At 37.3% G+C, this 288358-nt stretch overlaps 5 protein-coding genes across 5 annotated transcripts; 4 read left to right on the top strand and 1 right to left on the bottom strand.

The window, feature by feature from the left end:
* Positions 1-20619: 20619 nt before the first annotated feature.
* Positions 20620-39798, top strand: LOC125227316 (homeobox protein aristaless-like). The gene is made up of 5 exons (XM_048131600.1): positions 20620-20759; positions 34651-34853; positions 35223-35268; positions 38971-39164; positions 39370-39798. Exons 2-5 carry the CDS (start codon positions 34672-34674, stop codon positions 39794-39796), a joined length of 849 nt encoding a protein of 282 aa, XP_047987557.1. The 5' UTR covers positions 20620-20759; positions 34651-34671; the 3' UTR covers positions 39797-39798.
* Positions 39799-50819: 11021 nt separating this feature from the next.
* LOC125226978 lies at positions 50820-52412 on the top strand. The gene is made up of 4 exons (XM_048131163.1): positions 50820-50997; positions 51082-51306; positions 51361-51436; positions 51521-52412. The coding sequence occupies exons 1-4, from the start codon at positions 50820-50822 to the stop codon at positions 52410-52412; spliced, it is 1371 nt and encodes a 456-aa protein (XP_047987120.1).
* Positions 52413-52465: 53 nt separating this feature from the next.
* On the top strand, positions 52466-54466 carry LOC125226977. The gene has a single exon (XM_048131162.1). The coding sequence runs from the start codon at positions 52466-52468 to the stop codon at positions 54464-54466; it is 2001 nt and encodes a 666-aa protein (XP_047987119.1).
* A 38244-nt stretch (positions 54467-92710) lies between these two features.
* On the top strand, positions 92711-252475 carry LOC125226901 (homeobox protein aristaless-like). The gene is given in 6 exon segments (XM_048131078.1): positions 92711-92818; positions 235404-235686; positions 236108-236153; positions 250246-250442; positions 252129-252172; positions 252175-252475. Coding segments are annotated over 6 exon segments (867 nt in total). The 5' UTR covers positions 92711-92784; the 3' UTR covers positions 252438-252475.
* Positions 252476-267112: 14637 nt separating this feature from the next.
* Positions 267113-269045, bottom strand: LOC125227508. Its single transcript, XM_048131841.1, has 2 exons — positions 267352-269045; positions 267113-267254 (listed from the first exon to the last, which is right to left on the bottom strand). The coding sequence occupies exon 1, from the start codon at positions 269043-269045 to the stop codon at positions 267495-267497; it is 1551 nt and encodes a 516-aa protein (XP_047987798.1). The 3' UTR covers positions 267113-267254; positions 267352-267494.
* Between the last annotated feature and the right edge of the window lie 19313 nt (positions 269046-288358).

Here is a 288358-nt window from a genome sequence, read left to right as displayed (position 1 = left end):
CTATAATATAAATACACATAATCTCATTCAATCTCCATAATTTCATAATACAACAGCCGGCCTATCTGAAATGAAAATGATAATCATTGACGCTAAACGCCGATGGAAACGCAGACTGGCTCTGTCGCGCCAATACGATAGAGCGATAGAGATAGATAACGATATTATCGTAAGCGTGTGTGCATTTGGCTACGATGAGCTGTTAGATGGCATTAGGTGCATCCTTTTGAATTACTGGTTATAATTACGAGTGATTTTGTTGTAATTTGTATGGTTTACAAAATATTTTGTTTGTTGCACAACTGGAAATGAAATGAAATATTTATTTTACAATGCGCATATGAACGTCAAATAAAATTACGCAGGCTCCAACCCTACGCCTCAGCCTCGGGAAGATTTATTACACATACTATCAAAATAGTTACGATCAAATTGTAACCTTTGATCAGACGAAACGACACTTCAACTGACATCAAAATTCATTTCTTTTTGGATATTAATAAGTTCAATCACCGTATTACATTGGATTATTTAAATACATTTTCACAAAATAAAAATATTGTTGTAACAAAACGGTAATTTTTTTTCCGTTTTCTGTAACTTTTTTGTAGAGGAATCATGAGAAATGTGTGTAATAGTGTGTAGTGTTTGTAGATAAACGTACTAACGACATATAAATTAAACAATTATTATTGACATCTACACGTTTTTTAGTGATTGGTAAGCGATCATTTAAAGTCCCATCAGAGACAAGGACGTGACATCCGGCGGCGCGGGCGCCGCAATTTGACAGATTATACACCGGCCCGATTAAGTTACATTTGGTTTTCATTTCGGTTCTAATGTGGTCGTAATTGTTCAAATGAATCAGTAACGCTGTAAGTACAGTCGCCATTGGATATATTATTACACTTGGGGCCCATTTCTCAAAACTGAACGCTACAAGTTACAATTGGTAGTCCATGCCTAATACCCATGTCAAGTAACCTACGGAACCTACGGAAACTACGGAACCCTACACAGAGCGTGGCTCGACACGCTCTTGGCCGGTTTTATTTATTCAACGGCTTGCCAGTACGAATTGTCAAGCAATTTTTTCTTGTTCTTCTATTCTATTAAATATTGAAATGAGTGAAAGTCGACCATTAAAACAAACTGACTTAAAACCCAAAATATGACGCAAATTGTATTGTACTTAATTCCGGCAGAAAAATCTGCAATTTGAGAACAAATCCAAGACAATCCTAATCGCGACAATTATGATGACATCAGTTAAACAATTTTCTCTACATTAGGCAACTGCAGTGTTTGCAACTAAATGGTTTTTTAATTGACCTGAGTTTTACGTGCGTACGGTTACATTAGTTGTGTTTCCACACTTCGGTTGCTTGAAAAATTCACTTTATTATGGTAATTTTAGTTCAATGGATTTCACATATGGAACTGGAACATCCTAATAATAGTAGGTAGTTACAAAGTAAGGACCGTATCGAAAAGAAAGTAGACAATTAAAAATAAATTGGACATTCTATCATGTCTGTCAAAATGGGGAGGATTAAGTTAGAAGTGAGAAAAAATATATTGGACGATTGGTGCAAAAATAAAGGGTCAACTATAAGAAAGCTTGCTAAAAAGTACAATGTGAGCCCTGCAGGTGTACATAAGTTAATAAATAAGTTTGGCACTACAGTAACTTTAGAAGATCTGCCAAAGTCTGGTCGAAAACGAGGCCCTTCAGACCCGGAGTTACAGAGAAAAGTGGTTCAAATGTTCAATAGAAAACCAACTATGTCTATTCGGGATGCTGCTCGTAAGGCAAAAACATCCATAGGAATGATCCAGAGAATTAAAAAAAGGTGCAACCTGAAAACTTACAAAAAACAAAAACAGCCCAAACGTGACGAAAAACAGAGAGTTGTCGTTCGAAAACGCACCAGAAAACTATATGACCAAGTTCTGACTAAAAAAGTGCAGTGTATCGTAATGGGCGACGAAACCTTGTAACTAAACCGTCGCTCACCTTACTTATTTACTTACTTACTTGACTAACCAACAGTATGGATAACCTCCCTTTAAATATACCCCGTAAATTTGGCCTTCATCATCGTCTAGTGCGAGTATGTAGAATCCTTCGATGTGAACCGCGATAACCCAGATCCTTTAATGAGTAACGACTATATTTTGAACTCTAGTTATTTTTTAGTTTATAAATATAAATAACCTGTTGATAGAGCATAATATAATTTAAAACATTACAGAAATAGGAAGTTATAATAAGAATAATGATGTAATGTAAATATTTTGGGTTTTGAACTAGTTTATTGCAGCACTTAGAAAATGAATATTTAAAATATTTTTGTAATCATCCGCTACGCCTTATTAGTGGTCCCGGCTTGGGCAAGGGCTTGCGATACGGTATGGGACCCCTGACCTGACCAAACCACTTTATCAGGATCCTAAGCAAGTAAGCCTGAAGGGCTATCTATCTACGAACTAACCCCCTTTTTGTTTTGTCTCTTATTCCCTAGCTAAACCCCCCTTATCCCCAATACTGCTAATAGACCATAACTTCTCGATCTTTCTAATGTTTCAACGAAACACCGAGTAGTCGCTAACTTTTATGAGAACTAAGTAAGTCTACTAACTTTTTAAGCTTTTGACTTTCCATCAGTGGACGGCGCTCGCATGCCACTGGACCCTATAACAAACAATCCTTTTATTCCAAAGACAGTTTGTTTCCCTAGCCAATTTGATAGAATTTACCTTGAATAACCAGTTAGCAACACTTAGCGTTCCGCAGCTACACCGAGAGATCAGAAATTGCTACCACAATTATTAATTACACTCAGATAAATTAAGTATTAAAAGATTTTATGAATTACCAGTTTACCACATATTTTAAGATAGTAAACACCACATTTAAAGTCCATTTAATCCATAGAAATACACGCCTATCAATTATACTTCAAGACCAATCGTAAAACAACCCTAATTTCATAGAAATAGTGTGTGACGTTACCCTAATCCTATCTATTTCCCTACTCTAGCATATCTGAACCACAGATCATCACTTACCATAGATCTTGAGTTCAGAATATGCACAAGTGTATCCCTACTAGAACTGTACAGTTCAGCCAGCGAAGCTGAGATAGGCAACCTATAGGCTTGTGTCGGTCAGATCCCCCCCTCTGCGTCCGCAGACTAGGTAGCAGAGAGTAGACCGCCCTATCTGTGTATATATCCAGTATTCTAGGACACATCAACACCAGTCACTTGAGGAGACCCAGCTGCGATCAAAACTTTGTCGTTTAGGTATGGATCAATCACAACTGAAATCCCCCAGCAACCAGCACCATCGTGACCCAGAGCACCGAGTAAATAAATATATATAATACAAGACCTAGCCTCAATTACTGCTGACTTCAGTGAGCAAGGATTACTCCTAATGTCTTTCTTCAATCGCGAAAGTCCTCACTTCCATCTAGCAGCTGGACCTTGAGACCAGGGAGGAATGTTCGCCTTTTGTAAGTATAAAAAAGACGCCAAGCCTCCTCAGACTTGGAACAAAAGACTCCTAATCGCTCCTTTTTGGCACCGTTAGGTAAGAAGCGCTTAGTCGGGCAAACTGTCTGCCCAAGCAATGACCTGGCTTAGTAAAATAGCAAAATATCCCCACAGAAAACTAAATTCAATTTTACTAACACAACTCTTTGTAAAATCACATAAATAAACCGACAAGTGAAATTTCCTTTAATTACTATGATCTGGGCTTAACTTTACAAGAATCACTTCCTATAAAATCAAACACAGACGCTTTCCCAAATCTCAGCCATACATCGACCCAGTCTTTGTATTGCTTAATGACACTTAGGAAATCACAGCGTAGAAACTTCACTATACACGTTAAACTACAAATAACTCTGCACTTAATTAAAATGTAACACTACACTATAAATAGAACACTAAAATAACCCCAACTGACAGTAAAGTAATTCCACTACAAGCCTAAGTTCAACTGTACAAAGATATTGTCTTCGCACAACCAAACAGAGACACAATTTCAAAGTTTACAATCACTTAGAATAATTTCCAAGTAAGTACAAACAGAGAAACAATAGCAGAATAACTTCACTCACCAGTATAATACACGATAGCCAGGGACACTGTTAGTCTCGTTGATATTTGAAGAATCACCTGTGACGGCCTGCCCCGGCCCTTTTATAGTATCTATCTCCGACATTCGACTTCCGACTTCTGACTTCTGACTTCTGACTTCCGACTTCTGACTTCCGACTTCCGACTTCTGACTTCTGACTTCCGACTTCCGACTTCTGACTTCTGACTTCTGACTTCTGACTTCCGACTTCTGACTTCTGACTTCCGACATTCGACTTCCGACTTCTGACTTCTGACTTCTGACTTCCGACTAGACAGCTATTAAACCATGTGCTTTGTTTACTAAGTCATATGCCCTATGCATTAAAGTCCATGTTCTCTCAGCAAAATAGATGTTTACCTATCAGTAGTAACATCTGCATGAATGCACGTGTTTTAGAGCGAAATGGAGATATCTTTTGTTGATTCCTAGTACGTAATGAAACATTTTATATTGTGGTAAATATAAATATGCGAATATTACTTTATCAAAGGTTTTTAACCAGTTTTGTGAACCAAATTTGTGGCATAATATCAAATTTCTTTCTAAAAGTTACATCAAATATTGCATTCTAAATATATTTTCCAAGGAATATGTTCATAATTAACCTTTACCAACTTTCCTGACCTGTATTTGAAACCAAGATATAATATCAGAACGCTACTCAGCTGACAGCTGTCAGTGTCAGTATTCCGTCCATGTGAACGTAGCTTTTTGGTAAATAAGCTTTTCCAACCTGTTTTGCATCAAATAATAGTGAATTTTATGTGAGATAATATGATAAGACATGCGGACAAGTACCACAGTGAATTAATTAAAATGTCCAGTGAAATAACGTTGGATGAATGCTTTCCAAGGATCGAGCAAAGGAGTCTCCAGTTGCCTTGACAATGTAAGTCTTATTTAAGAAAAGAAAACAAGAACAAGACCACGAATCAAATGCTTGTTCTGTCACAACCTATTGTAAATTTGATTACAAAACTCTACCTGGCCCACAATTTTTAACAGTCTCGGCAAATAAAAAGGTTTCTCAAAAAGATAAGTCAATCAGTGTGGAAAAATTTGGAAAGAAAATATTAATTTGGCACGCGATTTGTCAGTGCGGGCTGAAATCTAAAGCTTATTTCGCGACGGGAACTATAAATACCCAAGTTTACCGTGAGGAATGCCTACAAAAAAGGTTATTGCCTTTTATCAAGAAGCATCGAATGCCTACATTATTTTGGCCAGACTTGGCCGCCTGTCATTACTCGAAAGTGACCAGAGAGTGGTATAAGGCCAATAAGGTAGATATTGTAGAGAAAGACATGAACCCGCCTAATTGTCCAGAAGTCCGCCCTATCGAGAGGTATTGGGCCCTTATGAAAAGGCATCTTCAAAGAAATGCCAAGGCTGCAACTTCCCTTGCTGACTTTAAAAAAAAGTGGAATAAGGCTCCTGAAAACGTGACCAAGAAAGTCGTCCAAAACTTGATGCAGAACATTAAAAGAAAAGTCAGATTGCAAGCAAAGTAGGGTTGTAAAAAATTGTTTATCTCAAAAGCGATAGTTTTTATGTTATATATTTCTATTTACTTTTGTTATTTTTCAAAAACACGATTTAATTAAATAGTTTTTTGACTTAGTCGTTGTCTACTTTCTTTTCGATACGGTCCTTAGACATATATAAAGTAACATCAACATTTATTGGACAAAAATAACACTAAATATTTTACAACCAATTATCCGCAACGCAGGCTTCGTCATGAGGTTACAGCCATAAATCAGCAACAGGCGTCGTCCTTACACACAAACAATAAAGCTATCCCCAACAGGCTTCGTCATTTACCCATATGTGGGTTATTGCAACTACAACATACGCACAAACTAACTAGGACCCGCCCTAATCGTACCGGGCCCAAAGGTTCCCATCACACTAGCAGCATTTCCACGCTGTATAGCCAATGAAATCCCCTGCACCAGATACGACCCGGAACGCGGATCGCAGCCCCTATCCTTAAGTCGGCGACCAAGTTCCCTAACAAAGGCTTTAGCCTCAGTTCCCCAGGGCCCCGCCGTCTCCGCCGTCCCGAGTTACAAAGTTGATATTACCCTCTTGTAAAAAGTAATTTCATTGAAATTAGTTCAAAGTTACTTTTAGATATGGATCGGATACGTTTGTGAGGTATTTGTTAGAAGAAACTTTATCTGAAACTTAGAAACTGCCATCACGTAATTTCCAATATTTATACGCACGTACCAACATAATCAACGAAAAAAACAAATGACGCCGACATGTTTCCTAAAGCCATAAAAGGACGAATTAAAAAACGACGCAAGTGGGAATGAAATTGAATTTTCGGAAAGTAATAAGAGAGGTCTGTCCCGAATTATTTTTTATTGCCTTTAGAGGCCATTTTGTGTCATTTACTTAACCTGTTATCGAAATAAGCCGCTCGGATCGACTTCATAATACATGCCCTTACGGAAATTTGTTAAGGGGCCTTTTTACTGTTGATTCCACAAAACAAAACACTTTATATCGTAGTCATAAAGGTCAAAGTTGAACAAAAAGCAGTTTCAAACAGGCATTATGTTAATCTGGTTGAATATACTGATAATGCTATTGTAATAACGAATAATTGAACACGAGCATTGGATTCGTTAATCTCATTTTCGAAATGTTTTTCGTTTGAGATAATTGCAGGTTGGGAAAACGTCAAAACGGTTTAGTAGCGATTAAGGATACGGAATTTGGTAACTAATAAACAATTACCCAAAAACAACTTGTAAAAATATTTAATGCTCAAGTTTTCGATATTCATCGCTTTTGCCCCTTTGCATTATATTTCACCTTTAACTAACACTTAGCACGTCCAATTTGTGCTTGAACGCAATTTTCGAATTGAAATCGAAAATTGCGAACATGAATCGAGAGCATCGTCTACGTGCTGCTATTTAGCGCCCAAACGGGCAAGCGCAAATTGGAAATCAAAACAAGCATTGAATCGATACGAATCGAACTTTAGCGTCGTGATCGATAACATACCATCCGATTATCGAAAATCACGATCATTTGAGACGTGTCTGATCGAATGGGTCTTCGATACGACTTTGCTAGGGTGTAGTTTTGATTTGCGTTCGAACTTCGCTTCGAAATTTGAACCGTGCGTCATTGTTTTAGTGGAGAGCCGTTGAAGAGTTGTTTGAATTTGGAATTTCGTATTCTAAATTTGAAAATCGATTGTTACGTTCTGTTGTTTCTGATGCGAATGCAACTATTTCTTTGGATTATTTAAATTACGGGCAGCGTGAAAATCGGCCGGTAATGTGTCGAGATTGGCCGTGGGACTGCGCGGGCGTATCATTTGCGATCGTGCCTTTAAGTGAGGGTAATGGGCGTAATCTTTGAATTAGCCGTTACATCTTATTGATTCTTGTTCTGTTTTTAAATAAATTATACCGTTACAGGCCGTTGGTTGTCGCTGCTACAATGGATAATTTCGTTTGGTAAAGTAACGATCTGTTGCAACATTCTTGTATAGTATAGACTTCATATTCATAACACATTAATTTTATTATGATTTGCAGATATCGAAGCAGCTGTTATACCACAATAAAGTTTGGCAGATGGACATTATCATTTTAAACATTATTAAGATGCCATTTTATATTAAGTCATGTAGTAGGTAAGTAAAGATGTCATTTTAAATCAAATATTGGAAAAAATACCTATAAAATTGCGGCATGTATGGTAGGCTTAGAAATTGCTATCTATTGAGTTAAAATTTATGAATTAACGACGCCCGACACATTATTTAACACGACAAGTGATTTATTTAAGTGATATAATAACTCTCGAAGCCTATTAACCTTACAATGTAAGGGGCAGAATAAAGTTGTACGTTGCAGAATTATTTAGTGCTCTATAAAATTAGAATCTTTTTAAAAATGGCGCTGGATTATGAAATAATTATAAACGGTGTAAAACGTCTGTTGGGCGATCATGAGGCATAAATTATTTATGGAATAAATGTAATGAGGTAAACATCAATGAACCACTGTATACAACCTTTGGTTCTGCAAAAAGTTTGTAAATAAACATATATTATTGACATCGTACTTTACAAAACCTTTAGAATGTTACATACTTTAAATTAATTTTCCCCTCACTAGCTCGGAAACACGCGTTTTGTCCTTTAATACCAGCGGGTAAAAACGCATTTTATCCACTAGTGGGTAAAGTAATTTGACCTTGAATAAAGTCAAATTAACTGCTTTAAAATTGATAAAAGCAGGTGAATCTAGTAATAAAGATGATTTACCACCTGTGGAACTACTGCAAGCAGTGATAAACGCATTTTTTGCGTTGTAGTTTCCTCGCTATAGTAAGGGGAAAAGTTTTGTGTTACACTCGGGTGCAAATGTATTTTACTTCTCGTGTGTTAAAAAACTCGCAAGTTCAGGATTCTATTCTCGAACCACTCGCTTCGCTCGTGGTTCAACTATAGAATCCTTTCACTTGCTCGTTTTTCAATTCCACACTCGGCGTTAAAATACAACTTTGCCCCCTTGTATGACAAATAACTATTAAATATACGGAATTTTGGTAGTCCGAAGTTACTTTAAACCTACTAGAAAACTTAAAATACGTGTGACCCATTACCACAGTTACCTAATATTTCTTACTGCAAAACGAATACTTACATAATAATTTATTTTTCAAGTTACTTAAAGCTCTTGAGAACAATTAGTAAATTTTTTTTTTATATACTACGTCGGTGGCAAACAAGTATACGGCCCGCCTGATGTAAAGCGGTCACCGTAACCTATGGACGCCTGCAACTCAAACAGTGTCACATGCGCGTTGCCACCTCATTAGAAACTTGTACATTCCCTTTTGCTGTGTTAAGTACACAGCAAAAAGGAGTGTACAAGTTCCAAGGAGGAATATATAACTTTGATTAAAATTAATATTTATGTGATTCCAATATTTTTGATATAATAATTTTATGACAAGTTCAAGTTAGCAACAAAATATTAATTAAAGTGACGCGTTCTATTAATTTATCTCTTCAAAATTAACCCCCAGCATTAATTAGCACAAAAAACAAACATCATTATCAAATAAATTAATGATTCATTAATCACCTGCGCAACCCCTCATACCTGTCATTTTAATCATTAATTTGAATAATTTGTACTAGTGATGTACCACAGGAACAGTCGAGTTCCCTAGACGTGATTAATTTAACTTTTTTATGCCGCTTTTTTTATGTTTTTTAAAGAGAAAAAACTTACTCCATGTGTCTTTTTCTTTCAAATTACAACATTGAGGCAAAACAATATTTCATAGTCTGGTTTATTTTTGCTGAACTAGTGTTCTATTGAAAATGATTGAAATTGACATACCGACCCGTGTCATTTCAGATCCTTTAATCTCAAAAATATAAAAAGTAAGCATCTATTCAAAATTAGTGCGGGGCGGAAACGGCTAATTAGTATGAGAGTACAGTCCCTGCTGGCAGAAAGCATGAAACTTGGCATGTATATAGCTTATAGGTTTATAAGAAAATATGGAAGTAGAAACACGCCGAGGTGTCAATTTTTCCCCTCTTTCCCCCCACTTTTGTATCCCTGATTTCAGTTTTTTAATATTTCCATGAAAACCGTGAAAGCTACCATCACAATGTCTAGGAGAAATATGTTCTTCATAAAATTCTCTACAATATTGTCTATGGAACTTTTTACTTATTATTTACTTTATTTGCTTATTTATTCAATAAAACTTTATTATTCTTATGGAAGTATAAAGCTAGAACTTATAATTTTCAAACTATGCTCATTTTCCCCTAACGATATTTCTCTTTGGTGACCTGAACGATAAGTAAGACTAGCGACTTTGCTCTTTTACCTGTGGCGATGTTGCTTCACAAAATTTTTCCTTGGGTCAAACTGATCCGATTTAGCTCAATAGTCATGAAATCGCACGTCACTACCCCCCACAAAGACAAGGGGAAAGGACCGGTTTCCTCGGTGAAAACTATGCATTACTTCTTTTTGCTCTTAGTGACTAGGGCAAATCGTATATCATTTTCACGATAGCTTTCACGGTTTTCATGGAAATATTAAACTGAAATCAGGGATACAAAAGTGGGGGGAAAGAGGGGAAAAATTGACACCTCGGCGTGTTTCTACTTCCATATTTTCTTATAAACCTATAAGCTATATATATACATGCCAAGTTTCATGCTTTCTGCCAGACCGGACTGTACATCTGGTTAAGAACTCGGACTAAATACAAATCCGGTTGTTTCAATATTAGCCCCTATTGTAAACTTGAAAAATCTATATCTAATTACTTGTTGCTCCTTCTGTTTTAATTGCGAAAAATAGATCCTCCTAACATTTCCAGGATTCAGGAATATTTCCCCAACCGGTACATCACTATTTATTCACAAATGTCATCTGTCAGTGTGATCAATCACCAGGGAATAGGGATGCGCCTGCTAGAATGCGTCGTTAGAAAGTTGCGCCAAATCGAGTTTTAATTAGTCGGATAAGAGGCTTATTACAGCGACATTAGTCGTGGCTGACGTTTATTCATTTTCTATTCTCTAGGGTACTGTATGCAAATGGTAAGTAAGTAAATTTAGCCATTTTTTATCTGGCAGTGAAACCATGCATTAGAACCATTTTCAAAAAGAGTGTAGTTTAATTGAAAAAAAAAAAAAATGTGGTGTAATTTCTACCAACACTGGCAAATTTAACTGCTGCGGCTACTATTAAGTGCGGCTATTTTATCTTCTGTGGTAACTTTACCACCTTTACCACAGTTGAAGGTAAATATAAACCACAGAAAGTTGCCAAGTTTGACAGTAGTAGTAGGTATGTAGGTAATTAAGTTCCAACACTTTATTACCTGTTATTTTTTTCCTGAAATTTAAAAAAAATAACAACCTCAGTAGTAGGTAGTCATTTATTTAAGTGTCACATTTTTTTTCTGCACGTCAAGTTATAACGATAATATTGTAAGTCCTTTAATCTACCTAAAGTATTTCAACTTTCAAGCATATACTTAATGTGTTTATTATATTACATTAAGGAAATCAAAATAGCAAAAAAATGAGCGGAACCCTCACACGACAGTTTGAAAATTCGAGTCGTGAACTCGATACGAGCAAGTGAGCGTGTCGCAGAATAGACAGTAATGTCGTTTTAACACATGCTAATGCTCTCAAAACTCGTGCGCAGTCACAATGACTTCTAATGCAATTCAAAATGCCTTCAAGAAGAGCACAAGTGACAAATATTTTTCGGGTGTGTACGTGTAAAACTACAGGCGCTTACAACGTTTTTAATCCATCTCTTTCTTTGTAAGGAATATCCACATAAGCCTTGGTAGGAAAATTGGAGGCATGTGATTTACTTACAAACGAAATTATGGTGACATTATCTGTGTTACAATTTACAAACAGTACCTACTTTAAATAATTTAAAAGAAGTTTTTGAAATCTACTAACAAAATTGAGGTAAGAAGATTGAATATCATGCTATGAAGACGATCGCAGTCGAATATACAACGACAATGAAAATGAAGATATGAGGTGGATACATTATACTATTACACTTCACTTCCACTTCCAAGATATTTTTTGTAATTCGAATATGTAGTTCGCCGCTACCTGTCAAGAGTGCTGTGATATACCAACACAAAACGAAGTAGTTCAGCGTCCTATATCCCCACTAATAACTGTTCTGTATATAATCCATCTGTTCCCAGAGTCCATGTGGTCCGTCGTGTTTTACTTTTAGAGCCACGCTGCAGGCTGAGACCAATCGATTCCAAAACCAGCGGCGTACAGTTTGTTTAACCCGACCGAATCTTACCAAAAAGACAACTATTGAATTGAATCCGGACCTTCTACGAGAATTTTCACGAGCAGAAAGAATTTGGATGTAATACAATGCCGCGTAGTTGTAGTAAACCATAGAAAACAGAAAGGAAAGCGCGCAATGGATGTCGAGTGATGAAAACGAGTTGTGTTCAAGGGTGGGTTATAGTAGAGGGGAAGCGGTCTGAAAAACTTCGTCATCACGAGCGGATCCCGATCGAAAATGGCCGTGGTAATGGTATTTGTTCGTTGATTTTGTCTGTTTTGGCCTGTAACTCGATTTGCTTTTTATCTGGACACAAAGGCTGGGGTAAATTTTGTTAGTTTGTCTGAGTTCGTGTCCGAGCGTCGTGACGCGCTGCTAGTGGATACACGATTCGGGCGTGGACAATCAATTATTTGTCATTAAAACAAATATTAGGTTAGATTTAGTTTCGGATCGCGGCGAATGTCAGCAGTTCCGTATAGTGAACAGTCATTATTGTAGGTACATGTATGTTATTAATTGCCTGAGTGGAACGTGTAACTTTTTCAATTTATATGTCACCCGACCTTCACAATATCCTATAGCAATGGCAGTGTCGGTCCATTCTAGAGTTTAATTGGTCATAACCAACAATTTAATATGAAACATCATTACAAATAACATTTGCTTTACAATGAATCGTAATCATAATTCAGATCTAGATAAACGGACACTGAAAACTGATTGCGCAAACGCAGAAGTGATTACAAAATAACGAGAACTTCCTCCCACGGCGGCCATTATGTTCAAATTACACAAATAATAACATATGAATAATGAACAAGCGGGATAATTTTTTGTCCTTGCCGCGGCTTTAGCTAAACCACTCGAATTACGGCTAACAATGTAATTCCCGCACCAAACTAGCCCATATTTAATTTTGGGAAAATGTAAAAATAAACGTTTTTATTTGTGTAAATAACACAATAAACCCGGCGACGTTACGTGTCCGACACGACATTTGTGCACGAATTACGCAGATAAGATCGGTCGCCGTAATTGCGGGGGTCGTTAGTCGTCCCGATCGTGTCAATTCGGTTAGGGGGACGATTGTGTCCAATTCAATATGGATGCGTTTTTGTTGACGGGAAGCGGGCGTTAGAAAAAATGACGCGCTTCCGGCCGTTCATAGCTTTCGCGGTTTGCGATAACTGTAATTAGCCACAACAAAGACGCCGTTTCCGATACACATTAATGTGACAATATTAAAGAGCACACGACCTAATATGCCACTTTTGACAAACTAATACCCGAGATATCAATCAATTGTAACTTCTATTTCATAAAGCTTGGGCACTATAGTCGGTTGGGTGCGTTTTTCTAAGGCTCGCCGTCAAGTGTTGATCTAACAGCTAATAGTGTCCATTTGTGGTTGACAAAATCAATCACTGTGTCATTTGTGTTTTTTGTGGCGGCTCCGGATGTGGCGATTGGACTCGATTCAGATACTGCTATGGGAGCCCCGATTTCTATTCACTGTACGTGGTCCAAATATTTGTTAACTGAAAATAAATTGTTATTTAATTCAGTTTATTTACTCAGTTCATTCCGGTACGTGAGGTATTCGCAAAGTAGCAAAAAGTATGTTCTAGTATGAGTATTTCTACCAATAAATGTGAGTGTGCACGGTAAAACGTCCCACTTTGTCGATTGCTATAAAGCCGCTTTGTCAGTTTATTGATATAAAGATACAAGTAAATCACGCCTTAATGGTAACCGACAAAGTGGGACGTTTTACTGAACACACTCACAAATGAAGTCATTAAATAGGTAAGTAGGTACTTCTTCGGTGATTATTACCTTGGTATAGTTATAGTGTTTACTAAAGGTATGAAATAAAAAATAATTATAGGTACTTGTAGCTTCGTGACTAGATCAAAGTATGAAAAATAAACAATAGTATTAAACTTTTATACAAATTTTGAAGTTCCTAACTACAATGTTTTAATTTTATCTCTTGGATGGTTAACTTCATACTTTTGAATGCTGACAATTTTTATAGAATGAAAAAAATTAAATAAGTATCGCGCATTTGCGTCGAAATAAAGTGAGATCACCCAAATTGCCACATAATCTTGGCCGAGCGACAATTTAGTCATAAAATCTCATGTCGGGCAACAATCGTGAGAACACGCGATGGACTAATGGTATTTTAATAGTTTTAATTAGTGGGGACTTTGATTGCATTTATTTCAACTACCTTGTTTTCAGTGATTTCGGAAAGTTGTAGAAATCTGGTCACCAGCCGTCGTATCATGCTTCCAATTTAATCACTTATCTACGTGAATAAGAATAGAATAGAATAGAATAGAATAGAATAGAATAGAATAGAATAGAATAGAATAGAATAGAATAGAATAGAATAGAATAGAATAGAATAGAATAGAATAGAATAGAATAGAATAGAATAGAATAGAATAGAATAGAATAGAATAGAATAGAATAGAATAGAATAGAATAGAATAGAATAGAATAGAATAGAATAGAATAGAATAGAATATAATAGAATAGAATAGAATAGAATAGAATAGAATAGAATAGAATAGAATAGAATAGAATAGAATAGAATAGAATAGAATAGAATAGAATAGAATAGAATAGAATAGAATAGAATAGAATAGAATAGAATAGAATAGAATAGAATAGAATAGAATAGAATAGAATAGAATAGAATAGAATAGAATAGAATAGAATAGAATAGAATAGAATAGAATAGAATAGAATAGAATAATGTTTATTCAGGCAACACACATTATTGCATTACATAATAACAAATAAAGTACAAAGAAACAATTATAAAATCTAGAAGAAGAAAACAATACAAACAGATGAAAAGAATATGTGAAGCGGAAATGGTCTCCACTCAGCAATGCAGTTGGCACGACTAGGCGTTGCCAACGGCGCTGGTATTCTGAGGAGCCAGCGAGGAGTGCGGGAGGGCATATTGCGCGACTTAAGTAATACAATTGGGTGATACATACCAGGGCCGGATTAAGGGTAGAGGGAGTGGAGCGACCGCTCTAGGCGCCACATGGTAGGGGGGCGCCAAAATCGAGAATGTGGAAAAATCCATACAAAAAAATTATAAATTGCGTGGGCGCGCACATATCACAAAATGGCGAGAGGAGAAAGAACTCAACTACCTATTGAAAATCTAGATTTGTAATTTAGATTAAGTGGAAAATTGCACCACAATGCCAACATAATATACAAAAATTCATAAGGGCGCTATTGCTAGGGCGCCGTAAAAGTTGGAACCACTTTGTTGCACGGCCGAACGACAGAGTTACGCCGCTATTCAAATGCAAAAATATGAGTCTATCTGACGGTCCAAAACGGAGTTCCTCATAAAGCCAAAGGCGCAAAACGTCTCAGATAGGCGCAATTTTGTACGAGTCACAGGAGATGATGAGCGAACTTTAAAGCACCAGGATCCCGAAGGGCACTTAGTGGCAAAATACCGAAATGGGCATCCCGACGGTGACGATCGAGTCCGCAGTAAGTGTCTTAATTATCTCTTAGTGTGAACTAATAAATTAACCTATAACTCTGATGGCGAAATATAAGGCCTAAACGTCGGGAACATAGGCGCCCTGTGAAGTCAAAATTCCAAAGACCGCAGCTCTGCAGGAGATCAAAGCTTGGAAGCTCGCTCCTTCCCCGCTAGTGGGTTGAGTCTTAATAAATTTCGTCAATAAGAAAAAAATTCGCGCTTGCTTCGCTCGCGCTTACTATTTATGTCAGTTATATCTTTTAGGTATCTACTTAGGAAAAATTGCGCGCTAGCAGCGCTCGCGTTTTCATTTCAACTCTGCTTTCCCGACTTGGTCACTATAGTACTCCATTTTGTTTGTTATTTAATGTACATGATATCCACATTCAGCCCCACGCAATCATACTAGGGTGCGGCTGAGACTGTTCAACCCTTTGTCCCTTTCCTACTTTGTATGATGAAATCCATAAATTTTGTATTGCGCCTATCTTCACGTTATGGCATTACTATGAAAAAAAATTCGCGCTCGCTACGCTCGCTATTTTTTTTCTACGTAGTAAAACTTCCTATCAAGGGCGCCCAAACTCAAACTCGCTCTACCCTGATCGAGTGCACGGGCCGGCACTGATACATACATACGTATATTGGGTTGGTAAGAAAGTAATGAGCGATCGATTGAATTCCACATAAAATTTTTGAGAGAGTTCTAGAATCTTCTATGGTCGAAAGTATATAAAGGGCGAGTCGCACAGTTTCTCGTCAGTCATTCACTAGCTGTCGCCGAGCTAATATAAGGAAGAAAATGGACGAATTAAAAGTGCATGTAAGGCATTGCTTACTATATGAATTTCAGTCTGGCCATTCAGCCGCCGAAGCAGTGCGTAATATATGTCAGCGTGTTGCTCCTGAAGTTGTGTCTGAGGCCACGGCGAAACGATGGTTCCAGCGGTTTCGTAGTGGCGACTTTTCATTATCAGATCAACCTAAGTCTGGTCGACCGGTGAAGATTGATGTAGCCAAATTAAAAACCTTAATTGAAGGAGATCCGAGGCTAACGAGTCGTACTCTTGCTACAGAGTTAGGCTGCTCTCATGTCACCATAGAAACACATTTACACGAGTTGGGAAAAAACTACAAATACAGTGTTTGGATACCGCACGAACTTGATAGAGATCAACTAAACCGCCGTGCCGATATGTGCATACAACTTCTGTCTTTTCGCCGCACATTCAACTGGTTGGACCATCTTATCACTGGAGATGAAAAATGGGTCTTATATATAAATCACACACGCAAACGTCAGTGGCTAGCTCCAAACGAAAAAGGAATAGAGGCACCAAAAACAGAGCCTCACCCGAAAAAAGTTATGCTGTCCGTTTGGTGGGATATTCATGGTATTATTCACTGGGAACTCCTACCAAGTGGAATGACTGTTACCGCATCAGTATACTGTAATCAGCTTGAAAATTTAAACCAAAAAATCTGTCAGAATCGTCCACAGCATGCTAAAGTTTTTTTCTTACACGACAATGCTCGCCCACACATTGCAAAAGTGACTCGGCTAAAGCTATTGGAGCTAGGTTAGAAAGTGATACCTCATCCACCGTACTCTCCAGACTTGGCACCTATGGATTACGCATTGTTCAGATCGCTAAGCAATGCCTTGAATGAAAAAAAGTTCGATGATCAAGCCCATCTACGACAGTACATAACTGAGTTTTTTGAATCTAAACCTAGGAACTTCTTCGCCGATGCTATTCATTCTTTACCAGGACGATGGAGACAAGTAGTAGATAACGAAGGCCGTTATATTTTTGATAAATGATTAAAATAATAAATTAAATAAAAATTACAATATTGGTTATGATTCGCTCATTACTTTCTTACCAACCCAATATTATAAATAGGGATTATATTAATTTATAAATATTAAGGATGTGATTGTTCCAGCGTTCTATATATATATATAGGTTATATAATTATGCTATTACCAGTAATTACACAGCTACTTGCGGCTTAATAGTAATATAATTATTATATTACACCTTGTTGTGCCATTAAATGTATTTTTAGTTTTGCCTTAAATCCACTAACTGTAGCTGTAACTGTAAATTGGTGGTGGAAGATTGTTCCAGCATTTCGTGGCAGCGTAACGAAAGCTGCCACGAAATGCTGCGGTATTGTGCCTTGGGCAGATCAGTCGAGGATTACGCCTGACACGTCGCTGGTAGAAAAAATTTTTATTGTACATATATGAGGGTTTCTTAGTGTTGACGATACCGAACAATAGTGTAGCAAAATGCAGGGTACGACGACCATTCATATTTAATAAATTGTTTTTATTGAGATGCGGGGTAATGTGGGATCGCGGGGGTATTGGAAAACAAAAACGTGTGCAGGCATTTTGTAGCCTTTGTATGACTTTTTTAGTTTGACGCCTGTCACTCTCACACTGACATACTTGCCAGAACGTGACGGATGCTTTATCCACGCAGATAAGTTATAAAATTGGAGGCATGATACGTCGGCTGATGAGATTATTAATTCCCGATCCGGATGTTCTCCTCTACAGGTCGCAATTCTCAACCTAATCTTATGAAATATGTAACCAGCAGGGCAATCATGGTCGCGCGATAGATGATAAAACATCGGGCCGTCCCTATCGCACTTACAAATAGTGCGTTAGGGACGTCCTGCTATTTTATCATTTATCGCGCGACCATAATTGCCTGCCTGATTCTATGATTAATCATATTGTTTTTGTTGCCATAAATGACTTAAGTTCCAACAGCGTATATGGCGCTTAATACTATCGTCTCATTTACGTTTTTTTACATGTCGCGATGGTCTACAGCTCCCAGAGTTTTTATTTATGTTTATTTCCAAATTAATAAATAAAACATATTTCAGGAATTAAAAAAGCTCATAAAACATGGTTAGGTTGGTTAGTAAGTACTATAAAATTGTAGCTATACGTTAGTAAGTAAGTACCTACATTAAAGACTAGGTATAATAAAAGATTCGACGTTTGATACATTTGCAGCCAATTAATTAAAAGTTAGTCATTTTCATGGTAAAGTTTTTTCAATAGAATGAAAAAAATAGTAAGATTTGAACACTTAAATGACTTGTTGTTTGTAACTATTACTTATACCTAGTACTTTTTGTTGTTTATTATGTTTGTATGTATTAAAAAGTTTTATTTTTATTTTTTATGAGGAACAGGTACCCAAAAAATGTCTGTTCACTCTTGATTTTTCAATTACATTCCGCGTTGATGGTATGATACAAGTACCTACCTAAATACTGTACTGATAAATGGACAAAATTGTTTTCATGATTGCTTGATAAATATTTTTTAATTAAAATTACTTTTTTACTCAATTTTTATGTTAGACAGAAGGTATATTCAACACTAATTACAGCTTCTACATTAACTTTATTAACGCACCATAAGTTTTTAACGTTAATTACCATTGCTCTTTTATTAGACACAACATGGGTAGCGTATAAAGCATTATAACAAAGTTGCAACAGTTGCAGGCTTCGCATCTCAATGGTTTTACAGCCTCTGTAATTAGACCAAAGAAGCCGACAGACACTATACAGTATTGCCTGTATAGCCTAGTTGCCGCTATGGTAGCTTAGGACCAATTCGTCCATAATTCTATTTCGTCAAACTCTTAAGTGGTTAAGAATTATTTTCATGTGTACTGATTCATCGTCAACGTTGACTTTGTTGTCACTTTTCAATCTTGCCCACATTCCTATATGGTCCACGCTGCCTACAATTGTTAAATTAGGCATCAACAAAAAAAAATTATTGGAAAAGCAACTCAAAAGTTAATGAAAAGGCCAAAGTTTTTAGAGGCCTATTCTACGTCAAAATTGCGATCTCGATACGATATATGTAGATCGGATATGTCAGTTTCAAAAGTACACTATTTTTTCGACCATCACCGTTTAGCGTTAGCGTTTCACAATGTTGTCATTTGAGGAGTTATGAAGAATTGTAGTGGTACCTAGTAGTAGTAGTAGTAAACTCTTTATTGTACAATTAATAACAAAAAACACAGTAAATTACAGTAAAGGACAGTACAAAGGCGAACTTATCCCTTTGAGGGATTTCTTCCAGTTAGTATGTTTAACATAAGCAATTTTTGACGATTTTAAAAGGTGACAAAATAGGATTGTGGAAGAAGCGGTAATGAGCCGCCATGGCCGTAATCATACACATTTCATAGGTACTAATTGGACTCTCAATAGGGCCTGTGGAATTTATAGCTTCATCTAGAACTGGTCGGTAAAGGTCTGTTTAGACGATAGTCTTACTTATTAGTTTTTAATATACTAGATCCTTGCATTTAACAACATAGGTAGGTACGTAAATAATTTTAAATTAGTTATTTATTATTTTGAAGCAATTTTACTGTCACTTATGCGGTATAATGTAAGTCCAAGTATATGTACTTAGACTACTTAGGTACTATATGTTGCCTGTCCCACGATTCAGTTTGATTGATAAATATCATAGGTGTATTTAATAAGTATTATTGTCTATTGATGTATAGAAAATGTCCTTTACTTTACCTTCCAGTACATAACAAATCTCCTCAACAATTCATAGAAATTATCTCTCTCAGAAACCATCATCAATAATGCAGTTTTAATTTACACCGTCAGTTAGAACAAATAAATGGCTATTAATCAGTAACCATAATATTCTCCTAGAGCATATTGAAGACGTCTGAATAATCTTCCGTTCAAATCACCCATTAACTCGGCATACTTAATTACATCGCTAGTGGGCCAGAGTTGAGCTTTTGACACTGCGGACAAACGCATATATCGTGACTCGGGCCAGTAAAGTCGGTTTGTTGATAAAGTCAATTAGTAGTATCAAAGTGGGGACCGGTATCAGTGATTCGGGCCCACCCTCGCAGCGGCGTGTCATATTGGCGGGCCGTGATTGGCCGGGTGTGCCGCAGGGGAGTGGCCCGGGCCCGCTACTCTTGCTCGTGTTTTTACGGGCTGCGTAGGCGACCAGCCCGCGTTATTCTCTCGCAGTCGATCGGACGCGTCGGAGTGTTATAGTTTATTGCTGTGAGGGTATCAAGTAAATTGTGGCTCATCGACGGCGATTTATACGTGTTGACTATCTGTTGTCGCGTGCTTAAGGACTTTTTGTGTTACCTACGGTGTGAAGTGAGAGGTATGGATATTTTTTTCTTCTTACATATTTGTGGTTTTATGTGCGAGTATAATAATTATGAAGGGCCAAGCTGTATATTTATAGTGTAGTAATAGTTGTATTTTTATTTAATTATATATATTACAGTTATTTAAATGTCAGTTCGGGTGGGTATTAGAAAGCGGGCTGTTATAACAAAATGTTGTTTTTAATTTTTACATAAAAACTAGAACTATTTCTTTAAAAAAACATCCTTATTATATTATGTATCAATTTACACTTTTACATACTTACTGCTTTTTTATTGTTAGTGTTCTATTTTAGGTATCATTAAAGATATTAGATATCAATAAAAAAATTAAGCATTTAGATTTTCACCTACTTTTAAGAGCATGCCAATATTTTTCTGTAACAATAAGTAGTTAGTATAAAATGTCAACATAACATAGTAGGTAGATTCAAAGATGTTTCACGTTTCAAATCACTAAAACTTTTTAATTTGATTAATTAAAATAATACAAAAAATAATATGCATAAACATATTTTTATTCACTATAAAATTTTGAGTATAGTACATATTTAAGTAAGTACATACAACACAAAGATGTTCTTAATGCCAATTTATTTATACCTAATAATTATATGAATTTAATCGATCGTCAATTTAGTCTACATTACCTAAGTTCACTATTTAATAAACTATTGATGTGCATATGGAATAATAAAATTTATTAAATGTCTAAACAAACGTATGTGAATAATTCTGTACTAAAAAAGGATGTCAATAAGTCATTTGGAAAGTTCAGGGATTTTTGGATTGCCTTAATTTAATTTGTTCAGCCAATTTTTTTAATCAAAAATATTTTTTTAATTAAAAATAATCACCTATCACAAAGAAAAACACTAAAATCCTAATTTATTCAAAAGCTTTAAACAACTCACGCCTCCTGTCAGGTCGCTAATTACGTTCAATAATTAAAATACAAAAATAATAACGTTATTATTTTGATCAGACCCGCTTCCATTAATCAAAGTCCTCGATAACCTTATTTCACGGCTGGAGTATATTCGGAGTCAAAAAAGGCATAATACCTGATATTTTAAAAGCATTTGCATAATTAGGTGAATTTTATTGCTTTATTGAATTAAGGCCGATGTCAGATTCAAAATTGAAAGCAGCGGGGGGCCCTATGTTGTTAATTTTGTTTATGGGCAGTATCGTGGCCAGTTTGGGATGTTAGTTCCATATTTCGGGATCTATAAAAATGAAGCGTATACGTATCGACAACAATAGCATATTTATTTTATTGTTTTTATTGCCATTTAATAACGTCCGAGTGGGTTAGAGTTTTTGACTTTGATTTTATTTTATTATATTTATTGCGCTGTAAAAGGTATCATAAATTTGTCCGAACAAGATGCGTGACATTAATGTGGTTGTTGGTTAAAATGGTGTCCGATGAAAACTAATCAAAATTCACAATACAATAAAAGGCTTGAATGCGTACTAAATTATGTTTGGGTAAGAGAGCGATACAAAGCAAAGAGTAAAGGATTGATTATTTAAGATGATATATGCGCCGGCGGCGACGGCGCCGGCGCCAAAACCAAATTACTCCGTTGAATTAACTTTCTTGTGTCTGTATGAAATTTTACTAACCTTTCTCAGTAGAAATGAAAACAATATTATAACTTTAAAAGAAGTATGTTTTAATAATAGTACTTTTTTTAGTGGTCATGTTTATAACTATCATAACTTATTCCAGTTCTTTGATTTCACTATTGCTCCTATATATCTAAAACGGAAACCAAACTGATCTAAATCATTCTTTTTGTAAGACAATTGTACAATGCAAATTTTGTTCTGTAATTTTTATCAAGTAAATCAGAATTACAAGTTTCGAATATCGTTAGATTCATCTTTTGCTTCTCCGCACTTAAGCCTTTTCCTAACCGATACCGTTTATAATTGCTTGAAAAAAAGTTTGATATAATCTTTATTACCCTTTGAAATGATTCCATGTACAATGCTAGTGTTGGCTAGATTGAGTTCTCACATCACAAAAGGCCTTGGAACGAGTGATTTTAACCGATTTTTTACTAAAGGGTTGGCCGCACTCAATTTGATTATCATTACCAGTTTGGTAGACCTCTTGGAGTCTCCCCGCTGCGTGTAACTTGGAGCATTTCTTGGGGTATAAGAGTTCTATGGAGCCTGGTTATGTGAAGACCCTGGCAATGACTTGCGGATGCCTCCGGAACGCGCGCAGCATTGTTGATTGTATTAGAGTTAATTAGATCTTAATTAACATTCTGGTTTCTCATTACACGCTACTCGCCGCTACTTGGTAATAGGAAAGTCGATTTACATCGCTCTATCTCGATCGTGATTACGTCATATTCAAATAATAGTTTTGATTGGTGTGATGACTGCACAATTAAAGTTGATAACAATACATTGTTTGAAGCGGAGGATGTTTTCCTACTAATGTTTTTTAGATGTTAGATATTACAATTAAATTCTACATGTAATTTGCTCATTCGCTGTTACAAAAGAAGATCATTGTAAAGAAGTTTATTCCTCACTTTGTCTATTCCATCTAAATTTGGCGTGATATTGATATGCCTAGAGTAAGCGTAAGCCCAGAGGTTGATCTGATATTTTACAACACTTTAAAACCAGTTTTTATCTTTATTATACGATGATCAACAGACATTATCGAACCAGTAGTTAATTTTTCTGATCCATCAACATTGATTACAATATCTTTCTTTTTTATACCATGATTTTTTACAATAAGTATTTCCTTGTCTTTATACCCTTTTTTACGTTACGTTAACCAATTACCTCATTTATGAGTCTAAAACACACATAATACATACATACATACATACATACATACATTTAATTTGTTTTCGTCACTATTTTTATACCTATCTTACAAAGACAAACCACGCATCAGTATCAAATAAATAAAAAATTAGACCTTTCAAATTTTATCCACCCTAAAACACTAGGCTAAGGAAACGTCAAGGTTATCATGCAGGAGCCATCAGTCACAGTGACTCACTTATCACCAAGGAGCCTAATCCGACCCATTAACACTTAAGCAGCCTGACAAAAACTAATCCTCGAATTCTCAGATAAACCGAGTGCAAACCGGAGATACCCGGGCGTGTTTAAGGAGTGGATAATGGGTAATTGTTGGTAGCTACGGTTTATTTGGTTGGTTTGCTTTCTGGTTGCACTTTCGTTTGGTGTTAATCCTATATTGAAATAGTAACCCTAGTAAGTGAGCTAGTCTAACTCAAGACAGTAATTTTTCCTCTTTTTAAATTTTTTCTAAGCCAATTCAGATCAGTTTCTGCTTGATAAAAATAAGAGAAACGATTAAAATTTAATAATCTACTAATATGTTTTATAGATACTATTGTAACTCTGTCCGTCTGTTTACCTCTTTAGCGTCCAGTTTAGGTACTACTGGCTTGCATGGTTTACTATTAATAAAAACTGGTTACTTATCTAAAACAACTTTTCAAAAGTTTAATGGTTACCGACCTAAAGTTTATTAAACTTATTTTAAAAATTTCTGGAAGAGAAGGGATCTGGAAGTGATTCCTCAAAGGTATAAGTTAGACCTCTTGATATTTGTAAATTTTCTGTTTGTTTTGTACAATGCAAAAAAAAAGTTTACGCTACTACAGTAAAAAAGTTATTTGTAAAGTAAGTAGGTACATATCAAATACATAGATGTATTATTAGGTAGGTACGTATCTATCTTCTATGTTTAGGCACGAAGACGGATAGTACCTCACAGGAAAATAACCAGTTTCTTTATCTATTACCAAGATCATTATTTACATCTATCATGTTATTACCTTATGACTTATCGTACCATTTGGAGGCATAGTACGGAAAAAACAAATTAACCAGCTACCTTCAAATTAAAATAAAAAGTAATTAAAATTACTCAACGCTAAATTGAAATTGGAAATGTGTTAATATGGAAGCGCTCCTTTTGCGACTGTTAATTGAAATTAATCGATTAATTTGATGCGAATACTTGAATTACGATTAATTAATTCCGTATAATAAATAGAAGGTTAGGTATCCCTCTATAAGATGGTAATAACTTATAAGTGTGTGAGGGGTGCTAGTACAGGTGTTTCAATGTATAGGGCATCTTTACGGGGTCATTCAATTAAAATTTAATATATGTCTCTGCATTTGCAATATTTAAAAAAAAATATACGTAATTTTATACTTTAAAGGTACGAGAGAAAACGTATAAAAAAGAAGGAGGTGAAAAACAAAGCATTATAAGATTTAGGGCCAGTTGCATCAACCACATTTGACAGACACATCATCGCACGCAGCAGATGTCTATGGAACATCTCATACAATAAAATTTAACGAACGCTTTAACGGTGAGAGACGGTTTGTTGCAACCGGCCTTTAATCTGACTACTGTACTGTACTGTGACTACACCAGCCAGCAGTTACTGCTGCAAGGACGCAGAGGCGCTGGTCCTAACAGAGAGGGAGGGACGGGAGGCTCCTCGAGCTTGCTCAAATGCGCGTACCGGCACGATACAAGCCGCCGGTCAGAGGCGTATGCTGGGTGTGCTAACAACCTCCGTCCTGGCAAGCCTGTACCGATTCAGGACGCGCCTTCGGGCCTATACTGGGGACGCTATTGCTATGTCTTGTATGGGAACCCTGCATTTTATGATTAAGCACTGAGACTTGGCACAGTTGTTCATTGGGTGGCCCTGAGTAAATAAAGATCGGGAGGCATCGAGAGCCCCCCTTAATTTAGGAGGGAGGAGGGGGGGAAGGCTGGCGCCTCCGCGCTTCCTTTGAAACCATATTTCTCTAAAACTATACAAAATAGGGCATGCAATATATCATTCTCGGATAAATGAAGGACGAGGAATTCGTTTTTGGAACAAAAAAAATGTATTTCAGAACAAAAATACAAAATAAAATGGGAAAATCTGAAAACGAGATTTTTTTTTATACATATTATTGCACATTTTATGAAAACTGTAATGGTTTTTTCTAAATAAAAAATATTATTTAATAGCTACATTTATCTAGTTTTAGAAAATGTATAATTTGTTATAGAAATATATTATAGGATGAGTGATAAAAAATAATTTACATCGCCCGATAGGTGATTTGAATGCTCATTTCAATAAGTTTTGTCAATGATTTCAGGTATAATCACTATTTTTAACACACGAAAGCCGTAATCATTGTAGTTTATGGCTATTTTAGTGATTAATGTACTTAAAATAAAAAAAAATACAAAAATTTTAAAAAATATTAAAAATGTGATAATTTTTTTTAACATTATCCTATTTTGTTCTTTCTACACAATATATATCTAAAAGCAATAAATATCAATAAAAAGCCACATTTATACAGTTTATAAAAATATATAGTTTGTTATATAAATATATTACGAAACGCGAGATAAAAAATAATGAAAGTTAAGTGGCAGGGCGATCTTGATGTACGGTACGGGTCAGCTTGTATGATTCGATGAGGTGAGGTAAAGGTACTCAAAGCTCTCAAAAAGTGTAGTTATTTAGAGTACTTCAAATTAAACAACATACTCCTATATAGTCTGAATTTAACTATTTATATTACATGAAATGATCGATTGATATGATAGGTCAGATATATACATCTGATCCTAATACATACATCTTGTGAAATAGTAGTTATCTATATGATTTGCATAATTTATGGATAATTCTTACTTGACATATTTATTATTCCAGATCTGCGTCCTGTACTTTGGTTAACGAGTGCCGAAAATAGTTATTAACCAAAAAAGACCGCCAAATTAACAGCATTTCACCGACAAAAGCTGCCTTGCACCATTTTTGTAAGGGTTATAGGTATATCAAGGTGTCCATGTATGGGGTCAACTAAACCCAATTCAAAATTTGCCATTATTTTCTACTTGTGGCTGGACGAAAGTCTGTAACAATTGGGATTTGGGAGCCTACTTGCCCGCAACGTTGCCTGTTGCTGCAGAAACATTCCTCGAAATTGTCGGATGCAGGTGTAATAAAAAACAGTGCCGCGTAAGGTGCAACCGTAAAAAAATACTTTTTAAATTAAATATTCGGAGCTGATGTGCTTATGCAGTGGATGTTGTGATATATACATAATTAAATTCAGACTATTCATGTTGTTTTATTTGAATAACTCAAAATAGCTACACTTTTTGAGAGCCTTGAGTACTAGCCCCGATACACATGTTTTCGTCTAGTAAGACCATTTTTTGAGGTTCTCCTTTGTACAAAAGCAATGTCTTAGTTCAAAAATCATTAATGTTTAATGCTAATACGAATCTAGTTTATTTTTTATGGCACTATTGCGCAATAACTAACTATCATTGATACTGAAAGGAAGAATATGACGATTTTTATTTTATCTTTTATGGATGGGTAAAACCGATTTAAGGGGGCCCAAAGGAAGTAACTAAATTCTGCTAGTAAACTAAAAAATCTTCAAGCCTATGCATGCAGAACTGCTTTAGGAGAGGAGAACGTGATTAAGACATTTTTTTGCAATATAAGTCACATGCAATTTTATTTTACAATCAAAATAAACTATATTATAGGACTTTTACAATTTTCTGTACTGGGTCGTGATATACCTACATGTGTAAACGTTATTAGAATAAGTATATTTCTGTATTACTAGACGAACTCCACTGAATAGCGGGTAGTACCTTTACCTCACCTCATCGAATAATGCAACGTAAGATGTACATTAAAATTTTCATTTTCATTATTTTTTATCTCGCGTTTCGTAATATATTTATATAACAAACTATATATTTTTATAAACTGTATAAATGTGGCTTTTTATTGATATTTATTGCTTTTAGATATATATTGTGTAGAAAGAACAAAATAGGATAATGTTAAAAAAAAAATCACATTTTTAATATTTTTTAAAAATTTTGTATTTTTTTTAATTTTAAGTACATTAATCACTAAAATAGCCATAAACTACAATGATTACGGCTTTCATGTGTTAAAAATAGTGATTATACCTGAAATCATTGACAAAACTTATTGAAATGAGCATTCAAATCACCCCTAGTATTAAACCAATTAATTTTGAAAATATTGATATTACTATTCTTCATTAAAAAAAACACAATAAATATTTATTTACATGAACATATGTAAATAAATATTTATTGTATAATATTGTAAAAAAAACTAAATATACCTACTTCATTGCCTAAATGTTAAAAAAGTATATCAAATAAATGATAGAGCATCTTGTTCTAATAATTTGTTAGTTAAAGCAATTTAATATACCTACTTAATAAGAAATTTCCTAATATTGCTAATAAATACTATTTTTGCATTTTTTAAATAAAACGTTGAACGGTATTTTTTTAGGGTTCCGTAGTCAACTAGGAACCCTTATAGTTTCGCCATGTCTGTCTGTCCGTCCGTCCGTCCGTCCGTCCGTCCGTCCGTCCGTCCGCGGATAATCTCAATAACCGTTAGCACTAGAAAGCTGAAATTTGGTACCAATATGTATATGAATCACGCCGACAAAGTACAAAAATAAAAAATGGAAAAAAATGTTTTATTAGGGTACTCCTCCTACATGTAAAGTGGGGGCTGAATTTTTTTTTCATTCCAACCCTAACGTGTTATATATTGTTGGATAGGTATTTAAAAATGAATTAGGGTTTGCTAACATCGTTTTTTGATAATATTAATATTTTCGGAAATAATCGCTCCTAAAGGAAAAAAAAGTGCGTCCCCCCTTTAACTTTTGAACCATATGTTTAAAAAACATGAAAAAAATCACAAGAGTAGAACTTTATAAAGACTTTCTAGGAAAATTGTTTTGAACTTGATAGGTTCAGTAGTTTTTGAGAAAAATACGGAAAACTACGGAACCCTACACTGAGCGTGGCCCGACACGCTCTTGGCCGGTTTTTATATTTATTGTTGCTACAAAAATACAGCTATATTGTTAGTGCAAACAATTTATTAGTTCAAAACTATTCCATCTATCCCATATTCTGGGCCGGCGCCTGGAAGGATTACTTTTTTGTCCCGTCCATTAACGAGTGTTAATCTACTGTTCCCGATGCTATCGCGCGGAATAACAATGTGGGCCTTTACGGCCCGGGTTGCAAATAGATGTTGACAGGATCGTGACGGTAGAGATTGTTTGCGTTTCGGTTTGCGTTTTAAATTGTATGTAAAAAATGTTACTGATTTGATATCTACTTAAATCATTCTATTCGTGATATTTTTATATTGTTTTTTTTTATCGCAAAAATGTAAGGTTCTTTTTGAGACGTCTTACGCCGTGTCTTGCGTGGGCGACGGTCGCGCGTCTCATCGCATCGTCTACTTCCATATCGATAAGGTTTGATTTCGTATGCGTCGCATCGCCGTCGCGCGACCATCGCGCGACCGTCGCCCACGCAAGCCATGGCGTTATATTTTGGCACTGAATAATTTCTATCTTATGTATATTCTGAAATACCTAGCTCCATTTTTATACTTAGGTACATTGAAAATATGTAAGATTGTTTAAAATAATCCCGTAAATAATTACGAAATTATAGTTTACAGATATAAAAGATAAAATCAAAATTCAAAACGCCAAAAAAAACGAAAAATAATTGTTTAGCCGATTTTATGAACTATTTACATTTTTGTCACATTTGTAGTTCACTGTACTTAGGTACTATCATGTTGTAAGTCGGTCCGGTGTAACTCAGATAAACTTAATAATAAAAAAATGCATATATGTATTTCGCTTACCCAGTTACACAGTAAATGAATGAGTAAAGTATCAGGAAATACGCCCAAGACTTTTCCCTTTGATGTCGCCGCTTGCGCAAGAGTTTTCACTTAAATTTCCTTCAGCAAGTTTCCTGCGGAAGCCGCGAACGGCACAAAAAGCACAGGTCAATGAACTCGGTACAGTTAGCGTAAAAAGTGTTGCGATTACATGCTCGAAATCACAGCGTCTAGTAGTGCTGACGCTTAGCGGAGGTTTGTGTTACTCGGGTTGATTAGTGAAAGAAAAGGGTTACCTATCCGAGAATGTGCTGTTTTCGTATGTACTCAGTAGTGAAATTTAAAGGACCAATGGTTTTGAAAATTAAGATATATTTCAGCGATTAGTTTTGATTTAACTCTAATTTACCTTAGCAATTATAATGAATCGGAGATGTAGGTACTCGTATCTAAATGTATGTACATTTTGCAAGAAAGGTTTACAATATAAAGTTAATTAAATAAATTGACTAAAAAAATGCACACCAACTGCATCGTCGGCTCCCATACAAGTAGCAATTGGGTTGTAGTCGGTATCTATATAGAACCTTAAAATATAATCTTTATTTGCGATAGATATAGATAATTACATGTCAATATTTTAAGTACATCAAGCTTCGTAAGTAATTTAATTATAAATTATTCTGATACGAACGCCTTCCTAGCTCAATGAGCAGGTTCAATTTAGTATGACAAAAATGTGATTGCTCTGTCCCCTTTAAGGTTCCCTGTTTAGTACAGGATCCCTGCTCACTACCTTATTAAAAATGATCTATGCAAAAGTAATTCAAAAAGCTTTTCTTCAACCAAAAATGACAGTTTTAACTCTAACATAGTAATAGTAAGATACGATTATCTAGAGCAAATTTTTGACGTGTATTTAGTACGAATCGAACATAATTATTTTGCGAAGCTATATAACGAGAGGTCGCCCGCGGACTACCTGGAGGCGCACGGTGGAAAAGGAGGCTGGCTCAGTGGGCCTCGGCTGGGCGCGCCTGGAGGAGGCCGCGTCGGACCGGGAACAGTGGAAATCCTTCCTGAGAGCCCTATGCCCCTGATGAGGGACAACAGGATAAAATCATCATCATATAACGAAAATAGTTGACCTGTAAATTGTAAATTGTACCGACAATTTACAATTCTACAAGTTTCTGTTCAATAAAAATTACAAGTTACAAATTTGTCATAGTGGAAAATTTACATAATTGTAGGAGTTTAGCTACAATTTTACATATTTCTGTTCAATAAACATTTTCACTTGACAGGTGATTTTTAACAATTTTGTAAGGAAATGTGCTTTATTGAACACATAATTGTAATTACAAGTTTACATATTATGTAGATTGTAGTACAATTCTGACAGGAGATTAATGCTGTGTCAAAACTCGATTTGAAGTGTGCTTTACGATCTGCATAATCAAAAAATATGGTTCTAACAACTAGTAGTGACAGTAATGGGACGATTATGAATATCGACGATTTTTTCGTAAAAGGATACATTTTACTTTGGATGTAACGGATTTTACGTTCAATGAAAAATTCCGGGTGAGCATAACTACCGTCGAATATTTACTTTTAAGAATAGGGCAATAGGCCAAATAGGGGGTTATCTTCAAAGTGAGACTAATAGAAATGCAGCTCTTTCACACACTGAACAGATTTTGTGTGCGTTGCACTGGATGAGCTGTGGCTCTCAATATCATGTGGTAGCAGATGCATATGGAGTATTCTAGCCTTTTTTTATACATATTCAAGGATTTCAGTTGCTCGGCAATCTCTATCCACTTCTTTATTTTAATCTCGTGCGATTAATTTTTCACCAAACAAAATATCCTTATTTACGTAAATGAGAGATTAAATTTTAATGTTTTTGTTGATTTCCATACTTAATATTAAACAGTTAAACGGTAAACCAAATGATAGAGAACTTGTTGAAAATTTACATTTTATGTAAATTGTAAGTTACCATTACAAATTTGTGAGTACAATGTTGTAATTGTAAACTACAGGCGTTTTTTACATATTTAAATGTTTATTAAACGGCTTTTACAATGGTTACAATTGTACATTTTCTAATTGTAGGTTTCTTACTTATTTGTAGGTTTTATTAAACAGCACTTGTAGCAAAACTTTACAAATATGTCACTTTTTTACAAAATTGTTGAATTGTAATGTTTATTAAATGGGGCCCAGTAAGCGTTTAATTATGCGATCAAAAGCCTCGGTAGAGCCGCATCTGCACTGGGCCGTGACATTGGCACTGCTTTATTTAATTTACAGTTTTTCGCCAATCACGATACTTCGTCACGAGTAACAATTAGTTTTGAGTAAATCTTGACATCAATTATATAAGTTAGTAATTTAATAATTGACTTGTAAATTCCCCAATAAAAAAACAAATAAAAATTGCTCATGGAGAATTTGTGACTCGCTCCTACTCTTAAAATTTTGTAACTAGAAGATTTATTTTTTTTTTTTAAACAATCAACCCCGTGTGTTACATACAATATTTTATACCATTTTCCTTCTTTAACTTATTTTGGCTAGGTATTATTTTATTTTATATTAAAGAAGATCGACTTATAAAGGAGATAAACTTCATTTAAATCTTTTAGGAAGTTTAAGCTAACCCAATTATTCAGGCTTCAGATTTAATAAGAGAAAGCCCATTAAAATTAATTACACTAATCCGGATAGAAATACTTCTCCAAAAGCCTCTAAGGACATAAACCTTTAAGCTAAGGGTCAACTAATTTCTTTAAAATAAGTGTTACTTATATAAAGTAATCTTGATGACTTGAAATGAGAATGTTAAAACCAGAAATGTATTAAATATTAAGTAGGTACGTATTTTATACTTTGCTCAAAGTATCAATTCGGGATAAGTAACTTTTAGTGTTACTTATTAGATTGTTCAATTGAATAGTTAGTAGTTCAAAATCAGTCCGATAAAATAATAATCCTACTTCCGATTTAAAGTAACTTCAACCAATTTTGAACATTAGACCAATCTCCATTCACCATATCGAATAAAAATCTAATTAGAATTATCTACCGTAACAGATAAACTCTGAACAGCTACCAATTTCCAATAAAATGAGTTGTGTTCGCTAATCCGGCGCGGGCGGCGAACCGAGTCGCCACCTGTCGGGCAGCTGCCGTACTTTCTTTCAGCTATGTTAATGACCTATCACTATATTTTGATCGGGTACATTTTATTGAGGATTAGAAGGAATTACCCAGAATAAGTGGTTTTAAGTAAACATAAGAGAGACAAGTTGATACAAAACAGAACTCAGTATGGAACTGGCGAATTACAACGTAATTAGGTTAGGCTAATTTACTTCTAGTCAAAGCTTCTTTTCAAAAACGAATTTGAAGGATTGCTAATATGGAAATAATATGAAATCGTGTCGAGTGACGTCATGGTCAACTCATTAAAATCTCAAATTAGCCCCTTTAAGCATTGTCCTAATGAAACTGGCCTTAATTCCTCGCTATATCGCAATGTAGATGAGTTGTACAAGGAAGTGATGTTGACATATATATTTATATTTAGGAATAATTGGTAAAATTAAAAACTCAAGCGTATAATAATTAAATAACTGCTCTTCTTAAAACTAAAAATAATACAAAACAAGTACGGATCGATTAACGGAACCAGCCATCTTAATTAATTTGGTACTCGCTAATTAACTGAAACTAATTACTTTTTTCAGATAATTTAAATAGCTTAAATTTTTTTAATAGAATAATTTATTGGATTACCTTGATACTTAAAAGTCTCATATTACAATACACGTGTCAATAATAATTTGGAACTCGTGTATAGTCAAACACAATTAAATTTAATATGGATTCATTTTAGTAACTATTGTAAGCATTAAGTATGTTTACGCAACCGTATAAACATTTAAAATGGTATTAGAATCAAAATAGGCAAATTTATCTGCAAAAACAATAAATTCTAAATACCTACATTATGAGCCGACTCGTGTGGTGACACTGGTGACGGGTTAAAAATTTCCCCACCCTTTTCCTGCCGAGGGTGTCATAATATAGAAAGCTGCTGATATGTATTCAATTCTGATATGAGCGATGGACTTGCAACCTGTAACTTTAGTATCACAATTTCGTTTTCTTTCAACCCCTTATATAATTGCTATCTGCAGTGGCACTGAAACTTGAGTAGTTTCATGTATTACGATCATGACTGTATTAAGGGCGATGGGAGTAACTCGTCACTATAGGTAACACGAGTATCAGAATGTTTCTTTCAACACCCCCTTATTTGCTAAGAATGTCGCTAACACTTGAGAAGGTTCATGTGCTCTGCCTACCTTTTGGTAATACGATCATGAGTTATGGATGTTTGTATAACGAACATGTATTAATGATCTATAGCTGTCAAGACTTAGCAATCTAGACCAAAGTATGGGCGTGGAAGAAGCCGGAAGTTTGCATATTGCAATTAAGATGAGGAAGTCGATACTGCTAGAATTACCAACACACTCGCACCAAAACAGCTTAAACACCACCCATTTTCATTCCATTATCATCCTTATGATGTTGATAACTTGTTTGAAAGTCGTTTGTTAAAGTTTGTCAGTTAGGTCGTTAGAAAAGTATGAGTGAAGGGTTTGCGAATACATTTATATTAACATTGTAATTATGTACATTGGTATTGTTGTTGCTAATTGTCTATGATATGCTAATGTTCATTGCTGAGTAAGATTGGTTTTTTTATGAAATTGCTTGTGTAAAGGAATTTTGAACCGTTGAAACATGGATATACCTACCTGATCACTGTGATTATGATACGATATTAAATCTACATATTTAAATTGTGTTTGATTGCGCTGTTCTATTTGCCAGTTTTAAAAATACATAAACAGATAGGTACGATGTTAGACTACTTACACGAAATGATTAAAAGTATGCAAATAATTCGTTTAAAATAATTTTCATCCGCATTAATATTCGTGTCTATAATTTTATACGGAAATTTTACAAGATTAAAATATGTGTAAACACATCCTAAACTTAATTTTCTTTGTTACAGAATTCCACAAAAATTTTCACCATGGGCGTATCTGACCACACTGAGCTCCCGGACCCGGAGCGGCCCGGATCCGGCTCGGGCCCGGACGACGATGACGCGCCGCGCCGGAAGCAGCGCCGGTACCGGACGACGTTCACCAGCTATCAGCTTGATGAGCTGGAGAAGGCGTTTGGACGGACGCATTATCCAGACGTTTTTACTAGGTAGATATGGAATGTTTTTAATTTTTATATCCAACACTATTCAGTGCTGGAGTGGCCGGACACAGTTAACTTATGTAAGTGTCCCGGATCCGGACGGCAGCCTTTTAAATAGAAAATTTAAAAATTTGTAGGTAAGTACATGTAATGTACAAAATTTGTTTTTTTGTCGACAAATTGAACAAAAATAGTTATTGAATAAAAGGTATTTAGAATACCTACCAATAAAAAAATATTATGAATAGTAACACTTCACAACCCGTGAGGCTTTTGAGTTTAAAATATTTGTGTTTTTACCATATCATGTCAATAAATATTCAAATATTTGATCAATAAAATTTTATTAACTTAATATCGTTTTGTTTGTTACAGGGAAGAACTTGCTTTGAAAATCGGTCTTACTGAAGCCAGAATTCAGGTAAGGCCTAAAAAATATCATATAATGTGAGTGCAGGAACAGAGGGGAGGCCGACGCGTCAAAATACAGGAAACGGTGCGAATTTCACGAAAGTTATTATAGAAAACTATTAAAAAGCAAGTGCGTGCAATGGTCGTAGAAAAAAAACGCCAGTTGTATAAAATACTATTAAAGGAATCAAATAATACGTTCGGCAGTAGTGGTGATCTCCTAGTTTGTCATAACTCACAACCATTGAGTTTCAGTCGATTAGTCGGCTTTTGGACAACAAAAGATCTCATATCTTTTTATGTGCACCAGTGTGGGGTAAAAACTCACACTCTGGACACCCCACGGCGCCTGGCGGGCACGATATCATTATGGATGCTGTTTACACATCGCCTATTATTGTATTCATATTAATGCTATTTAATTCACTTTGAGTTTGACTGTTTATATGGTATTTGGGAATGAATTATTTATATTGTCACCTGTGGAGTCTATTTGGTGATATTTTGGCGTTTTTGACGTTCATATACATACCTCTATATTTGTACGTATTTAACTACATCACTACTTCGGTTTTATAATTTGTCGATAATGAATAAATAACACTTAATAGAAATAGATATCAATCTAAACATGGTAGTTATTAAACAATGCACAATATAAAATAACACAAATCTCATTATCTCTTTGCCCGAGATACAGGATTCTTTTCCTAGTTCGGGCGCACGTAACACTGCACGTACTATAAGTAAACGCATAAATGTAACATTAGCAATAAGGTTTTTTCAATAAATTATTCTTATTCTTATTCTTAATATTTGATTTTGGAGTTACCTACTTTCAAATGTACAGAGACCATGATTCTAGTAATTAAAAAAACATCTTGAGGACAAGTCTCGCATATGTCGCATTATGAGAAATTAACGATGTTTGTATTTCGTAAACAAAATAAAAAGGCTGCGCGAACTCCGACCTCTTCGATTTTCGAATTCCAAAAAGCGCTGTGCGCCGTTTAAAAAGTCATAAATTACATAACGCGCTATAAAAAGGCAATTTTTAACAGCATTTCGTCCATAAATTTAATGTTTTCATTACAGTAAATGGGAACTGCGTTCATTCGTCACATGTCATGTCCGTAATTACTTTATTTCGTAAGTTTTCCGTAAAGGTGGAGTTAAACGCGGCCCATTCCTGGCGACACCTGTTGATTGGCCACCGGCGGCGAACGGGGAAATGTCAATGTGATGATCATCATTACAACCAGGTTTCCACGGTGATAATAAATGTGAAAGTGTTATTGAAGTGTGACGTTTATAAAGTGTAGCTCCCATCATGGTTAAAAACATGTTACACGAATCTTTTTTGGAATTATTCTTTCTTTCGCTTTTCTTCAACGTTGCTAGTAAGTATGCCAATATTGCCAACGTCGCCAATTCTCACAGGCTTGCTCCATTCAGTGACAATGTCCAATCCAAGTTTATTGAAGTATTTACATAAATAGTTTCTTAAAACCTTTTTTGTAATAAAACTTACATCATACCGCGCACAAATTCACGACCGAGAAAGTTAGTGACAAAGTGGTGAAATTAAACGGCATAATATTTTTGGCGACACAAGCAAATAAGTCCTCACCAGTCCATTAAACTCCGTGATTGGACACAAAAAAGCAAATGCTACTAATTAAAGTTCCTCATTCAAATATGGAAGCCATCACCTATGTCGCTCTCATCCAATCAGCGGCGATTAACCGATTAATATCCGTCTGAAGTATGGTCACATCATTCCTTACAGTCCTTTATTCAACGCTTTTATAGCTTTGAGTATCAAGTTGATTTTCGAATGACAGACGTACGGGTGAAACCATGGTCACATCATTCCTTAGTCCTTTATTTGACGCTCTTAACGCTTTGGATACCGAGTTGATTTTCGAAATGCAGGTGTACAAGATTCCTTATAAGACAAGACTCGGACCCGGCTGCGCTTGCTCTAACGATCGTGTAATCACCGGGATGTTATTCCAGAAGCATATCGACTAACGTTTTTCGCAAACTAAGTTTATTTTATAACTTGTATATGTATTGTGTGTACCATTTTACAACGAATTTGTAAATATTATGATCCCAAAGTGTCAGAAGCGCCTGAACAACCTTCCCTTATTCTGCCAAATAGCTGAGCTAGTGTTTTAATAGAAAGTTTTTCCAAAGCCACCTACATTTTGGGAAAGAATTTAACATAACGTAATAACATTTAGCTGCGAGTCAAATCTTTGCAATGCGCTAAATATATTTCAAATCAAACAGAAATATTTAAGATTTAAAATCAACTCCGTGATTGAAAAGTATTTGTACTCATTAAAGAAGGAATCTTGGGCAAGTTTTACTGCTTGTTAAACGATTGTTCGACTAAGTAAGAAATTATTGAACGTACTAAGGAATGACGACCAAATTACGAGTAGGTAGATTTTGTTTTTTTTTATGTGTTGAAAAGCTAGAAGCGTCTAAATAGTATAACTTACTCTTTGGACACTTTTTTTCACGATCAGAAAAAAACTGATCCAAGTCAAAATTAGGTAAGTTCTATTCACATTATGGCATCAAAAAGTTACAAAAACATACCCGCGTTGTTCAAGACTCTGTGTCTAGAATACTCCAGTCAATAAGGTTCCTTATAAGGCCTAAATCGTTTCATTGGAACTTGAACTCAAGTTTTTATTAAATTTAATCAATTATTGTGGTCGATAATCGGTATGATCGAGCACCATAATCGATATAATTGCGTCTCTACGCATAGCTACATGTAAAAAGTCAATCGAGTTAGTGAGGGATTTTATGTTAGATGGATGAAAGATAGGTGAATAATAAGGACAGGAGCTACATAAAAATGCGTCTTGGTTTAGGGGTTGAGAGACTTCTAAGGTATTACATAATGTATCAACATGCCAAAAAAAATTAAAAATATATATTTGTCCCTGACGAGAGAGCGATAAAGAGAGTTGGCTAGTACCCAGGGTTTTCAAAATAACATTTAGGGTTTAGGTACATGGTTTTAATCTCCTTGTGGAGGTATGAAGCCACTACGTGTGAAACAATGTCTGTCTTGAGGCTGTTGAAATCCAAACAAATCCACATGAAATAAATTGTCACTCCGTCGACTTTGTTTAAAATATCCGCTGTAATAATGCCTTTCCCATCACGGAAATCATTGGGTATTCCGGACTTTTGGGAGGCGAGCTTGGTATGAAGCCTTACACTTGTGTGGAACAATTCTGTTTATAGTAAACCAGCCTTTAGAATTAATTGATCAGTGGTATATTTTCCTGGTAGCCATTCTATGCACGTTGTTCCTGGTAGGAGTTATTACTAGTTATTAGTAATTAATAAGATTACGGACTTATACCATTGTGAACGATGGCCAATATGTCATTATTGAATTACTAAGTATGGTTTATATTTAGATGTTATACATATTTATAAGCAACACATTTTATAATGCAATGAAATTTATAAAATTACTTATAGATCATGATCATGAGTGATATACGCAATATTTAGACACAATTAACATATCTCTCGTACGTACGTATGCATCAAAATCACCAGTCATTAATCATTTCAACGCCAAAGACGTTTAACAAAGATTGAGCACGCACCCCGTTAACTATTTAGGTACTCCAAAATATTATAATGAACTAACCTAAGTCTCTCTTGTCAACAGGTATGGTTCCAAAATCGGCGAGCGAAGTGGCGTAAGCAGGAGAAGGTTGGGCCACACGCACATCCGTACAGCGGGTACCTGGGCGGGGGGCAACCGCTGCCGACATCCGCCACGCTGCCACCGGCGCCGCACCCGCTTAGCCAGCTTGGCTTCGGCCTTAGGAAGCCGTTTGATACCGCACTGGCCAGTTTTAGGTAAGAAAACGTCACAAACTATACCCTTCCCCTTATTTTTTTTGCTAGTATAAAACAACAAGACGTATGATTATTTTTGTCTTCGAAATAAAACAGGCAACCTGGCTTATTGTGGGTCATGATCACACAGGTACAAAAAGCCTGACAGAGATGTTTTCTTTTATTAATAAAACGTAACTAGCAATGGATCTTTCTTTGTCTACAGGTACGCCAGCTCCCCCCTATTCGCCGCTCAATACCTTCCCCCACTATCCCGGCCGCCCCTATTCGGTGCCCCTCTATACGCGACCTCTCCTCACTTCCACTCCATCTTCGCCAACCTAACCGCGCCCGAACCGCCCCGACTCTCGCCCGAACATTCCCGACTTTCCGAGCACAGCCGAATGTCAGAGCAGAGCCGATTGTCAGATGTTTCTAAAACGCCAGAGAATAGATTGTCTCCTGGGCGTTTATCTGTGGAAGTTACCTCCCCCGCCCCGTCGGTTTCACCCCCGATCTCGCCCGGCAGCGAGTCGATACCGCAAGCGATGGACGATGTGAGGAGCTCGAGTATCGCTGCGTTGCGATTGGCGGCCCGTGAACACGAACTAAGGCTGGAGCTTTTGAGGCAGCGGGCTGACTTGATTTGTTGATATTTTCAGTTGGGGTTTGAGTTGAAATAGTAGCTCATGTGACAATGTAAAAGGGTTTAATGGTTGTTTACCAGTGTTCATTTCCTGATAACGAAACAGTTCAAAACTATGTACGACATGTACAGTAAAAACATTTTTTAAAACTCTGGTTCATGATTTAGACGTAGAAACATTCTCTAAATAAATAATTGTTTTGTCAATAAAATGCAGTCGTATTGAAAATTGTATTGAAATAATTAAACTTTAGGTACGAAGTGGTATTATATTTAAAATGTTAACTACAAATTGTAGATATAGTAATATTTAATTAAATATGTTGCCACGACCAGTCGCTACATAAATTAATTCCTACTCTCCTAAGTGCTTATTAAATTTTAAAATTAATATTTATAAAATCAACTTGTAGCTACTGGTCGTGTTAGCGATGTACAATAAATATTTTACTTGATAATGTTAGTAGCTAAGTGTATTTAAGGACCGAGCACACCCACGCAATTCGAGAGAATATTGTAAAGCTAGGTCCACATGTCCATATCGTACGCATCGCATGGCATTTCGTACGCTGAGATTGCGGTGCGTTAGGCGCAGATCGGTAGAGGCACTTGGTTGACTTTTTATACTAAATGCGATGCGTCCCATGCGTAAAATGCGGGTATGTGGACACTTACCTTAATGGTGTCCTTCGTATATTTGTGCAAATACAGAAACATTGTAGTTGCGTGTACACTTTTCCACATAAGTATTTACATAAGTCCAAGCCTTGCCTTCTTTACCTATTCACAAGCAAAGTAAGTTTTCTTATTTGAAATTTAGACCCTCCTATTGTATTTAAATTTTGGTCATATGACACATTGATTACCGTTGGATGTGAATGTTATAGAATTCAAATGTGATGTGGTTTTGCAAAAGGAGTCCAATTAAAAATTTTACTAAGTGTTAAAAAATAATGTTATCGTTGACGTGTGTGTTGACAAATCGCGCCAGTGTGCCCCGTCCTTTACTTATTCCTTCCAACTAGTGTTGTTATTTAATACGCGTATAAAATGTAAAAACAAAGTAATGTTGCAATATGAATAAAGGTTATTTTAGTACAAGTGCCTTGTTTTATTACGAGAGGCTGACAGAACACTCAGCAAATTACCCTGCCTCATTGTATGGTCGTAAAATAGTAATATACTTGCCGTACGTGCATGCAGAGCTAAGAGAATATGGAAGGTGCCTATAAGTTATGATCTGTATTATAATTAAGAGACAAGAATACATATTCTTAATAAATTTCTGAAATACTGTTAACAGAACAACAATAGTGTTGATTAATTCCTTGAATCGTACGTCACTTATTTTTTTATTTATGATGAAACTAGTTAGACCTTAGTGGCGTAAGATGGTTATGTTATGATCCTATATAATGAGCCCTATCTAAATTAGGTATATATAAGTATCACACATGAAATAATCACTCTTGTATTATTAAAAGGGGTAGGCAGAGCACATGAAACTTCTCAAGTCTGAGTGCAGTGAAAATGCTTGTGCAAAAGAAATCAAAATTGTGACAGGTACAAGATTGGTACGTTAGTGACAGGTTGCTAACCATAGCCAATCATCCACACCTAAACTGGCTTCGTAGCCGAATGGCATTTCTGCGACTCGAAACGCCACAAAAACGCCACCGAAATGTAGTCTAGCTCTGTCGCGCCAATACTCAAAGAACGATAGAGATAGATAGCTACGAAATTATTATCGTGAGCGTTTCGTGAGCGTTTGTGCATTTGGCTACGCATACTGAAACTGAACCCAAATCGTTAACGTTCCATAGCGAAGGACACAAACAACTGTATTTAATTTTATTCCACTAATGCGGTGAAGCGATAGAGAGATATGGGCTACTTGCCTCCTAGTCAAATCAGCTTCTTTTTAAGAACTGTCAAAACTAATTTGAACGACTTGCTAATATGGAATTTATAAGAAACCGAATTGAGTGACGTCACGGTCAAGTCTGAATAAATAGAAATTGGATATGAAAATAACTTCTGTCCATGTTTTTTTATAATTATCTGATGCTTTAATTCGTGCATGGTATACATTTATTTTACTTTAACTACAGTCAAGTTCCCTATTGTATATGCTATCACTACGCAGTCTGAACGATTGCTGTCTTACCTATGCGCCCTGATGAGATATTTTGGCTTTTAGACGGATTAAGTTACGTCAATATATCGATAATATGTTACCTATAAGACTCATCTAGTTTTTACGCAGCTACGGTGGAATACGGCATAACACTGCTAACACTTAACTGTCCCGCAGTTTGAATTTATAATTAATTGTAGTTGACTGTAATGGATAACAATCAAGCTAATCAACTGGTCAGTAAAATAATAATTAGTTTTTTATACCACATCGGTAGCAACTAAGCTTACGGCTCGACTGGTGGTGATGGCATCTCTGTTGCCTATATTCATCTCAGGCCCCGTAGCCGAATGGCATTTCTCCGACGCCAAACGAAAGCGATACGCCGCTGGCTCTGTCGCGCCAATACGCAAGCGCGATAGAGATAGATATCTACTAGCGCTTCGTTTCGTGAGCGTTTCGTGAGCGTTTGTGCCATTCGGCTAGCCACCCTGTTGTCTGCAAGTCCAGGGCCACATTTATCGAAGCTACAAGTTACTATTTACAAGTGGTAGTCAATGTCTAATGTGACAAGTTGTAGCTTTCAGTTTTGAGAAATGGGCCCCAGGCCAAGTAGACGAATGGCATTTCTGCGACGCGAAACGCCACCGAAACGCCGCAGAAAGGTAGCCTGGCTCTGTCGCGCCAATACGCAAGAGCGAAAGAGATAGATAGCTACGAAAGAGATATTATCGTGACGAGCGTTTGGGTATTCGGCCACAAACACAGAATAGTGACATGAGCCTTGCAGACCGTTTATAAACATGTACACTTGTGGCATAAAGCCAGAAGAAGCGGACTGTATTAATTTACTATATGAATACATAAGTATGAAGAGAGGCTATAGATACTACATCAGAAGTTCTATATTGGCTTACGGGGTTCTGCGAGTTGATGTTGCTGGCCTAGACCTCTGCGTCGGTAGTTCTTCGGCTGATTTGGGCACTGTATTTCTGGTTTACGTTGTTATTAAATTCTCCAGAACAGTAGAATTTGGCTATTGTTAAAAAGACTAAAATGACAGTGATTTTATTCTGAACTTTGACGTTTACATAATTTTAACTAGCAGGCCAGTATTAGCCGCGATAGAACCATGAGTTAGTATATCTTCAGTAATATAAAAAGGTTATATACTAATAATAAGGTTGCCTGACATTGTGATAATAGATCGACCGCAACGCCGGGCCGTGCTCGTTAACATCACCATCCCCCATGATGAGAATCTCGTGAAAGCCGAGAAGGACAAGTCCAGTAAGTACCTAGACTTGGCTCACGAGATAACCACCATGTGGGATGTTGATTCAACGATCATTGTCCCGATAGTCGTTTCAGCGAACGGTCTCATAGCGAAGAGTCTCGACCAACATCTTAAGAGACTCTCGCTCGGTGGTTGGATCAAGGGCCAGATGCAGAAGGCGGTAATTTTGGACACAGCGCGGATAGTCCGACGGTTCCTCTCTCTGCAGCCCTAACCACCGGCAGCTTGGGCCCTGCCCCGCTGCTGGCGGCACCCTAGGTTAGGTTTTTTATAATGTGTTTATATATTTTGTATTGTTTTGTATGTGGTTTTGTATTTTACTTTTATAATCATATTATAAATAACCTAACTTAAGAAGAAAGATAAATAAAGGTTATACACCTTTTTAGGGTTCCGTAGTCAACTAGGAACCCTTATAGTTTCGCCATGTCTGTCTGTCCGTCCGTCCGTCCGTCCGTCCGTCCGCGGATAATCTCAGTAACCGTTAGCACTAGAAAGCTGAAATTTGGTACCAATATGTATATCAATCACGCCAACAAAGTGCAAAAATAAAAAACCGGCCAAGTGCGAGTCGGACTCGCCCACCGAGGGTTCCGTACCTACAAAACTTTTACGTTACTCACATAATTCTAAAGACTGGGCTAGGCTAGAAGTATAGGTTCTCTAATGAGCATAAATAGCATAATTGTGTTTAGCGCCACCTCTCGACGAATTCGCGAACTAATTAGCACAGCTTGCGTGAGGTCTTTTATAATGTTAACCAAATTCAACATTTTTTATTTTATTTTAAAGTAGGTGTTTTATGTAAAATTTCGTAGCTATAAATTTTAACACCCTTATTCATACACTAAAGTATCCAGCCGATAAAGTTCGTTTGTCCCTTTCTATCACACCAATACGTCGGAAAGGGACAAACGAAATTTATCGGCTTGATAACTTTAGTGTACGTTTATGAATAACTGGGTAAGTATAAGTATGGTAAACATCAGAAAGGGTGAGTAAAACAATCTGAAAGGTTCTAAGTTTTATCTACTTAAAGGTTTTTTAATCTAATCCAAATTTGGTTATGGTAGCTGAAAAAGTATACAGAATTGTATAACGCAAGTTTCTAGCGGGAAATTACTAAATAAATATTATTTAAATTTTAACTTCTGATTAGCAGAAACGTCTGCGCTGGAGTATCGATTCAGAGGCCGTGAGTTCAAGTCTCACCCAAGGCAGACATTTTCCACTTTTAAATTTAAAAATATTATTTACTAAATACATTATCTATTGTTGTATTTTGCCTTGGACCTTGTAGTACCTATAGGTACTCTTGTATATGCGAACTAAAGCCAAGCGATAAAAGGTAGCTGAATAATGTCAGATTGTACGACAACGAGAGACGTTTGCCGACTGCGCGAATGAGTCGCGCTTTCTTACGTCAGAAATTGCTTGACAAATATATCGGGTGCACGTGCCCGGTAATTAATGGACGACCTTTTAACCACCAAGAGGGCACCTTACAGAAAATCGACATTAAGGTTTAGTAAAAGTCGCCTGGTTTTCGAGATTTTCACACTTTTTAAAATTTTAGGTAGTAGGTATTAAAATTTTAAAAATTGTGAAAATCTCGAAAACCAGGCGACTTTTACTAAACCTTAAAGTCGATTTTCTGGACCAATATAAGGTGCCACTCTTGGCAAATAAAGGGTTAAAAGAAAACGAAACTATGGCATTGCAGTGACAGGTTGCCAGCCTCTCGCCTACACCACAATTTAACCCATATCCCATAGATTTTCTGGACCAGTATAAGGTGCCCTCTTGGTGGTTAAAAGGTTGTCCATTAATTACCGGGGACACCCTGTATAATATCAAATCGTACGAGAGCAGCGCACATGTGCAGGCAGCCAAGCGCGCGAATGATGAGTTCGCGCGGCGAATCCCGCGTGACATCGTCCATCGACACCCCTCCTCCCTCCCCCCCCCCGCCCGCAGGGGCGCGCGGTGTCTCCGCCCGCCTGTGTATCGTCCTTCAATTTCTTTACATATCGAAACTTATTACTGAAGAAGGTTCAAAATTGAATGAATACAGGTGTATAGATATTTATGTAGCTGACCGTACGATAAAAAGTATAATTCATACACTTAATTGTAAAAATGTAATGTATACGGATTAATTAATTTAATATAGATAGGTAATTATTGATATATGGCAAAACGAAGGAAATTGTTTACACCTCCGCAAATAAGTATCTAATGATAATTTTTAATTTACCATGTTACTTCACGTACCTAGGTACTTATTTTAAAAACCCTAAAAATGTCTATTGAGTTTCTGCCACAGACCACCATGTGGTTTCTGCATATTCTGCGCTGTGCATAGAATTTGCAGAGACATTGCAGAGAGCGCACGCAGACACCGGCGCGGCGCCAGTGGACGCGTCTGTGTGCGTGATCTAGGTATGCATACAACTACAACAACTACTGTAGGCACCGCCCCCCTCAGTAGATCGATGCGATAACATCAATTTAAAAACTTCCCGAGCCTCGTGGCGCCCACCATACAAAATTTTTCCTGGGGAATTTTGATTCTTATTGTACTTGAGATTGAATTCAATTTCAGTTATTCGAAAAATTTTATAAACAAAAGAAATTATATTTTATTTGTTTATGAGAGTTAAAATTCCATTGAAACCATTATGTACTTTAGAAAGTACATTCGGCGCCACGAGGCTAGATACACTGTCACCTACAAATTCGACACTCAAAAGTGTCCGATCGCTTAGTTGCAAATGTGTGCGTCTAGTTGACAAACGAAAACTTCGCAATGTAGTAAAAACTACTTTCATTTTTTTACAAAAACAACGTTATTTCTTAGTAATTAAAGTTCAATTTCAAATGCAAGTAATTGGCGGTTATGACATTAATAAATGTGATCATCGCGCAAGCCATAAAATTTTATTACCGCAGGTGGCAAGTGTGCATATTTTTAAACAAATCTACCTCTTATTGCAACCAACATAAGTTTAATTCAGTTCGCGCTGCTGCGCGGTAGTTTAGAACGATGCGATAGTCCATCGATAATCAGATAATCACCTAAGTGACCGGCCACACCAGAGCGTCGCGTGTCTCGGGGCGCGCAACGGACGTCCGCGCCACGCCGCCTCAGTGTAATTCAAAAAACGTCTCCTCAGTAGGTACATTTTGTATAGGAAGGACGTAAGACGCGCCCCAGGTGGCGTGGCGCGGCGCGCCTTACGTCCTTCCTATACAAAATGTACCGAGGAGACGCTTTTTGAATTACACTCAGGTGGCGTGGCGCCGACGTCCGTTGCGCGCCCCGAGACACGCGACGCTCTGATGTGGCCGGTGCCTAAAAACGCGACGAACGCCGTCCACTGCCGCGATCTATGTAGATAATGAATATGACACTGAATTGTGCAAACTATTGGACATAAACCGTGGACGTGGCCTTGAGCGTTCGGATGAATCGGATGATGTCCTACCGCAATCTGAGGCGCTGAATGTTTTAAGACTGTGCACACTTACGCCGTGTCTTGCGTGGGCGACGGTCGCGCGACCGTCGCCTTCACGTCTAATCGCATCGTCTACTTCCATATCGATAAGGTTTGATTTCGTATGTGTCGCATCGCCGTCGCGCGACCATCGCGCGACCGTCGCCCACGCAAGCCATCGGCTTATCAATCACGGTCGTCAGCCGCGTCCGTCAGACGCGTTCCATAATTTGTTTCAAGCTTTATACACAAGTTTTCCTATCAATAGCAATACGAGTAGCTAACGTAACGCTTGGCTTGAGTAATAAAAACTGTATAGTTAAATTAATGAAATATAATGTATAAATAGGATATTGAAATCTTCTTTCTTCGTTGAGCCATCACAGCTAACTTTAACTTACAAACGGTCTTAAGCACCTGCACTTCTGAAGGCGCTTAAGTCATTTTTGCTAATAAAAAAAAAACCACAACGTTCTATGAACATTGGTCAAGTGCGAGTCGGTTTTCGACTTTTCCATACAAAGAACTCATGAGCGCCTGAACGACTATGATGGCAAAGTTAACGTTTCGCACTTTCAAGACTTTACGTATATATCTCGGAAACGATAAGAGATAGAGCAAAATGGACTTCAGATTTGGGCTTTCGGTGGCACAAATTCTATGTTTTCGTCAACAGACACCTTTTTTTGGACCGATTTGAATAAAATTTTGCTCAGTCAATTTATAAACAGTCTTAAGCGCCTCCTTTTTAGTAGGAACTTAAGTCATTTTGTACAAATGAAAAAAAATTTGAACAAGTTCTAAAAGGAAAAAGACAGAAATGAATTTCTTTATACCTGTCCAACTCGCTTACACAATTTTAAGACGTTTAGTAACTACTTGCAGCGGCAGTGAGTGAAATTCGTAATCTGAGTTTTTTTCTCTTAAGTCCGACTTACGCTTGACTGTAGATTTCTAATAGGTTTTCCTGTAATCTACAGGGAGAGGGCTATCTCGTGTATTTTTTTGAAAATTTTACGCTAAGTAGTTTCGGAGATAAGGGGGGGAATGGTCATTTTTTGCTTATTTTCTTAAATTACTTCTAAATTACCAAAACAAAAAATATAAAAAAAATATATTTCAGATGCTGATAAAATGCTCTTTCATTTGATATGTAACACAATATAGTTTTAATAACTTTGATTTTTAATTTTAAATTTTACCCCCCAAAAGTGACCCCTGTGATTAAATTTCATTTAATTAAATTACATGTCCGTCTTTGGGCCACAGGTTTACATACGTGTGCCAAATTTCAAGTAAATTGGTCCAGTAGTTTCGGAGAAATCGGCTGTGACAGAGGGACAGACAGACACGCGAGTGATCCTATAAGGGTTCCGTTTTTCCTCTTTGAGGTACGGAACCCTAAAAATGGAAAAAAATGTTTCATTAGGGTACCCCCCCTACATGTAAAGTGGGGGCTGATATTTTTTTTCATTCCAACCCCAACGTGTGATATATTGTTGGATAGGTATTTAAAAATGAATAAGGGTTTGCTAAGATCGTTTTTTGATAATATTAATATTTTCGGAAATAATCGCTCCTAAAGGAAAAAAAAGTGCGTCCCCCCCCCTCTAACTTTTGAACCATATGTTTAAAAAATATGAAAAAAATCACAAAAGTAGAACTTTATAAAGACTTTCTAGGAAAATTGTTTTGAACTTGATAGGTTCAGTAGTTTTTGAGAAAAATACGGAAAACTACGGAACCCTACACTGAGCGTGGCCCGACACGCTCTTGGCCGGTTTTTATAAATACATTCTGCAAAAATATCGAAAATTATCAATTTATTATACTTACTTATACGAAATGGGTCATAAAATTTTAGGGAAAATAAAAAATGAATTATTTCCAAACACATAGTAAAAAATACATATAAATGAAGATAAACAGAAAAAAAAAAGTTTTTTAAACTAAGCAATGTGAAAAGGTTTATAACTATTGCCATTTAGAAAACTAACGATTTATGTACAAAAATGTTGCTGGCTCTTATATGATGTCCTACTTAAGAAAACAAAAATAATATGCAAGAAAAATAAAATTAAGTTCCATTCGACCTCAAGGTCTATGTTTACCGGTGACTTACCGCAGAATACACACAATTACGCCAAATTACCGGCATCGTGTCATCCCTACGGTGATTTGAATGAATCACACACTAATTTCGCGTCTGTCAGTCAAGGCTGTCTAAAAGACAATCAAACCTAAACCTGTAGACTGTGCTGAAAGGTTTACTTTTGAGTGACGGTCAGTAGAAGGGCTCAAGTTGGTTGTACGTGCTGCAATTATGTCAGCATCATACAATTCGCAATTCCGTGTCTTCACTAACATCCAGTATATCCAGAACTGTGACTAGAAGTACTTATTATAGACGCGGAGGTCAAGTTATGCTAGATATATATTCTTGAGATTAGAGCGTTTTCTGAGAAGATGGCTAATGAGTGACCTTAGGGTTGCGGCTGCGGTCAGATGTAATAAGGATGACATTTTGGTTTTCACACAGAAACTAACAAACGTGAAGGTATGGCCTAAAATGCACTGCATGGCTGCGTCAGCAGAGAGTTCTTTCAATCTCAGACCTTGTAAACGAAGGCTTGACTGGGAAGTGAGATTTGTCAGTACTATAAACTGATATGATGGGAACTTATAACCATAAAAAAGTCACTTGCACGCGATCCATTTGTTCATGGCCGAAATTGTGTCTGCAGCTCACGGACCAATGCCTTGGATGTCTAAACCAACCTGGTATGGTCAGCAACTCAGCATACCTTCCAAGTTCTCGACCGAATTTTAATATCTGTTAAGCCTAAAGATATTTCTGCTGGCATCTCTTTGGATCTCAGCGAGATCTCGCGAAAACGAGCGTTGTCAGCATATTTCTAGAAAAGAATGAATGAATTGCTAAACCTACGCTTAAGCACTTACACTGTTTTGTGGCTTGCAGTCAGCAAACCAATTTAAGAGGTCAAAAGAGACAAGCAATTCCATGTCGATTTAGAACGAAATCGAAAAGTTTCATTACGCTCACATTACCTACAGTTTCGTGATATTATTGTTAATGAAATATTGATCAGGATTCCTCATTTATTACTGCCCGTTCAGAATAATCACAGCTTTGATTCCAGACATTTGTGTGATATGCTAATAGCCCGACGTTGGTTCAAAATTAAATTTCAATTCCCATTTAACCACCTAGTCTGATTGCCACCATAAACAAACCCGACAAATCTCGATCTTATTCTATCTTGTTACTCAAAAACGACATAAAAACCATATAGAAACTTAGTATGTTATGCCATTTTGTAGTAAGAGATTATTTGCCCCTAGCAATACATTAATAACAATAAAATATTGCTTCAAATTTATAGAGACACACGGCAAAACAGAATTGATTCAACACTAAAGTTATTATCAGTGTTCCATACTACACTACACAAGATCATAACCGACATATTTACCGTACCAATTTCTCCCATTATTAAAAGACTAGTGTTTCTATTCGAAATAGCGTAATAGCTATTCTAAACCTTAATAAATTTAGTTAAAATCTACTTTCGTATTATTAAGTGAGAAGGGAGTTTGCACGATTTTCAGTGTATTAAAATAATTTAAATGTAAACGTGTAGGTTACGTCTTTATTTGCGGATATTTATGTGGGGGCATAAAGTGCGGGACACGGGCGGAGGATAAAGGTCCAGAATGCCGTGACAGCAACGTGGGTACGGCACTAAAAACTGAACCTGGTAGGGTAGCGACAGGCTATCGATATCGATAATACTGCTGTCGCCGGCTGCTGCTGTTCATACTTTTTAGGGCTCCGTACCAGAGATACCAACGAAACCCTTATGGTGTAACTTTCTCCGTCTGTCTCTCTGTTTTTACTTGTACTGGGAGTGAGGTATATACTCGAAGTAACTACCTACTAGGGACGGGAGGCAGGACGAGAGGCACGTTACCCGGTCGGGCCAGGCCCCAGAACTCGGTGGTAAGAGGATCCCAAAGGGGAACTCCGATCCAACGAGGCAGGGGAATGCCCAATCGGGTACGAAAAACTAATGCCTAAATGGGGGGCCCGCCGGGGCCCAACACGTGCGCACCTGCGAGGGTCCTGCAAGCAAATATACACCATGCGGCAGCCGCCACGGCCATTGTCGAGAGCCAGCTTGCAGGACACGTCGACCTCGCACTACTACAAGAACCCTGGGTGCGAAACTCAGAAATACTAGGACTAAAATCGGTTGGTAAAGTTTTGTACAATACTAATGGAATAAAGCCTAGGGCATGCATTGTTTTTAGCAAGAACATTGACTTTCTACCTGTTCCAGAGTTATGCACAGACGACCTGGTAGCAGCGTATGTAAATCTAAAGGGATGGAGTGGGCGGAGGGTCATACTCTGCTCGGCATACCTCCCTGGTGAAAAGCAAGACCCCTCTGCGGATCTCACTGCAGTGGCGGAATACGCCCGCAGACACAACGCAGAACTGCTGGTGGGATGCGATGCAAATGCTCACCACACCAACTGGGGGAGCACGGACATTAATGATAGAGGTGAGTTATTACACGACTTCCTTCTATGTTATAACTTCCAAATCCTAAACTTAGGGTGTGCACCAACCTTTGTCACTAGGGTCAGGAAGGAGGTTTTGGATCTGACCTTTGCATCTGCAAATCTAGCCAGGTACATACAGAACTGGAGGGTAAGTGATGTGGAATCCCTGTCAGATCACAAACATATATGTTTTAATATATCTTTTTCTCTTAGCGTACAGACTTTCACCTTCAGAGATCCTCGGCGGACGGACTGGGAGGGATACAACAATAGCCTGGAGCTGAACCTGGACTCAGTAATGAAGGTAATCAAAACGAAAGAGAGTTTGGAGCTTGCGGTAGAGGTAATCTCAAAGGGCATTGTAAGGGCCTTTGAAGATAACTGTGCGCCCAAGCTCAAATTGACCAAACGTCTCGTCCCTTGGTGGAATTCCAAGTTGAAGAAACTCAGGGGCAAGACGCGGAAGTTATTCAATAGGGCTAAAAGAACGAACGACTGGGAGACGTATAGGAAAGCCCTAAACGAATACAGTAAAGAGATTAGGAAAGCCAAGAGAGCATCATGGAGGAGGTTCTGTGAGGAAATTGAAAATACACCTCAGGGAGCGAGACTCCACAGGCTACTCTCGAAGACTAGGACTAGTCAGGTTGGCCTACTGAAAAGGCAGGATGGCTCCTACACTGTAAGTGAAATGGAGACTTTGGAGCTTTTAGTCGAAACTCACTTCCCAGGGGCAGCCTTGTCAAACAGTTCGAGGGATAGCGAGAGCTGGCATAGGCCTCGTCCCGAGGACTGGAGGCAGGCTGCCACGATTATACGGCCGGGGATAGTGAGGTGGGCCATAAACTCTTTCAAAACATTCAAAACGAGCGGTCTGGACGGAGTAAGCCCTCTACTATTACAACGTGGTGCTGAAGTCTTGATTCCGCATCTGGTAAGAATCTTCAGAGCGAGCTACGCTTGGGGATACTTACCGGAACAGTGGAACAAGGTCAAGGTATTATTCATACCGAAGGCAGGAAGGAAAGACTACGCAATAGCCAAGTCCTTCAGACCCATAAGCCTTTACCTCGTTCCTCCTAAAAACCTTAGAAAAGGTAGTTGATAAATACATCAGAGATACCTATCTTGTAAGGATGCCAATCCACGACAGCCAACATGCATGCATACCGGAGGGGAAGATCTACGGAGACGGCCCTTCTGGAGCTGGTGGACAGAGTGGAAAAGGCCTTAGAAGATAAGGAAATAGCTTTGTCGGCCTTCCTTGACATTGAGGGCGCTTTTGATAACACTCCAATACGAACACTGGTGGAGGGGCTAAAAATCAAAGAAGTGGACTCCACCACGGTCCGTTGGGTGCAAAGCATGCTCTCAAATAGGAAAGTTAGGCTAGACCTGCTGGACACCACACTAGAAGTAACCACTGCGAGAGGCTGCCCGCAAGGGGGTGTCCTATCCCCACTGCTCTGGACTCTTGCAGTGGATGGGCTCCTGCGTAGGATGGCGGATCTCCAAATCGACACTCAGGGGTACGCAGATGACCTTGTTGTGACGGTGAGGGGAAACTGCCAAAGTACTATATCATACCTTATGCAGAGGGCTCTGAACACCATAAACGCTTGGTGTGGTGAAAATGAATTGTCCATCAACGCAGACAAGACAATTATAGTTCCATTCACGAACAAAAAAAGGCTGGATAAATTAAAACCTTTGGTCATGAATGGCAAAACAATTCCGTTTTCCTCTGAGGTCAGGTATCTGGGGGTAACACTGGACCAGAAACTGACATGGAACCAGCACCTGAACGGAACTCTACTGAAGGCCAAATCGGCCCTGGCAATATGCTGCCGTCTCGCAGGCAACAGATGGGGTCTCAAGCCGAAAATTGCTTTATGGCTGTACACTGCTATAGTGAGACCGATAGTGTCCTATGCCTCTGTAGCATGGCACAAGAAGACGTTGCAGAAAGTGGCAGTGGCGAGGCTCAGCAGTCTGCAAAGAACTGCATGTAGCATCGTTACTGGAGCAATGTCATCCTCTCCAACAGCGGCACTAGAAGCCCTGCTGAACCTGTCGCCACTACATCTCCAGCTGGAACTGGAAGCAAGATCCAGCATACTGAGAATAGTGGCTACAAAGAGAGGAGGGTGGATATCACAAGCACTGAGACTATTTACTGAATCAGTGCTCGATATCCCTGTACTGGGGATGCCGGCAGACACCATGCCCCCTCAGTTATGCCCGCAGAAACTCTACTCTGTGGAAATCCCGGAAAGGGAGGACTGGTCCAACAGTCAAATCTCTTGGAAAGAAGGAAGCCTAAGGTGGTACACTGACGGCTCCAAATCCGGATCTGAAGTAGGCTGCGGAATATACGGCGAAACGCCTAGAAGGGCTAAAAGCCTAAATCTAGGACGATACTGCTCTATATTCCAGGCAGAGGTATACGCCATCCTAGAATGCGCGTCAATCAATCTGCAATGCAACTACGTCAACCATACTATATACATCCACTCGGATAGCCAGGCGGCACTCTTAGCCCTAACCTCGGACGTCACAACGTCCAAGCTGGTTGAGAACTGCAGGCAACTATTAAACAACCTTGGATCCAAAAACAAGGTTGTCTTAAGATGGGTCCCAGGGCACGCAGGCATCGAAGGCAATGAGAAAGCCGACGAACTTGCACGAACGGGGGCAAAGGGTACACATCACGGCCCAGAGCCATTCTGTGGCATCCCGAAAAGCCTTACGAAACTAACCCTAAAGACCTACTGTCAATACAAAACCATTCAGCTCTGGAGGAACACGCCAGGCATGAACCATTCCAAGGCTCTCATCAGAGCCTACAGCAAAAAGGCGTCCTCAAATGCCTTAGCGCTGTCAAGGAACCAACTACGCAACTTAGTAAGGGTGCTCACAGGGCACTGCCACCTGAACAAACACATGCACACCATCGGAAAACGTGCGAGCGGGCGGTGCAGATTCTGCCTAGAGTCTGAAGAAACGCCCCTGCACATCCTGGCAGAGTGCCCCTCTCTAATGCGTACACGTAACATGATTCTGGGCAGCTATCAAATACACCCAGAGGATGTGAGGTATCTCGATCTCAAAAAGATACTACAAATCTTTGAATTTGTAGGACTTGATCGAGAGTTGTAGTAGGTGGCGATCACAATAGATCAGAAATGGTCGCAGTGATACATAAGGCGCCCTGAAGCCTTACATAGCCCCTAACCAAGAAGAAGAAGAAGAAGAAGAACTACCTACTACGCTATAATAGCCGGAAACCAAAAAGAAGACCGAGTGTCATTAATTAACAAATAATTATGATCCCTCTCGTTACTGCTAATGCTATACAAGTTTGAATTGAAAGTTTTTACGACTTCAATTTAGAACACCTTTTCCAAATACCTGGTAGGTATCAGTGGCGTAGCGTCGATACAACTCGATTCCCAACGGGTTCCCTAAAATTCTGTAGAAGTCCATACATAACAGATGCCGAAAACTACGGCTTTACCAACGAAAATTTTTGCGACACGCCCCTGGTGGGTATAGAAATATGAAACTTGTGATAGCTTAAAGCTTATGCATTAACTAGCACGGTGTGTGTATTTTCATTAATTACCAATGACCATCACATCATTTACCTGCACGACTTTATCGACACTTTTCCCCTCACTAGATCCACTCCGGCGCAGCTCATAAAACCTTGTGATAAGTGCCATTACCATCACAAAGGAGGCGTGTAATTTTTTGTCAAATAAATACTAATAAAAAATTGATGTTTATTAAATATAATTTTGAATACTCGGCATATGGAGCTTGTCAAAAGGAGTTGATTATTGTTTTTTCTTGATTCAAATTTAAGTGGTTATTACGTATATAATAATTGGATTTGTCTGTGTGATGTGAAATATTGTGAAGTTTATATTATGTTGTAATAAAACTTCGATGTTCGATTAATTTTGTGATTAATTTATGCGCATATAAATATCCGTTTTGCTATGTGAGAACCGCTCTTGAAGAAACTATATTTATGTAGAAACAATACCTAGTGTTCCACATTTTCATTATAGGTGCTCCTTATTTACTTGCGTACTTATTTTGCCCACCTATACATTACACCTACTATTATTATTAATGAGGTTAAATTGAATGGATTATGCGACGTGGACAGTGGCGATTCTTCCAGTTCGCAATTCTGCACATTCTGAATTGCACACAGTAGTTTTTGACCTCATGCGCTTTTATGTGCAGTCATTATTTGTGTACAAAAGCGATTCTTCCTGTTCGCAATTCTGCACAATCTAAGTTCCACACAATAGGTATTTCGCCTCATTCGCTACTGTGCACAGCCATTATTTGTGTACAGAATAGTTTCTTCCTATTCTCAATTATACGCAATCCGAATTCGACGCAATAGGTATTTTACCTCATTCGTTATTGTGCACAGTCATTATTTGTATACAGTATAGTTTCTTCCTATTCGCAATTCTACACAATTCGAATTCCACACAATAGGTATTTCGCCTCATGCGATATTGTGCACAGTCATTATTTGTGTACAGTATACTTTCTTCCTATTTTTAATTCTACGCAATCTGAATTCAACCCAATAGTATTTCAACTCATTCGATTTTATGCACAGTCATTACTTGTGTACAATCTTGTTTTGCATAATCTCAGCTTCCTCAATCCCCGCAAATACGCACACATAGAAACGCAGAAAGTGCCTTCCGCGGCGCACTAGAGTAGGCAAAGCTCCAAATAGCATTATTAATATTAACTACCGTTATATACATTCAGCAAAAATAACATTTAGGTGTCAGATGGCGTTGTTACAGGCACTGTATTCAATTTTGACATCTAATTTCAATATAAATTAAATCTAACCAGTCACCATATCAATATCTTGTAAACAAAATGTTAAAATCGAACCTTTGCTGACTATAGGTATAGGCCAATATTTACTAAATAATTACTACTACTATTTACTAAGTATTTTTCGGGAAACGTTCGTATTTGTCATGCTATAATAGTTCACATTGTGGCATTTGATGAAGTAGAACTGCTGATAATAGATCATAACGAATCTCCTCAGCGACGTATGTAAGGAGATTTCTGCGTTTCTATGTGTACATGTTTGCGGGGATTGACGAAGCTGAGATTGTGCAGAACGAGATTGTACACAAGTAATGACTGTGCATAAAATCGAATGAGGTGAAATACTATTGAGTCGAATTCAGATTGTGTAGAATTGCGAATAGGAAGAAAGTATACTGTACACAAATAATGACTGTGCACAATAGCGCATGAGGCGAAATACCTATTGTGTGGAATTCGAATTGTGTAGAATTGCGAATAGGAAGAAACTATACTGTATGCAAATAATGACTGTGCACAATAACGAATGTGGTGAAATACCTATTGCGTCGAATTCGGATTGCGTAGAATTGAGAATAGGAAGAAACTATTCTGTACACAAATAATGGCTGTGCACAGTAGCGAATGAGGCGAAATACCTATTGTGTGGAACTTAGATTGTGCAGAATTGCGAACAGGAAGAATCGCTTTTGTACACAAATAATGACTGCACATAAAAGCGCATGAGGTCAAAAACTACTGTGTGCAATTCAGAATGTGCAGAATTGCGAACAGGAAGAGTCGCCACTGTCCACAAGTAATAACTGTGCACAATAGCGAATGAGGTGAAATACTAATTGCGTAGAATTCAGATTGTTCAGAATTGCGAACAGGAAGAAGTAACATTGGCAAGAACGTCGCATAATCCAAATTGAATCTAAATTCATTGTAGGTATACAATTTCTTAACAAGACATTATATTTTTGTATCGTTTTTAAAGTTCCTAAATTATGTTATCTGTGGCTAAGTTGCTAAAATGCGTTATTGTATTTTAATTTTACTTACTAAACAAGCCAAAAGCATCGACACACTACATGAACTGCTGACGTGTGCCTTGATGTAAAAACCCGGTTTTAATTAATCCCATTTAACCCCTTAACGGAACAAAACAAAGACAAGCATTATTACCACCAATTTAATCAAAAACATTATAGTTTTATGAACAATAATAATGTCCAATTAACTCGGAAACTAATAACTTACGCAACATTAGCTTCGAATTTATTATTGGTTATTCAAAAGTAGCCTTTATTTACATGGGTTAAGATCTCTGTCAATCATCTTTCAGGGTTGGCCCACTTTATTTCTGATTATTTGAAATGGTGGCGATTCACAAAGGTTGTCGGTCACTGTATAGTAAAAACAAATAACCAGGATAATAATAGGCTATTAGTTTCCTATACTTAAAATAAAATATTTTATGCAGTGCACGAAATAAAGCACCACATAATTAGAAGAAATATATGGACAGTAGTTATGTTTAAACATAATTTGTATATAATAAGTCAAACAGAAAGATATAAAGTAAATGAATTAACCGTGACGTCAGTCCTCAGTATTTCATAGTAATTCCATACTTTCCATATTAGCAAATCGTTTTGACAGCTCTTAAAAAGATGCTGATTTGACTATAGGAAACTAGCCTATTCTATTCATTATGTTAAATGTTGCCATCATCATTAGTGTATTTTTTTAACTTAATGTCACAATAAGAAAAAGTACAAATGGCAGACTTCATGCCTTAATTTAAACCATTCTCTATCATTCAACTATATGGCAAAGCAGAAACTGACGTAGGCAGGCAGAATTTTCTTTGTGAATCACGTCAGGTCTACATTAAATTAGGACGTATATTTAGACCTGCCGTCGACAATTTTTCAAATTATAAAAAGTTCCACAAACATTTTTTGGATGCCTATACGAAAGACATGAAATCATTCGCACAGGCATCATCTGTTTTTACATAATGAAAACTTACGTGGGCTGTGAATTTTTCCGTATTTTTTTATGTACATTAAAGTGACATCATGGTGATCGTGGTCAAACGCCTACCTATCCATACTAAAAAAAATAATTTTTAAGAAAAAAAAACCGCCTTCCTTTGGGGTTCTGGTGATAAATACTTTCAAATGTTGGATTATGTTATCAATTCGTCTGTATATTTTTTAATGTTTGTTATTCGATATCTCCGTCATTTCTGAACCAATTTTGAAATTTGGATGATTCTGAAGTACTTACAGAAGTACTTCCACTCTTCCACTGCACCAAATGTCACTGTTCTGCATGTAAGTGCATGCTGTTCTTATAAAAATACCAAAGTCACTATAAGTGTGCCGTTCAGATTTGAGGAGTTCCGTTCTGACCATCATCAGCAGTTCCACTGCACCAAATGTCACTGTTCTGGACGTAAGTGCATGCTGTTCTTATAAAAATACCAAAGTCACTATAAGTGTGCCGTTCAGATTTGAGGAGTTCCATTCTGACCATCATCAGGAGTTCCACTGCACCAAATGTCACTGTTCCGTACGTAAATGCATGCTTTTCCTTTAAAAACACAAAAATCATTATATGTATGCCTTTCAGATTTGAGGAGTTCCCTCTATTTCTCCAGGATCCCACCACCAGAACCGGGTTCTGAGAAAAATGGGACCAATCTGTATGTATATACATTCAATCAAAAAAAAATTTTTCAAAATCGGTCCAGTAACGACGGAGATATCGAGGAACATACATTAAAAAAAAAACATACAGACGAATTGAAAACCCCTTCCCTTGAGATTTGGAAGGCGGTTAAAAAAAAACATCATTCGTATCAGCCTCTTATCGCCTACTGCTGAGCACAGGCCTCTCTTCTAGTACGCCACTTCTCCCGGTCCTGAGCTAGTCTCACCCAGTTGTGAGTGTTGTGAGTTGTGACCCCCAATTTTCCGGATGTCATCCACCCAACGAGCCAACGGATGCCAAGCGTTTCTTACATTTCTATTCTTTAGTATCTGTAAGCAGCCATGCGTTGAAATTATAGGATAAACCTCACAGTTCTTTGTGAATAGATTAGGTGATATAAATTTCAAAGGCACTACACTTTGATTAGTATAACGAGCCAGCAGACTGTTTGATGACCGAATTAACATTTATAGAAATTAATCGATTCCATATATCGATTATAGTATTCGATGAATCGGGTAGTAAATGTCTCGTTAGGTAATGGGAACATATGGCCGAAGCATGGGAAAGAGTAACTTTAGATTTCCTGTTTATTTTGGATTAGTTTTTATAGAAATTTACGATTTTATAAAATTAGAGACGGTTTATTAAAATGAGGATTGACGCGGCCTTTGATTTCGTTGATGAAGTCGATTTCAATCAAGGAAAATTACGGCGGTTCATTCATAAATTGTTTAAGTAAGGTATAACATTGATGGAGTCGACGTTTGTTCTCATATTCACAGTTCTTCAATGAAAATAACTGGCACAAGTTCTGTGATATTTTCTATTCAGAGATAGATGTGTTAGTAAATAGTAAAACCAAGTAAAAACTATTCGATGTTAAAGTCGTAAATTACATACGGTAATACGATGATGGCCTTATGTTTTATATATTAGTACATATTCAAATAGTTTCATGGATGAATGTACCTAACTTGGCGTTTGGCGTACTTATGGAGATGTAGATTTTCCATGGGTATCGGATGCCTATACCTACTAATGCAAAATAAAAAAAGCATGCGCATCTGGTATACCTAATGTGCATATTTTTAAATTATAATGTAAATGGGCTTACTCTTGACCACAGACTAAGCCAAAGGCAAAGACGTGGCCTGCGATGGAGTGAGCTTGTCTAGAATTTGAGCATTTTTTCTGTTACTTAAAGGTATTTAAAAATGTTTGGAAATTGTCGGTAATTTCAGAGTTTGAAGGAAAATTTACAATCAATTTTGATCACTCTGAAATTTCTCGTTGCAGAAAGTTGTCGATGGCAAATCAGCAGGACAAATAAACTAGTAGTAAGTACGTAGTTACTGTTCTTAGCAGTTAATTTTGTAATGCAACAAAGAGTTCCCTTCATTAGAGCAGCCATGAAGCTTTTTACTACTACCCATAAACCGTGCAAAAGTAGTGATTAATACGTACTCACGCGCCGGCGCTTTGATCTATGGTGGTATGCAATTTGCGAATAGTAAGAAATATGTGGCGATGTGGGCTTGTGGGCTATCCTGTTTTACGGGACTGTATTATATTGTGTGGCAGTAGTATAGAAAACCGCCTAGGGGTTGGTGTGAGCAATTTCACAATACTTAGATATATACAGGTGCATTAGCGTAATTCCGAATGACAGAAATTCTCGGGTAATAACGAAAGGGGAATCTTGATATGATGGAAACAATGGTGATTTTGATGCGACTTTCGAAATTAGACAACTTTCGGTAGCACCTTACTTATGAATACCAACCGTAATCTACGCAAAAAAAGACTTCGTCAAACGTTATCATCAATAAAGTTATGTCAAATTACATTAGGTACTGAAAATTCACCACAGGATCGATGTGCTTGACATTTGTGGCATCAATGCAGTCGACAGCTAGGTATATCGTAAATGGGATGTAAAAAAGATGGTATCGAAAATGGAATTTGAAGTGAAAGTCACTGTAGGTATCACCAAATTAAGCAGGCCGAGCACATTTTTTCTAAGCCTATTGGTATCATTTGCAATAACCTAAGTCATTTTCTGTAAAATATAGATTTTAATAAAAGCTAACAAGCTAATTACGGTTGAAGAAAGCAGCTGCTACCTAACTTTAATGTAAAGTATTATTTTGTTATAAATTACAGGTGCCTATAGGTAATAATAAGGGTAGATGCGTTTATAACTTAATGCAGAAAGAAATGCATAGTGTAACGAGTAAATTAGCGAAAGGTGCAGAATCTAACCTTCTAGTTCTACACAAGATCGGCAATGTTTAATAAAAGCTATTATTTATCAAACTGGTATCGCGGAACCTCGCAAAGATGGCAATCATAGGCAGGTAATACCTACCCGAGACAAACGCCGATTGGAAAACAACATGTTTGGGAGAGATGATACGAAAATAACGTGACCATTGCCATATAAATTATAAATTACTATATTTTCGGCTAGCGTTTTGTTTGTCAACGATTGTCACTTGGTTTAGGCTTATTATATTAGACAGAGTATCAAAATATTTCATATCCTGAACGTCTTTTATGAATGTAGTCTCTGCTCTGCGAACTGTAGCGGTCTGAAATATCTTAGTGTAATTATTCTATACATTAGACACCCAACTTTTTTGTGTAGCGGTTACAAAATGGTAGACACTTTTGAAGAGTTGTTTGATCTGCTAAGTGCAATGTCCTTTTAAATGTTTATGACCTTATTACCAAAGTATCATATGTAGAAATTCCGAAAGCGATACCTAATAAAGTATTACTCTTAATACCCCTTAATAGACAGCGGTAATTTTAGCTCTACATTACATAAAGTAATCATAATCTCTATACCGGCTGTAAAAAGATAATTTATAATGCAAAGAAATTGCGCTTACACTGCACATACTACTATCTTCTTTACATCCAAAAGAATATAACTCACCTCTCTTTCTAACGTCCATACGCTCTTTTAAAACATTTCTGGAGTTTAGTTGCTAGCTAAACTTAACCATTTTATCTTTTTGATTTTCAGCCGTATGTATGAGTATTTTGAAGTTGACGTTCGGTTGTGTTTTAGACAAAATTGGAACTTAATCGATGGCGGCAACTTTGAGGCATTTATTTTTATAACCAATTCGCGTAAAGGTGTTATACTAATAAAGGTAATCGCGTACTTTCCCATGGTAAATCAAAAGGTTATATGTCCATACAAATTATATAGAAACTTAAGACGTTTTGATTCTGAGCGACTGCATTTTACCATGCCGATACCACTTGGCAGTCTACCATAGCTTCTCAAGCGTAGCTTCTTGACAAGTCTTGTCTGACCTCCATCCACGTATATTTTGTTAAGGGTCTTAAGGCCATTACATACTGGATTTTATGAGTTTTATACTACTTATAAGTAAAGTGCGCCTGAGGATGTAACGTAAGCATAATAATTGTGCAGTAAAGAACAAACAATGTTGCTTGGGATATTTCGCAACGCGAACGAACTTCATTAGTATTGGCGGTATTCGTTAAGAGGAAAAAGAACGATTGATGCTACATACAAACGTAATTCTCATTTTCCTTTCAGGATATTGATATTATGTGCTTGAATTTTTTTATTTCATATTAAGATGTACCTACCTATAATTAGCACAACCATCGATTCTTTAAATTATTGTATAAGTAACATTAGGAGGAGAAAACTGATTTCATAAAAAAATCCGAAATAAAATGCCATATATAAAAAACAAATTACAGACACCACTGGTTCAGGACATTCAACTTGAATAAAGTAATTTCTTCATGGATTTTACCTGCATATAGTAGGTACTGTGGTTACTTAAAAAGGCACAAAAAAAATATTTGGTAAAATAATTAGATTTGTTCCCAAAGTTGCTTCATTATTATTAAATATACCTACATTTTTTATGCTCCTAATTTAGTTTAATTAAATTAAAAATTCTAAAAATGTCAAACGTAGCGGCAAACTCGTAGCTATGGTTAAATTACATGGAATTGTTTTTCACTGCGTAAATAATGCTAAATATTTATGGAGAAAAATTAAGACTACGTTTGTATGGAAAATTTACCATTCTTTTTCTACTTAAATTATAGTGGAAAGTACAGTTTAACATCGCGCGGCCATATAGTAAGTAGTTACTAAACTCATCATAATTATAAATTGCTAGGAGCGGTAGACGACTAAGTACATGATAACGGTTATTTCACAATTGTCTACGAGGTACATAGGCTGGAAACATATATTTAAAAGTGTAAATTTTTGTCATGGTTAGATTTGAACTCAAAATAGAACCCTCAAAGAAATTTCAGAAGTCAGGAAGTATCATTGAAGGCAGCAATATTTCGACTTTTACATTTATTCTGAGCTTGATAGCATACCTTGTTCACAGATGTTTTTGCCTGTATAAAAATAATCCAGAATTTTTTATAGAAAAAATATCACGGGTCAAGCAACTCCAGCATCTTATATGCTCGAGTTGCTTGTCCCATGCATAGTTGATGATCCAACTCCACCATATAAGAGAGTTTGTGATCCCAGCAACTCCACCATATAAGAGAGTTAATGATCCCAATAGCTCCACCATATAAGTTTGTGATCCCAGCAACTCCACCATATGAGTTAGTGATTCCAGCAACTCCACCATATAAGAGAGTTTGTGATCCCAGCAACTCCACCATATAAGAGAGTTAATGATCCCAGTAGCTCCACCATATAAGAGTTAGTGATTCCAGCAACTCCACCATATAAGAGTTAGTGATTCCAGCAACTCCACCATATAAGAGAATTTGTGATCCCAGCAGCTCCACCATATAAGAGTTAGTGATCCCAGCAGCTCCACCATATAAGAGAATTTGTGATCCCGGCAACTCCACCATATGAGAGAATTTGTGATCCCAGCAGCTCCACCATATAAGAGTTAGTGATCCCAGCAGCTCCACCATATAAGAGAATTTGTGATCCCAGCAACTCCACCATATGAGAGAATTTGTGATCCCGGCAACTCCACCATATGAGAGAATTTGTGATCCCAGCAGCTCCACCATATAAGAGTTAGTGATCCCAGCAGCTCCACCATATAAGAGTTAGTGATCCCAGCAACTCCACTATATAAGAGTTAGTGGTTCCAGAAACTCCAGCATATAAGAGAGTTTGTGATCCCAGCAGCTCCACCATATAAGAGTTAGTTATCCCAGCAACTCCACCATTCGTCCGTCGTCGTCGGTAGTGACCCTGCCTGCTATGCCGCGGTCCTGGGTTGGAATCCCGGTAAAGGCATTTATTTGTGTGATGAGCACAGATATTTGTTCCTGAGTCATGGATGTTTTCTATGTATATAAGTGTATTTATCTATTTAAGTATGTATATTGTCGCTTAGCACCCATAGTACAAGCTTTGCTTAGTTTGGGGCTAAGTTAATCTGTGTAAGGTGTCCCCAATATATATTTATTTATATAAGAGTTAGTGATCCCAGCAACTCCACCATATAAGAGTTAGTGATCCCAGCAGCTCCACCATATAAGGGAGTTTGTGATCCCAGCAGCTCCACCATATAAGGGAGTTTGTGATCCTAGCAACTCCACCATATAAGACGTGTATCACGAAATTCATACTGTGGTCTTAAAGTGAAAAACAGGCACGACAACTTTTTACGAACATTTTATACGTGTTATTATTGTCAGGTAATTTTCGAAGCTAATTAAAGTCACAATTTTATACGTATAAAGTTTCCAATTAATGAGATTAATTGTCCATGGGTCAATTATCAAAGAACATAAAAACAAACGTATAACGAACCGGCTAACAAAACGAATAACTTTACGGTCTCAACGAACCAAATTAAAACTAATAATTTATGCCCATTGAATCCCTAATAGAAACTATCAACACATCAGGGTAAGTAGCCAAGTGCACTGACGCTTACGATAATATCGTTATCGCTATATCTGTCTCTCTTCTTGACGCGACATCGACAGAGCCAGATTGCGTTTCGATCGGTGTCTAGTTGTCAGTCGTCAACGATTGTCATTCGGCTAGGCAACTACCAAGCCAAAGTCAAAATCGCTTACACTTCGTAAGCTTTTCGTCGCTAGCTATCCCTATCGCTCTTCTGAAGTGCCACGACAGAGCTAGGCTGCGTTTCCATCGCCACGTAGCGTCAACGATAGTCATTTCGGCTATTCCTGCCGAAAACCGGTACTCTCAACGTAAACTCGATGATCGTCATTCGATTGTGATTAATCGAAAAACACTTTAAACTCGCTCACTACACGAATATATTCTTGTATCGATAAGACTAAGCGACATCGAGACGAAAATACTGGCCGATAATACTAACTCATTCGCAGAAAAAAATCAGGAAAATATCAATACTGTTTATTCTAAACCAAACCATGTAGCTTCCGCTTTAAGATTTAGATTGGTTTAAGTAAAAATTTGGCGATTTTGATTAAAGCATTAGCTTTGGCACGCGCCTCGAGTCCAAACAAATGTCGTACATGAGAAGAGATTAGATCGATGTCAACTAAGAGGACCAGTCTTAAATCTTGAAACGCGTGTCTGAATAATTGTCTCTGGATTTAAGTGATTTTAATTCGCTAGGAAATGAACGTTAAATATGATTTGGTTTGGAATTAATAAATAACTATCTAGTGATACTTGCATTACTTCCTTTTTTAGACTAAAAGAGCAGTGTGCGTAGCCGAATGAAGGCTTCACAAAACGCTCACAAATCGTGAGCGAATCGTGAACGAATCGCACACAGTTCTCATTACCACATCTTATACAATTATTAGTTTGAATATACAACACGTAGGTACCACTTCAAATTCAGATGTCGCATTACGCATTACCCAATTTCCCAATTTATGTTGAATATGTTACGTAAAATCAATTTCGCATGTTAGTAACTTTTTCTACTCCCGTACTGTTATTCGTGAGTTACAAGGTCGTGCATAGAACTTAAAAACCCTACATAAAAGATGTCAGGACAAGTCTATCTAGTCTATACCCTGAAAACATTTAGTAGAAGTAGCACGATATAGCTGTTACAGTTCAGTAAATACATTGCTACCAACTTAACAAACCAATTCGCAGAGTCGAGACTCCTTCGTTTTCAGCTGCGTTCATTGGCGACGCGTCGAATCGCATTCAAATGTATGAGAACTCGATTCAACTCGGCTCGATTCGTCTTAGTGGCCAGGCTTCAAAGAACCATACCATAGACAGTTTTATTTTCATGTTTGCACTCAAACTGCATATTCAAAATGGTAGGCGGTCCACTAGATAACTAAGATGACTGAAAGTAGGTATTTGTTGATTTATAATTTTCTTTCAAAATAAGTGCTTGGTCGTAGAAAAAGTATTGTATGCAACGGTGTTTAACTGAGTCAAAAAATGCTCGTGGCGTCTTTATTAACAATTTTCGGCTTCGCCTCAAATTGTTACCCACGCCACTCACCTTTTTTGACCTCTTTTAACCACCAGTTGCATAAAATACTATAGTATGTAAGAACTAAGAATATAATAATGAAGTTTTTGTACGCCATCAGGCTACATATGTTATATTGTTCAGTGCTACATATATTATATTGTTCAGCACCACTGTAATCAGTTGGACATGTACTTACAAATAAAACACTGGACTTTGGCATAGATTATAGAGCACTTGCGTTGCGCCACTTTTCGTTTTCTGTCTGCCGCATCATGTTCCTTAAGCTTACATTTTGTAGGTATTAAATAACAAAAGTAACAAACACATAATCGTTTATTCACCACAAAGTAAAGCCAACAGGCTCTCGAGGCGATAGTTATAGTTGGTCGCTCAATTCCGGCTGATTGCCGCGGAAGTCGCGTGCGACGATCGGTCGCAATGGAGCCCGTAACGAGATTTACAACGAGCTGCGAAACTTACTCCGTGGCTTGCGTGGACGACGATCGCGCGACCGTCGCTGTCGCATCGTTTCGCCTATCATCCATAGTTCATCGACCTCGCCCACCTAAGACGATACGGGAGTGGTCAATTCTCCATACAAACGCTCTCGACTATTTCCTTCCTGGTTTTTGACGATAGAGCAATGATCTTTCAACACAGATTATTATAATTTTTATCTGTGTCGGACCGTTTTCATTTTTTGATATTCTTATTTTTAAAGACGCCCATCAAAAAATTCCAGAAACGACTTTATTGATTATGGCGCAAAAAAAGGTGTGGTATTCAAAATTGGTAACAATTAACCAAAATAACTAGAGGGTCCGACACAGATTATTTCATTGTTATTCAGATTCTCAAATTTCGTTACGATTGATTAAGTTTTGAAGGAGGAAACATTCGAGAGCGGAACCTCGATTTTAAAGATTTTTTTCTCAATATCTTTAACTGAGTTGTTCTGTAGGGACATTTTTTTTTCGACAAATCTAGTTAATAACACTAAAATGTATATTTTACTAAAATTCCCAAATTGAACTGGGGGCTACTTTCCATTTTAGCATTTTCGCTCCCGTAGCTCCTAAGGACTTACGATAGTACTCTTTATTATACTGTGACCTATCACAGTCAATCAGCCGAAATGTTATTGAGATAGGTAGCAGGAAAAACTGATGTGGCGCCACGGTCCGAAAATATTTTTTCTTCCGGCATCAAACACAGAAATACTTCTCTTTCTAAAACCATTTCTATCCAGTCGACTCCGCCGACTTCGCTGAGGTCTGTTAGCATAGCCGAAGAGGTATTTTTATTTTATTAAAAAAATATATAAATATGTTTTTCAGACGGACTGACAAATAATAGTAAAATATTTCGTAGCTCCGTGACCCTTGGTAGTCGTAGAGCAAACCGCAAGTGTTGGCGAGACAATCACCGTTCGATAAAGATAACCATCCCAATCTAATTGCGAAGGAAATGGACGGCATTATGAAATTTGATTATTCAATGTTTACACTGGAATGATTTGTGGTCGTAAATAGAAAAAAAACCAAATGTATTTTTTTCAAATCATGAACAAAATCTGGTATAATGAGCACCTTGGTTTTTTTTCTAAATTGTACTCTTCAGATGAACAAATAATACGACAATAACGTATTTTTCGTGAGTTGAACGTGTTTCAATAACAATAACGTTTTTTTAATTCAGTATACAAACGTTTATTGGGGCAATCCCCGATACGGTCCGTGTGATGGAAAGTGGTCGCCAACAGTAACCTATAGTGACGCCTACAAACACAGATTTGTCACATGCGCGTTTATAAGACCATTAGAAACTTGTACAAGTTATTTGAAGAACCCCATACTCGTTTAATAGTTAACATTAATACCTCGGCATCTTTCCACAAAGTAGTAACCGGACTTTGCAAATTTTGAGACCTCTTCTAAAAAACTTATTTAAATCAATGTGTTTGCCCACGTGGTTTTTTTCATGTTTTTTTTCACCAGAAAAAAAAATCGTTTCTTTACCCCTAATTTGTGGTCGTATTATTTTAAATCATAACATAATCTGTGGGTATATGGGTTAAATTTTATCACTTATCTAGATAAAGTATCCGTCACGCTTTGGCAAATATGTCAGTGTGATAGTGACAGATGTCTCATCCACGTGGACAAGTGTCGTAATTTTAAATCATAACATAATGTGGTTTAAAATCACAATTGGGGATCGGATGTCCCTGGTACGGTGGAGTACTTATCTTATAGCAAAGACATATATAACTCCACCTAGACAGTTAAAGTCTAAGAAAAAAATGTACCTCAGTACCATACAGAAAAAGGTACGGTGGCCTAGATGGCGTTACACCTTTGGGGGACGCTCAGCTAGATTGCGCTAGTATTAATATTTGACAGTTAAAATGTCAAATATTAATATTAGCACCATCTAGCTGAGCGTCCCCAAAGGTGTAACGCCATATAGGCCACCGTATCTTTTTCTATGTCTTTGCACACATATCAAGCTAAGAACCAAATTGCCAAAACTGAGGTTCAAAAGTTTTAAGCCTGTGTCAAGAGATGGCAGTCTATGCACTGTGATTACACATTTTACTTCGACAGTAACTCTCTATAATACTTTGTCTTATAGTCTACTCAGTCCTTGTGCACAATTATCTTATTTTGAACTTATATTGAGTAACAAAATGTTCCAAATTCAAAAACAAAAGGAATGCTTCCAGCCGGCCTAGCCGTAAATCAGCAAGAATACAGCAGAAATGCAGTCTGGCTCTGTCGTGCCTATACGTAAGAGCGATAGAGATAGCTATAATGACGATATTATCGTAGGTAATAATAAATAATAAATAAATGAATATTATAGGACATTTTTACACAGATTGACTGAGGCCCACGGTAAGCTCAAGAAGGCTTGTGTTGTGGGTACTCAGACAACGATATATATAATATATAAATACTTATATAAATAGAAAACATCCATGACTCAGGAACAAATATCTGTGCTCATCACACAAATAAATGCCCTTACCGGGATTCGAACCCGGGACCCGGGTAAGTGTTTGTGCATTTTGCTTCGTACCCAGGCCCCGTAGCCGAATGGCATTTCTGCGACGACGCGAAACGAAATCGAAACGCTGCAGAAAGATAGAACATACATTCGTCAATAATAATCATCATTAATATTCTAAATCACAATGACAAATAGATATTGTAACCACGTTTCATCAAATAGATTACATACATTAATTTTCAAAACAAAATAATAATATCCGTTGATATTTCGCGTTCGTCATGCACGTGCAACTTCGAAACGCGATTATAGAATTGTCGTTTTCTGTACATTTTGTACAGATTAAACCAAAACTAGTGGAAGCTACTTTACTCTTCAACTTACATATAGGTATTATAAGTATTTACACCGTGTCCAATAAGTTCGAATACAGCACAAATAGCCAATAAAACAAAATGAACAAATAGTTACTACATTATTATTATATTTTATGAATGGCACTCTTATTGGCCACTCATGTTTCGGATAAAAAACTGCCAAATTAGTTGAAACTACGCTAGAATACCATTTGCCGAATGTGCTGGAGGTGCGTCTTGTTGGGACACATGATACTCATTCCCAAGCATCCTTTTTAACTTTAAGGCATTTTTTCTCCAAAACCTTGGTTTTAAAGAAAAAAACGTTGATTTTAACGCTTTTATCTGTAAGTACTGAAGGTAGTTTACCTCGCTTACATACTGCATCCCACACCTGGGCCGATGGTGAGCTCTGGAACCTAGGCACATTTTTCTAGTTGCCCGGAACGTTATCTATCCTCGGTACCCATAATAGTTTATTTTGGACACGTGGCGTCTGTTTTATCACATACAGATTCTCCTTATAAAAAAAAACTCGTCACCTGCGTGCCGAGCAAGTATTTTGTTGGCACTTTACCTCTTTGTTTTTCTTAGACACTTCGGAAATTTCATGTACTTTGTGCTTGTATTTTATTAAGAGGAATATACTCTTTAGTTTAAACAAGAATTTGATGGCCTGTGATCCCTATATCTTTAGAACTGAGGTAAAATGTGAGTATTCGGACTTATTGGACACGGTGTACTTCTCAGGAGCGTGTGACGTACTCTATAACCTTTTTTGTAATACCACGTCGGTGGCAAACAGGTATACGGTCCGCCTGATGGAAAGTGGTCACCGTAACCTACGGACGCCTGCAAGTCAAGGGGTGTCACATGCGCGTTGCCGACCCATTAGAAACTTGTACACTCCTTTTTTGAAGAACCCCATACTGTACTTATAGTTCATCGGGAATACCTCGGCATCTTTCCACAGCCGGAGTACCGGACCTAAGTTATTCTGACCTCTTCTAATTAACTTATTTAAATCAATGTGTTTGCCCGTGTGGTGACGGGTTAAGAATTTCACCACCCTCTTTCTTCCCGTGGGTGTCGTAGAAGGCGACTGTGGGATATGGGTTAAATTGTGGCGTAGGCGAGAGGCTGGCAACCTGTCACTGCAATGTCACAGTTTCGAAATTCAACCCCTTATTTGCCAAGAGTGGCACTGAAACCTGAGTAGTTTCATGTGCTCTGCCTACCCCTTCATGGGACACAGGCGTGATTGTAGATATGTATGTATGTATATATGTGTTTGTATCAACTCTGCGTCGATATTATGTGGAAGACCCTTAAAGAAAAGGCTTCTATGGTAATTTACCGCCGAGATTTTCCGTTTTAGATCTGTATGAATAGGCTACAAAACAGACAACAACCTATTTTTTGTAACACCTAAACACAGAGGTCGTTACAGTTACTACCCTAATAATACTGAACCTTTAAAAAATACTATTTCAACGACACAGTTTCCCTGAAAATACGCCTTCTGTATTAAATCAAAAGTCTTCTTTTAAAGAATGTAAAAAAAGAAGCAAGTAGTTTTTAAAAATACTCGTCAACTAAGTGCTTAGATCCACCAGTAATCTCAGGCTTGCCCGATTTGGATACCGCAAGTGTCGGTAGTTACCTCATTACTATGTAGTTACCATAATAATCGGGTTGGGGTTACATTTCGCCTAGTTGGGGTTACAATTTAGCCAACTAGGCTAAATTCAGGTGGCCTGTAATTGGGGTTAGGTCAGATTATGTCACGATTTGAGATTTGTTGAAGGATGTTGACGCTTGATTATTTGTATGTATGTATGTATAAGCTTTATTGTACATAAAGGAAACAAAAGAGACACTGTTACAGAGTTAGTAATATACAATGTAGGCGGACTTATCCCTTAATGGGATCTCTTCCAGTCAACCTTTGAGGAAATGAGTAGAAGCGAATTAACGATGAGTGACCAATTCAAAAATGTACAACCACTAAAAGAATTAAATGCAAATTTTGTATACACATGGTAACAAATATATACATATACAATTACATTAATACACCAATATATACATATATAATAATATAATAATAAATAAACAAATACTCATAAAATATATAGGTATTTATATAGGTACTTAGACCAAAAAGTATATAGATATTAATTCGAACCACAAAGCAAGACGACAATTTAAAAGAAAAAAAAATAAATTAAAGAAAAAGAAAAAGAGAGAAAAAAAAACAATCCGATTAAAAAAAAAATTAAGTGTCGGAAAGCCATAGTTTTTTAAGGTTATTCTTGAGTGCTGCTACAGATTGGGATTGCCTCACGGACACCGGTATCTCATTATTTTGTTGTTAAACTACGTAAAATTCGATCGAAATTCCCACTAAACACACTCTTATTAAAATTATACGAGTATAACGGCCCAGCCACGACATTGGTCTAAGCGCGGCAGCGGCGAGCGGCAGTCATACGTGCGAATGAAAAGTCCCATCGCTGTGTCTCGCTATAGTTGGGGAGTTTATTGAAAAACCTTAAATTTTTTGACCAAAGCATGAAACTTGGCACAGTTGTTCCTTATATCAAAATAAGCCGATTAAGATCGGGAGCCTTCGGGAGCCTCCCCCCTGGGGCCCGGGAGGGGGGGTCAAAGTACCGCTTCACCCGGCTTGGTTTGAAAAATTCTAACTTACCCCGTTTAGTTAATAGGTAATGTTTGGTATCGTTTTCGAGTAAATCAATAACGTAGAATTCGTTTTCAGTACTAAAATTATCATTTAATTGTAAATAAAATAAAAAAAATTAAAAAATTTGAAATTTTCATCCATGATTTACAAATTCAAGTCGTCATAAATGACAAACTGTTTGCTTTTTCTATAAATAAAAAATATGACATGATAGCCTATTGAATATAGATTATAAAAAATATAACTTTTATCCACCTTTACTAACGTTAAGTTCCACAAAAAAATTACTTTAAGACGCGCGGCGTCGGTACGCCGCGAGCGTAATTTTAAAATGCCTTTATTTTAGAAACTCTATTAGACCCCGTTTAGCTATTAGGTCATGTTTGATATCGTTTTCCAGTAAATCAATAACGTAGAATTCATTTTTGGTACTAAAATTATAATTTAATGGTAAGTAAAATTAAAAAAAATTCAAAAATTTGAAATTTTCATCCATGATTTACAAATTCAAGTCATCATAAATGACAAACTGTTTGCTTTTTCTATAAATAAAAAATATGATAAGAAAGCATATTTAATATAGATTATAAAAAATAAATTTTTATTCACCTTCACAAACGTTAAGTTCCACTAAAAAATTACTTTAAGACGCGCGGCGTCGGGACGCCGCGAGCGTAATTTTAAAATACCTCTATTTTAAAAACTCTATTACTTAGACCCGGTTTAGCTATTAGGTCATGTTTGATATAGTTTTCGAGTAAATTAATAACAAAGAATTTATTTTTGGTACTAAAATTATAATTTAATTGTAAATAAATTAAAAAAAAAATCATCTATAATTTGCAAATTCAAGTCAACAAAAATGTTAACCGTTTGCTTTTTCTCTTATGTCACCAAACACCCAGACAAGTTTGGTGGAAACTTCCTTCACGAACTGCTTGGTATCTGATGACCATGGTCCAAATGTTTCAAATGCAATTGCCGCAAATATGTAGTTGTTTTTTAAAAATGCATATTTGCGCGTTTAAACTGGGCATTTTGCAGCAGCAGTCTCTGGTTTCTGGGCCGAGCGTTAGACGTTGGACGGAGCCAAGGTATCCACACAGGTCACGCCCCACGCCAAGGGTCGTCCCAGAAACCAAGGCAAAAGCAAGCAACCATCAGGCCGCTTTCCGTCTGCTGCTGACAAGCCGACAGGTTCGAGGGTTGTCGGCATGTTCGCTGTGCCGAGAGCCTTGCGGATTAAATCGTTAAGTGCAGTGTGTCACAAAATTCGGCCAGCAATAGACTGACAGTGGAGTCCGTGGTGTCCTAATACGTCGGCAGCAAGGGTGTGGTTGGCATGTCTTTAGCCCCAGTCTTAGACAAATGGCAGTATATGATGAAGTAAGGCAGCCTCGGAAGGAGGTATGTTCTCCAAGTGTCGATCTTTTCTAGTAAAGAGGTTCTTCCGGCACTCATTCACTGTTGAGTAAGGACCCTTGATCTGAAACAATATGTGCATTGTCATTTTATTTAAACAGATTCTGCAACTATGAAATTACAACATTTTGGTGGATCACCTTCACTATTACACACTTACCTATCATACAAAATAATTACAAACTTTAGTAGAATCTGATTAGCCTATCTATGATATTGCTCCATCTCGTAATAGTTTGAAGCCTTGGGTGGCCATGTTTCTCCCTTGTTGATCGTTTCAAGCTGCGTTTATCGTACCTATCCCATACTATGTCTAATCTAGAAACGTTTTCTTTTGGCTTTGAAGCTTAGCCAGGCCACTCAAGGTGTCAAACTATTACAAGATGGAGCAATATCAGAGGCAAATCAGATTCTACTAAAGTTTGTAATAATTTTCTATGATACGTAACGTAAGCGGGTAATACTGAAGGTTTCGTGATCCACCAAAAAGTTGTAATTTGATAGTTGTAGACTCTAAAATGATAATGCACATATTGTTTCAGACCAAGTCGTTGCGCAACGGTGAATGAGTGGTCGAAGTACCTACCTCTTTAGGTACCAAAAAAGATCGACAATTGGCGAACATACCTCCTTCAGAGGCTGCCTTGGATCAGCATATACTGCGCACAGTGTACCAGGGGCCCATTTCTCGAAGCTACAAGTTACAATTTTCAACTGGTTGTCAATGTCTAATATGACAAGTTGGAAAGAGACTTCCGCTTGTAACTTGTAACTTTCAGTTTTGAGAAATGGGACTCAGGGCGTTCTTGTTTGGAGTCAGGCGTTGGCGTTGGTGCCACACCAAAATTTGCCAAGTCCGTCTTCTTGGGGATGGAAGGAAGAAGGAGACGAATGGGTACCACACTGGTCAGACAACACTGAAGTGGCCAGTATATGCTTAGAAGTTACAAGATGTAAATGTAAATCAGGTTGCAAAAACCGATGCAACTGCATAAAGAGGGTAGAGCCTTTTTTATGCAGTTCCATATGTACCCAGCTATGTTTTTGTGAAGGGAATGTATAGTATGAGTATGAGTAATCTGTCAATTAGGACACCACAGACTAAACTATAAGTGCTAACTTTTCAGTGTTTCAGGCTGAGATATGCGTCATACTCGTGAACGGGTGCCGTCTGTGAAGACCGGTCTGTTTAAGCTTACTGGGGCTGTTATAACTTAGTAACTTTAATTCTAATTTTTATTAAATTAGGACACTTTGTTCGGTTGTCGTTTGTTTCCTTTCTTTTAGTGAATATTTTAAATATATGATTTTGACTCATGGAGACCATATACATCTCTAAGGAGAATTAGATTAAGTAGATATACATTTTATTTTTAGTTGTGACATTTAGAGTCATTTGCACCTCTAAAGTAATTTTAGACTTTTTTTTTGTATTTGTACTTTTTATATTAAAATTTAGTGTAGTTCTTGGTTGTAATTCGACATTTAGAGACCTTCTACATCTCTAATTAATTGTATAGAGTTAACTTTAGTTAGAACTTAGAATTAGTATATAATAGTATCAATTGTAATTTCAACTCAATTTTAAATATTTTTTTAAATACCTATGTACATGTGACGTGTAAAAGTGCCCCTGTGGCCTATTTGCTGAATAAATTATTTTGATTTTGATTTGATTTGATTTGTTGGATACTCTATGGCAGTTCCGACTCAATTATAATAAGCTCATTATAATTGACTTTAGTTAACTATAATAATTTCAAAAATAGAACTTCATACAATTTCTATACTAATTTGCGATACCTGGCAAATTTTCCTGCATCTGAAACACATTTTTTTTATCTGTCGCGTTATCGGCCAATCAGAGACGGTTATTTTACAAACAATTGGTTGCTAGGTAATTCGATGTTGATACAACGGTGGACGACTCTATTGACATTAATTTTAACTTGCATGAATGGTGATATTTCCGTCCATTGATGATGAAGATGATGACTCGTAGAAAAAGTATTGTATACAATAGTGATATAATTAAGCTTTTCACTCTCGTACCGTACCACACATGGTACTCGACTGAAAAGTTTTGTATTATATCACGATTGTATAAAATACTATTATATAAATTTCTTTCAGGATTCACTACAATGAATAAATAACAGGTACAGTCGGTCTTTAGATCGTGTGGTCCGACCCGAATGTTGCCGTTGTCGACACGTCAATAATAATGAATCTTTTTCTATTTATGCATTAACACACCCCTGACACTGGCGATCAAATATATGAAAGAGGCGCGTTCCCCGCAGACAGTCTAAGCTCGCGTAGGTGAACGCGTACTATCCTTTGTGAATAGGCTTTAATATCATATTTTTATATTTATAGAAAAAGCAAACCGTTTGACATTTATCGTGACTTGAATTTGCAACTCACAGAAAATGATTTATTTTTATTTTTATTTCATTTAACATTAAATGGTCATTTTAGTACCAAAACTAAATTCTACGTTATTAATTTACTCGAAAACGATACTAAATATGACCTAATAGCTAAACGGGTTCTAATAGAGTTTTTTAAAATAAAGGTATTTTAAAATTACGCTCGCGGCGTCCCGACGCCGCGCGGCTTAAAGTTTTTTTTTATGAAACTTAACGTTAGTAAAGGTGGGTAAAAGTTATATTATTCATAATCTATATTAAATAGGCTTTCATATCATATTTTTTATTTGTAGAAAAAGCAAACAGTTTGACATTTATGATGACTTGAATTTGTAAATCGTAGATGAAAATTTCAAACTTTAAATTTTTTTTTATTTTATTTACCATTAAATCATAATTTTAGTACCAAAAATGAATTCTACGTTATTGATTTACTCGAAAACGATACCAAACATGACCTATGAACTAAACGGGCTATGTTAGAATTTTTCAAAGCAAGCCGGGTGAAGCGGTACTTTGACCCCCCTCCCGAGCCCCAGGGGAGGCTCCCGAAGGCTCCCGATCTTAATCGGCTTATTTTGATATAAGGAACAACTGTGCCAAGTTTCATGCTTTGGTCAAGAAAAAGAAGGTTTGGCCTCTTTTTGTCGATAAACGTCCCCACTACTATGGCCGCCGCTCGCCGCTGTCGCGCTTAGACCAATGTCGTGGCTGAGCCGTAAAAGTTCAAAGTTAGGCGATCCAGAAATCGTTGGTTATTATGTATACAATAGCTTTTGCCCGCGGCTTCGTCGCGTTAAATTTGAAAATTGCGGAATGCTCTATACAAACTTCCACCTCCCATTTTAGAGAAGTGGGGGGTTAGAAAGAGACAAAAAGTAGCCTATGTCACTTTCCATCCCTTCAACTATCTCCACTTAAAAAATCACGGCAATTCGTCGCTCCGTTTTGCCGTGAAAGACGGACAAACAAACAGACACACACACATTTTCCCATTTATATATTAGTATGGATATGGATATGGTTGTGCGATATGATGACAAATAATTTTAGCTGTAAGTAGTTTTAATTTGATAGTTTAGACGTCATCGCTTTTACGAAATATGTATTGTAAAAATAAAAATGTGAGTGTGTAAAAGGTCCCACTTTGTCGCTTAACATAAAGACGACATTTGCTTGTATCTTTGTAGGAATAAACTGACAAAGCGGCTTTACTAAACACACGCACAAATAACCTTAAAATGTCTTACATTGCAGCAGTAGTATACGGTAGGTACTCCTGTAGCAAGTACATATCCGAAAATTTCTAGTAGGTAGGTAACGTACGATATGAGTTAGTTAGTTTTGTTGGGCATTTTCCGCAAGTCGACAACTATTGTGCCTATTTTGCGTGAATTTAACGAGGTAGCACTACTCTAGCCACCCCAGCTCCTCTACAAATCCTAGCAGTGTTTTCAGGTTGCTAAATACGATATGAGTTTCTTCATAATGAACGTCATGTAAGCCCAGATGTACAGTCAGACGCTGGGTCACCGTCAAACACGCCCACTAATTCAATTTACATCGCGCTGTATGCGAGTACAGTCCGTTTCAAAATACTTATGTTAATTAAAATATGCCGTTCGTATTCAAACTATACCAGTGTTGCAGTGTCACTGCTGGCTGTATCAGGGTATGTAGCCAACGACAGAAAGAGGATCGAGTATTATAGAGAGTTACTGTTGAAGTAAAATGTGTAATCACATAGACTGCCATCTCTTGATACAGGCTTAAAACTTTTGAACCTAAGTTTTGACAATTTAGCCCATATTCTTAGCTTGATATGTGTTAAAATGTCAAATATTAATATTAGCGCCATCTAGCTGAACGTACCCCAAAGGTGTAACGCCATCTAGGCCACCGTGCCTTTTTCTCTAGGGCTTTGAGGTACGTTTTTTTCTTAGACTTTATCCGTCTATACGGACTTACATATGTCTTTGATTTTACGGCAACACTTTCGTCAGAGACTGTCCAGTGTTAATGAGCACGATGAGTCGCCGGACAGAGGCCGAGTGGCCATATTAAATTCTGTAATTACTCCGGCCCCGCCCTGCACGGTAGTCTGGCCTTAAAACCAACACTGATTTTGCTGCAACATATGTGCGATTGTAGATGTAGCTACAATTCACGGGAGATTTCAACTTATACAGTAGTTTTTTGGTACCCCAAGATACACTTTTGCAACAAGTGTGGGGGTCCTACCCTGTGGGTTTTTTTATGTAGAGCGAAGTCAGATTTTAATACAAGGCTTCACTAACTTAAGTGAAATATATCACATAATCTTGATGACACATACCTACGAGTATCACATCACACATACATCTTGATACTTTGCCCCAACTGTGATATACTAAAAAAAAAAGTAAAATTACAGATGTGTGTACAGTAAAATGGACGAGACTCAGCGAGATCGCTGATTTTCAGTTGGATGAACTTTCAAATAGGGGAAAGAAAGAAGAAAAAACTTCTCGGTCGATATGGCCAAGTCTCTAACTGAAGACTGTTTCTTTGTAGGCCTAGCACATAATTTCCGCGAGAGTACGTCGCCGCGAGATAGATGACACGTCTACTTCTAACTGTATTAATGACAAGGACGGGTAGTCTATCTCGCGGCGACATACTCTCGCGGCAATCATATGGTAGGCCTACTGGTGTACTTTCAAAAATGTTCTCGGATATTGTGGACATGTAATCATTGATATATTAAATTGGGAAAGAGGGATTGCTTACAACATGACCACCTCAAATTTCCCCGACTGTCCACCATTTGGCGTTTGGCGCCACGGCGGTAGAAACAAAGGCGCGCGCCATGATTGCGCGCCAATGACTTGCGTTTGCGCAGCCAAGGGGGCAGGGTTCCGCAGGGTTTCGCGTTGCGATGGAACTAATTAGCGATAATGTTTGTGACATGCGTTGAAAAGGGTTTTAAGCGTAGATAATGTTTCTGTGTTAAAACGTAAAATGGTAAATTCAATCAAATTTTGTTAAGGTGGAATTCCTTTATCAACTTTAAACTATAATAATAACAGATTTCAAAATTTGATACCGTCTTATTAGACAGGCGTTCGGTTTTTTACCCCATAGCCCAGTTTTTAGTCCATCACTTTCATCCCATTTTAGATTCCATCAACTCTCAAATAGTCCTTACACCCTGGCGCGTGCTGCCTCTGCGTGCGTCCCAAGGCACAGGCAAGGATAGCATCCGCTCGATGTACCCCTTACATTTCATTAAAGTGTCAAAAGAGCCTCTACGCGTTGGCTTTGGCTCCGCGCACGCCCCCATTGTTCCGTGATGGGAAAGACACCCATCACACACATTTTATTTTGATTATATATTTTTAGTAAACTTGATTTGTTACTAAATGCCTTGACATGATTTGACAAAGGTTTTTACTTTTAAATATTTTAATTTTATAAAATTTGACTCTTGGAGACTCTATACATCTCCATGGATTATTTGATTAAGTATAATATTTTTACTTGTAACATTCAGTCTTTTACAACTGTTGAAGTATTATAGATTTCTTTTATCTTTGTATCTGTTTGCGCTTTCTTTATGTATTGATTATAGTTAGTAATAATATGACATTTAGAGACTTTATACATCTCTAATTCTATATCAGTGTATAGCTACTTTGCTTATGATTAATATTTTTAATTGTTAATATTTCTATTAATTTTATTTGTTTAACTTTAATGAATACTCTGTAATGTTGACATGTAAAAGTGCCCCCGTGGCCTATTTGCTGAATAAATGATTTTGTATTTTTTTGTATTTGTATTTTTAAATTAGAGAATAAGTGGTCCGGTAATTTTAAACTCTCTTTGCCTTTGTGTGCTACTCTGGTCAAAACGCTGAATGATGGTTCATCGTGAAAACCTAATATATTTTCCCATTCATCCCCAAACTTGTAATACCTATTACGTCGGTGTATCTCTTACAAAGTACGTACCTACTAATCTATTTACTGATTCAATAGTCGGCCCCTCTGTCGGCGGTAAACAAACACAACGGTAGTTGACCAGACACCGCCTTTGTTGCCTCTAAATAAAATAATGAACTGTATATTTAAACGATGACTGTACATATTTCGGACAATTACTCTCTTATTATTAAAGTTAAAACCCATAATATTATAGTAGTAAAACAAGCAATAAAGAACTCTCTTTCGAGATAATTAAAGGTTATAGTGTGCGTGAAATGTTCACGGTTTTGCTATAAGTGGATATTAAAAAGTAGCTATGTTAGTACTGAAATTTTATTGAAAACTGATGCGGCGGCGTGCTCGGTAATTGAGGTTCATCAGTGGCTAAAAATGATTCATTATGGAATTTTAATTAAATATTTAGACAGAAGTTCAACATGACCAATAGAAGCCATTGAAAAACAAAAAGTGGGTGCTGATATAAAAGTCGGAATATGAGAACTAGTAGATTCATTCGTAGTTCTGTTAATGTGTTTAGTTTCCTCGTGATAATAAAGATGATCTTGGGATCTTGGCTATTTATTATTTACTACTTTAATTGTACTTTATTACTTTAATTGTACTTTAATATTATTTTAAGCGCTGAAGATAACCCTGTATGAAAGAGCGAATACCTCCTAATACAAGTTTTAAACTTAAAAGGAGGATTCGGCCCCTACGCATGTCTACTTTGCTGAAAATAAATAATTTTGAAAAAAATATTTTGAATTTTTTGAATTTTGATTTTTTTAAATCTTGGCTATTTATATTCCCCTGCAGGCTGGTGAATTTAAGAAAAATCTAAAGAGTGTTGGCAACGCACACGTGACACTCCTTGAGTTGCAGAATGCAGGCGTCTATAGGTGACGGTGACCGCTTTCTATCAGGCGGAGCGTATGCTTGTTTGCCACCGACGTAGTATTAAAAAAAATCTAAAATAAACTGGCCTAAGATCTTGGCTATTTATATTCCCCTGCAGGCTGGTGAGGTGAATTTAAGAGGAATCTCAAGAGACGGTGCCTGTAATGAGATCTCTTCGCAAGAAAAAAAGTGAAGATCTCAAAAACAATTGCAAATTAAATTCTCAAGTCTTCTCCTAGATTAATAATTGACCCTGTGCGTCCAAAACAAACTGCCCCGGGACCTCGGCCATAAATTCAGGGGTCGTTCATAATGAGCGGATTACCATACAAATGGAGGCTGGTGATTGGGCGCGGCGCCCCGCTGGGGCGCTTTGAACGCGCCGACGTTTCGCGGGTTCCATATTTGAAATGTGAATGGGTTGGGATGGAGGTTTTTTTTTAATTTTGGGATGCCGTAAGAAAATTTGGAAAGTAGAGATAGGTATGTCAGTCGAAACATAATTATAATTTTACCACAAATTTGACATTATATAGCCGCTACCCAAACCGCCTGTTGTTTGCCTCTATTTGTAATCATTTGTTTTGTCTCCACTGTATCTTTTGCTGAGGTGTGCCAATGAAGAGTATTCTATCTATCTATCTATCTATCTATTATATTAGATATCATTTTAGAAGACATATTTTAAAACTATGGTCGATCAAGCTATATGTAACTTTTCATGGAATTTGCAAAGGGTGAAATAACTACATTCATGTCGATTATTTCAAATATCTATGGTCATATGTTTACATGTAAATATTCTTCACTTTGTCATAATATTCAAAATGGTGCAATATCCGTACCAATATCATAAATGGAAAAATGTGTGTGTCTGTTTGTTTGTCCGTCTTTTCAAATTGTCGTGATTTTTTTAAGTGGAGATACTTAGGCTACTTTTTGTCTCTTTCTAACGCGAGCGAAGCCGCAGGCAAAAGCTAGTTACTCATAATATTATTATTATCAGCTTAAATTATGCATTACGAATGAAAAATTATTTACAAAAATGTGGCTGTTTCAATACAAAATGATCAGTTTCTGACTTTTTACAAATCTCGTCTCAAAAATTATACTAAAGTTCCTGATTTAAGTGCTAATTTTCTTTAGTATAAAACTGCAAATTTATGTTAAAAAATAAATTAAAAATGCTGACCTGTCCTAGGTGCAGGTATAGCGATAATAACATGAAATAGGAAGACATGATATTAATCTACATAGATTCCATTAATTACAGAATCTGAACATGCATAATTTAGTAATTATGGCATAATATTATCCCACGAGACATGCACCTATGCGCGGGCGGCGGCCATTGAGATAAAACTGCATTCTGCACTTACTCAAATAGACTTGACTGTTTCAACAGGCATACTAGTTAGCTTAGGGTTGGCACAATGGTGGAGAAAATTTGCTTGCTCTTTTGAGAGATGAGATAAATATATATGTATGCATATGTGCGATAAATTAATGACAAACATTACTGAACCGACATTGTCAGCAAGATTGACAATAGAGCAAGTCCGAAATATTTTTTTTCGCAATTCGCAACCAAAGGAAAGTGTCGCATATAGGTTAAGTTATGTCTCTATTTTTATTCTTTGTCGTGTTTATTTTGCTTTTGTGTTGTATTTTTGTGCCTGTTGTATTGTCTTTTGTGTGTCTTAGCATGTACTAATAAAACTACCCTTGCATGCAACTAATTTTAATAATATAGAATAAGTTAATCATAAAAACTAACACTGTATCATGATTGGTTATTTGGATTAATAAATACATTCGCGATGTGTAGCGCGCGAAGTGAAAGGGGCGGAGCTACACGGCATGGAGGGGCGCGCTGTTACATAAGCACCCACGCCGCCTCCGCTCCCTCATTCCGCTCACTACGCTCACGAGCATAACATCTTAACATGTCTTTACCTTACTAACCCTGGTAGCCCTGGTAACCCTGGTAGCCTTGGTATTGGTAGCATGGTAATTGGTACGAGGTTCCTGTCAGCGCGTCTACAAGCTTCTACGCCGGTCAACGAGCGCAGTCCTGCACTCCACATCGTGGTCCTTCGAGAGCCGGATCAGAAAAAAGAAACAAGTACGCGCTGACGCCTTGAGGTTGTCCCACCTCGGCTCAGTATCCTCACCTTACCTTTACCAGCTTGCTGGTCGGATCGTGCTGCGTTGTAGGCTCGTCCTCCGCTCACGTATCCTGGCAACTTTAGTTGCATGCGTCACATGGTGACGTCATCACGCCGCTTTCGAACGTAATAGGCATTGCACCTCGCCATTACGGGAGATTCGGCGCATCGTGGGATCTACGCTTAGGGGTGTCGACGCTGCGTTCTGTAGCGTCCGCACATAGGCGATAGGTAGGTCAGTGATAGTTAGGGACCCCCGCGTGTGCTAAAAAGAAGACAGCAAGAGTACGAGAAGAAAAAGATGTCCGAAGCAGGAAGAAACCTTCGTCCCCGCAATAAACCGGGCACGGCTGCCCCCGCGTCGTCAAATCCGACTCCGTCGTCGGGTCTCACCACCTCGGCGGAGACAAATACGTGGAGCAAAGGCACCGGCGGCAACCCAGACGAAGAGCGTATAGTCAGTGATAGCGAATAGAGATGTGTCAACCCGGTTTGCCAACCCGGTTCAAACCGAGTTAGGCTCAACTCGGCCCGACTCGGTTTGACAGTTCACCAAACCGGTTCCAACGAGCAGACGGAACGCAGCCGAACGAACGTACCGATCGGTCCCCCTCCCACATGACTCAACTCGAAAATGTTGATAACGAAACCGGCAATATCGGTATCGGAACTGCAAGCCAGCGAGTGCAAGCAGGATAGCTGTACTTTCGCGCGGAAGTGGCGCCACGGCCAGAATCTGAAACACACTCCCGGTCCGCCCGACCGTGCTCGCTTTGGTTTGAAATCAATTATAACAGATGGTGCTCTTTTTCCTAATAATAAATGGGGAAATATAACAGTTTACAACTGTAATTAAATGCTCCCGCTATTCTGCCGTTGCCGCCCTTACCGATATTCTGTGAATTCTGTCTCCGTTACGAATATTTTGATGAAATGAAATATATTTATTTGCATTAATTTAGTTTCAGTTTAGCTCGTTCAAACACAACTTTAATTTTAAATAAATAAAAAAACACACGTTTATATCATGTGTTTCGGGCATACGAGCATACTCGTAACTTGACTCGACTCAACCCGACCGACTTGATTCGTGTTCAATTTTGACGAATCGCTTCACACGGGCCAAACCTAACCGCTACATTAATACGCTAAGGACCGTCGTAGCAACTCGGTTTGGTCAAACCGGGTTGAAACCGGTTTACGTAGAAAATCAAACCGTTCAGCCCGGTTTGCGATATTTTCGGTTTGGCACATCTCTAATAGCGAATCCGTAGAATTCGACCACACGGTTAGGAGTCGTGAAGGCACATTGGTCGGGCAACCAATCGCGAGTAAAAGCCGCGCCGCGCCCGCGAAAGGTAGTCGCGCCGCGTCCGCGAAAGGTAGTCGCGCCGCGTCCGCGAAAGGTAGTTGCGCCGCGTCGCAAAGGGATAGTAAGTTAGCAGTTCTAATGGCCGAGCTCGAAGTTCGTAAAGCCGCCTTGGTTGTTGCTCAGAGGCAGAACGAAACCGCACAGATTAAGTTGCAGATTGCGCAATGTGAAGCGCAATCTGACTGTGCGAGCGTTTCGTCGGCTGCTCACGAGCGCACCAAGAGTTGGGTAGAACGACAGGCTAGGCATACGGAGCTCGCGAAAACCGAGAATGTCATTCCCGCGCCGACTAGCAAAATTGAAGTTAAGCCCGAGCGTCCTAAACCGTACGGTAGTCATTTCGCGCCGATAGTCCACAAACCTCCTGAGTTGCCTAGCTTCGACGGCAACGTAACGGAATGGATAGCTTTCCGCGCGGAATTCAACGACACTTCGCCTATGTTCAGTGACGTAAACAACGTGAGTAGGATTAGGCGTGCTCTCAAAGGAGACGCACGAACGGCAGTGAAATCGATTATGTATACTGTTCAAGACCCGCGAGTGATAATGGACGCGTTAGAGCGTCAGTTCGGCGATCCGGACGAAATAGTGTTAACCGAATTGCATAGTGTTAAACGTATGCCACGTTTGGCAGAAGACAATAGTAACATTGCGTCGTTCGCCGCGCACGTAGCAAACGCCGTGGCTACAATAAAATCACTCGGGCAGGACAAGTATCTACACGCGCCGGAATTGGTCAATAAAATAGTTGACAAATTAAGTTTAATAGTGCGATATGAGTGGTCGAAATACAGACGTGCTAATCCCAGTTCCCCAGACCTCGTCGCGGTCTCTGAGTTTTTAAACGAGATTAGCATAGCCGCGAAGCGCATTATCCGTAAACCGACGCATAAACTGAGAACCGCCGTGCATACGGTTTTATATGAGCACGAGCCTAGGGCATCTGGGCGTCGAGCCCCGAATACACGCGCGATATCAGTACCGGTTCGGAAGAATCTCGCGACGCACGTCCGCGTACGTACGATAGAAAAAGTCATGCTAAAGTAAATCCGCCTATAGTAGCTCAAGTGAAGCACCGCGAACATAAAAAAACCCGTGGTCGCTTCATCGAAGCCTAAGACTTACAACTCCACCCCCGTCGCGCAAAGTCACGCTTGCGCCATATGCGCTAGTAGTGAGCACAAAAACGTGTCGTGCCCTAAGCTTATCGCGGCCTCGGTGGCAGAACGTTGGGAATTAGTTAGGAGCTCGAAGCTCTGCTTTAGGTGTTTAGACTTGACTCACCGTCGACCTGTTAAATGCAAATACGTCGCGTGTGGTGTAAACCAATGCGAAGCGGGTCATCATAAGTTACTACACGGACTGAGCGCGGTCGCCCCCGCGAACGGTAGTAATAGGACGGGAGCAATTAATACTATCTCGTGCGCGCACACGTATTTAAAAGTCATTCCTGTAGAGGTATCTGGGCCGTTAGGCACAGTGCAAACCCTCGCGCTACTAGACGAAGGCGCGGAAATGACGTTAATTTTACACGAAACCGCTGATAAAATCGCACCACGGGTCAGAGGTCAACCTCTCGACATCACGGGCGTAGGCGGTGTAGTGAGCGATCAAGATTCGTATACTATGCAGGTCGCTATTCGAGGCTTTTGTAGTCGTCATATGGAAATCATGGAGGCCGTTACGATTAGTACGTTCGGAGTAGGCGTGCAATGCGTTCCGCGTAGTACGGTCGACAAGTGCGATCACTTGAAGGAAATCGCAGACGAGCTGTGGTATCCGCCCACGAAGCCTACTATTTTGATAGGACAGGATAATTGGCATCTAATTATCACGCGGCAGATTATTAGCGGACCGCCACATCTTCCCGTAGCTAGTCTCACGCGATTAGGCTGGGTTTTGCACGGACCAGATAAGACGACCCGCGCCGCGGTACATTTCGTAGGGCACGCTAGGCCTAAGACCGCGGACGACGAAGCCGTCGAATTAATGAAGCAGCATTTCGATATCGAGGCGTTAGGCGTGTCAAAACAGCTGCCTAGGGCCGACCCGGATCAACGCGCGTTAGATATTTTAAGGGCAACGTGCGAAAAGATACGGGGAGAATAGGTATCGAGCGGGACTATTATGGCGGAGCGATGACGAAACTCTCCCAGACAATCGCGCGCAGGCGTTAAAACGGTTATATAGTTTAGAACGAAAATTAGACCGCGACGCGAATCTTAAAGCCGAGTATTCGAAGCACATGAACAATTTGCTAGAGAAAGGCTACGCGGAGAAAATGGACTCGCCCCCGCCCCCCGACTCGCCCCGGGCATGGTATCTCGCGCATTTCCCGGTTTTTCATCCGCAACGTGGAAAAATGCGTCTAGTTTGGGACGCAGCGGCTATGGCCTACGGCAGGTCATTAAATAGCGCGTTACTGGCCGGGCCAGACTTGTTAGAGTCGCTATTCGGAGTATTGGTTCGCTTCCGCGAGGGAAAAATCGCGGTAATAGCGGACGTTAAAGAAATGTTTCTCCAGATCGAGATTGTGGAACAGGATCGGGACGCTTTACGTTTCGTTTTTAGGGGGGAGGACCGCGACGGACCGCCGCAGGAATATAGAATGAAAAGGCTAATATTCGGCTCAGCGTCGTCACCTACCACCGCGCTGTATGTAAAAAACGAAAACGCGAAAGAACATAGTGCAGAGTTTCCGATCGCTGCGGAGAAAACGATCAAAAATACGTATATGGATGACATGTTGATAGCACTCGACATGAGCGAACAGGAAGCTAGGCGCGTTGTGAACGATGTTTACGAACTGAACATGCGCGCGTCGTTTGAACTTCGAGGTTTCGCGTCGAATCATCCGGAGGTAATCGCGGACGTAGTCAACAGTAAGGAGGAGACTACGGTCATAGGCGCTAGCGATAGCGAACGCACGCTAGGCTTAAAGTGGAATCATAAACGCGATACGTTAGGGTTTAACGTGAATTTTAGGAACACGCCCGAAAACGTACTCGACGGCCGCGAATTACCCACAAAAAGGCAGGTCACGAGTAGTGCGATGTCCATATTCGACCCCATAGGTTACATTAGCCCCATATCAGTGCTAGGTAAAGCGTTAATGCAAGAGATATGGCGCACTGGGATCGGTTGGGACACGCCCATTCCCGTTACGCTCGCGCCCGCCTGGCGTTCGTTTATAGAAAACGTACAGCAGTTAAAACAGCTCGAAATTCCTAGACACGTACCCGCGTACAACCGCGAAGCGCACATGCATGTATTTTGCGACGCTAGTGAAAAATATACGCCGCGGCCGTGTATCTGGTTAGCATAACGCCCGAGGGAGAGCGTACGTCCGCGTTAGTAGCCGCAAAGGCCCGCGTCGCGCCTCTTCGCGTAGTTAGCATTCCACGAATGGAATTACAGAGCTGTGTGCTAGCCACGCGTCTAGCAGATACGATAATAAAAGAGTCGGACTACGTAATTAAGGAAAAATATTTTTGGTCAGACTCGAAGACGGCACTCGCTTGGATTCGCTCAGACCCGCGTAAATATAAGACGTACGTCGCTCATAGGTTAGCTGAGATAGAAAACACTACCACCCCCGCTAACTGGCGATGGGTGCCTAGTGCCGCTAACGTAGCGGACGACGCCACTCGGGGCGTCCCGGCGCATTTTGGGGCCGACCACCGGTGGTTCGTTGGGCCAGAATTCATACGGAAAAGCGAGTCTTATTGGCCGGTAGAAAAACGCTCGCGCCTGTCGCAGACACGGGCGAAGAGCGCGCAGCGAAAGTAGTTTGCTCGCTAGGCGTTACTAGGAAAACGTTCGACTACCTACCAGATATAAATAGGTTTCCGCGTTTTAAACGTTTAGTTAGAGTCACTGCTCTCGTTCTGGTTGCCGCTGAGGCTTTCAAAGCCTTATTGCTCAAAAAGAAAACGGAAACAGAAATGAACAATGAACATATCAGACTGGCGGAGATATTGCTCATTCGTCGGAGTCAGCACGCGTCATTCCCGGAGGAAATTAAGTTGCTGGAAACTGGGCGCGCGCTACCTAAGAAATCACCGCTGCACAAGGTCGCTGTGAAGCTGGATAAAAACGGGATCATCACTCTGAACGCGAGGATCGACAAAGACGTCCACATCCCAGTGCTGCACGCGAAGGAAGATTTCACGAATTTGCTGATATATCATTTTCACGCTCTGTACAATCACGGCAACCACTCAACCGTCATTAACGAGCTGAAACAGAGATATTATATTATCGGGCTGCGCGGCACAATACGATATATTACAAACAAGTGCCAATGGTGTCGGACCTATAAAGGGACTACCCTCAAAGTTCCCGTAGGCGACTTACCAGCAGAGAGGCTCCAGGCGAATCAACCGCCATTCACTGCCGCCGCCGTCGATTTGTTCGGCCCGATGAATATTACAATAGGCCGCCGCCGCGAAAAGAGATGGGGAGTGTTGTTCACTTGCCTCACAACTCGAGCTGTACATCTAGAGCTTGCCGCCTCCTTATCGGCATCCTCCATGATACTATCACTAAGAAGAATGATAGCTCGACGCGGCGCGCCTACAGTTCTGTACTCGGACAACGCCACTAACTTTTACGGCGCCGAGAGAGAACTAGCGGAAGCTAAGAGAACACTGCCTGACAGCCTGAAGCCCTTCCTGTCCGAACGTGAGATGACCTGGAAGAAGATTCCACCTGGAAACCCCTCAGCAGGCGGCGCGTGGGAGCGCCTGGTGGGCAGTGTTAAGACCGCTTTAAAAGTGACACTGAAAGAAAGAGCTCCTCATGAAGAAGTTCTGCACACGCTGTTGCTAGAAGCCGAACATATAGTCAACTCGAGACCGCTGACGCCAGTGAACCCAGACCTCGACGACGAAGCTCTGACGCCGAACCACTTTCTCATCGGCCGTTCGAGCGCCCTGTCGCCGCTAGGCGTGTTCACCGACTCCGTGTTGACCCTATCGTCATGGAAAACAGCTCAGAACTTGGCCGATCACTTTTGGAGGCGCTGGATAAAGGAATACCGGCCCAGCTTACTCCCTCGGTCGAGCGCTCATCAGCAGGTGCACAAGCTACACGAAGGAGACATAGTGATAGTGGCCGACGGCTCTATGCCCCGCGGAACTTGGCCTAGAGGTGTAATCACACAACTCTTTCCCGGCCCTGATGGCCACGTAAGAGTAGCCATAGTTCGTACCCGCGCAGGAGAAGTACGTCGCCCAGTTTCCAGGCTTATTCCCATATGCTCTGTCCACTCAGACGGTGTTAGCACACGCGGGGGAGATTGTCGCATATAGGTTAAGTTATGTCTCTATTTTTATTCTTTGTCGTGTTTATTTTGCTTTTGTGTTGTATTTTTGTGCCTGTTGTATTGTCTTTTGTGTGTCTTAGCATGTACTAATAAAACTACCCTTGCATGCAACTAATTTTAATAATATAGAATAAGTTAATCATAAAAACTAACACTGTATCATGATTGGTTATTTGGATTAATAAATACATTCGCGATGTGTAGCGCGCGAAGTGAAAGGGGCGGAGCTACACGGCATGGAGGGGCGCGCTGTTACATAAGCACCCACGCCGCCTCCGCTCCCTCATTCCGCTCACTACGCTCACGAGCATAACATCTTAACATGTCTTTACCTTACTAACCCTGGTAGCCCTGGTAACCCTGGTAGCCTTGGTATTGGTAGCATGGTAATTGGTACGAGGTTCCTGTCAGCGCGTCTACAAGCTTCTACGCCGGTCAACGAGCGCAGTCCTGCACTCCACAGAAAGCATATATTTTTGATATGATACCTATGATTTGTCCCAAAGTAGTTATTAGTGGGATAAATGTAAATCGTTATGTCTTCTCTATCTATTCACCAACAGTCTAAGTAACTAGGTAGGTATATCTATTCATTTGACATCTATATATTTAAAAAAAATGAAACAATGTGATCTTCACTGTTTTACAAGAATAATTTAAATGTCGGAAAGTTATTCATATTTGAATAACTAAGGTGGAATTACGCTTCGTAGTTATAGTTTCCCATAAACCTGCGTCCTAAACTTAACTTAAATAGGTCCAACCAATGTACAAAACTCTGAAATAGCTTTTCCTTAAGGACATAGCAGTGACAACCCTTCAAAATAAATCAAAAGTGATAATATATTGGAGTCCCTGAGTGAGACGATGTTTTGAGATTATAAATTCTAGTTAGGGCCAGTAACTGGTAGGTTAGCAACTGTTATTTATGCTTGCAAGCCGGTCGTTGACAGTCACCAAATCGTTAGTGAACAGGGTTTAGTTCAAAATGCTCTTATACGCTATTTACTTTTTTTTTTTAATAGCCCGTTTGTGTGTCCCACTGCTGGGCAAAGGCCTCTCCCCGTGATTTCCACAGCTCCCGTTGGTGTGCTATTTCTGGCCAATTAGCCATGAAGGTGTCAAAGTCGTCCCGCCATCTCCGTCTGGGCCTGCCACATCCGCGCTTAATTTGAGGCATCCACTTGGTGGCTATGCTGGCCCACCTATCCGGGTGCATGCGGCAAATGTGGCTATTTACTTACCTACATAGGTAAAATACTTTAGACTTTTCTTAGATATTAGAGACATTAGATGGCATTGTTCCAAAAAAGTTTCTGAAAGTTGCAGAATTTTCATGGGAGAGTTCACAGAAATTGAAATTTAAAGAAAAACGCAATTTTGATTGTAAGTAGATATATGGATTAAATGAGGATCAATCAGTGTAAATATGCAGTGACCGTCAGTTTCTACCTAAAGCATAGTTAAAATAACATTTTACATGTGAATATAGCACTATTTAACGTATTGCATTTTAAAATAAAAGATTTCTATCTGACATTGTTTTACGAAATATAGTTATATTTTTACCAGATTGATATTTAATTAATACAATTTAAATTCAGACGATGTACACGTGAAACGATTCAACAGTTTAAAATATTTGAATAACGGTAGGCATACATCAATTTAAAGTTAATTTTATAAATTCTACATACGATTTTACCTTGTTAATTCCTATGGAGATGTAATACCTATTAAAAAGTCTAGCTCAATCAATTTAAGTATAACGACTATATTATTAAAATACTTATTTTTACAAGTTTTTCTTTGAATCAATTTATATTCACGGAAGGCAACATACTGCAAATAATTTGCTCGCATATATTATATTATCTGCCAAGGAGATTATATACACGTTACGTGATCAACAAATTAACACTTAATCTTCAATGGAATAATATATATTGAAGTACAAAACATCTGCTCACCGCCACTCCGGCCCCAATTCTTTCAATAACCATAAAACTAAAACATTAATTTATTTACTTATTCTCATTAACCTGTCTCGTAATAAAGTCGCCCGACATGAGCCATTACCATAAAATATCCCCTTAAAAACTCGGCAAGTATTTTTCCCCGTTCCGTAAATTGCGTCTATGAAAATACTCTGATCCGGTATCAATAAACGCAATTACGGCTCATTAAAACAAATCGATTGTGTTAAAAAATCGCGCGTATCGCGTAATTGAAGTACGTGTAAGGGGCGGAGCTTGAGCGTTGGAGGCGTAGGGAGGGCCTCGCGCAGCCATGGTCGGAGGGCCGGAGGCCAGTCGCTCGGCACTCGGCGGAGTCGGTGCGCGTCGCGCGAATATTCGCACGCGGAACAGTGACTGCAAAATACTTGTGCGGAACCGGATTTTTGAGTGGCGGTGGACATGTGACTGAGGATTTGGAAACATACTCTTTAAAGTGCCTTATTGGATCAACACAAGAAGCCATAACTTGTTTTGATGTTTTTTTGTAAGATATCAAATCAAAACAATAAAGAAACTATTGAATTAATTAAAAAACATAGTATAATTGTGTTAAAACCCGTCCAATACAAACTCGCAATGTTCGCAAACTAAAATGCGAAAACAAACAGGTGGTCGGTTTGAACATTTCGAACGCAAACGGTCGAGTTCCGAATTTGAAAATGGATCTGACGACGCGGCGGGGGGAGGAGGAGACGGCGGGAGGGGGGGAGTGTGAGGTGACCAAGCAGGAGGTGAAGAAGACCAGCTCGTTCAGCATCAGGAACCTGATGGGGGATTCCGACGGCGCGAGTAACAGCGAAGGTAAGTTTCGCGGAAAAAATCAATATTTTCTGTTTTCAAGCAAAATAAACATAGTCGAGTTAGAATAAAGACGCTATAAACAAGCAAAAAATGAGAGATTGAGAAAATATATATAGAAAGAAAGAGAAGGACATTTTGTATTTATTTTAACCTTAAAGCGCCATAAATATTAAATTGCAGGAAACTACTTACCACTTGAATGTTCCCGCTTTTATCAGAATTCGGACGGGATGTAATAAGAATATCTTGTAACAAAATGTAAAACAGGTTATACTAATACCTATTTATAATCTTTATTGAAAGGATACCTATATTTTCTCGGATCGGATAGAGTGCTTATGTAAATAAAGTTTGAAAAAAAAAGTTGTCATTTTACAATTTTTACTACTCTAAAATTATGTCATCCAAGTGCGACATAGGTTGAAGGTATGTATTTGTTTTGAAGAACTCTATTCAAGGACAATTATTGTTATAATATTTCAATTAAACGCTCAATAATAACAGTTCATTCATATTTTCAACGATATGTGAATTATATAAATTATTTTTGAGATGTGTTTTTTTATTGATCGCCGGCAGATTATCTTATGTTTCTAGTATATATACAGACCTAATATTAATTCAAAATATTGTACATGTTTTTTTTAACTTTAAAAACTTTTATTAGAATTATAACAATACATAATAAAAACAATAAAATTACAAACTAAAATCAAAACTAATTTATAAGTTTAGTTCTAAAACTCGTAAAATTTTATAGTAAAATTATCTACAAGGATTTAAGTTCAAGTTGGCAGGTTTTACCGACCTTTATATCAAATAAAATATCAAAGTAATTATTTGACAATATTTTAAATACGTATGTGCATGCAATTTACTTACATTGTTGCAAGTGTTGTAACGAATTTATCGATCAAATAGGTACCATGGTGAGGTCAGGCCCCGTAGCCGAATGCCATTTCTGCGACGCGAAACGCCACCGAAACGCCGCAGAAAGGTAGTCTGGCTCTGTCGCGCCAATATGCAAGAGCGATTGAGATAGATAGCTGCGAAAGGGATATTATCGTGAGCGTTTCGTGAGCGTTTGTGCATTCGGCTACGCACATTTACTGTTTATTGTTTATTTATTTATTTCAATCAATCGGCACTGACAGATTAACCTTACGTGCTAATTGGCATTATATATTACTTAGTGTCTAACATGCATTAATGACTATTAATAAGTTACAAATGATACAACAATAATTAATTAACAATTAACAACTGTAGAGACACTCTACATTATTTTCTTTATTACTTTTTTTTATAATTTTTGCGGAATAACAAATATCCATACTAATATTATACATGGGAAAGTATGTGTGTCTGTTTGTTTGTCCGTCTTTTATGGCAAAACGGAGCGACGAATTGACGTGATTTTTTAAGTGGAGATAGTTGAAGGGATGGAGAGTGACATAGGCTACTTTTTGTCTCTTTCTAACGCGAGCGAAGCCGCGGGCAAAAGCTAGCATCAAATATATACAAATACAATAATACATTCTTCCGAGGTTTTTCCCTTGCGTTATGACATGGGGTTCTTCAAAAAGCAAGTATTTAGGGTTCTCAAAGGTCGGCAACCATGTCCTCATGATGTTGCTCATGTCCATGGGCGGCGATGACTACTTCCCATCATCGTCCGCTCGTTTGCTGCCTATATCATAAAAAAACATAAGACTTATTTTTAAATGTTTTAATGATACGAGTATAATTTAAACTATCGTCTATCAACCTCCTGTATCCATGAACACAGTTATATGGTCCTTCAATAACTAACAAGGTATTTTTCGTGGCAGATCTTGCTTTAAGCTATATTTCCACTAAAACAGAGATGAGTCGAGATGAGATTGGTTGACTTCTCCTATCCGCTGAACTACAAAATAATGTTAATATTTTTTTACGAAAAAGATATACTGACTTCAAAAAGCATGACAAAAAAATAAAATATTTTTTAAGTATATGCGTTACCAAAGGATATTGTAAAAAAATAAACATAAACCCGAATATAGAACCTCTTCCTTTTGGGTAAAGAAGTCGGTTAATTATTGTTCAATTCTCGCGCATCTTCTTTTATCTCTGCATCAGTAGGAAAATTCAAAATGGTGGAAAAGCGGGCACATGTTCGCTGATGGTGATGAAACTTGGACCAATAAGAATAAGAATATTTTATTGAAAAAACCTTATTGCTAAAAACCTTAATGCGTTTACTTATATTATGTGCAGTTTTACGTGCGCCCGAACTAGGAGAAGAATCCTACCACCACCAACACCACCACCAACCACCACACAAATAGATGACTGTAATATCTGGGCGACCGAGCTTCGCTCGGTTTTATTTTAATATATCACGTCTTTAGATAAAAAAAAACTCTTATAAATACAAAAACAAAAAAAAAGACAAAAAACAAAAACTTAATTTCTGGCCGGGATTCGAAACCCTGACACCTACGATCTATCTGCCTACATTAGACCGACCTCGTACGACTGAGCTAAGCGGAATCGATGCGCGCGCGGCGAAATTAACGACCATATTTTACGTTCACTAACGCGAAAGAAAAACTCATGAAAACTCGAAAATTCGCGTTTTCCGGGATCTAAGGCTACGCTAGATCGATTTTTCACCCCCGAAAACCCCCACATAACAAATTTCAGCGAAATCGTTAGAGCGGTTTCCGAGATCGTCGGTATAAATAAATAAATATCCAAGAATTGCTCGTTTAATAGTATAAGATATACTAGAACATAATTATCACTCAGTATAGACAAATACAAGTTACAAGCACCTCAAAGCCCATGACATCATCATAATAATTTTATAGTGATTTTAATGACTATCCTAACGACTCATACAAAGTAAGACCGATTTCCTCAGCCGTGACATCTGACAGCTCATAACTGCATGTTTATGGTCGCAATTACAGGCAATAGCAGAAAGGTTTTGTGGGTCAAATCGTTTTCATTTATTATGCTTTGTTGCTAAGTATGTTAGCTAATTATTGTTTTAAGAGTCGTTAGTTTTATGGGAAGTTAACACGTGTAAAATAGTGTCTAGTTCCGTCTTTGTTGTCGTAAAATAATACTTTATATAATTGAAAGATGCATGTAAGTACTTAGATAAAGTACATTGAAAACAGATAATTTTGTTGATTATTCGTAGAGTTTTAAGATATGTCACATATTTTTGCGGCCTTCCTCATCATCCTCCTTGCGTTATCCCGTCATTTACCACAGCTCATGGGAGCCTGGGGTCCGCTATGGCAACAAATTCCAAGAATTGGCGTACTTAGGCACTAGTTTTACGAAAGCGACTGCCATCTGATCTTCCAACCTAAAGGGTAGCTAGGCATTTTTGGGATCAGCCCGGTTTCCTCGCGATGTTTTCAAAAGTGACTGGCAAATATCAAATGACATTTCGCACACAAGTTCCGGAAAACTCATTAGTACGAACCGGGGTTCGAACCCGCGACCTCCGGATTGGATCTTTTTGCGGCCTTTAAAGAGACATATTGCAGGTGACTGTACAAACCCATCTGCCATAGAAAAAGAGCCCGCATTAAAAGTGTGAAGCCGATAAAGTACTCGCTAATTACGATTACGGAACATTTTTCCCTTCAGTTCATTACCCTATCCGGCATCTACCCAATTTACCACCGATCCCACCTGTCCCCGGTCTACCCCCATAACAACGGCTATCACGAAACACACGTACAAAACATAAATGAATTCTAAATTTGAACAACTTAAGGTTCTGTTTCGAAAAGTAAAGATATCTCGATCAAGTTTGATTAAATTCTACAAACGATTGAATGTAAATCTTAAGTAGAACAGTTTAAGTTGATTTTTATAGGGCAAGGAATAGGGCTAATCGGGTAGCGGGATGTAGTCCAATTTAGTTGAGGAAACAAGTACTTATGGAGTTGTGACGTCATAGGCTGGTACGATTCGCTCGGGGTTGATGGTCATTGTTATTGATAGCGAAAATTCGGTTTGAATGTATGAGTTTGTTCTATCCTATGGGGTTGGTCGATAGATATAATGTTTTACACATGCACGGGTAGCATGGTCGCGCGATAGACGATAAAATATCAGGCCGTCCCTATCGCACTATTAGTAAGTGCGATAGGGACGGACAGATGTTTTATCATTTATCGCGTGACCATAATTGCCTGCTTGGCGCTAACAATATTTTGACGTGCCTAATTGCCTATTGCCTAACGGCCTAGCCGAAATGACATAAGCGTTGACGCCGACCGAAACTCGAACTCTATCTGTGTCTGGCTCTGTCGCGCCAATATGGAAGAGTGATATAGAGAGAGCCAGCTACGACAACGATATTATCGTAAGCGTTTGTCTAAATATAAATAAATAAATATTATAAGGACATTCTTACACAGATTGACTGAGGCCCACGGTAAGCTCAAGATGGCTTGTGTTATGGGTACTCAGACAACGATATATATAATATATAAATACTTATATACATAGAAAACATCCATGACTCAGGAATAAATATCTGTGCTCATCACACAAATAAATGCCCTTACCGGGATTCGAACCCGGGACCGCGGCGTAGCAGGCAGGGTCACTACCGACTGCGCCAGACCGGTCGTCAAATATGTACATATAATATAGACTTGGAGAGCTAGGTACGTTACGCTTAGGAACGGATAGGCTTGGTGCATCAAATTCTTAGAATAAATTTAAAAGTGGAAAATGTCTGCCTTGGGTGAGACTTGAACTCACGGCTTCTGGATCGATACTCCAGCGCTCTGCCAACTGAGCCACCAAGACTTCAACCAAGCCAGCGAAATTTTCCACTACTAAAGTCAATGGGACCCGTTCTTTTGGATTGGATTGGTTGGGATTTATTCTAAGCCTAGTGGCATCGATTGCAGGCGTTTCTGCTAATCAGAAGTTAAAAATTCATCAAATTCTTGTTTCTTGGTGCCAAAAAGGAAACCTGTAGGTACGATTCTGTGTTAATCTGTGTGAATTGATGCACGGTGCATAATGCGAATTCACATCAGTGGGAATACTAGAAGTAGGTACCGGTTTATAAGTGCAAAATTGTAATTTTAAATTTTTCTGGACATTCAATGATCTTCAACAAGTAGGAAAGTCATATGGCTGTAAAAAAAAGACATTCGTAATTCATAATGTGCAATATATTTACTTAAACTTTATTGCATAAATTATAAAATGTATAAATGTCGGAGTTAGCCAACTGTGACATTTAATAATATTTACAACAGTAGCGATAAATTTATACAATAATTATATAAATTCATGCAATTACCACTATCATTAACTTTTTTTTTACTTTGAGACCTTTTTAAAAACCGAACCATAAATATAACGTCATTTTTCATAAAACTTATGTTTTTTTAAACTACCTTATTACAATGACTTAACGCGTTAACGTAAAAACACTTAAGTATTTTTGTGTTATGTTAAGGTAGTAAAAATTATAGTAAACTAGCTTTTGAACGCGGCTTCGCTCTCGTTAGAAAGAGACACAATGTAGCTGATGTCACTTCCCATCCCTTCAACTATCTCCACTTAAAAAATCACGTCAATTCGTCGCTCCGTTTTGCCGTGAAAGATGGACAAACAAACAGACACACACACTTTCCCATTTATAATATTAGTATGTAAGTATGTATAATAAAGGAGACATTATTAATTAGTTACCTCGACGTATCGTATCGGTCAAGTAAAAGTTATCGGTAGCACAGAATATATAATAGTACAAGTACAGAAGGCCCACTGCTTTGAAGTTCTCGAAATGCCGCCTTTTTAAATACCTTCAAAATTATTACAAAGAAACGAGCCGCACATGCGCGGCGTCCGGCGATAGGGTTACCTATGGATTAAAACGAATTAACACTCACTTAAAATGTTATACTATTATTCAATTCAATTTATTTATTTCCTTAGTAAATAATTATAACTTTACAGTGGGTATGTTGTACGTAAAAATAGGGTAGGAAACAATTCCTCCGTACTAGTAAAAACTGTATGACGGCAGGAAGAACCACCTCTCCCGGATTAGGTACGTAAAAAATAATCTTAGACAAGACGCAATATACAAGACAATAGGTGTCTATGCACAATTAGTTATAGGATACAAAAATTATCTGTTTAAGGTATGAAAATAATATACAGGAAGTAGATGTAGGTGTTATGAGTATGTGTGTCAGTGTGTGTGTGTGTGGTTGTGTGTGTGTGTGTGTGTGTGTGTGTGTGTGTGTGTGTGTGTGTGTGTGTGTGTGTGTGTGTGTGTGTGTGTGTGTGTGTGTGTGTGTGTGTGTGTGTGTGTGCGTGCGTGCGTGCGTGCGTGCGTGCGTGCGTGTGTGCGTGTGTGTGTGTGTGTGTGTGTGTGTGTGTGTGTGTGTGTGTGTGTGTGTGTGTGTGTGCGCGCGCATGTGTGTATTTGATATGTATCCTCTATCTCATTGTTTATGGTTGTGAGTGGATGTTGTCAATGTCTTTCTGAGAGAAAATATATTCTTTTGTCCTGTCTTAGAATCTCCAGTTTTATTCATGTTTATTTAGATTATTTCCATACATTTCACATGGCGACGATGACTATCGGCACTTTAAGTGCATTTGAACCCAAAACGCAACAATGGGAAATTTTCTGTAACAAGGTAAAACAGTTCATTTTGTTAAATGGAATAGATTCCGAGGACAAGAAACGTGCTGTCTTATTGACTCATTTATCCGACGAAGCCTATCTTTTACTCCGTAATTTACTTCATCCTAACGTGGTTGAGAGTTCAAAATTTGACGAGTTGATAGAAGTGTTGAACAAGCATCTGACCCCGAAACGTGCAACATTTGCGGACCTTAGTAAGTTCTATAACGCAATGCAAGCGGAGGCAGAAAGCGTAGAGGATTGGGCAGCTCGATTGAGGGGCTTGGCTGTTCACTGTGATTTTGAATCTTCTCTCGATAAAGTGTACCGCGACCGCTTCGTTCTCGGACTGAGATCAGGAGCAGTCAGAGATCGCGTTTGTGAGCAAGATGCGTCAAAACTTACATTCTCAAAGGCATTAGAAGTAGCACAACAGACAGTGGTCGCAAAACAGGCGCGCGCAACTACAGCTAGCGCCGCGGCGATCGCTGCCGCGAGTACTGAGGCCAAGGAGGCGCCCCTGTTGTGGACACGCGCTGCGCGCCCTGGCGGGCCTAAGAAGGTGCACAAGAAAGAAGACCGTTGCGCAGTCTGTGGCATGAAGAGCCACGCGGCCGAGACATGTCGATACAAGAACTACCGCTGTCAAAGGTGCAAGGAGAAGGGTCATCTACTGAAGATGTGCAGTTCCAAGATTAAATCAGTTAATCATATTAACACGGGAACAAACTCTAGTTCTGATGAAACGGATTCGATTCATAATTGTAAAGAATGTCAGCTTTTTAACTTAAGGTCAGTTAATAATAACAAACCATTCCTAGTTCCGATTACACTTGATGGCAATATCAATCTTATTATGGAAATAGACTCTGGTTCAGGCACTAATGTAATATCAAGTGAGTTGTATTTCAAACGTTTTTCACACAAGAAACTTGTAAAAAGTAATATTAAGATGTGTTTTTACAACGGACATAAAATTTCGCCCGTAGGCCATTTTCATACACTAGCCAACTTTCAAGGGCGCTCGCAAAATATTCGATTCTATGTTGTCGAAAATGGCGGTTCACCGTTACTTGGGCGAGAGTTTATGTCTGCATTTGATATGACTATTGCGTCTAAAGTACATAAAATTGATTTATTTCCAGAGAATAACCCAGAGATACGAGAATTGGTCAACAAGTATAACGAATTATTTAATAAGGAATTAGGCTGTTATACACGATCCGAGGTTAATTTACGGTTGAAGGAAGGTACGAGTCCGAAGTTTTGTAAAGCGCGCCCTTTGCCTTTTGCTATTAAGGATGCAGTGGAGGCCGAACTCGCAAGGTTAGTTGAGGTCGGTATATTAGAACCAGTAAACCACTCTGAGTACGCGACGCCCATTGTCCCGGTGCCGAAATCTAATGGCAGTATTAGGATATGTGCAGACTATTCGGTAACATTAAATAAAGATATTCACGTTGATAAATACCCTTTGCCTAGGATCGATGAAGTTTTTGCTAAATTAAGCAATGGTCAACATTACTCTAAATTAGACTGTAGTCAGGCCTACAATCAAATAAAATTATCAGAAGAGTCCCAAAAGCTGACCACCATCAATACTACTAAGGGGCTGTTCATGTACAAGCGGCTCGTGTTTGGCCTGGCCTGCGCCCCGGCGATTTTCCAACGCACTATTGAAAGTCTCTTGGCAGGAATTGAAGGTGTGACAGTTTTTCTTGATGACGTTTGTGTGACAGGTCCGACTAAAAGTATACATTTAGAAAGATTAGAGAAAGTATTCCAACGATTCCAGGAATCAGGGTTTCGACTAGAAAAAAGCAAATGCGCCTTTTTTCAGGATAGTGTTACGTATTTGGGCCATATTATTAACAAAGATGGCTTACACAAATGTCCAAAAAAGGTGGAAGCAATCGTTAAAGTACTAAGGCCGTCTAATACTACAGAGTTGAAGCGGTTTCTAGGTATGGTAAATTATTACCGGAATTTTGTGCCTAATGCTTCGATTATACTTGCGCCACTTCACGAACTTTTGCGTGACGGTGCAAGGTGGGTCTGGACCGATAGACATCAGGAGGCTTTTGACTGGGTGAAGAGAGAACTTAGCAGCGATCGCGTGTTGGCACACTTCGACCCGACGGCAAAACTAGTGCTGACAGTTGATGCTGGACCCGAGGGTCTTGGAGCTGTGTTAGCGCAACTTGACGCCGCTGGCCATGAACGTCCGCTAGCTTTCGGTTCCCGCTCACTCACCCAAAGCGAACGTAATTATAGTCAGTTGCAAAAAGAAGCGACCGCTATTGTCTTTGGTGTTAAACGTTTCCATCAATATTTATACGGGAGGCAGGATCCTTTTATTCTAAAGACTGACCACAAGCCCTTATTGGCTATCTTTGGTCAGAAAGGAGGCATGTCAGTGACTACAGCTTCGCGCTTAGTAAGATATGCAATATTCTTATCTGCGTACAATTACAAAATTCATTACACGTCAAGTAAGGAAAATGTGGTAGCCGATTATTTTTCTAGGGCCCCGTTAAACCAAGTACCTCGAGATGTGTCACGTGATGAGTTAGACCATTGTTCACCGGCATTGCATTCACTTCAGTTAGAAGGATTGCCGGTCACGTACAAAGACATTCGCGAAGCGACGTCGAAAGATAGCGTGCTCATGACTGTAATAAAATATGTGAACAATGGCTGGCCACGTAAAGTTGTATGTCAGGATATTTTGCCTTATTTCTTCTGTAAAACTGATCTGGAGTTAGTCGATGGTTGTCTACTTAGAGGACATCGTGTAGTAATACCTACTAAGTACAGAAACGACATTTTGAAGGAACTCCACCGATCACACCAAGGCATCGTTAAAACGAAAAGCATAGCCCGTTCTCGGGTATGGTGGCCCGGTGTAGACCGTGACATCGAGCAGGCGGTGGGCGCTTGCCGCGTGTGCGTGGCGCTGCGGCCCGCGCCGCCGCGCGCCCAGCCCCGGCCCTGGCCGTGACCCGCGGGGCCGTGGACTAGGATACATATTGACTACATGACTGTCGCACAATCGACTTATTTAGTAGTCATTGACGCTTATAGCAAATGGATAGAGTGCATTGATATGTCTAGTGGTACGACTACTAAACACTTGCTTACAAAATTAAACGAATTATGTTCTAGATTCGGCCTTCCCGAAACCATTGTGTCCGATAATGATGTCAAGATAGCTTCTCAGGAGTTTATTGATTGTTGTAAATTTAACGGTATCTCGTATCTTAGTTCACCAATTTATCATCCTTGCAGCAACGGACAAGCCGAGAACAGCGTTAGGATTTGTAAAAATATGATCAAAGCTATTTTAGACTCTCAAACTTGTAAACATAAAATTAATGAAAAGCTTCAAGAATTTTTATTTGAGTATCGAAATACCATTCATTGTTCGACCGGCTCGTCCCCTGCACGGTTAATGATGGGCCGTGACTTACGTTGCAGGTTGGATTTGTTACGTCCACCGTGTAAAAACTCGGATCAGTTAGAGGACATTATACAAACTTGTGACAACTCTAGGATATTTTCTGTAAATGATTTAGTTTGGTGTCGATCGTATGTTAATAGGAAACCTGTTTGGCACAAAGGTAAAATAATAGAGATGATAGGGAACCGAATGTATTTAGTTAAGTTAGATATAAACAATACAGTGTGTAAGCGTCATATTGACCAGTTAAGGCGGTACGTTAGTAGTCCAGGGTGGCTAGCCGAATGGCACAATCGCTCACGAAACGCTCACGAAACGAAGCGCTAGTAGATATCTATCTCTATCGCGCTTGCGTATAGGCGCGACAGAGCCAGCGGCGTATCGCTTTCGTTTGGCGTCGGAGAAATGCCATTCGGCTACGGGGCCTGATTTAAATCTCGAACGCGAGGAATCGAGTACGAGTATATCACCCGTCCCTTCAACGCCATTTCAATTGTTAGAAGATGATTCCGCGGACGAATGGCAAGACGCGACGGATGGTGAAGCGCAGGTAGAGCTTCCGCAGCAGCTGGAGGAGAGGGAGTCGCCGCAGGCACAGCCGGCGCGACCGGCGCAGGCCGCGGAGCCTGAACCGCCTATATCGGTGGAAGCACCACCAATGACAACCGAGTTCCAAGGCTCAGGGGCTAGAGTCCTGAGACCTCGCAAGGCGGTTAATTATAAAGTGTAGTTTGATTATTTACTTTAATTTTATTATTTACCACGTTTTACTTGTGTGCGTTAAATATATGCTTAAGTTCTTCAGCTAAGGGTGGAGGAGCTGATATGTATCCTCTATCTCATTGTTTATGGTTGTGAGTGGATGTTGTCAATGTCTTTCTGAGAGAAAATATATTCTTTTGTCCTGTCTTAGAATCTCCAGTTTTATTCATGTTTATTTAGATTATTTCCATACATTTCAGTATTACTGTTACCACTAGTGAGATTCTAAAGACCACAAGGCTATTATGTATGGATGTATAGAAGTAAGTACCCATTATGCAGTATTTGTGAAAAACACAACGTTAGAAATATTGTTATTATAAATCATGAATGTAGTATATTTTGCTCATAAGCTTGTTCAACCTTCGTGCCTTGATACCCTCGCAACGCTCAAGATTACACTTTTTGAACATTGGAATCCTTCGCTTGCTCGAGTATCAATATTGGCACGTGCGGTTAAACAACTACTTTGCCCCCTTTTAAAACAAATAACTATTATTTATTTATTCTTTAATCATTAGTTTTAAAAATTGTGAGATTATATTCAAGTCTTGGGTACTTTCTAGGTATAAATACTGTATTCATATACATATTATTGTTCAAGTTCCGACATCAGAAGCCTTATTGAACTTTTGCGTGGGACTTAATCAGTAGTAGATCTGTGTAAGAATGTCCTATGGTATTTATTTTATTCATGATGTCTTTTTAACTAAGTATTATTAGCCATTCCACACGCGTACATCGCATCTGAACCTTAAACAAAACTCGCGACGTAAAGTAACAGTAGAAAGTGCGAACGTGCAATCCTTGAGAACGCGCGCCACCCCTGAGTAGGCCGCGAACTCGCGGCCGCCAGGATGTACTTGTAGCGCGGCGATAGAATCGCGGAGTGAGCCGCCCCTGTCGGTAGAGTTATTTAGTTCGCGTAATTTTGGAGCCCACTTTAGATGCCCTGGTCACATTTTTTCGTACCTAGCCGAAATGACAATCGTGGACGCTAGACGCCGATCGAAACGCAGTCTGGCTCCGTCGCGTCAATACGGATGAGCGATAGAGATAGCTATAGATAGAGTAAGCGTTTGTGCACTTGGCTAATGGAGCACGTACGACGGACGTTGACGTGGAGGACGTGGACTTGGTGAACGTACCCTGTACTATCTGATTTATTGATATTTATTTTAGATAGTAACTTGAAATTTGTAGTTTAGCAATATCGGTAGAATAAATTTTGCCCTTCATATTTTTATATAGGTTGATGTTATTAATATCTAAATTGCAGCTATTAAGGAAATCCTAATGCAATTCAGTATCATGTTACACATCGCGTGTTGATAGCGATTTCAGGTGCATAAGTGTGATAAATATATCTAATATAATTTATATATAATTAAGTATTATTTAAGGTCGCAGTTCTTTTATTTTTATTATAAACTGGCCAGTAATTGACCTTTAGTCGCACCTGGTGGAAAGTGACGACAACGCCGAAGTAGCAGCTCACTGGTTCAGTAATAGCCTATTCACTCTCGACTTGAATACACCCAGATATCAACAAAACAGGTAAATAAAATATGTGTTGTGTATTGTATATATATAAAAAAACCCTTGGTTAAAAGTTATTCTTCTGCCAAACTGCAGGCCCCGTAACCGAATGGCATTTCTACGACGCGAAACGAAAACGAAACGCCGCGAAAGGTAGTCTGGCTCTGTCGCGCCAATACGCAAGAGTGAAAGAGATAAATATCTACGAGCGTTTCGTTTCGTGAGCGTTTCGTGAGCGTTTGTGCATTCGGCTACGCACATTGAGTTATAATAGTGTTATTACCTGAATTTGAAAGTCAGACTCTTTCACCGATATACTACCAGCGTTTTTTCCATTTTATAACTGAACTAGCTTTTGCCCGCGGCTTCGCTCGCGTTAGAAAGAGACAATAAGTAGCCTATGTCACTCTCCATCCCTTCAACTATCTCCACTTAAAAAAAAATCACGTCAATTTGTCGCTCCGTTTTGCCGTGAAAGACGGACAAACAAACAGACACACACACTTTCCCATTTATAATATTAGTATGGATTACATTAACGATAAAATATCTTGGTAGGTATATAATTTCATAGCATGTTTGTGCGTAACTGCGAATATTTAATTTATTTCATTTTTACATGCAAACTTATAATTACGTTGGTGTTAATGGTCATAGCTTAGTAATTTATATGTTTCAAATAATAAATCCGTGTACTTTAAAGGTTAATCAACCCAGTTATTACTAGTTGTTATTTGTAGGTGGAAAGTTTTTTTTTTATTGGGGTAATAATAAAATACATATTTATCTGTATACAAATAATAAATCCTATAATTATGCGTTAAACAACCGGAAATTACAACTACCTAAGAAGAATAAAAAGTATTTTTTGGAAACTAATTTCTTATCTGTGAAAACCATTTTTATAGTGTTATTATCGTTTAAATAAAAAAAAATTGGGGACACCTTACACAGATCAACCTAGCCCTAAACTAAGCAAAGCTTGTACGGTCGACTACAAAGAGATGTATACACTTTTTCACCTTATTGCATTGTAATAAGGTGGAAAAATGGATACATCTCTTTGTAGTCGACTGTACTATGGGTGCTAGGCGATGATAGATAAATATTATATACTTATATACATACAAAACATCCATGACTCAGGAACAAATCTGTGCTCAGCTCATCACATAAATAAATGCCCTTCCGGGATTCGAACCCAGGACCGCGGCTTAGCAGGCAGGGTCACTACCGAACCGACTAAGCCAAACCGGTCGTCATATCGATATATAAATATCGATTTAATGCGATATTCGATAAAAAATTCAGAACAAAGCACATAAAAACAGTTTTTATTTTAGTATCAGTCAAAGTTATTGACTTCCATAAATAAATATAGCGGCCTAAGTACGTGACAGATATATTATAGCAACAATATATAATAATAAACATTTATGTGTGTATCATCTATTGTGTGAAGAAAAATCAATTTATGCAACTGTACATAAACAGGCACAAAACACTCGCTTTTACCTCGTTTCATAAAATCACATACGTGTTATAATTTCTTTAATTCTATAGCAGTCACATCAACTACTATTATTATTATTTGAGCCAATTGAGCGTAAAGGAAACGGATGTAATTTATAGTTTAATACATATTTAGTACTTATAAATCAGCTGTCTGTTATCCTGTTTTATTGTAGTGTTTAATGAGTAATTAGTTAGAAACTGTGCGTGGTGACGCGTGGAAATATAAATTATTTGTGTTAATGGTGTGAAATCGCGTTATTAATATGCCAGTAATAAATAGAACAATACATATTAATAATTCAATCTATATGTCTCTGAGATGGGCACGTCGTCTTTTAGAAACATTTGCGAGTACACGGTACAAGAACTCGCATGCGAGAATCATTACAATGTTTTGGGAATAAGGATGACGACTACATAAAAAAATGGCATTCTGTTCCGTCAGTTAGATCGTCGAAAAATACTGAACACATACGTTTCGCTTTTTCTAATTAATGAAAAAATACAAAGATATAGAGCATCAAAGTTCCGGAGTGGGGGCTTGTGACGTCACTTCTAAGTAAAAATTGTACCTAGGCGTGATGTCACGCGAAACTTCAACATACTGTACCGTCGTCATTTTTCGTTTACGAGCAAAAAAAAATACGTGTCTAAAATTTTTTGATAACCTAACTTACGGACTAATTAGTTTTTTTAGTCGTCTCGCCTATTGGATGTGACATCAATAGTTTGCAATGTAACTGATATCGCATGCGAGTTTGCGCGTCAAGGAAACGGGCCCTTAACTCAGGTAATAGGTGACAAGGGGCCTATAGTCCCCACTCCCCAGTCCCCATGCTGAACGACAGGTGAATGAGGTTTGGGGACTCCACATGCACGTAGGTACGTCTTTCTGTTTCTTCCAATAGAGTTAGTACTCGTTTAACAGTAAACTCTGACTGGTTGTTTATTTAGTTATTTTATATGTACCAATCAGCGATAGCGATTGTCAAAGTCATGTCAAAACAAGGCCTAATCCGTAAGGATTGTTATAACTGAATGGGCCTCTTATTTAATTTAAATCTACGATACAGTGTTTCAGACTCTACACATTTAAATCTCGCTTTAATTTCATTGTTTTATTTCTATGAAAAACACCATAACCTTGTCCGACCTTGTCGCCATGGTAACGAGTAACGAGCGAGTAAAACGAATTGATTCGAGAATCGACATAGTATCGACTCGAATGTGTCGATTTCGTTCTGTACCGCGATACCGGTTTTTATTAATTTGTCACATTTTGGCTTATTCTTAATCAAATAACATGTTGAATTGTACTGATTCCGTTCAGATTTTAGGGTACCGAACCAAAAATGGTACCGAACTAAAGGAACCCTTATGTTGTGACTCTGTCCGTCTGCCTGTCTGTTTCTCACATTATTTCATTATTGAAATAACTTCCGTCACTTGTGACAATTTGGACAGCCATGAAGATAGGAAACCGAACGGCTTACTCGTTATGTTTTTCATAAATTATAAATCAAGTACCTACAGCTACAAATGGTATCTATTATTACACTCCCCATACATTAGTTTCAGCAACAAACGTTTTTACTTATTAATTCCGCCAACGTATATTCGATTACAATAAAATTACTCGCATTGCGTATTTTTTAACCGCCAGCATGTATGTAGATGCGCATTTACATAATAATCGACAGGCGTGGTATCGAAACGTCGTATCTCTATCGAGTTTCAAGTAGTTTTACGTCGTTTAAGATATGTGTGAAGGGACAGGTGGTATAGGAAAGTGTAGGAACATGGGCTATATTTTGCGTAGTCTTGTAGGGATGTTCCGTTTATGGGAAGGTTCCCGGTTCAGCTGAATATCATTGTTTTATTTGGATTTTTAAGCACTTTTTTAGAACTCTGGAAGCAGTAAATCAAGCGTGTGCAGCCTTGCAGGGTTCATTTTGTCCGATTCTAGACATAATATAGGTATGTTTTCATTTGTCACACGCTTTGGCAGTATATTAGCGGTTTAAGTCAAATTACATACTAGGGCTCTTGATGGCACGGGTAACATAAAACCTTGGTAATTTACCCATTTAACCCTCCTCAAAAATTACTTTACTGTTAGGTGAGATCCCTATGAAAATCCATTCAGTACTTTTGAGTCTATATAACATAGAAATTTACAGACATACATACATACATACAGTATAGAGATTCACAGATGTGTCGGGGACTTTGTTATAAAACTGTGAATACTCACCACATCACTACACGATATGCCATATTTTGCGTAGGAAGGTACTTAAATAGGAGCGTTTTTGCGTCACAATTTGCTATGATATGGGCAAGAAAGCGGTAAAATGCATTATCGTGACATCCATCATCTATTGTTGGTCGTCGTACACGGAACGTTAAACTGTGACCTTTTTGTGTGTGATACTAAGTAGTATTACTTTGTTATGATGTTATTATGACTATCGATAAATTTGCTAACGAGTACTGAAACATTTGTACGAGTTTTTATTTATTTAACCCGCAAATGAAGTGGATCAAATAAGTACATACTCGCGTCTGTGTTCCCAAAAAAGGGTAGGCAGAGTAAGTACATTAAATTGCTTGAGTTTAGGATTTTAAGTAAAAGGGCAAACTTGTTTTAGGGTGACAAACTGATCTGGCCCCGTAGCCGAATGGCATTTCTCCGCGCCAAATTGAATAAAGCGCGATTACTACTATTGTTTCGACATGGAACTTGATCTGATGATGTTGGAAATAGGAACTTTTTGACAAAATAACACATACTATTGGCAACGTACCTAATACGTGACGGCGTGGCGCTGATTGTTACAAATACATGTCGTCTTTTGGAAGTGTGTGACATTTATGCTAGCAGAGAGATGGAACTAATTTGACACTATTCAATTTTATATGGAAAAGCCCACAGAATGAAAGCAGCGCCACTCTTGCACGGTGTAGTGAGAAGCTAAGTACAAAGTACAAATTTAATAACGTCACTAAACAAGTTGAAGTAGAAAACCATCACTACATTCCTCGTCAAAAGTAGAATAACAAGTATTTTACAGATAAAAAATAATTTTATTATAATCGCCTCATGTCCAATTGAAGTATCCATCAAAGGAGTTATAATACTTAAAATGCGCTTTAACATCCTACATTAATTACACACGGACATTGCAACATTGCCTACAGTTTTTAGAACATCTGTTTCTCTAGCCAAGAGTACGCCGACGCTAGATAGATCGTAGCTATCTCTCTCTATCGCTTATGGTGTTGGTGCGATAGAGCCAGTTGCGTTTTGCTACAGAGCGTCAATCTTTGTACGCTTTGCTAGAGACCCAGTTCCTTTGCGTGTTCTCTCCATCGTAATATTGACTGTCATGCTCTTCATTACCACTAATGCTTGTGTCTTCCCTTGCATTTCAATTGATCGTACACCAGGCAACATATCTTGACTATACGAAGCTTTATAGAGGTAAACATAAGCTTCACAATATCTGTTGCACACTGTTCCATAATTACAAGTATAAAATGTTATTTTTCAACATCATAATCGCATGGCAAGCTATAATGAGAAAGTGCAGCGAAATTTATAAGTACATGAATCTTATATATCAGGTTATTAAATGTACTAGCACCTCTTTCGATTAGTATCGTGGTATAAAAACTTCATTAAGTACTCGTTCGTGAGTGGAGTAAATGAGTAGGATATAAAATCGATTGAAATGGATCTGAAGTGCACTGGTGCATTCATTTGTTTAGCTGAAAACATAAGCAATATAAGCAAGATTATGATCGTAGATGGGAAATATAAGCTGGAGTTTTATGGATTGTTGATAAAAACGAGATGTTGTGACTTACATTAATTAACAGCTTTATTTATAAACTTACTACAGCCACCGGCCATAACATCGCACAAAAACTCTTATGACTCTGGAAATAATATTGTGTCAGATATCTTTGGTGCCTTCTTTTGTGGGATTTAATTATTGGTAGGAATCTGTACAATTAAGCCCCATTTAAGTGTTGTATGAGAAATACCTAGGGGTAGATTTATATTTTTTTATAGGTACTGTGTAATCTAGAGCCTTTAATGTCACAATAATATTTTCAACTTGTAGAAGTTAACAATTTCCATAACTATGCCAAATTTCAAATCGATACCATATTTCTAGAGATATTTAGGAATGTGACAGACTGACAGACGGACAGAGTCGTGCCATAAGGGTTTCTTGTGTACCTTTTTGGTACGGAACCCTAAAAATTGCACTTAATACAGCTTAAATACATAATTACTTAGGTAACTTGAAACATGAAAATGTTAAAATTGGATCGATAAAAATACTAGACCCTCTTTAGATTTTATTTATCTTTAATATTTAGGTATTGCCTTGTTTTGGTACCATAGCAGTATAAATTTAGCCGACAGATTTCGCCCAGAGATTAATTCAATTCCGTCAACATTCTTCTTAATCTACTTCAAAATCCTAGTGACATCTCGTAAAATTCCAGTAGGCTTAACACATGATTGGTGCGAGAGTATGTCACTGTTGCCGCGAGATAGATCACACGTCTTGTTCTAATTGCATTAATGGCATAAGGACGGGTAGTCTATCTCGCGGCGACATACTCTGGCGGCAATCATGTGCTAACCCTGCTAGCACTTGAGGCATCCATTTAGCTCATGTCTGCGGCAGCCCTGCGACGCGAACTCGCAAAGTGGCATTAATTCGATACAGTTTTGACAGCCGCGACAGCGCACTCCGTCAAGCTTTCATATATTGTATGAAAATCAACAAAGGATTATTTTGATAACGGGTTGAAATTGCAGTTTAAGTAGTTCCTGGGTTATTAATTTTTATTGCGACGTATGGAAGTTATCTTATGTTTATTGGTTGTGTTGTGATACTTTTAATTTATTATAAGTAAGCATAAAAGTTGAGACCACCATCGACTTAGGCCCTTTATCATAGTCTCTTGGAGGTGCTTTGGGGTAATTTAGAAATAAATGATGACAATTTTTCCCATGGCAATGCATGGCATGGCTTGTCAAGGCTCAACGGCTACATACTTAGAAAAATTTACATTGGTTTACAGCTTAATATTAGATAGACAATTTAAGAACAACAAAGGGCACTCAAACTTCTCTAGTTTGATTTGTAGCCCTCATCGTACGTATGTACAAGTGTAATTGGTAAACCGTTCTTGTATCTAATCTAAATAAATAAATAAATAAATTTGAAGGCAAGGTCACTGATTATTGATTAAATACAATGTTACGATATCTATAGTATCGATACTATCTTCTTCTCAAATTATGACAGTTTTACACATATTATGTTCTGTAAAAAACTACCGCTATCTAGTTTGCATCAGGACATCTATTAGGTAATTGAGTAAACAAACTAACTATTCGATAATAATTTGGGAGGTTGTTGAAGTCGTAAATGTGATCTTGAAAAGGAAATGTATGTGTGCTACAGTATATATTTTTTTTAGTGTTTAATAAAACGTTTTTAATAGGAACCTGACTATATCTAAAATTGAAACAAATTTGAATATTTTAGTACATAATGTAGCATTGTACTTAATTACAAATATTTAGGAAAATTTCAAAACTCGCAATATACGAGTAAAAAAAGCAGTTCTACGCTTCACTTTATTTCATGCCTCTTACAACTGTTTGTCAAGTTCTTACAATACAACCCACGGTGCTTATTTAAGTGTATCTAAATTATAACGTCATTAACTTAATACCTATAACATTTGTACGTCACCAATTTACATCTCCAAGGAATCCCAGCCATCCCAAACATGTACAAATTAAAAACAAACATTGATGCACAGAAACCTTCCTTTAAATAAAGTGCAGATAAGTTTTACAAATGACTTATATTTTCTGGAATTTTAAGTACAACAAACCAATCCACAAAAATCCACCCTAACTTCTCACTCACCTTAAGGTAGAATTTTGAGTGAGTCAGTGAGTCCTTTATACAGGGTGATATGGAAATAAAAGGATTTAGAAGTGAGAGTTATCACGGGGACCCATTAGGCCGCACGCGCGAGACAGAAAAAAAAGAAAACAAAACAAACCGTTTTGTATGGGTCGTAAAAATAATACTGTCTGGCAACACTGGCGACTCCTGTAGTGAGAGATAAGGGCTAGTAGCTTGGCGTTCGGAATTTTTGGAATGCTTTAAATGGAGATGTCAGGACTCGTTTGTTATTGAATTAGAGTGAAATCGGGGCGCTTGGTGGTCCTTGGTATTACTGACTAAAGCTTCTTCTGGAATTGCAGACGTCTATAGGCTACGGTAATTGCTTACCAAAATAAGGTCATTGGCACCAGACAACCAATATGGTAGGCACTGTCCATCTATTAGTAAACAGGTGTTTCATGACAATCATGACATGGGTATGGTCCTAAGAAATGCAAGAACTTAAAAAACTTTTTTGAAAAAACCCCCGACATAGTGGACGATTTTCTTGAAACATGGCTAACAACACTCCCGAATTCAGCTTTTAACAAAAACAATTAAATAAAACTATGGAAACGGATTAAATCGCGTATAATGAATTTAAAATACATCCCGACGTTTCGAACTCTTTACAGCGTTCGTGGTCAACGGGTGACTGAGGAAAAATTAAAATGTGCAAAAGCTACCCACTTACAAGAAATATTAACGAACCATGACCACAAATAATATAGATTTCTAAGGCAGGTTCACACACTATTAATAAAGCCAGTTATACAATATTCAAAAAATTTTACCATTACTCTGTTAAAAAATAATTAACCAATTAATCTACACAAAATTGACAAAGAAACAAACTGCAAATGTCCAACACCATACAACACAAATGCCTCACAGCCTTCGTCGTGCTTGTTCCATTATCAGATGTACTACTGGATCCCAAGCCGGTGGTAAAGTAAAGCCATCCTCTCTATTAAAGTTTGGATATTTCTTGATCTCAATGGCCTCTCGCAACATTCTGGGTATTAAAAACAATTAAATCTAAATCGGTTCATCCGTTCGGGAGGTACGATGCTACAGACAGACACACACACAGACAAACAAAAAAATAGACAGACAAACTTAAACTTATAGTGGTGTCGTTTTTGCGTTGGGGATTAAAATAACTTTTCATAGGTTAAGAAAACCATTGTAGTGGCTTTTATTGCTATATTATTTTTTTGCTGAATCATTAAATAGCATAATTAAAACATTCTTAAATAGACAGTTGCTAAATGACACGGCCCAATGCGTCCCAAAACACCAACAGCGTTCACACTTCGTGGAGCCAAAGACATGGAAGAAGGCAAAAAGGACACAATTTACCAACTATGTGTATAATTTTGTTGGATTGACTAGAAAGTTTTGGATAAAACTATGCTTGGAAATTCTAATACCTTCTGGTATCCTCTGGTATGGTATCCTCAGAGGAACCAAGCTGAAAAGTTTTCGGTTTTAAGTTCTTACTTCGCCAACAAATTATTATAATCCTATCTATTACCCTCTGGGATAAAGGGTCAATTGGCAGACGCTTTCATAAAAACTAGTGTTATGTCAAAATCTGAGATTATTTGCCAAAGTGGACCCCGGGCTCTAGTGAGCCGTGAGAGGGAAAAGATTAAACTAGTACATATGTCATAAATGCTTACTAACTAAATTTTTTAAACTTTAGAAATTAAATGAGAAAATTTCAGCATACTTACGAATTGAGCTCACAGTGCAAAAGCAGGCTATATTTTAAAGGCAACAGCTACGCCATAATTAATAGTCTTACACGCATGAATACATTGAATAGTCATTATCACTTGCAGTTTTTCACAGTTGTTAAAATTCATTTGGTTTCTTTAATCGAGTTTCGTGGAAAAATACTTTAGTAAGCTTAGGTACGAGTAATGTGCTACATATACAGTGATACTTGTTTAAGTGGGACGCGTCTGTATCACCTCATCATAACTTAGACAGCAGGTCTTTTAACAAGGTTTCACTGGAGGTATACAGGATGGAAGGATAATCCGTACTAATATTATAAATGGGAAAGTGTGAGTGTCTGTTTGTTTGTCCGTCTTTCACGGCAAAGCGGAGCCAGGAATTGACGTGATTTTTTAAGTGACGATAGTTGAAGAGATGGAGAGTGACATAGGCTACTTTTTATCTCTTTTTAACGCGAGCGAAGCCACGGGCAAAAGCTAGTGAATAATAATGCGATTAGCATAAGAAAATAGTTGTTTTTTTAGTTACGCCCGGAAGTCCAGGGCGAGGCAAGCGAATTATTAAAATCTTTGAATACAGTTTTGTTTCTTTAAAAAAATAAAGGAATGTATCCTTTAAGTAAAATGAGCCAGCTTCAATCAGGATTTAAGGTAGTTTTCCTCCAGGGCCTGACTTATCTTTCCACCCTGTATATTCGCGATATGCGCTTGACCACAGAATATATAATAGTACCTTTACCATTACAGTACAACCTTTCGTTCAAAACAACCTTAAGTCTTGTCACTGAACGCGCTTTCCGGTAATTTTATGGACAAGATACAAGATACATTAGTAGATAAGAAATATAAAATAAAACAAACAGCTGCTATAATTTGCCTGCTAACGACATTCTTATCTAGCTAATTAAAATGCGATTTGGCACAGCACAATACTTCATATAACTTCAATCTTTTAATAGGCAAAAAGTCTTAAGTTACTTTATTATTTCTATCAAAGTAGACTTCAAAGTTCAATCATATTTAAGTCCATTTTAATACGTAACGAACTATATTTACTTAAGACTTTGTTATATTCAGAACGGATACATATTGTCACTTGACTTCGATTTTATCAGTTGATTGTATGTTACTTAATTTCTCGAAATGGTTCTTGTGGAATTAGTGTCAAGTCAAGACTAAGCTAATGGTAGTAGGCTTAATACTAAGTTATCTGTAAATAGTACCTGGTAAAGTGTTGTATTTACAAGCGATTAGGAACGTTTAAGTGAATGTTAAAATGAGGCAAGTTTGAAAAAAAGAGATTACACTGCCTTTTTGAGCGGGAGTAGACGCTTTTGTATTATACATAGTATGTAAATTCGCTTTTTGTAAAGGTTACACGGGCTGCATGTCCATAAAAGTATGTGTGCTTAAAAATATTACATTCGTGTGGCATCTTTTACAAGGGTGTGTATATTACAAAGTTGTGCGATATATATACTTAATAAATTGTTGCATTTTTGGTCATATAGAAATATTAGTAACGCAGTACCTGCCACTTTAGCTCACTTATTTCTGTTAAGTTCGATAGAGAGGGAATGCGAACAAAATCACGCAGTTTTTGGGCCCTTTCGCGAAAAAAGATTCAAAACCTTTTTTTTTTTCAAATAGGTAAATGTAAAGTTTTTCCTACTCAGAATCACGAGCCCGTTCAATCCTACTAGGTGGAAAAAGCGTCCCTAATTTTTCCACTTCGTTACTATTTTTGAAACACTTTGTACAGCGGTTACAAAGTCAAAACATAGAAAATTTTGGGGCCATTTTTTGTCTCTTGTTTTTTGTCCTAGATCGAACGGGATCGTGATCTTGAGTAGGAAAACCATAAAATTTACCTACCTTAGAATATATATTTTTGCTGACTGTTCTAGCGAAAATGCCCTTTTAACTAAAGCGTCTAATGTCATGTAGTACATAGTATGTACCTACAGCTACTAATTTGCGTTATATGTTTGTTGCTTATTAAACATCTTTTTATTACCTATCTAAAAGGAATAAACTTATATCATTGCTTACAAAGTCCTAATGCTTTCAACAAAGTAATATAATATGCATAATTGCATAGCTATAAACTTTAATTCATTCATGAATATTGAATAATATGGTGTAATTGAAGGAGTACTTATTAAACTTGATTTAAATAGGTAAAATGTAAATTTTATTATAGTTACAATTTTGTGAGATTCCAGAAACTACGACTAGTTCCTTAAGTTTATCAATCATTATACAAATATTTTTGAAATCACTCTACAAGTAGGCAGGGCACCTAGCCAAACGTCACAATCGGGTATCATAATATCATTATCGTAGCTAGCTTTCTCTATCGTGCTAAATGTGTACAGATGCATATCGTAAGAGATTGTGACGTTGGCTAGGTCAGTTAAAAATGACCCATTAGACATTTTTTTGGCTGGTCCAATCAGAAGATCTGGGATGAAAATTTACCATTAAAATAGCTGAGAAATCATGCTGAGATGATGATCTATCGATTTCGTGACTCTTTCTCCTTTTCTTATGTTTTTTTTTCTGTTTTGTAGTATAATTTATTTGCGACTAGTGCGAGAAGTGGTTCATTATATGTCAGGTCGAAACTTCGGAGGGCCATCTGTACTGAAATACGTCGTACGATACACGTGCGAAAAGGAAATTCGTAACTCGAGTCGATTTAATGTACTATTCTACATATGTAGAATCTGTTTTTTCCCGCACTAGTTCGCAAAGTAGTATACCTAATTTCTTGTCAGGTCGAAATTTCAAAGGGCCATATGCACTGAAAACCGTCGTACGATACATGTTCGAAGAGGGAATTCGTAACGGGTTTAAAACACTCCCTTTGGTCGTATTTTAATGTATGGCCACTCGTTACGAATTTCCTTTTTTCACACTTGTATCGTAATCTTGTCATACTCCCGAATACAATTAATTCTACGTTCTCTACCTATTCTATTGTCTAACGAAACCCCACAAACTCTGATGACACCCTGACACATCCAACCTAACATTACAATTACACCAACAATTGACCATATGTGTAATAGGCTCATCATGGGGACATTATCAACCCTTTCTATAATAGAAATCAATTTGTGCCCGTCCTAAATGCGGGACACCTCCAAATTACCGCTCTGGACTGTGACAGACGCTTAACTAAAGTTGAGGGGAGCAGTCGATTGGAACACTTTTGGAAGGTAACTATTGTAACTACCTACAATGCTGACCAGTAGGAGGGAACTTCATGTTTTGAACGACCTACTAAGTTCACTATCGAATCGCGTACTGAATGAAACGCAACTGTCTCTGCTAATATGGAAGAGTGATAAAGACACAAAACGTTTCATTATCGAAACGCGAGCTTTGTACCTAGATCTATAAACAATACTATGACCACTGCGGTCTCCATTGGAAGTAAAAATAAAGTTTATTCGGAATGTAGGTAATGCTTACACTGACACTTTTTCTTCTACTAAACCAGTGTGGTTTGTTATCAAAGTTTGTTCGTCATGACTCCAGTTACACTGATGGACTAGTAAGATCGCCATGTGGCAGATCATTAAGTTTGTTAGAAAATAATAATGTATTATGTAACAACATTGTTGATCTTACATTTTCACGTCATTAGCCAGCCGACCGGTTAGCAACTTAGCAATTCATGAAATGAAATAAACCGGACAGAACCTAACTGAAGACAATATTAAGCAATTGCCACAAAACAGAGAGACGATCTCAGTCGCCATACTTTTTAAGACAGGAAAGACATAAATACATACTGTATGTGTAAAATCATGTCTGCTTTCTCAAACGGGATAGGGAAAGCACATGAGACTGGTCAAGTTTCAATGTCACTCTTTGCAATAAAGGGGATGAAAGAAAACAAAATTGTGATGTGACAGTAGCAGGTTGCCAGCCCATCAACTACACCACTATCGACCCCATATCCCACTGCAAATATAGCACTATACATTCCAGCCAATCTAATATAAGCCAACATCTGGTCGTCTCTATCACACTTACAAATAGTGCGATAGGGACGGCCTGATATTTTATCATTTATCGCGCGACCATACTTGCCTGCCTGCTTTTAAATATACCTACTACCCGTGTGATTATTTGTTTTAATGGCCAATTTTTAATAGTGTATTGTTTTAATTAGGGCTAACAATTTGGACTTAAGTTAGGTAATTTAGGGTGAATTAATTAAGGGGTAGCGGGGTGTTATAAAGTGTTAGTCCATGACCAGGATATAATAGACCCTAAATATGTCCAATTGTTCGCATATACAAGTGACATTTTGTCACAAAGTGTTGCTGTGAATGAGATATCCTTTTTAGGAACTTGCTATCCTCCTTACTGAAACTATATTTTAATTTTGTATCATTCGTCTATTCTTATTAACCACTGCGTAATAGTCTAAGGGGCAATCAAGCTATTGATAGTTTCTAAGATACGTTTCATTTTGAAGTATGTTTTGTAAGTTTAAGGTCACTAACCTGGATTTTTAAACAAAGTTGCAATCCGATATTGAAACAGAAACTTTGCACTTTGCACAACACATTTCACTCACTTTAGACATTGCTGTGTAATTTTAAAACCATTGTAGGCTTATCACTTATCTAATTAGATTTTTATTTCACTTTTAATTCACTATCGAAAGAATTAATGACAGGTTGTACTTCTAGCATAAACTTATAATCGTTACCCGTTACGAACTTAAGACGCGGCCTTATAAGATAATCGGGAACGCGTGCGCACATGGGTTAGTATATAAACAATAACATAATTATCGATCAACAACGTGCGTACAGACTGATAAGAGATAACACGTGCAGAAAACTGTCATCGACTAGGGACAATTGGGGATAGAAGAAAGTATTTGAGGCTATTGTAAAAATGTCAAACCAGCTGTCAATGAAACAATTCAATTGGAATGGCAAATTTAGAAAAGTTATTCGTTCTCTAGCTAATAATTATTTCTGTTACGATAATCAAGCAAAAATAAATAAAACCTCAATTATATCGGTTATATTCATTTACTGGGAAAGTTGTAATAAAACAAATTAGTCGTTACTGAAAGCAATTACGCACAGATCCGACTGTCTTCCTTGGTAATTTTGTGTCGAGGTTCTTTAAAACGATATCATGGAAGGTTATAAATACTTAGATACATCAAAATAATTTAATATTAAAACGTTGTACATGTTTTATGTTAAGGAAACTTTTACTGTTTAGTGAATCAAGATTTCCCGTTCTGTTGGTTATAATATATCTGCCAGTCTCACTAAATAAGGTAGAAATAAGCAAGGAAATACTGCTAGTATTTTAGGTACTTTGCTCTATGGGCCTCTGTAGGAATTGATTTCTAACTAGATTTGGCATGTAGTATGTATGTATGTCATGTACAAGTTGCTAGTATTGGCATGTTCTTTTAGAAACAGAATAAGCTAAATTAATGACAGTATGCGATACACAGACTTGATTAAGTACATTTTGTCAAAATCTATTCTTCATGTGTCAACAGTGTCGCATATCATGGTAGATGTCACTTTGACAGCAAGACAATATCATATTCACTCTTACCTCACTATCTTCTCGCCCCTTTTCCGTGTTATCAACTGATTAGTGATAAGCTGTTATCAGCTAGAGAAAAACTAGGAAATAAAATGATGATTGATCTAGACAAGCGTTAAGCTGTGAAATATTTATTTTAGCTGTGATTATACTGACAATAATCTTATGTTGTCAACAGGGCGACTCATTGATTTGATTTATTTTTAAATAAAATTAACAATAGAATAAGTAATGGTATTCATAATCATAGGGAAACCACGTTTCATACTTACTAACAACTAAGGATTAGTTGTCTTCCACTGAAAGTGTGAACAAATTATAATTACTTGAAAGAGACAAACATTCAAGTAGCTTATTGACAAGAATGTCAAGAACATACAATCTAGAATTTAAGCATAGTTCTTAAGTACTCAAGTAAGGTTAGGCACACCATTCATTAACCTCAGGCAAGCTTATAGCTAGGAATATTTTTATTGACAGTCAGTCTGAGTCATTATATAAGATAGTATTCAGAGCTGTGTTAACATGAAATGATTCCTATCAGTGAACAGATTGCAGTAGCTATTGCATTTAATAATTAGGGATATGGTGAATCACACACTAGCAAAATTATGAAGGAAGGTGGTAAATTAAACACTCACAAAATGCTTTATTAGTAATGTTGGAAGGTGCACAAAAAACCCAGAGCATACATGTTCTTGTTGGTTCCATTAGACGGAAAAGCGCCACTCCATGCAGGAAAAATAGAATAGAGAAATAACTTTTAGTTAGGATTATTCAAGCAAATATGGAAAAGATATTATGTTCTTCCTGATGACTTTTTGAAAGGTATCTTTATGTGGGACACGTTGAGGGATGATCATATCTGGTGTAGTCAGTGTAGGCGTTGGAAGTGTTTGTATGTGGAGAGAATTTTGACTCTTTCATTGAAACCTGGAACAAAAATGAAGGGTAAATACATTTCAGTTAAAACATTTAGAATGCAATTCCACTATTGGATGTGCATTCCTTTTTTTTACATATTGCTATACAGGGTCAACAAGTCATATAATGAATTGCATTGTTTGTCAGACATCTTCATGAAGTCGGCTTTTAATGATATTGTAATATTGTATTGTCATCCCATTTAATGAGTTTATAAAATTTCAGTTCTTTAGGTAGCATGTAGCTAGTAAATATATTAACTATGGAGTAGTCTACAATATGACCCAAGGTTACAATAGGAAAGCATAATTGCCAAAAGCAAGCTTTTTAAAATATTTATCAGTAGATTGTGATTACACTAATTCTAGTATACTATAAAATAGAGTGAGGAAGATGATCATAGGTTTCCTATATTTATGACTTAATTTGTCAGATTATCCGTCTGTCTGTGTTTTGATTTTTTTGAACCAGTTATCAGTGGATGCAGTAAGTCAGCATAGATCAATTTGACTGGTTAGGTAGATAAGCTAGACTTAAGATTTTAAACTTAGTAGTAGTGTTTGTGCCAAATATAGTGCACAGTATAATAGTTTGAATGAACAAATGGAGTCAGTCTGTAATAGACTTGCTATTATTAGAATCAGGAATAAGGGCAAACAATATTATTTACCCTAGAGTAAACCAAAGAATAATAAATAAATAAATAAAACATTTTACCATTGTGGATGTAGATCAGACATACAGGAACTGAGCCAGGTCAGCCTGGGAGTCATTCTGTTGCAAGTGAATGTGTTTCGAGCACACACACATACACAAGTTGTTCAGTCAAAGGGGCATGCAGGGGCATGGAGTTCCAATTTGTACATAGCCGGGGAAGGGGCAGGACGTTGATCCTAGTATAATGGCAGTATTGTTCAGCATGCTCTAAAATTTAAGAAAATATTTATTAATTAAGTAGGGAAATAAGTCCTAGTTATAAGCATAAGTTATAAAAATAAGATTGGTAGAGATTTTATAACTAAATAGGTATTTGATCATTTTATTAATTAGGGTTTATTTTAATTACGGGATAAATTTAAATTTTATCATACAATACATTATCGAAAATAAAGTTTAGTCAAACCAAAGTGAAATAATTGACTTAACAACATAAAAGGTAAATAAATAATAAAAATTGAAGGGGCATTTTTGTACAGGCCTACTTGATTACAAAACTAAGCATGATTCTTATTATTGACATTCGGTAATGCTTACATTCTTCATTTATACAATTTTTGCTTAAAACTAACATTGCTTGGTCAAACTTTAAAATTCATTCAACCTCCTTGCATCATTCCGGTGTTTGCCACGGCTCATGGAAGCATGGAGTCTGCTTGACAGCTAATTCCAGGATTTGGCGTAGGCACTAATTTTCAATAGGTCTTATTGAAATTAGTCTGGTTTCCTCACGATGATTTCCTTCACTCAAAAGCAACTGGCAAATATCAGATGACAGTTCTCAAGGACAATGGGTCGCGGTTCGAACCCGTACCTTATAATTCAAGGCATACAAATAATTTTATTAACACTAGGTGAGATTAGTTAACAGATTACAGAATCATTAGACATTAAAAGTGTAACTTTATACATATTACGAAGCAGTACAGGTGCCCCCATACACTGAAACATGTAAATAGGCGGACATAAGAAATAGAAAGTTGTAGGCTTACACATTTCCCATCTCTAAGACCAGAATTAGAATGTTATTGTAGTGCGCTATAGGAATTAGACAATCTCTCTATTGAAGACCATTTCATTAATGTAATATGTCAAGGTTTTAACCAGACTATATACTGCTTTGTGATGGACAAGTTAAATTTCGAATAGTTAAATACATTATTACTTACGGCGAAAACTTGGCTCAATTCCATTGAGGTATCATCAAATCATCATGAAAGAAAACCACGAAGTTCCACTGGCGTCATGGGGTCATTTTATTATTGTAGCTAAAGGTTCGGTTTATTTCATTATTGTTCATGATGTTTTCCATAATCTAAAACCAAACAAGCATTTATTTATTACATTCGTTATACACATTTTGTGTTGTATTTATCACATTACTAACAACATATATCATTACTTAGTTAATGTATTACTTACTTTTTATGATTTATAACAAATACTAGGTCGATAAATTACGTAATTTTCAGTTCCAAATAATGCGTGTACGTCTGAACGGCATCCATTTTCTTTTATTTCTGTCTGACTGACAGTAATGACGTGGCAATGACGTCAGCATAACAAATGTTGCCATAGAAAAATCAAAAGGGCTCTATAGATCATAAGACATTTGACGGACCGGATGCGACTAAAATTTATCCAGTATGAATGGGGCTCTGCATATGTGGAACGAATTGTAGAATAATAAAATAGAGACAGTGATTTGACGTTTACATTCAATCTTAATGCTTTTTTTATATAAATATAGAAATAAATAAATAAATATTGGGGACATCTTACACAATTCAACTTAGCCCCAAACCTATCAAATTTTGTGCTATGGGTGCTAAGCGACGATATGCCTATTTGAATGGATAAAAACATGCTTGTATACAAGGAAACATCCATGATAATAAATATATTCTGTGGAGTTTCATTGAGGAGAAAAATATTATTATAGTAAAACTTTGTTTAGACTGCTAGTATACTATGACAAATTAAAAGGTCAATTGAAGAACACCAAATTTCAAACTTTCTATGTTTTGCTAAATAACGGATCGTAGAACCATATTAGTTATAAAATGAGATAAATAGGTAATGCGTAGTAGTACAGGATTTACTAGCTTTTGCCCGCGGTTTCGCTCGCATACTGTTCGAAACGTAATTCTTGTTCAATCGTTTACAAAACAAAAGTAAAGATTTCAGTTGGATCTGTAGATTTCATGTACGGTACGGTAGCCATACTACCATCGTTGTGTAACAATGAAGCAATCGTTGCCATGTACAATATTATGTGCAACCAAGTCTCATATTTCGTCATGTTTGGAAACTTTCACTCATGTGTCTTCCATCTTTTTTATATACTGCGTGGCAAACAAGCATACGGCCCGCCTGATGTAAAGCGGTTACCATACTGGGACGCCTGCAACTCAAACAGTGTCACATGCTCGTTAAGTACACATTTTCAAAGTATTGTTCTATAGGTTTATTAAGCTAATGATAGTTCTAGTATATTGTAGGTATGTGTGTATGTTTGTAACGATAATACTAGAAGATAGTTATGTCATAGAGTTAGAAGATGTTATCAGAGCAGCTAGGCGTAACAAGTTAGGTACTTGTATTATTTTTCCTACTTACGAAAGGAGAATTCTTAGCAATATTTCGTATTATCTTCCATAAAAAAGGTTGCAAAGATGTATTAATACTTAACGGTAATTGGCATCACATTACAATATTTTGCAGTTTTGCGTACAATTTTGCGTACGTTTGTATAGGAGCTAATGCGAAAGTTAAATATAGACGTGATTGCGTATAGGATGATTCATAAAGTAAAAAAATAACATAGTACCTGTACTTACGATATAAGTATGTTTATGATTTTCAATTTCTGATCAATTTGAAAAAATTTAAGCAATAGCAACAGGAAAAGAGAGAGCTTTTTAATTATGATATCTTGCATACATTATTTTTACTGTCATTATCTAAGTGAACTTGCAGGTATGACAGAAACAGTAAAATTGAGCATGAGGAAGGATGAAATCTGAACAGTAGTATAAATGAAATTCGCATAATAGAAAGAAGAGAGGTTTAGCTAGATGAATGGATGGAGAGTCGTTTGAAGATATGAAGGGTTTCTTCGTGTTTGCAAGTTTGAGAATAGTGACGGCAGTTATTGGAATTTTAGAATGGGGAAAGGGTTACACAAACTTGTTACCACGAGAGTTAGGTGTTAGGATAAATAATTTATACCTTTTACAGGTACATTCTTTTGGTAACAACATACTCTACATGCCGCTAACAAACGAACTAAACACACACCCTGTGTCTTTATGGGATAAATCAGATAATTTTGTCTGCATATATAAAAAAAAAATGTGACTTAACATGGATATATTTATAAAATTGTTGATTTGATTAAAACATTGATTGTCTGATTACTCTTATAATTATACATAGGACATTATGCCGAGAAGGAGGAAAATTATTGATTAGTATTGAGTTGTGGACTGGTTCCTTGAACTATGGGGAGAACAGTTGTCAGTGGCTACCTGAGAATAGAAAGGCTTTTTCTTTCTAGTGAAGAGATCTTTGTAAAGTTCAGTGATATCTGGACAATGGAGATAGCGGGTTACCTGTCGGACAATGTGACTAACTACCCATATGAGGATGCAAGGATTTTACCATTAGGGTACATTTGATTCACAACCAAATGCTTTTACTGGAATGAAAATTCTGGCTGGTGACAATTTGACCATGTGTCTGGGTAACTAGATAAGTTCATAATTCGTGCTGGATCAGTGAGGTTCTTTTGAGTAATTGGTCATTTTACATTCACCGCTATGAAAATGGGAAAATTGAAAATTTCAATAACTGAATTATTTTATTGTTTATTTTCGTTTAACACAAAATGTTATTTTGAATCAAAACTGAAAATAAAAGGGGCAGATGTAACGGACCACACAGTCCTCGGTTCAAATCATAAGATATATCTATAATAATTATGCTTAGAAACAAATGCATACAGAGATAAAAACTTAAAATTGCAAATAAATAAAACGAAAACTTACTTGTAAAATGGAACAGTTAAGTGTCTAGAAGCTACGTAAGTTCGTAATGACAAACTACAAACTCTTGTTACTCATTACATATTCAAACAAATGACACTCGAAACTTCATTCGCACCGGAAGGCGACCTTTTTTGACTAACTTAATCACACAGGAGCACCCGTTAATCGTGGTCGGTTACCGACTAATGTACTTTTAATACGACCACCAATTTGGTCGGCAAAAAACGCATTTGCCCGCCGTGTGTGGCTTAATGGTAAACTAATTATTTGGCTTTCGGAAAGGGTTCAAAAAAGTTCAGTTGGTTTTGGTGAGCGGCGAAATTATTTGCGGAATTGAGTATTTTTGGAAACAAGTTTGTGAAGGTTTTATACGCGGATGATGGATGTTTTTGGTAGTGTTTATTATGTATATTATATGAGCCTCTTCCTCAGCACATTTCAGATGAATATAGTTTTAATATTCAGAATATGCTAATATATCTCTCTTTTCTTTCTTATCATCTGAAAGTCTGTTTGCCAGTCGGCAAAGGCCTCCTTCAGCCTCTTCCATTCGTTTCTGTCATGTGCTACTCTGTTCCAGGTTACTCCGGCGACCGGCGACTAGGAATGCCATCATCCCATCTTTTTAGCTGTTAGGCAGCCTTCTGTTTTCATTTCGAATTTTTGTATCCAACCCCTCGGGTCGAAAGACGAATTGAAAACGCCTGGAGGAGCTATTGGTCCATGAAACATCTTATGAAAGGTAATCTTCCGATGACACTCAAACGGAAGCTCATGGACATATGCATACTCCCTATTCTGACCTACGGTGCACAGACTTGGTCTTTGACTAAAGCTCAGAAGTCCAAGCTCGGGGTTTGCCAACGAGCCATGGAGCGTAGCATACTAGGTGTCAAATTGGTGGATCGAGTCCGGAACACCACGCTACGCTCTAAAACTCAAATCGCCGATGTAGCTCGGAAGGCGGCCAAGTTAAAATGGGACTGGGCTGGTCACGTCTGCCGAATGCCTAATGAGTTGTGGGCCAAACTCACTACAGTGTGGGAGCCCGAAAACTCTGATCGGGGATCCGGCAGACCCCGCCGGCGATGGAGGGATGAACTGGACTCCTTCTTGGAGGAATGGTCAGACATAGCACTGGATAGAGATCAGTGGAAAAATTGGGGGGAGGCCTTTGCCCAGCAGTGGGACACGACGGGCTCCAAATAATAATAATAATAACCCCTCGGGTACCATTCAGTTAAACTTTTACTCCATTTGTCGCCTCCTCTGACCAAATGACCAGCCCATTTCCATTTTAACTTTTTTTTTTGGTAGGGTAATTCATTGTTGGGTGAACGACATCCGCCAAATTGCAGGTTACACCATTCCAGTTGTAAGTTACAGCTGGATGCAAGTAGCTCGGAACCGGGACAAGTGGCGTATTAAGAGAGGCCTATGCTGAGCAGTGAGCGATAAAGGGCAGACACGATGATGATTATGATGGATTGTCGGTACTATACATTTATTACTTTTTGAATTACGAAATTGACCAATAAACCAAACTTTGGTTATCTACTTACGTCAAATAACTAATCCAATTTCCAAATTATCTTTCACAACAATAAATATGTGTCCAAACTCATAAATTTCCAATAAAGCCATCCAATTCCATACAATCTTATACATTTATTTTTCAACTTTATTCCAATGGATTTAGTAGTAAATTGTGTATAAAGGAGCTCGCCTGTCCAAATATAACTAATCTACCCGTTGATCGACGAAGTTACAAGTACGTAATAATGTCGTTACAGCACAATAATACTTTATTGGATTAATGTGGACGAAATTGGCCACTAATGGTAGTTTTGGTAGAAAATGGTAGTTTCGGATTAGCTTGACGAGCGATCAAATGATTGGATTTGGGTGAATTAGGCTGGTCGTTATAATATCGTTTATATACGCCATTGTGATATAATGTATATAGCAAATATAATTTGAGGTTAAATAATGGACATAATTGTGTAGTTTTTTATAAATACCTACAAGTACGTACTTATAGAGAAATAACAGACCAAAAATCTTCTTATAAGTATTGTTCGAATCGGACGGAATGTCGATATTATTAACTGCTGAATACTTATTACAATAGTTTATTATGTAGATACTTTGAAAGCCGAATCCGCCCAAAAGTTAGTAGGAATGTAAAAATAACTATGTTTTCCTAGTAAGCAAACGCTTCAACAGCTAAAGCGATTGAGATGAAAGATGAGATTACTCTCAGTGGCCAAATTAATCAGTATAATATAGGAAGCCTGAAATACTTCAACTAAACATGAAACATAAATTGCTTAAGCAAGCTAATCATATTCAACTACTTATATCCGTTCAACTGTAGTGAGAAAATGAATGATTTATCCACAATAATCCGAATTAACAAGATAATAATTCAAAGTAAACAATGTAATCATGCTATAACCAAAACATATAAACAATTGCTTTATCAAGTAGAAGTGAACTTAGTGTTATGGGATCAAGATTGGTTTTCGAATGAAGTGGTATAGGTTACATATGGTGTTTTGGTTCAGAGGTGTGTGGTTGCGTGTCCTGTCATAACTTAGCTTTTGTTCTGATTTCGCCGAGTCGCTTTGGCCACACTATTAATACATAGTTATTCCATGGAGACTAATTCAGATACAACATCTTGATATTATTGTGACACGACTTTAAAAATCATGAAAAATGAATGGTGGACTTTCAAAAATTTTCATGAGATACACGCCCATCACCATTGATTGAAAACCGGTTCAACTACGTCATAAACTTGTACTATTATATTCTGTGGTCATAACATACATACATACCTGTATCCTATAAAGGGGTAGGCAGAGCACATGAACTACTCAAGCAGTGCCACTCTTGGCAAAAATGGGTTGAAAGAAAACGAAAATTGTGACATTGCAGTGACAGGTTGCCGGCCTCTCGCCTACGCCACAATTTAACCCGTGGTCATAACAAAATCATAAATCATTTCAATCACATTTTAATTGATAGGTCTACCTATATTTCTGGAGGAGGAAATAAATGCGACACATACACCTACATTATGTAGTCGACGCGACGTTTTTTCCATACAGTTTTCCCGAAAACGTACGAACGTATCGTGCGGGGGACCCTGTGGTCATAACAAAATTATAAATCATTTCAATCACATTTTAATTGATAGGTCTACCTATATTTCTGGACGAGGAAATAAATGAGACACATACACCTACATTATGTAGTGAATCACGTTACCCTTAGAATTTTCGTGAAAACGTACGAACGTATCGTGCGCTGTTCCAATTAATCTCAGTGCAAGGCGCCTGGCGTGGACTCAATTAGCATGACAAATACGCACGTTTCCAAATTTTCCAATACAATACGATGAAAAAACTTCATGCTCAAGATCTGTACCAGACCAGTCATTTCAAAAAGTTTCAATTACTATAAGAAAACGACATCACATTTCCACTAAAAATTATAATGAGCAAGTAAGTATTTAGGTAGTCCTCTACTTTTTTGTGTCAATTTTCTCTATATGACTTTACCCCGTTTCAAATATAAGCTTCAACATTGACCGCTCACATGATTGTTACATGCTTATTCAATTAGAGAAAACCCCCTAATGGGGTAACTCGATTGTGTGGGGTAAATCGTGCCCGATTGTGGGGTAATCTTGTTTGTCGTGATTGTTGGCTGATTTGTGATGGTGGTGAGGGTGTTTGGGGATTAATATAGGTATTTAACAATTTGGTGTTGGTGGATGTAAAATATTTTTTGATAGATTCAACTTTTTTTAAATATATGTGTATGGATACGATTGAAAGATTTAAGTGAAGAGCTCCTTACTTTAGACGGTTAAATACGTAATAAAATTTTAGTGTAATTTTCCGTTGCTTTGCGAAAATGATTGAGGAAGAAATTCCTATTGTCCATACTAATATACTCCATTTCGTGGCACTTCATTCCTTTCTGTCTTGTTGTTATTATGTTATGTGTATTTTGTCTTACCTGTGTTCATGAATAAACGTTTATTCTATTCTATTCTATTCTAATATTATAAATGGGAAAGTGTATGTGTCTGTTTGTTTGTCCGTCTTTCGCGGCAAAACGGAGCGACGAATTGACGTGATTATTTAAGTGGAATTAGTTGAAAGGATGGAGAGTGACATAGGCTTCTTCTTGTCTAGGCTTCTTTCTAACGCAAGCGAAGCCGCGGGCAAAAGCTAGCACTTTATATTCGTACCTTTACCACGTCAGTGGCAATAGCTAACCTAAAACAACGACTAAAATCGAAAGTAAGACTTTCTTCCATATAAATAAAGATATACACAAGTATTGCAATACACAAGTATAGTAATCCAATAAAATGTAGAGGGCACAACTTACGTTAGTAACTTATGATTAATCTGTGGCACAACTAAATTTGAACATATTTATTTCATAACAAAATTGTTGGCAATCTTTAAAATGTCGCTATGCATTGTGAATAGAATAAGTTGCTGATAATAATTAATTTGCTGCGATTTCGTGCAATTTGCAGCCGTATGTGGTTATGGGGAAGACGGTGCGCGTTCTGTGCAGACCGGCGTTTCAAACGCAGCGTTTTCAGGACCTAGATAAACAGCAGTCCATTTTAATCAGGCAACGTGTAATAAATATGTATGTTTGACTCGTTTTTATTATCCTGTCATTTGTTATGTATCCTGTTTTATTAGCCACAGAAGCATCTTTTTTCTAATATGTTTTTGGCTAGTAATAAGTGTTTTTGAGATCGAAAATTAGTTGTTAATTAGGTGACATCCATTCAGTCCACGATGGTACACGACTAGAAAACAAACTTATATAGCTAGTGTGTACATAAATTATAATATTTCAATTTTATATAAATCATGGCTATATACACAATTGTTGATTTTCATTTTGTCACATATTTAAAAACGGCCAAACGACGTTGACATTTAATGATGATGACCACGATTATCTCACAGTTAAAAATTACTCTAAAATTATAAAGACATTAGAATTCTATTTAACCAGGGACTTTGCATAAACGGTATTTAACGACTTAACCATGTAATTCTGAAGGCACTGTTTACATATATTAGTCTAAATTTGCAATGGAATTAATTTAATGGGAAGTCGTAAACACTTATGAGTAAATGTGGCCTGTGGCCTGTGGGTGTGGCCTGTAATACGAGCAAAATAATAAACTGTAACTTAACTTGTACCTACTCAAACAGACCCGCATTTGTTCAGCGTCTTTTATAAATAAAATGTATTGCATTTGAATGTTATTGATACTGCAAAGTTTCTTAAGTATAATAATTTAGTAGCATAATAAGAAATGATGACAGCTTACTTATATTGATGGCTAATTATATTTAATTTGTATGAAAAAAAAGGGAAATGTAAGGATCTCATAATTTATAAAAGTTATTGAACATAATTGACATCGTTTGCGGAGTATAGAACAGTTTATGTTAAAATTATTTACTCGTGTTACAGGACACACGATATACATATTATGTCGCGTCGCATAAATGTACCTACATAATCATTAGCATGATTATATAAAAAATAAAAGTATATTATCTTAAAAAAGCAACTTTTCATAGAATCGCGGTATCCAGTTTGTAATTTCAAATATCTTAACAACTCACTTTTGCGTTTTGAAATATTATCTTAAAATTCGAATCGCGGTATCCAGTTTGCTTAAATATCTAACAACGCGTTTTTAAAACGCCGCGTTCTAACCGCCGCTCCGCGCGTTAAACTAAATCGGCGGGTGAACCGCATCCGGCGCGCGCGCACAAAAAGCGCATCTATCGTAATGGCTCGGAAACCTCAAATGAGACTTATTTCTTTATGAAAGCTATTTGTTCTAATGTAAAATATATTTGTTCTGTATCGATGGTTGAGCCAGTGGTCATCTACCTTTTATTTCTTTTGCTTTTCTTTATAGTTCAATAGTATCGAGAGGAGTTCAATAGTTTTTCAAAACACACAATATGTTTAGACATAGTTAATAAAAGCTGAACTAAAATTGTATGTCCGGATGTTCTCCTTTCCTAGGCCTTCCAGGTCGCCGCGAATTCCACGTTTCTTCTAACTCAATTCTATCTCGCGGCGATACTCCCGCGGCCATCATGAAATTTTGTTCTTAATCAATTCTCATGAAATTTTGTAACATTTTTTAAACATTTTTTGTTGATCCAGTGTTTGGAAACTTTGTAACACACGGAAATTGCCAGAAAGGGCTTAAGTGTCAACAGCTTACATGGCACATAAGACTGTCGTGACTTGACTGTGCTAATTGACTTTAAGTATTTTTTCTTGTGCATTTTCTAAGGATATCGCAAAAGTCGACAGCTCCCAGAGCTACTAGTAAATAAAATAGGTATAACTAAAATGTTCGCCAGCCCTGGCCGGCGCACGTGGCTCCTGTCACTGCAATTTCTCGAGCCAGCGATCGTCCAAATTGGCCATCTTTAAAAATTACCCTCGCTAACTCAATCTTCTGACGGAAGTACCAACTTAGTAAAAAATAGGTAGAGACGTGCTCATTGTATATTTAGGAGTAGAGGTAAGTCAGTTGCAGAAAAAATCGATTTAGTTTAACGTTAGAGTGCTAAGAGGCATAATCGTTATAGGTCCCGATATTAAAGGCCGACAACGCACCTCATACCCGTCTGGTGTTTCGGGTGTCTAAGGGCGGCAGTGATCGCTTACCACCAGGCGATTTGTACCCAATTAGAATAAATCTAGGATGGCAAGTATTCTGGGTGGTTTTATCTATTTCACCTATTATGACACGGTTGAAAAACATACACATTCGATAGAAGTACCTACTCGTACTTATTACAATAATTTTACTAATCGGCTTTTATCTAGTAAAGCTTAGGTTTCCAACATCTGCCTAACCGAACGATATAAATTTCAGGTGTATATTTTTTCCTATTTTCAACATTGCTAATAAAACAAAAAATATATTCCGTCAAGTCATCACCTATTGTGAGAGATTTAATAACTTTAATATTGTTATAATATCCTGTATAAGCTGTAACTAAAACCCTTGGCTAATCGAACAAAATTTACATTAGCTACCAACACTAAAACTTCTAAATTTACCTGACATGTAAAAAGTGGGTCTATTAAAATATATTTAGTAATAACAGTGGCTTCATTATTCCTAAATTTCTTTTTCCCGATATGATAAAGGTTGTAACCGGCTTAAATACTTCGGTAAGTTGCTACCTTGCGATGTTAAAGGTACGATTTTAATTTCCCCCAAAATTAGCGTAGCCACCGTTATGTCGAACGAGATTTGACGCCAATTTCCGAGACAAAGATATCCAAAAACAAAGCAGAACCGATTTCACATTAACGAATTTATGACTTAACATATTTAAAATCGTTTTGCGTCTGATTTTTTTCAATTTAGATCTTATTTTGGAGGAGGTAAACGTGAAATTGGGTGTATTTTTAGCGTTGCCAATTTGCTGCGGAAACAATGAGACTAATGGTCGGTATAATTTCATAGCGGACCCGTTAACAATATCTCGGTGATGGTAAAAAACTGATTTCCTATTATTAGGTTGACGCGGTGATAGCCGGGTTCAGCCAGACCACAGTGCTTCTAGCAATACAGAATCTACGTAAGCTTTGTCAATACATACGTATTTATGTTAGAACATGTTTTATAACGTAAGACGTTTTGTTTACCTGTAAATATACTAATAAAAAAAAAAGAAAACTGTAAACCACCTGCCACTTGGCTGACGGCAGTCGAAAGACATGAGAAATGTTAAAACAGACGCTAAAATAACCAAAAATTGTGCATTACAGAGGGAAAAGGAGGAAATCAAGACAAATAATTAAGAAAAACCGTTTAAAAAAGGCCAAGGAGGCTAACGGATGAAATCCGGCGTTTCTTTGCCGCCAGGTATTTACCTTCTATCAAAGACATAATATATAATATACGATCCTCTTTGCCTTTTATTGATGTTGATTTGTTGATAGCTGACTGTAATAAGCATAAAATTTACAAACGTACAATATTTTTTGGTGTTGCATTTTAACGAAATTACTATAATTATGACAATTAAGTCGGTATTATTTCAACGTTTCATTTAAGTATGTGCAATATGTTCAGAACACGCGGCATATCAGTTTCATGTATCAAGTTACATACTTACGGCACGCAAGGTTTAATGAAGTGCTAATTATTATTTAGAATTAACGATTCTGTTTAGAAAGGATACAAAACACACTTAAGTTGTGGTTAAAAAAATCACCGTCAATTATTTCCTAAATCTGATACTAACCAATTAATACCTATGCGGAGATACTACAGTCTACAAACTATTTTAAAGGTTTCTTCTTCAAGATGTAAGCGTGTATAAGGACAGACAGACAATTCAGTTATATATTTTTTGTTCACCATATTTTTTCTGCTCTCTCTAACCAATCAGGATTTTACCATCTCACACAGAAGAAAAGTTGACGATGAACCAAATCTATTTCTATACCCGCTGGTCGGCAGAGACCCGCCTATTAGGCTCGATGCAGAGATGCGATCGGTTCCAATCGATTTTGCCCCGCTGCGTGAAGTTTGTTTAACCGCAAAAAGCGTGCCTCCATACCTTTACACCAAACAGCTGAACTTAATAAGGCTGTTACATCAGTTACTACCTTTCGAAGTACCTTTATTGGTCCGCTTTAGAGACGGCTAACCAAGTTTTTACCCATTTAGTCATTACGGGCATGAACGATGATTTGTACAAAATGGTGGCTTTTAGACTTGAGGTGAGAGTTGATCGTACGACATTGACGGTTTCTTTATGTACATTTATATTATTATTTACAAAGGAAACAGACATCCTGTCATTTTCCTATGTAATGTAACTATAACTTCGAAGTATCCCTCGGACTATTTAAGTTACCCAGATTTAGTTAGCACAGTGTGAAGTTATGAGATAATAATTATCAATTTAATTTATTTGGATAATTTTATGTTTTTATAGTTATTATTAGGTATTAGGTATTGTTTTAGATTTAAATATGTAATATTTGTTAGGTTATTTAGTTTTAGTTTAATTATTATGAGTAGTCTTAGTTTCTATTTTATAAATAAACTAGCTTTTACCCGCGGCTTCGCCCGCGTAATAAAAGTATTCATTAAGATTTTCATTTGGATCCTTAGGTCTCTCTGGTATATTTATCTGCGATTATTTCGATTGCACATAATACTTTTGCTTGAAATGATTGTAGAAATATTACACATCGACCACAGCGTAGGTAATTCTATATACGCTGGGGAAACCTTTATAAACATCCCACATAGCCCGTATTTCGACACTATATGATCGGTGGGTAAAAAGTACTTTTTTCTATTATCCCTTACAATTTTTTACATTTTGCTTATACTTATCGCAAACGTAATCTTCAAGCAAGCAAACAACGATCGTCTTAGAGCACTTTGATTGTAAGAGACCGCCGACCGGTTATCCGTATCCCTCTAACGATACCCATATTATCCGTATCCGTATCCGTTTCCGTATCCGTATCCGTATCCCTATCTCTATCCCTATCGCTATCGCTATCGCTAACGCTATCGCTAACGCTATGGCTATCGCTATCCCTATCGCTATCCCTATCGCTATCCCTATCCCTTATCAAGATAACACTAAGTTCTCGCGCTTTGTACACATATTTAAAGTCACATACAGGTCGAAAGCGATTAATTAACATTATTTTTACCTTTTTTCCCAACGTTTCGGCCAGGTTGCACTGGCCGTGGTCGCGGAAGACTGACGTCCCAGCAAAATGTCACCGGAGATGTAAACAACACAAAACTACCCGATATTAATTTATATAAATGTTCGGGGTAGACAAATAAATATAATCTGTGCGTATAATGTTGAGCGTCTATCGTGTCCATGCCTACTGTACGCGGATGATCTTAAGATTTACTCAAAAGTCCAAAACGACGAGGACTGCGCGGTTCTCCAGAGAAATCTAAATACAGTGGCAGAATGGTGCAGCTCTAACCGTATGTTCCTTAATTCAGAAAAATGTTATGTAATTTCTTTTTCGACTTGTAAACAAAAATTATATTTTAACTACTCCCTAAATAATTTTACACTAAATCGTACATCTACTATTCGTGACCTTGGTATCTACTTAGACGATAAATTAACATTCCAATCTCACTACGAATACATAATCGCAAAAGGAATAAAATTGAATGGATTCATATTTCGTTGCACCAAGGAAATTAAAAACGTATATGTTCTAAAATATCTATACTGTACCTTGGTCAGGAGTACGTTAGAGTATGGGTCTGTAATATGGGCGCCTTACTATAATACTCACATGAACAGAATAGAAAAAGTGCAAAAGCAGTTTCTCAACATCTTAAGTTACAGACTCCAGCTTGGTCGCAGCCTTAGATCGTACGCTAGCCGGCTCCAGCATTTTAAAATTCCTTCACTTACAAGTCGCAGGAAATGCAGCGAGCTTTTTACTCTTTATAAAATTATACACTCCCAAATTGACTGTCCTTCCCTTCTTTCTCTTCTCAACTTCATCACTCGTTACAAATCTCGAAATCCCTCACCCAAACTATTCCAACTTCAAATTTATAAAAACAATACCTCATTCTATAATCCCGTTACCAGAATGTGTCGTTCATACAACGAAACGGTTATTGAATATCCGACTATCGACATATTCGGATGTAGCTTACCCTCCTTTAAAAATCAAATCATGAAAATCTTTTACACATAATCCATAAGCTGCGTTCATATGTCTAGTCAGTAATGGCAATTACGAACATGTTTATGTCTATGATAATTTCTACTTTCTACTTAGTTTAGTTTAGTTTTAAGTTACCTCTGTATGTAATATGTATAAGTTTAGTCATTTGCTTTTCCATAATTGATGTAAGTACCTAGTATAAAAGAAGACATCTCACCTCCCTAGCGCATATTGTTTACTTAAATTAAATACTATCTGTGCACACATGTTTAGAGTTATAGGCCAGCTCAGTACTTTAGTAAAATTGTAATGTATTTTTCTATTAATGTCTGTAACTTGTTTTGTGAGCCAAATAAATAAAATAAAATAAAATAAAAATCTACCCGCATGTAATTATTTACGACATCACATTAGAAACCTCAAAAATAACAGTACTTCTCCACTATTTAATGGATGTTATTATACATATAAACCTTCCTCTTGAATAACTCTATCTATTAAAAAAAACCGCATCAAAATCCGTTGCGTAGTTTCAAAGATTTAAGCATACAAAGGGACATAGGGACAGAGAAAGCGACTTTGTTTTATACTATGTAGTGATATCGCTATCCCTATCGCTATCCCTATCCCTTATCAAGATAACACTAAGTTCTCGCGCTTTGTACACATATTTAAAGTCACATACAGGTCGAATGCGATTAATTAACATTATTTTTACCTTTTTTCCCAACGTTTCGGCCAGGTTGCACTGGCCGTGGTCGCGGAAGACTGACGTCCCAGCAAAATGTCACCGGAGATGTAAACAACACAAAACTACCCGATATTAATTTATATAAATGTTCGGGGTAGACAAATAAATATAATCTACCCGCATGTAATTATTTACGACATCACATTATAGAAACCTCAAAAATAACAGTACTTCTCCACTATTTAATGGATGTTATTATACATATAAACCTTCCTCTTGAATCACTCTATCTATTAAAAAAAACCGCATCAAAATCCGTTGCGTAGTTTCAAAGATTTAAGCATACAAAGGGACATAGGGACATAGGGACAGAAAAAGTGACTTTGTTTTATACTATGTAGTGATGATGAAGTGATGATATTTAGATTAAATACTACACAGTGTCTAGAGACGTTGTCCACAGCACAGATGAGAGTTTTACACACATATTTATGTGTTTATTGTTCAGAGAACCAACAGCTAACAATTCAGGCAAGTAAGCACGCTCGCGTGATAAATGAGATATTATCATCAGGCCGACCTTTTCGCACTATTTGTAAGTGCGATACTGACGCACCTAAGAGATAAAGTTTATTCTACTAGTGTGATTCGCTCCTGAATGATGACATAACTTAATATGTAGATGATCACGTCAGCCTAATCCGTCCAACCATTAAATTTACAAGCACATTTCTAATTTTCTAATCTACGTCAATCGTCTCGTAAACTGAAAGAGACAGAAGCCTACAAAACTGATGTCCAGTAAACTTTATTTGTTTAATTATGACGCGTACGCACTGATAAAGATCTTCTTTGTAATTTGGGAAATGAAACGATCACAACGGCTGTAGGGTAGGGTGCACACACACACATACACACATAAAAAAATCCTAAATACTACATTTCTGTTGATAGAAATGGCACTTATCACTTCCCATTTAAGTTGTTCTTCCAATGCCGCGAGTGTACCTACATATAGGATGTTCCTTTATTGGGTTATACAGTTGTGTTGTGCTTTATTCATACATACAGGGTAAAACTTAAATTATGTTTTTCTTTCTCTATAAACAATTGACGATTGAATATTCGGGTGTCAGTTTTTTTTAAATCGTTTTTATGGTAACTCTTCGATTTCGTTGTGGTTTTACGATATTATAACAACTTTTATATATAAGTATTTAACATAGAAAATATGATACATTTCAGTTTTAAATACGGGAAATTACATAATTGATGTTATTAACAATTTCGAGTGGAAAAAAATACTAAGTTAATTTATTGTTCTGATTATCTTAACAAGTTGTTTTAATATCCTAAAACCACAACGAAATCAACAATCCACAAAAAAACTGTAAAAAATGAAAAAACTTGGCTGTTTTAAGCGACACCCGGGACATTCAATAGTCAATTGTTGAACGACAAAGAAAAACATGTTTCTATTCACGATTTAACATCCATCCTGTATAGGGTTTTTTCTATCAGGTGGTTGTAAAGGTGTGTGTGCTAACTTATTCACAGGGTGCGCGTTAGCGACAATAAAAATAACAATTACAAGCGAGATGGCTATCGCGGTAATCGTTCCGAGTAATTCCACGCGACGGATGTTTATTGTTATTTAGTTACATGTGGATAACGTTATTGATGGTATAGTATGAAATATGGTATAACGTATTTTACGTAGGTATTTGCAATTGTATATGCGTTTTTTTTATTTTTTTGACATCGTTATTGGAAGTAAAATTTGTTTGCCTGTCTTATTATGACTAAGCCATTATTTTCATATTCTAAAACTGCGATTTTGCGAAGAGTTTCAAATTATTCACGGTTAGTTTAGTTTCACTACATTTACTTATATTGACTGGGTTATATGTACTTTAGACCGTGATTAGGTTATGTTTTTATTTTTTGCTGAATTATTGATACTGAATTACTTCATTTCTATTCCTTTAAAAAATATACAGCGTCAGTCCAGTGGGACTATTCAGTCAGTGTCAAAATATCAGGAGCTATGAATACGCATTTGTCATTTCATGCTTCCCAAAAATACTTCTAAAATCACATGTTGCAATAGCGTGTCAATTTGTTGGTGAAATCCTCAATTTGAAACCCAATTTAACAGCAAACACAAAAATACAGCGTAATGTCAGTAATACTGCCAAATCGCCGGACGAAATGAAAATGTTCCCAAAGCGTCTCATGATGACAATCTCGACTTCCGGACCACACCGAACCTGTGATTAAGTGCCAAATTTGACTCACTGACCGACACGCGGCAAACATAGACAAAAGCCACAAATTTAACTATAACAATGAACGAAAAGAAGAAATACCTAAAGGTAATAATGATAAGGATAAAAGTCCTTTAAATGTAAAAGTTGCAAACGCATAAGTTTCTGTTATGGTTCATAAAAACAATATTAACAATCATAATCATAAAAGAAATGATGAATCAACAGATCCTAAAAATAAGGTTGAACATCGCACAAGTTACAATGTTGAACATGAAATACTGCGGTTTATTGATAAAAAAAAGGTAAAGCTACCGGGCGCCTTGTTATTAGCGACTTCCTAAAACGGTCACTTTTTGCGTCGTCTATCGGTCACTTCAAAAGGGCAAGCTGACAAATTGCGCCAACAATGACTAACGTATTTGCCCAAACGTTTTGGAAGCCTTTTGTTGCTATGTTGCTAACAAAGAAAATAAAAGGAGTATTTCTGGTTATTAATAATCTGTAAACAATTGTGGTTGCAAAGATTGAGGGCGAAATAAGAAATCCTTTTACGCGTATCTTTCGCTTATCAATCAGACTAAGTCGAATGTCAGTCGTCAGTGAAATCTCCGAAATAAATTAGCTAATGTGCGTAAAGTGGCCTGGCTCGTGACTTGTCTGGCGGATGATTCTGATCAAACGATAATGTTTGGTTTTGATGTCGTTTTGACTTTTAATGATGACCTTGACTAGAGGATTACCTGTCCCGTGTCCAGAGGATTGGTGTTTAGTTCTCTATGTGCACAGACTGGCTAGACGCTAATGCACAAGACCGGTGAGGTGGCCCTTGACCTGATGCTTGAAAGATCACAATAAACACGCTTGGAATATCATACCTATTACTAGTTCTACCACGAATTAGGATTCTTTAGTGCATTTCACGCGTACCAATCAACGTAAGATATTATGAAAGTCGTATCATAACAAAAAAATAAACTTTATCAAAACCTGTAGCAGAATCGTCACTTTGGTTGGAGGGCTGGCGAAGTGAACTTTGTGTCAATACACTGAGAAATATTGACGGCGATATTAAGGTATTTCCGGTACGCCGAAACCTAATTTATTTTGCACACCTTCCGAACCCTTCATTTGTGTATCGAACATTAATTTAAAGTAAGTAGTAAGAAGATATAAATAGCTCATTTTGAATATCGTTACCTTCAAATAATTACCTGCTTCAACAACGTCTCGATGGGTTTTCAAATTTTATTTTGAAGTATTTTTTTTTTTTACTTACTTGACTTAATGTCCTGTGTCCCCTAGATGGGGCAGAGGGCATCCACAGTGCGTCGCCATCCCGAGCGGTTTTGAGCTTCGCGCTTTACTTCGCTCCAGGTCATCCCTATCGCCTTCGCTTCTGCAGTGATCGTCCTCCGCCAGGACTGCTTAGGGCGGGCACGTCTTCGCTTTCCTTGGGGATTCCAGTCTAGGGCTTGCCTCGGTATGTGGTCGGGGTCCCTTCGGAGCGTATGGCCAATCCAGTTCCATTTGCGGCGTTTGATCTGCTGGTTGATCGGCGTCTCACCGCAGCGTTCCCACAGAGCTGTGTTGGAGATTTTCTCGGGCCAGTATATTTCGAGATTTTTTTTTTAATTTATTATTACTATTCTGTTTTCTTCGAATACTTTCTGCATTAAACTTCAACTTAGGTTTTAGAGTCATATATACTGAGTAAAGTTTACAGCAGTTTATAGCTCAGTGCAAGGATTACCCAAACGTCATATTTTTTATGTTTTTGACGTTTAAAAAGTATTTGCATTGCAAGCAGGGGTTATAATCATTGTCAACTAAACTTGGTAGCAAGTGCAGGTGTTTTATTATTGTAGGTGTACGTACCTAGTACTGATTGAACTGTACAGCCACATCTCGGACACTGGCGATCAAATATATGAAAGCGTTGCGTGTGCGTGCACACATTCTAAGTTCGTGTAGGTGAACGCGTACCATGCTTGTATGAGTGAGATATGACAGGTCGACTATTCGCGTTTTTGACAGGCGGTAGCTGTGAGGTAACTGAGAGGGGATGGGTGGCACTTTCAGCGGGGAGCTGGAATGGCAATACTACGATAGTACTCTTTATTATAATACTGTGGTACAGTACACACATTTCAAACCCACCTCTTTTAAGAGTACCTAAATAACAAGCCTTTATCCCTAGTTACTTAATACTTACTGGGCATGACCGTCGAATTAAAAGTAAAACCATCCAACAATCAAATTCATTAGTATCATCAAAATTAATCCTTTGGTTTTCCTCTAATCATCCCACTAATGAGCCCTCAATAGAAAACAATAATTACTTTTCTTCAAAACCAATTTGTCAATGAATCCATCTGATTCTTGTAATTACTGGATCGAGGCGGGACTGGAGTCGTGATCCGAAAATCACGATATTGTTTAATTGCTTTTATATTTATACACGCAGGCAGTTTAAATCGACAGTGATTTTCAAGCCTGCAGTGATTTTGCCTGTGTGGTGACGGGTTAAGAATTTCACCACCCCCTTTTTTCCCGTGGGTGTCGTAGAAGGCGACTATGGGATTTGGGTTAAATTGTGGCGTAGGCGAGAGGCATGGCAACCTGTCACTGCAATGCCACAGTTTCGTTTTCTTTCAACCCCTTATTTTGCCAAAAGTGGCACTGAAGCTTTAGAAGTTTCATGTGCTCTGCCTACCCCTTTACGGGATACAGGCGTGATTGTATGTTGTTGATTGTATGTTGTTGTTGATTTTCAAGCTTAAATATTTAATTATGTACCTATCTCTAGTTAAGGATGTCAAACACGGGTGTCACGCACGAGCGGTATTGGTAACCACAGAATATGTACTACTAGCTTTTGCCCGCGGCTTCGCTCGCGTTAGAGAGAGACAAAAAATAGCCTAAGTCACTCTCCGTCCCTTCAACTATCTCCACTTAAAAAATCACGTTGATTTGTCGCTTCGTTAAGCCGTGATGCGAATGCGAGTATGGATATTAAATACATTTATCATTCATTCTTAATTTGCTCCGCGGATAACAAACAGACTGGTCGAAATATACTATAACAATTTTCGTTTTCATTTTTTAGTTTGGCACACTTTATATGTACATATATATACACTGTATGTATTGTTGTGGTCAACAGTTAAGTTTGTGTGTTGTGTACAATGTGTACATGTACAATTGTAAGGGAGAATATTGTCAAGGTACTGTTTGATTTATTTACATAGTTGGTTGTATGCAGTTTTATTCTTTTATAATCCCTACCCCTATTATCAAAGGTGTGATTAAAAAAATATACCTTCGAATCCTTGTACTAAAAGTCATTATTAAACAAATTAATTATGTTGTCAGTCTCAAATCATGCGCATCTCCAAGTTAACTTAGGTACCTTTTAAATACTACATTCTTGCAAATGAATAAATGATTTAATTAAGTATTTAAAACAAACAATATAAGTAAGCACCACAGGAATAGCCTAATAAGAAAAGTATCTACCTACCTACTAATTACAAAAGACGAGCTTCACAGTTCACACCAAGTCACTAGAGAAAAGCCCAATTGTCACTAGACTCGGGCAAGAGGCGGGACTTAGTTCCGGTGTCGATTGGCGGCGTACCGCAGGGGCGGGGTCTGGGGCCCATGTTGTATTTGAATTATGGATGGCTCTCCAAACCTGTTGGGTTCGCCGCCGCTGCCGGTCGCTTGGTAGTAATTAATTGATGTTTTCATTGAGCCAGGATTCTAATTGGGACAATTGAGTGTTAATTTGGAACGTAAAAATGCTATATAAGTGAGCAACTTTAAAATAGACTTAGACAAGAAATATATCAAGCTAAATTGCCAAGTAATGTTGAAAAAACTATGACTAATAAATAACACTTGCGTAATCTTAATCAACCTATGCTATGGAAATCACTGCCACATTAAGTAGCTTGGTATAACTCTATTTTCGATTTTGTTAGTCTTCCTAAGGTCGACGATTATAGTATTATTATCATATTTCAGTTCAATGTTAACACATCTTAGAGGCCCTTCAATTGGAAAGAACACAACAGACTTATTTTGCAGCGGCAGTGGAACTCGTATGCTAGTTGTACGGTTCCACTAGCGCCATCTAGTCTCGCCTGGATGGAAACGAAGAACTCTAGTGGCAACCGGTAGAACTAACAGTACAGTCAGCAGGTCAATCGACAATTGTATGTGTTCATTTGTTAGTGAATCGTGGTTTCCTATGTAGGGTATGATAACATTAAAGTGGTATAATTGTATTATTATATTTTATTTATTATGTAAGAAATGAGCATTTCTTTTTTTTTTGCCACTTTTATGAAGTGTGATATTTAAAAAAAAAATATGCTGATTCTACTCAGAATTACATACTAGCTTTTTCAATCCTAGTAGTTAAAAAAAAATTCCATAGGATTTTTTCTTATTTTGTTACCATTTTCCGTACAAAAGAAGAAATTAACAAAAATGTATGGAAATTTTGGGACACTTTTTGTCTCCCAGTGAGATTGAAAGTACTCGTGATTCTGAGTACAATTGACCTAAATTCCCTAAAACAATCAACATTTTTTTATTGGCAAAAAAAAAAAATGCTCAAATAAGGCCTGTTTTCGTTTTATTTTATTTTATTTACTAATTCCTAAGTTTACCAACTTTACTCGACAGAATTTTTGGCACTGTAAATGTAAACACTGTAGTTGAAATACTCCGATCATTATTGAAAAGGCTCCATATGGCCTAAAGCCTTCCCAAAAAACTTTGAAACAGAAACTTTGCAACAAAATTAAAAATAGTAGTGTGAAATAATGTTTCTGGGGCCTTAGTTTACGGTTTCCCTAATTACAAATCCTTTTAAAATTATGGAATGCACCCCAGATTTCACAGTGATTGGAAGACGGGACAAAAAGCCGCCGTGTCAGGCCCGCAGACCGATAACCCTGAGATGGACAAAAACGGCGAAATTAGAGAACAAGCGACTAACACGGGCTCTAATGTCGCGCGATAACGAGGGCTAGGGTTGGCACTCTCAACTCGAACTTAGAAATTATATTCATTTTCATTTATTTGTGTTAATTATATATACATCGGTGATTATTACTGTGAAATCTGGGATGCATTCCATAATTATACAGGGAACTAAATAGGTAGGTACTACAGTAAAAACGAAACTAAAACGAATTTATATTCTTACCCCCCCCCCTTTCTTTTGCCTGTATCTGCCAATCGTGGGCGGTGCTCCTATATTTTTCACATATTCTCTCGCTCTAGATCTCCTACAGATAATGTTGTCGTATTTCGTAAGTAATTGAATTCTAATACGAAATTGCCTACAAAGCACGAGTTTGTCTTAATCCGATAGTCCACATCATATGTTTATCATAAAAATATGATCGTAGGTCTGTGTAAGCCTCCCTTAATTTTTCTCCAACGTGAAGAAAACGGACGGCATGTTGCCTATGATCATATTTCTATGATAAACATAATTATGATTTATGATAGTGGACTGTCGGCCTTAATCGGTCGGAAACCTATAGCAGAAAACAGCACAAAAATCTAAAAGTGCCTAAGAAATTCAGTATAGGGATTGAAGTATTGAACATGATAAAACATATGCATAATTCTTCTTCAGAAGAAAAAACCTTTTTTTTTTCTATTAACTGAAAATAAATATTACTTACATTTGTTTTTTTTTTGAATGCCAATACACATCAACGGTCAAACAAGCAGCAAAATATTACGTCTGAAACAATTTTTAGACGCCAATTTTAAGTTACCTAGAACAATTTATTAATTATAAGCTTAGCTCACGTGGCGCCCTTACAAACATTCACTTGAACGCGTTTGAAAAAGTGAGGAATTTTAGTGCCGCTTTGAAATACACAATTATTAAAGCGAACTCTAGAACTGTGAGTAATTGCAAGTTTAACCTTATTAAGACCATTTGTCAGGTATGCGGTGGATAATGACGGGTTTTCATTAAGGAATAATAATGATGAGTAAATAAGTACTTTCTGATTTGTTAACCTTTGGTGTTTCGAGAATTAGGTTGGAATTTTGAGAATTGGAATCTGAAAGCGAGACGAGTGAACTGAAACAAAACTAGAAATTATATTATATCCAGCAGTGTCACAAAACCTAGACCATAAAAAAGTAGGCGATGTTTTCGTCTAATAAAGCTACACTGATTTGACTGATTATGATTGATGGTTTAAGTACAAATGTCACACAAACCAGTGATTTTTCCATATTCAAATTAGTTTATAAATTCCATAATAATATTGGATGCAAACGTTTCTGCTTACAAAAAAAGATCAAGTTTTTTTTTTAATTAATAATTCGTTAGCATTTTTCCAACGATGCCAACCCTACGGCGGCTCCGGCAATTTGTCCCAGGCGCCTCAGATAAAGTCCAAAAAGCGACAAGGGTGTATCTCACTTAGACGATCTAACAAACTTAGTACTTTGTTCATTTAAATAGACGACAGCCAAGTCCCTAATGTGAAAAGGTTGTATCACATATACTTGGTTGCTTAGACTTAGGACCTTGTTCAACTAAAGGTGGAAAGACTGTCGGTACCCCGGCGGAATGTAGTCGGCATCCCTGCGCCGGTACGACTTTATTATGACAGAGGTCAGAAGGAGCAACCTCCGTGTCGACAAGATAACTCTTTATGTGTGCAATGACAAAGTGTGGCAAAATTCTCGTTAATGTTTTCATGAAAATATTACGTGAATAAAATTACACTTTGTTCTATTGAAATCGGTGTAAAATAAATCGATATTGGAAATTGGTGTAAAATAAATCTCTATGACATAATATACCTACACTACACTACATTGATGGTGCCTGGCTGATTGACAAAATATGGAACCCGATTTTGATCCCCATGTTTGACAACAATACATTAACCAGGGACTGATTAGGTGTATCTTTTCCAAACTAAAACCATCTGCTAACCCACTCAATGTGCTAACCACGTCCAAAGTTCCAAACCCGTAGGTAGGTAGGTGTGTGTGTGTAACTTGTGTTTATTCTGCATGTACCTAATGAATATTCAATAGGATACCCTGGCTAAGTACAATAAAATGTGTACCTCTAGACAAACGTAAGCTTCACAGAAAAAAAATATAAATAAGGTGTTCGAATGAAACGGACGGTTCTCCAAAACCGAAACGACGAGACGCTACCGAAAATACACTTTTTTGGCGACAATAAACGACTCGACAGTTTTCGAAATCAAAACTTCTGTAGGACACAGACCTGAAGAGCACTACAGAAAGCTTACAAACGAAACTCGTAAATTACTTAATTTAACTGATACAATTTGTTTTATAGTTGTTTTATCGCTATCTGAATTCGGAGCGGATGCATGAGAACTTGGATGCGGCGCACTGAGAACAGTTTAATTATATGACTAAGTTCATTGCTCTGAAAAACGTATGTCATAAAATAATCAAGACTATTTGAATAAAGCGGTAATTTTAAAGATTTAAAAATAAATTTGGACTAGGTATCAGTGGCGGCTGGTGAAAATTTCTGCTAGGCAACACTGAGCAAAAAGAAACCTTTCTTTACATTAGGTGCTTTACTAATAATCAATTTTAGTCAAGCCTGTGGTAATCGGCTTGTATGGAGCAGCCGCTGCTGCTAGGTATCTATGTATGGGAAACAAAAAAATCCAGGTATCCATAAAAACAAAAACATCATAAGTTTTTTGAAATGATAGGTCATGAGGTAAATAGTTATGAGGAACAAAATGAGCTACAACGGCTTTAAATACATATGTACCTATTGACCCCGTCGTTTTTTTTTAACTAAAATAAAACGACAATCGCTCCTAGCAATAATTCCTTTCAAATTCCTTGTCGTCGACACAGTGTCTTAGAAAAGACAAAAAAGTCGCTTCCAAATTTCCACAATCTCCCTATTTCTCGTTTTAATTTGTGAACAATAAAAACGGGCCAAGTGCTGGCTGGGCTAAGGGTTCCGTGCCAAAAATTATATTCAAAGTTTTTTATTTTAAAATTTCTGTTAAAGATTTTTGTTTAATTTATCTCGGTTTAAAGTTTGTCTACAGTAAACATAATTTGTGGTTCAAATGCGTTCGTTCGGGGGAAGCCAGTCCTATCAAACTGATGTCAAATAAAAGGCTTTTTTATTTTTTATTTTATTTTATTTATTTATTTATTAAATCTTTGCCGTTTTCTTATCACGGTTCTTGATGCAGAATTTCTCAAGTTCATTTCATTTCATTTAACCTATACTTACCAACCTTCTGGGCCAAAAAGAGTAGAACACACACATGGAATTTAAAGGACTATAACAATGTTGCCACTTTTAAATTTCTACTCTCGTTGGTCAGACTGTATCAAAAAGCAAAATAATAATTTTAATTTATTTATGTATTTACCTTTATTTATGCATTTAAATGCCAATCAAAATCGTAGAGCTGTAGTTGTGCGGCTTTTTCGGGTTTTTCAAACTACGGATACGGAACTCCAAAAAATGTTGGAATTCGGTTCCGTGACGCGTCGGTGGTCGCGTGTCGCGCCTAATTACAAGCGCTACTTATCTGCTGTCCCAAACCTTTTAGTGACGGCGTCCACTATAAATCTGGCGTCTTTGTATCTGTCGTGGCGCTAGGGTTGACGATGACCGTGTTGTTGATTGCAAAATGTATGGCAGTATTTTCAAAAACCATTAAAATGCCTAAATTATAGGTAGTTCATATTGCAAATATACAAAAAGTTTAGTACATACATAGTAGAAAAACAAAGGTTAGGTATGTTATCTTTCTTTTTTATTTAATAAGCGTATTTTACTATAGAATAGAACTTTATAGAACAATATTTATGTTTATTTATTTATTGTGTGTATTTATATTGTATCTTATAAGTAAGTGGTAGGTACCTACTTATATACAAGAAGTTGTCCCAAAACCTTCTAGTGACGGCGTCCACTATAAATTTTGCGTATGGCTTTGTATATGTCGTGGCGCTTGGGCTGCCAAAATGGTATGGTGGATGTTTCTGCAAACAGTTTTGGGGGACGTATTCGTTTTTAAGTTTCCATGTACAATGGTTTTTATTAAATGTATTTTTCAATGAAAAAATTGTGTCTGAATACCCCTCATAATCCTAGAAATTCTGATAATCTCGTAATAAGTATGATAGGTATCCCAAGATGCTACTAGAAACTAATGAGTGGTAACCCTACGAGAGCCGCCGCCGGGACTGCGGTTTGGCGTCGGCCATATTAATTGCGAATGTATTAATATTGCCGATAATGCTGATGCGGATATCAGCCGACCTTCGTAGGCCGAACTTGAGTGACCCGACTCTAAGGTCTAAGACGAAAGGTTTCTTGAGTGTGAAGTGTTACGTCAACTTTTGTACCTATTATTATTACAGCATCTATAACCAGGTACACAGACGATTCAAGGTATATCTAAGTTATTGTACTCATATCTGCCAGCAACTAATGTTAAATGTTGTGTGATTTCGACTATAAGAATCACGAGCCCTCTTTATAGTAATAGGAGACAAAAACTACCCCAAAAATTCGAATAATTACCTTCATGTCAAAAAATTGGACATTGGGACACCTTTTCTACTAAAAGATGTCCCTTATTCCTTGTTTGTCGAATTCAATACGAGCAAATATCATTAAGGCGACGCGGTAGTTCAACGGCGTTACAAGTGATACAGTGAAAAGTATATAGATGACGCTAGGGGCCCGTGTCATGTTTCAGTCCCTGTTTACAACGCAAGCCATCGTTCTTATTTTGAATTATGACAATCATGCAAAAGAGTACCATACTGTCAAATTTTCTATCTCTTTCATTTTGAGCATGACGTCAATGATTAGTAATATTACTTTCAATATATTTAAAATTTAGATTTTAATGAGGCCATTTCGAACGGTGTTTATGATAGATATCATGTTGACAATCAATCTCCTGACCGTCTCGCTCATGCCAATCCTATCCTATATTTGAACGAGTGCGACCGAAACACTTGAGTATTATTGAAGATTTTTGAATGTCTAAAATCTTATTGGTAGTTGTTGAAAACCCGCTTTTTCCATAAAGTGTTGGCGCGACGTCAAGTGGGTGATAGGCGTACGAGCAAGTACGCGTTGGATGGTCGACTACTATGCGCAGCGGTTTTTACGCGTACTTACGGTGACACACAATCGAAAAAGGTCGTCGAGCCATAAGTACGCATACCTGCTCGTATCGTACCTACGTTTATCACCCACTTCAGACTGCGTTTCGATCGGCGTTTAGCGACAATGATTATCAGCTCGGCTTCATGGCTTTACGAACCTTAGCTTGGACCATCGAATATGAAACTTATAAACTTCTTTATACACAAGGGTATAAAGAAGTTTATAACCAGGTGCTCCATGACACCATTGCACCAATCTGTCGCCAGCACCGCTACACTTCAACGGCCAAGTCACACAACATCCATACTAATATTATAAATGGGAAAGTGTGTGTGTCTGTTTGTTTGTCCATCTTTCACTGCAAAACGGAGCGACGTATTGACGTGATTTTTTAAGTGGAGATAGTTGAAGGGATGGAAAGTGACATAGGCTACTTTTTGTCTCTTTTCATATCCCCCCACTTCCTTAGAATGGAGGATGGAAGTTTGTGGAGAGATTTTCGAATTTAACGCGAGCGAAGCCGCGGGCAAAGTCTAGTTAACTATAATAATAAAGAAATCGCAGTAAGGAACTTTATGTAGATTTCATTACTTTTTAGAGATAAACAAGCAGCTCCATCGAGACGGCTATTTTTTTACAGAATGTTTTTGGTGGGATATACATAGGCATAGGTATATAACACTAACAAGGTATCTATTGTCTTAGTCCGTTTTCACATTATCCGATCCGATATCGGATGTCGGAAGGATTTAAATGGAAAAAATCCAAGATACCGCCTGTAATGTATGGGGTATCAGTCCTACATCCGATATCGGATCGGATAATGTGAAAACGCATTTAGTCTCATTAATTATTACTTATGTCAGAGTTTCACTAATTATTTCCTTTTATTAATTTATTATCTCAGTTTAGGTTTATACGAGTACCAAACGAGTAGTATACGAGTAGAAAATATATTACCAAAACAATACAAACTATCATTAATTTATTATAAAAACGTAATCCAAAGTGCCACACCTGGCGGCCTAACTATCCGCGTTGTGTCCAAGACGAAGCCTGACCGACGAAGCTTAGCAAGTCTCTCTACATGTTAGCTGAAATACTGTCAAACCATTCACTGTGATTACTCAGATTATTATAAGCAAAATGATCTTCGAATGAACTTTCTGGACAATTGAGATGCATGGGCGCAGTCGAAACCAGCTCGCCCCTTCAGCCGTGTCCCGTTGAAAATCGGAAAGATTCTTTTCCTTAGCACATTTAATGTTTACAAATTGGATTCGCCTTCTGTCACCTAAACTGGTAATTTTATGTATGAGGTCATTGGTCATACAATTATTAATTTATACAGTTATTAATTCTGTATCTCTACTCGCATTGCTGCTGCGATTCTAAAATATTTAATATCCATATATTATGAATATTCAATAAGTCATACAATGACATTTGTGATGTGACATGGATGTCAGATGTCACATCTGTTGGCACAATGATTGCGTTTTGTTGAACGTATTTGAGCTCAACATATAGGTTTATTATCACTAAGTATATTATATTAATGAACAACGAAACGGATGTGACATTTTCCTAGTCCACCAACGTCATCTAGTCATTTTATTTGGCAATAATTAGACAACATGCGAACAAACTTAGCCAGCGAAGTGATCACAACTACGTCGAGGCCGACCAAAAAATATAATTTGTAAAAATTGTGTTTTGAGCCAATATTTTGATATTAAAATAAAGTTTTTTGATAGTTATTCATAGTATAATATAAAAACAAGTAAAAATATGTGTGAAAATATGTTTTTTTCCACTCCCGGGTTACGAAACAACGCCATCTAGTTTTAAAGCAAAAACTAAGCTTTTTTCAGGGGTACGCTTTTTTGTATGGGCTATATCAGTCTAGTATTAAATGGTCCTTGGTAATACTAATGATTTATAGTTACAGTGTGTTTGGTCAGCGTTGTCGGAGCTTTTAAAGACGTACCTAAAGTACAATCAATTTTATCGAACTTCTAGTAATCGCACTTATTTACAGATCGACAGGGTGAAATAAAAAGGACCATTCAAACTTTGCATAGTGACTTTTGAGGTCATTATGAACAACTTTTATTAAGGGTCCAATGCTGAAACATATACGAAAAAAAATTGGATGTTCCATAGAAATGAGCTGTATCATGACAGTCGAAATGTATAAAATAGATAATTTTTTTTGCGTTTTCAGCATTAGTACCACAGTAAATAGAAGCACAATTTGATTTGATTAGAAATTACGAGTTACAACTATTTACCTGCAAATATATACTGTGTAGAGAATTTTATGGAAATATACCTACTTCTCCTAAACATCATAACTGTAGCTTTTCCTGAATATATAAAAAAAACTGAAAATGGGGACATAAAAATGGGGAGGAGGGTGAAGATTAACATCTCGGCGAGTTTTCTACTTCATTTACAAGTTTTTTCTTATAAACCTATTGTTAACAAAACACAGTAACCGTCAGCTTCTTTGACCATAAACTTTATGTAAAAAGATATTATGTCATGTCACTGCTGTTTAAAAATACACATTATTTTTTTCAGCCGTGAATAAATAACGCTTTTTCATTTTCATATTGAATGCCTTTAACCTGATGTATACATGCCAAAGTTTCGAATTTTATTCTTGTTGTTCATGAACCTACTAATAGCAGGTTACTTACTCGTATAACGTATTTTGATGATCATGATGAAATCACTCATCCAGTCACTGATGAAATCTGTGCTATTTATATTAAGATATGAATAAAATCTAAAGTATGAAAACTATGCAATTGAAACTTTGTCTATTTAATAAAGTTGCTATTGATATCATATCCTGACAATTATATTTATCTGGTTTAAACCAGACCCCAAATTCGAGGATTCAGAAGAACGACAAAATGCTTCAAGAAAACAGCTTTTCTCTTCGCTTGACTCGTGTTGGTGGGGGCACTACCGCCACCAATATCTCCAAATAAAATACAACCCAGCACAAGATAAAATATCATATTTCATAATAATTTATTGATAAATCAATACCATTCTATGCCTACCTCGAATTCTCAAGTATATTCAAATCAAGTATCAACTTTTGTCAAAGGAGTCAGACAGCTTGCTGAAGGATTCGTATAATCTTGCAAATTAGACAAATATCTGTAAATATAAAGTACCGTAATCATACCCACCAAATAAAAATAAAAAAATTGTCCAGCTTTATCAATGTATGATTATGGACTTTCATCAAAATTTATTGAGAAGTTAAAATACTGAAATCTTTTAACTATTATGGAAAAATGGCGACAGTTGACAAACAAAATTTCTGTCAGGCTGGCCACATGTTTGGCATAGACATAGAAAAAATATAGACGGAGGGTAGCACGATCTAATTAACCTTATACCACATTTTGAAAGACAGAAATAGGTACCCTACCTGATCTTCAATCAGTACTGTATCTACCGCCGCCTTTTCTTTCGAACAACTCAATATGTTTATGAAAATTATACGTAAGTTTGTTCACTAGTTGGACATCAGTCATATATTTTCTAAGTGGAAAGTTGTGCTGTAATGACGTCACAGACGCGTCATCTAGGGGTTTCTACAATCTATGATGTTTAGATATCGTAAATGTCACTTGATAACATCATATGAAAATGAAATACTTACGAGTATATATAAATTATCATTTTCTTACCTTTTCACAGTCTTTGGTTAGAATTTTCTTTATTTATTTGTTTTCTAGCACGCAATTATTTTTTCTGCCTCCTCAAAGCTTTGTTCCCCATTGTTTCAATGACACGTGACCACGCGGAGAAAACTGACACAGGTCCGTCCTCTGAAAGCGCCGCCGCGCGACTGAAGAGGCCATAAGTGCCATCGAAAATGTTTTCAATTTCAAAAAATTTTTCAAAAAAAATTTTTTTTTGCAAAAACAGGATTAGTAACGGATCTTTAAAATTGGGTTCATAGTTGTTCCATCTTTCCTTTGCGGATTTGGTAGTATTTGATAAATATTATATTATTTTAATGACGCTACCGGCACAAACTCATCAGATTCGTCTAGATAATCGTATTACCTATATATTGAAGTAAAAAAGAAGTCAAAAAAGTTTTTATCCCAGCTATGGGAACGATTTATTGTTTAAAGAAGAGGTAACTTTGGGATCATTTTCTATCGAGCGAAGTTGTAACATTCATGTTGTTCAACTCCATAACATACTCACCAGATGCTGAAATTTAACATATATCGTTTTCAGATTTTTCCATTGCGTTTTCCTATGTTTTTAACGGCTTCAAAAAACGAGTGCGCGCAGCGTCTACGGAAATATATCGCCTTAACAGCTAGAGTGTCCTCTAAAAAAAGAAATAAGAAAAGAAAAGAAATGTCTTTCTTTACACTTATAAATTTCTTATAACTATTAACTAATTATTTCTTTGGTACAAATAACGTGCTTGAATAAGTTGTTTGCCATCAATTTAAACAATTAACCTTTATTTTCTGTTTCGCAGGTAATACACCGTACCATTTACATTCCGGGACGCCCGACGCACTAATTACTTAAGCAAGTAAGTCAATTGCTTCTCATCACTTCACAATAAACAATCATCCGTTAATTAAATCATTTCAAAGAAATCCCGCACGTTGTAACGTCAAACGTGCCAACTTTGCCTGTGACAACTTTACCTATGGTAACTTTTTCTTTTGCTTTATAATGGGGCTCAGACCGAAAGAGATGACAGGACGACATGGACCTATCTTCTCTTGATTGGCAGGAATCTTCAAATGAGAGGGTTGACTGAGAAAAGCGAAGGAAGATCTATTGGCCAACAGTGGGACACCAGTCTTACAAAAAATGAAAAGTTTATCTTGATTATTGTGTAAAACTTCAAATGAGCAGACGAAGCTCCTGATAGTAAGCGGAAAGCAGTCATCATCATCACCGCAAGTGGCCATCAATTGCAATGGAATCAATTAAAATAAATAGCTTTTAAAAAGTAAACTTAATACCTATTTTTGACCTCTATAAATTTACAGTTTTAAATTACTATGAGCTTTTTACCTTCAACTGAGGCAACTATGCCTGCAGTAAAGCTACCGCAGAAGGTAAAGTTGCCAGTATTTTCACAGAATTACAATAAGAAATTATCAAATTAGTTGCATCTGGCGTAAAAAACCCGTCGACTGGACCACAAAGGGACGCAGGCATTGTTCACAGATTTTAAAAATCGTCCATAATTAAACGGAATTCATTTTTTACCGGCGACTTGATATAAATTCCTGCATGGAGAGTTTCGGAAAAAGGAGCAGTTTGCCACCCTGGTCGGATGAAGCTCTTCAATATTGAAACGACCTATTGGGAATGAAATATAAACAACAAATCAATAATGAGTTTTTCGGGGTCTTTTGGTCAGTGTCTGAACAGTATGAGCGCGCGCGCAAAAAGCGGTAGAAGCTGGTTCGGCGAAGAATCCGGGGCGCCTGCGCGGGCAACGATCGCTTTTGAACCATTTTTCATACCGATACAATTCTGTCATGCGGACTCGAAATTCATCTCGACATTGTATGACCCGATAAATTGAGAGTTTTACGCTTTGAAATGTTGACACATTTTACACGTTGACATTACTCAGAGGACGAACTTTTAAGCGATTATGAGTCTAACGTAAACTGTAAGTAAACTAATCAGTATTTTAAGTTCTGTACATATTTTTATTTTTTCTAAGTAAAATTCAATTGTCTTTCCTGATAACAAAGGATCAAAGTAATCATCATCACAGGCTTTTGCGTCTATTGCAGTAATTGCAGACGATTTACACAAATTGCTGTTTAGACAACGAGTTTGGTGACTGCGGAGGCCGATTCGCGAGCGGCACTACCTGCCAAATTTTTGGTAGAGAAAACTCATGTCACCCGAGGTTCCAGTCTCGGTTCACTTTAAGTCTAGACGTTTTGCTATCTAAAGCATTTCACCAGGCTTCGTCGCATAGCCTTCTCCCTCCCACATTACGCTTCAAAGTCAATGACCAAGCAAAAAGTTGTGATTAATTCCTCACATTGAGGACTATAAACCTACTTCACTTCTACGCTAAGACCTATGTAGGCCTAGTTAGTCTAGGTCCCAAGTTTCCGCAAACTGCACATTAGACCTTCAAGTTTCTTCAAGATCAACGCACAAGCAAAAGTCAGTGATTAATTCCTCACCACGGGGGACAATTTGATTGGGCCCGACTGTCGACTCAATATACATTCCTCGCCATTTACGCACATGTACTTGAAACGCAATTTAATGTTACATTTATCTTTGAATGTAATTAAACTCATTCTTAAATATGTATATATTTCTTTGTAGCGATGGAAGTTCAGAAAAATAATCATGTTACGTACTAAAACTTTCTTGAAATCTATGATGTTTCCGACAATGTCAATACGGTGCAAGTAGAACATGCTGTTGTTTGGTTGTTAATATTTATGTAGTTGGTTTTAGTAAATTACTCTGGGTTCTAGGAAATACAATTAAAATTATAAAATTTAAACGGCCTTTAAGATATTTTTTTAATTTGCTGCATAATTCCACATTCGTTCATTGGAAAGAAACAATATTACTCCTCAAACAACATCAATGTGCAAAGAAATGAAAACTTCACAAAGCAAAGATGGAAGTTACAATTTATTGAATACAAGATATGATACTCGCACAGCAAAATAAAAACTTGATTGAGTCGTAAAGCAATCAGAACATCCTTGTCGTAAAGGTCTTTTTACTTGACCTATAATTAAATAGTATAATAAAGATAATCGCGAAAACAAAAACTACAATTTCGCTTATAAAATCACGCAATAACGTCTCATATTTCTGATGAAAGGAAAGATAAATAAGACATTACGTCGAACTAGTAGATAATGATCATTGCTCAGGATAAAAACGAAATTGAATGCACTATAAAAACTGAAATTACTAGATAGAAACATCACCCTGATGACATTGAGCGCGCATTGAAGTTATCAGTGGATCTCTGTGGGAATAAATTGCATATGGAAACCACGCAGTTATTAATTACGATTCGAGGAACGAAAAAACAGGATCAATTACATTTTATTACGGTGACATTCTGGACGATTCGAACGCACTCTGTCTCATATCAATGATATTTGAATCATATTGTTTAGTTCGGTACCGTGTGTGAATAGTTCGAGCGAAATGCAATAAGATATCATTTTGATATCAGCCTCATTCGAATTAGTCTGATAGGTTCAATTAGGTCCTGTCACTCATATCATACAATATACTTCTTGGATATAATTACTGTATATTTTTATGTTGATGTCTGTTCTCGATATAACTAAAAAAATAGACTTCCATTGATTCTTATGATCGTTAAAAATAGCGGTTTTTATGGATGTGTAATTAAAGTAGCTTCTGAATGAATCTAATATTTATTGCCAAGTATTTGTTGGATAGCTAGATGACAACCTGTTTTGTAAAATTAAAAAGAAGCTTTAATTTTTTTATGAATCAATCTAGCTGACGAGTATGGCGGTTAATGTTATACAAGTTTTTTTTTAAATACTAACAGGAGTATCGATCGTAAAATGAGCGGCTTACTGTTGTGCAAAAAAACACTGTACAGGCTGACTAGTTGGTTTCGCCAAAGTTTAAACGACAAAAATAAGAAAAAGATATGATTTACATATTCCAAACGAACCTTATTGAAAAAACGCTTAAGTCGATTTTGGGATACCATACGCTTGTACCTAAAATGGCTTAATTGTTTCTACATTTGATATCACGCTGGCAAAATGCAAGCTTCCATTTCTTTAAACCCACTTTTGCGTATCTATGGAAATTCTGATCAAAACTGTCGTACAAACGTTACTTTTACGCCCTGTCCTTTCCCTCTCGAATAATACAAGAAATGCGTAAAAGAGATAGAGATGGTATCTTTTCGTCGCCCAGCATGCGGTTTAATTATGCCACGGGACGTACAGACGACCGTTTTTACCGTCCATACTTAATTTTCCATCCAGCTGCCATTTCATACTCGACCACTCTAACTGGACCTTCGTCGCTTTTGCTTCGCGTCGCAAAACCTTCGAATCGAGTAAAATGGAAAGTCATATGACTGCGTTTATTAATCATTAGCGATCCAAAATGGACTTTACTTTTATGGAACATGTTGTTGTTGATGTCATTTGACCAAAATGTTGATAGTTTGTTCTTTGCATTAATTAGTATGCAGACTCTGCCAGTGGGTGATGAATTCTACTTATGTATGGGGTAAAATTGAGGAGTTCTTCTTAAATTGGTAGCTTGTTGGAATTGTTTTTATTATGGAATAACTTAAATTGCATTTTTGTCACCCATTCGGTCTCGTTCTGATTGCGGCAGGTAGGTTTTTGCCCTTTGATTACGATCTCATGTATATTCCTTTGTATCTTCATTAGTGGGAGATGGCTTGTTTTTTTAGCATAATCATGTTAATTAGCGTAGTTTTGATTCGATTAGTTTTGTAATTAAAGAAGGAATGTCATGGTTTATTAGCTGGTTTTTGTATGCGTGGGAATATGCGATAAGTGTAGGTACTAACATTTTATGAACATTTTCCATATAGAAGGCATACCGCGGCTACCGCAGCGCATAACTAATAAAAACCTAATATGGATGTTACGCCTAACCACCTCTGTAATTGGAAAATGCTGGGAGAATAGTATTATTTCTCATTATCTGGTTTTATGAAAAAAAATCCTATCAAAAAAGTGATCTGCTTCATTAAATTCAGCTTATGAAGGTGCCCACAATATTATCTATGAATGAAAATATCACTACACTAAACGTACAAACTAAACAAACATAAAAACTAATTAAATTAAAATAAACTACCTAGAAACGGAAGAATGAAAAAATTAAATCAGAAAAAATAACTCATAAACTTAGGCTAGAGAACTAAACTAAACATAGTTCATTTTACGCAACTTGCCTCTTTGAACTACATAACTATTGCTCAAAAACTAGTTTATATTTAACAATCGTCAAAATTAAACGCAATGGAATTGCGGAAACGGCATGTAATACGAATACCCGATGAACTCGTGAAGTTATTTAGTAAAATTACGTGTAATTAAACCAATAAAAGAGCTTCAGTAATAATTAACACATTCCTATTAGTTACGTCGTTAAAAGTTAGTTGAAAGGATGCCGAATGTAATAAAAATATGTACATTGTTAATACGAATGATTATGTCAATATTCAAGTGTAGTCATTCGAATGAATGAACACAATAATAAAAAACATATAAAAAAATTATCTAATTATTAGAAATGTTTTGATTTGGACTTTTACAAGTACCTACCTGCCATACCCACGGCATGACTAGTATAACAAAATCAAAGTTTTTTGAAGTACACAGATCATTTTCCCGTTTTACAAAATAGCCTGCATCAGAATTTCTCTGTAAATCAAAAAGCTTTGTTTCTTCTACGAGACCCTGCCGTTCTTTCTTCGAGTACTTTGACACCAATGCGTGTAGAATTCATCCAAGTCTTCCACAAACGATTATGCTCCGTAGGTCACACAGTCCTTCTTATGTACATTTCTGAGTGCTAACTTCTGTTCGTGACTTATTATTCCATAAAAATGTTCGCCATTCATTTACCGCCGATTTATTCAGCTCCCATAATAACATAATTTTTCTCATTACTGAAAGACAATAATAGACACGTTGCTTACAAAATTCCCAGTATAACAGATGCTTTTTGTCTTCCAGCAAATTCCAGAGCTTTACCCCGAGTAATTAAGACTTAATAATTACTATTAAAAAACTATAGTATAATTATGAGTTTCTCGAACTGTATCGCGAGTGGCACGTTGATTGCTTTGGTTAATTAAATAACGATTCTCAGTACAAGTGCGCCTGCGCCTAAACCTGCGTGACGTGGAGGCGCCATCCGTTTGTGGTTTTGTGAACTTTCGTGATGCTATTTTTTTAGAAACTTTTATTGTAAATTGGAAGGTTTGCTTTAAAAGCTGATTATGGACACAGAACATACCAATTCAGTATCTTCTGTGCAAAGGAGAAAACTAAGGGGTGAAAGATATCGCTCTTCCTTAGAAAAAAAAAGTGTTGAAAGATTGAGAGTTCATCATTGTTGACTTTTGTTAAACCCAACGGCTACGGGTACAATATGAAATGCGTAAATAGCCCGATATTTCAAACGAACAACATCTTTTCCGTCTTCATAATAAGGTTCAAATTATTGCAAAAAAAGTTCTAAGTAAGACCACCCACCAAAGTTCTAACAAAAAAAATGTGTTGAAAAACTTGTACAATACCAAACTTGGCAAAACACCGCCACGCCCCTCAAAGAACTATTACAAAAAAGTAGTTCATGTTGAACAATCCGATAAAATCAATACAATGCGATTAATTGTAGAAACGGCATTGGAATATAAATAGTTTTCCCGATTAACTCATAAAATTAGTCAAATTAACCGTAATTAGTGCAATTACGGTGGATATCAGATTCAGTGCGAGCCGACATGCAAACGCTGTGCTAACTGCGATTAGTTGATTAAAAAGTAATCGTGAACGATTTGTGGGCGTGTATACAATGTGTAACGTATACTCGTACACTGGCAATATATCACTACTATGTTGTCTATATGTGTCCATCTACGGCAAGGATTGGCTTTTCATTGAAGCTAAACGAGCGAACGGAACGAGTTCTTTTCAGACCCGAATCTGGGGGCCGATTTTTGAATCTCGGCGATTCGATTTCGTGAAATTCGCTCAATAATACCAGCGATTTAGATTCTACAAACATCAGAATCGAAAACGAGTGGTCATTACCACTAGTTTTAAAATTACTAGCCGTCCTTTTTCAAAAATAGCATTACGTCGTTTTCCACAGACTTTAGAACGGCGAATTCGTATGTTCGAAATTCAAAAATCGATCCCCTGCTCCTTGCTTCAAGTACAAGGGGGCGAAATCGAACTTTGTCAAATCCAAGGGCCGACAAATTTGTATTTTTTTAAGTTTTACCCCCTCGAAAAAGTCTAGATGTACCGCTTCGCTAGATAGACATTTCAAACTCGATCTATCTCGACAGTCAACATAATTGCCGACAGCATTATTATATAACCTAAAAATCTCGCAAAACTATTTATACAGCGTGTGTACTATCAGTTGCAAAAGTGCATGGAGAAATTATGAATGAATTCATTGATAAATTCGCCATCCACTTTTGCGATAGTACCTATTCCATACGGGCGAATATTTTAATAACGGTTAGTAACGGACCTAAGGATGCTATTTCAGTCAGTCTCAGTACAAGATCTACTGACATTGACTGAACTAGCATTAGGTACAAATACGAACGTTTCCAGGAAAATACGAAGGAAACCCTTTTCGCACTACATCGAATCTGTACATTAATGAACAAAGTCCTCCATGCATTTTCCAATTAAGTAAACATTGCCGCTACACGATGTATAGGTATTATTATCACGGCGGGTATTCGGTATGCATTATAAGCAACGTTATATATGAACAACAATAGGGAAACGGTTATTGATATCGACCCAGTTTTTATTGCAACAATGTTTCATGATTGAAATAATCATACTGAAAATGATAGCTTTACAACTTAAGAGTCACTCCACACTGCGGTTTCGAGTGTCGGCGTAAAGGTTACGTACGAACTTTCAGTTCTAGTTCGCAAACTTCCCCTACAGTAAGTAAGTAGGGGAAAGTAGTAATAAGTAGGGGAAGTTTGCGATCATTGCACCGTCGCCTTGATTGGACCAATATATATTTCAAAATCTAATTGTGCTAGATGGAATCCACTAAGGTACAAGGTGACCTTGGGCCTCACCTTGGGCCTCACCTTGGGCCACCCCGTAACGTCAGTCGCGCCTCGCTTCCCGGAAAAGAGTGACGCGTAAAAGTGTGTATCGAGTCGAGCGCTATTTATTAAATCACATAAGTATAATTACCTACTACTTACATATCAATTTGAGGCTTTTGCCACATATTAATTTTAAGTTAATTTTATTTTTATCTTTTTCTCTTATCGCCAATTTTTCTCATTCATGTTTTAAGTATGTGTGGAACAAATAAAGCTTTTTTATTTATTTATTATTAATTTGATGGCGACTTTGTGGTCCAAAGAAGGCCTTAAGAAAACCTATTCACAGTTTTTCTCTAAATTTATTATACTTTTTTTGTGAATTCATAAATAATGCCAAATGTCATTTGATATTTGCCAGTCGCTTTTCGGTGAAGAAAAACATCGTGAGGAAACCGGTCTAAGTCTAGTTTACCCTTCGGGTTGGAAGGTCAGATGGTAGTCGCTTTCGTAAAAACTAGTGCCTATGCCAAATCTTGGGATTAGGTCTCAAAGTGGACCCCAGGCTCCCATGAGCCGTGGCAAATACCGGGATAACGCAAGGAGGATGATGATTGTGAATTAATAAATACATGTCAAGAATTAAAATTTATCAAACTAGGTACGTAGATTTATTTTTTGACATAAAATCTATAAATTATGAAGCAGCGAAATTAAGTGGTCCAATGATCGCCACCTTCCCCTAACCCTTCTGGCGAAGCCCAGGCTCTTATGAGCCGTCGCAAAATCAAGGAAGAAGAAAACGCGGTAGACTTATTTTCCGACATTAAAAAATATTGTACTTAATGAAATTATCCTGATGTAATTAATCAATGTTCTTAATACCTGCAGAATTCGGGAGCAAAAATGAGGCCGCAAAGTGGCTCGTTGCCGTACGGGCGTGTGGTCGGTAAGTGCGTGTATCACTTGTCAAAATGCTTCGACGGGACACGCTATCCGCTGTGCGATAAGGCTGTGGCTGAGAGTAAGCTGACAGCGGTGATTGAAATTAATTTAAATACAATATATCTATGACAATATAAGTATAAAGAAAGTAACAATCATGCGCGGATCCAGGGGGGGGGGGGTCATAAGGGCCATGCCCCCCCCCCCCCCCCCCCAACTTCCCTGGAGTCTAGGTTGGCCATACAAATAGCCCACGAGACCCCCATCCTGGGGACTGGGCAGTAATTTTATCAAGAAAATCGATAGAGACTGCAACAATACAGTAGCAGTCGCCATTAGAACCGCCATCTTAACTACGGGTATAAATAACAAATAATGTGTAGTTTTAGTTTTCTCTTATTAACTCGGTTTGTTAAACGAATAGGGTATATACTTATCTGTTTAGCATCAACAAGTCGATTTAAATTTTATTAAGCTGTTTTTTCAGGACGATTTTTTTTGTTAGAGCAATCAGAAGCCTACAATAACTACCCGAATGAGATAATTAAAACTCAGAAAACATGTGTGTTTATTACACCAAAAATCGTCCTTGAAAACCAGCTAAATAAACTGTAAAGCGACCTGTCGATGCTAAACAGACAACTATACCCTATTCGTTTTAACAAGTTAACAAGAGAAAAGAAAAACTGTACATTATTTTTTATTTATACCCGTAGTTAAGATGGCGGTTCCAATGGCGACACAGAAAACCAACAATACTTTGCGATCAAATTTGAGCTTTGTGAACGACAAGATACAAGATACAAAGTACGCTGACGTCCGCCCCGCTACCCGCTGCCAGTAAGGCGCGTGGGCAAGGAAACAGGCAATTTCCCGTTCAATTATAAATGATTGAAGTAATTGCAAGATTATTTCCCGAACCGCCGGTTAGTCGAATTAATCGAGATTTATGTATAGATTTTTAGTAAAGGTTTATTTCTTTGTTTTATCCTACGTTGTTTAATAAAAGAAAAGCTACTTAGATACGTAAGGCACACTCACAAGACAACATTCAAATGTGTGCAATTTTATTATTCTCCTCATATTTTCGCTAATTCCTCCTCAGTGGATCCATGGCTCAGAAACAAATACCTATCCGTGTCTATCACACAAATGCCCGTACCGGGATTCGAACCCAGGACCATCTGCTCAGCAGACAGGGTCACTACCAACTACGTCATACCGGTTGTCAAATAACGCATAACTTCGCTGCACTTATTCAAAAACCAGCCAGCTAATGACATCCGCAAATTTATAATATCACGTTATATTTTATATATTATTCATCGCGATAAACGCCGAGATTACGCAGCGCGTGGGACTAATCAAGGGGCATTAAAAACTAATTTAATAAACCTGTTTACCCACACTGGAATAATGGCCTTGCCATTATAAAAATACTCATATTCATTTATGAAATAATATTATAGATACGAAGTGTAACATCAGCCACTGAAAACTAAAGACCCCGTAGGTAAGTATATAGGTTTTTCTGAACATCTTGTATGTGACCCGAAATCGCGTAAAAAATTGTCTGTTTCATTTTTATTTATTGTGTGATATGATATATTTTATTCTCCCATATAAAACTTCAATATGTATTACAATATCCGGAAGTCGGGTCCGTAGTCATACATTTTTACGATTAAAAAAAAATTGCAAATGCAGACTTGCAAATCAAACAAACATTTATTATTCTCTTTGATTTATCTATCCGAAGATACACAGACGAGTTATTGAAAAGTTCACCTTTCCGCTATTAGAAAAAAAAACTAGCAATTATCTCTCAAGATATCGTGTAGATAACGATTAGGTACCTGTTAGAAGATTCCTGTCGCATTCATTAGTTTAATAGGGAAAGTCATGAAAGGATAATTACGTTAAGTTTTCCTTCAATAATCTATTTCTATATTTTCTATTGTTCTAAGAAAATGAGTCAATTGTGAGTACGGACTAAATGAGTGTATTCTAAAGAATTTTTTCTACTCCAGCACTTAAATCTGTCAATTAGATTATTGTCAGCGGTATCCAAATTAAGTTCATTGTTAATTCTTTTTAAAAGCACAACTTCCATTTATCAGGTATGTTTTCATTTGCAGTAATAAGTAACTTTTAATAAATAATATAACATTTAGGTTCATAATTTAAATCAAGATAAAAAAATAAACTGAAATGCGTTTTACATATTAGATATTGCAAAATAAAGGTAAAAATCATAAGTTTATCCAATAATGTTCCATTCCACATTTAAATATTCTTGAACGCAACCACATTTTTCGTAATTGAAAACCGGCTTATTTTCTATTTCTCTTGTCTATGGTATGTTTGACATTTGTAAACTTTTGACGGAAGTATTTGAACTATTTCGGTGTTGTGTAGTTTGTTTTAATTCGACGTTATTGTGCAAAAACTTAAGTAATTATGAGTGATTCTGGTGAACAATATACTTCCGAAAAAATGAAGGCTATGGCGCTCAAAGAGACTGACAATTTGTTACCTGAAATAGTCAGATAAAGCGTACCAAAAATGTTATGAATTATGATTGTTTTGCCATGGAAATTGCAAAAAAATGTTTCAACTTTCTCTGTTGTTGGCATATTTTGAAGAATTGTGCAACAAGTTCTCGCCATCAACATTGTGGACAGAATACTCAATGCTAAGATCCACACAAACGTTCCCTTTAAGTAGGTAAGTAACCCATTTTATTATTCTCGAATAGGCTGTCGTAGAAAAAGTATAGTATCGTAACATTATGAAGGCTATAAAAGTCTCGTACCTTACTTAGGCCACTCGGCAAGCTTCGTGACCTAACCGCGGTACTCAACTTTTATAGCCTTCATAACGTTACCGTTATATAATATACTATAGTTGTACGTGAGTGTATCAGGATGTGTGTCATAAATATAATAAAAATATACCTTTTTAGGGTTCCGTAGTCAACTAGGAACCCTTATAGTTTCGCCATGTCTGTCTGTCCGTCCGTCCGTCCGTCCGTCCGTCCGTCCGTCCGTCCGTCCGCGGATAATCTCAGTAACCGTTAGCACTAGAAAGCTGAAATTTGGTACCAATATGTATATCAATCACGCAAACAAAGTGCAAAATTAAAAAATGGAAAAAAATGTTTTATTAGGGTACCCACCCTACATGTAAAGTGGGGGCTGATATTTTTTTTCATTCCAACCCCAACGTGTGATATATCGTTGGATAGGTATTTAAAAATGAATAAGGGTTTACTCAGATAGTTTTTTGATAATATTAATATTTTCGGAAATAATCGCTCCTAAAGGAAAAAAAAGTGCGTCCCCCCCTCTAACTTTTGAACCACATGTTTAAAAAATATGAAAAAAATCACAAAAGTAGAACTTTATAAAGACTTTCTAGGAAAATTGTTTTGAACTTGATAGGTTCAGTAGTTTTTGAGCAAAATACGGAAAACTACGGAACCCTACACTGAGCGTGGCCCGACACGCTCTTGGCCGGTTTTTTTATTATAAATGGGCATACTCTTGGCCACAGACTAGCCAAAGGCAAAGACGTGGCCTACAATGGAGTGAGCTCGCCCAGAAGATGCCTGTTCACACTTGATTTGAACCTACCTACCTACCTATTTATTATCTACAGTAGTTAGGTACGTTTACGAACAAGACTGCGATTGTATATAAGATTTGACAGACCGATGATGTAGCAGATAAATATAACGAAAATAATAACCAATAAAAATAATTTTCCGTGTGGTGACGGGTTAAGAATTTCACCACCCCCTTTCTTCCCGTGGGTGTCGTAGAAGGCGACTGTGGGATATGTGTTATATTGTGGCGTAGGCGAGAGGCTGGCAACCTATCACTGCAATGTCACAGTTTCATTTTCTTTCAACCCCTTATTTGCCAAGAGTGGCACTGAAACCTGAGTAGTTTCATGTACTCTGCCTACCCCTTCATGGGACACAGGCGTGATTGTATGTATGTATGTAATAACCAATGACACGGAAACAATTGCGTATTAAGATGCGACAAACCAAGTTAAACTAGTTTCCGGTGCGTTTAGTCAATAAACTTAGTAGTTCATGTGCTGTCTACTGTTTATGGGATACAGGCGTGATTATATGTAATTATGTATGTATGTATTTCTAAGGGTCAAGACTCATAATTTTAAGGGTAAAACATGGGTAAAACTTTACTTTTTAAATTCGTTTGATAAACTTTTTATAATCTGTGGTAGACTCAAAGGTGGTCAGTCCGATATTGCAGCGTGTTGACAGATTGCAAATACATATTGTACCGAAGCAGAGTCCAGTCATGGTTACAAGTACAAATATATTGCTAAGTAATGTCGATGAATGGTTGGTGGATTAATAGGTACTCTTGTTTATGATTGCATTTGAGAACAGGAGGCGAAAACCGATTTAAAATTTGTAATTATTTTGATGTTATTTCAATACCTTTTCGTAGCATTATAATACACAAATAGGTTTTGCAGGCTATCAACTCTGCTTCAGTTACTATGTAAAGCTTAGCGTGCTTATTAGTTATGCAAGAAAAGAGCATACACCCATCTTAAAGGCCGGCAACTTACCTCCAACCCTTCTGGTCTTGCCTTGGGTGTCCATAGGCAATGATCTTACCATCAGGCAACCTGTCTGATCGTTTACCTACTATCGCAAAAAAAGTGTAGCAATGCAGCACAAAAACATTGAGCACAGAATCGTTTCGTTTGTATAAAAGTTTTTTTAGATTTTTCATTATCATATGCATCAAAGCCTTTTTTTTCCTTTATCCTTACACAGAAACATCGATTACACGAAATACTGCGCAAACAAAGGCGCTATATTTAATTAATAAAATGTCAATAAATTACCTATAATTATTTTATTAACCCAGTTATGCACGCGAAAACAGAGAACAACTATAAAGCCGTATGTACGCTCTTTATTCTTTATAGTTAGGACTTTTCGTCCGTCAAGTTGGCAGTTATGCAAGTTGCCGTGTCCGACACGATTATCTTCAATCGCGACAGTATGTTGGCCAACCTGCGGCATAAATATTCGTAGAACAAATTTAAATTATGAAAACATGACGCGGTAATTTTATTCGTATTTGAATGTGGGCTGGTAGTGGATGAGATTTATTTTTGTGATAAATGTGAAGTTATTGTACCTATACAATGATGCACTGTTCTGTTAGGACTAGCGTAACCTTTTGTAAGGGTGACTGTTTGATAGGGTAAGCCTATCTGATACAGTTAACTTAAATAACCTCTAACGAAAACCAAAATCAGTCTTAAAGGTTACCCTATCATTTTAGTTATTAAACCGTTTAAGCAACTTTAATCTCTGCGCACATTGAAATTCAACTTATTATTGAATAACCATAGCGAGTACAAGCTCATACGTATCGTCTCTAAACAAGTTTATGTCGATTCAAATAACGTAGTTTTATGTCGATTCAAACAATATTGGACTTTAAAACCTTACACTAAAATTTAAAACATAACTGACCTGAATTATCATAGTGTGTTTTGGCATTGAATGCATTCGTAGCGCGCGCCGGGTCGTTCTATTGTTTATCTATCTTACCTGTGCGTTTCCGAACAATTCTAGTTTTAGCTTTTTAAAGATCAACCTTTTGTTTGGCCGTCGGACCATCTCAGCAAAGACGCTCATACTCGAGAGCAAATTTTAGTAAAGAACTAACTAAAAAAAATATTGTGAAAGAACAAAGCAAATAATTATATCGATATCTTACGATTAGATAATTGAAAACATCTTCACAATTGGGCTTTGTTAAAAATGTCAAAATAGCTATTTATGCAACAAGTGCGGAAAGTAGGTGATTTCTGATGAGTGTCATATAAGCCATACGAGTCGGAATTTCGGAAATCATCTTTGCGCACATGTTTCAAAGTTTTCAAACAATGATTTACTTTGCATTGTGCGAGTAAATAAAAAAACATAATAAGACAAAATACTTTAGTAATTATTAAAATTAAAAGTTATGTTACTACAATTTTCGAATTTGAAAGACATTGGTTTTATGGGACTTATAATAGTAAAGTTCAAAATAAAATAAAAAAATTGAAAATTAAAAAGCACTAGTGCGGAAAAGTATTACTTTCCACACGATTTTTATGGGACTGATAGTGAAGTTAAAGTTAAGTTTAACTTCACTATCAGTCCCAGTCATCAGTTAAGTTAAAGTTAAAAGCAAAATAAAAAAAAATGTTAAAAGCACCAGTGAATATTGTGGAAAAGTACCTACTTCTTTCCGCACAATTTTGCTTCATAGAAAACGCACTTTTCGAGCACATACATTCTAATAGCTATTTTTATGGGACTAATAGTGAAGTTCAAAATTTAAAGAAAAATGAAAAGTAAAAAGCACTAGTGCGGAAAAGTACTTTCCGCACGATTTTGGTTCATAGAAAACGCACTTTTCGAGCACATACAGTGCTATTTTTATGGGACTGATAGAGAAGTAAAAAATTAAAAAAAAGTAAAAAGCACTAGTACGGAAAAGTACTACTTTCCGCACGATTTTTCTGGGATAGACAGTGAAGTTCAAAATTTAAAAAAAAATTAAAAGTAAAAAGCACTAGTAACTAGTGCGGAAAAGTAGGTACTACTATCCGTACAATTTTGCTTCATAGAATACGCACTTTTCGAGCACATACATTGTAATAGCTATTTTTATGGGACTGATAGTGAAGTCCTAAATAAAATAAAAAATTAAAAGTAAAAAGTACCAGTGCCGAAAAGTACTCTACTTTCCGCACGATCTTACTTTATAGAAAACGCACTTTTGTAATAGCTATTTTTATGGGACTGATAGTGAAGTTCAAAATTAAAAGTAAAAAACACTAGTGAGGAAAAGTATTACTTTCCGCACGATTTTCCGGGAACGGATAGTGAAGTTCAAAATGTAAAAAAAAAGAAAAGTAAAAAGCACTAGTGTGGAAAAGTATTACTTTCCGCACGATTTTGTTTCATAGGAAACGCACTTATCGAGCACACATACATTATAATAGCTATTTTTATGAGACTCATAGCGAAGTTCATAATTTAAAAAAAAATAAAGTAAAAAGCACTAGTTTGAAAAAGTACTACTTTCCACACGATTTTTCTGGGACGTATAGTGAAGTTCAAAATTTAAAAACATTTGAAAAGTAAAAAGCGCTAGTGCGGAAAAGTACTACTTTCCGCACAATGTTGCTACATAGAAATCGCATATTTTTTAAACATATGGTTCAAAAGTTAGAGGGGGGGGGACGCATTTTTTTTTCCTTTAGGAGCGATTATTTCCAAAAATATTAATATTATCAAAAAACGATCTTAGTAAACCAGTATTAATTTTTAAATACCTATCCAAAAATATATCATACGTTGGGGTTGGAATAAAAAAAAATTCAGCCCCCACTTTACATGTAGGGGGGGTACCCCAATAAAACATTTTTTTCCATTTTTTATTTTTGAACTTTGTTGGCGTGATTAATATACATATTGGTACCAAATTTCAGCTGTCTAGTGCTAACGGTTACTGAGATTATCCGTGGACGGACGGACGGACGGACGGACGGACGGACGGACGGACGGACAGACAGACAGACATGGCGAAACTATAAGGGTTCCTAGTTAACTACGGAACCCTAAAAGTAGGTACAAAACCTTGCTTGCTGTAAAAACCTACTTCATTTTATTCCCTTATAATATACTGATGAGTACGAGTAGGTCAATAATTGTACTATCAAATACAGAAACTAAATGACGTACATATGTCAAATGGTAATAACTACGCAAATTCGAGTGCATGCGTCTGAGACAAGCTCTATCTATAGCAAACCAGTTTAAATGTAGAAAGACAACAAGGAACGGATAAAGCTTACCATAACTCAATGAAAACAGGTTTTAAAAACCCTATCGCGATAGGGTTTCGGAGTTAACTTAGTTAGTAGTTATGGTAACCTCATAGTAACAGATTCAATAAGCTTACCGTTTTAAAAGGTTACCTTTAAAAAAGCTTACCGTTTTATTTAGTAAGAAAATTGATTGGGTAAGCAAATTGATGAAGTTAAGCCTAAAAAGGGGTTTTCCGGTCCCTGCATACCAGATATAGAAATCGGTTATTGCCCGAACGATTTTATAAATTAATCTTTATTCGGGCGAATTTGCATCTACAAACGGGCTACTCCGAGTACTCCGACGACATGGAAGCAGAAATAACTGAAATACAGACGGTCAACCAAATCTTGGCACGCCTGTAACTTAAGGAGTGTCACAATCACAAGCGCGTTGCCAACCCTATTAGAAACTTGTACTCATTTTTGCTGTGTTAAGTACACAGCAAAAAGGAGTGTACACTGTACAAGTTCTAAGGAGGGTTCGGCTTGCTGACGACTCACCTTTGGTCCTTCCGTCACCAGCACACCGCACCCTCGTTGAGCTCTTGCAGCCTTACTCACCGGCAGGAACACAACACTATGAGTAGGGTCTAGTGCTATGCTATTTGGCTGCGGTCTTCTGTTAGGCGGAGGTACTTCCCCAGTTGGGCTCTGTACTTCCCCAATTGGGTACTACAAGCGATTTTAGTTACATCTGCTTAATGTTGAGGCTACATACAATTCAGCACACTAATTAAATTTCAGTTTGCCCCCCTTTCATTTTGGCCATTTTCTATCATTTATATTAATTAATATTAAAAAAAATACTTTCAGCTTGTAGAGGTTCACAATGTTTATAACTATTCCAAATTTCATATCGATAGCATAAGTAGTTCTCGAGATATTTAACAATGTGACAGACGGACAGACAGACGGACAGAGTCGCACCATAAGGGTTCCTGTTGTACCTTTTTGGTACGGAACCCTAAAAAGATCCGCACTTTTATGGTCGATGAAAACGGTAGAATTAAATGAATTAACCGCCCCGCATCTTAAACCAAGTCTAAACGACAAACTGTCCACGATTACCATGGGATAATAGAAAAACAACTCAGTTAAACGTATCTGTAATTAAATACCTCGTTTATATCAGTCGCACAGAATTGTCAGCCATAATTAGACAAGATTCTAGTACGGGTTTTTGTTTAATATGTCCAAAGAGGATAGAGTATATAGAGAATTACTGTCAAAGTAAAATGTGTAGTCACACACAGTGCATAGACTGCCATCTTTCGACACAAGATTAAAACTTTTTACCACACCAACTGTTAAAGGCTTTGGCTATTCGAAAACAGAATAGCAAAATTGCATTTTATCCACAAGAGTGCAAAGTAATTTCATACAAACTTTAACTTGATGCCTTAAGCGGATTGGTAGAATTTACCAATAAATCATGATTTTTTATCATGAATATTGGATAAATTGATGGATTTAATTTAGTTTCATGTTTTATTGTCAGTATTTAGTTCATGTCGGTGTGGTGAAAAATTTCGTGTTTCACTCGGTGGCAAAGTTTGTTTAACCTTCGTGCCTTGAAACCCTCTCAACGCTCAAGATTCCACTTTTTGAACTACTTGCTGCGCTCGCGGTTCAATATTGGAATCTTTCGCTTGCTCGGGTATCATTATTGGCACATGCAGTTAAACAACAACTGTGCCCCCTTGTAAAAAAAATAACTATTGAACCTTTATCACAAGGTGCCTTATTGTTAAATAAACTTAAAGCTCCGGCTGTACAAAATTAAGGACACAAGTGATAATAATAGAAAAAAAATACTAAAACTGAAAATAATAAAAACCGGTGTCGAAATAAGCTTGCTAGGGGAAGTATATGGTGGAGATAAATAATTTAAGATTTTGTATATTTTATAACATTTATTTATAAAGAAAACTCTTGCCAAAATGTGTTTGTTCAGTTGGTTCTTAATTTAGTTACTTACTGCGCTAACCGTGTGAAAACTGACCTATAATTCTCTTGTTCGACACCAATGCAATGTACAGAGCTCAGCGGGAAGCTAGGTCGCTTAAAAGGGTTCTAAGTAAATTTTCACACAAGTTATCTTAATTTTTAACTAGAAATTATACTATTAAAATACCCTAGGTACCAGTTCTCAAAAATATTTGCTTGCTCTAAATTACTGACTCTATGAATTTAATCTACCTAAATTGCAGCTGACGCAGTTGCCCTGACCATTAGAAGGATAAATTGGACCGACCTCTAAGATGGTGAACCTTCGGGAAAGCTGTGGAAGGTGGCACGGGACCTCCCGGGGAATGTTGGCTGCACTGCGGAGACTTTTCAACCCGGAACGCGTGCCACGTGGACACCGAGACAAATGCGGCAGAGGCAGGCCGTCTTCCAGCAAACAGGACTCAGAACTTGCGCCGGTCACAAGGATTTCCAGAGTTAATAATATATATATCTATAAATATAATTTAATATCCCGGCTCCTGAAAGCGACATAAAAATACATTAGTCTAATGCTCTCAAGACCAGCATGACAAAATAGAAGACAATCTGATTTATTAGCTCACCGCTGAAGGTCAAAGAAATTTCCTAGCGGAGCACTCCCAATCCCACAGCAGAAGACAGATCATCCCTGTGAATAACCAAGCACATGGTTAGGAGCAAACCCACAACGTTTCACGCCATTATGGAGTTGATCAGAACAATTCAGATACTTACTCAATCCGAGGATTATTGCAGGCCTTCTGCTTCCACCGTTTTGACCACCATGCGGTATGGTCTTGTGGAGAAAGTGCGTGTGCACCCAAAAGGGTCAAAAAGGAAATGGACCACCCAAGATCATTAACCTATTTGCATATGGAGCAATCAAGGACATAGGGTGACAAACCCAGGAAGACATAATATATCGAATTAATATATTATATTTATTTGAGACTCCATCAGAGTCATGAAAGATTTACTATGATGTACATAGCAAGATTGTCACTCCAGACAGGCCTCTTATTTAGAGTATTAATATTACTGTATTTTGTTATGTATTAAGATAATTTTCTGCATTATTTCTATATAATTATATTAATTTAATTTATCAAAATGTACTGGAGTAACAATTAAAAGTCTCATAAAATGGGTTATTTTTAGCTATCTGGCAACCCATGCACAGATTATGCAGAAAGGTGCATACATGTGTGGATGCAAGTATTTTTGCACCAATTGAGGATTCGAAACAAAATAAAATTAAAGAAATTTCGATTTTAGATTTATAAAAAAAATATTAATTACGACCAAGAAAATGTACTACGTTACAATACCTCCCTCCCCGATTTAAAGGTTCAACGTAGGTGAACCGCCCGCTGTCCCCAGCGGCTTTCATCACATTGAACTGTGAGGAACCAAGGCAACAAACAACCCTAAGGCAAGAAAACTAAACTGTAATACTAAAAGAAATAGTATCCCAGAAGGACAATGAAAAAAAAAAAGGGAAAAACAAAACGAGGCTTCGAGATTTTATTTCAAAAAAAAATGTCTACACAAAACCATCAAAGTTTCCTAACTTTTAAACAATTCTACCATTTTCATCAACTTGCCTGAAAGGCCATATCCACAAAACTCAAAACTAAAAAAAATCTCGAACCCACGTAATCAATAACGGCAGGTAAAAAAAAACTATGAGGCCAACCGCGCAACACATAGAAAAAACCTCCGTAATACCTAACAACCAGTGAACGAACCGTTGGCGATCTCAGCACAACGCGATGTAGCACCTTGTGCTAAGAAAGCCAATATCCAACGCCAGGACCGCTGATCAGCATTCCTTAAAATATACTCTGCTTGTCCGGGCAAAATGAAAATGTCTAGTCCATAAACTATGGGCCGACTCCGAAATCCAAAGAACCTGAAGTTCAAAAACAAAACAAAATCGTCAAAATCTAAGTTTTAGTCCCTCTTAGTTAAAACTCCAAAATAGTCCAAAACCGTGTCCCCGACTAACTTGTCGGAGGAAACGAAACATCCCAAAATCATGTTGCACAACACCCACAAAACATGGTATACCGTAAACAAAAACAAGGCGTGGCAACATGCGAAATAGTACCTAAACTAAAACGTTAGGTATTTAGCTTAACGACGCGTTACCTACAAGATACGCTAACAAAATACAAAAAAAACGTACTATTTCTGTGTTTGTCCGGTATGGTAGTACCTGACAAAATTTTTGCAACAAATGTTGCTATTTGGTCATATTAAAAACGGCTCTGACCTTGAGGTTGAGAGGCACAGTAGCTGGTGAGTGGTTTGTCGTCCTTGGCGGCACGACGACAGGTACTAGACGAGGGATCGTGCGTCCAAGGATAACTCTTCCAAACTCTTAACCAAACTATAAGTACCTACAGCCCAATTCGATTTAAGACTGAGCACAGTATCGATCGCGCCTAACATACATCACGCATTTATATACCTAACATGCATCACACAATGCAAACATAGTAACGAAGCAGCTTTCCTGTTCGTCACGTTCCGAACAAAATTCGTGAATTAAATATTTACCGAATATTTAACACTACTAACGATTTCAACCGCATATGTTACATTACGAGAGCTAGGTGATAGCAGTTGTCAACCCTGGCGGCAAAGCGACAAGTCCTATAGACTCGAGGCTTTGCGTCCAGAGATGACTTCCACCTCAAAACCTGACTCCCGTTAATATCTACTTAAAGTCTTTAATATGCCACGACCCGATTGGTTGACCGTCCAACCTTTCGAGCTCATAAACTAATGGGGACAAAACCTTCTTAACTCTGCACGGTTCATACTTAGGTGCGAGCTTCGACATAAAAAACTTAGAAGCGTCACTTTGCGTGTACGTACGCTTCTGAACAATATCCCCAACCGAAAATCTCGCCTCTCGGCGTCTCATATTATAATACTTGGCATTTGTTTCATGTGCTTGCAACATACGTACCCTAACCTGTTCAAAAATATCTTTCAAACAACCAAATTCGCCCGCATACTCCTCTCTAGGTATACCTACACAATATTGTTTATCGGTATCTTTATAAAAGGAGCCGTTAATGACCGGTTCCCTAGCGTGCACTAAAAAGAAAGGAGAATACCCGGTGGTTTCGCTGACTGCACTGTTTATGGCAAACCTAATCTGGTGCAGTTTTTCGTCCCATGTACGGTGATTTTCCTTTACGTAAGACGCTACGGCGGTCATTACAATTTTGTTATAACGTTCCACCAAATTCACGTGCGGAGAATAGCGCGGACTGTAAAAAATGTTAGGTACGTTGTAGCGTTTCAATAACTGCTTAAACTCTGATCCCGTGAATTGCGCTCCGTTGTCCGAAATCACGGTTTCAGGTACGCCATGTTCCAAAATGACATGGTTTTCAAAATGCTTCGCCACCAAAGCGCTAGTAGCGCGGCGAAGTGGAAACAGCAGTGTATGTTTCGAAAAGCAACATGTAACTACCAACAAAAATGTATAACCTGCCCGAGAGCGCGGAAGCGGACCGACGAGATCGATACTAACTACCAACCATGGTCGATGACATACCTTTGGTTGTCCCATGAGGCCTGCAGTCGGTTTCTGCGAGTGCTTGTACGCTGCACAGACATCGCAAGCCTTTACGAACTCGACTACATCCTTGTACATACCGGGCCAAAAGTATGTCAACGCCAACCGGCGATGAGTTTTAAAAACACCTAAATGAGCTGCAGTTGCTTCGCAATGGTTTTGCTGCAAAACTCTCTTTCGATCACTCTTCTTCACCACTTCTTTCCAATCAAACTCTCGCAACAAATTATACTTGGCCTTCGAAAGTCTAAAAAGTTTCCCGTCCTTTAAACAAAAATTCGGAAAATTCGCGGGAAATGACCTACAGCCATTTACAATCTTGTCATACCATTCGTCTGGCTCAGCGTCATCATTCGTAACATTTATAGCGTCAACTTTCATAAGTCTCGAAAGTGCGTCAGGCACAACGTTAAGCGATCCCTTTCTGTGCTCAATCTCAAAATCGAATTGAGACAGTCTGCAACCCCAACGAGCTAACCTCCCTGACGGATTTTCAAGGTTCATGAACCATTTGAGTGACGCGTGATCAGTGATCACTTTAAATTTACGCGAGCCTAAATATGCCTGAAATTTCTCCACTGAAAATAAAACCGCGAGAGCCTCCCTTTCTGTGGCGCTGTAATTCCGCTCACATTTATTTAAGGCGCGGCTAACGTATGCAACAGGATGCTCAACACCGTCGATGGTCTGAGAAAGCATTCCGCCAATCCCGTAGGACGACGCATCACAATGTACTGTAAATTGTTTATTAAAATCTGGTACCGCCAAAATGGGTGCCGTAACTAAAGCGTTTTTTAAAGTTTTGAATGCTTCCTCTGCTTCTACAGACCATTTGAAAGGTGGCGCTTTCTTGCCCTGTGACGTAAGTTTATTCAGAGGAGCGGCTATCGATGCAAAATTTCGGATAAACCGTCGATACCATGAGCACGTTCCTAAGAATGCCCTTACGTCACGCGCGCTCGTTGGTGTGGGGAAGTTGAGAACGGCAGAGATCTTGTCAGGATCAGTACGCAACCCGAACTCGTCTACGACGTAACCAAGGTATTTTATAGACTGCCTGAAGAACTTAGACTTCTCAAAGTTGATGGTTAAGTTCGCCTTTTCCAACTTCGCCAACACACGATTGAGCAACCGTATGTGCGTCTGAAAATCTGATGAACAAATAACGATGTCATCGATATAACAAAAAACTAAACCGTTTTCGATGTCGCTCGTTATATTATGGTCAATAAGGCTGTCCATTAGCCTCTGCTGACGCGCAGGCGCTCCGCAGAGGCCAAAGGGCATGACCTTGAACATAAACATACCTCGACCGGGAACGCAAAAACTGGTTTTCTCCTGTGAGGCCTTTGCTAACGGGATTTGCCAGAAAGAGGAACTTAAATCGATCGTGGTCAGGTATTTCGCTTCCTTCAAACTGTCCAAAATCTGGGGAATATACGGAATGGAATACGAATCTCCTTTCGTGATCGAATTTAACTTCCTGCAATCTAAACAGAATCGCCAATCACCGTTAGATTTTTTAACTAAAAGAGCCGGATTATTCCACGGACTCTCACAGGGCGTAACTACGTCCAACTTCAACATACGGTCTAACTCGGAGGATAAAGCAGCGCGTTTTTCCGGAGACAAAGGATATTGTTTCGTTTTGATGGGCATGGCGTCGCCAGTGTCAATGGTGTGCTCCATTAAGCTGGTTCTGCCAAGCCCCTTCTCCTCGAACGAAATGTTTTTAAATTTGCCTACAACGGTATCCGCGAGTTCCCTCTCGGCCGCAGTTAAGTGTTCGTAAGACCGGATCGTGTTTACTTGTTCCGCACTTAAACCGTTACACATAAAATAATTTTCAGGTGGAGTCATACGTTTCGCATTTTTTAAAACGTCAGGCAATAAATCGAATGCTTTCCAAAAATCTACCCCCAAAACAACATGATTAACAATAGAGGGTACAACTACAAATTTAATAACCTTGGTAGCATTCAAAAAAGTAACCGGGACAAAAATATGCCCGATTGTCTCACAATCGACTCCATTCGCAACACTACACGACTTGGAGTGTGCCTCTTGAAGTACAAAACCGAATTTCAAAAAGTCCAAATGTGCATTGTTACCTAAAACCGACAATGCTGAGCCGCTATCGGCTAAACCGTAAACCTCAAAATTATTTACACCTATTTTTAAATATGGCCTGATATCATCTTTATTTGGTGTAAACAGAATCGTAGCAATCGAACTTAAATTATTATTTTGTGTAATCGATTCTAAATTTAATCGATTCACTTGGCCATTTAACTTGCTGCGATTCTGCCTTAGGCGTTTTTTGATTGTTGTGGTATCGGTTTCTGAACGTTACCCTTTTGACAACAAATGTCACACTGTGACCGTACAGTGTCAGGCTTGCCGCAACCGTAACATTTAAACGAACCATTTTTAGGCCTTTGTTTACAAAGCCTGAAATTGTGATTAGTTTTGTTGCATTTGTAACACACTGGCCGCTGTGGCCTTGAAATATTAAAGTCATTAGTTTTAAAATGTTGCTTTCTCTGTTGCAAAGTGTTACACTGTGGCACCGAACCGTCAGACTTTCTCGCGAAGCTTTGTTTTTCAGCAATAGCGTTTACTTGTTGATGTTTGGAACTGGAGGCCTTATACACATGATCGCGACAAAGTGTATGTTCACTAACCTTCGGCGGTTCTACAAATAACTTCGCCCTTTGCTGTGAAAACTCAACCTTTCGACAATAAGTCTTCAGTTCGGCGACAGAATGGATGTCTACCAATGCTAACTGCTGTGTAAAATGTGGTCGAATGTTGTGCAACAAGATGTCAAGCTTCGCTTCCTCCGGTAAGTCTGACTTTAATCTAGCAAACATTCCTGACATTACTGCAAAATACAAATGAATGGGCTCGTTCTCGCCCTGTGTCCTAGCCTGAATTTCCTGTTTCAACCTAAAATCATAATCACCAGGGACAAACTCATCTAACAAGAGTGACTTTAACTCTTGCCAGCTTGAAACCGAACTCTTAATACCACGGAACCATAATAAAGCACCATCAATGAACAAGTGAGGCGCGGCCTTAAATAATTTGGAATCTGACACACCATTTGCCTCTTTTAATTCTTCCACACGCTCCAAAAATGAGCGCGGGTCTGTCAATCCATTAAATTTGACTTGCCATTTAGAAATGTTCAAGTCACTCGAGCATTGTACACGCATTTCTCTAAAACTATCTGTTGGCATTTCAGAACTACCGGCCGAAGCTGAAGCACTTGGGTTCGAACCCTCAGCGACACCAACTGGTGCTGCAGTTCCCACAAGTGGACCTTCAATTTCCGCCAGCAGACTCTCCAACCTGGACTGCAAACTGCACTTCGTAAGCAACAATGCCTGGTCATCCTCTTCGGGCTGGATCCTAGCGAGACGATGATAAATATGGTACCCTAATGCCTTCGCTCGGCTCAAGGCATACCTCTCCTTGGACTCACTATACTTCGCGACAAGGGACGACAAATCATCAATCTTCCTAGCCACAATATCCAATTCCGTGTCTGCCGCTAGCGAAGTTTCTAAAATGTCTTCGCTTGGAGCCTCGACAACAAGAACCCGAAGCTGTTTCCTCAGAGCATCTACTGTACTGGCGGGAGTTTCAGAACGAATTTTCACCTCATAAGTCAGCTCATCTTTCAACAATGCGTGAAACTGAATATTTCTCTCCATTTTGCTAAATGTGAATCTAATTCTTGAGAATACTGGTATTACAATGCTCTATTATGTAAAAGTGTGTACTTTAAACTATAAATTTTCTTTAAAAAAAATTCAAACCTTGTTTTACTTGAGTTACCTTTTAAAACAGTCAGCTGACTGACAAAATCTAATATTCTTTCTAAACTTGCCAAAGTCCAAACACAAAACAAAAAAAATATGTGTCCTAAACAGTCTTAGAGTTACAAGCCACAAAAAAACAAAAACCAAATGCTTGCTGGCTCTAAGCTAAATATAAAATCTAGTAACACAATGATAAAGCTCTGGCAAATTTGAAAGTCAATGCAACTACTTTTAATCAAAACCCTGGTAAACTTTTGCTTACAAGTGCAGGCAACTTTTAGTTTTCCAAAAAATATTGTAAAACGTTCAAAATAATAATAAAAGTTTCAAGGCGACACAAATTATAGTAAATGCACACAAAATTATTCAAATTTCCAACTATGGAAGTCAATGCACACTAACACGTGTTCAAACTTTCTTTGACACTTGTATAACCTCAATAATGATTATGTAATCACTAAACTTTCTCCTTTCTAAATATAAAAAAAAATGTGCAGGAAATCAACATAAATGCATATAAATAATAGCGCAAAAGGAATATTTCATAGTCTAAGAGCAAGCAGCAAAAACAAAAGGTGAGTCATACAAAAAAATTCTAAATATTTCTCTGGTACCAAAATTCCACAAAATTCCTTCAGCAAGCTTTTAAATTCAAAACTTTGGGCGCCAATTATCACAAGGTGCCTTATTGTTAAATAAACTTAAAGCTCCGGCTGTACAAAATTAAGGACACAAGTGATAATAATAGAAAAAAAATACTAAAACTGAAAATAATAAAAACCGGTGTCGAAATAAGCTTGCTAGGGGAAGTATATGGTGGAGATAAATAATTTAAGATTTTGTATATTTTATAACATTTATTTATAAAGAAAACTCTTGCCAAAATGTGTTTGTTCAGTTGGTTCTTAATTTAGTTACTTACTGCGCTAACCGTGTGAAAACTGACCTATAATTCTCTTGTTCGACACCAATGCAATGTACAGAGCTCAGCGGGAAGCTAGGTCGCTTAAAAGGGTTCTAAGTAAATTTTCACACAAGTTATCTTAATTTTTAACTAGAAATTATACTATTAAAATACCCTAGGTACCAGTTCTCAAAAATATTTGCTTGCTCTAAATTACTGACTCTATGAATTTAATCTACCTAAATTGCAGCTGACGCAGTTGCCCTGACCATTAGAAGGATAAATTGGACCGACCTCTAAGATGGTGAACCTTCGGGAAAGCTGTGGAAGGTGGCACGGGACCTCCCGGGAATGTTGGCTGCACTGCGGAGACTTTTCAACCCGGAACGCGTGCCACGTGGACACCGAGACAAATGCGGCAGAGGCAGGCCGTCTTCCAGCAAACAGGACTCAGAACTTGCGCCGGTCACAAGGATTTCCAGAGTTAATAATATATATATCTATAAATATAATTTAATATCCCGGCTCCTGAAAGCGACATAAAAATACATTAGTCTAATGCTCTCAAGACCAGCATGACAAAATAGAAGACAATCTGATTTATTAGCTCACCGCTGAAGGTCAAAGAAATTTCCTAGCGGAGCACTCCCAATCCCACAGCAGAAGACAGATCATCCCTGTGAATAACCAAGCACATGGTTAGGAGCAAACCCACAACGTTTCACGCCATTATGGAGTTGATCAGAACAATTCAGATACTTACTCAATCCGAGGATTATTGCAGGCCTTCTGCTTCCACCGTTTTGACCACCATGCGGTATGGTCTTGTGGAGAAAGTGCGTGTGCACCCAAAAGGGTCAAAAAAGGAAATGGACCACCCAAGATCATTAACCTATTTGCATATGGAGCAATCAAGGACATAGGGTGACAAACCCAGGAAGACATAATATATCGAATTAATATATTATATTTATTTGAGACTCCATCAGAGTCATGAAAGATTTACTATGATGTACATAGCAAGATTGTCACTCCAGACAGGCCTCTTATTTAGAGTATTAATATTACTGTATTTTGTTATGTATTAAGATAATTTTCTGCATTATTTCTATATAATTATATTAATTTAATTTATCAAAATGTACTGGAGTAACAATTAAAAGTCTCATAAAATGGGTTATTTTTAGCTATCTGGCAACCCATGCACAGATTATGCAGAAAGGTGCATACATGTGTGGATGCAAGTATTTTTGCACCAATTGAGGATTCGAAACAAAATAAAATTAAAGAAATTTCGATTTTAGATTTATAAAAAAAATATTAATTACGACCAAGAAAATGTACTACGTTACACCTTCGTTTTGACAATGTGGCTCATATTCTTGACTTAATATACTTATATGTTAAAATTGTCAAATATCAATACATATGTAGTGCCAAAACATTTGCCTTCGTATTGTTACGGAAACTTTCGTTGTCATGTTATTAGGTTATTACAGTCAGTCTCAGTACTAGATGTACTGACATTGACTGAACTAGCATGACAATACGAATGTTTCCGGAAAAATACGAAGGAAACCCTTTTCTCACTACATCTGTTGCTATCGACGACCGGTCTGGCTCAAAGTGACCCTGCCTTAAGCCGCGGTCCTGGGTTCATGAGCACTGATATCTGTTGGATGTTTTCTATCTTGACGACCATACAATTTTCTTGATTTTTTATTTATTTATTTATTTATTTATTTATCTTGACGAAGTACGTTTTTTCTTAGACTTTATCTATATGGAGTTACATTATGTCGAATGCCGGCCCAATATGGCGTCGACTTATCGGGCCAGGCTGGTTGAGTTCTGTAACCCTGTGTTAATCGAGGAATATTGATTAACAGGTAATTAAATGATTAGGTAATTAACTCTAGTGATAATTACTTAGGTTTGAAGGAGTTATGCCGTAAGACTTGGCTGAGGTGCCAAAGTTGTTAGCTTGAGAAATCGATTCCTTTTATATGTGACAGCTGAGGTTGTGATATGATCATATCAAAGCGGTTATACACTGTGGGCCCCAATAACTTCATATAATTGAGGTATGTTCTATCGGATTGTACAGTCAGCGTCAAATGGTAATAATAGAATTAATAGATGTCAAAACACGGTCAAAAGTCATTTGTCAGTCATCCGTTAAATGTCAAAATGATATCAATAGTTTCGGGTTGACCTGTTAAATGGTGAAGTACCTAGTTAATACATATAGTAAATATTTAATTTAGTAAACTAGAAGAGAGGCCTATGCTAGAGGCGTACTAGAAGAGAGGCTTGCTCAGCAGTGGGCGATAAAGTGCTGATATGATGATGATGATTAGTAAATAATATTTACTCAAACAAAATTTTAAATAAGTACATATATTGCGACAAGCAAACTTGGTTTAAACTGCCACACCTAATAAGACCAAAATCCGCAAAAACTTTTCATTTGAAAAACTTTTATATTATGAATAATATGGTTTACAGTCGCATAAAATACAAGTAATAGTTATTTGTTATACAAGGGGGCAAAGTTGTATTTTAACGCCGAGTGTGGAATTGAAAAACGAGCAAGAGAAAGGATTCTATACTTGAACCACGAGCGAAGCGAGTGGTTCTAGAATAGAATCCTGAACTTGCGAGTTTTTTAACACACGAGAAGTAAAATACATTTGCACCCGAGTGTAACACAAAACTTTTCCCCTCACTATAGCGAGGAAACTACAACGCAAAAAAATGCGTTTATCACTGCTTCCAGTAGTTCCACAGGTGGTAAATCATCTTAATTACTAGATTCACCTACTTTTATCAATTTTAAAGGAGTTAATTTGACTTTATTCAAGGTCAAATTACTTTACCCACTAGTGGATAAAATGCGTTTTTACCCGCTGGTATTAAAGGACAAAACACGTGTTTCCGAGCTAGTGAGGGGAAAAATATTTTTGACAACTTCGACTTTCGGACAAAGTTACTTTTATCAGGCCATCAAATTTTACGTGTATCTTAAAACTATAACTATAAAGCCTATTTTTCGTACGTGTAAGGTTTTATAGAAGTAAAGTGTAAAGTAGTAATTCATGGGATTTGTCAATCAAGGTATCGCATAAAAAGATTAAGTCCCGAGTGTTTTGACGTGCTCAATTACTGCACTATGGGCTGCAAAGCGGATTATTGAAGGAAGATTAAGGAAGGAATTTATACGGAAAATTGGCGATTTGCGTCGGTTCATTGTTTTTTTTCTGCGGTTTTTGATCGATCAGCGATATCAACGGGTGCATTGACTATCAGTTCACCAGGCGGGAATGACCTGCCAGCCTAGCCGAAGTGACAATTGACGCTACGCGGCGTTCGAAACGCAGACTGGTTTAGTCTCGCGCCACAACTGAAGACCGATAGGGTGAGCTAGCTACGATATAATTACGAATCGTAAGCGATTTGGACGTTGGCTAGGTACCCTGTTAGAAGTCGAAATGGACGGGGCCGAATAAGGGACCATTTACACGAGCGCAAACTCGCATGATGTGCGGTTATTAAACAATGCGTACTGTTGAGGATACATCCAGCCGGCCGATCAAACTCCGCGTTTTAATAAAACACGCATACTGATCCGAGATCTCGTGCCGTGTCGTTTTTACATTAACAGATCCAATATCGGATGTAACACCGATGTGGATGTGATCCGATCAGGATCGGATGATGTGAAAATGCTCTTGATCCAGTTGTTGTGTTGTCCGGATAGTCAGTGGCACAGTATAATAAAGAGTACTATCGTACAGTATGGCCACTTCCGCTCCCCGCTGAATATGCCGCCCACCCCCTCTCGGTTACCTCACAGTTACCGTCATGTCAAAAACGCGAACAGTCGACCTGTCATCTCTCACTCATACAAGCATAGTACGCGTTCACTTACACGAGCTTAGAATGTGTGCTAGGAACGCGCCTCTTTCATACATTTGATCGCCAGTGTCCGAGATATGTCAGTGGGGTTCCTTTAAACATTTCTGGTATTTGAGTACAGTAACTAATTATAATTACCTACTATTTCTCTGTGTGTTCATGTCTGTACAATTAGCACGCTATCATTACCGTCGCGAAGCGCAAAAAGTAGTAAACTGCACTTCCGTCGTCATAATGGAGTTGTCAAAGGTAAACACAATTACCACCACTGACTCCGTCGTTATCGTTACAGTAGGTAAGTGACGGTTTTACGCCCTAGGCCTGAGAATGTCAGCTTCTTTTACATTTTTATTTCTTGGCTTATGTTGAATTTCACTTTTAAGACATAGTAACTATTATTATGCTCTTGTTTATCAAAAAATAAATTGAAATGGTAAATCTCAAATTTACATATTAAACTAAATTGGTCATCAGAAAATTATCACAATACGTAAGTAATTATAACTACTACTTACGTTATACTATCAGTCAATTTATTTCGTTTCTAATTAACACTAGTATCAAAACAAAAAAAAACTTCATGTATACTCTAAATCTAGTTCTTAAGCTCTACTTATTTTGTTATACATACTATATTTCTTTTTCATTGTATGTTTATACTGTATTATTTTTTTTAGTTTCATAGTGCTTTTTTACAGGTATAATTGTGTAATGTGAAACTTATTTAAATAGTAAGTAAATAAAGAAACCGAGTAGAGGTTCCTAATATTGTAGCCCTGAGCTAGTGGAGTAGATGTTAAGTTAACACTAACTTGCACTTCGAACTGGCTGGTAATTGCCCGGCCAAAGGGTTAGGCACTTAGGTACCTCTAGGGCTTTCACAGTATGCGCAATTTCAAGTTACGCAGTCGCGCGATTAGATACATATATCATACATATATTTTAACCATTTTTTTTTTCAAAAATAGAAGTGAATGAAATACAGAAAATAAATTAGAAACAAACTTCTTTCATATAATATCTACCTAAAACCTGACCAGAAATATGTAACAACGCGCCATGTTGCGGAATTTCAGTAGAACTATTTTCTTCATACTAAAGTGAACTGTCACCCCATACATCAGAATAACAGCGCCCTCTGGACAATAGTCATATATTTCTGGTCAGGCTTTAAAATATAATCAATTAAGTTCTTATAAAACTTATAATTATCAAAATAGCTTTAAATACTTTTTCTACTCCCGATGTTATTCTTCATTTACAGGGTCGTGCATAGAACTTTAAAACACTACATAAAAGTCTACTTCCCAAAGCCAGCGTCCGCCAGCTTTCCGCGCATGCGCGCAGTATCGAAAAAACTGAAAACGCATTGTTTAGCTCTGTAACCATTGCAACGCATTGTTATAACGATACTGCGCGCGTGCGCGGGAAGGCTTTGGGCAGCTGAGCTGACAGTGCAAACTTTTGCGTCAAAATACAGGAAAAGTGTGAAGTTCACGAAAGCTATTCAAGAAAACTATTAAAAACTAAGTGCAAGGTCGTAGAAAAAGTATTGTATGCAACGGTGTTTAACTGAGTCAAAAAATACGTCTTAATACTAATTTTCGGCTTCGCCACGCCACTCGTCTTTTTTGACCTCCTTTAAACGCCTGTTGCATAAAATACTATAATTTGAACGTGTCCTTTTGTCACTTTTCGCAGTTCAACTTCATGGTCTTGATTTATACATTTCAAGTAACTTTTTCAAAAGTTAAAACATACCCATCTTGACCTTGATTTGAACGGGAACTTCGATAACTAATAGATGATTCTGTCAATATTCAGTAATAAAAAAAAACATTTAATATTTTTTAAGCGCAGCCCTAGTGTGATATTTGTTCGCAATTAGTGCCCGCGTCGCCGTAATGTATGGTTGCGCGAGCGCAGCTGCAGGACTGACATTTCCTATCAGGGTTGCCACTGCCGCGGGCAAGGCTTGTGTTGTGGATGTTTTCATTTTAATATGGGACCTTCTTTAAAGAAACCTCATTGTTATGTGCGGAGGAAAGGAAGTTTTAACGAGTGGCGATAAATTAAAACACTACCGAATGTCCTAAATCGATACGAGTTACGAATTTCCTTTTCGCAACTTTATTGTACGACGTTTTACAGTATAGGTGGCCCTTTGAAGTTTTGCGCACTAGAGCGGAGAAAAAGCAACATCTCTTGGTACCTAATTACTGAAAAATATGTTCCGAGGGCCTACCGTGAATCACGATCCGCGTGTTGCCTCCCTGTCATACTTCCGTACGAGTTTACAAGTGCGGCAGAGACAAGACGTCGTACGTGATAGGTCCTCCGATACAAATAAATACGTGTCGCAATGCGCTGGCAAATAGGGACCATTTCCACATATTTTTACGGTAGACGGGTTGAAACGGATTGAAATATTACTTATAGGTTTTGGTAGTTTTTTTAGTAGAATGTTTTATAAATTTGTGTACCTTCAATGTTCGAATTTAGGAAAAAAAAGGATTATTATTATAGCGCCCTCGGTAAAAATAAATCGACGGAGAATACCGTAGCTTGTTACTAACAAACCAAAAAACACTTGTACATGTGTATTCGTGCAAAAATCCAACGTTAATACAGCCCCATGTCCCTGTCATACGAAGCCCACACAAACATAAACAATGCTATCATCTTTATCGCCTGTCACAGCAATGGTTAAAACTTAACTGTAAAGCAATAGACACCTTTTTTCTTGTCAATGAGAAACAATTAGTGCAAGCGCATTTCTTTAAAAAGTCCTATGTCTGTTCGACATTTAAGCGACATAAAACTTTTTTAAATATGACCATAGACATCCGTGAGACTGCGCTAATGGCTGTTTGACATTGCAAATGCATCGGGCCTTTGTCCGGTGCCAGTGGATTAAAAAAAACGTTACGCGTAACAGCTTATTAGCACGCAAGTTTTGGCGCGAAATGATGACGTGTTACCTGTCATGTGTGTGTCTGGGTAACTTTTTTATTGTTTAAACAGAATATTGAACACGTCATTTGAATCAAAATTCAATAAACAACAGCAGCATTTTGACAAACTTAACCTTTTTCGCGTTTGAAAATATATTTTAAGTCCCCTGCAAAATTCTCTCAAACATTTACACCAAGAATGAATATAATAATCATACAAAGTTCAATCAAGGATTTATCATAAAATAAATGCAATGCGTTTTTAATTATCTGTTGCTAGCCAAAGCCAACACAAATATTAATCCAACTAATCGATTTTTAATTCACCAATCGCTCGTCACCATTCAATAAAGGCGTTATTCACTGCACTATTTACTAGTTTTGTTTGTTTTTCGATCTAATCACCTTTAAAAAAGCTAAAAACTATTATGGCACTCCTTTTGGTTCTGACAAATACTTAATTAGTTTTTAATTTAGTGTGGTCAAGCACGCAAACTATTAAAATTTACTGTATGTATTTCATGTTCAGCAAATTTACGTTTTATCGTTTAGTAATTTATTTTCTGTTAGTGTGAACGTTAGGTCAGACATTTTATTTCTTACTGTTGACAGTTACTAACGAATTATAATTACAACGAGCTTTACATTTTCAGGTATATATGTTACGCTTTCTGTAACATAGCCACATTACATTAAATACAATCTTAGTTAAATTCTAAAACTAGAAGATTTAAGAAAAAAATACTTACTTAGTTAAAGGTTTATTTTGTACCATTATGATATTATATGGTATATTTTGTACCATGATTACCGATAGGTACGGTACATTGAAAAAAAAAAACCGGCCAAGATCGTGTCGGGCCACGCTCAGTGTTAAAATATTTTTAAAACATATGTTCAAAAGTTAGAGGGGGGGACACAATTTTTCCTTTAGCGATTATTTCCGAAAATATGTTTATCAAAAAACAATTTTATTAGACCCTTATTCATTTTTATACCTTTATATCACACGTTAATAAAAAAAATTCCCTGCCCCTGTCGGCATTGATATACATATTGGTACCAAATTAAGTTTATGTCCGTTACTGAATTTCATCCAAACGGACGGACGGACGGACGGACGGACGGACGGACGGACGGACGGACGGACGGACGGACGGACGGACGGACGGACGGACAGACGGACAGACAGACATGACTTTTCCTATCACTAACCCTAAAAATGTTTAGACCACCTGTTATTTCAACTTAAGAAGCACCATTCAAGATTGACTTTTATCATAAGATCATAACACCTGTTATTTCAACTTGAAAAAAAATATTACCACACCGCATAAAACTTTGATATGGTTTATGACTAGAACCACTCAGGATTCGTAAGGCTTTAAAGATAAATAATAATTATCTTATTTATTATAATAGCTAAGGGGTAGGCAGAGCACATGAAACTACTCAGGTTTCAGTGCCACTCTTGGCAAATAAGGGGTTGAAAGAAAACGAAACTGTGACATACAAACAGCATATAATTACAAACAGCATTATCTTTATTGCAGCAATTAATAAAATTTAATTACATTATTATAACTATCAGGGGGGTTACCATGACGTGCTAAAGCCGTTCAGTTTAGGTTGAGAGAGAGGGACGGAGCTATGTAACTGCTATAACTGTGTCCCTTTCTCTCAACCTAAACTGAACGTCTTTAGTACGTCATGGTAACCCCCCAGGCATGATTCTATATCATGGATATCACGGATATTTCTATAATATCCGTTTAGCACACTATGAAACCTATATCTGTATGTTCTAATATTCTCGAGCTTGTACTACAATTTCAGATTTTTTGGAAATATCAATGTATGAAACTAATTTTATTATAAGTATAGAATACCTATCGGGAACTTTACAAGTTATCATAACTTTCCAATGTTATGATTTAAATGATATAAAAATAAATGAATATTTCTCCTAAACGGTATGAACACACACAGTCATGTAAACTAGTCTATCAGTCCGACTTTCCCCATGTCGCAACAGCTTAATCAGCCATCCTATTAACTTTGGACATCTATATCTCCTTAATCATGTTAACGGTCCATTTCTATGCAAAATACCTTGTTTATTTTGATTATTGGCCGCCATTCTTGTTTATGTATTAGGCGATTACAGTTAGAATTGAGAGATTTATTGATTTATATAATTGCTATTGGGTTAATGTATAAGAAGCCGATTCGATTATAATTCATTTTGGTTATAATACTTATAATACGACTTTTCCGATCACCTTGGTTCGCATCTTATGAGCGACTTTCATTCAATTTGCATGCATCAATACAATAATATAGTTATGCGTTCATGCTCAATTACTTACGAGTTTTGACATTTTAAAATACGTTACTCGATGTAAAACGTCACGTCAAAATGTATGTTTATTTTTAGTAGGGCGGTTTTTGTTTACTTTCTTTGTATAATGAATGTCAATTTCCATAACGTTTTCTCTATCACAGTGTTCCTTAAATGTCTAAAATAGTAGGTCAGGTCACAGAAAAAAAAAAGTTTTTTTTATTGCTCACATTTTTATATTTTATTGTAGTGATAAACTACGAGTGGTGCTATTTATTTTCCTTCATTGAGCGATACAACTGGGTACTCCAGTTGTTCAATGTTCGTATTACACATTTTCTCCGTTTTTTTGCGTAAACCATAATTAATTACGACAACAATTCGAATTCATTAACGGTCGCGCAAAAACGCGGGAAAAGTTTCGCAGCGTAATTACAGATGGCGGTGATAGTGCGTGCGGTTAGGGTTGCCACTACATGGTTATATTTATTATTTCGCTATGATCGTTCGTAACGCTATCACCATCCCCCATAATGAAAATCTCGTGAAAGCCGAGAAGGACAAGTCCAGTAAGTACCTAGACTTGGCTCACGAAGATATCCGCCACGTGGGATGTTGATTCAACGATCATTGTCCTGATAATCGTTTCAGCAGACGGTCTCACAGCGAGGAGTCTCTACCAACATCTTGAGAGACTCTCGCTAAGTGGTTGGATCAAGGGACAGATGCAGAGGGCCCTGAAGGTCTTGGACACAGCGCGGATCTGATGGTTCCTCTCTCTGCGGCCCGGACCTCCGGCAGCTCGGGCCCTGGCCCGCTACTGGCGGAACCCTAGGTTAAGTTTTTTATAATACTTATATGTATTTTTTTTGTTTTCTATTTGTTTTTATATTCATCATCAAATCATAAACTGATTTCAATCAAAATCAAAATTCGTCATTAATTTGATAAGTACGCGTACTTATCAAATTAATGAAGTGTCCACTTAATTAGTTTAGTGTGATAAGTATAGTTCCATATTTTATGACTAGACACAATAATTACATTTTGTGTCTAGTCATGGATCGTAGGTAATAATGTTTTGATTATAAACTTTATTTCTATACCTTTATTACCTATCATGCTTGTCTGCAGAATTTTAAAGTTGATATAATTGTTTTAACCGATCGAGATAACGTTGACAATTGCAAAATATGCCATTCATTACCACAAAATAGTACATTGCGATACAAGTGCGTAAAAATGGATGTTCGAAACGAGTGGCGATAAATTAAAATTTAAAACACGACGGAAGGAAGTGTTTTAAATCGACACGGTTTGTACGAATCGTGTCGATTTAAATCAAGTGCCCTTCGGTCGTGTTTTAATTTATCGTAACTCGTTTCGTCCTTCCTTTTTTCCGCAAGTGTATCGTAATACTTACTATATTTGTATGTACAATATTTTTACACTTTACTTATGAAATTACTCTGGAAAAAAAAAATCTGCCATCCTTAGCCACTGCGCTCGCCGCTATGGAAAAGTAACGGTCACACATTTCAACGCTTGTTTATTACTTAAAGGTCGATTTTTTCCGTTTGCCTCCATGATACCATAGGAGAGTGTATGATTTCTGAAAATTACATATAATTAGGGAATAAAGAACATTCATTTTATTTTTATTTTTGTTATGAGCAGCACAAACGAATCTATTAAATACCTACTAAAGAAAAATGGTTACATACATACATCCATCCTTGGCTACTAAAAGGCTTTGACATTTCTTCTTTAAGGCATTTATTTCAGTAGGACCTACCTATTACATATAGACACGCAGAATATTTTTCTTCAAGGACTTGTTATAATTTGAACGGCTCATCTTCGTCGAGTCGAGCGACACACATCTGATTTTATTTATTTAAACTATATTGCATAACTTACAAAACAAAACAATGTAGCTACAAGTGGCAAACTTAATGCCTCATGGCATTCTCTACAAGTCAATCATCGGGACAAACATAAACATGTAAAAACGGAGATTTTTTTAAATTTAATTTCGCAAGCACCAATTGACGTCAATGTCATCAATGTCATGTCAAAATGAAATCAAAACCAATATCGCTTTTTCCCGTTAACAGTGAATAAACCTGTCGACGATATTTAAATAATTTATCCCATCTATACAAGCATCCTTGTACTAGTGCTCACTCACAATTGAATCGAATATAATTAATATAATTATCATAATTAAATCAAGTATTCAATCAATGTAATTTGCCTTGGTTGTAACTGTTGTAAGAAATGATTTACTTAATAGCAGAAGATAAAAACTTGTTAATGATAATAATGGTGCAAGGTGATCGTATTGATCGTTTCCTTTTATTGTGATAATAAAGGAGAGCAAATTTCATAATGTAAGGTAAAGTATACTTGTGAAGGGGACAATTTCAACTGGCGGGTGGGTAAAGTACATAATGAAATATTTTGCATTATTAACTATAACATACTTACCTAAGTGTTTATGAAACACGCTGACTGTATATGTGTTCTTATGGACACAAAAAAATCGAAAATTGTATAAGGACAGAGTTAAACGGACCAAAACGTTTCAGTTATATGTACTTACTTTACGAGTATAATTATGTTTTCAGTACAGATGGTGTTTTTTTTACGCACTAGTGCGAGAAGTGGTTCATTATATGCCAGGTAAAAACTTCGGAGGGCCATCTGTACTGAAAAACGTCGTACGATACACGTGCGAAAAGGAAGTTAGCAACTCGTGTCGATTTAAAACACTCCCTTCGGTCGTGTTTAAATTTATCGCCACTCGTTTCGCACTTCCTTTTTTACGCACTTGTATCGTAATGTACTATCAAATCAACCATGATGGTTAATGTTGAAGATAATATTGAGATCTTCATAAGTCATAATTTTCAAGACATCACAGTTTTTTAAAGTTGCTGTACATTACGATACAAGTGCGGAAGCTCGAAACGAGTGACGATAAGTTAAAACACGACCGAAGGGAGTGTTTTAAATCGACACGAGTTACGACTTTCCTTTTCACACGTGTATCGTACGACATTTTTCAATACAGATTACAGGTGGTCCTTCGAACCACTTCTCGCACTAGTGCGTAAAAAAAGTACCAACTGTACTTGCCTTACCACGTACTATTTTAGGACACACAGATTGTGCATCGGTGTCATGTTCATTATTTGCTCTTGTTACAGCAAATCTCGGTATATGTTTACTACACAGTAAAATTTTTTATCATTGTGACTTGTTGTGATAGGTACCGGCTATTAATTCGAACTACACAATTGTAATTTCCTATTATCATACAATATGACCTAACTCATTGATGAGACTCGGCAAAAAGCGCGTCACACATACCATTCTAATGGCGCGGCTACACATTCGTTACACGCGTTAATGAACTGTTCTTTGGTTAATGAGTATTTTACTCGGTATAAATAATGTTAATGACGAACAAAAGGACTGTAAATTGGAAGAAATTGTGCAGTTATCATTAAGTATCTTTTGTTACTGTGACAGGCTTATTTCAATCAACCTACGTACATAAATATGTAAATATTAATAAAAAATGTTTCTTATTATTTTGAATGAGCATGTTAAGTATTTTTTTAATAATACGGGCCCCTGATGGAAAGCGGTCACCGCAACCTATGGACACCTGCAACTCATACAAAACAGGATATTATACTTCGTTTCTTTTAAGATTAGAATTATCTGTGTCACATTTAACCTTCCTTCTTCGATTTCATACCACTATCTACATATTTCTTGGAAAACAGATATTATAAGTTATAGTTCCAAGAAATCAGTGGTACAAACATCGACCAAGTTTGAAATCTAAATAATCTTAAAAGAAACGAAGTTTGTCGATCGCCAAACCATATACATATTGCCAAATTACACACACGAACACTCACCACTTATCAACACACTGGTAGTAAAAACATACCAATATTAATTAAAACCCCGATATCACGCTGTAAAATAATGAATGCCATATCTTAAAATGTCACGTACTATTAAAATGACCGCTCACACTGGCCATCGACAGTACCGCGAATTGGTCGCAAAAAAACAAAAAAAAAACAATAAGATTATTTGATTAGATCTAATTACATTTCTGTATATAATTATCTTCGTATCACCCTTTGTTTATTACTAAGACATACAAACATACAGAAGCAGTCAAAACACAGGTGTTTCAGTAATATCACTTTTATTTTCTTAGTAGTAAGACCATGGGCAAACCAGGAAAATTGACTAAATGCGTTTGGCGTTTACAACCTTCTTTTACTGTTTGATATGAATTAATATATTTAATGGAATAATAAAAAGTCCGAAGCGCCAATGCCTACACGAGTTCTTTCTACGTGTATGGAAGACTTTTATGGTAGTTAAAATGTGTTTGCTATTCGCGAGTACAAGTTGAGTGATTATCATTGCCTACCGAGCTTGGGATACCTAGAGTAAGAACTAGGTATGGTAGATTTTAAGTGGAAAGGAAAATTCGGATTTTGCTTTTCGATGGAGTGTATATTAAAAATAAACAAAATACACCATCCAAAACTAAAAAAAAATAAAAAAAACATCTTATTTAATTTAATAAAATATGTTTATGCTGTGAAACGTTTTTATAGTTATTGAGCTTACTGTGACTTACATAATATAAAATTGTCTCGTTAACTGATACAAACATGCTTATTAAAAGCCCCAATTTATTTGTTTGTCTACTTTGCCGATGGGCCGATTTTGTATTAACAATGGTGTTCCGCACCAATCAAACTTCTTCTTCTTCTTCAACCTAGCGTTTTCCCGGCCTATCGAGGCCGCTTTCCTGCTCATCTTCTCCAACATCCTTATGAGTTGTTCTCTTGCATGTCCGCTCCCACGACAATCAAACTATGAAAAAAAAAACTAAAATTGTATCCACTACAGGCACGACTGCTGAAGCCTTAAATCCATAGGATTTTCTATGTTAAATATCATGGTATCTTAGTTCCAACGGCTGCCGCTCGCATTCATGTTTGATACTCCATAAGATTACGTGTATTTGTGACAATCAGCGCCACTCCTTCACGCGCGTTGCCAATTGGCCCCAAGATCTCAAGCGATGACGCTTGCGCTCGCGCACCGGACGAGAACAACAAGATGTCTAAGGTCGAGATAAGCTGGTATGTTATTACGGCATAATTTACGATGGAAATTAAGGCGATTTGTTAATTTCATAGTCGGGTGTCAGCGGACGCCTTTATGGACATCCTGTTTTTATTGGGACGAATTGAAATGTTGATGCGAAGTTTTTAGTACTGGCAAATAAAGACTAGAGCTGCGCGCAATACCTATACAGTGTGTTACCAGCAAGTGGGCTTTTCTTAACCCCTGGAACGCCGTTGTCAAAAATTTGCTACTGAATTAATAACCTTCAATTTGTTAATTACAGTTTAAATTGTCTGGGACAGATCAGGAACAAGGCGTTTGAGGGGTTAAAGGAGCGTAATCTTACGTGATTATTTAACTTAACCATGCCCTTAATGAATAGACAAAATGTTGAATTTACAAACTTTCAAACAAAAATGTTATTGCACGAGACAGCTCACGAGTATTAGAGATGTGATTAATGACATTTACGAAGTGGACGCAGTACATTGAATGTGCGAATTTGGAAAGTTGAAAAGAAAAACACCTATGATTTGCTGATATACGCAAACGATTACTAATTAATCATATTATTATTATAAGTTTTATATGATTCACGGTTAGTTTCATAAACATATTGACCGGGATATAAACCGTGATTACCTTTTTGATTTTTATTGAGGACCCGATATTTCGACGCAGATCCCGTGATCATGATGCATGCAACTGATCACGGTTTATATCCCGGTCAATATACGTCTTATGAAACTAACCGTGAATCATTTAAAACTCTTGGTGACACCCGTTGACCACGAATACTGTAATGTGCTCGAAACGTCGGGATGAATTGTCATTTCATTATATCGCATAATCCGTTTCCATAGTTTTATTTCATGAGTAACTATCAACCGAAGACAATATTACATTTTTTTTAATAGCCTCCATGCAATAGGCAAAGGCCTCGCCCCTAGATTTCCAATCCTCCCGATTAAATGCAGCATCCGTCCAGTTGTTAAGAAAGCAGTCCAGGTCATCCCGCCATCTCTTTCCGGGCCGACCCCTCGGGCGTTATTATGAATGAATGAATGAATTTATTTGTCAATAGTGGGTGTACAAAAATGGTCTTAAAACTATTTACAATAACTTCTACAGATCTCCACATTGTGCCTACAGACTGACGTACAAATATCTTTATCTTTTATTGGTTTTAATAAATGCTCGCATGGTGGTAACACACTGTAGAATTTCTCGCTACATAAATAATGTATTGATAGGCCTTTCAGGCGAGCACCGTCTACCACATAAGCGTTAACTAGACTTTAATTGATGTACCTCGCTTGAAAGCGATGGACTTGGATCTTTTATTTATTTAGACGGAACGGAACCCAAGTGCAATTTTTATGAAAAACTTGCAGTCAGCGTGCATCCATACTAACGTATGTATGTATAAGCTTTATTGTACATAAAGGAAACAAAAGAGACACAGTTACAGAGTCAGTAATATACAATGTAGGCGGACTTATCCCTTAATGGGATCTCTTCCAGTCAACCTTTGAGGAAATGAGTAGAAGCGAATTAACGATGAGTGACGAATTCAAAAATGTACAACCACTAAAAGAATTAAATGCAAATTGTGTATACACATGGTAACAAATATATACATATACAATTACATTAATACACCAATATATACATATATAATAATATAATAATAAATAAACAAATACTCATAAAATATATATTTATATAGGTACTTAGACCAAAAAGTATATGGATATTAATTCGAACCACAAAGCAAGACGACAATTAGAAAAAAAAAAATAGATAAAAATTAAAGAAAAAGAAAAAGAGAAAAAAAAAAAAACAATCCGATAAAATAAAAAAAATTAAGTGTCGGAAAGCCATAGTTTTTTAAGGTTATTCTTGAGTGCTGCTACAGATTGGGATTGCCTCACGGACACCGGTATCTCATTCCACAATTTAGCGGCATAGACAGAAAAGGATTTTCTGTATGTCCGCGTCTTATTGGGTGGAATTGCAAGAGCAAGATTGGCGCTAGATCGCAAACGGTGATTACTGCCAGCAGCCAAGTAACTAAATCTTTCGGAAAGGTAACGTGGCGAAGACGGATTAAATAAGACTTTAAAAAGCAGTGACAGGACATGCACGTCTCGACGACGGCGAATCGGCAGCCAGCCAAGCTGAGATCGGAACTGGGATACGCGATCAAACTTACGCAAACCATAGATGTAACGGATACACAAGTTTTGCAACCGCTCGAGTTTGTCAAGCAACTCCTCACTAAGGTCCAGAAAAGCGATATCACCGTAATCTAACAAAGGAAGCAACAATGACGAAGAAAGTATTATTTTTGTTTGAAGTGGAAGAAAATTTTGTAAACGCCTCAGCGAGTGGAGAGACGCAAACACTTTATTGCTAACATCAGCGACGTGGGCTGACCAGGACAAAGTTTGATCTATGGTGATACCCAAGTTTTTCACTGTAGCGGAAAATGGGATAATTGTTCCATCAAAAATTACGTTGGGTACCACCATTTCCGACAGTTTGGACACAAAGTGAGGGCCACCGATGACAATCGCCTGCGACTTCAACGCATTCACTTTCAACCCAAACTTGTGAGCCCAGAGACGTATTGACTCAAGGTCGCTGTTGATTTTATTGACAAGATGAGGAAACTCGTCCATGCTAGCCGACGCGTAAATTTGCAAATCATCCGCGTAGAGATGAAAACTACACTTTAAGGATTCAGTAATGCCATTAATAAAAATTGAGAATAGGAGAGGAGAGAGTATCCCTCCCTGGGGAACACCAGCAGACAGATCACACCAATCCGAAATCTTGTCGTCGACCCTGACACGCTGGCGTCTCCCAAAGAGGTAGTTACGGAACCAAGATAAAGCCGTCTGTGACACATTAAAAGTACGAAGAATATGAAGAAGGATATCAAAATCTACTGTATTAAAAGCACTACTGAAGTCCAAAAGTACGAGAAGCGTAAGCTTTTTATTTTCAATATTAAGACGAATGTCATCGGTAACCTTCACCAGAGCCGTGACAGTGCTATGCCCGGGACGGAAACCCGACTGAAAGCGATTCAACAGCTCATGCCTGTGGAAATATGAGAGAAGGTGGTTATTAACAAAATGTTCGACAATTTTCGATAACACTGGGAGGATGGATATGGGACGGTATTGGGAAGGTGACGTGGGATTAGAAATTTTAGGAAGGGGTATGACGTGAGCTAATTTCCACATAACAGGGAATGTACCGGAAGTAAAGGAAAAGTTAATGATTTCTGATAGAATTGGAGCGATTGAATCCGCCACGAGCATAAGCATATCCAGGCTAAGATGGTCCTCACCGACAGCCCTCGTCTTAACATTTTTTAACAATGAAATAACCTCATGTGGAGAGATACTGACAAGAGTAAAAGAAGAAGAGTCAGGGACAGGTCTAGGAGCATTATCAAGAGAGGATAGAGTTGCTTGTTTGACGAGAGGATCTAAAGTCACCGGAGATGTGCTAAAGTGCTGATTCATGAGATCTACTATTATAAATGAGATACTAATATTATAAATGGGAAAGTGTGTGTGTCTGTTTGTTTGTCCGTCTTTCACGGCAAAACAGAGCGACGAATAGACGTGATCTTTTAAGTGGAGATATTTGAAGGGATGGAGAGATTGGAGAGTGACATAGGCTACTTTTTGTCTCTTTCTAATCCCCCACTTCCCTAAAATGAGGAGTGGAAGTTTATATGGAGCATTCCGCAATTTTCGAATTTAACGCGAGCGAAGCCGCGGGTAAATGCTAGTTTTCCATAAAATCATCTGTATTGCCCCAAGGTGTACTTATATGTACTATTTAATAGAATGCAAGAGGGATGACTGAGAGTACCATCCCATAGTTATGTTTTATCTGTATGCGTTTATTAAATATCAGTGTATCGTTTTATAAATTATATTGTTAAAGCTTTATTTTATACCTAATTGTTGCAATGTATTCCAATGTGTGCCCCTGCTTAGCTGTAAGGTGCTTTAGCTGTAAGTTGCAATTTGTTATTTGAATAGATAAATAAAAATGAAATAAAAATTAAAACATAAAGTACCTAAGTACTCTCGCTTCAAAAACATAATTTCCGGTAGCAGTAACAAATGCATTTTCCTAATTTTAGTAAGAATTTAGAAATAGTACATTACTACAGAGGGCGGGACAAAGGGGGTTGCCGGTCGAAGACATATAGACGGATAGGTCTGAGGCGGGCAACCCCATTTCCCGCCGAGGTATGTATAGTGCTTTTCTCAAACATGGTACCTATGAAATAAATAAAGTCTACTGAAAATAGTAACTTTGGATGGCTGTATCTCCTAAACGGTGCGTCGTAGCGCAAAAATAATCGAATTTTCGTTCCCCTTTACTCCGTATACTCTGTATACGCTTATAAAAAAACAAAAAGTTAAAAAAAAATTCAAAAAAAAAAAGGGCGAAAAAATTTTTTTTTTTTCTACTTGGTCTAACAAAATATGTATGAAAAAGAAATTGCACCCAAAATCAAATATTGTCTAGGGCCCGTACCAGTTGCAGTCGGCACGTCTATAAAGCCCCTCTATTACGTGCGTTTTTCTAAACGTTATAGTTTTTTTTCCAGTCTTATAAAAATCAATTGGCTAAATACCTGGATGTTATGTCACAATTATCTGTGTTTGGAAATTAAAAATTATCTGTGTTTGGAAATTAAAAAAGAAGACTTTGCCGGCCTTGGCCTGCAAGGTTTGTATGAAATTCTATGATCTATCAATCGTCCTAGACGCACCTGCAACGTCATACTTCGCTGCCAATTATAAGGCACATAACATCAATATTTCATACCATGTTTGAGAAAACATAATTTTCAACTTCACTAAGTTGACTTGTGAGTTGCTTGTCACAAAAATAGTTTGGGAACCCCCGCCTCTTAATTGTTTTCAAGGAAAACACACAAAGGCCAAAAGGATGATAACCTGACACAATATAATAATTACAAGAATGAAATCATCGTGTAATTTGTAAAATCCAATGCAACATATTACGAATGATCCCGATGAACCGACAATGCCAGCAATTATATAATTAAATAATTATACATAATCCGGTATGGTTCGATGCAAATAAAAGTCCCTACTATGTAATCTCGATACCTTTTTTTATACCACGTCGGTGGCAAACAGGTATACGGCCCGATGGAAAGCGGTCACCGTAACCTATGGACGCCTGCAACTCAAGGGGTGTCACATGCACGTTGCCGACCCGTTAGAAACTTGTACACTCCTTTTTTGAAGAACCCCGTACTGCAGTTCATCAGGAATACCTCGACAGGGAGCTCATTCCACAGCTGGAGCCTACTTTAAATTGTGTAATATAGATCTTGGAACACACCATCCAACTCACACACGCGATGGTCGCGCGACGGCGATGCGACGCATACGAAATCAAACCTTATCGATATGGAAGTATGAGACGCGACGGCGACGGTCGCGCGACCCTCGCCCACGCAAGACACGGCGTTATCCATCGTCAAGGTCATGCCAAAATAAGTTCAACAATTTTTCAGTTCAATCAGTATTTGTAACAATTATAGCTTTGGTTTTTTTTTAATAATAGGCTAATAGTTTCCTACACTTAAAATATTTTATGCAGTGCACGAAATAAAGCACCACATAATTAGATGAAATATATGGACAGTAGTTATGATTAAACATAATTTCTATTTAATAAGTCAACATAACATAACAGAACAACATAAAATCACGCCTGTATCCCATTTGGAAAAACCCCCGACCGCGACATAGTAGACCGATTTTCATGAAACATGGCTAAGAACACTCCCGACTAACTCAGCTTTCAGACAAAAAAAACGAATACCAATTCGGTTCATCCGTTCGGGAGCTACGATGCCACAGACAGACATACACACAGACAGACAGACAGACACGTCAAACTTATAACACCCCGTCGTTTTTGCGTCGGGGGTTAAAAACAAGTTCCTTTATTAATAACACTATATTTTAAGGATTAATTACAGTCACATCCTCTTTCTGTCCAGTATCTAATATAATACTTAAAGTAATTTAATTTTCGATGTTTTACAAAATATCGATTTCACTCAAATTGTGCAAAAAGTCTTGAAATAATTACAAATAAGTTCAATGTCCGTATGATTTGAATTTAATTCCAAGGATTGTTTCAAATCAATATAAGAAGCGTTGATTATTTATTATTTTAACTAGTAATTGATGAGTATAAGTAACTTTAAGTAATACTTATATGTAATTTCGTACACGCACTTCAGTTTTAAATCAACTGCATAATTTAGTTTAATCAACGGTTTTTTTACTTCACACTCAAATGTATCTTAACTTGATTTATTGGTCGAATTATTCGAATTGCTTTCAAGTTTTAATAACGTAACTTTTTGTCTTGATAAGCTATGGTTGGTAGCACATGATTGGAGCGACAGTAACTCGCCGGAACATAGATCAACAATTTCTAATTAGTATAAGTATAGGTAATGACTAAAGAATGTCGCGGCGAGATAGACCGCCAGTCAAAAGTTAAACATTGTCTGAAATAAGTCATGTGTAAAATCACGGTTATTAAATAGCCACTTATCAAATATAGTCAAGTAAGTACTTGAATGATCAAACCAAATTTCATGTTAACTATTTAATAAAAAAAATAATAATAAATAAAACGTTTATTCAGAACGTAAAGCTTAACCCTATTACATATCTTCTGCCAAACCACTTTGTGGTTTGTTGGCAGACGAGGCTCCCATACACTTATCAAGCTAAAATACCTCGTAGTTTTTAGATATATGTATAATATTTATATATATATATATATATATATATATATAAGTTTTTGCTACGCATACACACACACATGTACATATACGTATACGATGCATGTATGCGTAGCCAAAACCTAGCTTACCTTAACCCTTTACTTCATGCGCTTTATGAGCGATTACCTCTTAATCTAGCAATTATGCGTTTCAGCGTTTACCTTACACTTACAGCGTTTACTTTACAGTTCAAACTAATATTTTCTTATCTATTATGACATGAAGTAGGGAGTTAATTCTCTTATTTAAGCGTACAGCATAAAGATACAATTTGCAGTGATTACATTTTATACAGGTTGTATTTTATCTTTTAGTTTATTTAACAGGAAGATACTTAGTTTCTTTTTAAACGTTTGTTTTGTCATTCTTACAGTTTTTAATTCTGATGGCATATCGTTATAGATCGTAGGGACTAGATATTTTCTACCGATACCTAATGAAGGCAGGGCAGGTATGACTCTAAGAAAGTATTATGAATAACATGACATGAACTACGTACCTATATATCATATTACATTACGTATCATGTTATTCATAATGTTTTCTTATTCATTCCTCAAGATTCTGAATGGAAACTTGCTTTAAATTTTCGTATAATTTTCAAGAAACATTTCAATGTTCATGAATATTTCAGAATAATCAGAATGTATCTATAAACTGCGCATAATTTGGCAGTAATGATTTAATAGCGATAATAAACGCAAGAATAATGTAAGGATAACTCGACACAGAAAACCACAAATCTGACTTAAGTAATTATGTTACAATGTAACATTTATTAAGCTCAATTTGAGCAATCTTAATTTAAATGGTGCAATTATATATATCCTACACTTATGTACGACCTCATCTCAAATCAAATTGACCGAGGATGCATACATTGTGTGAGAGGAAGGATATTCATATTTACTGGAAAACGATATTGTTAAATTACTGATTTTACATTCTTTAATCATTTAATTATAGATTATTTCATACCATTAAATAAATTGCATCATACCTATTCCGGTGTAAAATAAATAAGCTAAAATAAATGTAAGAAAATGTACTGAAAAAGGACAGAAATTTCCTTGTTTATTTCCTCAAAATAACGTATAAGCAATCATCAACATTCAACAGTAAATTAAAACTCTTGTGATTTTATTATGAAACTCACTGCACTCTTACATTTCGATAAACCCAACGATATCAAATTCTATATCATAAATAAGTAATCATTAAAACACTCGGGGGATTCTATTATGAAACTCCCAAACTCGCAACATAAACACACACTCGTACTTTAATCTTACATTACGAAGCCGTCTTATAAACCGTCCCCAATAGCTTGAAAAAAACATTTCGCGTTTAAATTAATCCGTTTTCAAATTTTATATATAAACAAGTAATCATGAGATTCATGAGTACCTAAGCATCAAAACAGTCGTGTGATCCTATTATGAAACTCGTAACTTAAACACGCCTGTACCTTAACCTTACATTATTTAGCCGTCCCAACCAAAGAAAAGGTGGATGGACTGTGTGAGAGATGATATGAAACGAATACAAGTGAATAATTAATCCCGCATCCGATAGAGAAGAGACATATGAAATAAAGACACGTTGCGCAAACCCCAACTAATTGAGATAAAGGGCAAGCAAATAAATGATGATAAATATGATGATGTAGCCGCCTCAAAACAGCTAGTGGCATCAGTCAAGCTTAAAAATAAATATATTTCCTGTCTAAATTAATCCGTTATCAAATTATATATATATATATATATATATATATATATATATATATATATATATATATATATATATATGTGTGTCGGATCGTGGGCGTATCATACCAGAACCGTTGTCAGGACCCGTTGTAGTTGTTTATGAGAGCTTTTCAATGAAATACCATGTCCATTTCACAGGATTTACTTCACAAAATCGATTACACATTAAATTACGTTATAGATTACATCCCGCCTATTATTTCGAGCAAACTGCCGGATTAGACCGAAGAATCTCCAACAACGCCAGCACTCCTCAACCATTTCTCCTGCAGATCGATTGACAGCCTCCAATCATCTGTTTATCATCTGTTTTTCGATTCTGTTCTTTTAGACAGTAGCGTCCTCTGTGACGTTTTGGCAGAACTCAGTCGAATACCAGCCAGGTTGTACAAAGTTGTAAAACCCTTGTTTGCTCTATTTGTCAAATATAGCGTCATAAAACGTATCTTAAACCACATTTTGGTCATTCTCCGACATATATAAAAACAAGTCGTCATTAAAACACACGTGGGATCCTGTTGTGAAACTCACAATCTAAACAAATACTTCTACTTTAATCTTGCATATGATGTTGTTTCAAAAACCGCTATTGGTGTCAGTCGACTTAAAAATAAATTTCCTGTTTAAATTAATCCGTTATCAAATTCTATATATAGTACAAGTAATCCAATCGCGATACGACGGCACGAACGGAAATTGCATTATCTAATTACGAGTAATTATTCCTTATCAAGTAATTACAGAAACATGGATTGTTTGTTTCATTCACAAGCAAACCTGCGCGGGCGATCGTTGTCTATGTACATTGTATTTATAGAATGAGCCGATTGTAATTGAATTTTAAGTTTGTGTTGTGTTGAAGATGGGAATTATAAAACGTAAGTTTTACTGTTGCAGTTGATTTACTATTGCTTGGCTATTTTTATTTTAAGTAAAAACTAGTCTGTAATGAAAGGAAGTTATTAAAATATATATATTGCTTTCGGACATATAATGCAATACAACTTTAGCAATGTTTGTTTGCAAGTCACGTTGGCTTACCAATTTGTCTGCCTTTGTTTCGAAATACCTATTTAGAAAATCTTTCGTATTTATGGAATGGAAGTTTTCAATTTCATAATAGAAATGAGCATTTACAAAAAAGTGCGGTTTTTTTTAAGTTTTTGGAAGCATTTGTCAGTTTGTACTTGTGTATAAATGAAGGGTGAAATTTTATCCTCATAAAAAAGAGAATTGTTTTCGTAAGAAAGAGATAAAATTTTGACAAATGCAATTTCGGAAAATTTATGTATGGCATAGGTAGTCAGACCTAGTTCAAAGTGACAATGATTGGTTAAAATTACTTTTTCTCAAACATGGTATGAAATATTGATGTTATGTGCCTTATAATTGGCAGCGAAGTATGACGTTGCAGGTGTGGCTAGGACGATTCATAGATAATGGAATTTCATACAAACCTTGCAGGCCAAGGCCGGCAAAGTCCTCTTTTTTAATTTCCAAATACAGATAATTGTGACATAACATCCAGGTATTTAGCCAATTAAAAAAAAACTATAAGGGGCTTTATAGACGTGCCGACTGCAACTGGTACGGGCCCTAGACAATATTTGATTTTGGGTGCGTTTTCATACAAAAAAAAAATTTCGTTTTTTTTTATTTTTTTTTTAACTTTTTGTTTTTTTATAAGCGTATACGGGGTATCAAAGGGGAACGAAAATTCGATTATTTTTGCACTACGACGCACCGTTTAGGAGATACAGCCATCCAAAGTTACTATTTTCAGTAGACTTTATAAAGCAATGTTATAAAACGAGTGGTAAATATGAAAGTGGATGGATACAATGGTAGTGGAAGGCCTAAGAAAAGATGGATGGAATGTGTGAACAACGATATGAGAGTGAAAGGTATTAGTATGGAAATGACGGCTGATAGAGAGAAATGGAGGAAGATGATCTGCTGCGCCGACCCCAAATAATGGGAAAAGGGCAAGGGAATGATGATGATGATGTTTGAGAAAAGCACTATACATACCTCGGCGGGAAATGGGGTTGCCCGCCTCAGACCTATCCTGTCTATATGTCTTCGGCCGGCAACCCCCATTGTCCCGGCCTCTGTAGTAATGTACTATTAAAGGTTTCTTTAAAAATCAAATCTCTATCAAATTATGATATTCCTTTACGTATTACTATTCTAATCTAACAAGCACTTGCAAAGACTGTCATCTTATTAAATCGCTGTCAACTTAGCTTGGTCTGACTCAAGTTAAATATCTTTGCAGATTAATTTACGATACAAATTAACTCAACGCCAAAAACTTCATGAGTCTGATAATAATAGACAAAATTTGGAGCAGACATTGAAAATGATTGCACTAAAATACGGTAGCCAAAAGAACGGTCGCGAATAAATTAATTCAACAAAGTAGACAAGATAAATAGAGCATATCAAAACCGATAGAAATTCTGCGTCTTCACCGATCACCATATTGCCTATAATCGTAAACCAAACCTGTCGCTGTCACTCACAAAGAGATAAAACGAGACACCCATATTTCATTACAGAAATACTGGATTCTAACCGGCAATTTGTGAATTTCCTCCATATAATTAGTGCATTTTTATCTCACGCAATCTTACTCAGGAACGTTTGAACTTGCAACTGTCGCAACCTCGCATTTCACTCGACTCGCCAAACACAAATCGCGCTACTGCTATGGCTTTACAGTTGAAATCTAAAGCAAACGCGAAAGTCAATAAGAGTGTGAAGTTCGTGTTATTTCCTGCATACGCTTTACAAACATTATGTCATATTGAGAAATTGTTGCTCCATATTGCAATTATGCCAATTATGTAAAACTAATTTAGTCGTACGCACTTCGCAGCACGCAATGCGGGTATAAAGGCTATTCATTGGGTTTTACTGCTGTTTTATCGTGTCATAATGCTCATAATATTAGATAAGCTGTAACCGATTACATGCTTTGAATTTGCTAGGCATTCCATATCCATCAAGAACACGAGTAGCGAACCTTTGAGAGTGATAGAAAGAAAGGACCGTTAAAACGCCATTAAAATAGATTGATTGAATTCGAACTTTAAGATACAAATATTAGATCTGCTGTGAGCCACTACAGGAGTGAACAGAAGACCAGGGGGCGTATAAGCATGGTTTTGGCTGCTTAAGTGAATCATCTAGTCCTTTTGTTTTTTTTGCCGTTTAGCCGCAAATTTTGTGATCTCACTCAAATATTTTATGATCTCAACAAAAAAAACTGAACTGACTCTTCTGATCACCAAAGGTATTATCACAGCGTTCACAATAGCTGTACGCGGTGGTGTCCTGTACGTTATCCAGGTCTGTCAGTTCTCCATTCCGGACTAACGAGTCTCATTTGCATAAACATTACCTTGGTCTTGGATCTATTCATTTGGAGACAGATTCGATTTGCATATCATAGCAAGTTCAGATTTGTTTGTGCCTATTACGGTGATACCTACTAAGCACAAACAGTACTGGTATTATTCGCAAGGAGTAGACATGTTGACAAGTAGCCAGCCTATCCATAAGGCTGCATCTTCATCACCCAAGACCCTTGTCGTTATGTGTTCCCCAATGAGTTCAAACAGTTGTGGCGAAAGAATACACCCATGTTTAACTCCCCGCTTGGTCTGAAAGCGATCCGAATCAGTGTCATCAAACCGCGGCCAGGAAGCAACGTCAACACTGAAAAAATAGTTTCGTTGATTTTACGAAATTTTTACGAAATTTATGTGTTGATTTAGGACCTACACACAAATATTGTCAAATTTACCAAACATACTTTGGTCGGCTTTTTACTAAACTAGTTTAGTAAATGGAATATACAAAACTAATTTCGTGAAGGACTTTACAAAAGTAGTTTGGTATAACTAATCATTTGTGGAGTCACGCCAATTTACTACATTTGACAGAAATATTTAGTCAATTTTACGAACTTTATATTGTGTCATTAACGAAATTGATTTCATAATTTGCCAAAAGGTTTTATGTTTTTCGCTAAATTACTTTCGTAGCATGTACGAATTAACTTTCGTAAAAATAACTCAATTTAAACTAGTGGCTCTGGGAGCTGTAGACCTTCGCGAAATGCTTAGAGAACGCACAACTGAAAGCTAATTAGTGATTATCGCAGTCAAGTCGTGACCTCATGACAGCAACAGTTTCAAGCGACATATACTCGTACGCTATAGGCACTCAACTCAAGCCCTTAACGGCAATTACTGCATTTAACATATAAAAACTGTGGTGCTATCATGCTTGCACTTTTATCACTTATCAATGTGGATAAGACATAATTATGTCAATCTCACACTGACTAACTTGCCACAACGTGACGGATGCTTTATCCGCGTAGATACGTGATAAAATGGCAAGCATCATAGTCCTGCCCTTGGTTTTGTTATCAACTTTTGTTTTGTAATCGTGTCGACGCTAGCCCGCAAAGTGGGCTTTTCGCTTCTAAGCGTCACAAGAAAATCCTAACCTAACTTAGTTTGGATATTTAATAGGTCTTTCTTTTTTCGGGGGCTGAGCCCCCAAGCCCCCCCACCCTTATTTTCACTCTTGTTCGTCGCAAGAAAACCTTAAACTAACTTATTTTCAATAGGTTTTACGTTGGTATTTCGTGGGGGCTACCCCCCCCCCTCTCCCGAGCCCCCGGGTGGGTGTTTCGCCGCAAGAAAACCCTAACTTCTTTTCCATACGTACAACGTTGGTATTTCTTTCTTCACCCCTCGTCGTCCATTTTGGATTATTTATCAATTTTCGATTTGTAAGCGTGTCGATACTAGCCCGCGAAGTGGGTTGCCTATTTTCGCTTTTCAGGGTCACAAGAACACCCTTACCTTACTAAGTTTGGATACTTAATTGGTCTTTCTATTTTGCGGGGGCTGCGCCCCCCAAGCCCCCCCTTATTTTCGATCTTAAACTTCGCAAGTTTACCCTAACCTAACTTATTTTCAATACGTACTACGTGGTGTTTCTTTTTGGCGGGGGGCTTCGCCCCCCGAGCCCCACTTGTGGGTGCTTCTCCCCTCGTCATCCATTTTGGTTTTGTTATCAATTTTCGATTTCTAAGGGTGTCGACGCTAGCCCGCGAAGTGGGCTGCCTATTTTCACTTTTCAGGGTCACAAGAAAACCCTAAACTTACTTTGTTTGGATACTTAATCGGTATTTCTATTTTGCGGGGGGCTGCGCCCCCCGAGCCCCCCCTTATTTTCGGTCTTAAACTTCGCAAGAGAACCAAAACCTAACTTATTTTCAATACGTACTAAGTGTTATTTCTTTTTGGTGAAGAAAACCCTAACCTTACTTAGTTTGGATATTTAATCGGTATTTCTATTTTGCGGGGGCTACGCCCCCGAGCCCCCCTTATTTTCCCTCTTACGGGCCGCAAGAAAACTTTAACCTTACTTAGTTTGGATACTCAATTGATCTTTCTTTTTTGCGGGGGGCTGCGCCCCCCGAACCCCCCCCCCCCTTATCTTCTCTCTTAAGCGTCGTAAAAAAGACCCTTACCTAACTTATTTTCAATACGTACTACGTTGGTATTTCTTTTTGGCGGGGGCTTCGCCCCCGAGCCCCCTTGTGGATGCTTCGCCTCTCGTGGTCCGTTTTGTTTTTCTTATCAATTTTGGATTTGTAAGCGTGTCGACGCTAGCCCGCGAAGTGGGTTGCCTATTTTCGCTTTTCAGTGTCACAAGAAAACCCTAACCTTACTTAGTTTGGAAACTTAATTGGTCTTTCTTTTTTTCGGGGGGCTGCGTCCCCCGAGCCCCCCCTTATTTTCACTCTTAAGGGTCGTATAAAAGACCCTAACCTAATTTATTTTCAATACGTACTACGTTGGCTTTTTGACGGTGGGCTTCGCCCCGAGCCCCCTTGTGGGTGCTTCGCCCCTCGTCGTCCATTTTCGTTTAGTTATCAATTTTTGTTTTGTAAACGTGTCGACGCTAGCCCGCGAAGTGAGTTTCCTATTTTCGCTTTTAAGGGTCACAAGAAAACCCTAACCCAACTATTTTAAATACTACGATGTATCGCCAACTCACTAATTCAATCTAGTTATTTGAAAGTTGGCAGCACATAACACTTAAATTCGCACTGTTTAGTATAAACCACGGTGGTGCAGTGTCATTCATGGTACATTTTTGCCCTCACGCTAGTCATATTTCTAGGTTCGATTCCCGGCAAATGCAAAACTTTTTGTATTTTTATTTTTATTATTTTTCTTCTTGTTGCCGACAGCTATCATAATTATGTTACGAAGTTTCACTTATGCCGCGCGGAGGGACTCCACTCCGTTTTCTTTAGTCAAACACAATTTTGTTGATTTTTCCGAGGTAAGTTTTTATCTTCTGTTTAACGCCATCTCTGAGAATATTGTGGCGTGACGTTGTAGGAGAGGCATCATAATTATTTCAGCTCATCCTTTCTATAATCAAATTGGTTAGTACTTATTTTTGCCATGTTCGGCACTACATTTATTTATAAATAATAAGTTTTTTTTGTACTTCAAAATTATTAAACACTGGATCATAAAAAATAAATATAAATAGTTTCGTTACATAATTAAATTTTACGAGAATCGGTTGAATAGAGGAAAATATTATACGGACATAAAAATGCAAATTTCGATCAACAAGCAAACAGGATTTTACTTTCTACTAAAAAAAATGATTATATGTATATAAAATGTATATATCGCTTATTTGGTTAAAATATAATTATTAATATAAAATTCAAATGCAAAAAAATACAAAAATTATGGCACCTGGAGGATTCGAACGCAGAACTTGGTGATTAGAAATTTGAAATAAAAGCACGGTGACTTACCACTGAGCCACCATAACACATACGAAGATTGGCGAAATTAAAATGCTTATTCTCATGCAAAATTACATATTTTTACATCTACCGTCTAAACTTGTGTTCTAAAACGTCTGATTTTTTTGTCAAGCACTCTATATACATGCATCTAAAAGGGTTGTCTATTGTTTGCCCGACAGTCATTTAACATAATATTAGAACTTGCCTGAATTTCATTTGCCCGAATGATTTGTTTACCATAAAAATCATATGACATACTCGTTGTTTATCCGAATATTACCTTCCATAATCATACAATGCCATACTATTTGTTAGCCATATTATTAAGTGCAATAATATGGTTTCATAGAATATTCAAACGCCATAAGCAATTATTGCCATATTAATTGTTGCCCATATTATTACCTAACCTAACCTACTTTCTGATAGCAGTTTCATTTTCCAGGGGTCACAGTTCAAACCTAACCTAACCTACTTTTCCAGCAGTTTCATTCTCCAGGGGGTCACAGTTCTAACCTAACCTAACCTACTTTCTGATAGCAGTTTAATTTTCCAGGGGGTCGCAGTTCTAACCTAACCTAACCTACTGTCTGATAGTATTTTCATTTTCCGGGGGGTCACAGTTCTAACCTAACCTAACCTACTTTTCAAGCAGTTTCCTTTTCCAGAGGTTCACAGTTCTAACCTAACCTAACCTACTTTCTGATAGCAGTTTCATTTTCCAGGGGGTCACAGTTCTAACCTAACCTAACCTACTTTCTGATAGCAGTTTCATTCTCTAGTCCTCTGGTAGTCTAGTCTAGTTTTCGATTCTGCCAAAGCACATTATGGAAATTGACTTTTCTGGACGCTAATTTGTATGACAAATGATGGTATGGAATGTGGTAATTACGGATTTCGATTATTCTGACAAATGACATTATGGAAACTGACTTTATGGGAAACAAAGTTTCTGGCACTAAATTAATATAGTAAACAATGATTATGGCATAAGTTGTTATGAGAAACAATATTATGATTGTTGAATAGGATGGCAAATAAAATTATGGCAAATGAAATTCTGGCAAATGGGGGTATCCCATCTAAAAGACGAGACTTTTAAGATATCGATACGGCTAAAAATTAAGGCGTGAGGCCCCATGACTTTGTCATTTTTAACAATTTCCAAAATCTGGGACGACAAAAAATTTTTATTGAGTCATACAATCTGGTCGCAAAATTTCACGCGAATCGGTTGGGAAATGCGAACTGTAGAGCGAGACATCCGGACATACAAAAGCAAATTGCTTGAGTTAAAACGTAGCCCTTGCTTCGCTGCGGTCAAAAAAATGTATGACGTATAATTTTGATAGATACAACTAAACGTCTTGCGTGGAATCAATTAATTTGCTTTCATAATAGTTACCAATTTCTTTAGTCTGTATTACCACTGAACTTTGGTAAATATCACTAAACGCCTTTAGTTGAATTAAGTCATTGACTTTTGTAATAGTTACTAAATTTGTTTATTATGTTTAGCGTACTGAACTTTCGTAGATATCACTAAACTTGTTTAGTAGGATCAAGTAATATACTTTTGTAATAATTACTAAGTTTCTTTCGTATGCATAACGCATTGAACTTTTGTAGATATTACTAAACTAAGGAATGTATAGGTTACGAAAATAACTTAAGAGGGGGTCGTACGAAATCCTCGAAAAGTGCATTCGGCGTTTAACAAATGCTGCTCACATTTCTAAATTAAATGAAATAAAATAAATGGAGTTATTATCTTAAAGAGTGTGTCTACAACTTTTGACTATTCGGAATCTCTAATTATTAAAGGTATAATAAATAAACCCACGCAAAGTTGACCTAAAATGAGAAAAACGTATGTCGCCGTTTAGTAAACTTTGTTAAAAAAATTCAATACTTTAGTTATAACATTAAGTGATTCTAAAAGCCAGATAAATGGACTAGAAGTTTTGAGGTTTTTTATATTTTTCCTCTCAAAGGCTACAAAGAAATTTTACCTTAAATTTAAACTATCGTAAAATTTCCATACATTCGCCATTGCTGTCAGAATTCTCCTTTCGATTAGATGCCGTGAGCGGCTCATCGGAGGCAGACGTGTCGCCGGTCGCTCCGCGTTGACAATTAAATTTGACAAATATTTTGACAGAAAATGGTGTACGTACACGAAAAACCATACCAGTGTAAAACTGTGCTCAAAATAAATAGGGTAAATCAAATATGTCAGGTGGAGATCCAATCTCATTTAAAATTTAAAGGTGCATGGCTTGTGCATAAAAAATAAATAAAAATATATCACATTATTAAAGAAAATAACGAACACAACCGAATGAGTATAAATGATTTCATTCTAGTTCGGTTAAATTGAAAAAAGTTTCATGTTTTGTTTTACTCATTGGAATACATTTTCATTACGCTGGTATTAACAGTACGTCATTTTAAAAATATATATATGACAGTACCTACGTCAAATTTTGTCAACCAAACTTCACAGGTTGTATGTAAACAATTACAATTTAATTTATTCATACATATTCAGATACGTATTAATCGATTCTTACTTAGAATAGAAAAAAAAGGGGAATGCGAGCGGGTATAGGTATAGTGCTTCTGGTTCAAATTTAATTGTGTATATAAAAAAATTACTCAATTTCATTAAAGATTTACTTTGTGCATACCGCAAACACGTAACCGTAAGTTGAAAACAATAATAATTATAAATCACCTAAATACATCGTTGTTTACAAAGCGCTTGTTTTGAATGGCAATTCTCCACTCAACTAGACCAAATATTCATGGAACACCAGCTGGTGACCAGCATAAATGACTATGAATAGCCGTGCAAAAATATCTGATTTTCTATAGGGGGCCATAAGTATTTGACGACATGTTCCCGGAAAAAATTTGTGATGCTCCGTGACCGGCAAAAACATCGTCTCTCTTTCTAGCGTCTCGCGAGCGTATAGCGTCGGGCCAACTGTATGGAAAAAGACGCCGCGTCAGCGCGGCTTAGCCATACAGTTGGCTCGACGCTACGATCGCAAGACGGTAGATGTGGGAGGGTCCTTATCCGCATACATATCTGATCGGGTCGCTTAAAAATATTTGATTCTTTATAAAAACCGAAATTACACTCTCACCCGCATAAATATCTATCCATTGTTAAAGCAAATATATATCTTACGGGCTAGAAATCATTAATATGTAATTAAAGTGCAATAATAAACCCTACCTGGTTGCCTTACAGCCGTAAATTGTATGAGGTGATTTGACAGTTCACGAAATCGGTATAGACTTGTGTCATTGGATATGTCTGTCTCATCTGTTCTTAAATTATGACAAGTAAACTTATTGCAAATCTAGTATCAGAAGCCTTTATAGGTACAAGCTTTTATTCAACTTGCCTTGTTAGTAGGTATGTTAGTTTGAGTCAAAACGTAGAAGCTAAATTTGACCCACTTTCCGGTTTCCAATTGAGCTGAAATTTTGCACACATATGTAAATCAAGTGACAATGCAATATTATGGTATCATGGAGCTAATCTGATGATGGAGCAGAAAGGTGATCATAGGAACTCTGTTATGAAACGTCGTATCCCCATTGAGTCAGGGGTTTTTAGAAATGTCTCGGAGCAATAAATATTTTTTTTTGCAAAAAAAAACTTATTATAAATTGGGAGGTGTAATTTTTTATTATCTCTTACATAGCATTAAGAAGAAAAATCGACTAAGAGCGCGTCAGTGTAGGGTTCCGTAGTTTCCGACATTTTACATAATGACAATTTAATAAATACCGTAATTTGGGGTGAAAAGGGTTCCGGGGGTATATAATTAAAATTTTTATAATTATAATTATTAAAACTTCTTCAATAAGGGAAGCCCAAATTAAAGTTAAAATATGGTTAAGCACTTTGAACTATGGTGAAACAGAAAAAATATTAACGTTATAACACACACACATATGGGCGCGCGCACACACACACACACACACACATACACACACACACACACAAACACACACATACACACATTACACACACACATTCTTACTTTTAAAGTAACTTATACCCATCCTTCTAAAGGTTCCTCTCCCTGTCCTATCTAGTTTTATTAAACATCCTTATTATTAGTATAGTAATAGACACAAAATTTGTAGCATAGTATACTTACTGTCTCTGTAGTAGACTTAGTATTGCTTACATTAAGTTAATTTACATAACTAGGTTAATTTAGTTTTCTTTAGCGCATAATCATTTTAATTGGCAATTCAGGAAAAGTGACATCCTGCGATTCAGGCATAGCCTTGTGCAGGTGTTACAGGCAACATCTACATTTTAAATAAGTATTTAGCAGTGTTTAACTATAAGTAATACCTACTGTAACATATGTCTAATCATAAGTTTCACTGTATCAATAAACTATTTTCATTTTCATAATGTTATTATATTTCTTGACATATTCCTTCTCTTTTCCGCAATCAAAGTAGGAAAATAATATATTATGTTTTTATTATTATTATTATTATTGGTATTTAGGACAACAGCCGTAAATATTCAACTTACATAGGTATTTTTACATAGTCTTAGGCCAATAACAGTTATCTGTTGAGTGAAAAGTATTATACACTATATGTTACTGAAAAAAAATGTGTTATTTACAGTGAAAATGTACAAGCCACACATTTTTATTTACAGTTTCATGTCTGTCAAAGTTGACGTTCAAATTTATTGGATTTTTACTCATTTTAACCGTTCATTATCCTTTTGAATGTGTATACACTTCTAAAGTTTATGTATAACAGAAAATCATAAGACATATTTTCATTTTTATAATGGTTTTCATGAAGAAAGCGATGCAACTGTGTTGGGGAATTTTTACGGGATGAATAAATATCCGCGGCCTGAGGGGTGAATGGGATCAGGAATGGGGGGAATCGGGTCGCAAAGGGGGTGAATAGGTTTACGAAGGGGCTGATTAGGGTCGGAAACTTACCTAAAGTGGTATTTTTATGAATGACCTCTCTGTATATGGACGCAATTTATACGTCAATGTATTGCTTCGTAGTTAGACTAGATACAAGAAATTAACACTTAGAAATGTTAATCACACTTCTGTCTACCTCCACGTTTCTACTTAAGTCCGCAAAAATCACCCATGGTTGCTATAATATAGACGGATTACTTTAAAATAAAAATCATAAGTATGAAACTATACAACTAGAGAAGAAATAAAATTATTTTATTGAATCATTTTTGATTTGTTCTTTTTCAAGTTTATATAAATAATAAATTTTCAATTCGCTCAAAGGTTGGAAGAGATCCCTTATAGGGATAAGTTCGCCTTTGTACATCATAACTATACTGTATTTTTAACCGACTTCAAAAAAGGAGGAGGTTCTCAATTCGACTGAATGTTTTTTTTTTTTTGTATGTATGTTATTCGATATCTCCGAGAATCATAGACCGATTTTCAAAATTTTTTTTCATTCGATCAGGTATAACCTCGAGATGGTCCCATTGGCACCAAGTCGGGGTCTGATGATGGGATCTTGGAGAAATCGAGGGAACTCTTCAAATGTTATAGGCACATGTAATGTTTTTAGTGTATTTTTCAAAGGTACACCAGTATTTACGCCTGATAGTGATAACTTTATGTGGCTGAGCTGATGATGGAAGGTCAACTCCTCAATGGTTTGGAGTTAAAGGATAATTCTTTCACTACTGTACATATATTCGGACTGATACATAGAATATCAATAGGAACCACTAAAAATCAACAAATAAATAAACTTTTTAACAAAAAATAAAACCGCCTTCAAAAATAAGCGCGGAGAAACTAAAAAGCAAAAAATAATAAACCTTTGAATTCAGATTTCTTATCGGATTGCAATAATCTAAACATCCAAATTATAAACAAATCAATTATTTTTGGAGTCGGTGCCAGCCTGCGTATGGTTGGGTGGTGCAAACAGGAAATAGCAAGGCGATGAACAGGTCTGGTACCGACTACAAAATTAATGGATTTGTTTATAATTTGGATGTTTAGATTATTGCAATCCGATAAGAAATCTGAATTCAAAGGTTTATTATTTTTTGCTTTTTAGTTTCTCCGTGTTTTGTAACGCGCTTATTTTTGAAGGCGGTTTTATTTTTTATGTCCTAACTTGTCTTATGTACAATAAAGTGTTCACATACATACACACATATATTGAAATAGATATCATACACGAAAGAAAAAACGACAAGGCCCACGGTGGCTGAGCCGGGAATCGAACCCGGGTCTTCAGCTTACGCAGCTAACGTTATTACCACTAGGCCACCAGGCCAGGTTAAAAAAACCGGCCAAATGAGAATCTATTTTCGCACAATTGTAAAACTAAATTATTTTTACTAGTTACCTCCAAAATACCAAATAAAATTGGGCTACATAGTACATCGTTTTCTGAAGATTTTGGGTTCATGGGGTCGGAACGGGTATAACTAACGTAATTTATGGTGAATAGGGCCAAAACCGACTTTTGAACGTCGATAGCAGTTTTTTATATGTGCCATGCTAATTTTTTACACAAAAAATCTTCCGGCAGTGTGAACTTCGGTTTGTCTTTGAAAATATGTCGTTTTATTTAGTAATTTTCGCTCACCCTAACGTTGGAGTGAATAGGGTCGGGAAGGGGGTGAATAGGGAAAAGGGTTGACTCTTTCGGATTGCGAACAAAATATGACCTGTCACGAGCGTATTATATTTATTTTACCAAAAAATAAGGATTTAATATGTTATGAGTGGTCGGTAATGAAATCTACACATATTATGATAACCCTTAACCAACCTTTATAGTTAGATGGTGCTCTGACGCGGTGAATAAGTAAGTATGGTCGTGGGCAGTGCGGATAATGTGTCAAAATATAAGCATAGTTTGTTGCTATTTTTCATGTTTAAATAAACTTCTAAGCTAACGTAGTGGGTATTAAAGTAAAAGGTGAATATTAGGTTGCCAGAAATGTGTTCAGCTATACCATTGTATTGAATTTTGTATCATAAAGTCAAACTAGGTATTTACTACTAATGATTTACTCTGTGGGGTGTCTTTGATCACTTGCATGGGGTAACATTGACCATAATGACACATAGTTAATTATTGTCTGATTTTGTCACGGTACTTGTTGAGGCTGATAATTTGATCGCTTCTTGTGATAAATATTGAAATAATTGCAAATAAAAATGGTTTTTCGAAGATGTTAATTTTTATTCTTGATCAAAGTAACCCCAAAATAGCATTAAAGAGTTGTAATATTTGACTGCGAACCATTTTTTTTTATCTTTTCTTGACATAAAATACTTTTGTAAGGGATTACATTCGATTATCATTAAAAAAAATATATAGTGTATCAAAGTAACCCCAATGTCAGTTTATGTTTGATCACATCGTTTGTTTCTGCGTACATTATTTTATTTATTTATTCCTTATTGCACATAAAAAAATAAGTACAAATGGTGGACATAATGCCTTAAGGCATTCTCTACCAGTCAACCACTGGGTTAAAAAGAAACATTTCATACGTGCAGGCATCGTGACAGAAAACAATAATCCTGATATCACTTATTTTGTTACCTTTTTAGATTTTTAGCAGGAAAAGACTAAAAAAGTTGATGGTCCCATTTTTTTTCTTCCTTAGTTACGTAACGTTGACCAATTTTGGAATTTATACTTCTCTAACTCCTACATTTAATGCGTAAAAATACCCATTAAATGTAGAAGCTAGAGAAGTTTAAATTCCCAAATTGGTCAATGTAACCCCAGTTTACGGTAGACACCGTCAACCTATTCTAATAATTCTCTTTTTATTTGAAAGAAAATTCGTTACGATAATATGCATATAAAATATGCAATCTAAGATAAAAAATGCTTTTCATATAGTTACAAACTTAGTTCAGATTTTTTTTGTACAACTTTTAAAAATTGTTCTACCTATCAAGTTCAAAATAATTTTCCTAGAAAGTCTTTTTTCTACTCCCGAACTATTATTCGTCATTTACAGGGTCGTGCATAGATCTTTAAAACCCTACATAAAAGTCTATTCCCCAAAGCCAGTGTCCGCCGGCTTTCCGCGCATGCGCGCAGTATCGAAAAAACTGAAAATGCATTGTTTGGCTCTGTAACCATGGCAACGCCTCATAACGATACGGCGCGCGTGCGCGGGAATGCTTTGGGCAGCTGAGCTGACAGTGCAAATCTTTGCGTCAAAATACAGGAAACAGTGTGAATTTCACGAAAGTTATTCAGAAACCTATTAAAAACTAAGTGCATGGTCGTAAAAAAAGTATTGTATGCAACGGTGTTTAACTGAGTCAAAAAATACTCGTGGCGTCTTAATAACAATTTTCGGCTTCGCCTCAAATTGTTACCCACGCCACTCGTCTTTTTTGATCTCCTTTAAACGCCTGTTGCATAAAATAGTATTTAAAGTTCTGCTTTTGAGATTTTTTCATATTTGAGAAAACAGCCCTTATGGCCTGAAATACGGCATACGGCAGTGATATTGACATTGACATATGCTTTTTCGTATTTTGATGGTATCTTGACTGCACTGTATTTTTTGACATGCTAATTTGAACCTTATCTCTGAGCGATGTTTTTTAATTTTCAGTTACATTACATCACAGATGTGTATGAAATTACATCTAGGTATTTAGCCATTTAAAAGAAACTACAAGGGGCCTTACAGACGTGGCGACTGCAATTGGTACAGGGCCCAAGCCATAATTTAAAATTATATTGTGATTTTTATATGTATTTGTGGTTTATTTAATACTAAGTATGAGTTTCAACATTTTCAACTCAAGGAACTGAAATTAAGAGAAGGGACTCGGAAATTGGGTAAGATCAAGAGTCTGATGCAGATGGCGATGGCAGTATTGGATAAGATAAGATATGCGTCGATATTCCCTGTCTTTCTTTGTGTCTCTGACATGACTGCTGCTAGCTGTACTCTATTCATTAGGTTTTTATTTTATACACATACTTTATTTTTGTATCAAAATAAATGATAAATTGATAAAAACCTAACGACCAAAAAGAATAAAGTACCTGTCTGTTAGTCTTTAATACACCCCGCATATACGTAATGCACAGCACAGGCCTCCGAAGACCGGCAGGGCAATCATGGTCGCGCGATAAATGGTATAACATCGGGCCGTCCCTATCGCACTTACAAATAGTGTGATAGGGCTGATGTTTTATCATTTATCACGCGACCATAATAAAATTGTCTGCCTGGAGGTATCGGCCTTTAGCCCTTCACACACGTCTTTGAATAATGTTTGCGGGGATAGGCAGGCTGACGATTTTTAATCTAAGTATAGAAAAGTAACGCAAAATGTAGTGCAAAGTAATTTGAAATACACCTAGATAAACAATCAATTGAATAAGGAACGTTATCTACATATTTAGGTAAATTTAAGTCACATGAGACATGAACAGAGAAGGAAAGCTAGATGATGCGTATTTTTTCTCTGTCTTCTTGTATGCTACCTTTTTTACAGTTTTAATTTCTCAAAGGAGGTCAGTAGTTGACTACAAACTCAAAATAACACTCTTGAAAAAAAATTAAGGGTCACTGACCTTTCACAGTAAATTGAGGTAGTGTGAGTGAAGGGTGTTTGTGTGTGTAATGGGGTAATTTGACAGATTCTGAAAATTCTCCCTGCTCTACCCCCTCTTAAGTTAATTCTACTTAACAACTCTAGTAATATATACTAAATAACTTTTGCATATTTTACACAAGTGATTTTGTACGATTTACTAAAGGAATTTTGTAATTTTAACTACTTTACTTTGGTGCAATGTACTAAATATCTTTAATAAATTTTACTAAACGGCTTTTGTGGAAGTTAATAGGTTACTTACAAAAGCGCTTTCGTATATTTGATTGCAATTGATTTTGTACGAATTACTAAACTAACTTTGTAGTTTCTACTACCCTACTTAGGTGCAATTTACTAAATATCTTTAATAAGTTTTACTAAACGTCTTTTGTGAATTTTAATAGTTTACTTGCGTACAAATTACGAAGCATGATTTTGTTACACCAAACAAATATATATCGTATATTATGCCCAAGTAATCTATTAAAATCCTCAAAAGCCGTTCAATAAAATTTATTAGAGATATTTGGTAAATTGCAAGTAGCATAGTAGAAACTACAAACTTAGTTTACATAATCGTACAAAATTAATTACGATAAATTATGCGAAAACGCTAAACTATCGCTATCGTGCAGTTAATAAAAAAATAAACATAATAACTACTATAAAGCAATTGCAAAAACAGGAACAAAACTTATCATTAAAATATAATCCTAAGCTGAATCAAAAAGCTTCTTGATCCAGTTCACCACATTGTACAATATAGGTACCTACCAAAACATAACAAAGCCATTTAGTTAAAATTTATAAAATAGACATACAGTAAATTGGCACACTGAACCACCACCCCGCCATTCCTCGACCCTTTAATCATCTTAACCCGATCCCATTACTTCCAACGCCCAACCACTCAACTCCTAACCCCTGATCCGTCAGTTCCAAACTCCTAAGTCTCCGATCCAATACTTTTTGTGTATACTTATTTTGAAAAACCGGCCAAGAGCGTGTCGGACCACGCTCAGTGTAGGGTTCCGTAGTTTTCCGTATTTTTCTCAAAAACTACTGAACCTATCAAGTTCAAAACAATTGTCCTAGAAAGTCTTTATAAATTTCTACTTTAGTGATTTTTAAACATATGGTTCAGGGGAGGGAGGGGGGGCACATTTTTTTTCCTTTAGGAACGATTATTTCTGAAAATATTAATATTATCAAAAAACGATTTTAGTAAACCTGTATTAATTTTTAAATACTTATCCAACAATATATCACAGGTTGGGGTTGGAATGAAAAAAAATAATAAGTCCCCACTTTACATGTAGGGGGGGTACCCTAACAAAACATTTTTTCCACTTTATTTTACCACTTTGTCGGCGTGATTGATATACATATTGGTACCAAATTTCAGCTTTCTAGTGCTAACAACGGTCACTGAGATTATCCGCGGACGGACAGACGGACGGACGAACGGACAGACAAACATGGCGAAACTATAAAAGTTCCTAGTTGACCACGGAACCCTAAAAAACGGATTCGAATTAGCTTAACATGGATAGCGGGCCAATATCAAAATCGCATTGAAAAAAGTGAAAAAGTGGGGTGCCTGGCAACACTGCGCTGTGCAGGTGAAAGGGGTGAGAAGGGCATGCGCATTGTCCCGTGCGCGCACGCTTGTTTAGATATCTCGCCCTCTCACTCATGCACTCGTGCGCAAAGCTATAAAATAGTAAAATACATAGGAGGTTGGGTTGATTTTAATAGTTTACTTTGGTAAATAATTGTAATTCCACAATATTAATATGTAAGTAAAACAAAAACATGGAAGTCTTTAAACTGATTATAGATTAAAAGAGGAAATATTGACGAATTGAAGGACAAAAAATATCAATTGTAGCTTGGCATAGATAAGCCAGTAACCTTCCTAATAAGTATCGTATAGTTATATACAAACTGTGAAACTCGTAATAACATAATTACAAACTAATGTATATATGTTATGGACCAAGTGATTAATAAGGGCATTATGTATAATGCCCGGGCATTATGAATAATGCCTAGCTGTATTGGGCAAAGTGATTAATCATTGTCTAGACGCCATTTTTTATCACATTGCCCGGTCATTATGATAATGCTACGTGATCGTTGGGCAAATTGATAATAAGTTTAACAAGTTTGCATGAACGCCATTTTTTATCACACTGCCCGGTCATTATGATACTGCTACGTAATCGTTGGGCAATTTGATAATAAGTTTAACAGGTTTGTCTGAACGCCATTTTTTACCACATTGCCCGGGCATTATGATACTGCTACGTGATTGTTGGGAAATTTGATAATAAGTTTAATAAGTATACTGGGTGTTTCCTAAAAAATAATAAAATGTAAATTGCGCTTTCTTGAATAAGCATACATTTTAACCGCCGCCCTTAAATCTCAAGGAAGGTGGTTCTCAATTCGTCCGTATTTTTTTTTATGTTTGTTCCACGATATCTCTGCCGTTACTGGACCGATTTAGAATTTTTTTTTATTGAATGTATATGCATACATATTGGTCTCATTTTTATCAGAACCCAGTTCTGATGATGGATCCTGGAGAAATCGAGGGAACTCCTCAAATCTGAAAGGCATACATATAGTGATTTTTATGCATTTTAAGGAACAGCATGCATTTACGTACGCATTCTGCAGAGCTAGTTCATCATCTAAGTTTATTAACAATTGCTTTTTGACACCTAAAGTGCTATTTTATCCACACACTTGGTCATACCTACTAAACAAACTAGGCGTTTCACCATCTTTGCCATGCGTGAAAGTACACTTTTATGATAGCGCTTACCGTTAGCTCTGCCTTATGGCTTTCGCCCTCCCCCGACATCATCTATGTCTCACTAAGGCTCGAAGCGAGCTCTGATCTGCGGCCTATGTCGGACTTGTCGTTTAACTCTAAATCATTGATTATAAGTTCTTAGCCATCCTTGACATCGAGAGGTCCTACGGCACTGCAGGCGGCTCGCGACGGTGTCCTTTGTAGTTTGATATGAAACTGCATACAGTCTCTTGAACAGATCGGCACGAAAGTCTGCTGAAGCTGCGCCAATCCATCTATTAGCTTTGCTACATGTTTTATTATTACTCTGCCCAACAGAGGACGGGCATTATGTATAATTCCCGGGCGAAATTGAGCTATTTGGTATGTTATTATCACTTTGCCCAACAGAGAATCGGCATTACGTATAATGCCCGGGCAAAATTCAGCTATTCGGTGTGTCTTTTGCATATCTCTGGATCGTGGACATGCGTGGACCTTTGGGAGGCATGCGTGGGGCCAAAGCCAACAGCACAGAGACCGTTTAAGACATTTTAATCTAAAGGCAAGGGATACACGTGGCGGATACTACCCCGAGCGCATAATATGATGTGATACAACCGTAGATGGTCCCCGCCAGGTGCAAAGACTATTGCAGTGCAGCACTTTTGTGCTACGATGGGAGCTAAAGTCATGGGTTACTGTTTTATAAGTTGGATGAACTGGATAGAGGGCTATGGGAGGAAACTATCGGGCACCTGACAATAAGTCTCACAATTGTAAAAGACAGGCGGTGACTTGCCAACTCATTGAGTGGGCCCTGCAAAACGGCCGCACATACGGTGCGACAACAGAGCAACACTTAATGAGTGGCTGAAAGGTTGTCGAGAGGTGAGACTGTGGTAGCCAGATTCCGGTGATCCGTTCAGCAGGCCGCCGACGTTATGACACTTTCCCATTTATAATATTAGTATGGATTCTCATACTGTGTAATTTTCTTTGTGTAAATAAAATAAAAAATCTCTATTCTTGGGCAAAATTCAGTTATTAGGTGTGTTATTATTACTTTTCCCAACAGAGGATGGGCACAATGTATAATGCCCGGGCAAAATTCAGCTATTCGATATGTTATTATCACTTTGCCCAACAGAGGATGGGCATTATGTATAATGCCCGGGCAAAATTCAGCTATTCGATATGTTATTATCACTTTGCCCAACAGAGGATGGGCATTATGTATAATGCCCGGGCAAAATTCAGCTATTCAATGTGTTATTATTACTTTGCCCAACAGAGGATGGGCATTATGTATAATGCCCGGGCAAAATTCAGCTATTCGATGTGTAATTATTACTTTGCCCAACAGAGGATGGGCATTATGTATAATGCCCGGGCAATTTAATTATTTGAATAGTTATTATCAAACTGCCCACTCACAATGGGCATTATTCATAATGCCCGGGCATTATGTATAGTGCCCGATTTATCACTTGGTCCATAACATATATATTCATTTTATTTGAAATGTACGGTAATTTTGACTTTTTAACCGATTTCTTTACTGAAATTAAAGAAGAAGGAGGTTATTATATTCGGGTTAAAAAGGTTTGGTTCTGTTCTGATGACTAAAGTAAACGTTTTAAAATTTAACTTATTTTTTTTGTAAATTATAAACTTTTCACTATGCAACTTTTGTAAAATCAACTTTTCAGTTGCGTAAAATCTAATAATAGGCTTAGTTACATTTACTGAATTAAAAAGTTGTAAAATTGATCGTGACTATTTTGTAAATTATACTTTTTTTGTGTTACAGCTTTCGTAAAATCAATTTTTCAATTTAGTTAATTCTCTGGAAAGATTTAGTTCTGTTTAAGGTTGTAAAATGTATTCTGTATGTTGAAATGAAAGATTTTTTCAAGATGTATCCTTCGTAAAATTAACTTTGCAGTTGCGTAAAAATAATAACAGTTTTAGTTACATTTACTAAAGTAAAGGTATTAAAATTGATCGTGAATGTTTCGTCGCTTCAGCTCTTTATATTGCGGTGTACCTTTTGTAAAATGAACTTTGGGGTTTCGTTAAATTTAATAAAGAAAATATTTAGAATAACTAAAGTAAAGATTGTAAAATTAAACCTGATTGTTTTGTAAAATCAACATCGCAGTTGCGTAAAATCAACTTTGAAATTTTCTTTAATTTAAAAAAGTGTTTAGTTCTGTTTACTAAAGTAAAGGTTTTAAAATGTAAGCATTATGTTTTGTAAATTATGTTATTTTTACAATGTAACTTTTGTGAAATTGACTTTGCAGTTGCGTAAAATGTACTGAAAGATATATTTGCTAAAGTTATGGTCTTAAAATTAATAATGAATGTTTGTAGATTATACTCTTTACGTTACGAAATTTTCGTATAATCAAGTTTACAGTTTCGTCAGATTTAATAAAAAATGTATTTGTTTTTTTAACTAAAGCAAAGATAAAAATGAACTTTCTTAGCACTTTCTTAAAATCAATTGTCAGATTTAGTTAAATGTAATAAACCAATTTAGTATTATTGACTTAACTCAATGTTTTGTAAACTTTACTTACACAGTTTGGTAAGTGTAAGTAACTGCTTTGCTGAAGTTCTCAAAGAGATTTAGCGTTTTTTACTAAAGTAATAGTGTTGTATATTATACTTACACAGTTTGGTAAGTTTAACAAATTGTGTTTGCTAATATCTACAAGGAAATGTTGTATTGTTTACTAAACGTAAAGTTTTGTAAATTTTATTGATACAGTTTGGTATGGATAACGTGTTGTATTTGCAAAAACTAAAAGGAAATTTTGTAAAATTTACTAAACTAGAAGTTTTGTAAAGTATACTGTTACTGTTTGGTAAATTTAACATATCTTGGAGCTAAAATCTACAAAAATACTTGTTTACGACATCAACACAAGTTGGTTTCGTAGCTTCAATCTTGCAGGTTTTGTAATATTAACTAAAATTACACTAAATTTTACGAAATAGTAATCAACCAATAAAAGATTCGTAAATTCAACCAAGACATTTTTCAGTGAAGATAAGGAAGATAAGATGGTCTGTTACACCGACCTGTCATGACTTCGAAAATGTCCACCCAACTCATGCAATCAAGAGCATTGGCAAAATCTATGAGTCATAGAGCCCTGGCGTTTTCCATCATCTGCCTCAAGTTCAATATTTGCTCTCTTGTGCTCTCCTGTCACTCATTGATAATGATTTAAGATTGACAGTGGCTAGTACACTGTCGACTACTGATACTTTTTAATATTTCGCAAGGCAGGTAGAAAAACCTTACGGTACGGTACCCATAAAATGTTTCCCCAGTCTGAAATACTTAAAATAATAAAAATAAACGAGCGTACAGCATAATCACATTAATGTCATAATGCGGTTAAATCAAAGTTATGACACAGTTTTATGAATAAAAGGAATGTCTGCTTTAATTATTGTAAATGTTAGTAAGCATGTTTTGTACATATTTTATGTCGTTGACTTGTTTATCAAGATTTACTTAAAGCTATAAAAGATAATGTGCTTAAACTGTAACGTAACGGACTTTAGCAGAAACATTGTACATATAACATTAGAAATGTTTAGTCACTTTCTGATAATGTTTACGTTGTTATCACGTCATGGTGGAAAAGTAGCTAGAAAAGTAGAAGAAGCTGACTTGCTCCGTGTGTCTTCCGAGTCTTTCGACGGGAGATATGACCACAGAGCAAGTTTTTAACTTTTGTTTAATTGTAACTAATTTGGAAGACCGATAGAGAGGCTTAGCATTGTGTTATCGGAGCGCAAGCGATTGTCTTCAGCCGGACTAGGTGAAATGGCAATCGTTGACGCTAGACGCCGATGGAAATGCAGTCGAATACAGAAAGACAATAGCGGTAGCTAAAACAGCCACCGCCTAATAGACTCAACAGAGACAGATGTGTCGTAGCCGAATGGCATTTCTGCATCGCGAAACGAAAACGAAACGCCGCGAAAGGTAGTCTGGCTCTGTCGTGCCAATACGCAAGAGCAATAGAGATGTATATCTACGAAAGAGATATTATAGTGAGCGTGTGTGCATTCGCCTACGCACACAGGGCACCCCAACGTCACACAACACAAGACGTTTGTGGATTTCGACTGCGGGTAGCTAACTACGATAATATTATTTATTTATTTGAAAACATATTTCAAGGACATTACAGATAAATCCAATGCGTCATGAAATTAAATAATAATAAAAAAACAGTCGACGCACGAGAACTCATCTGCATAGCAGCAGCCGCATCCATCTTTCCAGCAACAGCTTGTTCTTCAGTTGTAGAAAGGCGAGGAATTCATTCACGATGGGTTGACTCGATTTGGAGTGATCCATCGCTTCATCATTATCGTAACCGTTTGTGCATTTGGCTACATATCCTGTAGCCTGTAGCTACAACGAAGACGCAGGAAAAAGCTAGTTCATACTTTTTTTTATGGGATAGGAGGCAAACGAGCAGACAGGTAGCCTGATGGTAAGCGATCACTGATGCCCATGGACACCCAAAACGCCAGAAGTGTTGGAGGTGCGTTGCCGGCCTTTAAGAAGGGTGTACGCTCTTACTACTATACAACTTTCATCCCGGAATCATTCAAAGCAGATACAATGGTTGACGTATAACTTAGTATTGTTTCCAAGACACCTCGTAATTGAGCAGAACATAATGGCAGCCCAATTAGCGGCATAATACCGTAATCAGCTTGATTGAGGCAATAACAATTAAACCTACATAATAATTGATTACGAGAACAGGCCAAATTACAAGTAAATTATACACGTACGACAATGTTACTGCGTAAAGGGTTTATAACTTTATAAATAAATCTTTGTGTGACGATAAATGCGATCTACTTGCACAATGTTTTATTTTTTTATTTTTTCGCCAGATCATTTTTGCCTGCGTATTTCCGAAGAATGTAATATTTTCAAAACAGAAAAAAATAGAAAGTCTACCCTTAAAAATATATCATTGCCTTTGTAATGATATGTAGATAAAAAAATGTTTAAAAAAATTTATTAGCAGACAAACTATAGGTCGTCCTATCATTCACTTCATGGCGGCATTTTGCTACGGTTCATGACAGCTCTTATCCGCTTGGAAAAATTACCTCTAGGATTGATGACTGAAAGATGTTGTATTGTTCTTTACAGTACTCATGGCGCTATATTACCGCACTAATGAGGTAATGAGCTGATTACGCAAATAGTTGCATAGGCCAAAAGCAGAAAGAGCCATATCGTCACTACTTTGAAAAAATCTCGTATCTCACGCTGCTCCTCAAAGTTAAAACACAGTAAGTCTATATGTATTCCATACATACTACAATTTTCTTTTCATTGACAGACGAAGATACAAGTTTTTTAAAAGTAGTGACGATATGTAGTATAAATATGTACAGTCAACCAATTGGAACCCTAGGCCACTCTACAACCATGTCAAAATGACAAGCTGTTGAAGCTGTAAGAGATTTCTTACAATCTGATTTATAACGTCACTATGACTTAGTTCTACAGTGGCCTAGGGTTCCAATTAGTTGACTGTACAGCTACTGTGTAAAACGTCGTACAGTCAAGTGTAAAAATATGGGTGCGTACAACTTATCAAAAATATGTCCCATAGCACTTTATGTCGGCGGAATAAGGTCTCGGTACATATTTTTGAGCGGATAAAATCGATACGTATTTTTGCACTTGACTGTACAAAACACTTGCGAAGAAGGAATTAATTCATAACTCGTCGTAGTTTGTATTTCTCTGCACTTCGCTTCTACACAACTTCAATACAAGTCCCATAGTGCAAGTGCAACAAAGTATCAGACGGCCTTCTCCAGTGAAACTTAGGATGCACCGAGGCTACACACTTAATTAGATCTTAACTAGGGCATCATTGATTGGCTCAGTCATTACTTATTTATGTACGCAGTACTTAACTTAATTTAGTACAATTTTTCGCTAGCCATAATTAATTTGTGTTCGAATACAACTTTGTTGCTGACAATTCTGAGGGTTACAATGACTACAGTCAGATCTACAGATCAGTTTAAACTCAACTGTCGTACAGTCAGAACAAACTAAACGTAGCGTATCATTTCTTGGCCCTCGACTTGCATATGATCCCTCGGGCGTAAAAGTAGTTTGTAATAGACGATAAAAATAACCATTGCTTTTATTACAATCAATTCTCAAATACCCTGATAGGTGCTACCTCTGTGTGCGTCCCAGGACAAGGGTAATGGCAGCATCCGCTCGGTGTACCCCTCACATTTCATTAAAGTGTCAAAAAGGCCTCCACCTGTTAATTCCGACTCTGCACACGTCTGCAAGGTCCGGAATGCCCAATGGTTTCCAATGTGGGAAAGACATACAAACAATTGAGTTGATTCGCGTCAGGCGTTTTACGACATGCTATCAACATCATTTTCTCATCTATTGATTAATCCTACACTTTTGCTTATTCAATCAAAGTCAAACTTCGATGATCACAAGTTTTTTTGTGAGTGGCTTTAGGGACATCATAAGTATTTAACCGTCAAAGAATATAATTTTCATATCAAGGTTTTCATCTGAGCTCTTTTTATAATGTATTTTTTAATAATTACTTTAATTATTATGACATTAATAAATTATAAAAGAAAACACCATAGCAGAATTAAGAATAAATCCATAATTTCCTTGACAGCTAAAACAAAGTCCTCAATTAAGAAAACAGTAATTACTAATTACACAATGACGAAATAATCACCGCACGGAAATATTATAATTGTAATTGACAACGTGACGACTAAGATACGGGAAAATGTAAATCCCCTTGAACTTGTTTATTGTACGGTTTTTTCCATTTTGGAAAAGGGGACTGAAAATGTCCACCACTGTTGACCCTAATTCGTAAACATGCAACTAGTATTGAAATTGAAATATAGAGTGCCCGTTATAACGTAATATAAATATAAGTTGATAATAGTTATTGAAATCGTTGAGAGTCAGGAAGAACTTGGAGGTGGAAGAGCTAGTGACCAAGCCCAACGTCATCGGCGAGAGCAAGGCTTTTCGTCTGCGATGGCTCGGCCATGTGGAGAGGATGGGAGAGGATCGTGCGGCCAAAAGAGCTCACTTGTGGCGATCTACTGAAAAACGGCCGGTCGGAAGGCCCAGGTACCGATGGATCGATGAGGTCCAGAAAGACCTGTGTGACCTTCAAGTGACTGAGTGGCATCAGATCGCACAGGATAGGAGCGAATGGCGGAATATTGTGTCTGAGGCCAAGATCCACTCCGGGTCGCTGAGCCATCGCAGTAAGTAAGTAAGTATTGAAATCGTTTTAATTTGTCGCGACACTCGTGACATCTAGTGTTAGAGGGTGGTACTAATAAATCCGTTACTTGGCGCTAGATGTCGACTACAAAAATATAAAATACATATTTAAGCTACAAACACTACTATGTCAAAAGGTCGTATCATTAGTCTATTCTACGACCTAGAACTGAATGTGTACTGTCATATTCAAATAATGCTCCTTAGATGTGAGTAAGATGTCATCTGCGCCATGATAAATCGAATAGCGACTTTTGTTCAAATAAAAACGTTTTTTACTCTAACATATCCGATCCACACCGTTTCAGGTCTAATATTTTTCGCGTTCAAATCAGGCTGAGAAAATATAATTACACGGAAAAAAAATATTTTAACAATACTACCAGAACGTTTAGTAAAATAGATTTATCGTAACCGATACTACAATCTCGTAATAAAAACAACTGTATTGTTACGTTTACTATATTTTGAATTCAATAGAACTAAGCAAACATGAATATGCACTAAACAGTTCTGTTTGAATTACATATACGAGAACTCTAGTTTTATTTACAACTAATAGAATAAAGGTTACGATAATTCTATTAACAAGAAGCTTCTTGTAATGCCAAAAAAATAAAAATTATCTTTACAATCTTAATCTTAGCGGTTACTATCACAGTATACTTCCTGTAACTTTTTATACGTTGCCATTACTTTGTAGTTCTCGTAAAGAAATAAAAAGAATATTCTTGTAATGTAAACTCAACGAAGAGTTATATTTAAAAATATTAAGTTTGTATAAATATGTACGCATCGCTGTCAACTCTATTAGTTGTATCGTAGCGAATGCCATCGCAGTATAGTTGATATGACTGTTTTATAAGTTGGTATTACTTTGCAGCTCTTGTAAATAATGACAATAATATTCTCGTAATGTATACTGGTGAACAAATAGTTCTGTTGAAAAAGTATTTAGTTAGTATAAATATGTGTTTCGTTTTTGTAACGAAACGCCATGTTTAAGTACCATTGTATATCTTAGTGAATGCTATAGCAGTATAGTTGATTTTACTTTGCGCCTCTTGTAAAAAATAACAATGATATTCTCGTAATATACACCAAAAAATAATTGTTATAACAAAAATATTGTCCGCATAAATAAATGTTTTGCTTGTGTAACGAAACGCAATGTTTTGCGGCGTGGTCGGCGGCCATTTACGTGTCATGAGAGATCACGCGTGGACGCGGATCGCAATAGGTTATATTATTTATCGTTAAACGTACTCACTACGTATTATCCATTCGTTTGGTAGTTTCCATTTTAGGAAATGGATGAAGAGGTGCAAAAACTCTTGCAAGGATGGGAGATGGCAGAGTTGGCAAAAGCAGGTGAGTCACATACCGTACATCATGTAGAACTTAGTAGATAATTAGAATGGTGAGTAAAAAGGCATTTAATGTTGTATTCATTTTACATTGCATACAAATTCATACGACATTACGTGGGCAAAATCTAAATACTGAACTAATAAGGACTGTCCACGATAAAAAGTGGTCATACATTACATGATAAATCTTTCTTCCTGAATGCACATTTTGAAGCAATATTATATTTTGATAAATCTGTATACATAAAACTATATAATAATTAAAGCTATTCCTTATAATGCTTTAGTGTGTCTGAGGTTTCGCCGAATGTATACCATCAAGCATTTCATTTCTTGTACAGTGTTTTTTAACAAACTTCACACGCTTCCTTGCACAATTTTATAAATACTTATATTTTTATAAGCTGTTTTACACACATTAGAATGACATCTTAGCAGACAAAAAAATACTTTTTGAAACTCATTTCGACTTTTGGTAGTCAGGAAGACTTTCTACTCCAAGCACTGACAGTTGTTTTTGTATGGAGAGCCAAAAAGTGTCAAAAATTCGAATTCAGCAAAGTTAGAAAATCTCAGTACTTTCTTAATCTGATTACAATCAGAAAAATTTTTACTATCGTAAAATCAGTATGTAATAGGGTATATTTTGGCTATTATAATTAAACATTAAAAAAATATTTTTGTCATTAAAACTGTTGTACTTAAAGACTGCAAGAAAACACTGTACAAAAAAATATTGTTATCATGAGATACATACTGCTAAAATTCATAGGCCACCTAAAGTTTATAATTTGTTTGTATTTTTATAATGTAGTATATCTACAAATTATTTGACAAACATGCTGCTTATAAATTCTCATTATTCTCAAGATTTACCATGTTATACGAGTATATGACCACTTTTTATCGTGGACAGTCTTTATATATATCTGAAGTGGACGTAGAATATTAATGTAAAATTTATTCATAGAAATTTTAATGTCTTTTTCAGATGATTTACAATGGTTGCAAGTTTCCTGTGACCCATGCCATACTGTGGAACAAAAGTGGAAAAATTCTGCAAAATATAAATTTTGGACGAAATGAAGGACGGTTCTAGTAACACTGACGAATATATGAACAAAGTCTTGCACTAAGGATCGTTGAAATATATTTTTTAACAAATTATATAATTATTTTATTTACTTTCAGATTCACCAATTTTCACCGCTCATAGCATCCATTCCATATGCTGGGTGACCCAGGTTTCCGGATCCCAGTTTCAACTCTAGGCTTCTGTCTCTTGGAACTGGTCCTAGCAACCTGAATTTTTATCGGTAGGTACCTATGAATTTGTGCGTGCACTGTATAGACAACTAACATTTCTTGTAAATGTAAGAAAAGGTTTGTTGTCTATACAAGGTGGTACAGTAGGATTAAAGGCTGAGCCACGCCAGATACGTGTACGTAGACGTGCGCGTAGCGTACGCGGTGTAAATGACGAATCCTCATTAGAGATTACACCGCTTGTGTGATGTGTTTCCCGTGTGTGTCTAGCGGTGTATCATCTCTTTTGAAGATTCGTACTTTACAGCGCGCACGCCACGCACACGTCTACGTACACGTATCTGGCGTGGCTCGGCCTTTAATCCTACTGAACCACCTTGTATAGACAACAAACCTTTTTTTACATTTACAAGAAATGTTAGTTGTCTATACAGTGCACAGACAAATTCATAGGTACCGATAAAAATATAACACGTTAACGCAATTGTATATTTATTAGAGAGTACCATAAATGCAGTTGCTGTAACTAACTTTCTTGTTCTATCAACCATTTAATGAAGTTTACATAAATGAAGAGAATGTAATATATATCAGATGACTTGTATTCTTAACGATACCTATTATTGGCCTAACTAAAGTTTTATAACCTTTACAAGAATTTCTTGTGGAGTTTACATTATTTTGTTTATTTAGACACTCCATTTGTTATAAATACTGAATAATCTAGTAATACACACAATTTGACTGTGTGACCCTTACAATATTTTTATTTTATGATACGTAATGTATATATTACCTTTACAAGAATATATTGTCAAGGTCACATTTCATTTATTAAGCTCTGCAAGAAAATATTATTTATTTGTACGGTCCACGTGTTATGATTACTAAATATTCTAGTAATACACGCTATTTTAATGTGTAGCAATTACAAGATAACTAGTTCACTAAGCTCAACGCATTTAAACAGACTAGTTTAGTTATTTATACTATGTGAACAATTGTCCCAGAATTTACTAGATTTTCTCGTTCAGATTACACTATTCAGGTATCATGGACGAGACTTTTTTCTCCGTGTATGTCGTCCACAAAAATTACATTGACCTCTGAGCGCAGCACATATTGCAAGCAATCGTAAATTAAATCTGTTCATACTATATGCTACCTTGCAAAACGTCCTATGGTGGTTTTCCGTACTGGTTGTATCTTAATAAAATAAATAAATGTAACATATAAATGGTCCCTAGTGAGGGATAACAGGATCACATACTCTGGAAACACTGGTTAGGGTGCCTAGCAAAGATGCCAATTTTATCTAAGAGATGCATCCCCATGTTTGTGTAATAATAATGTTGATTCCGCACGTCTCCCGATTCACTCTGTTTATCAATTCGGTTCCCTTTACGAACCACGACTGACGTCTAAGTAATCAATGCACGTGTCAGTAAGTGGCAGTTCGGTCCGCATTACTCTCATAATTGTCAGTTGTGGTGCTTAATTGTCAGTCAGGGAATCAATTTGTTATCTAATTAATAGACTTGCGTGACTGCCGAGGGTTTTGAGACAATTGTTTATTTGTGAGAAGGACGGGAGTTTTATAGCCCACTAATTGGATCCGAGACGGTCTTGTGAGTTTTCCTTTTATGCAAGAAAGATTATACAAATAATGAAATTAATCTCTGGATCACTGGGTAATACCATTACGATTGTAAGGCGGGTATTACCCAAATGTCCAGTAGATATAATATTAATATATAGCTAATATGGAATTCCTAAAGATTTATTGATGATTATGATTAGATAAAGATAAAAAATGTTTTATTTCACAAAACACAGGAGTTACAGTATATTCGATAGGTGTATGTTTAAAAATTTAGTGTATAACTTATATAAGTAGTTGACTAACTAACTAGATCTATTAAAACGGTACAGGTTGGTTTAACGCGCGGGTCATCAAGTATATCCATAACACAAATGGGTTCTGGGTACTTGACCCTAACCTGACGTTGGTTGGTGGTGATATTTGCTATACTATCCTACGGAAAAATCCTCAACCAGCCTAATATCAACTTTCATGAAATACAATAAAGATCATTATGCCATATAAAAGACATAGCGTTTTTAAGAGTTAGTAGAACCAGTATTAAGTATCTGGCAATAATATGTTTGACAGGTGTTATATATGATATGATTTACCACGTCTAAAATATAGATCTACGTCATAATTGTCTCTAACCACAACCTTTCTTTCCAGAATACTATCCCCAAGAATACCAACCGCCAAAATTCAGCATGGGAGTCGCCGAGCCACCAAAAGACGATTCTCCCCGAACGACGCCCGAGCTCACCCGAACGCCAGACCTAAGGACAGACCAGTCTCCCCCCACCGCTCCGCCAGGATCCGCAGACAGTGATGACGCTGATGAGTTTGCGCCTAAGAGGAAGCAGAGGAGATATAGGACGACGTTCACTAGCTTTCAGTTGGAGGAGTTGGAAAAGGCATTCTCAAGGACGCATTACCCTGATGTGTTTACTAGGTGAGTTTTAACTTGACTTTTAGAACGCTTGTCTAATATTGTTCTCCGCCCGCCATCTTGCCAGTTGCGCATACGCTGCCCCTAACTAACCCTCTCAAATGACAGGCGTAGAAATTTTCTTTTACTTAAGAAATTACTTCAACACTGGCTTGGTATAGCCAATTCATACCATTTAACCAAGGTAAAATTATTTGAGAATTATGTCCAAAGTAACTAATTATTAATTACTCGGTCATTCTCAAAAATACGTCTGCAGCTGTCTCATCGCTGCCACCCATATATTTTCATATACATACAACATATATTAAAATAGTCGAGGCAATAGAAGTACCCGTAAACATACATTTTCAGAGAATTGTGCTATTATTACGCAACTAGTTACTAAATCAGTAAAATAAATTAACTTTTAATGTTGTTCCAGGGAAGAGCTGGCCATGAAAATCGGATTAACCGAAGCTAGAATACAAGTAAGTGTCCATTACATACAAAGCAGTAAACTTAATACCAAACCGGCAACGTAAACTTAACAAAGTACAAATTACTACAAATTAAATAATTACAGATGAAATCCAGTGCGGCCAACATTAGCTACAAATTATAGTTCTTTTACCGCAAACGCACAGCCATTACAACATGAGCTTTTTTAGTTCAAGACAAGATTGAATTTGCGATGGCTGTGGTACGCTTCCCAGGGTTTCAAGGACTTGTCACTACAACCTCTAATCAGAACGGACCGAATCGAATGAGACATAGACAGTGAGATAACTATAATAAAAGTTGGCGAATGTCTGTGGTGTATGGAGAGGGTATTTGAAGTTACAATTTAGTTGCACGGCTGTTAAAAGTGTGAGAAATACGGAACAGGGTGGCTAGCCGAATGGCACAATCGCTCACGAAACGCTCACGAAACGAAGCGCTAGTTAGATATCTATCTCTATCGCGCCAGGCCCCGTAGCCGAATGGCATTTCTCCGACGCCAAACGAAAGCGATACGCCGCTGGCTCTGTCGCGCCAATACGCAAGCGCGATAGAGATAGATATCTACTAGCGCTTCGTTTCGTGAGCGTTTCGTGAGCGATTGTGCCATTCGGCTAGCCACCCTGATCAGTCGGCGATACTATAGCGTTAGTAACTTATTATTAATCTGTGCTATAGCTATGAAATACGCCATTTTGATTTTCTGATACCTAATTGAAATCTCTCGTTAGATATATGTGTACAGTGAGCTGAAAAATTTCATGGAAAAATGTGAGTGTGTTTAGTAAAACGTCCCACTTTGTCGGTTACCATTAAGGCGAGATTTACTTGTATCTTTATATGAATAAAGTGAGAAAGCGGCTTTATAGCAATCGACAAAGTGGGACGTTTTCCCTTGCACACTCACAAATTATGAATGAATTCGCCATACAGTTTTGCAGCTTACTGTACCTAATTACATTGTTCAAAAACGCTAAATCAACAATAAGTAAAAGATACTAGTCTATTTTCTTTTAAATATATTTAATTTTTATCTTATACGTTATAAACTATAACTTACCATAAAGATGTTCCAAGAATTTCAAATTGCGATATTAACTTATGAGAATTTTTACTCACTAAAATACTACTGATTGCCGTTTTTTCAATAATAATGCCGCTTAATATTTGAGGCTCATATTTTTTTTGTCGCCACAATATTAAAACACAGCCAATTTATATAATTGTATGCCCGACATAACTTCCCGTTTAATATTTTAGTTGCCCGGTTAATTGCCCAATATATGCCCAAAAGAACTTTCAAGATCAACTACCTATTATAGAATTTATTACAGTTCACAAAAACGAGGACTGTAAAGAAGGCTTTATTAACATTATTAAATTATATTTTTTTAAATCCTATTTTTTAATCAAAATTTTGCCTCCTCCATTGCACTGCGACTCAATGGTTCACGTAATAAGCGGTCGAGAACTATTTATTTACGAATAATCGACGCAATTACTCGAATACAAATCGATTCGACACTGAACAATAATATCGTACAATAATATACATCCTGGAAACAGCCATGTTTGTAAGGAAACACTTACACCTATACGAAATGCGCAAGGATCTAGTAGCCGGCAACACAAGATGTAAAACATCCCCCATGTACGATCTATAATAGTATATTATATAACGCGTGAAGGCTATAAAAGTTGAGTACGCGGTTAGGCCACGTGTCGGGCCACGCTCAGTGTAGGGTTCCGTAGTTTTCCGTATTTTTCTCTTTTTTTCCTTTAGGAGCGATTATTTCCGAAAATATTAATATTATCAAAAAACGATCTGAGTAAACCCTTATTCATTTTTAAATACCTATCCAACAATATATCACACGTTGGGGTTAGAATGAAAAACTCATATATAAGCCCCCACTTTACATGTAGGGGGTACCCAGAGAATGCTAATAAAACATTTTTTTCCATTTTTTATTTTTGCACTTTGTTGGCGTAATTGATATACATATTGGTACCAAATTTCAGCTTTATAGTGCTAACGGTTACTGAGATTATCCGCGGACGGACGGACGGACGGACAGACAGACATGGCGAAACTATAAGGGTTCCGTAGTCAACTAGGAACCCTTATAGTTTCGCCATGTACTAGCTTTACCAACTTGCAAACTAGCCATGTATAAGAACAGCCCCCATGTACGATCTATAAAAATATATAATAAATTACCCCACAGTATGTCGACTGAGATTAAAGACAATGTATTCAAAAAAAAGCTTGTAAACTTACTGATTGAAAAATGCTACTATAGTATAGATGAATTTCTCAATGATCAAGATTTATAAAAACTGAATTAAAACTGACTATATAATAATAATATGCATGAGACTAGAAATAATATTGTAATTAATAAAGAACCATTAACCAAATAAATTGATATGTAATACCATAGTTCATAAGTATAGATATAAGATATTGTAATGCCCTCACAGGGTAACATGTACTATCTCTAGATATTTTACCCAACACCATGTATCTTGATGCATCACTGTACTGTACATGTAGACAATAAATACAATACAATCGAGCACACGACATTATATTCAATATGACATGTAATTTACTTGTAGTAGGACGAGTAAGTGAATTTATACAGGATGGAATTCATAAAAGTTCTGATTCTGAATTCACTTACTCTTGCGTATGAAATTATAAGGAAAATAACTTTCCTGGATTTTATCCCTCTCTGTTTGCGGTATACATAATGTATTGTAAGTAATCCTCTGTATGTTTTTGCTTGATTAACATATCAATATTGCACATAGTAATATTTAAATTAACTATTTAATCAATTCTATACACCCTATTTTTATTGAATTCCGTTAACTTTAAAGGATGGTTCTTTATTGCTAAATACAATTAATTTCTCTAAGAAAGTAGCGTCTTAACTCTTAGGCCGTTTTCACATTATCCGATCCGATATCGGGTGTAGGAAGGATGTAAAATGTAAGATTTATGCGCTTCCATAGATATTTGATAGATCATTATTACTAAAAAACGATATAAAACGCAAAAACTGCGGATTTAATGCAGATGGCACTTTCCTACAACAGTTTTTGTCCGAGGCACCATCGAACTGCCGATATCGGCAGGACGCTTCCGACATTTTTGGCATGCCGGACCCCCCGCCAGCTGTCGACCGATAATATTTGTATGTGTGCGTATATAATGTAGGTATACGTTAGTAGTAGTGTGCGTGACAAAAATGGCGTCTATTAAACAGCTGTTAATGATGAATTTCTGTTGAAAAAAAAAAGATTGTAATTCATCGGTCCGAATTGCGGATACTAATTTTTTCATGTTTTAGTAGATATAGTTAAATGTAAAATTATTTATTTTACCTGCACACACTTGAGTATTTTTATGCTCGTTATTTTAATTTTACAATAAAATATTTAAAATATAGTGCTTATAATTTTTAAATATAAAACTTTTGAATAATATTTTTTGATACAAAATCATACTTCATTGATTTGGAACAATGCGTTTTATCGGACCGACATCCGACACTATCGGAAGCGTTTATCGGGTGTAGGATGTCGGTCCTACATCCGATATCGGATCGGATAATGTGAAAACGGCCTCGGTTATCGAGTTATTAAAAAATAAAAATAATTACTGAACACGTGTGTGACAGCCTTTACCACTTCCCAATGTTATTTGTTTTGACATATACCGTCAATCACTTGACACTAACTTGAATATTATTCTTAAGGTTTTCTCACACTAATTAATTCATTCATTATGTATGAAAACGACGAAAACATTTTTTTGCGAATTTAACTAAAAGTGATATACAGGATGGTTCCTGATAACGAACCTAACGACATGTCGAATTTAACGGAAAACAAAAAAAACACGGTATAAATCAGCAGTTAGTAATATACATTAACTCAATTACGGCGTAATTATACGATTTACTTAAAATTAAACTTTTACCCCTAAAAGAGTAAAACTAACACAATATAATTAAATATAAAAAACCTCCCTCAGATTCCTGCTTCCGGCACAGAGCCCAGAATGCTGGCGGCGTTTCCCCTTTGCACCGCCAGACTCAACCTCTGAGCAAAGAAGGAACCCGCTCTGTGGTCCCCCGAGACACCAATAAGTCGTTCCGACACCTTTTTACCAAACATTTTGGCTACTAACTTAGCATTTGAATTTACAAAACTAAATGTTGTCCATACTATGTAATATTATAAATGGGAAAGTGTGTGTGTCTGTTTGTTTGTCCGCCTTTCACGACAAAACAGAGCGACGAATTGTCCTGATTTTTTAAATGGAGATAGTTGAAGGGATGGAGAGTGACATAGGCTACTTTTTGTCTCTTTCTAACGCGAGCGAAGCCGCGGGCAAGAGCTAGTCTGATATAAAAGATTCCGTTATATGTAAAGTATGTATCTATAAACTTATTTTCATTCGGTAGAAAAAAAAATAGTTTTATGGCATCTGGTTTCTAGGTTTTTATATTCTCAGTTTATAGTAAGAAAATTATACTTATTAGGTTTAATTTCACATCAACATTCGATACTCTCTTCTTTGAATTTATAATGGCCATCTAAACAAGTGATACTATTTATTTTGTGCAAATTTTAAACATAAAAATTCCTTTCTTTTAAAGAATACTTAGCGAAAGTGGCTTACAATGTGCATGTTGTACTTAAATAGCAAAATATACTTAAACAATAGCATAACATTCAAATGAGACACAATTAAAGTTATAGGACAAGTAGTTTTATTAAATAAATGCAGGTGGACGCACATTATTTACTAGGTACCAGTTTTATAAAGGTTTTATTATATTATATGCATACTATTTATTGAATTTTTATATGGGTCTGTTTTTATACAGTTCTTAAGTACTATAATTATGTATTCCCGTTACTAAAGTCATTCAAAAATATCAGGATACCATTGTTAGGCATCCAATTCTCTTAATTTGGCATGGTCTTTGGCATTGTTCATGTTACCATAAAAAAATTGGTTTATCCGAACTCCGCATAAAAATAAAAAAATAAAAATGTCATTGTTCTGTAAGTCTCGTCAATGGGTCCCTACTACAATTAATTGAATACAAAATATTAATCTTACTGATACCGACAGATCACTGCAATATCGGTGGGGCATCTTATAAGCATTGCACGAATCGGGCAGATACTGCCGGTAATTTGTCCACTGCTGTATGTGCGAATGCAGCGCAAAAACAAGAGGTGCTGAAACCATCACTCTTGACAAATCACACAATATCTAAAATCATACAAAATCATCGCATAAGCAATTAATGAATCCAATATAAGAGTCAATCGTTGACGTTACTTGGCGTTCAAAACGCACTCAATCACTCTTGACAAATCAATATCTTGTTGACATCATACACATAAGCAATGAACGAATCCGACAGAAATGACGATCAGAAATGACAATCATTGACTTTACTTGGTAACGCACTACAGAAGGCGATAGTTTGCAGCTAAATAAACGCTTACGAAGCAAAGTTTATAGTAGTGTGAAGTAGCCTGTGTGAAGTTGGCTCCGTGTGACATCTTATAAGTCTTTTTATAGGTATTACTACCGGTATCGAATCGCATTCTCATGTTTCTCTACAAAAACACACATTTGTAAAAACCCTAAGCCCTAACAGTATTCTTCAGTACAAGTTAATTTGTCCGGAAACGCGGTTAACTGCTCAACTTGCTTGTAATTGTGCGGAATGCTGCGCAAAAACTCCTGGTGCCGGCCATAATGGCTTAACAACGCATTACCTTAATGGCTGCCGAGCCCTTAAGACCACGCATGCGCTGAACAAGGGTTTTTGTTACTATTCGAATTAATTAATAGGAAAACGACTGCTCTATGTCGTATTTTGACGACCGATTTGTCATTTGGCCCTGTGACTCTTGTGAGACTACACCCATTGTGAAGCTGACGACTGCATGGCCTTACTTTCTACTTCTTAAAAGTACCCAAATTCTAATATCATTAAAAAAATGATTTTCCAAACGACACTGTCTCTTGTACGTATTGCATTTGGTTCGAAGGACCAGCTCCTTTTAGCAGAAACAGAACCTCAGATCAATAAGAAAGTGATACAATTTATAATAACGGATTTTTTTAGGGTTTACTTAATGCTTTGTCTATGAATTGGCTGTCATCAATAAACAAGCGATCATACGGTGTTTTCATAAGACCAATAGACCAAAACCTGCGTGTTATAAAAAGCCAAACTAGTTAGCAAGTTTGGCTAAATAGGTACTACCCCATATTCATAAATTAAAACGGGACTTAATCGCGTAAAACTTACGTTTATATTTAACCCGACGTTTCGGACATGACATTACGTCCGTGGTCACGCGTAGACTGGCTGGGAGTTGTATCAACATCTTCTAGATGTACGCTGTAGCTGTTTTACGCGATTATTTAAGTCCCGTTTTAATTTAATAATATGAGTGAGGATCGTGTTAGTTTAAATCAATATATAGGTACTACCCCCTCTAAATTTTTACTTCGACGCAAACCCAACACCGTGGGTACCTGACCTCCCTGTACAATTATTATCTTTTTTTAATCAGCAGTTTTTTTTGGTCAAAGCAAATGATAAACTGAAGCATACTTGCCAGCGCCATTTTACGTGCCCGCAAGAGTCGGGAGTCGAAACGATCGCCACTGATGGCCCAATTTAGACAACAAGCGGTTTTAAACGATGCCCATTTACTACCGAGTCCGTGTTCTGTGATGATGTATTGTATGTGTAAAAAGTTTATTAAAGAGGGGTTATTACTTATACTCTATTATTATTTTCTATATTAGATGATAGATCGTTTTTTTTTTCATTAAACATGCATATAATTTCCTGATAGTCACCAGAAATGGGGACTATTTGATGACTTTTAGCATTTTTTTCATGTCTAGTATAGTGCAATTAATGGTCATTAATCAGACTGAATATACAATCAATCAATCAAAATATTTATTCGTAATAAACTTAAAACTACACAATATGCAAAAAAAACAGTATTACTAAAACTACAAACGTATACAAAATATTAATTTCTTTTTTTACACTAAACTGGTACTGAAACTGTTAGTACTCATTAAAACCAGTTTTCAATGTCATTTTAATCAAACAAAAAACCGGCCAAGAGCGTGTCGGGCCACGCTCAGTGTAGGGTTCCGTAGTTTTCCGTATTTTTCTCAAAAACTACTGAACCTATCAAGTTCAAAACAATTTTCCTAGAAAGTATTTATAAAGTTCTACTTTTGTGATTTTTTTCATATTTTTTAAACATATGGATCAAAAGTTAGAGGGGGGGGACGCACTTTTTTTTCCTTTAGGAGCGATTATTTCCGAAAATATAAAAATTATCAAAAAACGATCTTAGCAAACCCTTACTCATTTTTAAATACCTATCCAACAATATATCACACGTTAGGGTTGGAATGAAAAAAAAATTCAGCCCCCACTTTACATGTAGGGGGGGTACCCTAATAAATCATTTTTTTCCATTTTTTATTTTTGCACTTTGTCGGCGTGATTCATATACATATTGGTACCAAATTTCAGCATTCTAGTGCTAACGGTTACTTAGATTATCCGCGGACGGACGGACGGACGGACGGACGGACAGACAGACATGGCGAAACTATAAGGGTTCCTAGTTGACTACGGAACCCTAAAAAGCTATGAAAGTGTTATGAAAATCCTTATTATTTAACTAAGCGCGGGCCTACATATAAATGTCAAATTTTAGATATACGCAAACTTAAAGAATTTAAAAACACATAGTTTCAGAAAACTAAGACCTTTCTCATCTTAACACTTTCGTTGTCATGCATGGCATGATAGGCATGCTATTGCAAGCCTTATTATAACGCAAGAAGGTTAATATTTCACTGTAACCAAACCGTCCATCTATAGCGGTCAAAGGGTTAAGGACCATTAAGATCCCTTTTTGCCCCGCATTCCGCACACAACCAATTACAATACATTCGCGAGCTTCAACACCGTATGAAGTCATATTTATAATATACCCCATTGTTTTTACAACCACACTCAAAGAAATTCCAATATTAATGGTTAAGGAAGAAGGCACTGGTCCCACCAAACGAGTAAGCGATGAGATGAGATCGGCGATAGAAAGGAACAAAAGATCTCTTCTTCTCCGTCGAAACCCCATGACTTGATAAGTCGCTGTTTTCCGTCTAGTGCCCTCCACTCAGGCCGATCTTTTGCCTTTCTAAAGGATCCCATGGAGCACAAGGCAACAAATTAATTCAGCCCAAAGGAGCCCAAGGGAACAATAAGACCGCTCCCGTGTAAATAAAAAACCGGCAAAGTGCGAGTTGTACTCGCGTTGCAAGGGTTCCGTACACTACAAGAAGGGCTTAAGCGCCTCCTTTTTAGTAGGAACTTAAGTCATTTTTCCGAATAATCGATATTTTGAACAAAACAAAACAAAAATGAGTTTATATGTAATATTCAAACGCGCTCACACAATTTCAAGAGATTTGGTAACTATTTGCAGCGGCAGTGAGTGAAATTCGTAAATTGATTTTTTTTATTTTAAGTCCGATTTACGATTTACTGTAGACTTCTAATAGGTTTTCCTGTAATCTATAGTTTGAAAACTATCTCGTGTATTTTTTTTAAAATTTTACGCTTAGTAGTTTCGGAGATAAGGGGGGGGATGGTAATTTTTTGCCTATTATCTTAAATTACTTGAAAATTACTTTAGTAAAAATTATTAAAAAAATATATTTGAAATACTTATAAAAAGCTCTTTCATTTGATATGTAACACAATATAGTTCTAGAAACTTTGATTTTTAATTTTCACTTTTACCCCCCAAAAGTCGCCCCTTTAAAGTTTCTTAATTTAAATTACATCCGTCTCTGGGTCACAGGTTTACATATGTGTGCCAAATTTCAAGTTAATCAGTTCGGTAGTTTCGGAGAAAATTGGCTGTGACGACGGACAGACAGACACACGAGTGATCCTATAAGGGTTCCGTTTTTCCTTTTGAGGTACGGAACCCTTAATGAGGGTTCCGTTTTTCCTTTTTGAGGTACGGAACCTTAAAAAGAGACGGATCGATCCATCGCTCGGCGACGAACTATAATTCGCTCGCGCTATCATTGCGTCTCTTTTATTTACACGGGAGCGACTATCTTTTGTTCTTTTCTATAGCCGATAGCTCATGGCTGACTCGCTTCTGGTGAGACCAGTGCCTAAGAAGGAGAGTTGAGTGGGAGTTGAAGCAGAATTTCTTGTTTCACACAGCATCCGTTAAAACCACATCGACATATTAACTGTTAACATTCTTTACACGTACGTAATTTTCTCTACACATTTAAATCTGAAATCTGAACCTTAAAATTGGAATAAAATAAAGTCGAATTTTCATTCAAGAAAATTTGCAGGAGAAGCGTTTTGCAAAGTTAGCAGTGGACTTAAAGAAACGCGTTCAAAAGTTTTTACTCGTAAGCATTTATCATAAGTGAATTAATTTAAATTGCCATAAAATAGCAGTTTACATAATGACGGTACTGTTTCGTATAATTTAGACTCATAAATATGTAACGCTCGTGGAGGATATTGGTGAATGGTTTTTAATCAGTCTTTTGTACGATTTATTGATAATTGAAGTTAAATTAAGTAACTATAGTTGACGAATTGAATGATAAGCGAAATGACAGTTCCATGAATTTGTTTTCGGATAAGTTTAATTAAAATAACTGAAAAATGTATGTAGTAAGGCGGCGGAATTGAAAAAAGTCGTCTAGTTTTGAAGTTGACGTGACTGGAGAGTATACTGCTGACAAGTGGTATCGTTGTGATCGGTAGACTTTACTGAGTACGAAATAATGACTTGTCGCATTCTCAGACTGAGGGGGGGTTAACTATGACGTCACAAAAACCGCGGTCCCGGGTTTCAATTTTTTGCCAATTTGTCTAGAACCCCTTATTCAATTTTGAAAAATGAGGTGTCGATTGAAAGCGTATGACATGCTGATTAAGATTTCTTATATGTGAAAAATATATTTTTGTTAGTTATTTTTTTATTAACAATAATGCAAAAAAATACTTTTTTTTGACTCTCTTTTTTGACTTTTGTGACTAAAAAAAGCAATGAAAACGGCCACGTAGCTAAAAATATGTTATATAAATCATTTAGCTACATTATTAAGCTATTTGTTACTTTTTAAATTTCTTCAATCGGATAATAAATAGTCAAACTATAAGCATATTAACCGCATTCGAGGCACACCGTTTGACACGCGTTCCCATACATTCGGCGTCAAACAAATACACCTCGAGCAAATATTCGTTTCAAGCAAATACAGGTCTAATCATATTCATCGTAGCCTATCAATATTGGTATCATTTCAAAGTACAATTAAAGTCCTTTAAGAAACAATATCTACCATTTTCTTAAAATCAATAATCGCCAGTCTACGGTGGTTACAAAGAAAAAAAGCGGGGATGCGATTTGAGTGGTTCCCTAGGTTTGATACCCTAGACGAGTTTAAAAGGGGAGGTAAAGGTGACATATGGGTTGTTCTCTGGCCTGAAAGCTACACAGAGGGCCAGGGGAGGAAAAACTAGGGTTAAAGTTTAATTTTAAGTTATTATTTCTTTTATTTGTTGATTTTATTTTATTTAATTTTTTTGTAATTTTATCAAGAATACACGTTGGTTTCTTTTGCTGAAAATTCCCTTTTTTATGAGAAATGTGATGAATTTCATGGCATTTTCGGATAAACATTATAGGTAACTTCATTTTAGTAATTTAATGTGTATAACGACCGAAGTCAAATCGTTTGATTTTACGATTACTTTTTAATACTGGGTCAAAAAACCGCACCTCTTAGTCGTTTGAGTTTAAGCGGTATTACCCTTAATATTATATAAGTAAAAGTATGACTATATGGCCTTATTTGAAAGTTAATTTTAGTCTCTATCAGAAAATGCCATAAAATTTGTCACATTTTTCATAAAAAAGGGAATTTTCAGCAAAAGAAACCCACGTGTATTCTGGGTAAAATTACAAAATAATTAAAAACAATAAAATCAACAAATAAAGGAAAAAATAACTTAAAACTAAACTAAAACCCCAGTTTTTCCTCCTCTAACTCTCCGTGTAGCTTTCAGATGAGAGAACGAGCCATATGTCACCTTTGCCTCCCCTTTTAAACTCGTCTAGGGTTGAAACACCTAAGGAAGCACTCAAATCGCATCCCCACTTTTTTATTTGTAACTACCATAGATTGGCCATTATTGATTTTAAGCAAATGGTAGACATTGTTTCTTAAAGAACTTTAATTGTACTTTTCAATGATACTAATATTGATAGGTTACGATGAATAAGATTAGAGGTATATCTGCTTGAAACGAATTTTGCGCTAGGTGTAATTAGTTTGACGCCGAATGTATGGGGAACGCGTGTCAAGCGGTACTTGCCGCCTACGGGTATGTGCTTGTCGTTTGCTTGTTTATTATCCGATCGAAGAAATTTAAAAAGTAACAGATAGCTTAATAATGTGGCTAAATGATTTATGTAACATATTTTTTATCTAAGAGTCCTTTTTATTGCCTTTTTTGTGTGACAAAAGTAAAAAAAGACAGCCAAAAAAAATATTTTTGCATTATTATTAATAAAAAATTAACTACAAAACTATACTTTTAACGTGATACCAAATCTTAAAGGGCACTGTATTAGCTTTCAAATGACACCTCATTTGACAAAATCAGATAAGGGGTTCTTAGTCAAATTTAAACCCGGGACCGCGATCTTTGTGACGTCATAGTTAACCCCCCCACAGTCTGAGAATGCGACAAGTCATTTTTTCGTACTCAGTAAAGTCTACCGATCACAACGATACCACTTGTTAGCAGTATACTCTCCAGTCACATCAACTTTTTCCGAGACCCTCTGGCCGCTCTACTAATGTGTTTGACACGTATTTTTAATTTTTTTTAATTTAACCATTACGATAATATATGACTGATAGCCAGCTGGTCACCAAATATTTAAATATTTTTCATAAAAATAAATATCCATATACAGCGTGAGGATTCCATACAGGCGAATAATGTATCCAGTTATAGACTCTGATCATACGAATCGTATAGGATAATCATTTTGTTAAAAAGTGTTATTAATTAAGAGTATTTTTTTTAATCTGACCAAGCAGCAATGTACGCCGACCAACTTAATTTGACATGCCATAAACGTCATGTCGTAATAACCTTTACGAAGGTACGCTAATTGATGTGGACGTAATACATTGCGTGCTGAATTACTATGTATTAAAAAAAATATCTCATCTATTTATAAAAAATAGTTAGGCTCTTTAGGTCCGATACTAATAGTTATTAAGATATTCGCCCGTATGGAATACACACGCTCTATATTATTCACATTAGTACGGCAGTCACAGTATTTACGTACGTTGTATTTTTAGATAAAATTAATAAAAATATTTCATATTAGAGAAACCGGCCAGTAGCTCTTTACATGATAATTAAATTATCAAAGTAAATGTTAACAGCTAAACTAATTATAGTTCATCCTATAACCATTAAATATACCTACATTATAAAAATGGTATTCATATTGAAAAACATCTGTTAATTAACATTTAAACGTTTTATAACGAACGTTATTAAAGTGAATAAAGAGTTGATTAAACTTTTAATTAAAATCGAATAAATGGAAATTTTAATGTGGCGAGAAATAAACACATTACGAGTAATACTGTTTTAGCATTACGTAAAAACAGTGACCATCAAATATATCTGAGGTCAAAATACTCTTAAATATTTAAACATAGGTAATTGTATTTAAGATCTGGTACCGTAGCCGAATGGCATTTCTGCGACGCGAAACGAAAACGAAACGCCGCGAAAGGTAGTCTGGCTCTGTCGCGCTAATACGCAAGAGCGATAGAGATAGATATCTACTAGCGTTTCATTTCGTGAGTGTTTGTGCCATTCAGCTACGGGGCCTGACCAGAAATATATGATTATTGTCAGGAGGGCGCTGTTATTTTGATGTATGCGGTGACAGTTGAGTATACAGTGTGTGGATTCCATACGGGCGAATAATTTATCCAGTTATAGTATCTGATCATACGAATGGTACAGGATAATCATTTTGTGAAAACGTACGTGTTATTAATTTTATTACGAGTTTTTTTTTTTTAATCTAACCAAGCACCAATGTACGCCGTCCAAATTAATTTTACATGACATAAACGTCATGTCATGATGACGTTTAGGTAGATACGCTAATTGATGTGGACATAATACATTGCGTGCTGAATTATTATGTATGAAAAAAAAAATCATATCTATTATTTAAAAAAAAACATGTAGTTTAGGCTCCTTAGGTCCGATACTAATCGTTATTAAGATATTCGCCCGTATGGAATATATAGTCCTCCTCGCCGTGTCCGGCGACGGCGACTCCTCCAACGGTTATTGATCCGAAGCATGGAACGCTCTGATGTGGCTTGCGAAGCCAAACTTGGTTTTGAAAGTGCGATCACAGGTTGCGCAATGAAGCTGGCCGGCGGGGTTGTAGGTATAGCTATACGAGGGCTTCGGTCGTGTCTTACGGAGATGGCGTTTAGCATCCAGGTCTATGGAATACACACGCTGTAGTATGAAGAAAATAGTTCTAATGAAATTCCGCAAGATGGCGCGTAGTCATATATTTCTAATCAGGCTTTATGTCTATTTCAAAGACATTACATTGCATGAAAAGATATTTTTGCCGAATGGTCTGATGAGCACAGATATTTGTACCAGAGTCATGGGTGTTATAGATCTATGTATATATAAGTATTTTGTATGATTGTATCGTTGTCTGAATACCCACAACACAAGCCTTCTTGAGCTTAGTGTGGGATGGGAATCAGTCAATCTGTATACGAATATCCTATAATATTTATTTTTACTTTCAGAACGAAACCGTTTTTTAATTTTAATAAGTTAATTATAATAACCTATATTTATGAACTTGTTACAGGTATGGTTCCAAAACCGGCGAGCAAAATGGCGGAAACAAGAGAAAGTGGGGCCTCAGGCGCATCCCTACAACCCCTATTTGGGGGGCGCGGGGGGCGCCCCTCCCCCGTCTGTGGTGGCATCCATGCCCAACCCCTTCACACAACTGGGGTTTGGCTTCAGGAAGCCTTTCGACACGAATGCGCTGGCATCTTTTAGGTAAGAATCTCATCAACATATTCTTATGAGACAAAAAAGAGCAATAACAAAAGACAATGGGACGCCAGGTGAACCCATATTTGGGGGGCGTGGAGGGCGCCCCTCCCCCGTCTGTGGTAGCGTCCATGCCCAACCCCTTCTCGCAGCTGGGGTTTGGGTTTAGCAAACCTTTTGACACGAATGCCCTGGTATCCTTTAGGTAAGAATCTCATAAGCATACTCTTATTAGACAAAAAAAACAGCAAAAGAAAATGGGGCTTCAGGTGCATGCGTATAACCCCTATTTAGGGGCAGGGATTACACCTCCCCCTCTGTGGTGACGTCCATGCCTTTGCCCAACACCTTTTCACAACTGGGGTTTGGCTTCAGGAAACCTTTTGATACGAATGCGCTGGCGTCTTTTAGGTGCGCAAACTTTATCAACGTACTCTTATGATAAGAATCTTATCCGACAGAAATCTATAGATAAATCAAAAATAGATACAAGCTTCTTTCACATGCTGATTGAAGTGTGATCGATCATGTTAAGAATTAAATAATGTATAAACTACAAGTGATGGTAGTGAAACCACCATTTGGGACTGCCTAAAAATACAATAAATTCTTAGACAAAAAAAATATTTTTGGCACAAGCTTTTATCGCCGACTGTACCTTTCTTTCAACAGTCATCTACTAGCTCTCCGAGACTTTTCTAAAAACCGCTTACTCGATGGGGATACGACGTTTCATAACAGAGTCCCTATGACCACCTTTCTGCTCTATCATCAGATCAGCTCCATGATACTATAATATTGCATTGTCACGTGATTTACACATGTGTGCAAAATTTCAGCTCAATCGGAAGCCGGGAAGTGGGTCAAATTTAGCTTCTACGTTTTGACCCAAACTAACAACTTGAAGCTTTTTTTCAACAAGTTGAATAAAATCTTGTAAAAAATATTTACACGCGTGTAAAGGAGGAAATTAGGTACTTTCACGTGTAATCTAAAATTATTTAATTAATGAATATCGGATTTATTAAACAATAGCCACTTATACAGAGTGGGGCCTGTAACAAAAGCAAAAAATTAAACTGTAGGCTATTCTCCTTATACTGATCAACATTTGTACAGCGACTTTTAAAAATAACTTGTATTTTGAATTTTATCACCCTTGAAAGTTTTTTCTAAGAGGTAATGTATTGCGAATTCTGTTAAGTCTAAAGTGTGACAGACAACGTCAATGACAATAATAATGGCGTACATTGAAGCTAATATTTATTTTGTATGAAAAATTAAAAATTTAAAGTCTTCATAATTTTTAAAAGTCACTGATCAAATGTTGGTCAGTTTAAGGAGTGTAGCCTACAGTTTGATTTTTTGCTTTTGTTACAGGCCCCACCCTGTAGATAATCGTAATTGGTGAATGTAAAGTGACTACTTATCTAAGCGGATTATGTTATTATAAGAGATTTAATTCTTGTTATCAATATATTACCTCCAGTAATTAATGTTATCAGATAGCAAACACGAGTAATAAATGTAATAATCACTAGGTGGAAAGACTGATGCTAACCGGCACTGTCTGTTAACTATGTTTACAAATAAATCATTTTAATTTGCCCTCTTCTTGAATACTACCTATCTATTAGTCAGTCGCTAACCATACCATTACATTGTCTCAAATAAAATTTCCTTTGTCAACAGATACGGCAGCACACCAATGCTCGGAGCACAATACCTCGGCGCCCCCTCCGACCACCTCTCTTCAGCACCCCCCTCTACACCTCAGCGCCCCCCTTCCACTCCCTCTTAGCCGGCCTCGCGCCCCCCAGAAGATCGCCCGAGCCCCCACAAGTTTCACCCCCCATCTCGCCAGGCAGCGAGTCCCCTCCAACGGCTCCAGAAGTAGAAAGAAGGAGCTCGAGCATAGCGGCTTTAAGGATGGCCGCGAGGGAACATGAGATTAGGTTAGAGATGCTAAGGCAGCGACATCATTCAGATCTGATCAGTTGAAACTAACTTTTGACCCAGTGCTAACCCAATGGTAGAAGGATTCAGAAGGATTCTAATCAATAGGTACATTGTGTTCGTATAACATGCTGGTACCAGGGACCACAGGATACCAGGGATTAAAGGTCTTGTTGAACTGGAGGAGATTATTCATGTAAAGATTAAAAAAGCCGCTATATAATAACGTAAGGTACAGCGGGGCAAATCTCGACTTGCAGGCAAATGTAACTGGTCCGTTTTCTCCATGTTTTACAATGTTTGCATTATTAATAAATAGAGTGTCCACCGGTTATATATGGTAGGCGACTTCTACATGTAGAACTCAACATCATAGTGTAATAATGGAAAAAATGGATTAGTTACAATCAACCTTTCAACCTTACTGTAAAAAAAAACTACACAAATAGGGACAAAAGATCCCTATTTCGGCTACCCACGCAGACAGTAAATTTAGCACAATACTGATAAGAATGTTGAATTTTATACAGGGTGCCCGGTAATTAATGGACAACCTTTTAACCACCAAGAGGGCACCTTATACTGGTCCAGAAAATCGACTTTAAGGTTTAGTAAAAGTCACCTGGTTTTCGAGATTTTCACACTTTTTAAAATTTTAATGTATATTAATGGACCACCTTTTTTAACCACCAAGAGGGCACCTTATACTGGTCCAGAAAATCGAATTTAAGGTTCGAATTTCTGGACCAGTATAAGGTGCCCTCTCGGTGGTTTCAAAGGTTGTCCATTAATTACCGGGCACCCGGTATATGTTGCATTCTTGAATGAGCTCTCTCTTATAATTTAAATTGTATTGTTATACGAACGTGTGTGAATCGGTATTCATGTAAATTATGTAAAAATTAGTAAAAAGTATTAGCTAGGCTTTAAGATAATGTAAAGAATGTACTTAAATCTCCGTCCATTTTAGGCCTTATTGTTATTTATTGTAAATTTAAGATAATTAGAGGAATGCCTTAATATCTCAATTTAATGTTTATAGTTAATAAATTATTTGTAAGGGATCAAACAAGGAATGGTTTTATTATTATTTGAGCAATATTTTATTTATATAAAAGGTGATATTTTTGTAAAGAGTTTCGATTTTTCGATTCATCTGATCTTACTGATCAGATCATACAAAAAACTATTTCATGTTCAATCATATCTTATTTTTTTAACCATTGGCTTAAACTTAGGTTAGCAAAATAAGTGAAATGAAAATTGTTATAAACGCTACGAACTAACAAATATATGTACCGTAAATCATAGAAAATTAGATTATCAATTCATTAATTTGAACCTGTAATTTGTATTATAAATAGGACCAAAGAATTCAGTTGTAATCGTTATCCAGTAATTAAAACGAAACTTAAACATGACCAGTGTTCACTTACCTTGTGTAGGTATTGTTTGTTATTCTAAATGAAAATGAAAATATCGACCTATCACGTACAATAAAATCTATTGAAAATATTTTCTGTGTTTCATATTGCTTCCCTAGCCCTCATTTTACACAAAACTTATAATGAATTAGACGAATCGGGCGTTTTACTAAAACATCGAATCGGTATGTGGCACAGCGCACATTTAAGAATCATGGTTCAGTGGCGTCCTCCATATCCATACTAATAATATTATAAATGGGAAAGTGTTGTTTGTCCGTCTTTCACGGCAAAACGGAGCGACGAATTGACGTGATTTTTTAAGTGGAGATAATTGAAGGGATGGAGAGTGACATAGGCTACTTTTTGTCTCTTCCTAACGCGAGTAAAGCCGCGGGGAAAGACTAGTATTTAATAAAAAATATCCTCCAATGAGAGTGCCACTGGACACTCAACATGTTCTCAACGCTAAGAGTCTAATAAATTAAATTCAACTTTTTTAAACGACTGAGCAGCCCATAAAACAAAAAAGCGCACTCAATTACCTACCAAAACGTAAATGTTAAGAGTCTCCCATTAAAGAAACCAATGAGAAATAATCCAATTTAGTAGAACAATCGTCAACCATCCATCATCGGATCGTTACGCGGCCTGCCAACCGTCCGTCCGTCCATCTATCCATCACCCTAAACGGATACTCAATTAATTACATAATCTCACCTAATTAAAATGTAATTCAATTATTTTTAATCCCACGTAGATTGGATTTCAAATCTATTAATCTAAAAATTCAATTACGAACTATATGGCAACGAGATGATGATTTAGCGATTAAAAAGAAAACGCCGTGCACGATTTCTTTAATTGAACCTTGTATTTTTATGGGCAGAGCTTGGGCGGCTACCGCTTGTGTAAACTTGTTCACTGATTTATGTTCAAAGCTATGAATGAACCGAATATCGAATGTTGTATTACCAGTTTGTTGGAAGCGTGTGAAAGAAAAATTGAGGTACTTACTGATTGATTTACAAGAGGTGGCCTCGAAGTTTCCGCTGGTGGTCGGGACTTTAACCTTTTCAACGCCATCTGTTTCTGCAAAACTTGTAAATAACACTGACTGCCATAAGCTAGTAAGTATAAACTATTTCTAAAACGTTGAAGATTATCTTGCCATCTTATAATCATTCTTGGCGCCAAAGAAACAAGTGCTTGGCGTTCGTAATGTAAAGTGCCGCCGCGAAAAATGAAAAATTCGAAATAAGGGATCTTATACGGTGGTCCCTAGAACCATCGGCACGAATTTATTAACAAGACGACACAATTCGTAATGTAAACTCAGATTTAGAACTCTAAAGAGAATTTAGCTATCGGACTTAAGTAATATTTAGGTGAAAGAAATGTTATTGAATGTCTATCTGTATCACTGGGCTAAACCAAGACCACAGAAGCTGTAAGAGGAACTACAACTTTGCCAATCGCTCATGTTTATCATAAGTCTTATCTTGCATCTCGCCAGAAATACGAAAGGTCAAGTCAAAACTATCATTCAATTGTAGAGATCCAGCGATAGAAGCGCAGGGCCGTGTTTTACTAATGAAAAATAAATAATAACTCTGTTAATTTAATTGTAATCGAATTTTTATCCCGCACCCATCAGGCTGGCCCGCCTCTTGACAGACTCTTATTACTACCTAGGAAACGCATGTTACAGGAGGTAGCGTAGCGTTGTGATACCCGTTGAGTTGGGGCAATTCGAGGTAGCGGGGTGATACACGTTTTATGTAAAGATCATATATTAAATAAAATCCGTCAAGTGCTCCAACTTTACGAATCAGGCCTTAGGTAGCTTCAAACTTCGCATTTCGGGTTCTTAGGGCCACGATTTCCTTAAACAAGCATCTGATCGACGTTGTCCGGATTGTACCTACACAGATGTCTTCCACGGTTTCTTCCTAACATTGCCTGGCTAGAAAAAAGTAGTTTGGTTCTCAAAATAGGTGTCTAATGTCTATGTGTAACTGAAAATACCTATAGTCACTAGACCCAGGCAATGTTAGGTAAGGTAGGCAACGTTGGAGCATTTGACCATTTCCGTAAAACTACGTAACCATATGCATTTATAGTTCAAAAGCTCCCAACCACCACTAAATTCAAAATCTTCGTTCAGATGATATTGTGATTAAGTACATTAGGTCAACCGGAGTATTTGTGTCTGGTGGGTTAAATCCGTCTTTTGAAGATAAGTCTAAAGAGAATAATATTTATAGAACTAGTTCCGCTTAGAAATTATCTTCAAAAGACGCACTAACCCACCAGACTCAATCTCCATGACCTTATGTGACAAATTAAGTCCGGCTTTGTCAGATAAAAGTTGACATAAATATTAATTTCGATACATAATAATCTTAAACGACATTCACAATTTTAATTCTTTATTATCTTATTTTTTGACATACCTACCTTATTTCCTACTAAAATAAATACTATTATTATATAGTTCCACATTCCTAGACCGTCAAAATTGTTCTCTTTCACACCTAGCATAGTTTAGATTTAAGACTTGCTATGCCCTGTCAGGGTCCATGTGTAACTAATGGTAATATAAATGTGAGTGTGCACGGGAAAACGTCCCACTTTGTCGATTGCTATAAAGCCGCTTTGTCAGTTTATTCATGTAAAGATACTAGTAAATCTCGCCTTAATGGCAACCGACAAAGTGGGACGTTTTACAAAACACACTTACAAATATGTAACACCTAATGTAACCATGGATGCAATAAATAATTATGAATTATTATGAATTAAGTTTTCGCCATCCGCGTCTCCCTTGCGCCACCCCATTTTAGACATTTGGGCGTAACCTCGCCAAATCTAATTATGAGTTCAGGCAAAAAACCAAGCAAAATGCACATTTTTGTATGTTTTGTGAAGTTGTCGAGATTCCTGTGTGCGGACGACGGGTTTAATGGGTTATTATTATTCGGTTGATTGTGTTCATCAAAGTTTGGAAGGGCTTTATTTTTAGCCACTATAGAGGCAATGTATAAAATATACTTTTAACGTAAATTGGTATACTTATAGTGATGATACCTTATTACTGTAAGTAGGTATCATATTCATACATAGCACGGCAATATTTAATCTAAAATATTTTGGGCCATTCTTTTTAAAATTTTCACCGTTTCATTTCAAAAAAACACTGACTAGACTGTGTGTTCGTAAATTACAAACGTAAATATTTAGAACAAGTTCAATTAAATAATGTAATTTTGAAATATAGGAAAAAAATCAAACTATGCAGTCCGAATTAACCATTTCACCAACAATCCAAAATATCATGTTCTTTTTTTTCATTTAAAAAATCTTGACGTGCATTTGCACCGTAATTAGTTAAGTATAAGAGAGTCTTTAGACACAACTTAAGCATGTTACGAGTAATAGGCGAGACGACTAAAAAAAACTAATTAGTCTGTCAGTTAGATTATCAAAGATTTTTAGACACGTATTTTTTTTTCTCGTAAACGAAAATTGACAACGGTCACGCGAAACTTCAACGCACTGTTCAGTGTTCACGCCTAGGTACAATTTACTTAGAAGTGACGTCACAAGCCCCACTCCGGAACTTTGATGCTCTATGTCTTTGTATTTTTTTTATTAATTAGAAAAAGCGAAAAATATGTGTTCTGTATTTTTGGACGATCTAACTGACGGACTAAACAGAATGCCATTTTTTTATGTAGTCGTCATCCCTATTGTAAGTATGTATTTAGTTATTCATTTAACTCCACCATCTGCTCAATACAAATAGGGTATAGGTATCAGAATTTTATATAGCAACTTCTGTTTAAATTTTATAGATTTTCAAAAAGGTCACCACCGACTATTGACACCCTACCGACTAGGACTCCATAAATATCAATACCATCGATAACTACAACACGATTCCGCTAAGCAAACAAACCGACCGTTACCAATAATCGATATTATGTATCGATGTTCCCATCACCAGTATCGATTAATTATGAATTGATTAGTGGTGGGCGGCGATCCTCTAACGAGCACTGCCGTTTCGAATACTCGATATTAAATGTAACATCACTATTTTTATTTGTACCTGCTTTTAAATCATATCTGTGTATAATAGGGTCTTTTTTGTAACGAGACAGTCGAGAAAAATACGAGTATGCTAAAGTAATAGCTGTTTCGTGTTCGCTTAATTACTCTATGTAAGCTCTAAAGAGTGTATCTAAGTAATTTTAAACTTTATTTCGCAGGCTTTGAGGTTGTAAATACGTGTTAAAGTTAGAAAAGGTCTTGTGAGGTTAAATGGGACCGCCACAGACTTGTACCACGGTACGGTCTTGCTTCTGGTCTTGGTTACTTGTACAGAACATTCTTTGTTAATAGTTTGTGGTTCATTTTAATTTAACAGTTTTAAATTACCATAATACTTCTTTTTGAGCTAAAAGTCGTTAACACTACATAGTTATTAAATGAGAATTTATGTGGGTAGTAGTTTAAGTATAGGGTGTAGTGATATATGTAAGGAATCATTGTACATATATGTATTAATACGTATTTATACATACATAAATATCATCTAAAGCTGCATTGCTGCTGCTATGAGTATGTGACATTACTATTTTATTGTTGATATCGCCTCTGGCTCTATAATTAATAGGCAACCCTTCTCCTCCTCCTCCTCCTCCTCCTTAGGACTCCTTAGAATACTTGTACACTCTTTTTTGCTGTGTACTTAACACAGCAAAAAGGAGTGTACACGTTTCTAATGGGTTGGCAACGCGTACCTATGTGACACGCGTAGTTACACCGCTTTTCATCAGGCGGACTGTATGCTTGTTTGTCACCGACGTAGTATTAAAAAAAACTTACAAGAACAAAATAATGTAAAATTGTACTATAAAATTACGATTTTGGTTAAATCAATCATTAAATTTCAGAACTATTCAGTCATTACTTCAGTCCATAAATTTTTTGATAAATTGAGTTAATAAATATTACAGAATAATGTTCCTACCCACACTATGCCCAATTACTCAAGAAGCTCTTGTACTGAGACGCTTCAAAAGCCGAACCATGCAATTTTCAAAAACATCACGCTTTTAACACATAATACCTACATTCATTTTCTAATAGTTACCTTATATTTTAATTATTATAATTAATTATTTGTATACCCTCTACTGTCCATGGGAACAGTTTGTGAGGGTCCGTTTCGGTAAGGCGCGGGCGCTGGGCGGGGCAAGGCGCAGCTCCCGCGGCGCACGCGCAGCCGTCAGGGCTGCCGCAAAAAAATTTACGCTTCCGGCGGGACTTGAACCCGCATGTTTTGCAATTCGTGCATAGCTTTTAACCGATTAAACTACGGAAACCACGCCGAATCTCGCAAATTTCTCCACACATCTTTTTCTAATTCTATCAAAGGCATAATAACGGGTAGTCTATGCGCGGCGAGATACTTTCGCGTGAATCGTGTGTTAACTAGCCCTGCTGGTTAGCTAATTCGATAGGACAGCTTCGCCCGTGTTAAACAATACCTTAACGGTAACACATAAACCTTCCTCGAGATTATTTTAATAGGCGAAAAACCAACACAGTACAAACGCTACACAGTACTGTAAAAGAGACTCATTACATCAATTGATCTTTTTATTTCAAGGGAGTTAAATTACACACAGCTACTCCCAATCGCTGCTTCTATTCGAATGCGTTCGTTCTCCTTGACGTACCTATTATTCTAAATTCAAATCGGGGACTACTGGCAGTCACATAACATCAAATGCTGTAATAGTATTTTATGCAACAGGCGTTTAAAGGAGGTCAAAAAAGACGAGTGGCGTGGGTATCGTTATAACAATGCGTTGCCATGGTTACAGAGCCAAACAATGCGTTTTCAGTTTTTTCGATACTGCGCGCATGCGCGGAAAGCCAGCGGACGCTGGCTTTGAGGAATAAACTTTTATGTAGGATTTTAAAGATCTATTATGCACGGCCCTGTAAATGACGAATAACAGTTCGGGAGTAGAAAAAATGTCTTACAGTAGGTACACACATACACATGCGGAGAGAAGTGACGGGGGACTTTGTTTTATAATATGTCTGTAGATATATACTTATAAATATATTGGGCCATTTACGGGTAACAATTGATGTAAAATATGTGTTAGACCCCTTTTAAAACAACGAGTCTAAAAATGTCTTCTAAAGTTAATTTGACGACCGATCTGGCTCAGTCGGTATAGTGACCCTGCTTGCTGAGCCGCGGTCCCAGGTTCGAATCCCGGTAAGGGTATTTATTTGTGTGATGAGCACAGATATTTGTTCCTGAGTCATGGATGTTTTCTATGTATATAATATAAGTATGTATTTATCTATTTAAGTATGTATATCGTCGCTTAGCACCCATAGTACAAGCTTTGCTTAGTTTGGGGCTAAATTGATCTGTGTAAGGTGTCCCCCAATATTTATTTTATTTTCGAATCGAATTTTAGTTGACAACCCTGCTTTTGAATACTAAATCATTAATTAGTTCACCAGTGAAGCAGAAAAACTGGAAACAATTCGGGACCCTCATAATTGGATTCTATAACAATATATTTCATAATTAAAGTTATTAATCGCGGGGCTCGTTAGCCTGTTTGTCTATGGGTTGAGGCCTTTGCTTTTGGGTAATGTGTTAAAACTAGATTTCATTTGATTAAAGATTTTTTTATAGTAATTGGAGGTTAAATTTTGGGAAACGTTGTTAAGCGTTGGCAGTGTTACAACGAGTGCTGCCGGCGTATCATGCTGCCAATTTTATCACTTATCAACGTGGATAAGACATCTGTCACTAGCTTTAAGATGAACATTGTGAAAGAAAATAAATATTTTTGATTTTTTGATTTGATTTTTTGATTTTGATCTGTCACTCTCACACTGACATACTTGCTAAAGCGTGACGGATGCTTTATCCACGTGGATAAGTGATAAAATTGGCAGCATGATACGCCCCGGCTGGTAGCCTAGTGGTAAGGCACTTTTCATACGACAAACCGAACAGGCTGTATACGTACAAGTAACATAAATTATCATTATTTTGATGAAATGACTAATCCCAATAAGGCGTATATATACTGGCTTGGAGTCCTTACAAAAACTAGTACCACCATGAAAATAATTTAGCAGCCATTTTATTATATTTTATAGTAAAATTTCCCTGTTTTTGGTCCTAAATTACTAAGATGGAATAAAAATAATAAAATATATATATATATATATATATTATAGGACATTCTTACACAGATTGACTGAGGCCCACGGTAAGCTCAAGGAGGCTTGTGTTGTGGGTACTCAGACAACGATATATATAATATATAAATACTTATATACGTAGAAAACATCCATTACTCAGGAACAAATATCTGTGCTCATCACACAAATAAATGCCCTTACCGGGATTCGAACCCGGGACCGCGGCGCAGCAGGCAGGGTCACTACCGACTGCGCCAGACCGGTCGTCAATGGAATCAAGCGTTACTTCGCGGAAACCCATGTTAAACAAAAATGTTATCTATTCGCAGATTAGCAAAGGAATGTTCTAGATTTTGATTACTAAACGGTCTAAAGAAATTCACTTAGTTAGAGTACCTACTATTTTAACGTTTCGTATAGTTAAAAAAGCAGGTAACGTATGTACAATAAAGATATTATTCCTCAGTATTTATTTTCTATCTTAGGCTAGGCTGTTTATAATATGGATATAAAAGTAAAATACAAAAACACATACAAAACAATATAAAAAAACATATAAACACATTATAAAAAACCTAACCTAGGGTGCCGCCAGCAGCGGGGCAGGGCCCAAGCTGCCGGTGGTTAGGGCTGCAGAGAGAGGAACCGTCGGACTATCCGCGCCGTGTCCAAGATCACCGCCTTCTGCATCTGGCCCTTGATCCAGCCACCTAGCGAGAGTCTCTTAAGATGTTGGTCGAGACTCTTCGCTATAAGATATTATTATTATTAACGTACAATACCTACATATTTCTGTAGGATATTTTATTTACGTACCTGGCTAAACTGTTCACATTTCCATGGAATGTGTCTCTGACAGTCCTTACCAACGTTATTATTTATTCACTTTCCACTTTATTTACCCGCGCCGCGAACAAATATGTTTGCAAGCCAGCTGCAACGGTTTCGACAAATGAAGCCTTCCCTTATACGCAAAAATAACATGCTCGTATCCAGTTTCATATAAATTGCATAACATAACAGTTCCTTATGTTTATTTAACGTCTTTTCATAGAATACGTAGCTACTAGATATACCACTTCACACGCGTACAAAAATTTTATCAACGGTAGATATTCTATGTAGGAATTGTAAGTATAGGATTAAAATAGTTAATTTATTTTTCACCACACCAACTGGTAAAGATCAATTTTGCTATTCGAAAACGGATAGCAAAATTGCATTTTATCCACAAGAGTGCAAAGTAATTTCATACAAATTTTAACTTGATGCCTTGAGCTGGCTGGTAGAATTTACCTACAAATAATTATTTTGAATCATAAATTTTGAATAGATTGCTGGATTTGATTTAAATTGATGTTTTATAGTCAGTATTTTGTTCGTGTTGGTGTGGTGAAAAATGTTGTGTTTCACTCGGCGGCAAAGTTTGTTTAACCTACGTGCCTTGAGACCCTCGCAACGCTCAAGATTCCACTTTTTGAACCTCTCGCTACGCTCGCGGTTCAATATTGGAATCTTTCGCTTGCTCGGGTATCAATATTGGCACGTGCGGTTAAACAACAACTTTGCCCCCTTGTAAAACAAATAACTATTTATTACTTTATTATTATTTGTAAAGCAGGCAGTTGTAGTAACTGATAAAGCCTTTATCCAGTTAGCAGAGGTTGAAGGTGTTATGTACAATTGGCACCGTGCTTGTCTAACTTAATTTAAAAAGTTTTTAGTTCTATATTTGAAGCAAGACATTATATTTTTTTAAATCATCGTCACCAATGGTGATTCACCATCCGTTGACAGATGTTTGTAGAGACATCGGCGCTTGTGGATACAACATTTACATGACACACGTAAACATGAGTAGCCCAAAAACTTCACAGAAAAAAACAGCACATAAACTAATCAGAATATCTGAAAAACTCTTTTGTAGTAGTTTACTCTACATTCTTGGTTAAAAAAAGATGTCTCATTTTTTCATTTGATACAAGTAGTGACAGTAAACTCTAGCGCTGACGGTTATTGCGCAGAAGTCAAAAACAGGTCTCTCAGAGGATAATAGGGGGCGAAGGGTATGCGTCCCCATGCGCAGCTATCCCCTCCACATTTCACTCAGCGCTAAACTTACGTGCCGCTTTCTACAAAGTGACCAATCTTCGTACAACTCATCTGTGTCCCTACACTCAAACATTAACGTTTTTCCGCGCAAAGCCCGCTCTGTAATAAATTACAATATCACAAACAAAACCTCTCAGGAAAGTTATTAGGGTGAAAGTGCAAAAAATAGTGCTTCCAAGCAATGATGAAGACGTTTGCAATCAATTACAGTGACATTTGTATGGGAGCGGGGTATATCCGATGTACGGACATGTATGTAACATGATGATATGATGGTAGATTGGGTTTTTGCTACACATTAGAATATAGGATGCATTATAATAATGGTGACAATGTGGTCGGGTTACAGAGGAAACTAGAAAAATGTGGCTACATTGTAACGTTTTAAGGAAATGCATGTGTTTATGATAATGATTATGAATATTTTTACACAAAAGGACTAAGCTATTCTTGGCATGTCTTGTGTGTTAGGTAAGTTAATGGCATAAGTATATAATTTTCACATTTTAACTTTTTAACCTGACGACGGTTGCCTTACGCAAAAATATTTATTGGGAATCAAAAAAGGCAGTGTTCAAACTACAGTCAGTTTTAAAACCCCGCACTATAGGGTTATGGTTATGGTTATGGTTATGGTTATGGGCTCCGGTTTCCGCACTTAGCCTCAAAGATAGAGGCCATTGTGCGTGCTGTATTTGCCAGCTAGGGGTCTAGCCAGCCTAACTCCGCCCAGAAGCGCAGGATCCTCCTGGTGTCTCCACAGGCTTCTCGGAGTGACCTCGTCGTTTTGAGGATTTGAGCCCGTTGTGTGTTCACTCCCTCGCATTCCAGGATGACGTGGGCGACCGTTTCTTCGGCCGACAGGCATCCTCGACATAGAGGGCTGTCGGTCTTACCTATAACATGTAAATGTTTGTTAAGTGGGCAGTGTCCAGTAATGGCAGTAATGTTGCCTACGATTATTCGTAGCGATGCTCTATTCAGAGTTAGTAGGCGCTTTGTTAAGCGCGTATCCGGGTGTGGCACTACTTCCCGGGAATGTCTGCCCATTGTTCAGCGTGTTGTGTTCTGGTTTTTTGACGCATCCATGACCTGAGTTGACCAAACGGTAAGGGAAGCATCGGGATTGGCCCAGTCGCTTTCCGGTCCGAACCTTTTCTGGCCAGCTCGTCTGCTGCGTCGTTCCCTAGAGAGCCGCTGTGCCCCTTTATCCATTGTAGCGTGACTAGGTTGTTTGACCCTATCACCTCCAATGCTCGGTGGCACTCTAGTATGAGCCCGGACTGAATGGTCTTACTATCTAGGGCTCGCAGTACTGCAGCGCTATCAGACACGATGCGTATCTCTTGGTTTGTGATACGTCGCTTAGCCACTGCGTTGGCAGCCTGTATAATGGCGAAGCATTCACATTGGTAGATGGAGCTATATTCGCCTAAGGCTGTTGAGATATGCGTGTTTATTTCGGGAGAATACACGCCCGCACCCGACCCTGTCTTGGTTTTAGAACCGTCGGTGTATATGCGTAGTTCGTGTATTCTCGACCAATCGTTTTCCTCCTCAACAAGTTGTATGTTGTATTTTCTGTTGAAGACGTATACTTTGGGTACCCTGTCATTAGGAGCCATCATTAGTGGTTGGTAGTCAATGGCGTTCCTAAGGATCATGGTGTGAGCCCCGTTCGATGCACCCCAGAGGTTGAGTGCTTTAAGCCTCACCGCCGCGGAGGCCGCCTCTTGCTGTATGAATAGGTCCAGGGGCGGTAGTCCTAAAAGGACCTCCAGGGCCTCTGAGGGTGTAGTTCGCATGCAGCCCGTGGTAGCAATGCTTGCTAACCTTTGGAAACGCTGCAGTTTATTCCTCGCTGTGGTGAGTTTGGTTCTAGGCCACCAAACCACAGCGCCGTATGCAAGAATAGGCCGTATCACTGCAGTATATAACCACATGGTGATTCTTGGGTGAAGGCCCCAGGTCTTACCCAGAAGTCTCTTGCACTGCCAGAATGTGATGCGGGCTTTATCTAGTTTATTTTCAAGATGTTTATTCCATAGCAGTTTGTCATCCAGTGTGACACTGACACCTAAATACTTTACCTCTCTGGTAAGTGCTAGTGTCACTCCCTGGAGCTTAGGTAACTGAAGGTTCCTTATACTACGCTTTTTCGTGAACAGTACTAATTCAGTTTTGGATGGATTTACGGATAGTCCCTGCTCCGAGCACCATTGTTCGACGATTTTGAGCGCGCCCTGCATTAGGTCGCATAGGACTGGCTCGAACTTCCCTCTAATGAGGATAGCTACATCGTCTGCATAGCCCACGGTATAATAGCCGGCCTCGTTGAGCGCTCTAATGAGGCTGTCCACCACGAGGTTCCACAAGAGTGGCGAGATTACCCCTCCCTGCGGGCAGCCTCTGGATACAATGGCCCTTGTATTGCTATTCACGTTTACCTGCACTGCTCTGTTCCTTAGCATGCTGTCAATCCATGAGGATATGGTCTTGTCAGCGCCATGGTTTAGCAGTGCTTGGCTTATGCTGTTGAATTGCGTCTTGTCGAAAGCCCCTTCTACGTCGATGAAGGCTACAAGTGCTGATGATTTAGTTGATAGAGCATCTTCTATTGGTGATATCACACTATGTAGTGCAGATTCCGTTGATTTGCCTGAGGAATAGGCGTGTTGTTGGTGGTGAAGAGGATTACGCAGCAGTGCCCCGTCTCTGAGATCGCGATCGCAGAGCCTTTCCATTGTTTTTAGTAGGAAGGATGTCAGGCTTATTGGCCTATATGCCTTTGGTTGCGTATAATCGTTCTTACCTGGTTTGGGTATGAATACCACTTTTACTTCTCTCCATTTCACAGGGATGTAACCGTGAATTAGGCAGGCTCTGTAGATTACTATTAGGTGCGGCGCGATGATGTCCTTACCCCACTGGAGGAGTCCCGGGAAGATGCCGTCTAGCCCAGCCGCCTTGTATGGAGAGAAACTGTTTATTGCCCATAGTACCTTTTCCAGTGTTACGGCTCTAGTGGCAGTGTCCATGGCGGCTGCAGTTGGTTGTACTAACCTTTGCCTGTCCGCCCCTTCCCATGAAGTCTCCTCCGTGACGGAGCAGTCGGGGAAGTGTGTGTCGAGTAACAGCTTGCAAGTCTCACTGTCGGTAGTCGTGTAGCTGTTATCAGTTTTCCTCAGGGAGCCTACATTTCTGGCGGGGTCGCTGGAGAGAATGTTTTTACCCTGGCAGCCTGAGAGTTGGTCTCGATGTTGGTGCAGAAGGCCCTCCAGCAATCGCGTTTCCGTTCTCGGATGCGATTTTTGTACAGCGCTTGGGTCGCTTTGTACGCTTCCCAGTCGGTCGCCCTCCTAGTATTCTTTGCTCTATTGAACAGTTTGCGAAGTTTGCCTCGCAGTTTCTCGAGTTCAGGTCCCCACCAGCCTTTCCGGCTGTCGGCCTTAGTCGAGGGTGTTGTTAGTGGACAAGTGCTAGTAAACGTTTCCGTTAGTATATCTGTTAGTTTATTTACGTGTGCCTCTATGTCAGCAGGTTCCGCGTAGCTTCCTGGGAGCACTGCGAGTTCCGGATTGCTAGACAATAACCTGTTGAACTTGACGCGGTCCGTACGTCTCGGGTTGCGCCAGGGTTCAGGTTTTGGAGTCTCAACGCTTAGTTTGTATCTTACCCATCTATGGTCGGAGCATGACAGGTCATTTGACACGTGCCAATCGGAGATCATTTGCGATGCTCTTTCCGTAGCGAGTGTGGTGTCGATAATAGTTTGGAATCTGGAGGTCACGAACGTGGGTTCCGACCCCTGTTCATGAGCTTAAGGTTGGTGGAGAATAGAAACTCTACTAGGTCCTCACCTCGTCTATTGGAAGATTCGCTGCCCCACAGCCTGTGGTGCGCGTTCGCATCCGCCGAGACGATCAGCTCAAGCTTCTTGTTTTCGCAGTATTGGATGAGGTTTGCCAGCTCGACCGTCGGTATGTCCGCGTCGCCCGGCAGGTAGGCAGACGCTATGATTAACTCTGGGCTGCTGGCGCAGTTACTCTGGAGCCTGACCGTAGTCAAGTCTCTGGAACAGAACTCATTCATTAAAACTGCGTTGATTTGTTTGGGGATATATATGCAAGTGCGTGGATTGGTTACAGTTGTGTCCAGAAGTAGCTTACCTCCGATGTTGTTTAGACCGCAGATTCTGCCCTTCCTTATCCACGGCTCCTGGATAAGGGCGACGGCCTCGTTGTTGACCTCCAGCATTCTTCGCAAGGTAGCCGTTGCGGCTTGTTTATGCTGGAGGTTGGTTTGTGTGACGTTAGTTAGGGGTGGAGGAGCCATCTCTGATGCTCATCTCCTCGTCCGATTCTAGCGGGGCGTCGTGGTCCATCAGCTGCGCGACATCCCTCTCAAGGTCGCTGTCATCAGCGTCCTCGCGCGGGGTTGTCAGCGGGCAGGCTGACGCCCCTTCCGCCCTCTCGCTTGCGCTGGAGGTTGGATGGGGGACCGCAGGTTCGCCTGTCGAGCTCTGTCTCTCGACGGAGCTCGGTTCGCTAACCTCCGACACCGACGCGCCAGCTTCTGTATTAGGAGCGGTGCATTCTCTCTGCTTCGCAGCGGAGAGGGCACCGCTCACTACAGTAGCCGTCGCAGTCTCAACAGGTGGCGGCGCATCAAGCAGCTTGCCACTGCTGTTGAAGAATCGGATGTAGGCGTTGCCCAGTTTATAGGCAAGCCTACGCTCCCTTGCTATAATTCCCGGAATCTGGTCTGCCGGGATGCCGAGAACCAGGAAGGCTCCAGACGTAGTCCCTTCATGGCGCTCGACATTGTAAAGCGACCAGCTGCTGACCTGATACCAAGGGTTCTGTCTACGTAGGAGGATCTGGATCGTCCTGACGTCTTCCGAACAGCTTGGTAGCAGAACAGCGGACTTCACCCGTCGGGGAATGTCAATTTGGCGCTTCACGACCAGTTTTGTGTCGGGAATTGGTGACACGCAGGTGGCTATGGTGTCCTTGAGCCACTCTACGTCCCTTTTGCTCTCGCACTGTAGTTTCAGCACTCCTTCACTGTGGAAAGGTTTCCCACGGAAGGAGGGCCAGTGCAGAGCGTGTGGGCTGGAGCTCGGAGTGCCCACCAGATCTACGATGCTGGTCTCCAGAGTCAGCTTTAATTCTTCCACTTGTTCCGGTGTAAGGTCCTTAAAGGGTTCCGTCATCACTGCGACATACAGGTCGTTTAGGACTACAGTGTCAGCGTAGGAGACGGCCTTCCTTACCACACCCGAACCAGTGGAAGTTTTGGTTCGCTTCGGAAAGCTTGTTTTCGGCGATAGTGTGTCGTCGGGGCGAGGACGTTTGGGTACTGGGCCCGTGCCAGTCTGCTTGTCTGGCGCCGCTTTTCCCTTCTTCCCTCTGCCCCCACGTTTGCGCCTCGCTTTCTCGGTCGCGTTGGATTTCTCCTTCGCGCCCGGTGCAGGACGTGCACCTTTGTCGGCGCGCTGCGGTGCCCCACCCTGGCTTTCGCCGGGGCGTTGCGGTTGCTTCGCGCTGACATCAGCAGCAGGGGCCTTTGTCGGCTGTCCTGCGACGGCTGGTTGCCGTCCGTCCCTATCTGCGGCTTGTTTGTCTGCGCGTAGGGCCGCGCGTTTTTGTTTTTTGCGCATGTCTGACGGCGTGCGCTTGCGTTTTGAGACCTGTTGCCACTGTTGCTCACCAGCCACATCAGTGGCGGGAGCATTGGTCGTTGTGGCCTTGGGTTCAGGCGCTTCCGAGGAAGCTGCGACCGTTCCCTTGTTAGCGCAAGGCGCTTCCGTGGAAGCTGCGACCTGCTGCTGGTTTTTGGGGTTGGATCTTTGTTTCTCCATTGTTTGTATTTTTGATAATTCACCTCCCGTGCTTCCCACCCTCCATGGAGCCCGCAACGTTGGGGATGTAGCTAAAGTGTACACCAGGAATACCCGGAAGGTATAGATGCATTGGGTTGGGTCTCATGCGCGACATCAGGTGCTGCAGACGAGTGGCTGAAGGAAACGATCCCATTTCCTCCAGTGGTTCCACCCGCCCTCGCCCCGTCAGCATGGCCGAGCCCCAGCGTCCTCCCAGAGAACGCCCCCCCCACATCTGGCCAGCGGACCGTACCACCTCAACCGTACGGGACGCGTGTCCACTACCCTGCAGTGGCTAGCTGCAGGGCAACCGTTTAGTCCGAAATTCGGACCGAAAAGGGCGTATCGTCCTAAGGGGATAACAACACCCCGACCCCCTGTAGGTCTCAGCCCCCAGGACTCCTGCATCCCGACGTACGGCGTTCAACTGCGCAGGACATACGCAGGCAGGTGTGTATAGTCCGCTTATGCCACCTACTCCATAAGCGGAGCCGGGAGTCCGAGCAACGAAACTAGCAATCCAATCGAAATCAGATTACTAGCAACGTCGCAAGGAAAACTCCATAGTTTGTCATACCCCGCTTGGGCTTTTAGGTCCTTGCGGGTTATGACCTCGCCTCCATACTCGGCTACTGGTGGTCCGGGGTAGATGTAATTGTGCGACGCCCGACTGACCACCAGCATTACCAGGGTGTACGACCCGACCCACAAGTGAGACGGGTTCGTCCATGACCCGCGGCGGCAGTGCCATGGACGACGGGGACGTGGTATGGTAGACTTGTAGAGGTAGACGTTGTGAGCTCAGCATCGCACACCTGAACTAACGCACCTACCCCCACCTAACACCCCCGCACTATAGGGTGTAAATACGTCCAATTAATAACAGATAAGGCTCATCTGAGATAACTGAATTTAATAATTAAAAAACGTATCACTAATCAAAGCCTTTAAACCACTTTTACGTGGTCACTGTATATATGTTTATTTTATCCCTTATAGCTTCTGGAAACGACTTCATAATATGCGAAGAATTAGTATTTCCATAGTTCTGCAGCAAACACTATCCTTTCCTTTTTTGACCCAAAGTTACTATTTACTAAGCCAGTTGTTAAATTATGAATTACAAAACAGTCAAAGTCATCAAACGGTCACAAAAATTCAATCACCAATATTTCCAAAAACGTATACATTCCAAAAATTAATATCGAAAGGCAATCAACGCCGTGTTTTAAACAAATAAAAAAACAAAGTCTCTTGTTTAGTTTTTACGAGGGTGATTAGGACCGATGTCACGCCGATAAAGGGCATAAAGCCTAAAATTGAAAAGGCTGGCTCATTAAAAATGCTATATTTTATGATTTTTAAGCAGGCAGGTGAAACTTGTGGCGCCGGGGTGACCATGGGTTTGGTTGTTACTCGTTAGGAGATATTGTCGGCATGTCTGAAATTAATCGAAATAAGTAGGTATGTACTTTATTGGGGAAAATAAAATGGTGTTCGTAATCAATAATAACGAGTAAAATAATATGTATTGATCAAAATGTGTTTTTAAATTCATTATACGCGATTTAATCCGTTTCCATAGTTTTATTTCAAAATGTTTTTATTAACAAAAGTTATGTACTTTTGAATGTTTTTCTTTTTCACTTAGGTACTTTTTTGAATGTCAATTTACGATTTTTGTTTCACTTACCTTTGTGTCGCTCAACTTCAAGATTGGGAAAATCTATTTTGCTAGGTTGGTTCATTTTTATATTATCAACCTTAAATCAGAATGGATTTACCCACTTTTCACAAGTTAAGCGACACATTTCATTAAATCCATTTATGCCATCCATTAATCCATTATTTTCTTATTTAATCACAAGAATAGGTAAGTACATGTAATATTTACCTACCAATTACCTATCTATTTCAGTTTATAAAATACATGTACTTGTACTTACCTATCTACGATCCAGGGTACATGATCCATGCACAACAATAAGCTTTAAGACTAACCATCCTGTGTCCACATCATACCTCAAACCCAACGTTCTCACAATCACACCCACCCTACACAGCGCCCCGCCGCGCGATTCTAATGAAATAAACTGAAAATCAACACGCGCCCGCTTTGTGCCGCCGACGAGATAATTAAAACGGGAATTTATAACACTGTCCCGCCGCCGAACGATGCGTGGACACGCTATTGTTTCTTTAATTGAAAATTGATTTAGTGCTACACTTGACCAGTTATTGTCTTCTGACCTTAGTCTTAGAATAAATAAAGAATTCATACATTTAGGCTATTACCCGTACCAATGAGTTTTTCGGAACTTATGTGCGAAATGTCATTTGATATTTGCTAGTCGCTTTTTGGTGAAGGAAAACATCGTGAGGAAACCGGACTAATTCCAATAAGGCCTAGTTACCCTTCGGGTTGGAAGGTCAGATGGCAGTCGCTGTCAGAGCGGACCCCAGGCTCCCATGAGCCGTGGCAAATGCCGGGATAACGCAAGGAGGATGATGATGACATTTAAGCTATTTATATGGGATGACATTTGGGATAAATTCTGATCTTACCACATAAATAAATATTATGAAACATGTTTATAGAAATCAACTAAGACCCACATTATGCTCAACCTCCATAGCTCTGGTACAAATATAGGTATTAGGTATGTGATGAACACAACACAACATTCAATGACTAGGGTTTGAACCCGGGACCATCCGATTCGTAGTCACAAACACATGTAATAAAATAAGTAGATAATAAGAAAATTAAAACAGGAATTTATAATAGTGTCCCGCCGCCAAACCACACGATGCGTAGACACGCTATTGTTCCTTTAATTGAGAATAGATTTAGTGTTTCACTTGACCAGTTACGACTTAAAAAGAGAGACTTAGAGTAAATAAAAGATGATTAGTTTTGGACCATATGGGATAAATTTTGGGATAATTTTATCCAAATCAACCTAGCCCCACAATAAGCTCAACCATAGCTCTGGGACAATACTATGCTATGCTCTACGTGCTAAGCGACGACATACATACTAAAATAGATAAATACATATTTATATAATATGTACATAGAAAACACCCATGACTCAGGAAAAAATATCTGTTTTCATCACACGAATAAATGCCCTTGCCGGAATTCGACCCTAGGACCGCGGCTCAACAGGCAGGGTCACTACCGACTGAGGCAGACCGGTCGTCAAAGACACAATATTCTTTAGTAGGATTTGAATCCGAGAATTATCGATTCTTAATCACGGTTAACTTTCCTAATATATAACGGGATACTTAATTTAAACGGGAATTTATAAGTAACACAGTCTCGCCGCCGAAATATGCATGCACTCTATTGTTTCATTAATAGTACTAATTACACCACACTTGACTAGTTATTTTGAAACGTCCAAAATTTTGATGCTCTGTTGTTACAAATAACACTAAATATCGGAATCATGATAAAAAGTAACCACTTTGAGCTATAAAAAATACTTTATTACTTAATTGATTAATCTTGGTCACAACTATAATATCCTTCTCCACAAAAACAGATATAGGTATAATAAATCGATTTAGTCAAAGACCATACACAACCATTATAACTAAATGCGAAACCTGCTGCCAAACCAGCAGGTTACTACTATACTAACTATTTTTTATATTTTTTTAAGTTAATAGAAGCGTCTCTATGGCTTAATAGATTATATTAAAATCGACATCTTCTTAATTAAAACATTAGGCACCTGTTCCAATTTTATTGTGAAAAATTTCTATTTCACCTGCGAATCTCATTCAATTTTCTCTACAACTTTTACAAAGATAGCAAATCACCTTTGTCGCTAGTGTCGTCAAAAAACACTAAGGCTCAAAATGAATATTTAGTAATAGGTACATTAAGTTAGATCCAAAAACAAGGACAAGATTCAATTTGCATAATATTAATTAAAAATTCAGAATTTTAGTACCTACATACAAGGCTGTTTTTGTCCGTCCGTCCGTCCGTCCGTCCGTCCGTCCGTCCGTCCGTCCGTCCGTCCGTCCGTCCGTCCGTCCGCGGAAGAGTAAACTTAAGGTACAGTAGCGTAGCAGTCGGTTAGTTCCATTTTTGGCCACCAGTCGGTTTAAGTTGGCAGCGGCGCCCGCGCACGAACAGAAGGCCCGCTGCGCACGCCCCGTTGCGCGGGTCATTGTTGTTACATTTTTATATTGTGCTGGGCCGATTGAATATTGATGTGAAATGAGGGCGGGTAAAAATGGCTTCATGTGGTCTGAAGCTATGTTTAACAAGTAGGTTGCGCGGTTGATAAATTTATTTTTAATTCTTATGTTCCTCAAATTATTCGTTATTTAGGTGACTTTTAGATGTCCGTTGCTGTTACAGCGCTTGCACCAGAGCTGGTGTGGACGTAGACTTGACAATGTCATATTATCTACTCACTTCATTAAGTGCCATTATTGTGGACGTATTGCAATTTCCTCACTTCATTAAGTCAGCCTTTCACATTAGAACACACAATGTGCTACGTACTAAGTTATCAAATTATTTCTTATTGTTATTCGATTCCGTCAGTAAGGGGACAAAAATAGGCCCAGTTTGGTAACTCGGTGATCTCGGAAACTGCTGTTTATCGGTTTTGGGTTTTAAGGGGCGAAAATCTATCTGAGTTTTCTCTTTGGGATGCACATTTTTGATCTCTTTTTATTTTTTCCGAGTTGAGACTAACTTAACCATAACAAAAAGACGTGGAGTTGATTCACAATTACAACTGTCATCCTAATCCTAACATTACATCAACTTATTTAAATTGTATCCTAACAACGAGCAACAAACACCTACTATATTTAATCAAATTAAAAACAAAGACAAAAACCCAGGCACGTATCCCACTTATCACTCAACTCGCTCCCTCAATTTGTTATATATCAATTCTGATTTATTGTTCTAATACATCAGAGAACAGTAGGTTATTATGATGGCACAGACTTCATAGACACCGCATTATGAAGCGTTACAAAGAGCCACCACGCCACCAGACATGTACAATTTAACATTTCTAATTTACCACAATTTGAGAAGCGCAATTTAACCATTACATAGTGTAACAAAAAAGTAGTAAAGAGTTTTTGAATGATTCACGGTTATTTTCATTAGACTTATATTGACCGGGATATAGACCGTGATTATCTTTTTGATTTTTGTCGAGCTCCCGATATTTCGACGCAGTTACATGGACAACACCTGGTTTTCCGTGATCATGATGCATGTAACTGCGTCGAAATATCGGGAGCTCGATAAAAATAAAAAGGTCTATATCCCGGTAAATATAAGTCTAAGTAGTAAAGACGTATTTAGGTACCTCTTGGCATCCGTTGGCGCGTTGCATGGACGACATCCGGAAAATTGCGGGTCACAACTGGATGGGACTTGCTCAGGACCGGGACAACTGGCGTAAGTACTAGAAGAGAGGCTATATGCTCAGCAGTGGGCGATAAAGGGCTGATATGACGATGATGATGATGATAGTGTAACAATTCAGGTTCTAAGTATTTTTTTATAAATATTCCTAAATAACACCAGGGTGCGTAGCCGAATGGCACAAACGCTCACGAAACGAAACGCTCGTAGATATCTATTTATATCGCTCTTGCGTATTGGCGCGACAGAGCCAGACTACCTTTCGCGGCGTTTCGTTTTCGTTTCGCGTCGCAGAAATGCCATTCGGCTACGGGGCGAGGGTTGTACTTAAACGTTGACACAAGACACAACTAAATCAAGCGGTTGCGTTCCCATACTTTACTACAAGATAAACAAATAAATAAATAAAATAACATATGTGTGGTGACTTGAGTAACTTGAGTTATCCTGAATGCTCCGTCTATTGAGGTGATCTGTGCATGATGGATATGCATAATTAAATAAAGGCAGAAGAATAGAAACCATTTTGGTAGCGATTGAATTCGTTGAGTGATGTATGTCGCTTATTAGGCTGGGCATTTTGAATCTGTATTCTAATTGGAAGTACTTTTATATCGTTAGAATGTTTTTTGTTGGGGTTAAGGGTTGAATATTCAATTTAATATATGAGATAAGATGAATACAAGCAGCGAACTAATTTACTCTTGTAAAATGGGGTCCAAAAGCTCAATTTCTACTCGGACTGCTTCAAAAATTCATGGAGAAATTATGAATAAATAAATAAATCAATATTGGGGACACCTTACACAGATCAACTTAGCCCCAAACTAAGCAAAGCTTGTACTATTGGTGCTAAGCGACGATACTGCTAAATAGACGATATACATACTTATACATATACATAGAAAACATCCATGACTCAGGTACAAATATCTGTGCTCATCACACAAATAAGTACCCTTACCGGGATTCGAACCTGGGACCCGTAGCAGGCAGGGTCACTATCACTACCGACTGAGCCAAATCGGTCGTCTTTTATTGATACATTCGCCATGCACTTTTGACGCTCACTGTACATTGCGCAAATGATAATCATTTCTACAAGATTGTTTCACAAGTTGATCGACAAGGGCCAGACGAAATATGTGACATTATCTGGGTAAAGGGACCTTATTGTCAATGGCGCTTACGGCGTTATGAGCGATGTTCGTGTACAAATACGACGACACGGGACGTAAGCGCCATTGACAATAAGGTCCTTTTACCCAGATAATGTCACATATATACATGTTGCGCGATAACAGATCGTCACTACTTTGAAAAAATCTCGTATCTTACGCTGCTCCTCAAAGTTAAAACGCAGTAAGTCTATATGTATTCCATACATAGTCTTAGGTACTACAATTTTCTTTTCATTGACAGACGAAGATACAAGTTTCTTTAAAAAATGTAGTGACGAGATGCTTTCTTACATACACACGAATTTTGCGTGGCCTTCATTATTCAAAATTCTTTATTTCATCGATTAATTAATCGAGATCAGTCAAATGTCATTCTGATATCACTCAACATTCAATTTGGCCTGAACATACCAAAATCAAAAAGCACAAGTTCATTGGCCACAATAAAATGTTACTAAACTAATTCAAACCGAGTATTTCTGATAATAAAACCTCCTGTTTAGACTACACGTGTAGCTACCGAACAACAGGAGCGAGCCAATACAATTACTCTCACATCATTAGTCTACAATCGCGTTGTCTATCATATGTCTGATACAGCATCAGAATTGCAATTATATTTTTAGCTACATCTAACTTAATAACAACCTTCTAAAGTATACTATACAATTGATTTTCGCACTTCCTTAAGAAGCTTCATCTAAGATTAAAAATATGACTCCGGGTATCGCAAGCGCCTATCGCGATGCCTTGTCAATTAATACCTCAGAAACAAAATGCAACAACTGCATATTAACTTCGAAGAATAAATCGCTTTTTGGAACTATGTTTTTTACTTTTCGTTTACAGTAATGAGATGCGCCCATATCCGAATCAAGCTTGAAATATGACTCCTGAATGATTTATTGTAACAAATTATCTTTTTTCATACGCCGCCTCAAATCTGTAAATGTAAATAAAGTGTCTGGAGTTTGATTTAATAACGCGAGGAGGGCCGCTAAGAAATCAATTATGTTTTTGTTTGAATACGTAATGATCTTGATTTATATGAGGTTAAGGATCAAGGATGTTTACTACGCTTAGGTGAGTACAATTGATCTACAATATCTGATAGATAAACAGTAGATAATTAAATTTCAGTGCGCCTTCTACACTTGAATCAAGTTGCTAACATATACAGCCAGGCAACAACCACTGACCAACCGATTTGTATGAAAATACATTATTATATTACAAATATGTACTAACGCGATCGCTTGGACAGGTCTCCACGGAAGACCAGCGTCAAGTTACCTGGTAGGTAACTTGACAAAATGCTGAGGGGAGACCTTTTCAGTGACGTTAATATAGTGCCTAATGCCTATTAATGTGTATCATAGACGTAATGAATATTGTTAACGTCCTGAATAAAAATATTTTCTTTCTTTCTTTATTAGATACATGCCGGCAGTGGCGCGGCGTCGCCAGCTTTGTGTGAAATGTACCTGTAGTACTTCCAAGTACACCAGGGTGGCTAGCCGAATGGCACAATCGCTCACGAAACGCTCACGAAACGAAGCGCTAGTAGATATCTATCTCTATCGCGCTTGCGTATTGGCGCGACAGAGCCAGCGGCGTATCGCTTTCGTTTGGGCCTGGCCTGGCCCCGTAGCCGAATGGCATTTCTCCGACGCCAAACGAAAGCGATACGCCGCTGGCTCTGTCGCGCCAATACGCAAGCGCGATAGAGATAGATATCTACTAGCGCTTCGTTTCGTGAGCGTTTCGTGAGCGATTGTGCCATTCGGCTAGCCACCCTGGGGCCTGGTGCCGTAGCTAGAGTTTGCATTATCCGGCGGATTTTTAATATTCGAATAATTCGGATAATACAATTTTTATTATTCGAATATTCGAATAATTCGGATAATTTCGGATAATTTATTAAATGGAACAAAATTAATGTTACAGGTGCGTATAAGCGTGGAATTGATAACGGCTGAGATAGATGAGCGCCATAATGCGAAATTTACCTACATTTTTATTTATTTTTTGCATAAATCAGCAAACTGTAGAAATTAAAACACACCTTGCTCTCTATCTTTAGTTCTATGATTAGAATCTTGCAATCAGATGGTGAGCTGTCGATATAAGACAGTTAGTAGTAGTGATTAGTTAGGTGTTAGATATAACGAGAAGTTTTTCTTACAACACCTTTACCTTGGAAATGGATGGTAGAGAGGATGGCTTGTGTAGAGTGGAACGTTAGACAACATCATTGGATATGATGATGGTTATAGGCGATACAGCGTTGTAATATTATCCGTTCCGATATCGGATATAGGAAGGATGTCAAAGGCAAAAATCAAAGATGGCGCCTTGAATGATTTCGAGAATGTATAGGAGTCGGTCCTTCGCTCGATCGGATCGGATACTCATCTTAAATCTGCGGGGCCCTTCCGGATACACTTCGACCCATCGGGATCTTTTGTGCAATTACCCCTTAGATCTTAAGATCCTTCAGCTATTCAGGAGCTTCTCGATCATCTCCACGTATCGGATGATGAGGCTCATGGGTAGCTCTCTGATGTCCTTTGGTACTAGGTAGCCTGCTCCAAAGTTCTTCATTCTTTGTCTGGCGAGGGCGTGACATTCACACATTAGATGTCTGACGGTCTCTTCCTCTTCGCCGCACATGCGACAATCTGTGTAGTCAGCGTGTCCCATCTTGGCCAACATTCCTTTGATCCCGTAATGGCCTGTGAACACCCCCGTTATAATTTGGAGTTGTCTTTTGCCTAGCTTTCCTAGCTTTTTGCTCCATCCAGATTCTACCCTCCGCATAAAGAGCTTTGAATGCTTCAGACCTACCAGGGCATCCCACTCTTTTTGGTGATTAGCCTTTGTATGGTCCTTCATAGCCGTTTTAATGGTTCCTTGTGACGTTGTCTTCAGACCTGGCCTTGGCAAGTTCATTAGCATTTTCATTGCCAATGAAGCCTTCGTGCCCCGGTATCCATACCAGTCGCACCTTGTTTTGCCTTCCAAGCTTGTTAAGAGCTTGGATGCCGTTTAATACCAGTCAAGAGTCACCTCTGGGCGATGTGAAGGCTTTGAGTGCCGCCTGACTGTCGCTGAGTATATAGATATTCTTTCTATGGGTTTGTCTAACTATATTCTTATGTACAAAGGTAATTATTGCATATGTCTCGGCTTAAAAGACAGTGGCATAATTGCCCATGCTGATACTACCACTGTAGTCACTAGTCATTTGCACAAATGCCTACGCCCGTACCAGATGCCATCTAGGACCGGATCGGATACTTAATATAAAAAGTTGAAAACTCTTTTCGTAATAGGCTCTAAACAAAAGCGTCCTGGTTAGGGTCTTAGAATAGGAATGAGCAACTGAGCACAGGTACTCGTTCAAAACAGAATAACCAAAAAAAAGAGAAGACCAATTAGTCGAAGACACTTCCTATCCAGGTGTGGATCATTTTAGACCTTAGTTGCACAGTGGCTGGTACCAAAGTACCAATGGAAGGGGAGAGGTGATAAATAAGTAAGTACGTAACAAATTCTTTATTGTACCACCAACATAAAATATACAAGACATAAAATTTAAAAAAAAACCGGCCAAGAGCGTGTCGGGCCACGCTCAGTGTAGGGTTCCGTAGTTTTATGTATTTTTCTCAAAAACTACTGAACCTATCAAGTTCAAAACAATTTTCCTAGAAAGTTTTTATAAAGTTCTACTTTTGTGATTTTTTTCATATTTTTTAAACATATGGTTCAAAAGTTAGAGGGGGGGACGCACTTTTTTTTTCCTTTAGGAGCGATTATTTCCGAAAATATTAATATTATCAAAAAACGATCTTAGTAAACCCTTATTCATTTTTAAATACCTATCCAACAATATATCACACGTTGGGGTTGGAATGAAAAAAAAATATCAGCCCCCACTTTACATGTAGGGGGGTACCCTAATAAAACATTTTTTTCCATTTTTTATTTTTGCACTTTGTTGGCGTGATTGATATACATATTGGTACCAAATTTCAGCTTTCTAGTGCTTACGGTTACTGAGATTATCCGCGGACGGACGGACGGACAGACAGACATGGCGAAACTATAAGGGTTCCTAGTTGACTACGGAACCCTAAAAATGAAGAAGGAGGAGGTACAAAGGCAAACTTATTTAAATATTCAAATCCAAAACGCCTCAAATTGCTCGACAGCGATTTGATGGGTTTTAGTTTCCAAGCTGATCAGTAGATCGACTAAGATTTCAAAGTATAAGTAGTAATTAGACCGATTTTTGTGTATGAATGTAACTAAGGACTTAAAAGGAAAATACCTTATATTTCTTAGTGAAGTGGAGGGAATTCTGGCGTACTAAATTGCCATGGAACTGATAACAGCTAAATTCGGAGTGAGGCGCTAAATTTCAATTTCAAAAAAACAAGGGACCAAGGGAAGGGAATTTGAAGATAAATAGGTGTTAACTTGTTAGCAATAACATTGTCCGTATTAAGAATTGATCGAAATTGGTTTCAGTGACGTCTATCTATTAAATATATTACTTATAAATAAAAAATAATGTTTATAGAAATTATCCGTTTATCCGGATAATTGCACTTGGATTATTCGAATATTTTCGGATAAAAATATTGGCGGATATTCGAATAATTCGGATATTCGAATATCCGGATTGCAAACCCTAGCCGTAGCCGAATGATATTTATGCGACGCGAAACGAAACGCCGCGAAAGGTAGTCTGGCTCTGTCACGCAAATACGCACGAGCGATAGAGTGTAGGACTTCACCCTACAATACCCTATTTCAGGTGATATATTCTTGATGTAATGAAACCACAGTTATATTCAACAATTATATTACCAACACTTCTTCACACTTTGGGATCCCAATCCATAATGGCTCTTGAGCCTGGTATCGGTTACCGGCAAGACTTCCCCCCCCCCCCCATCCAAGTCACCATCCCCACCGAGAACGGAAACCGGTAACTAATACCAAGTCAATTGCAGTACAATAATTTCTTTAGAGTTATTAATTAATTATATATTACTACATGGAATATTTCTAAATCGATTTAACTTAATCAAACTATAGGTAAAATACAACATATTAACAATATTAACATACAGAAGCTTACAAGAGATAGATATCTACGAGCGTTTCGTTTCGTGAGCATTTGTGCCATTCGGCTACGCACCCTGTAGTGATTATTGTTTTGGTTTTGCCGTCTTTTGCCAATTACTACAACATTTGTCTACGCAAGAGGTTAAGATAAACTTACCAAAGAACGAGGCGGAATCCGGATGGCCCAAAGAAGTTTTGGATTTCTTGAAACAAATTTATTTTCAGCAACTTCACAACAAGCTTTTCATTTTATTTTAAGGGTTTAAGGTAAACCAAACCACACGTACTTCACACACATTATTATAAACATTATAAAGGTCCACAAGGGTGTTATTGTCTGGTTTTGAAGATGTAGTTTACAACTTTACAGTAACTTGTGCTATCCATAAATCTGAATTCACTTTGCTCTCAAACTTATTAATATTGCAAATGTATAAGTATAAATAAATACTTAAGTATTTTATTTAATTCTCAATAAATAGAATAATTACTTTGTTGTGAACGTTTGACAAATGTCAATAGGCAATGTTATGTTATAGTTATGTTCCAAATTATCAGTTGAGGTTTATACACAAAAACATAAACACAGATAAAACCTTTTAGAATTCAAGGTTGGTAGACATTTGTCGATGACAGCTTAATATACAGCGGTCTGTGGAGCATGCGGTAAAAACGGTACGGATACGATGCGTCACTGCGATTCCGTACCGTCACCGTTTTTTAAGCAGCGGTGTGGTCGCACCTTAATACGATTATTTAGACTGAGGAGAGTAAATGTTTATTCTTTTAATTTGTTTTGTTAAACATCGATGAGATTTGCTAAAAGAATGAAGGGCATAATTTAAAATTTAAAAGTGAAGTGCATGAAAAGATACTGTTAAAAAAACTGTATAAAGACGTTTACTACTACTATAGGAAAGCCTTTTCCAAGTTTCTCTGGAACGCGTCTCATGTTGGTAAGCAACGTTTAGTCTATATGGATTAATCGTGTATAGCTTTTAATATTTCGTTTAGCCTGAAAGAGCCAAGACTGTCCAACAACGAAGCACCTGGCGTTTTCATTCCTATCCATTTCTAATAACTTTCCATCTCTTAACATCCTGTCCACTCAATACCACTCATTAAATCTCCAATTACATCCACACGAGTCCACACGAGCTAGTTAGTCCAAACATCAATTTGTTAGAGATTTCTACGCGTGCCAGACGTAATGAGTTTACCGGAAAATTATACCGTACAATTAGTACGGCGGTATTAACGGACATTAATACTGCACTGAGTGATGGCAGGCCTGGGGCGAAGCTGGAATACACGGAGATAAAGAGTAAAGGACAACGTTGAAGATTGTAATTGAAATTGGATGAGGATAAAGGCTCATTTACATGCGATTTTAGATTATGTGGTTCACCCGTCTCGCATTCTAGATCTTGCACCCTAAACGCGTAAACAGTCTCAGTGATCATTGCTAATTTTTATTAAAGCAAAATTACAACTTTATAGGCTGCGACAAATTCGTGAAATTTGATTAAAATTTTATGATCATAATTATGACCCGAGGATCGGACAACTGTACCAAGCTGCTTCTTCTACGTAAGTACTAGGCATAGTAGGTATACGTGGTCCCCACAATTAGTTCCATCAGCCATCGGCTTGATAATGTGTATTGCAAACTTCTCATCAAATTTTTACCAATGATTGGATTCAGTGGTGACGGGTTTTAAGAATTTCACCACCCCCTTTCTTCCCGTGGGTGTCGTAGAAGTCGACTAATAACCTGTCACTGCAATGTTACAATTTTATTTCTTGCAACTCCTTATTTACCAAGAGTGGCATTGAAAGTTGAGTAGTTTCATGTGCTTTGCCTACCCCTTCTGGGATACAAGAGTGATTGTATTTTTTAACCGCCGCCCCAAATCTCAAGGAAGGGGGTTCTCAATTCGTCTGTATTTTTTTTATGTTTGTTCCACAATATCTCCGTCGTTACTGGACCGATTTTGAATTTTTTTTTGATTGAATATGTATACAGATTGGTCCCATTTTTATCAGAACCCAGTTCGAACCCAGAAATCGAGGGACCTCTTCAAATCTGAAAGGCATACATATGGTGATTTTTGTGTTTTTATAAGAACAGCTTGCATTTACTTTCAGAACAGTGACATTTGGTGCAGTGGAACTTCTGATGATGATCAGGACGGAACTCCTCAAATCTGAACGGCACACTTTTAGAAACTTGTATGTATGATGTATATATGTATGTATGCTTGGATTCACATCAGACTGCGATGCGCGGCGCAACACCCATCCGTGTATCCCCCACCAAACACCAACTTACACCTCCACTTTATAAAAGCCTTTCCACTTCGCACGTTCTTCGACTAAAGCAACCAAAAAGCGAAACCTGAAAGGTCTACACCAACTGGCCGCATAATTTCTATGCCCTATTCATTTGCGTTGTTAAGATGATTGACACATTCAATTAACGAGGTGACCGACGGACCTCCCAACTCGGATTGAAGCTATTAAACGTACCATTTAACTTTGACCTGTACAGACCTTCTGACTTCTGCTTTCTGGTGGAGGTTTTGTAAAACAGGGAGGTTTTTTTACACTGGTTTAGGGGAGCTTTAAGGTTATCGTATTGTCTTGTGGTTTGAATGTTGTTTTATGCAATTACTGAAGAAATAGCGTGTTTAGCTAACAAGGCTTTCAGCAGGCCTTTTGATTTTGACTTGGAAATGAAGTGAAATTTGAATAACTGTTCTTCGTTATGTTTTATAGTTTGACACTTTAATATGCTATTTGAATTTGTTAATATGTAAATCTTGGCATTAAAAAATAATGGTGGTTGCATTATTTAATTTATTACTGATGCTGGAATTTGTACGAAATTGATGCCTACACAAACATTTTTAAATTCGCTCTGTGAAAGGTGTGAATAATTAAATATTATTGTACATGAATTAATTTTTATTAAGCAGAAACGTCTGCTAACGATTCTAAACATTTTTATATTAAAGGAAAAAATACCAAGACCAAGACGTGTACAAAAAGGAAAGGCATGGAAATATTTGCGAAGTCCGGCGTGGCTTCCGTAGCTCAATTGGTTAAGAGCATTGCACGGATTGCAAAAAGGATGCGGGTTCAAGTCCCGCCGGAAGCGTAAATTTTTCCATTTTTTCCTTTAATATAAAAATATTAAATATTGTACAGGTACAATCATTCGTTAATGCATGAATGATTTTGAATTTATTACAATAATAGCCAATAGGCTAAAACAGAATTTTTAACCGTGGGATAAATAGTTTTAGTGGGGTTAAAATTGAAATATCACACCTAAGCTGGCTTAACCTCGGGTTAACCCTCCATTTTCGGTGGTGGAGGTGACCCTTATAAACAAACAGTGCGTCTGTGATTTTGGACTTGACTTTGTTATTCGTACGAAACTCGAAACAAAATAGGTATTGCTTCGGAACGACGTTGAGGGCGCGATCTTTCCCGTTATGGAGCGAAACATGTCAAAAGCCGGCATATCGTCACTACTTTTAAAAAAACTCGTATCTTCGTCTGTCAATGAAAAGAAAATTGTAGTAAGTATGTATGGAATGCATATAGACTTAATGCGTTTTAACTTTGAGGAGCAGCGTGAGATACGAGATTTTTTCAAAGTAGTGACGATATTTATGTTAGATGTATCAACATTCAACATATTTGAAACATTTAAACCTCCGGTTCCAGGAGTTCTTACTGCTTTACACACAGCCCACGAGTATTCCAATAACGACAACGCCTCGAATCAAGCCGTGAGCAGAAGGTATTTCAGTTTTTTCGTCCCAGACAATATAATTAGGTCATGGGCGGTTTTTGTCGGCTGATTCGACTGAACTCTTGAAATGAAGCCGTATTGGATGCCGCGCTTTTTGTGGGCACCTTAATTATTTACTGTAACACGCCGATCGCCATAGATGGTGGAGAGAGTGTACTGTAGAATATATTTCTGTGTGTATTTGTGTACTTCTGTCACAGTATAATAAAGAGTACAGTTTGCTACAGTATGGCCATTCTCGCTCCCCGCTGAAAGTGCCGCTCACCCCCTCTCGGTTACCTCACAGTTACCGCCTGTCAAAAACGCGAAAAGTCGACCTGTCATATCTCACTCATACAATCATGGTACGCGTTCACCTACACGAGCGTAGAATGTGTGCTAGGAACGCCCCTGTTTCATATATTTGATCACCAGTGTCTGAGATGTGCTTCTGTTTACTAGGTATTAAAATAAAATATTGCAAATTTTATTGAATATTAACACAGTTCATATTGGTATGACAAACACTGTATTCTTTTAATTAATTAAATAACATTGCATTATTATTTATGATCTCATAAAACTTCCGCGTGCAGAGATTCTAAACGTGCATCCAAATCTAGGTAGCAAATTTACATCGCGACAGTAATAAATCTAGATTATTCCTCGACGGACCTTAAGATTGAATATTAATTAGCGTTCGCAGATCTTGTGCGGACTTTAATTCACATATCTACTACATCCAGAGAAACGAGTGATGCCAGCAGTGGCGGGGCGTGAAAATTTTCGTGGGTAAAGCCGGAAGGGTTTTTGGAATCTGTTTTGTATGGACTTCTACAGATACTAGAGAATTTTAGGGAACCCGTTGGAAATCGAGTTGTATTGACGCTCCGCCACTGGATGCCAGTATAAAGATTATCCGATTTATACCATCTTTCCTCCATAGTCTATGGCTTGATAGAGCCGTCAGTGGCGCGTGCGCAGCGGGGGCAGATTGCGCGCGCATGACACAGCGCCACCCACAATAGTCCAAAACACAACCTATGCTAAAACGTCCTAACCCCACTTTTATATGTATCAACATACGTCCTTTTAAAAATAAGTGCCAAATACGAATTATCAATTCAAAATAGGCGTAAGTCTATCTTAACTCTTTCAAGGAGCTTTAAAGCGATAGCCGCGCTGGATACGTAGCCAAATGCACAAACGCTTGCGATAACATCGTTATCGGAGCTAGCTATCTCTATCGCTCTTCCGTATTGGCGCAACAGAGTAACACTGCTTTTCGATCTGCGTCTAACGTCAACGATTGTCATTTCAACTAGTCCGGCTAGCCTGGGTGCGTAGCCGAATGGCACAAACGCTCACGAAACGAAACGCTCGTAGATATCTATCTCTATCGCTCTTGCGTATTGGCGAGACAGAGCCAGACTACCTTTCGCGGCGTCTCGTTTTCGTTTCGCGTCGCAGAAGTGCCATAATTGTCATAATTTAACTATGTTCTTACCTTACCGGCATCGGCAGTTTCTACTAAGGTCCATTTTGAAGGCTCCAATAAGTACATACGTCTCTATGAAATAGAGTAAAGTATGCCTATAACCGTTTATTTGCTATTCCATCTCTATAAATGCCTGTACTGAATGTAATGAAAGCTATTAAGAGTGAATGAATGTGCGGAATGAATCGAACTCACGAAGTCTTTGAATTGAATGATGACATGTAGCTTTTGCTGGTAATATTGCCGTAATTTGTATTTGTAAATAGCACGATTCTTATAGTTCAATTTAAATATAAATGATGGTAATAGAGGTGTCGTGGGTCAATTTATATTTATACCTACTTGATATGGTAGCTTTTTATGAATCACCATCGAACACTGTTACGCGCGTTGAGTTATTTGAAAACCGAAGAGGTAAAATAAAAACCGGCCAAGAGCGTGTCGGGCCACGCTCAGTGTAGGGTTCCGTAGTTTTCCGTATTTTTCTCAAAAACTACTGAACCTATCAAGTTCAAAACAATTTTCCTAGAAAGTCTTTATAAAGTTCTACTTCTGTGATTTTTTCATATTTTTTAAACATATGGTTCAAAAGTTAGAGGGGGGGGGACGCACTTTTTTTTTCATTTAGGAGCGATTATTTCCGAAAATATTAATATTATCAAAAAACGATCTTAGTAAACCCTTATTCATTTTTAAATACCTATCCAACAATATATCACACGTTAGGGTTGGAATGAAAAAAAATATCAGCCCCCACTTTACATGTAGGGGGGGTACCCTAATAAAACATTTTTTTCCATTTTTTATTTTTGCACTTTGTTGGCGTGATTTATATACATATTGGTACTAAATTTCAGCTTTCTAGTGCTAATGGTTACTGAGATTATCCGCGGACGGACGGACGGACGGAAGGACGGACGGACAGACAGACATGGCGAAACTATAAGGGTTCCTAGTTGATTACGGAACCCTAAAAACCAAGAGTGTCATAAGTCCGTATGTATTCGTAATATCTAAATATTTGTGTATTTACTTTTTTGTATAAATCAACTTAATTACAGAGCTAATAACTAATTATTTAGTAAAATAAATAAGACCAATTTAGAACCTTATATTATTAATATTAACTAATCAACACACAAAAGTGCTTCTAGTTGAAATGTTTTCGATAAAATAACCCACATAAGGAATTTGTGATTTAGCAGGTCGTAACAGTAGCGAAAACTGACAGCTTTTAGAAAACCTAATTTGATATTAATTGTAAATTTATATTTATCTGCTTGGTGACCTAACCACAAAATTAAAATTTTGGAAAAACCCTCGACTGCGACAGAGCAGACCGATTTTCATGAAAACACCCCGTCGTTTTTGCGTCGGGGGTTAAAAAATACGGTGAATTTTATCCAAAAGTGTTGCTGTTGAAACATCATTGAAAAGGTTGGTCAAGCCGAGAAGACGCCTCCCGCGTATTAATAGGCTCATGATTGCGTCGGCGCATAAAAGTTATCACAACACGACGGGCGCGGCAAAGAGGGGCGAATGCAGACGCGACAATGGATATTCGCGGCATTCGGTAGCAAAGCGGACTGCGGGTCTTATTTTGTGCCGCATCCATCTAAGTAGTACCTAACATAACCAATTAAATCATTTATTTTTTTAATTTCATATGAAAAAATCCTTGTCAAAAATAATTATTAATAAATTAAAACGCCCTTTACCTCGCCACGCCACCAAGTATGGCATAGTGGCATAGTTGAGTTATAACTGCAAACTTTTTATTTGCACCTACTAGGTTGGTACTCTGTAACAAACGCGCCTAAGCGTCTGCTACTACTACAGTTGGGTTAGACCAAAACTGTTGCTGAGCAATGGAAGGCTAGTCCACACTTGCTCATTATAAGGATCATCATCATAGGGATGGTTTAGACTTTTAGAGCGAAATACGTATGTCATAATAACACGATTAGGCATTAACCCTTCGTAAGCTTAGACACGGATACGTGCGTAAGAATTTTAATCTATTGTTTTAAATGTCAAGATCGTATTTTCAATTATCAAAATTGACAGAGGGGGGGTTAAATCTTACCGTAAGTCATCAAGAACATTCTGTGTCTCGTATTCTTTCCCGCGCCCCGAGTGCAGAGACTGAGTGATTGAATGCGAGAGCAAATTACAGGCTCACCGGACACCTTATTACAGCTCTTTTGTTGCAGACACATACCAAGCTGCGGGGAAGCGATGGCTCGTGCAAGCCAG

The sequence above is a fragment of the Leguminivora glycinivorella genome, chromosome 6 (assembly GCF_023078275.1).
Source record: "Leguminivora glycinivorella isolate SPB_JAAS2020 chromosome 6, LegGlyc_1.1, whole genome shotgun sequence".
Lineage (NCBI taxonomy): Eukaryota > Metazoa > Arthropoda > Insecta > Lepidoptera > Tortricidae > Leguminivora > Leguminivora glycinivorella.
The sequence above is the reverse complement of the archived record's forward strand: the minus strand, read 5'-3'. Positions and strand labels throughout refer to the sequence as shown.

What these genes read in the sequence shown, in the direction of transcription:
- LOC125227316 (XM_048131600.1), top strand. Translation starts at nt 34,672, where the DNA reads ATGGGCGTATCTGACCACACTGAGCTCCCGGACCCGGAGCGGCCCGGA. An exon ending in TATCCAGACGTTTTTACTAG is followed by an intron (nt 34,854 to 35,222) that starts GTAGATATGGAA and finishes TGTTTGTTACAG; the next exon opens with GGAAGAACTTGCTTTGAAAA. An exon ending in ACCGCACTGGCCAGTTTTAG is followed by an intron (nt 39,165 to 39,369) that starts GTAAGAAAACGT and finishes CTTTGTCTACAG; the next exon opens with GTACGCCAGCTCCCCCCTAT.
- LOC125226978 (XM_048131163.1), top strand. Translation starts at nt 50,820, where the DNA reads ATGGGGGGCCCGCCGGGGCCCAACACGTGCGCACCTGCGAGGGTCCTG. An exon ending in CACGGACATTAATGATAGAG is followed by an intron (nt 51,307 to 51,360) that starts GTGAGTTATTAC and finishes TCCTAAACTTAG; the next exon opens with GGTGTGCACCAACCTTTGTC. An exon ending in GCATCTGCAAATCTAGCCAG is followed by an intron (nt 51,437 to 51,520) that starts GTACATACAGAA and finishes TTTTTCTCTTAG; the next exon opens with CGTACAGACTTTCACCTTCA.
- LOC125226977 (XM_048131162.1), top strand. Translation starts at nt 52,466, where the DNA reads ATGCATGCATACCGGAGGGGAAGATCTACGGAGACGGCCCTTCTGGAG.
- LOC125227508 (XM_048131841.1), bottom strand. Translation starts at nt 269,045, where the DNA reads ATGGAGAAACAAAGATCCAACCCCAAAAACCAGCAGCAGGTCGCAGCT.